Source organism: Muntiacus reevesi, chromosome 4, assembly GCF_963930625.1.
Source record: "Muntiacus reevesi chromosome 4, mMunRee1.1, whole genome shotgun sequence".
Taxonomy (NCBI): domain Eukaryota; kingdom Metazoa; phylum Chordata; class Mammalia; order Artiodactyla; family Cervidae; genus Muntiacus; species Muntiacus reevesi.
The window spans coordinates 90,284,708-90,573,065 of NC_089252.1; the positions used below are offsets into that span (position 1 = coordinate 90,284,708).

A 288,358-nucleotide genomic window follows, 5' to 3' on the forward strand; every position below is an offset into this window, starting at 1 on the left:
TAAATGCAATAAAAGTAACAATAATATCTCTTCAATTGTTCCTGAGAACTCACCTGATAGAAGCAAACTTGCTTTTTTATTCAAACCTTATTCAATCACAGATGTGGTCTCAAAACAAAGATAAACAAATTCTATTTTTTCCTGAAATTTACATCATGTCAGTTAAACATTTTCCTGAAGACAGTAGAGCCTGCTTTCCACAGGTGTAATCATGTTTACTGTGCAAAATAACCACCTTAAAAAAAAAAAAAAAGCTTGCAAACATTATTTAGAAGTTAACCGCAAGGATTCTCAACCTTTCAATGCCTATGTCTTTATTTATTAATTTATGAAAATGCCATGGGGAGGGCAGTATTAGTGACCATGGGAAATTTTAAGAAATTAAAAAGACCTCTGGCTTGGTTCCCAGAAAAAACAGTCAGTCCCTGCACAGAAAACCAGGCGAAAGATAAAAAAGATTCCATTATATCTATAATACAATCTTCTTATGGCTTTAGTACAAGTTTCTTCTCTGCTAACAGAAGTCCCTGCAGAAGGTTTAAACAATCCCAACAATTTCATTATGTGAGCGTAGCTAAATCCAATAAAGTAAAAAGGCCTACAGAGCCTTCCCATATGCTCAATTCCAGACCTTTTCCTTCTCCGGGAGTCAGAGAACTCACTGGCTGGAAACTGATTCTCCCCCGATTGCCCGGAGCACAAATCTTGCTTTGTTGACATCAACGCAGCTCTCCTGAGGACACACAAAGAAAAGAAGAAGCTATTAGAATTTCTCGTGACCCTGCTCCGAGCCAAATCCAGCTTGGCTTAAATGAATGAAAATGCTTGTTACGTGGCCCAAGAAGCTACTTTGTCCATTTGAAAATTAATTAGACCGTAGCTAGATGAACAACCGTAAGATGCTTTCACAATGTTCGTAGATGGATGACCTTGGCAGAGTTCCCGATTTTAACAAGTTTACCCTAAAGCAAAAACATGGCCTTTTGGCTGAGCTAGTGCCTACAATTATAATGCTTTCCTGAGTGGTAGCCAAGCGCTCAGCACAATCCCATCAGAAAAGGAAGTTAAGAAGAAAGCAGTTAAAACTTTCACATGCATGTAACAGAAGATGTTCTTGAAGGAAAGTTTTTGTCTCTATGAGCCAATTTAGTTACCCATTTCACAGCTGAACTGGGAGAAACTGTTAAAATCTTGTACAGACCATGATCCACTCTCGATTAAGGCTCCTCAAGGGTAGAGGTTCTGTTGCGCCTTGTGGTGCTTTAATATAGAGGGACCACAGGGTTGGTAGATGGACTGAAAGCATAGAATACACACCTACAGATTAATCTGATTTTCAAATGTCGAGATGAGTGTGTTCCTGAATGGTTATGGATCACCACTGGGTGTAAGACTCTGAGCCACTTCACTCACAAAGATAGTAACAGTTACTTTATAAAGCAATCTACATTGAGGAAGGTCTTTAAGGTATGACAATAAGGTCTTTAGGTATGACAATATAGAATAGCAAGGAGAGATAAGAAAGTCTTCCTCAGCGATCAATGCAAAAAAATAGAGCAAAACAAAAGAATGGGAAAGACTAGAGATCTCTTCAAGAAAATTAGAGATAACAAGGGAACATTTCATGCAAAGATGGGCACAATAAAGGACAGAAATTGTATGGACCTCACAGAAGCAGAAGATATTAAGAAGGGGTGGCAAGAATACACAGAAGAACTGTACAAAAAAGATCTTCATGACCCAGATAATCACGATGGTGTGATCACTCACCTAGAGCCAGACATCCTGGAATGTGAAGTCAAGTGGGCCTTCAGAAGCATCACTATGAACAAAGCTAGTGGATGTGATGGAATTCCAGCTGAGCTCTTTCAAATCTTGAAAGATAATGCTGTGAAAGTGCTGTACTCAATATATCAGTAAATTTGGAAAACTCAGCAGTGGCCACAGGACTGGAAAAGGTCAGTTTTCATTCCAATCCCTAAAAAAGGCAATGTCAAAGAATGCTCAAACTACCACACAATTGCACTCATCTCATACGCTAGTAAAGTAATGCTTAAAATTCTCCAAGCCAGGCTTCAGCAATACATGAACCATGAGCTTCCAGATGTTCAAGTTGGTTTTAGAAAAGGCAGAAAAATCAGAGATCAAATTGCTAACATCCGCTGGGTCATTGAAAAAGCAAGAGATTCCAGGAAAACATCTATTTCTGCTTTATTGATTATACCAAAGCCTTTGACTGTGTCGATCACAATAAACTGTGGAAAATTCTGAAGGAGATGGGAATACCAGACCACCTGACCTGCCTCTTGAGAAACCTGTATGCAGGTCAGGAAGCAACAGTTAGAACTGGACATGGAACAACAGACTGGTTCCAAATAGGAAAAGGAGTACGTCAAGGCTGTATATTGTCACCCTGCTTATTTAACTTACATGCAGAGTACATCATGAGAAACGCTGGGCTGGAAGAAGTACAAACTGGAATCAAGATTGCTGGGAGAAATATCAATAACCTCAGATATGCAGATGACACCACACTTATGGCAGAAAGTGAAGAAGAACTAAAGAGCCTCTTGATGAAAGTGAAGGAAGAGAGTGAAAAATTTGGCTTAAAACTCAACATTCAGAAAACTAAGATCATGGCATCTGGTCCCATCACTTCATGGCAAATAGATGGAAAATAGATGGAAAATAGATGGAAATAGATGGCAAATAGTGGAAACAGTGGCTGACTTTATTCTTCTGGGCTCCAAAATCACCGCAGATGGTGACTGCAGCCGTGAAATTAAAAGACACTTAACCTTGGAAGGAAAGTTATGACCAACCTAGATAGCATATTAAAATGCAGAGACATTACTTTGCCAACAAAGGTCCGTCTCGTCAAGGCTATGGTTTTTCCAGCTGTCATGTATGGATATGAGAGTTGGACTATAAAGAAAGCTGAGCACTGAAGAATTGATGCTTTTGAACTATGGTGTTGGAGAAGACTATTGAGAGTCCCTTGGATTGCAAGGAGATCCAGCAAGTCCATCCTAAAGGAGATCAGTCCTGAGTGTTTATTGGAAGGACTGATGCTGAAGCTGAAACTCCAATACTTTGGCTACCTGACACAAAGAGCTGACTCATTTGAAAAGACCCTGATGCTGGGAAAGATTGAAGGCAGGAGGAGAAGGGGACGACAGAGGATGAGATGGTTGGATGGCATCACTGACTCAATGGACATGAGTTTGGGTAAACTCCAGGAGTTGGTGATGGACAGGGAGGCCTGGCGTGCTGCAGTTCATGGGGTCTCAAGGAGTCGGACACGACTGAGTGACTGAACTGATGAGAATATAACTGATACTGAACTATCTGCAACGTGGATTTGAGGACAGAGATTATAGGAGGTGGACAAATTGTGTGGAAATAAAATTTCCCACTGTTCACAGGATACTATTTACAACAGTCCTGACATGGAAGCAACCTAAATGTCCATCAACAATATGAGATTAGGAAGATATGATGTACAATGGAATATTACTTTTCCATAAAAAGAGTATAATACTGCCCAAACTCTCACAGAATATCCAACAAGTATCTAGAACTGTGGATGGCTTCGAGACTCTATGATTCTGTCTCTTTCTCTTCCATTTAGAGAGCAAGTGACCTACAGGATGACTTTCAAAAGGTGGACTGACCAAAAAAGAACCCAGAGAAGACAACACAGAGCCCCCCCCCCCCCCCCCCGGATGGCTAAAATGGGTCCTGTAACCAGCATGGAAGAGTAAGCAGAAAATCTGATCTGACAAATATGCAAACAGGCCCATCATAGGCAAATCAAAAGGTTGAATATAAAAGCACAAATCAGTAGTAATACAAACAGCAATTTCTATTTTCCCACGATGCTTCATAGTTCTCAAAGCACTGTGAATACCTTATCACAGTTAAATAGGCAGTTTGCTGTTATCATACCCAGACTCCAGATGAACAAACCCAAGAGGTTAATCAACTTTGCCAGAAGCACAAGGTATAATTATGAAGAAGAGCACACGCTGTGGAGGCGAAGAGACTTGAGCTGGAACCTTGGTTCCCCGTTTATTAGGTGTCCTAGAGAACACTAGGACAAGTTGTTAAATCTCACCATACCTCAACTTATTTATTTGTAAAATTGAACCAGCTTACAACAACTAAGCACTGTTCTAACAGTTACATTACAGATACAATAAATATTCTCCGCAAACTCCTATAAGATAGAAACCCCATTTAACAGTTAAGAAAACTGAGGCGAGTAAAAATTAAGTCACTTGCTTATGATTACACAGCTAGCAAGCTGCAGAAGTGGGAATCACGCCCAGGCACAGCTTCTCATGATGATACACTACTGCTGTATGTCTTCTAAATCTCTCTCATTAGCTGGGTGAAGAGTTAATGTCCTCACGAGACTGCTATGTATGTTGCAGCAAGAGTTCAAAACATGCAACTATTAGTTGCTTTTTTAAAAAGAGCTTCTCTCATATACCGACTATCTGTCACTATAGAATGGAGGCTCTCTAAGGGCAGAAGTGTCCATTTTGTCCACCATGATGGCCCTAGAATATAGAACAGTGCTTGGCACAAGAGGGGCCTAGAAATTACTTGTCGAGTAAATGAAGAATTGAAGGAGTAAGGATCATATTCAGAGGTCTTTGGGTGGCTGAATACAGAAGGAGTCAGAATAGAATATGAGTTATTCTCTCTGAGCATATTTTCAAAAGTGGGCGAATTGTCAACATCTTTAAAGAAATACCATTAATACAAAAGCTAAGACTGATGAAAAGGCATCTTAGGAAGCAGAGTGCAATACACAGTTGAAACTTCAGAGGTCAGATCTTGAGACAGGCAGGCAGGAAGGAGAGGGTTGTTTGGGGTACATGCGCACTTGTCACCTGCTGGTGCTGTAAACCCTACAGCCCTCTGCCTCCCCCCAAGAGCCCTGCTGAACCTTCCAGTTCAGCCCCGACTCCCCAGAGTTTTGAATCTGGCTGCATCCCTGGAACCACTGAACCAACTGGGGAGCTGAAAGGAACCTAAGCCTCCTGACTCCTATCTCAGTTTTCTATCACCCCTCATGACCTTAAACACCCCCAAAGGATTCCATAAATGGACGAGGATCCAAATGAAAGAACTAGACTGAACTTAGGCAGGAAAGTGAGAGTGTCCTTTAAATGCCAATAGGCACTGCCTTTGGCATAACAAAGGAGTTAAAACATAATTAAGATCTGAAGACCGATTGCAGGAATGTGTATGATTATTTTTATTATTTTTCCTCTTTCTATCTTCGTGATAGGATGTGATCAACCTTGGCCATGCTCCGTTGCTTAGTAGCAGACAGTTAGAGTTTTAATTATATACTAAAATAAGCTAAAGAACAGAAAACTGCTTTATGTCTAATACGTATATATCAAGAAAGGCATGTGACAGCATCTAAATTGCTTTAGTGCCTGATAAAGAGGGCCTCCGGTAGGGTTGTCATCAAAAGATCACAGACGGAGTAGAAAAGTATTATTAATAAAGCTGCTACTCTATTTATAAGTCCTCCATTGTTTGTGATTCCTTGTTAGAAGCTAGAAATGAATTTTTATCTACCACTAATTTCATCAGTTTTTTTTTTTCTTAGTCAGAGGAAAAAAAAAAAAACTTTTATCAATTGCACTGCCAACCGTAGTCCTCCAAATAGAATTCTTTTCACTCCTCCGGATCTTCAATTCCCAAAATATTATATCTCACAGTAAAAAACTAAAGAATTAGTCCATTCATTCTTTCAATGTTCAACAAAGTCATGTTCCAGCAGCAAACCCCAGAGGCGTTCTTGGCCCTCATAGAGATTTAAGGGAAGGGAAAGATGATAAATAAGTAAAACAATGAAAAGATAATCACAGATTCTAACTAGGGCTATAAAAGAAATAAAGTATATTACTTAAGATTATGTTTAGCTGCAAGTGACAGAAGATTCCAAATCATTTGGCTTTAACCAAGGCTGTGATTCAGCCCAGTATGTATTTAGGTAGTTACAACAATTTTTTAACGTTGGCATCTATTCAGACTGATCAGTGCCTGATTCTCTTTGGTTGGTTCAGTTTCATATGCTGGACAAGTAGTATATTTATTGACTATTGATTATAGTTGAAAGAGTTTTTTCTCTCTCTCATATTAATAAAGGTTCTTCATAATGGGTACGGCAACTTCATGAATTCAGCAAGGACCCAGATTTTGTTGTTCTCTATTGTCAGCACATGGTTTCCAACTCATGGTCTACGATGACTGCTTGGGTTCCAGCCATTACATCTACATGAAGAACAAAGGTGAAAAGAGAGCCATACCTCCATCACTTGAGGATAACTTAGTGTTTATCCCAATAACCAGAATATAGTTCATGGCTACAAGGGAAGCTGGAATAGGTAGACTTCATTTAGATAGGCAAATGCTCACCTGGAAATTAGGCAGGAATTCTACTGTTAAGAAAACAGGGAGGACTTCCCTGATGGGCTGGCTAGTGGCTAAGAATCCACTTGCCAGTGCTGGGGATGTGGATTTGATCCCCCCTCCTGGAAGATTCTGCAGGCCCTGGGGCAACTAAGCCCATATGCTGAAACTCCCGAGCCTGTGCTCCCTAGACCCCAGGCTCCACCACAAGGGAAGCCACTACAATGAGAGAAGCCTGCATATTTCAACTAGAGCATGGCCCCCACTTGCTGCAACTAGAGAAAGCCAACAGGCAGCAACGAAGACTCAGTGTAGCCAAAAATAAATTGCAAAAAAGAAAACAGGGAGCACAGATAAAGACACTCGCTGCGCAGAGTGATGTGACACAGAGTGACTGACAGACAGGGTGGTGAGCCTAGTGCATGCAAGTGACCCTGACGAGTGCATCAGAGGCAAAGGACTTCAGGCAACGAGAATATCTTATTTCAAAACAGATCAACAGATTTTTACCTCACTTTATAAGTAATATTATGCAACTATTACGTTTTCCTGAGCTGCCTGATAATCTGTTTTCTTCCCTAATTCTTAGTTGTCCAAATCTCAAAGCACGTTACATGACATTTGAGGTTATTGCAACAGACGACTACCGTCACCTGTAATTCTGAACCTGGGAGGAAGATAGCTGAGAAATATTTAGCGGCAAAATACTACTTGATACACTATTTAGGGGTGCTTCTACCAGGGTGGGGGTGCAGTAGCCAAGCCAAACAAAATGTGCATCTAGTATGTCTTAGAAACCACCATGAGTGGTGTAAATATCATGTTAGATTCAGACAAAGCCGCTTACAAATTAGGGTATTAAATCACAACTCACATTACAATAACATGATTTGGTTTGGTGTTCACTGGAATAGAACTGATCGTATGGAACTAATGTGATGTTTTGTGCAACTGTCACATTCGTTATGCATTTGTTACGTGATTTTCGTGGGTGCCAGAATGTAATTCATTGGAATAAACAGAAAAGCCTCATGGCATGAAAGCTTAAAGCTATAAAGGGGAATCTGCCTTCCCACCCTATAATTAAGGTGATATCACACCCAGTGCATTTTCTTAATGAATATCTTACACTGACATCAAAGAGAAAAAAGGAATTGGTGATAACTGTTTATTTCTGTAGATTTCATGTGAACAAAGATCATTATAAAGCCAATGAATTTCATCTAAATTTATCTTCCAATGACACTTCCCAGGTGGCTCAGTGGTAATGAATTCACCTGCCAACGCAGGAGATGTGGGTTCAATCCCTGGGTTGGGAAGATCCCCTGGAGGAGGAAATGGCAACCCACTCCAGTATTCTTGCCTGGGAAAACTCCATGGACAGAGGAGCCTGGAGGGCCACAGTCCATTGGGTGGCCAAAGAGTCAGGCATGACTAAGCGACTGAACAACATCTTCCAATGGCAGGATACCCTACTACAGAAAACAGAGATAGCGTGTATGGAGATGGATGTACATGGATATGCGTATTTTAAGACTTCTTCTTGAGTCTGCTGACCCATCCACGGAAGAGGGGAACTGCCACTACTACATGTTTGGAGGAAGAAGCTCTAAGAAAATACTTTTTTCTAAATTGACCAGGTTCCCTACACATCTTTATGTATCTATGAACGTAACACCTAGTTTATGAGACCAAGAAATCAGTCTGTTCCAAAGCTGTGAGGACGTGAGGCTCATTTTCAAGGGCAAAGACTATGTCCTTTTTTTACCTCTGTAACTTCAACACCTGACACAATGTTTGACATAGAGTGGTTGCTCAGTAAGGTTTAAATGAATGAATGGTAACTCTCCTTCACAACAGTTTTCACATACTCTACAGCTCTTTTAAGCCCTTGCCAACATATCTGACAAAAATCCAATATATAATAAAATTCCAAGACCATGGAAGTTAGAATTGATCATCGAGAAACCAATACCATATGGTATTCTACTGTACACATTCCCCTCCCTCTGGAAATCTATTTCAATTCAAAACAGTAAATGCATACAGTGACCACACAGTACTGCAGTATACACATTTAGGTGTGTGTGTGTGGGGGGGGGGGACTTGTTTTTTTTCCCCCTAAAATTAGACTTCATTGTTAACTGGAGTTTCCCGCTCTTATTAAGGAGGTGGAAAGATAATCTTTGAAATTGGGGGTTCCATTCCTTTTCTCAAAAGATTTTGCCTCAGATATGAGGGACCCTTTAAAAAAGAGGCATTAGGGTAAGCAAAGCTTCAGGTCCCCCATGCCACTGTCTCTGATCCTTGGCAATGGGCCCAGGTAGGTTACTGATGAGTCTTCCCTCACTGCCTTCTCTGTAAGGCCCTTCCCAACCAGTTGTTTTCTTCATTAATGCCAGGTGTTCCGAGCAGGTGATAATGCTGCCTAAAGGCTCTACTCTACCTAAATGCTCCAGGAGTCCTTCTGTCCTCTACAGAATGGCTTCATCTTTAGGAACTTACCTGGGAAGACCTTCCTGCCCTCTCTGCTCTCAGATCCCACAAAACTACCTGAGGTTTTTGCCATCTCCCCAGGCTGTGGTCTAAGTTACACTGCACAAGACCTGTTTCTCTGGTGTCCACCAACACCTCTGCCTCCTGACCTTTTCTTTACCCCTAACTCGGGAATCTTTTGGAGTCCGTTAAAAGAAATTTTTGTCTCCAAGTGTTGTTCCTGTGCTGTGAAGTCTTTCCTATCTCACTATGAAGAGCCTCCTGTTTTCCATCTTCTGAAGTCACATCCCTCTTCAGGGTCTATGAACACAGAATAATCAAGCTTCGTGAACTTGTGGAGACATCAAGGAGGAGGTTATAATACAGAGGGAAAGCTTGGGTTAGTATGACATGAAAACATGATTCTACCCCGTAAGTTCTTTGTGGGGACGTGGAACTGGAGCAAAGAAAGGAAGTGAGAGCCAGGGGATGGGGATGGGCAGTAACAGGCAACGCTGTCAGGGCTGTGGAAGCAGCAAGCGAAGGTTAACAGAGATGCCTCAGGGTCCAAATTCGAGGAGTTTAGGACTAGTTAAATCCTAATCCACGAAGACCCCGCAATCGAGGAAGACCTAGAAACCTGTAGCCAGCAGAACTCCGGTAACAAGAGCTTAACGATGAAACAGAGCCAAATTTATAAGAGGAAAGTTTTTTTAGAAAAAGAAAAAAAGACTTCAAATCTTTGACACTTCTCCCATCCATAGGGGGATCCATGTCCCTCCTTCCTCCGAAATCTGAGAGGGCCAGTGATTGCTCTGATCAGTAGAGAAGCGGAAGTAATGCCTTCGGACCTGTGAAACCAGGTCTTAAAGCCATGCAGGTATCCGTCTGGGTTTTGTGAAACACCGGCTCTTGGCTTCCTCCCTCTCAGACACCAGCCACCAAGCTAAGTGAAACCCAAGCCACATGGAAAGGCCATGTGTGGGCACTGTGGTCAACAGCCTCAGCCGAGCCAAGGCTTTTGAGTCATCCCGGCTCGGGCGCCAAAAAGCCTCTGGAGGAGTCTAGCCCTCAGCTGCTGAGTCACGGCCAGCTGTCGACATCCTCCCACCTGCGGCCCCAGACATCATGGACCAGAGATAACACCAACCATGCCAGCTAGGTCCTGTCCAAGTTCCTGACCCGCAGAAGCCATGAGCAAAATAGGATGTCTTTTGTCTTATGCCATGATTTCAAGTGGGTTTCTTATGCAACAAGAGATAAGTAGAAGAGCTGGGAAACAGAAACGAGAAAAGCAAGGCAGTGGGGTAGAACTGCTCATTGCTAGACTGGAAGGTCGGTCCAAGAAAAAAATTAGCCTCTAGTGCACAGTAAGAGCTGACATCTAAATATTAGCCTGTGATAAGTGTCTCTGACATGTATTCATTAATTTAGCCTCACAACTGTCTGAGGTAAGAAATATTATTTATGGACATTTAGAGTCAAAGAAAGACAGGTAGAGACATGTTAGATTTCTAGTCCAAGGTTATATGATTGTAAGTGGAGGGCTCTGAAATCAAATCCACTGGTGTGACTTGTGTGGAACTTGTGTGGTCATGCAGAAAACTGCAAACCTATTTGAGAAGATTATGTTAGCCTTTTTAACAAAAGAAAAAGAACAACTGGTCTTTTCCCTCAAGGAATTCTACTTGAAAGATAACAAGAGAAATGAAGTTAGATGTTTTTATACTATTTCAGCTCCAATACTTTGGCCACTTAACGCGAAGGGATAACCCATTGGAAAAGGCCCTGATGCTGGGAAAGACTGAAGGCAAAAAGAGGAGACGGTAGCAGAGAATGAGATGGTGAGATAGTATCACCAACTCAATAGACATGAATCCGAGCAAACTCCAGGAGATAGTGAGGAACAGGGAAGCTCGGTGTGCTGCCAGCCCATGGGGTCGCCAAGAGTCAGACACAATTTAGTGACTGAACAACAACAACCATTTCAAACGCTATTTATGGCTAAATGCAGTTTGGGCTTTATAGATACTAAGATATATTGGCTAATAATAAAATTATTTTATATGGAGAAAAGACAACTATTGTTTAAAAGAAAACACTAGTATAGACACAACTGGAGAGAAAATAACAATAACCATCAAGTGTTGTTAAATGTGGGAATAACTGTTTTATTTATATTTTCTCTTATTAATCTTCACTCCAGCCCTCTGAGATGGTCTAAAATTATTTGCCTGAGAAGCTATTACATATCCCATATCCTTAAAAAATGATGAGGAAGATGGCATTTTAGGCTTCTTTCCCCACAGTGCATAGCATTTATAGTTTCACTGTATAATTTTCGATTTTTGGCAATGTGTATATAGATAAGATGTTCGCTTTTCAGGGATTCTTCATCTCAAACTAGATATAATTAAATAAAAAGTTCAGGGATAACAGAAGAAATAAATATCCAAGGCTGTTATCGAGTCTTGTATAATAATCCCGATGAAGAGATTAAATCTGCCACTAGTTTTCACTAACCAAAGTAAGATACGCCTCCCATGTTTTGGTTTACTTTTCTTTTTTCTTCCTAGTGTTACAAAAGAATAACTAAATCTCATAAGCCTTGTTTAGGAAACACACAAAAATCCTTAGATGGCTTTTAAATTCTAATTCAACTATCCTCATCCAAGCTACAAAGAGAAATTTAAATCTGTTTTTGCTGAGGTAGAAAAAAAAAATGCACTGATTTACAATATTTGAGTAGTAGGCCAGTAAACCATAGTGAAAATCCTCAAGTAATGTCGTTAAAGAAAAGGATGAAGAGGAAGAGCAGGGGAAAAAAGGAGAAGGAAGAGGAGAAAACATTGCTTCCTTTCAATAAGCATATAGTATGTTTTCGAGCACAGCCAAGTAATAACACAAGATTTCAGACTACAGACTTTAGAGGAGTCCCTTTCTTTTTCACATACAGTCTGGATATGAGAGGTGCAGGGCTGGAGGACAGTTTTGCTACAGTCAAAGTCGGGCAGCTGTCTCCCGGTTCCAAGCAGCTGTTTCAGCTCTCCCTCTTTCCAGCCCATAGGAAGTAACACATAGAGGGCTGCCCACATCCTATTATCCAGAATTTAAGGACATGGTCTCACCTAGTTGCAAGGGAGGCTGGAAAAAAAGGAAGTGAGCGACGTGGCTATGTGCTGAGCTAAAATTCAGAGCGTTCTATCATTAAAAGGAAGAAAAGAAAATAGGGACAATTATCCGTCTAAGTCAGAGACCAGAGACTGGAAATTCTGGCCCGAATCTGACTTACCACCTGCTTCTGAACAGCCTGTGAGGTGACTGGCCTTTACAAATGAACATTTACAATCAATTTAGTCAGTGTTAGGAAACAATAACTTCAAACTCCAACTAAGCCAAAGTTGTTCCCCTCAAAAGAGAACTCCTTTCTTTTCATGAGTAGATCTGAGCTACAAACACAATACTCAATTGTTACTATTATACCTTGAGGCTCACCAATGAAACATTTGTGGTAATTCATTTTTTCTCTTTTTATACAAGTCGTGACATACTTTCCTTGATTTTGCCTCTTGACTTGCAAAGTCCACAGTATTAAATATCAAACCCTTAAGAAAAAAAACTTTGTTGACCCCGGTCACCGTCTGAGCTGGACTAAATTTGTGGAATTCCTGCAAAGCACAGGAAGAATGGCTTACCAGCGGCAGAGCAAAACAGAACCCCATGACCCCAAGGAGTCTGGCCTGTGTTTCTAATCATAGTAAAACCTCTTTAACCAGGTCACCAATCCAGGAACTTTTCTATAAGCCAAAGTCCAATGGTGGGGGGGAGGAAACTAGGGGAGGAAAAAAGTTTCTGTAGAGCCCAAATGAAAGCAATGAAGTTCATGCACTGCACACGCAGAGAACACCCAGATCTTCGTATTTCATGTGTGTCTTCCTCATGCAAGACACACATCTGCAAACTGATAATGACTCAAGTGGATTAGCAGCTCACCTGAACCCACTGCAGAGTTTTAGCAGTAAATTTGAAGGGTTGGGGAAGAAAGAAGACAGGTAAGAACGCTGCTCTCTCAAGGCTTTTCATTTAAAGCCCGCAAGCTCCATTCCATCTCTGAAGCCCCAAAGGACACCAGTGTATCCCAGCTCAAGGAAGTAATGACCTTAAAGATGGCCTGTGCCATCAAGCACAGGTTAACATAACATTCCTTATATTCTGTTTCAAGAGATAGAGAATAATACACTAGAGAAAGTCTGCCATCAAAAATGATGAAGATGAACTTTCCTAGTGGTCCAGTAGTTAAGAATCTGTCTGCCAATGCAGGAGACAGGGGTTCTATCCCTGGTCCGGGAAGATCCTATGAGATGAAGAGCAACTAAAGCCTGGTGTGCCACAACTACTGAGCCTGCACCCCAGGGATGGAATGAAGCTGTGGAGTCCTCGAGCCGCAGCAACAAAAAGCATGCACGCTGAAAGGCAGAGAAGCCCCAGCCTTGCCAGGACTAGACAAAGCCCGCATAGCCACCAAGACCTAACGCAACAAAATAAAAATAAATAAAACACTGGAGAGAAATGTTGGCCAATTAGAGAGATTGGTTATCTAGAATCAATTCATAGGGGGCTTTTCTTCTTCCAAGAACTCATATAAATAAAACATGGTAATGAACTTGTAAGGGCTTCCCAGGTAGCTCAGTCGATAAGGAATCCACCTGCAATGTGGGTGACCTGGGTTCGATCCCTGGATTGGGAGGACCCCCCTGGAGATGGGAATGACAACCCACTCCAGGATTCTTGCCTGGAGAATTCCATGAACAGAGGAGCCTGGCAGGCTACAGTCCACCGGGTCACAAAGAGTTGGACACGACGAAGCGACTTAGCACAGCACAGTACCATGTGCTTATGAACAGGTATTTCCACAATCCTAGCTAGCAGTTGATTTTAACCTATAACTTTTTCCCAATGTTACATTTCTTGTTTTAAATAAGCCTGTATTTTTACTGACAGTATTAAGTATTATGGCAAGATTTGCCAGTCCTGGCCTACTAGTCACAAATATGATTATTTTATACACAAATGACAGGAAACAAGTCAAATTGATTTAAGGAAGGAAAGGGGAAGGTGACGAGAGGGAGCAGAGAGGAAGGGGGCGAAGGGGAAGAAGGAGAAGAAGAGGAAGAAAAAAATGGAAGGAAATGGGGTGTTAAGAAAACACAATAGGAGCTTGCTTTATGTCAAGTGTTCAATACTCTCTACTCTGAGGAGGTAAATTTTAATCTGAAATGTAAATGATAAGGAGCCAATTGTCGGAAAAGCAAACATCAGATGGTCACAGGCAGAAAGGACATCTGAACAAGGGCCACAGGAGGACCACCTTTCAGCTTGCAGGGCTGCCCGTTTCCACTCGAGAGGGGCCGCCTGGCTCAAGGCGGGAAGTACGTGGCCGGCCCATGCCCCACTCCTGCCAACAGTCACTGGTCCAGGAAGATGCCTACTGGCCAAATCAGGCCAAGGAGACTCTGGAAGGACGGAAATGCCTTTTCTAGGCTGGGTGATAAACAAGCAAGGGTGGTTTGGGGCCACTGGTCATTTGTCAATCTGACAGGGAAAGTCTAGTTAAGAATGAAGGCCAGAGAAAAGAGCAGAAACAAGAAAGACAGAGAGCCGCTGACTTGAGGTTTCATTTGAGCATCTGAAGTCACTACTGCAAGTTTCACTCCTGGAGTTTTTCTGTATGAATCAGTAAAACCTCCCTTTCAGTTTAACCCAGTGGAGTTTGGCTTCTGTCGCTTTATGTCAAATTGTTACGACAATGCAGTGGGCTTTGGAAATGACAGAAGTAAGAGTCCCTGTGTATTTAGAGGACTGTATACTTCATGAGTCCCCTGGACATTTTATTGAAAAGCTTGAGTCTTAGGATATCCATCTGGCAGAGGATTATGTGGTGGTGGTTGTTGGGGGTGGGGGCTGGAAAATAATTTATGAAAACCTAGCCATGAATGATGAAGAGGAGGGAGATACAGATATAGGAATTCAATACCTTCCTTCCCTCCCTTCCCCTCATACTGTGGTTAAGGTAGAAGGAAGAAAAATCCTAAACTGGTACATCTGGGAGTAGCAAGAGTTTAGAAAAGGGAGAGCTTGCCCAATCCCCTCCAAAGGTACAGCAATGAGTATCTGCTGTTCTGCCTGCCTAAAGTCCTCTCTGCCGTATTTTTAGAGCAGCATCAGCATCTGGAATCTGGGTGAATCTCACCTCCCTTTCTCTTGGTTCACATAGTTTAGGTGCTGACCACTGAATCTACTGGAGTGGACCCACATGACCCAGAGCTAGCCATCTGGCATGTTCCATCCTTGAGCTATGGTAGTCACGCTCAAGTAGGCCTCTTCAGACCTAAGACGGGGACTTGGCCTTAGCAACAGGGAAGAGGTGCTGGCTTTCAACTGGACCTTGGAACTCCCAGAGGAGTGCTCATGGAGAAGATTCACCTGCAGAGAGGAGGGCAGAGTCAAGAAAACTATAGAGGGCCTTCTCTAGTGGTTAAGACACTGGGCTTTCACTGCAGAGGCGTGAGTTCGATACCTGGTCAGGGCACGAAGATCCTTCATGCCATACTGCACAGCCAAAAAATAGAGAACAAAACCAACAAGCACAAAAAACTACAGAGAGGCAGAGAGAATGCCTTGTTTAAGCCCTTGAACTCTGGCACACAGGAAATTACAATCACCATTTAGACATTTTGGTGATGTGAGCCAATAAATTCCTTTCTCATTGGACAGGAATTCCTCTGTTCATCATTTATCATCAGGCAAAGAATGGAAACTGAACAATATGAGTGAAATAAATTTCCAATCTCATTTGTAAGGAGTGGAAAAGATGTGTTAATGTGTTTTCCCTTAGGCTTTGTAATACTGGGTATTTACATTCTAGAACAGTCTTAGTAAGTTAACATAATATACTTCAGGTACCTGATGATTAGCGTAGATTTTCTGGGTTAGCCTACAAGCAATTAGTGACTGACATTTTGAGATTTAACCTACAAGATTTGGGGCTTCCCAGGTGGCCCCAGTGGTAAAGAACCTGCCTGCCAATGCAGGAGATGAGATGCAGGTTTGATCCCTGGTTCAGGAAGATCCCCTGGTGGAGGGCATGGCAACCCACTCCAGTATTCTTGTCTGTAGAATCCGTATACGGAGGAGCCTGGTGGGCTATGGTCCACTGCGTCTCAAAGGTCAAACACGACTGAAGTGACTTAGCACACACACACAGGATCTGCCTACATTAAAAAAAGAAATCATTGACAAGACTGTAAATTCTGAATTCTTCCTAACTTCCTTCCACCAAAAAACCAATGAGCAGGACCTAAAGTTATAAACCAATTGCACTGTGACCAAGACCTCCACCTTCCTTCCCAAATTATCAGGTGTCTCTGTTTAAAGGAGTGAGAAACATGCATTATAAAGGCCTTTAAAAAAAAAAACACACACTTATAGAAAGGGTAAACTGAATATGAGCATAACCAGAATTTATATATTCACTAAAAATCAAAACACAAATTACTTTTTGAATCCAGGAATAATGATATCTGAATGGCAATAGATTCCTCAACCAGAATTTTATATTTTCACTGGAAATGAAAACCTAAGATAAAAAGCTTACTCATGAATAACAATGTTTTAATGACAGCATTTTCATCCTACAGAACAATAAACAAATGTAAACACATTTACCTTAGGAAAACAGAAGAAATTTACCTTATCAACTCCATATAATTCCTGCAAAATCTCCAGAATTTTCCAAATGACATTCTTTGGAACTATTAACAAGCATTTTATACACATACACATACACACACACACACAGTCAAAAAGATTAGGAGATGTTACATACTATTTCCAGTCCTGAAAACCCTCATGCACATTTTCATATTTCAGAATGTGAAAAGTCTTGCAGTAGATAACTATTATAATTGGATTAACACGGTATTGCCCAAAGTGAACTTTCAGAAAATTAACTATAGCATTTTGCTTCCTACCCCCACCTCCAAACCCCTATTCCCCAAAGCAACTTTTGGAACAGCTTGTGGAATGAGTTCCATAAAGCAAAGTTTGGGAAACACTAGTTTACTGGCTTCTATCTACACAGATTTTGCTGTCTGAATAATATGTAAGGAACTTTGAGTGACAATTGCACCCATTTGGTTATAACTTTAGCTGACTCCATAATTAGAAATTTAAAATGCAAATTTTTCAAAAGCAAACTGCCTTTACCATTTAGACATGTTGCTGAGATTTATTTGGATTTGGGTACAGTCATATTACTTTCCAGTGTATCTGGTAGAGGTAATAGGCTCCAAAGATCTATAAATATTGAACACAAATAAGATTAGCCATGTCTAAATTTCATATATAAACAAGTCTGACAATTTTAATATGGTAAATGTACTCTGTATTTGGTGGGAAGGGGGAGGTACGTGGCTCTTGGGAAAACTGGGAATGGAATGGAAGCTTTTTCATTTATATTCTGCACAAGCTGTATATGACAGAGATTCATGTTAGCATGGGTGAGGACATGAAACCATGGCTATTGGGCTTCAGAGGTGGCAGCAGAGAATTAAGACATCATTGCCATCTCTCTCTAAATATAATGAAAATCTAACTTTACAACACTCCTCTTAAATGAGCTTTCCTCATGCTACTTGGCTATGCATTAAATCTTGGCATACACAAAAAAATAAAAACACGGTGGTTCTAAAGGTTCATTTATGTTGGCTGGATTAGGAAGATTAACTCCTCAGATGGTGTTCTAAAGGAGTCATCAAATGTAAGTATAATTGAAAATAAAAACCTGAAAAACATTTACATACTGATAGACAAGTGAACAGATAGGATATAGACAAGATACCTCTCCTTAGATACATGACACCTGTGTGTATCATAAAGGATTAAAAAAATAATTCTCTAAGGAATACAATAGAGATTCCAGTTTCAGCAATGTAGAGTTTCTGGAAACAGCATTTCTCACAGCAGAGGCACATTTGCAGAGCAGAAAGGTTTAAGACAAGTTACATTTTAGGTCATTTGTGCTGAAGATGTTGTTACAATGTAGTAAATTGGATTTATTGCTAGTGCTCTAAAATATTTTAATCCTGGATCCTAGAGACAATAATGTCCTCTTCTCTAAAGTAGCCTGTGGGTTCCATCACCTTGCCAATTCACACAAACATCAGCCATATACTAAAATACAGCATTTCTCAAAATGTGCATGCTTCTGTTGACACATATGATGATTTTAGGTGACCCGGGAGTATTCTTCTATTTTAATAATGAAAGTGGTTATGATGATAAAATACAAATAGCTATACATATTGAATATTTACCATGTGCTGCCAAGCAAAAAGTCTAGCTCAATGATTTAATACTCTTCACAAGACCACTTTGTGGTAGCTGCTTTTATTATTTCCAATGAACAGAAAGAAAATGGAGGCACAGAGAAGCTAAGTAAATTGCTCAAAATCACACAGCTGGAAATAGGCAAAGATTCAAAATGAGTAAATTTAGCTGGAGTCTATGCTTTGCCATTTCATGGATCAATCTGTTTGCTTTTTAAGTGGGTTTGCTTAATAAAGGTTTAAGAAAGATAAGTCTTTGGGTATGAAGTACAATCATACAAGCTGTAGACAAATGTCTGATGTTAAGATAACAATTTGGGATGGGGAGGGGCGCGCAGAGCTAGAGACTGAGGATCCTTATAGATTGTGAACTGAGTGTGTACGAACAGGTCAGAAATTTGGGTTAAAGTCTGGGTACAGACTCTCTGAGGTGAAAAGCCCCAACTTTCAACTTACCTGCTTTCATTGTGGTCCAGGAAATTCTCTTGTTCAGATAGGAAATCTTCCTACTTTACGCATTTTTAAAGACATCACACAATCACATGTCTATGGAAAATATAAATGATTCAACTAACTCTGAAAAAGAAAAGGCTCGATTATTGTATATTACAATTTAAGGGGGAAAAAAATCAAGCTTAAGAAAAAGCTGACAATCAAATTAGAAACATTATGTGAAGTTTCTTGCTCATTTTCTCCAGAGGTTAAACCAGATGATTTTTTTAAAAGGGCAGAAGTTTAAGGTCTAGCTAGGGAATAGAGACATGTTTTGTCTGACACTTTCCAATTCAAATTCAACATTTATCAAGTGATTATTAAGTACTTAAAAAAAAAAAAAAGCCAGCCAGGAGCTGACAACCTGGGTGTACTAAGCTTTCATTATCACAAATTTGTATTTTAAAAACCCAATACCTTTTTTGTAAATATGCAAGAGTTTCTCTGACAATTTATCTCTTTGTAAAGCCACCTTTCACTGAAACATTTAAAATAAGCTCCTATATCTAAATGAATTCATGGCATTTGGAACTTTAAAAACTCCCCAAATTCAGAGTGGGGAAAAAACTGGATAATTACAGTTCATCTGAGTGCAAGTCATAAAGTAATCAAAAAGTAGTATCTTAGAGAGTGGTATTTAAAATTAAAAAAAAAAAAGTACTTACCGGCATTTTAAAATTTTTCATGCAATTTGTTATTCATTAAGTAAGAAGAAATTGTGCACTATTTTTTTGATAAGGCAAGCAATATTCAAAATTGGCATTAACCAAACACAACTGGCCACCACTATGTGAAAAACCAAATGCTTTAATGAGGCTATCAAGAACAACAGTTCAATTATTTCACTGGATACATTAATATTGATCCATAATATACAGTGCTACGGACCATACAGAAATTATTGCTGCATCCAACAGCAGGTGACTAGTATTAACATTACAGTACCAAGCGTCCGCAAGAGACAGTCATTTGTCATTTATTTTTTCAAGAAATAGGGTTTTTTTTTTAATATACTGTTATCAACATCAACTTTCCCCAGTGCATTTTTAAAAAATATTAATAAGTGCATTCCTTTGTGCTTTATTTTATATCTTTTAACTTCCTATGTATTTTATTTGTTCTTATTGCTTTAATATTTTAAAACAACCAGAAAGAACTCTGTCATCCTACGTATGACCAGGTTGGTTGTATGGTTTTTTGGCAAAGTCAGAAGGTTTGGTATTTCCATTGCCATACTCAGAGGCAGGTGTACAAGTTTGGCATTTTGGTTACTCCATACGGAGGCCCAACCCCGAGTCACAATTGTGCACTCAGGGATGGGGGGAGTGGTGTGGACCGTTCTCCTTGTCACAAACAGTGAGCCCAAACCACCACCTCTTGGCTTAGCTAGTCCCTAAAACATATGCGCACTCTATTTGGCAAAAAAGAAATAAATAAAACCACCCCCGAGGTTGCAGCATTCCCCTGAGCTTGCTCACCTGTTCCCTCCCAGAAACTGTCTGTTAAGAAGGGGATGGAGAAGCAGGCGATGATGAACTCGGGAGCTGCGAGTGTCAGGGCAGTGGTGCAACATGCCATGCTTTCTTTCAACAAAGCTTTCTATAAGTTGGTTTACCCCTGGCCAAATTCCCTGGGCCATGGGTGAGTCAACCTTGTTCTATTTTTAAGAACTCTCACAATCAGCTAAGGAAAACTAGCATCATACCATTGCAATCTTTGACTTTTGCACCCAGCTCCCCTCCCCCCATATAAATATGAAGAGAAAAAACAGACAATGCTATGATTGTATCAATGAACACTATGGTACAATTAGCTGTTCATGCAGATTTGCATCACTATTCTAGGAAAAGAGCTATACAATTAAGAGGGGTTGAAAGAATGGGAACTAATTTTCCCTACCCCCTTAAGTCATAAAGCTATAAAACTGATAGCATCATCAATGTTTCCAAGGATTCTCATTGCCCAACGTGCATGGGAACTATGAAGTTGATTATTTTCATGTAAGCCATCCATTCACATATCTGACAATCACTCCTTCCCCCTGAACCCTCCAAAACCCATCACCAATTCACATTTGACATTTAAGCTGTTTTTCTTAAAACAAAAACAGAAACAAAAAAACCCTCCTGAAAAAGGTTTCCTGATGAAAGAAGTTGGCACTCTGTCACTAAAATATATTTCATATTAAAAATATCTGAAGGAAAACTGGAAGCTCTTCTATTGTCTACATAGGCACCATGCTATACGTCCCTCTTGATTATAGATACCATCTTGAAACTTTCTCCTACATTACAGTTCAGTCAGTGCTAGAGACTACTGCTATATTTAAGGCACTTCATTCTGAATGGATATGCTTTATGCCACTTGCTATTCAATTGTAGGCTGCTACTGAGAAATTCCATTCAACAGCCTGCCTCTTAACACCATATGTCATCTGTATAAAACATCTAGGCCTGATAGAATATATGTGACACTACTGTTATTGCATAGGACTATACAAGTAGATAATGCACTGAAACTAACTTTACAACATTGCTGTTTGTTAAAACATTGTTATCAAGTAACAGTAATTGGCCAATACAGTATTTCTCTCTTTAAAAAACATTCAGGTTTGCTGAAATAAACCCCAATTTAAATGACCATAACAGGCATATTAACGCTATGGTTATCATTCTCCAAGAATATTGCTAGTTTTATATCACTAAAAATAAATATGTAAGTTGTTTCTCTTTTGAAAGCCTGTTTTAGCCTATTTATACTACACCTTAAATGTGTGGAAAAACAGTTCTGAGTGAGACTGTAATATACAAAATATTCACAAAGCTCTCTTTAAATGCAAGACCTTGCATAAAAGTTTTCTTTCGTGTGTGTACAAAGAATGCGGAAAACCACTAGTGAGTTGTAAAAATATTGAAAACTTGCCATTTTAAGATGCATTTTCTTACAAATTAATACAAACATAATGAAAATAACAATGATAATAAAGAATCTGTACAAATCAAATGAACAGTAAAACATAATTTAAAAATAAAAAGAGTAAAGCCAATTAGAAATGTGCCCAGTTTGGTTTTCTTATCAAAAGTGAAATTGAGAAAACAAAACAACTTTCAGTGCTCCTCAATATTTTGCTTTGGGAGGACATTAATGTCCATTTCAAAATAAAATCTATCTCACGAAAAACTGAATCACATTCACTGATGAGGAAAACTGTAACAGAGCACAGAGTGAAGAGGAAGATGAGACTCCACATTTCAGAGCCTTGGTCTATATCTCTTTTCAATTCAGTTGCACCTAAGGTATTGGTTGTTTTCTAACCAGACAATCCACATGAAAATGGCTGCATTTTTTTTTTTTTCTTTTACAGAATACAGTATTTCTTTAAAGAATTTGCAGTATAAAGACTAAATGATGCTAAAAGGGTACTGTATCTTTAAGGCAGTACCAATGAATCAATACATTTACAAAATGGAAAAAGGTTAGTACCGATTCCTTTTTTATTCTTTTTTTCCCCACCCCTCTCCTCTCTGTCTCTCTCTCTCTCTCTGCCTTTCTCTCTCTCTCTTTTTTGGTTGCTTTACATTCTTTCAATCAAACTTTACATTTTATTTCCAAGGAAGTTGCAGGCATACAGATAGCAAACCAAGTTTCCCCTGAATAAAAACGGACAGAAATTTTTCTGACGCAAAAATCCTCTTGCTCTGAAAGCTAAAGTCTGGGTGTAGTCAGTTCACAGATACTGTACACTACCGTACAATACTTTGGAGGCATTTGTAGTTGTAAAATAGAATATACAAGTCTGTTTCACAAAATTCTAAAAATAAAATATATCCTGGGCTATTGATAAAGCATGAAAAAAAATTTTTTTTCATATTAAAAGAAAATGATCAAGAAAAACCCCTTTCAGGTAAATTATTAAATCTGCTGATCAAGGAAGGAAGCAGTCTGTGAGAAAGCAGAGCGGGGAGAATTTGCTAGCAAGCGTGCTCGGTTTCCTCCATGCTCATGCTGCTCCTTCGGCTGCTGGCTTTGGATGCTCCGGGGGACACCGAGGAAAGAAGTGGATCAGTTATGCCAACAGGAGAAAGGGTATCGTCCATGAGGATGTCTTCCAGTTTGGACCCCATTTTCGTGGGGACGCTGTAGGCTTGGCTGCTCTCGGTCCCAGCCCCGAGGCTGTTGTTGAAGCTGATGGTGCCATCCGTGAGATCCAGGGTGGTTGTGCACGTGAGGTCTGCATGATGCTGGAGGAGGTCTTGGTTGCAGTTCTCAAGAGCGGGTTCCTGCTTGATGATCCGACTCACCAGATCTGGAGAGCAGAGACCCGTGGATGGGATAAGGGAAAGTCCGTGAGCTCGAGCCTGCATTTCAAGTTCCTAAAAGGAAAACAGAAATCAGACATTTAACAAGGTGAGCACGGGGGATTTTAGGACAGTGACTACTGAACATGATATTGCAATGATGGTTAGCTGTCACTATGCATTTGTCCAAACTCAAAGGATGTGCATTGCTAACAGTCAACCCTTAGGTCAAGTAGTGATAACACTGTGTCAGTGTAGATTCATCCATTGTTAGAATGTCTCACTCTGGTGGGGGGTATTAATATCAGGGGAAGCTATATACATGCAGGAGTAGGAGGTATACAGGAACTCTCTACAACTTCAGGTCCATTTTGCTCTGAACCTAAAATTGCCTTAAAAAGCAAAGTATTTTTTTAAAAAATCATATACTTGGAAGACAATAAATTGTTAAACATTTTGTTGCTATTTCAAATTAATAAGTGTCATATTCTTTTCAAGTACAGAGTATCACTGGTAACATAGGAAATTATTTTTAAGGTGGTATGTGGATTTTATTATATATTAGGAAGAGACAGTCTCTCATATACGTTAACGGTCACAATGAAGATAAGTCAAAAAATATAAAAACAAAATGTGAGCTGATTAAAGGAAAACATTCAGTAAATAATATAGTTCCATGGTCCCTAAGCCGTACAGAGATATCTGTGGGTACTATAATAAACTATCAGGATGTTGGGACTATTTTAAAGTTTCAAGGGAAATGCACCTTACGGTGAGAAAGATCAAACTCAATATAGTTTTATAGGCCCAGTATCAGATTGTGCTACATTATTTCCCTCATATCCTATCAACACAGAGCCAGGTCTCAGATGGTTACTATGACTAAAAAGGAAAACAAGCAAACAGAAAAACCAAGTCCTGCATGAAAAGTAATGTGGAATAGGAAAGGGGGTGACAGTGTCCAAAATGACTCCAAGGCCGGAGAAGCCATGACCCAACAGGCACGCACATCTCACTGGTAGTAACATGGTTATTTAAAAATAAACTGAAAATATGACTTTTCTTTCAATTTATACATTTTATCTTCTCAGATGGTTACTAAATTGTTAAGACCTAACAATGGTAGGTCTTTCTTTGGCTTAAGGTGCAATGAAAAGTTTACTATGATATTAAGGGCACTGGGAACAAATAAAGATTGGATAATAATAGCAAAAATAATGACAGTTCCACATGAGTAACTAAAGTCACATCATTTAACCCATCTCATCAAGGCAAAGGGAGTTATTTTGTTTTAATTCCACAAGAAAGCTCTTATGTGTAAGAGGAACAATCTCTTCCTACAACTTTTTCACATCCTTCCTATTATAGACTGAATTGTGTCCCCTCCCCAAAATGACTGGAGAAGAAAATGGCAACCCACTGCAGTATTCCTGCCTGGAAAATTCAATGGACAGAGGAGTCTGGTGAGCTCAGGGGGTCATAGTCCATGAAGTCGAAAAAGAGTCGGACATGACTCAGTGACTAAAAATCAACAACCCTCAAGTCATACGCTGAAATCCAAACCTCCACTAACTCAGATGTGACAGTATGTGGAAATATTGTCTTTAAAGAGGTGATTAAGTTAAAATGAGATCTTTAGGGTGGGTTCTCATCTAATATGCATGAGGGGCTGCAAGGACACAGAGACACAAATAGGAAAAGCCTTTCAAACAAGCTCCTTCCTGTCTCCCTTTCTGAGTATCCTTAAGTGAAAGTTGCTCAGTCTGACTCTTGGCGACCAGAATGCTGGAGTGAGGAGCCTTTCCCTTCTCCAGGGGATCTTCCCAACCCAGGAACTGAATCCAGGTCTCCCACATGGCAGGCTGATTCTTTACCAGCTGAGCCACAAGGGAAGCCCAAGATGCAAGAGTATCCTTAGATCCCCATGAAATGAGCCATATAGACAACAATTGACCCCAAAGAGCATTTTGCTCCTATGTGCCAATGCTATCTTCCTATGTTTCATGATGCAATAAATAGAATATATATCTGAAGCAAGTCACCTTGCATCAGGAGAGAAGGCAAAGGACACAGCAAGTCAAACCTCTTAACCTTTGCCCACAAGCCTAGAAACACATGTCATGTTCAGCCTGTATGAAAGGCTGTCTGATCTGCAAGGGCATCCTCTAGATTCAGTACAAGTGAGAGACAGGAGTCTGAGATGTCACAACAGTATCTGTGTGTTCCTCCACGTGATTTCCAGACACACAAATGTCCCTGGGCATCATTCTAAAACCATGGGCTGTTTAATCATAAAATTCCAGTCCCAGTGATATTAAGGATTCATGGTCTTTCTTCTGTGAACATTTTTGCATGCATCACTTAGGGTGAAAATGAAAGGAATCCCTTAGGCTCAAGCTGAACACATGCACTACTGTAAATCTACACCCACGTGATAAAAGCAGTGCCCCCACACTTGTAGTATGTCTTAAAAAAAAAAAAAGTTGAATGAATAGAGGCACACATCTTATTCTAATCTTTTGTTATTTAATTTAAAATGTTTACCAGCCAATTAAACTTTTACTTAGATTGTTAAATAGTGTGACAAGTCTCATCTAGAAAATTCAGGTTCACTGCATGACAGAGTTTTCCTAACTAATAATGCTTTCCATGATACACAAAAGTCCTAAAGCCTGCTTCACTGGCACTGGAAGAACCCCAAGACAGACACCATGCAATTTCCAATTCATACTTTCCACAGTATTTGTATTTCACATGAATGGATATAATTGAAACCTAAGTGACTAAACAACCACAATAAAGCATCTGGGCACAACATTTCACCAACCAATCAACATGTAACTTTGTTTTATATGTGTTTCTGTTTAAAGACACCTTGTTTACAATAAAATCATTGATTTGTTAAACCTAGCCTCTTTTTCAGAAGTTATTATATGCTAATATTTGTATTGAGATGCAGATGGTGACTGCAGCCATGAAATTAAAAGACAAAAAGTAAGAAAAGTAATGATCTTGGAAGAAGAGTACTGACCAACATAGATAGCATATTGAAAAGCAGAGACATTACTTTGCCAACAACGGTCCGTCTAGTCAAAGCTATGGTTTTTCCAGTAGTCAGGTATGGATATGAGAGTTGGACTATAAAGAAAGATGAGCGCTGAAGAATTGATGCTCTTGAACTGTGGTGTTGGAGAAGACTCTTGAGAGTCCCTTGGACTGCAAGGAGATCGAACTAGTTCATCCTAAAGGAAATCAGTCTTGAATATTCATTGGAAGGACTGATGTTGAAGTTGAAACTCCAGTACTTTGGCCACCTGATGCAAAGAACTGACTCATTGGAAAAGACCCTGATGCTGGGGAAGATTGAAGGCAGAAGGAGAAGGGGATGACAGAGGATGAGATGGTTGGATGGCATCACCAACTCAATGGACATGAGTTTGAGTAAACTCCAGGAATTGGTGATGGACAGGGAGGCCTGGCATGCTGCAGTCCATGGGATCACAAAGAGTCGGACATGACTGAGTAACTGAACTGAAATGAATACTTGTATAAAGAAATAACACATTAGTATGAGTTGCTTTTAAAAATGGGTATATATACAAAGTGTAAGAGACTAAAGACCTGTGGCTAATTACTGAAGAGATGGAACATAAAGCAAGCAGCAAAAGTCAAAAAAGGAAAGAGGGTAAGGGGGATTTCCAAATGACACATAACCTCTGTTTCACTACCAAGATTCTAAAATGCTTTCCCGAGAAGAAAACCATCTTTTGCCTCTCTGATCCGGGACTGAGGATCACTGCAGTGAAACGAGAGATGTGACATCTAGAAATATTGACAGTGTTGTGGGGTATTAACGAGATCAGAGATCATAAGTAATCTGCTGTTAAGTAAATTTAATGTTGGGGTATAAACACCACTAGATAGCCTTTAAAGTGCCATATTCTGCATTGCTATTCCACAATTATTTGCACTGGAAACATGAAAAAAAAAAGAAAGAAAGAAACCATTGATATATGCCAAAACTGGGTACAAGTAGGTCCATCTACTCAAGAAGAAGATAAAATGTCATTCACCCTTATCGGTTGGTTGTGTTCAAAGTAAGCAAGTAAAGTAAAATCACTCTTGCTGACTCCTTTAATCATTAGCAAAAAAGTAAGTTTTTCTTTCTCCCAGACAGTTTGAAAGGAAGTTGCATCTTTCTATTTAGCATGAAAAGCCAAGCAACGAAGAACCACCAGGAGCTGATATCAAAGGTGTCCCTCATCTCATGCTTACACTGGTATGTTTACTCCCTCAATGGAATGATATAAGAAGCCCATGAATTACGGAAATCACTTTTCTCCCTTTAAGAGTAAGTTAAAGATACATATGGAAAACTTCATTATCTGGAACAATTTCTGAAATTTATATCCTGATGATAAGATTTTCAAGGTGTCCCCAGGTTCCCTATAAACATGAGCTTTGACCACAGATTGCACCTCCTTCAATACAAAGACACCTTTGTACTTAACAACTACTGTGAGTTGTCATGATTTGCGGTAGTTATAGCTATGGACTAAAATCTGTGCCTCCCCTGCCAAATTCATACGGTGAAACAATTCCCAATAGGATGGTATTTGGAGATAGGGTTCTGGGAGGTGATTAGGTCACAAGCAGGGGACCTTCACGAATGGGATGAGGCCCTTATAAAAGAGACCCCAGAGAGATCCTGCAACCCTTTTATAGTGTGAAGTTATACCAAGAAGGCAGCTATCTATGAACTAAGAAGCAGGACCTCAATCCCACAATGAAACGGCCAGCATCAGATTTCCCAGCCTCTAGAACTGTGAAAAATATGTTTGATGTGTAAACCTCTCTGTCTATGGTGCTTTTTATCACATGAGCATGATTGGTCAAAGACAGTTATGTGCTCCAGAGTTGCTGTGAACACTGAATTAGTGAATGCTGAACCACTGCTCCTGGTGAAAACAGAGGATTACTTTCCTGCAAGCATCTGAACATGAGCTCCCCCAGTGGTTCAGCGGTAAAGAATCCACTTGCCAAGGTTTGATTCCTGGATCTGGAAGATCTGCTGGTGTCGGAAATGGCAACCTACTCCAGTATTGTTGCCTGGGAAATCCCTTAGACAGAGGAGGCCGACAGGCTACAGTCCATAGGGTCGCAAAAAGAGTCAGATGCGACTTATCGACTAAACAACTATGATAAAGCATCCGGGCACAACATTCCACCAACTAATCAACATGTAACTTTGTTTTATGTGTCTCTGTTTAAAGACAACTTGTTTACAACACATCACTGACTCATTAATATCAAACTCAAGGCCAACCGGACCACAACTCATGCCTGAATGAAATATAACTCCCTAAAGCACATCACAGCCTTGCTGTGCTCAGAAAGATGAGAAAGGACTTCAGGCCCATGCTCACAGGCCACCTTAAAGAGCGAATCACCCCAAAATCCCACAAAATGTGAACACCATGACACTGAAAACACAGTAAAAAGGACGCCTGTTCATCGTATGAGCTTAAGGAAGAAGACAGAGCACTGTTCAACCTTAACTCGGAATAAACACAACAGCTAAGTCACATTTGCCACTCTGCCCATCTGTGAATGAGCACGTAAGTGCCACAAGAGTCGAATCTGGGGTTTCAAATAACTTTTTTGCACGGAAACAAAAACACAAAATAGAATCCACAAACAATGAGTACAGACTGTATGAGGATCACGTTAAGTCAAGTCCGTTACGGCTCATTCTACCCCATCTTCGCCATCTTCAAGTCACCTTCACCCTGCACACGCCTGGTACCTGTATTCTGAGTAACAAGTGCCGGTTGGCGTGTTCCAGCTTCTTCTGTCTGTTTTCAAGCTCTTTGGCACGTTGCTGTTCCCGTTGCAACTTTCGGATATAGTCCACGGATGCTTTTAAAATGGTTCCCTTGTTCCAGCGCATGTCTCTGGAAAGAAAATGGGAGGAAACAGAGAGTTTCAGTGTTGGATGCTCCATGAAAATTCAATATTCAGAGCATTCAGTTTCTCAAGATGAAATAACAATTAGAAGTTGAGAATCACTATCAAGGACTGAGGGCTAGTCATGTGCTGGACACAGTCTACTCCCATCTTCTATCTTATCTTACTTCAACCAGACAGGCGCCTGGCCAAGGAGGACCACTGTGCATGTGCTCAGTCAGAGACGATTCAAATAGCCTTCCGTCCCAGAGCTACGTGAAGGCAGAGCCAGGACTTAAACTTAGGTCTGCTGATAACAAAGTCAATATTCTTAAACACTGTATTCAATAGTTATAGCTTTCTAGGATTATAAAATTAAAACAGAGTAATATACAGTTAAAAAAAATTCTGTGAGATCCCACTACTTAATTGTATGCACCATAAAAGTGGCATCCTTGGGTTTTATCACGAATATTCACAGGCCGGTTATAAATTCCCTCTGTCTCCATGTCCTCATCAATAAAATGGTGATGCTTTGGTGAGCAGCCCCATAGGTATGTTGCTAGAATCAAAGTAGACGCTGTATATGAGTATGCTGAGAAAAGTCTAGAATACAGTTCCAACAATGGAGCAGACGCGGTGTTAGGATTCAACATCGTAATTACCACAGCTACCTTTAAATAACATTTACTGCCTGACAGGTACTTTTTAAAGTGGTTTTCTGCTCATTTAATCATAACAACCTTAATTGGCAGACACTAATATTATCCCCATTTTATAGACTGGAAAACAAAGGCACAAACAGGTGAAGTAATTTGCTCTAAGTATACAGCTAGGAAATGGTCGAGCCAGGAAGCCTGGAGCATCTGGCGCCAGACTCCATGCCCTAAAGCACCTTCCTCTCAAGAGACTGAGTCCTCAAAACAACTAGACTAGATAGAAATAGAACACTTGGGGAGAATTTCCTCCCCAAGTCACACATCTAACAGGTTTTCTAATTCAAACGCAGGCAGCCTGAGCTTGTTGCCTTTTGGTTTTTAAACACTGTAGCTCTAATGCATTCCTATATGAGAACGTTAAACATGCCATTAAGGTGTAGGTAAGGTGGTGGTTTAGTAGCTAAATCATGTCTGACTTTTGCGACCCCTTGGACTGTAGCCTGCCAGGTTCCTCTGTCCCTGGAATTTTCTAGGCAAGAATACTAGAGTAGGTTGCCATTTCCTTCTCCAGGGGATATTCCCGACCCAGGGATAGAACCCATCTCCTGCACTATAGGTGGATTCTTACCAACTGAGCTACCAGGGAAGATGTAGGTAAAAGTGAGTTAGAAAACTTACAGCACCCCAGAAAAATCACTAAGAATAAAATTATAACTACATAGTAATATTTCTATAGTGCTTTAAATTAACCTGAGCTCTTTTATAGAAAATATCCGTGATAATAATGACAATGGTAAAACCAAAAATAATTTTATGTATGGAAAACCTCCTATGCCATAAGCTACAGCTGCTAAAAGCAGAGTGGAAGTATCAGCTGGGACATATGAATGGTGGTGGTTTAGTTGCTAAGTCATGTCCGAATCTTGCAATCCCATGGACTGTAGCCTGCCAGGCTCTTTGTCCATGCGATTCTCCAGGTGAGAATACTGGAGTGGGTTGCCATTTCCTTCTCCAGAGGATCTTCCCGACCCAGCAATCGAACCCAGGTATCCTGCATTGCAGGCAGAATCTTTATTGACTGAACTATGAGGGACACCTCGTAATCTATAGCTGATAAAAGATCAGAAGCATCAGCTGGGATATGTGTGAATGGAGGAACATTAAAACAAGCCACCAAGTAATTGATCCTCACATGGGTTAGATGGAGAACAAAACAGAAGCTCTCCCACGAGATGCTGAGTTACAGCCCCTGGAGAACTCCCTGGGGTTGATCCCTGGGGTCTGGGCACCAAAAATGGCAACCCAGGGAGGTGTCCTGAGATGCTAAGAGTGAGCACAGAGCCAACCTGCTCAGGGCTACAAGGAAAACAACAGACCTGACTCAGCAGCCAGAGAGAAATCAAATCAAGATGAAAGATGCCTTTACTAGGCCAACAAGGTGAGAAATCCGTAATTCAACATGAAAGCAGATACTCTGGGTTTAAGAGATGATGATTCTAATCACTTAGGCTTTCCTGGTGGCTCAGATGGTAAAGAATCCGCCTGCAATGCAGGAGATGTGGGTTCGATTCCTGGGTTGGGAGGATCTCCTGGAGGAGGGCATGGCAACCTAATCCAGTATTCTTGCCTGAAGAATCCCTATGGACAGAGGAGCCTGGCGGGCTACAGCCCATGGGGTCACAAAGAGTCGGAACAACTGAGTGACTAAGCACAGCATTAAAATCACTTACCTTGGGTTTCACTTGCTTGTGAGACCCAATCAATTAATTATGCTTTGGGGTTTTCAATGGTTTTTTTTTCTTTTGCAATGAGAGCAATCTTTTTTTTTTTTTTTTCACACAGAAGTGTAAACAGATCCCCAATATATAAGTCACTAAAGGCAGACCTAGTCTAGGGTAGGACAGGATGTGGGGCTGAGACTGTGATCAGCTTGACTATGTCTCTGTAGCAGCCCCAAGGTCTGTGCCAGAAAGCTGGCATAGGACAGAACAGATGTGGTCCGCTGTATCTTAAAACAATGCCTGCAATTAAAGATTGTTATCAGTTCAGATTATAAACACATAAGTATTCTAATACAATAAAGAAGATATGCAAATAGAGGCTTTCACTGCAGCCCCATAATTTCATAATATGTTGCTAAAGAGATCCATGTGCTGCAGTTTAAAAGAATATGCTAAAAAGTGAAAGCTGATAAAGAACAGGAAAATGGGAATTCAATTTCAACTATCATGCAAGACTGACTATAGGAAATGAAGGTCACAGCCCCTTCGTGGGATGCATTTGTGCTGCAGAACTGAGAATTTGAATGTTTTGAGTTTCAAAACGGCTTTCCTTGAAACCTGGGAAAGCGAAATGTTGATGATGGAGACTTTGCTTGAACATTCATCAAAACCACCTTAGAATGGGCAATGGTTTTATTTTGTCACAAATTCTATGACAATAATGTGAATAGCAAATTTAATAAGCCTTGCATGAATAATGCTTGATTTCATCTTTACATTTTATTAGGTAGCTAAAAGGTCATATTCAGAGGCTAATTTCATAGAATGCCTGTGGGAGCCATTAAAATGTATACATCTTCAAGCCCTTTACTTCAAATGGGCCAATTTCTAATGGATAAAAATTGTGTATTTGTTGTCCTATTTGCTGACATTGCTGGTAGGAAAATTATCTTTACAACCGTTATCTCTGAAAGAGCGCATTAGAGACTGGAAGCCGAAATCCAAATTAGCTGACCGGTGCTTATAAGAAGATTAAAAATTTATTTTTTTCCCCTTGATTGGTAAAACAAACAAAGGGCATATAATTTGGGGGGAAAAAACTGACCTTTTATCTACTGAAGATTGTTAAACTTGAAATCTCCAGTATCAGCTCTCAGTGCCTATACTGTATGAGTTTAAAAGCAAATAAATAGCCAACAAATCTTGCTTTATCACCTACTGAAATCTCTGTCCAGTATGAACTGATAATTTTTTTAGTAGTTCAGTGTTTGTCAAAGATTCTCAGATTTCATGAAGTCACCTTCCCACCTCCAAAGTTGAACAGCTCACCTCCAATAATCTTTTTGAACAACTCAGTTCACTTCTCTTGAGATTTCAGTTTGATGAACCAACCAAAAGAAAGGGGCAAGTGGTATGCATAAACGAAACCAAAGGAAGAAGGGATACTTCTTTAGTTTTATCTGCACACTTTTTGCAACATATGAAAAAACATTAAGGTACGAAAAAATATATGATGCAATTGTACTCACGGATCATTTGACTTGGGAATCAAAGTACCTAGTTCCTTAATGCGGTCATTTATGTTAAATCTTCTTCTTCGTTCAACTTCAAGAAAAGAGCACAGGAAAGGGCTATTAGTAATGGTGCCATATACGCATTTAGCACATCTCATTAAAGGCATGTGTGTATTATCTCTGCTTGGTTGGGACAATGGAAACCTGAATCTGTATTTCCCAGTTACTTTCCTGTTTTTGGTACTGAGGTTAAAGCTTTTTAAAAGATATGCCACCTTGGTACAGAACTGTATTATAATTTCTGAGATTATAATTTCTCATTTGACCCTAGTAACCTCTGAAATTGGAGCTACCATCCGCAGTTACAAGTGACAAAACTACCTAGGTTATATCAGAGAGCGGACGAGGACACGATAAGGGGAGGACAGCCTGACACAGTAAGTGGAGAATAGCCAGTACTCGACCCTGATCCTACAGATCGGGGGCAGCAAGTTTTCCGCAAAGGGCCAGAGAGTGAGCTCTCTGTGGGCCAAACAGCAAAAATAAGCACATAATTAAGTACCTACACAGCAAAAGACAAAACAGATTTCCATAAATTTTGTGTTGACAAAATTCAAAATGTACTAATATTAACTGAATACGATTTTCGACGATGCAAGTTTACTAACAAGAATCACTGGATATTGAAACTTGGATTTTATATAATTTTCACATATGGTAAAATATTATTCTTTGGACATTTTAAACCATTTAAAAATGTAAAAAAACATTCTCAGTCTACAGGCCATACAAAAACCCTTCCTCCAGCCCAGGAATACCCAACAGAAACATAATGCAAGTTTCACATGTAGTTTTTAGTTTTCTAGCAGTCTCATTAAATGAGTAAAAAGAAAGAAGTGAAATCTACTTTAATATTTTTATTAAACTCAATATATCAAAAACATTATAATATCAACATGTAGACTATATAAAACTTTATAAATTAAATATTTAACATCCTTTTATTTGTACTAACTTTTCAAATTCCAGTGTGCATTTTATACTTGCAGCAAATCACAATTTGAATTAGGCACATTTCAAATGCTCAACAGGCAGACATGTCCACTGGCTACAATAATGAATAAAATAATCCTAGAAATCAAGCATCTTCAACTATACTATGCATCTTAACAGCACTCTTCTTTTATAAACCTAGTTGTATGTTCAAATGAATAATCATCTTCTTGGGGGAAGGGAGGTGAAATAGTAGGCATATGACTTAATAAATGTTTTAAATTTACCTAGTCTGAAAATAAATTCCAAATAACTTAAAGTCTAATAAATTGGATTAAAGGTATTAATATTTTACTTTGCATATACAAAATCTAATATATATTTATATTTGACTCACTAACATTCTGCATGCTTAATAAATAGTATTATTCACTACTTTCTCAATACATATTACATTTTTTTTAAGCTGAGTGATTATTTCTATGATTAAATCAGTTGTGCATAACACAGTCTTATCATCAGACTTTTATAAAATAGAAATAGTAAGGGATAATCACTGGCTCTGAAGAAGAAATTTTTGGACCTCTGATCTAGCTAACTTCTTCCAAAACTCTGAAGCATGACATGTTTTCTTTTTCCAAGCATATAATATTCATAAAAAATCAAACTACTGAAATACATAAACTGAAATAAAGTCTCTAATCAACCAGATACCACCACTGTAAAATTTGTTACATATCCTTGGTGATTATTTTTATGTTCTAAGAATAAGCACACCCGTGGCCTAGGGGTGCACCCAGGAAACAGATCTTGAGGCTCTCCTTGATCTACATCCACTTCCTGGTAACCTCATTTAGGATTGTGGTTGTGAATACCACATATACAATGATGACTATCGTATTTGCAGCCCAAACATCTCCCTGGAACTCTAGACTCATAAGTCTACTAGTAGAGACTTATGAAGGTCATATGGAAGTCCTCCACAGAAAGGTCCAGTGGGCAGCCCTGACCTTCCCTCCAAACCTCAGCCCCTGATCTTCCTTTTATCAATAAGCTTCACCCACAGGCTTCCTCACCTCACTGTAACTCCATCTTTCCATGTGCTTAGGGCAGAAACTTAGAATCAATTCTGTAGCTCTATTTCTTTCACATCCTGTATTCAATCCATCATCAAAATCCACTGGCTCTTTCTCTGAAATACTTCCAGAAGCCATCCATTTCAAATCCCTGCTGCTGCCTGATAAAAATCATCAGTATCTCTCGCCTGGATTATTGCAGTCCTCCCAAGTGGTACCTCTGCTCCACCCAGACCCTTCATTCCCTGCCCTATCTACAGTGCATAAGCTGTGAAAACATGAGTCAGAGCTTGTTAATCTCTTGCTGAAAACCCTTCAATTGCTTGCCCTTGATGTGTCCTACAGGATCTGGGAGTTCCCATCCCTCTGATCTCATTTCTCTTCCTCTCCTCCTCTGATCACGTTTTATTGTGACTCATCTGTGTTCCTCCTATCCTCAGCTTCATGAGCTTCTTGGTCTTCCTCAACCAAATCAGACACACTCCCCACTTTTAGGGCCTCACATTGCTGCTCCCCCTGCCTGGAACACTCTTGCCCCAGATAACTGAATGGGTCTGCCCTCACCCTCTTCTAGTAGTGACTCAAATTTACCTATGAGCCCTCCCTGACCGCCTGTTTAGAACGAACCCACCTCCTCCCGTGCCCATCCCAACACTCCACTCCCCTATCTGCACTCTGCCTCCTCAGAAGACTTTCTGACATCTAACATCTACATGTTTCATTCATTCATTCATTTAATCATAGAGCTCTCTACCATCTAACATTTGCATGTTTCTATTTATTTATATATGCTTAGTCATTGATGCCTTCCAAGTACCCATAGGAGTCTAGCACACACTAGGCCTCCAACAACTATGAAGCGAATAAAATATGACATCACTAAAGCAGAATTACACGAAAACCCATTCTGCATCTATCTTTTCGCACTTACCAGTGCATCGTTGACACCTATTATCATCAACATTTGTATGTACTACATTTTATTTTTAATTCAGTGCCTCCCTCCCAACTATGTTTTTACTATAAGTGATATCAGCTTGAAAAAAATGGCAAAATATGTGAAACTGTGTAAAGAAAAAGTTAAGAAATAACTCTTCACACCATCCAACATCTATATGCCTAGGAAACTGCCAATGATAAGGCTGACTCCTAGATTTTTTTCTACACACACACACACACACACACACACACACACAGTGTGTTCCTTTTACATAACGGGATCCTATACACATTACTGTGCTGTTTGCTCCCCTCTCAGTAATTCATTGAAGACAGATGAAACAGACCAACACCATTCTTCTTAAGAGCCACAGAGTATCCTTTAATAAGGATGTACCATAATTTATTTTTTACAAATCCGATACTGGTAAATATGTAGACTATTTCCAATGTCCCCCTTCTTTTCAAAGGTCTAACGACTATTTTTGCTAGTGGTCGCATGTACTTTTTATTCCCCTCACAGTACTTAGCCTATGCTGAAAACACCACCTGCATGAATCTGTTTGCTCATCCATTCTGTTCGCCTCTGACTCACATGTAAGCTTCTCAGGGTAGGAGACAGATCTGTCTGCCTGGTTCACCTCTGTAGAAAAGTGCCTTATACATAATGCGGCTCAAAAAGTAGCTACGCATGAATAAATGAATGTAATCTTTAGCCCATTTTGGCAGGAACTCTTACAAGACAAATTCCTAGAAGAGGAAAAGCCAATGGGCAAGTGAACCTTGAGTATTAATTTCTAATGGTTCAGTGACATCTTAAGACTGCTTTATTGCCCTCAGTGTTGGAGCTGATAATGTTTGCACTTTACAGACAACACTGAACTTGAGAGTTCAGGTGACGAAGTAAAAGCAGATACTGTTTTTGCCAACATCCGGTTTAGTTTTCCACATTTCAGTTTAGGAGACACTTTAGAGACTGCCTCATTATCTCCTTTCTAATGTATTTGAAAATAAGAAATATCTTAGGGTAAAGTTACTTGGAAACCAGAGGAGACTTTAGAAATATTAGTCAAAATCTCTTGGTTAATAGGTGAGGAACGTTTCTTCTAAGTGAAAGGGTACCTGGGAAAAGCAGGATCTATTCAAAGAAAACACACAGACACAACTGCCTTCCCCTAAGAATTAGCAATTCCATTTCCTAGCATTCACCCTGGAAAACTAACTCCACTGTACACAGAGAGGCATGTCTGCAAATGTTCACTGTGGCATTGTTTATAATAGGGAGAAACTGGAAACAGAACTAACACTTAGCAGTAGAAGGATTACTAAATATCACAAGTCACATGTGGAATACCATGCAACAATTTTTTTTAAAGTAGATAGATCTAGATGAGTAATAGCAAAAGGTCTGTAGGACACACTGTTGAGTAAAAAACTAGGCATCAATATGAGGCTGTTTGTGTTAAATCACAGACAAAATCATTCTATTACAATCTCTGCGTGCATAAGGGTGTGTATTCTTAAATACACAGGAAAAGGTTGCAAAGACAAACAACAAGTTGAAAAAAAAAACCAACAATGATTATTTTTAGGGCTCAGAGAAGAACTGTGAGCTTATCCTATCATTTTTACATGGACAAAGTGTTTATACATAACTTCATCCTTAAAAATCAATTTAGGAAAAAGAGGACAGGGAATCTTGAGATGAGAAATTCACAGACACAATTTTCTACTTCCAAGTTCAATCTTTTTTTTTTTTTTTGCAGCCTCTTGAACTTGTTTATGTAACAAAAATCTTGAATTTTCATAGGAAAAAGCATAAAGATACGATCAAGAGTAAAGTAAGCATGTAAGAAAGTAATTTTAAACATTAGAAGACTTCTATTTTTTCTGTTTTAATGCTTAATTATTAAAAAAGCATTTTTAAATTTTTATTTTACAGTACTGTTAGACTTTTAAAAATCACTTCCTCATAGAAAATTATACAACAAACGGCAATTCTTCTACAGATAGAAGACCTTTTTAACATTTTTTAATTTTTTATTATTTTTTTTTCCCATTTATTTTTATTAGTTGGAGGCTAATTAATGTTACAATATTGTAGTGGTTTTTGCCATACATTGACATGAATCAGCCATGGATTTAAGAAGACCTTTTTTTAAATCACAATTAAAGTCAGAAATTTGGGAGGCTACCACACCTCACTCAATGACTCTCCTCCAGATGTTTCATTTTTTTCTTTTAAATCTCACTGGAGAAGGTGATCCCATAATCCCCTTTTGTTAGTTAAGTTCCAGAGTGAGCAACTTATAATTGGGTAGTCGGGGATCAAGATTCCCTCTTACAAAAAAAAAGAAAAAAAATCAGTCCTCAGGATACTGAAAACAAGTATGTGTATGTGTGTGTATATAATTCACTTTAATCTGAGATTAAAATAGGAGGCAAATTATGTACTTGGGTCTCTTCAAAAAACAATTTTCTTCCATAAAATATACCTTTAACAGGCAAAATCAATTTCTCTTCAAAATGCCTGGAAACCTTTTGGTATTATAAGGAGGAACACCAGCTCCAATGCAGTGAACATAAAAGCAACTTACTCAAGTTGTGATTGTCCTTTTTCTGTCTCTCTTTGGCCAACGCTCTCGCTTCAGACTCTGCGGGAAAAATACACGTTGTGCACATGAATCAAGTCATTAGAAATCAAAACCTTTCAAGGCACACAGTGGTGTAAACTAAAAAAACACTTCATTGTCTAAACAAATGGATGTTTATCTGACTTAACTATAAATAAAAACAGAGTTTAAAACTTTTTAACTTTGAATCAAAGACTTCATTTTTTTTTTTCCCAAAAGCAATATATATCCAACAAATGCAAAAACTTAGCTTCTACAAAATGGTAGAAGACCAGTTACAGAGATGTCTGACAGGCTGGAACAACAGGTATGAACAACAAAAAAATAATAACCAGAGATTATGAGAAGTTGCTGTCAATAGAGGATTGTCAGCAGTCAAATTTTCTTTTCAGGCAACAGCACTTTTCGGTCTTTCTTTGATGTGTTAACACTGAGACAGAAACTGAGGCAAGAAGCTCCAAAACTGGATCTCTAACTGGTTCACGGAAATGAACTCATTATTTAAGAACTTTGAGCCAGGTTCCATCAGAACCTGTTAGAACGAAATGATTCAATGACTTCTAGGGCAACTATTTACTAGTCTGAGTTTATAAAAACAAAAATAGGCATTTGGGACAGAGGCATTGGGTGACAACTCCATTTGATCTCTTTGCATAGCAACTCTGGTGCGATCTCTGCGATAAGGGATCATTTGCTGCCTTACAGTAAAACGAAACAAAGGAAAACAAATCAAGCTGCTTGACTAACCCTGGGGATTCGGGACTCCTCTGTTACTTTCCTTTCAGAAGTGATATAAAAACATGACACTATCATAATTCAGAATTGTATTTAAAAATAGATATCTTTTTGGCATAATTTATAGCATATTTATTATATTATTATAATGTATAACAGATTGAGGTCAGATTTGCTGACTCGTAAGCCTATTCTGTTTTGTGTATAGCGTGCTGCTTCCCAAGCTATCAGTGTTCAGAACCTCATTTCTTTTCCCTTTACTCCTTTTCCTGCCATTTTACCCTTGTCCAGACTGTCATTTTCTAAGATACCAGTGACTCTAGAGGTACTGTCTGTTATACCTGCTTTTTAAAAAATTTAATAAATGTACACCCTCTTCACCTATTTCTTATATCCTCTTTCCCCCTGCTGCTGTGGTTTCTTTCTGAAGAAATAATCATATACATAATTCAAAACTCCATTTTACACTCAAAAATTTTATGCATGTCACTCTAACCATATTTTATCATTATTTAATACAAGTTTCATTTAGCTATGTTTTCTAAAACTTCATTGTATTATTACTTCCTGGTACGATATCTATGTGTTTGTTGGCTTTTGATGGTTTTTATGTATTTATTACTCATCTTTTTAAAAACCAAATCAATGTCTCTATTTTTTTTAATGTCTTTCTCCTGCCACAATTTTCTGAACTTTTGTTTTTGTTCTTTCAAAGACACGCTTAAATAGAATAGGAATTTTTTTGCACCAAATCTATATTCCATAGTCTCAGTCCATTCACCAAATCCTGTAGGATGCAAAGATCAAATAATAAAAAGGGCTCAGATGAGCTGAAGGCCATAAAATCCAGCAGGGTAGAATGCCAGTTCTAATGCAGTTTCATCGTGTTTTAATGGCCAAATGCCTTCCCTAAAGCGTTGAACAAAAATGGCGAAACAGGTAATTTCACACTTGCCTCAAGAGCAAACGATACCCACTGCTCCATTTGATAAATTATTTTTTCAATCTGTGAGTGAATCTTTTGCATGTGATAGAGCAAAAGTAACAGGAAGCATCTTAAGGGGTAAGAAATATGGCCTTAGTCTGTCCCAACTGTGGGTCTGAACGTGTGTCAAAGGAAAATTCAGACCAGAGTTCTCAAACTCAAATGCTACTAAGGGCGAGGAAAAATCCAGACTGGGAGCCTGCCGCTCTCACCCCAAAGGGGACAGCGGCCACAGACACAATGGTGGCAGTCATGGAGGAAGGGGGCGGGGGGCAATTCCCAGCATCTCAAGTAATACTGGAAACCAGGATTTCCAAGTATAAATACTCCACACTAAAACCCAGCTCAAAGTCTTAACCAGACCTAAAAACATATGTGTGTGAGTTGGAAATAGTTCTGGAGGTCACGACTTGGATAACTTTGCGCAACAGAACACGAACCGAAAACCTCCAGGAAGAGGCACATTTGCTGAGTATTTACCTGTGAGCTCCCTTTTAATGTTGGGAAGGTTGGCTGGGCAGGAGTTACTGATGGTGAGGCCTGGGGGTGGCAGGCCTTGATTTCCATAAAGGTCAATCAAGTTTCCAGAGACAGGTAACTGGAAAGAGAAAAAAAAAAAACAGTAACGGAAATGAATCATTGAATGATTCCTAAATTCGTCAGCTAAAACCCATATCCTATTCCAGACTGTATTTACATATATACACCATTGATACTAGGTATAAAACAGAAAACTAATGAGAACATCACGCTGACTAGCACAGGGAACTCTACTCAACACACTGCGGTGACCTGAATCGAAAGAAGCCCAAAAGGGAGCGGACAGATGTACATGTGCAGCTGGCTCACTGTGCCCATCACCGGAAACTAACACGGCAGTGCAAAGCAACTACACTCCAAGGAAAACTGATTTTAAAAAAAGAAATGATTTCATGTAAAAAATATTCCTTAATACAGGGAATGAGATGTTTACCATTTCATTTGTTCACAGATATATGGTTTCCTTAGGGGCTCCCTAAGGAACGGAGGCAGAATCTCACACACATCACATCACTATACAACCCATTGGATAGGTTTATCGTGAGCATCGAGACAAAGGATAATGTGGTGAACTCATTATCTATAGCATCAAGTAGCTTATGGTAGATGTTGAGTAAATACTGGCTATTATTATTATAAGTTGTATTCTATGTGGCATAGCTTTGTAGCCAAGTCCAGTTTTGCATCAGAGTCAACTTTCTTCCTTCCTTTTCTTCCTCTCTCTCTCTCTCTACAAAGCAAAGTAGCGAAAAGTGTCTCCTTATTGGAAAAGAAATGGTATCCTTACCATTATACTAAAAAGGTATTTTCCCTGAAACTGAAATCTTTCACAAAGCCACAAGAGGGAGCCCATTGACTTTCATAAAAGAACAAAATGTTAACTCAAAAAAAAAAGAAAGAAATATTGAGCCTTTCCAAACGAGCTTAAGAGTGTTTGTCTCTTGTTCTGAATTTAATATTTTTCAAGCAGTGAATCTGTTTTATCCCAACAATGACTTCTCTTTGTCACGTAAGCATTTCCCTGTGACTAGCTCTCTGCTATGAGTTTGATGTACCCAGTTTTATAAACATATGAGATCCAAGACATTTCCTTTTCCCAATCCCTGAAATAAAGGTCTAAGTATTAATTGTTGGGAAACAGTTAAGTGATTTCACTACTTCCATGGCAGAAACTTCCCATTTCCAGCTTAACTCGAATAATTTCTGAAACTATCATTACCAGATGAGAGTTTATGTCTTTCAGCTCTTCCTTTACTTGATTATACACTCTGAATTTTTTACTGAGAAAAGTAAATGTAGATAGCATTTAAGTATGATTAAAATACTCAGTAATGCAGATGTACCTAGTAGAGGCTATTTCACAACATAGCATGTGTCATTCTTTCAAATAACCACTAACATACAGATTAAAAGATACCATGAAATAAAGATAGAATCAAATGTGCTTCCTCCATTGGCACTCACCAGGTATCATATTCCTGTCATGACTTCTAAATAAATACTCTATGAGCTAAACCCCTAGTTAGAGAGATGGGGGAAGACTGCAGAGAAGAAGATGTTTTCCAACAGGTTAATATGACACTTGCTCTAGTATGATTGGGGTAGGGGGCTGTTCGGACAGATCAGCAGAACACATCTCTCTTCTCCATTCAGTCTTTTGTTCCTTTATGAAGACAGCATCTAAATTATGCATATGAAATGGATTACAGATATCTCACTATACGTACATATGGAAATGTGATAATGTAAAATGCCCTTGAACCGTATTTCAAGGGCCTCAAGTTAAGGAACTGATAAAAAAGTGACCATGATTACTAGCTGTCTTTTCACTTAGTGGTTTTATATGAAACAGGTCATCTTCTCAGGTCAGCCTTGCCCTGTGAGTGTTTAGTTTTATTCTTGTCCAACTTAATATAGCAAAGTGAAAGAGGCTCAGATGTCTCAATACAGCACTGCAGAGTCAGAGAGTCAAAAGTTATAAAGCTGGTATGGCATCTGGTAAGACTTCGAGATTCCAAAGCTTTAACCTCCTCCTTCTTTGTTGCTGCTCAGTCATGTCTGACTCTTTGAGACCCCATGGACTGCAGCACTTCAGGCTTCCCTGTCTTCCACTGTCTCCTGGAGTTTGCTCAAGTTATCTTCCTATCCTTCTGGAATTTCAGATTTGGGAAGAACTGTCGGGTATTAATAAACCAATAATGTGACTTGAGATTCAACGCCACAAGCTAAAAACAATTATTTCCATGGCTTGAGAAATAAAGATCACATGTGCAGACTGTGTGCAAAGCATGCAACTGTGTTGTTATGATAATTTGTTAGAAATAAATAATAGGCAAGTGATAAATACAACTAACTTTAAAAAAAACCTCTAAGTTAGCACTGGATCGATACTGAACAGATATGTTCTGTTATAAACGTCTCCAGGATAAGAATATATTTTCTAACCACAATCTAAAGGAAGATGTTATGCATACATATACTTAATAAATGCAGACTCAAAAAAGAGAAAGAAAGGGTGAAAGAATTGAAAACTGGGATGAGACAAAGAAAGAGGCAAGGGGACAGGTGGAAACAGGAAGACAGAGACACAAACACAAGACTGGGGGAGAGAGAGAAGGATGGACAAGTCGGGTGCAAGTGGGGAGAACTCAGAAAGAAATGGATTGAGCAGGGGTTAAAAACTACAGAGAAGACTGTGTGGACGGACAGCAGGGCTGACCAAAAAGAGAGATGAATTAAAATCTCTGGAACAAGACGCCTTATCGGGCACTCCACTGAGGTCAAACATCATTACTTCCAGTTGAAAAGGCAGCTTATAACCCTCTGGAGAGTTCTTGAAAAGACTTCTCGCTTAGGCAGCTTTTCCAATCTTGCTGGTTAGGAGTGGGCATTATAGAGCCTACTGGGATATTTTGCGGAGGAAAACTTAATTTTGTGGGTGCCTACTCTGAGCCAGGCACAGAAGTTAAAAGGCAATCTGTGTAACTTATCATGCGACTTTACCAAAAGGAACATCAATGTATTACTCCGAGTGCAGGTTTTTGATAGGAGGTTCACATCACATGTTAATTGTATTATTGGGAGCAGGGCAGACTCAACCTGTTGATAACAATCAATTAAAAACTGCAATTTTCAATTAATCTCCAAATGAACCTGAGCAAATAAAAACCCAGTTGCTCACTAACTGTGGGTACTCAAATTTACAAATGAACAGTGCAGTCATTTACATCCTGGGCTAAGGAGCCAGTGACTCAGGTTAGAAGCTGCCTGTCTCTGACCCACCAAATGATATTAAACGCTGGGAGGTGAGATGTCCCTCTCTGAAAAGTAGCAGTCATATCATCCATCTCACAGGGGTTTGTAAAAAGTAAAGAAGATAAAGTGGGTGAAACAGGTGGTGCGGTGATCAAGAATCTGCCTGTCAATGCAGGAGATGCGAGTTCGATCTTTGGGTTGGGAAGATGCCCTGGAGAAGGGAAAGGCAACCCAATCCAGTATTCTTGCCTGGAGAATTCCATGGACAGGGGAGCCTGGCGGGCTAAGTCCACGGGGGTCACAAAGAGCCGGACATGACTGAAGATGGACGCACAGTGAAACAGAGTACCTGCTTTTAAAGTGACTGATAAACTGTTTCGCTGTTCAGTCACTCAGTTGTATCCAACCCTGTCCACGGGGATTCTCCAGGCAAGAATACTGGAGGGGATTGCCATTCCTTTCTCCAGGGGAACTTTCCGACCCAGGGATCAAACCCGGGTCTCCTGCATTGCTGGCAGCCTCTCTACTGTCTGAGCTACCAGGGAAGTCACAGTTTTTGGGCAGTCAAACTAATTTTCACTTTGATTAACAGAACTATCTGCCACATGAATTGCCAAGCATCCCATGGATTGCAATGCAGATCTAAGCACAGAAATGAGGGGATGTGTGCGGCTAAAGTGACCACTCCATATTCCAAATATTTTTCCATTGGGGGTGATTTTGCCCCTTTTTCCCAGGGGACATTTGTCACTGTTTCGAGACATTCTGAGTTGTCACTGTGGGATGGCAAGGTGTGAATGGCCTCCAGCGGGAGGAAGCCAGGGATCCTGCTAAACATCCTATAACAGACAAGACAGTCTCCGTAACAAAGGATTATCCATTCCAAATGTCAACAGTACCAAGGTTGAAAGACTGTTCTAAATGATGGCTTAGGCTCTTTATATTAACAGCCGATACTTATGAAAGCTACTCAAAGGGAGGCTGATAAAAATAATATGGATTTCTAACTAAAAATCAGTCTCCTAGCCATGCAAATTTAGGAAAAGACACAGTGGTTCCCTTTATCATTTTGAAAAATTCCCCCATAAACACAGTTAACTTCATTACTAGGTCAAAATAACACTTTTAAAGCTAAGGAAGAAGAAGCACACCTTCTGTTAACATGAATACATTGTGTCTTTACGGGGTTTTTATCCAGCACATTAACCTGATGGACAAGATTTCACTTCCAGTGCCAGAGCTATACAATGGACAGATAAAAGACACAGTCCAACTAGGACAAATAAAGAGAAGGTAGACACACGTGCGTATGTTCCCTAAACTTTGTCTGAATCAAGTTCTTCAATGTTCTGCTCCACCAAAATGAATATTTTTCCAAGTAAATGATAATTGCAAAATGTTATTATTTTTTTCTCCCTGGATGGTCCCCTTCTCTGAATATCAATTAAGTACTGTAAGCACAAGTAAACTGGGACTTTTATTCTTTGTTTGTGATGGTACAAGAGGGCCCTTGTGCTCTGAGAATAGTTATTTCTAGACTCCAATTCCCTTAGGATAGTTCCCTCTCTAGGATAGTTTCCTCTCTAAGTGTTCCTTCCACTTTATTTTTTAAAGCAGTTAACTTGAAATAGACCATTTCAAAGAATCAAATAGAAAGAAAAAATGCCCAACATAAAGAATATTAAGTTTAAACTCCACGGTGGGGAAAAAATTACAATGTTTGTAAGTTGCAGTGGTTCTATTATTTAATTCTAACAACTAATATCCAACTTAATCAAGAATAAGAGCTAGTAACTAACATTTAGTGATGGCATAGGTTCTGTTGTTTTAGATGCTATTATGATCCCCATTTTCCAGCGAAGGAAAGTGAGGCAAAGACAAACAACTCACTCGAGTATGTACTGAATTCAGATGTCTGGCTGAGAGTTTGTTTTCCTAACTTCTGTGTTACAGTGTCTTCCTGCCAGTTGTAAAATGCCTCAATAGTTCATTGTGGGAAAGCTCTGATATGGAGAACACAGGAGAGAAATGGGGTCTGGGACAAAGTCAGTGACCCCTGAGGGTGCTACAGGTTATTCTTCTCTTGACTGGGAATTAATTAAAGTCTGCCCTGGGGATTCCTTCTTATCTGGGAACGCCCCTGAGACAGTCTCTCTGCTTCTGAATTCTCCTTCTTCATTCACAGTCTGAAGTGGTCTCCTTTTCTAAGCTTGTAGGCCCAGTGAGACCAGGAAGGAGACTTGAGTCACATAGGAGGCATCTAACAAAGGCTACATCAATCTTAAAGTGAGTTCAGGAGCAAATGGACCAGGATATCTATTCCAGGGTAGACTGACCAAGGAGACATGGGTATTCAATCTAAAGGGCATGTCTTCAGAGGGTTGCCACAAGGACAGGTTCTCCACGGTGCAAATTGGGATCCACATCCACAGAGGGACTCACTATGAGAAATATTTCCATTATTGAGCATGACATTATTCTAACATAGATAGAGTTGGCATATTACAGGTGCTGAGTGAATATCACCCAGATAAAATACTATCAAAATTATTTAAACTATAATAAATTATATAGAATAATTTAGACATTGTTGAGTACAAGTTATGTTTCCAATGCTAAAGGCTGTACATACTTTAGGGTTTCCCGGGGGGCTAGTGGTAAAGAGTCTGCCTGCCAATGCAAGAGACAGGGGTTCAATCCCTGGATTGGGAAGATCCCCTGGAGAAGGAAACGGCAACCCAATCCAGTATTCTTGCCTGGGAAATCCCATGGACAGAGGAGCCTGGTGGGCTATAGTCCGTGCGGTCACAAAAGAGTTGGAAAGGACTCAATGACTAAACAACAACAATTCATAATTTAGGAGATGACCATGTCAAGGAGAAACAATGATCAGTTCCACTTTACAAATAGGGAAATGGAGGACTTCAAGAAACTAAGTAATGTGCAAGGTCAGGCTGTAAATGGCAGACTTAGGATTTGAATCCAGGTCTGATGGTAAATTTTCAACTCCCAATCACCGTGTTACACTGCTTCACTTATGAGTGTGGATTTGGAAGCTTTCAAGAAACTGAAAGCCTGATATTTTGGAGGGGAATACAAAGGATATGCAAGAGAAAATTAAGGCAGTGAGTACTAGGTTAGATCAGATGACATCCGAGGTCCTCATCACTGAGGAAAATTTTTTAAAAAAGAATAATTTAAAAGAATCATGTCAATCCTATAGTTCTCCTGAGTATGCGCAGGTATCCATTTGCTGCCACTGGAAAATTACCACCCTTGTCAGCAAAGTTCTTCTGAAATTTGCAATGACTTGGCCATTGCTAATTAGTGCTGCAAGGGGACCGCTGCTGCTGCTAAGTCGCTTCAGTCGTGTCTGACTCTGTGTGACCCCATGGATGGCAGCCCACCAGGCTCCCCCGTCCCTGGGATTCTCCAGGCAAGAACACTGGAGTGGGTTGCCATTTCCTTCTCTGATGCATGAAAGTGAAAAGTGAAAGTGAAGTCGCTCAGTCATGTCCGACTCCTAGAGACCCCATGGGTATATTTAAAAATTATAAATTCCTGAACGCAAGCTCCTCCAAGGTTTTTGCTCATGTTCGTCCTAGGATTCTGACTACTGACAAGCACAGTCTGTCTCATGGGATGCATAAAGCTGAAAGCAAGAAGGATCCACAGAAGCTGACCCAGGGCTCAAAGAGGGTGGGATGAGTTTGGCCTGGAAACATTTGCTAAAAAAAAAATATTTAGTTCTTTCAAAATGGTGGGGGGGAGTTTAAATGGGTAGTAAATTGACAAAACTAAGCAATCTAGTAAAAACTCAGAGGTTTTGAGGAGAGTCCTTACTCCTCAAGACTTCAAGAAGGTGACTTAAAGGACTGGATCAAGATAGAAAAGAAAATGTAACTATAAAAAAGTGGTTTTCTAGGGATTTTGGTAAAAACAAGTAAAAGCTACCACATTCCCTTGCCAAGGAAATTTATCATGGAAATTTAGTCTTTAAAAAAAATTCTGTGGTTAAAAAAATATGATCTAAAATTCACCATTTTTAATTATTTTTAAGTGTACAGTTCAATTGTGTTAAGTATATCCACATTGTTGGGCAGCACATCTCCAGGACTTTTTCATCTTGCAAATCTGAATTTCTATAACCACTAACAACTCCTTTTCACCCTCTTACCACCATGGAAGTCAATCTTTTAAAAACCAATTACTACCCTGTTTAGGAAAACATCTTAGGAACTTGTATGGAAATTAGTGATTTTTAGAAGATGACTGCTCTCATCTACTGATCCAGGACTTCAACTGCAACATTCCCATCCTCCAACTAATCTTGCTTGCTTCAGACTGGCTCCCACAATCCAAACCAGCTCTGGCCAATCTATCCTGTAACTGTCCTGAACTCACTGGTTTGTATATACTGATAGATTTGGTCGGTCTGTGTCAAGTCTGAAGTCAAGGGGAGATTCTGTCAGCAACCAGAGTCCTCTGCCTAGTCCTGAATGGTAGGTTCTTCCTCCAATTCCAGGTCTCGTCTCCTAAGTGTATAGTTACACCACCCCCTAGATTGTCCAGCTGGTGAATATATTATGCAGTGTTAAATATACTGCATCCTTAAAGCTGTTTGTCCATTTTATTTTCATTTCAAAAATCTGAACAGAAGGCTAGCATATTCTTGAACTCTTGGTGAAATTTAAATGTTAATAAAAATAGTATACCCCCCAAAACATACTAATTACTAAAGAATACGACAGTCTCATGGCACTGCTTGTATAGAAAATAGAAAAGGATGGGACTAGGCATTCAAAGATGTACCGTGTCCCAGCTAGCTCTGACACATCTAAGCTATATAACCTAGGGCAACACAAACTAACCTTTCCTAACCCTAAAACGGAGAGCAATGATAGCATCCCAACATGACTCAAGGAATTCCTGCAAGAACCGAGTAAAACACAAATGGAAGGAGTGAAAGAAAATAAACTCTACAGGCAAGGCTCCAACTGCAGACGGGAATACTTAACAGAGAAGAGCAAATATGACTCCTGCTTAATGAACTAAAATTGGAATAAATTTGCCATTGAAAAGGGGCAAACTGAACGTCACTTAATCACCTGTCAATAGTAAGGGATCTTCTTTAAAAAGTGCATTATGTTTTCAGGCCGACCAGAAAACCACTGTAAATAAAACAGCACACGGTATTTCCCTTGGCAGCAGTGTACTAAGATGGGCATCAGATGTCGAGGGGAGTTAGAAAACCTAGCATGTTACTGAAAGTGAACTTGGACTCCAGGGAATGTAGAGCTTTTTTATGGGGTTACTGATAAACTCACGAGAAATTCTGAATTTCTAATGTCTGAGTCATTTATCTGTGATCTTGAGATATTTCTCTGCCTCATGAATTAACTTCTCAATGAATCACTTGCAAAGAGAAACTGAAAATTCAGGAACAGGGAAAAAGCACTGGAAATAATATCTCAAGCTTTTTTTCTTTTAGAAAAATAAAAAGATCACCAATACCGTATTTGCCATTTGCAAGGCGGGATCCATCAAGCCCAGGATTTCTTCATTATAACTTGACTCTAGGCTAATGATGTCATCAATTACATCATCCATCTGAGGGAAAAAGGCAATGGAAGAGAGACAGATATAAGCAAAAACTGTGCAAAGCAATTCAAAGAGAGATCCACAGTCTTTCCTAATCTAAAGAAGTAACACTCTTTAGTTAGAGTCTAAGAGATAACTGTCCTCTTCCTCTCCAAAGGAGTACATTATTGAAGACCATTAATGCTAACAGGCGAAGAGAAGGATGATATATGCAACCAGCACATATTGAGTGATTACTAGGTGCCAGCCACTGTGCTCGGGGCTTTTTATGGACTAACTGATCTACCCTGACAATAACCCTACCAGAGTAGATGCTGTTATTACAGCAACTTTTCAGGTGAGATACATGAGAAGCAGCTTGCCCAAAGTCACACCTCAAAGAAGGGTTAGAGCCACAGTTTGAACTATGCTTTCAACTGCTGTATAAAACTGCCTGCCCTAAACAGGAAAGAGGAACCAAGAAACTTCATCTTGAATGATAGCTGCCTTTTCCTTTTCTCATCTAAATTTATATCCGGTACATTTCCCACACCTTCCTTGGAGTAAAAAAAACCCACGGATGGCTATTCAACCTTTTGTTCCCATAGTGGTGTGCGGGGCACTGTGGCTCCCAGGCCACTGGTTTAGCCCTGCACTAATCTGACAATGACTTGTAAACCAAGTCTCTCCCTGTATGCCTGCCAGTGAGCTTGGCACTCCCGGAGGAGAGTCCAGGACGAGGTTATCATTACAATCGTGGAGCTGACGTTCCCTCTAGATCAATTTTATTTCTGAAGTACCAAAACATCAGTCACGATAATAAACAACAGTGATTACACGCGCATTGCAGCAGTTGCAAAGACAAGTCTGTGAAAACATTTCTTTGTAAACATCATGTATTTGATCTACTTGGTGTGTGTGTATTGTGTGTGTATGTGTGTGTGCACACGTGCACAAGCATGCAAACATCTGCTTGGGTCTTAATAGTGCTTCACAAGTACACAGTGAAATCTCAGAACTCAGAGGGATGCTTCTGTGTGCCTTTTTGCCATAGTTAAAGAAGACAGGCTTCAACATCATGGGGCTTCTCAGAACCCTGGCTCTCCCACTTTCTGGTCTGGATCATTGCCCCTAATCTTTAAGAGTCACAGTGTGCCAACCTGTAAAATGGGGTTAATAATATTCATGCCCTTATTGGATTCTTGTGAGATTTCAGGACAAACCATATGAAGTGCTCACAGTGCCAAGAATACAGCATACATTCAAAAAATGAGTGTCACTGAGCAACTCCAGAGAAGAATAAACGGAGGTCAGTTTTGAGGAACTGCCAGTACTGTTTCCTTTCCAGGGACACCAACTGTATGTCCTGTTTAAGAGACGACTTTCCAAGTGAAGTGGTAAACTGGAAAATGGGCCAGAAGACTTATGAGCAACCTTTCTTTGTAAATATTTAATCTTTTTTTTTTTTTCAGGGAAAGGAAATTAGTGGCTTTAGTGTGAGAGAATTTTTTAAATAATTTGTTCTCTTATGAAAAGAGTCATACATGTTGATAAAAAGCAAAAAAAAATTCTTCCTCTTATATATCCACGCACATATTTAAAATATACAAATATAATTAATATATGGATGCAACGTAATTTATATATCCATTAAATAGGATGTCACAGAAGCACTTTTCATTGCTTGGGAAAATACTCATGAATTATCATTAAATGAATAAATAAATAAATAAATAAATAAAGTTTCCAAACATATTTTCCATGAGATTTCATTTTGTAAAACTATATAGATCTCACACATACACACATCTTGGTTTTACAGATATTCTGGCCAAGTTGCTAACCCATAAATTTGTATAACATACTTTGATGATGGTAACTAAATGAAGGACAGCAGTTTACATTTTATTTATTAAAATTTATATATTTTAAGCACTGTTTAACACCTTACGGCAACTCAGGGGAAAATACATTTTAGTATCATTTCCCTAGTAGTTTTTAAATCATGAGACATAATGAAGAAAACAGCACTGTTCATAGCTTTCTCAACTGAAAAAAAAAAAAGATCAATGGGGGGGGGGTGCAAAAATCCAAAGTCATTAGGAAGGTGTGATTAGCCACAAATATAGATCCTCATTACAAAGTGTTATATCCTTGGGCTGCCGAGTCATTCAGTACCTGCATGCACGATGCTCGTGAATGTGTGTTCATACTTGGGCATTCGCTCTCCGCCCTGTTTTGCTCTTCGAATTTATAAAATCCCTGCAAAAACATAAGCAAAATCAGCCCATGACTTTGATTGGCAAATGACTGTTCAGTGACATATTCACACGAGGTTGATGGCGTAGCAACAAGATGAACTAAGCTCTCCAGTAAAGTGGAATGTGACCAAGAAATGAAATAAGGAAGGAAGAACTTCCATCAAATCAGTCTGACAGATGACAAGCATGGACAGAGCAAAATAAGATGGTTGGTTTGGGCAAAAGGGAGAAGACTTAGTCCCTCTAGAAATTAAAATCAACCAAACTTTAGAAGGGTTACCTCTGAAATCAAGTGAACATTTCAGAGGACAGTCAAACTCCATTAAAATGATGTTCATCATCTCATAATTTGGAAATAAGAGGCATTAAGTCACAACTTGCCTTTTAGGTACGCTTCAAATTTTGGTGCCACAATTAGCTTTGAGGTATGTTTGAGTCTTGTCTCCAACCCAGCCTTTATAAAAAGCAGCTTTCACCAGCAGCAGCAATTTATTAAGGAAACCGAATTCACCCAGCAAGGAAATCTTTGCTTCTCTGGTAGATTCTCATGTACTATATTCTTCCGATCCAGCCATGCACACTCTGTGCTTTTTTTTTGTTTTTCCTTTCCAGCTCAGGGAGAAATAAAAATAATATTCCAGACATTCACAGCAAGCGGAACTTCTAAACTGCCTGTCCGACACCTTTTCTATTTTTACTGTCCTTTTTCCACCTTCCCTTCTCTCCCTGCATTTTCAATGCTTTGTAAATGGAAAGGCATGGAAGAGAACACTCAGCTAACAAGAGGAAACGGGATAGGAGGCAAAAGGTCCTCGCCTCCGGGTTCTGCTCCGAGGGGGCCAAGTCCCCTGCCCGGAGCCAGAACCCAATAAGCCAGTGACGGGGAGGAGAGGCTGGAGGATGACAGCTAGCATGGGGAGTCTGGGACAAAGGCCGCTGAAGGTGGCCACGCGGACAGACTAGAGTCCACAGTCAAGTGCAGGAGGGAGATCCAACAGACAGTCATTCAGTGTAAGAAAAAGGAGAGGGGAGGAGACATGAATTACCTCTTTTTCACAGTTGGAGTTAAGTGTAAGCATAGCCATGGGGCTGTTGGGTGCGCTGCTCCCCGGCACTGGTGGCATGACATGGTCGCCAGGCTGGTTTGGACATGGCAAGCTCAGGACTTGGTTGGCATGTTTATTTGCTAAAGTGGTAGAAAGGTACTGCTTTACCTGCTGCCTTTGGGCTTGCTGTATGTGGTACTTGGTGGGGTTTTCGAGGTGGGTCTGCACCTGAACATAGCCATGGAGGGAAGAGAAGAAAGTGTTGTTATTGGTGAGTTTTGGACAGCTCTTCTTTTCAGGCACAAACATGAGACAGGCCAGTCCGCCAACAGAATAGATTATTAAGCCCCTATTAGGTACCAGGCACTGTGCTGATGGATTTTGCTATTACTGAAGTTTAAAGGCTAACTCTTCGGATTTGGGTTAATACCCTGCCTGGTTTCATTTCCCTGCTAATTAACGGTCCATCTCTTTAAAATCTTGTGCCCTTCTTCTCATGCGTAATAGCTAAAAATCTGCAACTATCTGTAGGGCAATAATTTTCTCAAACACACTTGAAAGAGTTTATTAAGATCAAAACAATAATCCAGAAGAAGGTGTATAACTTATTTCAGTTTTCTTTGGCAAATATAACAGCTTTCTGTTTTGTTTAAAAAAAAAACAAACCTCCTTTAGAAACAACTATAAAATGGTTGTAGAACATAAACAGAAACATTCTGATGATTAAATCAACCAGTTGCAGATTAATTCCTCCCACTTTCATTTGGACATGAGTATTCAACATTTTAATTAAGACCTTAAACTCAACATAAAAAGCAGTTCCACATGAAGTAGTTTCTTTCAAATACAGAAAACACTTCTATAGATGTGTTTGTTTGTCTTTTTTTTTTTTCCTTTGGACGTGTTTTTAAAGGCATGTTTATTAAGCCACCCAAATATTTTCACCTTGTTTCTTATAAGACATTAATAGAGAATATGAAGCTTTTAAACAAAATCAATGATACTCAATATAGTCACTTTTTCCTTGAGAAACACAATTTAATCTTACGAGCTATGAATAGGAGTCATGGGGAGAATACAGCCACGCACAAGGGGGAAAAAAATCCTCCTAATATTTACCCTGTTCACAACTACATTGGATCACTGCTTATGGCATCAAACAATAAACAACATTAAATGGGAAGACACGTACCAACTGAAAACTGTGTGTCTGCAACAGTAACACGAAAAGGCGAAACACTCGATTTATTAAGTACATTTCAGAGGCTGAATATAAGAATAAAGCTCACCTGATAGTGATTATATTCTAGCATTTCCAGCATAACCACGTTTTAGGTGGCCCCAATCCAACGAGAAACAGTAGACTATCCGTTCCCTCTACTCTCTATAATTCCGATTCGTAGACTGGCATAGAGAAAACACTACAAACAAGGTGTCCCAAGACACCACCGGAAACTTCATCACAGCAGCCCTGCTTATAATAACCTAAGCTAATTAGTTATGCATGTAAAAAAAAAGAAAAGTTCACACAAAGGGCTTTTTTTTTTTTGGAAGCCCTACGAGTTTGCTCTTAAATATTGATATCAACCCCCCCATCCCACCCAGCTTGACGTCATGCTTTTTTTTCATAAATATAAAAGAACCTTTTTTAAGGGATGAGCTATCAAAGTCAAACTCGCTGTCAGATCAAGGCCAATTCACTATTCATCTTTAGTTCCAGTAGTATTAATAGACAATGCTATTTCTCTTTCAGCAATAGGTTAAGAGCTAGATGCCCTCTTTTGAACACTGCCTAAAAGCTACACAGAGACTTTTCTAATGGTTGAGTAATTCGGCCCCTTCCAAACACAGAAAGACTGGCATTTATTATGCGGGAGTCCCTGATGAACTTTCGAGTTCAGCAGTCTCACCTTGCATCCAGGTCTCAAGGTGCATCTTATTCTTAGCTGGATAGATAAATAAATTTCCTCCTGATCTTGCATCAGGAAAAGGGGGAGCTATTCTAAATAGAAAAGGAAAAATACATATCTCCACAGAGGCACTTTCGGATATATATTCACGTGGAAAATAAGAAATACACATCTCCCCAATTTAGTCCTCAAATTAGGAAGCATAACAATTTTCACTGAAAATCTTTTAATGTAATTCTTGGTGCTAGAGAAGAATAACATTTATCATATACACAACTGGGGTATTTGTATATTTGCTCATTTATTCATTCCATTATTTAATGTTATTATGTGCTAATCCTGTTCCAGGCAAAGAATGAACATTGTGAGCAAGTAGATATAATTGTCAGCTTTATGACACTGAGAGTCTGGGGTGAAGCAAAGGGCGAAAAACACAAACAGATATATATTTAAAATTGTGATAATGGCTGATAGGCACTTGCTGAAATGGTGAGATACTTTTAAGTACAAGAATTTGAAATTTAATAATTTTGTCCAAATGCCCAGGCTAATAAAGTCCTTTAGTTGACAATCTCAAGTTGTTTCAAATGGCTGATCTAACGTGCACAGAAACATTTTAAGTTTCATAAAGGGTCCAGACATGATAATGATGAGGACAATAGACATTACTAAAATAAACATAAAATGAGGGCAATGGTGTAATGTGCTTATTTCACTATTACACTTAAAAAAGAAACGGCTGCACATTTAAAAATAAATGTTAATTCACTGGCAGATCCTTATTCTTTAAATGAATCAGAATTTCAGGCTTTAGTAAGGAAAAAAGCAACTTGTTGTTTTTCAGCACTGTCGGTAAGGTCTTTACTATAACCAGGTTGGGGTGCTCAGTATTGTTTCCCTCTTACCGTCAGTGTCTTTTTAAGTTAAGAACAGACTGGCTATAAACATTATGGAGAAGACAGAACATCCCCAGACATCACCAATCCAACACCTAAACAGGTAACATAAAGAGGTCATGATCTGTGGGGTTATACACAGACCTCACAGGACTGGTGAGGTCTGTAGCAAACTAGAGCGCACGGGCTTCATGTAAAACACAAACAAACAAAAAACAGCTGACATAATCTGTAACTGACTGTGGCCCTGTGGGAATACCATTCCAGTTGAGTTACATTTTTTTCCATTTTTCAGTTTAGCCTGCAGTCTGAACTTGTTTTTTCAATGAAAACTCCCAGATTATGAAAATGACACCTAATTGTTTGATTTTTCATTCTGTACAAGACAAATCAAACACACTTGTTGGTTGGACTCAACAGAAATGTGGTCTCTGCTCTATGCTGTCCACAAGGAGACTCTTTCTTTCTATATTCTGGGGCCCAAGAATCCAGGAGCACCGAGGTTCTTTAAAGTTAGTTCTTCTTCTGAAAAATTAGTATCAAATACAGGCCATTCCATTCCTAGTGTTTCTCTGAGAGGCACATCATGTGTGGTGGCACAGTCAGCAGAAGAATTAAGTATTAGAAACCTGGGATCACATATTCAGACTTCGTACCTTACTACTTACGTGACCTTCTGCACGATATTAATCTTTCCAGGTCTTCGTCACTTCATATGCTCAATAAGGGTGATAAGAGAACCTGCCTGCCAGAGGTGTTCTTGGCATTAAATGAAACCACACTTCTACTAGGCTTAGCAATCCATCTCAAACAACAGTTTTCAAATTTTCTTTTCTGCCTTAGGACGCTTTTAAACTCTTGAATTTCTTGTGTTTATGTGGGTTATATCTATCTGTATGTATCATCTTAGGAATTAAAACAGAAATTTTTAAAACACAAGATAGCTCACTAGCATATAGTCCGCTGGACATGAGAACATTGATACTGTAATACATTATGTAGCCTCTGTTAAACTCTTCTGTATAGAGTTATCCTTGGAATCCACAAGGATGGGTTTTAAGACCTCTGCAGATAGCAAAATCCAAGGATGCTCAAGTCCCTAATATAAAATGGCATAGTACTCTCTTTGAGATGAGCATTAAAAAAAAGGAAAATAACATTTTGTTATTATTATAAAAGTAGGTTTGACCTGGTGGAATGGCAGGAGTCTTGGACACCCCCAGGGTTCTCGGATGACACTTTGAGAAGCTCTGATCTACCTATAGCATTGTAGCCACCCCATCCTAGCCATGCTACTGCCCACTGTGTTGGTGGTACATAACAAAGCCACTGTGTGTTTTGTTTGCCTCAATTTAAAAACACTAATTACCCTAATTTCTCATAGCATTGCTTTTGTCGTAGTTCAGTCACCAAGTCAGTCCAACTCTTTGCGACCCCAATGACTGCAGCACACCAGGCCTCCCTGTCCCTCACTACCTCTGAATTTTCCCAAGTTCATGTCCACTGAATCAGTGATGATATCCAACCATCTCATCCTCTGCCACCCTCTTCTCCTTTTGCCTTCGTCTTTCCCAGCATCAGGGTCTTTTCCAATGAGTCTGCTGTTCGCACCAGACGGCCAAAGTACTGGAGTTTCAACTTCCATAACATTATTATGAGGCTCTATACTATAGTCTTTAGACTGCTTTATGTGGCCACACTGTACATGTGGGATCTTCGTTCCCTGCCCAGGGATCAAATCCTCTCCCCCTATTAGAAGCGCGGAGTCTTAACCACTGGACCATCAGGGAAGTCTTTCCTTTCTCTATATTAAAAGCCATATAAATGTAATGTTCTGTCTTCAACTGTCCTAAACCATAGATTTTTAGTTAGTGATTTCCCTCTCATTCATTTTTAAACAGCCAAACAGGGAGGCAAATGAAAACACATGTGGCATTAAACATTGGTATGATTTCCTGCTAATTTTTGTAGGTTTTTGTCCTTCAAACCAACTGTATTATAGAATTCAGATGCCAAAACTTGGGTATTGTTGAGAAGTTGAAGTGCAGACCACAAAATAAAGCTGGATTACTTCTCACTCTATCAAAACACCATATTTTATTGACATAACTTATATTTCACATAAGTAAGTATGTGAGCTATCTGGGTCAAGGGCAAAAATCCAATGGCTTTGAAACTTAACTTTTCTGTTATTACTTCTGTCTTTTTCCCTTTTTCCTTCCTTCATTCAGATCCTGAACTGATAGCAAAAGAATGGGAATGAATCACTTTCTAGCTGTCACAGTTTAGTTTTACCACTTCCCAGGTGACACTGACAGGCTATTTCCCATCGGCTTCATTCTAAAGAGACCCTGGAGCACATCAGTGCAAGATGGTGCCTGCAGATACCATCAAATTGGCTGACAAAAGAATTCACCGAAAGAAACAAAAATCCCCATCTAATTGATATCCACTGCCCTTCTATTACCTCTACTATTTGTAGATCAGAATAAAAATAGAATTGAGTGAATATTCCCATAATTCTTTACTTTATAATGGATTTTACTTTTTGAACAAGTCAACAAAGCTTTCAGATTTCTCACTTTGTGTTTAGACAGAGAATGTGTTCTTTTGTTCAGTAAGTAAAAGAAATATTAAAATGGATTCTAATTCAATCAGATGCTATCCACTACCACCCCCAAGGGCTTCCTTGGTCACTCAGCTGGTAAAGAATCTGCTTGCAGTGCAGGAAACCCTGGTTCCATTCCTGGGTTGGGAAGATCCCCTGAAGAAGGGACAGGCTACCCATTCCAGTATACTCGGGCTTCCGTGGTGGCTCAGACAATAAAGAATCCATCTGCAATGAGGGAGGCCTAGGTTATATGCCTGGATCGGGAAGATCCCCTGGGGGAGGGTATGGCAACCCACTCTAGTATTCTTGCCCGGAGAATTCCCATAGACAGAGGAGCCTGGCAGGCTACAGTCTAGGGAGTCGCGAAGAGTTGGATACGAGTGAGTGACTAAGCACACGCAGCACAGTACCCCCCAAACCTCTATTCTCTTCATACTATTTTTAAAGGACAATGTACAGAGATGGTCACTAACATAACCATCATCCCTTAGAACACAATGAAACAGAGAACATTCTGAAACAGCTAGCATTCTGAAATGACTCACCCAAAGTCTTGCCTAGGGTCATGTATGAGAGGTGACAAGATTCTTTTCAGTCCCACAATTATAATACCACCATAAATGAAAACAACGGCCCAGAACGCAAGATCTAATTCAGCAATATTTTCACTGCAACCTGGACAAAGTTCTCCTTAACAAAAAAGAAAGACAACAAGCATACAAATCCTGACCTAAGAGAGAAGAATCAAAACCATATCCGGACAAATGCAAATGCTAGAAGAGGGTATGGAGAAAAGGAACTCTCCTACACTGTTGGTGGAAATGTAAATTGGTATACACACCACAAAGAACAGCATGGAGGTTTCTCCAACAACAACAACAAAAAGAAAAAACCCCTAACAACAGGGTGGCCATAAGATCCAGCAAAATCACTCCTGGGCATATATCCAGGAAAAATGAAAATTCTAATTTAAAAAATACACGTACCCCAATGTTCTTAGTAGCACTGTTTACAATAGTCAAGACATGGAAGCAACCTAAATGTCCATCAACAGATGAAGGGATAGAAAAGATGTTGTATATAGACTCAATGTAATGTTACTCAGGCATTCAGTTCAGTTGTCACTCAGTTGTGTCTGACTCTTTGCAACCCCATGAACTGAAGCACGCCAGGTCCCCCTGTCCATCACCAACTCCCAGAGTTTACCCAAACTCATGTCCATTGAGTCGGTGATGCCATCCAACCATCTTATCCTCTGTCATCTCCTTTTCCTCCTGCCTTCAATCTTTCCCTGCATCAGGGTCTTTTCAAATGAGTCCGTTCTTTGCATCAGGTGGCCAAAGTATTGGAGTTTCAGCTTCAACATCAGTCCTTCCAATGAACACCCTGGACTGGTCTCCTTTAGGATGGACTGGTTGGATCTCCTTGCAGTCCTAGGGACTCTCAAGAGTCTTCTCCAACACCACAGTTCAAAAGCATCAATTCTTCGGCACTCAGTTTTCCTTATAGTCCAACTCTCACATCCATACATGACCAGTGGAAAAATCATAGCCTTGACTAGGCGGACTTTTGTTGACAAAATAATGTCTCTGCTTTTCAATATGCTGTCTAGGTTTGTCATAACTTTCCTACCAAGGAGTAAGCATATTTTAATTTCATGGTTGCAGTAACCATCTGCAGTGATTTTGGAGCCCAAAAAATAAAGTCTGCAACTGTTGCTACTGTTTCCCCATCTATTTGCCATGAAGTGATGGGACCGGATGCCATGATCTTAGTTTTTTGAATGCTGAATTTTAAGCCAATTTTTTCACTCTCTTCCTTCACTTTCATCAAGAGGCTCTTTAGTTCTTCTTCAATTTCTGCCAAAAGGGTGGTGTCATCTCCATATCTGAGGTTATTGATATTTCTCCCAGCAATCTTGATTCTAGCTTGTGTTTCATCCAGTCCAATGTTTCTCATGATGTACTCTACATATAAGCTAAATAAGCAGGGTGACAATATACAGCCTTAAGGTACTCCTTTTCCTATTTCGAACCAGTCTGTTGTTCCTTGTCCAGTTTGAACTTTTGCTTCCTGACCTGCATATACAGATTTCTCAAGAGGCACGTTAGGTGATCTGGTATTCCCATCTCCTTCAGAATTTTCCACAGTTTGTTGTGATCCACACAGTCAAAGGTTTTGGCGTAGTCAATAAAACAGAAATAGATGTTTTTCTGGAACTCTCTTGCTTTTTCGATGATCCAGCAGATGTTGGCAATTTGATCTCTGGTTCCTCTGCCTTTTCTAAATCAGCTTGAAGATCTGGAAGTTCACAGTTCACGTATTGCTGAAGCCTGGCTTGGAGAATTTTGAACATTACTTTACTACTGTGTGAGATGACTACAGTTGTGTGGTAGTTTGAACTTCTTTGGCATTGCCCTTCTTTGGGATTGGAATGAAAACTGACCTTTTCCAGTCCTGTGGCCACTGCTGAGTTTTCCAAATTTGCTGACATACCAAGTGCAGCACTGTCACAGCATCATCTTTCAAGATTTTAAAGAGCTCAGCTGGAATTCCATCACCTCCACTCGCTTTGTTCGTAGTGATGCTTCCTAAGGCCCACTTGGCTTCACATTCCAGGATGTTTAGCTCTAGGTGAGTGATCACACCATTGTGATTATCTGGGTCGTGAAGATCTTTTTTGTACAGTTCTTCTGTGTATTCTTGCCACCTCTTCTTAATATCTTCTGCCTCTGTTAGGTCCATACCATTTCTGTCCTTTATTGTGTCCATCTTTGCATGAAATGTTCCCTTAGATTCTCTAATTTTCTTGAAGAGATCTCTAGTCTTTCCCATTCTATTTTTTCCTCTATTCCTTTGCACTGATCACTGAGCCACTCAGGCATTAAAAAGAATAATATAATTCCACAGGCAGCAATAAGGATGGACCTAGAGTTTATCATACTAAGTAAGTTGAGAAAAACAAACACCATATAGTATCAGTTATATGTGCTAAGTCATGCCTGACTGTGTGTGACCCCATGGACTATAGCCTGCTAGACTCCTCTGTCCACAGGATTCTCCAGGCATGAACACTGGAGTAGGTTGCCACTTCCTCCTCCAGGGGATCTTCCCAAACCAGGGATTGAACCCATGTCTCTTACATTTCTTGCATTGGCAGGTGGGCTCTTTACCACTAGGACCACCTGGGAAGCCCTTATCACTTATATAAAGAATTTTTTAAAAAATGATACAAATGAGCATATTTAAAAGACAGAAAACAGATTCTCAGACATGGGATACAACTTATGATTTTCCAAAAAGAAAAGCAAGGGTTGGGGGGATAAATCAGGAGTCTGGGATTCATAGAAACACACAACTATATATGAAACAGATAAAAAATAAAGTCCTACTGTATAGCACAGGGAACTATATTCAGTACCTTGTAATAACCAATAATGGAACAGAATTTGAAAAAGAATATACACATATATTCTTTTTCAGATTTTTCTTTCTTGTACAGCTGAAACTAATACAGCAATGTAAATCAACTACGCTTCAATTTTTTAAAATCATATGCAAAAAAAAAAAAAAATCAGTACTTAAATACTTAAATACTTAAATACAGCCAGGTCCTCTTCCCTATCACAGAGATCTGCCCACCAGCCCAATTAGGCCTGCTCTCTGCTTTTGCATGACCTAAACACTAAGAATAGATTTTTACAGTTTTAACTGGCTGAAAATCATGAAAAGAAGAATGATATTTCATGATACATGAGAATTTTATGAAATCCAAATTTCAATGTCCATAAATAAAGTTTCCTTGGCACACAGCCCCGTCCATTCGTTGACATGTTGTCCATGGCTGCTCCCACACTATAGCAGCAGACCCACGTGGCTCCTAGTCTAAAATATCTACTATCTGGATTTTCAGAGAAAATGTCAATCCTTGCTCTGTAAGAAAGTTTTACCAATCTAGAATTCAGTTTTTGTACTATGGTGAAGTTTCAGCAAGATTTGAAGAATGAGGTGATTTTTTTCAAAAGAGAAATACAATTTGCATAAATAATTTTATAGTTGTTTTTCCAAATAACTGGACAAAGGAACAGAGGATATGCTTAATTATCCCTATTTTAAAGGCTATAAAACAAACTCTAAAAGGAAAAGTGAAAAGGCTCGCCAGGTTTAGAAAACAAACTAAGGGCCTTGCCTCCTATGCCCAGTAACAAATGATGGAACTCCTTCACTGCTGATCAATTTCCATCAAGGACTTTAAATGAGTAAAGAGACAAAGATAAAACTACATCCAGGAGTGTACTCCCATATCCTATGCATGCTAAAATATGCATGAATTTATATTGCATTGTTTTTGGTCTGCACAGTTTAACACCATTTCCTGTCTTACTACTTTGTAGACTCTCTGAATTCAGACAAGATGCATAGGAAATGGGCACATGAGGAAAGGAGATTAAATCTATTTCTCTAAAACTGTGAGGTTATAATAGAATAAAGTAGACAGTGCTACCAAAAGTTCCTAGCAAGCTTCTTATCCTAAATTAATGACCTATAAAATAGAAGACTTACTATAAACTGCAAAGTGGGCAGACTTGGTATTTAGGACAAACAGTATTCAGCAGTCTTAAAAAAAAAAAGGGAGGGGGGAGTATTACTGTAAGAAAACTCACAGTATATATATTATTTGTTCTCTCTCAAACTAAAATAAACCCAAGGTCTGAGTATTAAAAGAACAAGTGTTTATCTCAGCCAAATAGAAATATGAGAGATTAAAGGGTGGCAGCCATCTGCCTGCAGAGTATGAATAATCCCAGGTTAAAAACACCACTTACAGAATCAAATTCCTATGAGAGAAGCAGCAAGACCCAATAAACTTAATCCATTACTCACTTTAAGAGAAAACCATGCATTTACAGGTCCTTAATTCTGAGGACCATATAGATCATTATGCATGGTTATATCATATTAAATAAACCAGGATTTTTTTAAACACAGAAAACAGAATTAGCATTCATTCAATCAAAACATGTACCTGATGCTGTGCATTTTATATTCACTCCTAACTCAGGTCAATTTAAAATAAAGCTAAGAAATCACCTGGATGACTTATAAAGTATTCTTGAAAGCCTCTTCTCACAATTTTTTAAAATCATATGATGACGACTGATTAAATACAGAAGGAACTCTAGACTCTTCAGATGTTCATAGGTTTAACCTCTTATATTGAATTGCTACTATTCAGAGTATACCCAATTGTCCTCTTGCCAAACACAAAAAGAACTAAATATAGGGTTAGGTGTAAGTCTTCATGTCTAAATAAATCATTTAGGATCTTGTTAAGTGCTGTGTGATTCTGTAGGTCTGGGGTAGGGCCCAGGATCCTGCATTTCTAATAAGCTCCCAGGGGAAGTCTCCCCTGCTGGTCCATAAACCACACCACATCCTGAAGGCGAGGCTTTAATACATTTTCCCCTCAGCTTCTGCTCCTATCAAGAGTTACATCTTCACCATTCACTCACCAAATACTGTCTACCAGCCAGATGCCAGGCAACTGTCTTCATCACACACAGGCTGTCCAGGGGCAAGCCTCACCCAGAAGGTGACATTTAAGTACAGGTCTATAGTTGGGGAAAGAGAATGAGCTAGGAGATGGGTGGAAAGAGCAACCCAGAAAAGTACAAAAGTCCTCAGGAATGAACAAGCCTCTCGTGTTCAGGGAAGAGTAAGGGGGCTCTTCACACACACTTTCCTTGGCTGCTTCTCGACAGGGTTTGACACTTGCCTGGGTTTTCTCCTGCCCTGCCTCTTCCATCATTTCTTCCCAGTGGCCTCTGCTACAGTGGCCTCCTCTTCTGTCCTTCTTACATGTCAGAGCACCCTAAGGTTCAGAGCTTGACTTCCTCTCTCTGCAAGCACAGCCCTGGTGATGAGCCAGGCTCCTGGGTTTAAACACCTGGTTCAGACGTCCTGAACTCCAGTCACCTCCACCGGCCTACTCCACTGGGAAGACTGCAGACACCCACCGCTCCCAATCAGCTCCGGCCATGCTCTTCTCCATCTTAGCAGATGGCAAGCCCATTCTTCCATTATGTTGAAATGTACGAAATTAAAATAAATACAAACCTTCATCTGGGTCAGCCTAGCTTCTCATTTCCAAAACTGTGGTCATCTTTATTATCTTCACTTCATTTCTTTCCTTCACACCCTACATCCAATCCATCAAGAGGCACTGGTTTTCTTTTCAGGATATATCCCGGATGTAACTAATTTTCATCATCTTTACTGTTACCACTTGATCCAGGCCATCATCATTTCACATTTGGGTGACTGAAAAGCCTCTTGACTCTTCCACCTACTATGTGCTCTCCTGCAGCCTATGTTCAATATACTGTGTGATCCTTGTAAAACATGTCAGATCATACCACTCCTGTGCACAAAAAAAACCCTCTCAATGACTCCCTATTTATCTCTGAAGGAAAAAAAAACTCCTTACAATGGCCTACAAGTCCCTAAACCAGAGCTGTCCATGGGCTTGTTAGACATGCTCATTCTTGGGCTCCAGACCAGAACTGATGCATCAGAATCTCTGAGTGAGGATCAGAAATTGATGTTTTAACAAGCTCTCCAGGTAGATTCTTATCCACAACAAAGTCTGAAGACTCCAGTCCACTGTGCCCACCTCCCCCTCCGTCATGGGGTCATCTCTCTCTGATCTTATCTCCTATAACCATCCTAAGAACTTAGAAGCCCCAAACCCCTCCCTGCCAGTGATCTCCACCCACCGCTATCCTGTTCTCTGTGTCTAGAACATGGCCCGGCACATAGTGGGAGCTCAGCAAATATGTAGAGAATCGATGATTGAGTGGAGGCAGTGGGGCTGAAATGCATGAAAGAGGGGAGAGACTAGAAAACCAAGGACAAAGAGCATCAGACTGTTTAGGGCTTTGGAGAGGTTGGAAGTTAGGGTCCTGGCAGATTCTGGAAATGTCCTGAGGGAATGGAAAAGTGGTAGACTGACTCTCTTCTTGACTAATTCAGAAAACCCTGGAGGAAATGTCTCCAAGCCAGGCAGATGATTCACAGTGCACCTCCCTAATCTGAGTTACAAAACTTCCTTTTCTCTGAGGGCAGACTCAAAGACTGCCAACTCTTATAGCTCTTATTCATGACGCTTAGGGCCCTGAGGGTCTAACACACATGGCCAGCAGCCTGGACACTTGTCTCTATCTCTAGCTTCTCTCATAGCTCAGTCAGTAAAGAACCTGCCTGCAATGCAGGAGACCCCAGTTCGATTCCTGGGTCAGGAAGATCCACTGGAGTAGGGATAGGTTACCCATGCCAGTATTCTTGGGCTTCCCTGGTGGCTCAGCTGGTTAAGAATCTGTCTGCAATGCGGGAGACCTGGGTTCAACCCCTGGGTTGGGAAGATCCCTTGCAGAAGGGAAAGGTTACCCACTGCAGTATTCTGGCCTGGAGAATTGCATAGATGGTATAGTCCATGGGGTAGGAAAGAGTCGGACACAGCTGAGCGACTTTCACTACACTGTAGACCTCTTGATAAGCCACAGTTAAAGCAGAAATCCTCAAGCTGGTGGCCCATAGGCACAGTCCATAGGTATGGCTTAATGGCCTATAGAGTATTTAATTAAAAATTGGGAGTTTTCATAGTAAAATTTGGATGTCTGGTTTCTCTGAATACAAAGCAAGACCCAGCAACAATGAGCAACCACACAGTGGGCCAGCAGGGGTCAGAGTTGAGAAGCAGCTGCCTTCCTTTGCTGTGACTCTGGCTCTTCATTTTGCACATTCTTGTTGTTGTTCAGTCACTAAGCTGTGTCCACCTCTTTGTGGCCTCATGGGCTGCAGCACACCAGGCTTCCCTGTCCTTCACTATCTCCCGGAGCTTGTTCAAACGCATGTCCACTGAGTCGACAACGCCACCCCACTATCTCATTCTCTGTCGCCCCCTTCTCCTGCCTTCAATCCTATGCCCAGCATCAAGGTCTTTTTAATGAGTCAGCTCTTCACATCAGGTGGACCAAGTATTGGAGCTTCAGCTTCAGCATCAGTCCTTCCAGTGAACATTCAGGGTTGATTTCCTTTAGGATTGATTGGTTTGATCTCCTTGCTGTCTAAGGGACTCTCAAGTGTCTTCTCCAGCACCACAGTTCGAAGGCATCAATTCTTCAGCACTCAGCCTTTTTTATGGTCCAACTCTCACATCCCATACATGACTACTGGAAAAACCACAGGTTTGCCTATATGTACATTTGTCAGCAAAGTGATGTCTCTACTTTTTAATATGCTATCTAGGTTTGTAATAGCTTTTTTCCAAGGAGCAAACATCTTTTAATTCTGTGGTTGCAGTCACTGTCTGCAGTGAGTTTGGAGTTCAAGAAAATAAAATCTGCCACCTGCTTCCACTTTCTTCTCATCTATTTTCCATGAAGTGATGGGACCAGATGCCAAGATTTTCATTTTTTGAATGTTGAGTTTTAAGCCAGATTTTTCACTCTCCTCTTTCATTTTCATGAAGAGGCTCTTTAGTTCTTCCTTGTTTTCTGCCATTATAACCTCTGTGTATCTGAGGTTGCTGGTATTTCTCCCGGCAATCTTGATTCCAGTTTGTGATTCATCCAACCCAGCATTTTGCATGATGTACTCTGAATATAAGTTAAATAAGTAGGGTGACAATATACAGCCTTTACTTACTCTTTTCCCAATTTGGAACCAGTCTGTTGTTCTATGTCCAGCTCTAACTGTTGCTTCTTGACCTGCATACAGGTTTCTCAGGAGGCAGGTAAGGCGGTCTGGTATTCCCATATCTTTAAGAATTTTCCACATCTGTTGTGATCCATTCAGTCAAAGGCTTTCAGGTATTCAGTGACACACAAGTAGATGTTTTTCTGGAATTCCATTGCTTTTTCTATAGTCCAACATATGTTGGCAATTATATCTCTGGTTATCACTCATTCTGATACTTAAAACGGCCCTGAATACTCATTAATCTGCTTGACTCCTGAAGGCATTTAAATTGGCAAACTGCCTTAGCCTTTCACATTCCATATTCCAGGAGGTAGTTCCAAATCTGATGAAACGATGGGAGCATAAGTGGGACTAGAATACACTAAATCAACAATCTCATAAGACACAGGTGAGAAAACAAATTGATACTAAGTTTTAAAAAGTACACGATCATCTAGCAATTCACACTTCACACTTCTCTAAGGTAATCATCAGATATAAGGGCAAAGATTTAAGAACACAGAGGTCCAGCAGAGCATTACCTAAAAAAGAAGAGGGCAAATTACTACCTTAGGACCCACTGCCTATTTTTGTAAATAAAGTTTTAGTGGGACATAGCCACACTCATTAATTTACATATAGTCTACATCTGTTTTCAAGCTATTACAATACTAGACTGGAGTTGGGTAATAGACCTTATATCCTCCAAAGCACACGGTATTTACTACCTGGCCCTTTATAGAAAGTGTGCCAACCACTCATCTCTAATAACAAAATATTGGAAATTAATATCAATACAAAGCAATGCATTCAAGTAATTATGAGGGAGCTATATGAGTTCAAGGTTCCTCAACCTCAGCACTATTGACCCTATGGCCAAGTATTTCTTTGTTGTGGGATTGTATGTGTGTTACAGGATATTTAGCAACATCCTTGGCCTCTGCCCAGTGTATGCCAATGGAACCATTTTCCTCAACACTGGTTGTAACATACAAAAATGTCTCCAGACATTCTAAATGTCCTTAGGGTGAGGGGAGGAATTGCCCTCAAATAGATGGACACAATATAGACAGTGAAATGTGTATTTTACCAAACTATTTAATGAGAGAAGAAGTTTATCATATAAGTAGGAACACAAAACAAGTTAGAATCACTACATACTCTGTGACCCTAAACTGAATTTAAAATGCTTTTCATACATATGCACACACACACAAACCAGTTACAAATCATTCAGCAAAAATCTTCATCATGACTATCTCAGGATGATTAAAGTATAGATGACGGTTATCTTATTGGTTCTTTTAAATATTTTTTATAATGTCACAAAGAGTAAGACATGACTTTACAACTGAACAACATCAATAATGTATATGATACTAATTTTGTAATTAAGAAAAAAATCTATAAATTCCAAAAAATTAAGGCCTGTGGATCTGGACAAATAAAAATATATTCAGGCAGAATTTCTCTACTAAAATTTTTGAAAACCAGAAATAAACTCACAAAGGCATTATAATGATGAAATCTGCCTCATTTCAATTTTTTTTCTTTAAATACTAGATTAGACTAAAAAGACCCTGCTACTTCTGAACTTTTTGGTCTAACAATCAAGCCCAGACTATTTGAGTTTGTACAATGTCTGACACATTTTTACGGTTTTGTAAAGGGCTGCAATTACGTGATTCCGTGGTGTTCTTATAATAAGAGCTCATTGTAAGGACTGGCCAGCTGCCCCCACCCCAATGAGAGTTGTGAGTGCAGCATTCCACGTGCTATAACTTTTTTTTATGCCCCAGTTTAGCACTGCCTCCAAATCGTAGACGCCTTTTTGTTTCAGCATTTCTCCCCCCAAATGCCCCTATTGTTTGCAGTTTATCGGGTATTAGAGATCATTATGGCACAAGCAGCAAAATTTTTTCAGAAGGACAGACACTCTTTAAGAAACTGGCAGTGGTCAAGTTTGACAGAGATGAAAACATTGCCCTGGGCCTAAGCAAAAGGTCAGTCAGAAATGAGAGCTGAATGCTGCCGGTTTGAAGGTCAAGTCCACACGAGCTGAAAGCTGGCAAAAAGCAGCCGCCTCATAATAACACGGACTTCGGGGCCTGGATCATGAGACCAAGGAGGTCCTCCCGGTTTTTGAGGAAATGCACTGTCTCGGGCAATTCCCAAGACTCCTTGTACACATTACGTGATAAGCGAATTCCAGTCTCGAATGAACAACTTCAACAATTAATAGCAGCAGCTCACAAGTACTTTCTGACTGAGGATTTATATGCAGGTGCATTGTAACTACCCCACCGAACAACCTAGCCACTCGTTCAACCAGCACTTACGGAGGCTCAGAGGATAAAGCAGCCACTAAGGCAGAACTCCTGACCCCACAAAAGCCATATTGAAGCTGGGGAAGCAGAAACAGACACGATGGGAATAAATCAACAAAGAAAGAAGAACTTCATACAGCAACACAAATGCAAAGCAGAAAAGATAAAGTAAGCCCCTGGGAGAAAAGAAGGCTACTCTGCAGTGGGCGCATTCCAGCTGAAACGCAAATGATGGGAAGGGACCAGGTATCTTGAGAATCAGAGGCGCTTAAACCCTGAGCCGGAAGTAGCTTGGCATCTTGGAAGAATGAGAATAACATCAATAAACAAGACCGAAGGGCTGGAGCAGTGGCCAGGTCAGCGCATGAACTGAGAGAGGTGGTCGGGGCCAAATATTATAGAGCTTTGTAGGCCTCAGAAAGGAATTTGATTTTTCTTCTCTGCTACTTATAAGAAGGTTTGGGCAGATTTTAAGCACAGAAGTGACAAGACTTAATGAACATTTGTAAAATATCACCCATGCGGTTACGTGGATGTAAAGGAAAAGTGAACACAGGAGGAATAATTAGGAGGAATAATTAGGGGGCTCCTATACCTACAGAGACTCTTGATGAAAGTGAATGAGGAGAGTGAAAAAGTTGGTTTAAAACTCAACATTCAGAAAACTAAGGTCATGGCATCCAGTACCATTACTTCATGGCAAATAGATGGGGAAACAATGAAAACAGTGGCAGACTTTATTTTTTGGGGCTCCAAAATCACTGCAGATGGTGACTGCAGCCAAGAAATTAAAAGATGCTTGTTCCTTGGAAGAAAAGTTATGACCAACCTAGACAGCATATTAAAAAGCAGAGACATTACTTTGCCAACAAAGTTCTGTCTAGTCAAAGCTATGGTTTTTCTAGTAGTCATGTATGGATGTGAATTGGACTATAAAGGAAGCTGAGTGCCAAAGAATTGATGCTTTTGAACTGTGGTGTTGGAGAAGACTCTTGAGAGTCCCTTGGACACAAAGAGATCCAACCAGACCATCCTAAAGAAAATCAGTTCTGAATATTCATTGGAAGGACTGATGCTGAAGCTGAAACTCCAGTATTTTGGCCACCTGATGTGAAGAACGGACTCCCTTGAAAAGACCCTGATACTGGGAAAGATTGAAGGCAGGAAGAATAGGGGATGACATAGGATGAGATGGTTGGATGACATCACCAATTCAGTAGACATGAGTTTGAGTAAGCTCCAGGAGTTGGTGATAGACAGGGAAGCCTGGTGCACTGCAGTCCACAGGGTCGCAAAGAATCGGACACGATTGAGCAACTGAAGTGAATACCTACAACAACAAATAGCCACATGTCGGGCTTCCCAGGTGCCTCAGTGGTAAAGAATCTGCCTGCCAATGCAGCAGACATAGGTTCAATCCCTGGGTTGGGAAGAGCCCCTGGAGAAGGAAATGGCAACCCACTCTAGTATTCTTGTGTGGGAAATCCAACAGATGGAGGAGTCTGGCAGGCTACCGTCCATGGGGTCGCAAAAGAGTTGGACGCGACTTAATGAATTAACTACAACAGTAGCTACCTATATGAAAGTTGATGATGCCTTGGATTCACTTACTAGGATACAGTTGGATATGAGATATATGAGCTACTAGCTCTTGTCTCTAGCTGCTTTTTGGCTTCCATCAAATCTAAGAATAAAGAACTTTCTTACACAATGCTATGAAAGGTCTCATATCAACACCAAAAGTAATTATACATGGTGTACATGGTTGCAGAATACCCCATGTACATGTTTGGAACACACAAGCTAATGTATGGCCACTTGTCAGAGTGCAATGGAGAAAGGCAGCCTTGTCTTATATCTGGCTACAATCTCAGAGAGATTCAACCTCAAATCCTAAGCAAGTTGCTTAAATGCTGTGAACCTCAGTTTTTCTATCTATAAAATGGGTTCACAAATACTACCTACCTAGTAGTTGATCATTTTGTTGATTAGTTGAAGTGGTAGAATGCATGAAAAGTGCTTAGCACGTAGTAAATGCTCAATAAATTAATAACGCCCTCCATTATTATTAGTTCTGGATTTTTTGTCTTCACATTCAAGTAAATCAGTGTTAGATAATTTAACTCATCTGTCTCAAAAAGAAAGAAAGAAAGAAAGAAAGAAAAACCCACCCTGAAGGAGAAGTGAAGTGTTAGTCACTCAGTTATGTCCAACTTTCTGTGACCCCATGGACTGTAGTCCACCAGGCTCCCCTGTCCGTGGGATTCTCCAGGCAAGAATACTGGAGAGGGCAAAAAGGAGGGGGCAGTTCAGCCTCTTTCAAGTATCCTTTTATCTTTTTCTGACTCAAATATCACTGATGGATGCCAAAGGTAAGATTAAAAGAGAAGAAATAAGAATCTGGGGGCATTGGACATTTGCTGACGGGAGTATCATAGAGAAGGCTCTGTGAAATCTTTTTTCCTCTCCCACTTCCAAATGAGTTAGCTCAAGTACTCATTCTTATTTGGGGCCTCAGGGAAAGTGGAAACCCCTAAACATTGTATGAAAACTTTTAGCTATGATTTTTCTAGAAGAGGTCTAACAATGAAACATATAAAGATGAAATTACATATATAATTTGCAGGTAAGAAGGAGATACATACAGAAAACAAGATGACCCATTAGTTGCAAAACTGTTGAAGCTAAGTGATGAGTAATATGAGGGGCTCATTATATTAGTCTCTGCTTTTATTCAAGTTTGAAACAATCTATCTGCATTCATACCGCACAAAGAAATTGACATACTTGATATATCATTTGTATTCATTCTCTATAAAAAGAAAAGTCCTATGGTAGCCTATTTACTTAGCAAGCACTTGGTCAATCTATTGATCAGTCTGGTATACCACAAGCTTAAATGTCTGCTTTTTTGCTTGCCAGTCTAGATCTCTGCCTGAAGCTTTCTTCAAAGAGAGCTGACTCCACATTCAATGACTAGGTCACGGATTCAGCACTAACCACGTCATTCCTCTGTAGTGTTGTTATCCTGAGCACCTCTGAGAGAAACATTTTGTTAACAGAGCAAGCTGGATCTGTCTGGTTAGTATTCTCACTGATAAAATCAGGAGCATGTATTTCAGCCAAAAATGAAATTTTTAACATTAATTTGCGTGTGTGCTCAGGTGTGTCTGCCTCTTTCTGACCCCATGGACTGCAGTCTGCCGGGTTCCTCTGTCCATGCGATTTTCCAGGTCAGAATACTGGAATGGGTTGCCATTTCCTCCTCCAGGGGATCTTCTCTTAACTTGCGCAGAGGAACAAAGCTCAAACCAGACCCTTTTTAGTCAAACTTAGGACTACCTCTTTCAAACCAAATGGCCAATGGTCTACATTTGTGTCATAGAAAAAATAAATAAAAATAAAAAGTCGACTGAAACTTGAGCTATAAAGATATTTAGGAGGAGCTGTATTTTCCTCATTTAAAAAAAGTTCATTTGCCAAAAGAAAAGATTTATCACACTCTACAATACAAACTTTCAGAGGGATTTAAAATTTGCTGCAAAACCATAAAAATGTATAAAGATAGGACATATCCATACAAAACCAATAATGTAAATAGCCCAATGTAAATTTCTTTGGGTGACAAAATAATGGATAAAATGTATAAGGAGGAAAGGGACAAGATACTTCTTTCAAGAACAGAGATGGGAATTTTGAAAAGAGGAAAGAATATGAGAATATACTGGGGTTTCTCAGAACAAAGAAAAACTATTAAAAAGTGAAAATGAAGTAATTATTGAGCACTCATACATGGTGGTCTGGTCATTAATTTGTATCTGAATCTTGCGGCCCCAAGGACCTTGTCCACGGGATTTCCCAGGCAAGAATACTGGAGTGGGTTGCCATTTCCTTCTCCAGCGGATCTTTCTGACCCAAGGATCGAACCTACGTCTCCTACATTGCAGGTGGAACTGAGCCACCAAGGAAGCCCTATATATCACATATATACCAGGGAGCAGTCATATACCAGGTAATTTTCCTAAAAATTTTCAACAGATTTTCTTATTTAATCTTCACTACAACCCTATGAGATAAGGGCTGTTATTATTCCCGTTTTAGGGGTAACAGCTACCCACTCCAGTATTCTGGTCTGGAGAATTCCATGGACTGTATAGTCCATGGGGTCACAAAGAGTCGGACACAAGTGAGCAACTTGCAGCTCACTTAGGGATGAGAAATCTGAGGCTGACTCCCGACCACTACACTAAACACTACTATGTGATGCGGTATCTGCAGAATCTATATTTCAGCATAGTAGCACTGATTATGAAACTGTAGTATGTGAAACTGTAGCTTTGTAGTATGCTTTTCTCTTGAAAACTTGATTTCACACTTCCATTATAAATAAGCCTCTCTTTAACATATGATGATCGCCTGCGTGGACACTAGACATTAAACCAATGTTCGACCTGATTCCTAAGTGAACAGAATGAAGACTGAATTTCACAACACAGAGTCAAAGGGAAAATTTCTTATGGGAAAGCTGCCTCGGTATTTGGAATAATTTAAGGGTTGATGCTTCTTCCTTTCTTTCTTCCTTTTCTGGTGGGAGGTGGGGGGATGTGTGTGGGAACGGGGGAAGGAGGGGTTGGCATGCGAACAGAATCTTTCAGACTCAAAAGGAATTTTTGTTAATCCAAAGCATCTGTATCATGGGATTTTTAAAGGAAAAGTTAAAACAGTGTACTGTATAGTGACTGATGTCTTTTATAAGAAAGAAAATGAGCCACTGTTAACACTGAAATGCCAGTTGCCATATACCTAATTATAAACCAGTATTAGGGGGAAAAAAAAAGTTAGGCAAGAGAAGTGTGCAGATTACTCTTTGGTTAAATGGCCCAATGCACTATCTGGTTTGGGGGGGAAAAAAAAAGTCAAAGGCAATGGGTTAATCAGTTCCCCAAAGTCTATATCTTACATGTAGTAGAGAGAAAGAGGGATCTATCCCAACATGAAAGCAGCCCCTTCATTCCTCTCCTCAGCTTACAAACAGAGGGTTAGGGTGGGGACAGAGGAAAAGGAAACTCACACACAAATGTACACATTTTTAGATGGTCCAACCCTTTATAACAGTGATTTTCAACCAGAGGCGATTTTTCCTTTCAAGGAATATTTGGGAATGTCTGGAGACATTCTTAGCTGTCACAGCTGGACAAGGGGGTGGCTGCCACTGGCATCTAACAGGTAGAGACCAGGGATGATGCTAACATGCCGCAGCGCACACAACAGCCCTTCACAACAGAGAATGACCCGGCCCCAATCCCGCCATTGGAGAAGCCCTATGCTAACAGATGCTGTGTCGATTCACCACCCGAAACCTCTTTGAGGGTAGATTTCAGGGGAAAAAAAGGCAATAAAACCAGTCAAGCCAGAGGAATAGTGTAGATATGGCATAAACAACTGATGTGCTTCCTTCTTGTATCTGAGTTTCAAGAATGCGTGGGTATTAAGTCGCTTTAGTTGTGTGCAACTCTGCAACCCTATAGACTATACCCCGCCAGGCTCCTCTGTCCATGGGATTCTCCAGGCAAGAATCCTGGAGTGGGTTGCCATGCCCTCCTCCAGGGGATCTTCCCGACCCAGGGATCAAACCCATGTTTCCTACGTCTCCTGCCTTGGCAGACAGGTTCTTTACTGCTAGTGCCAACTGGGAAGTCCATCTGAGTTTCAGAGTCAACAGTTATTTTATGTCTGGTCATAACATGTAAAGGACACTCTTCAGTTAAATGGAAGGAGGAAGAAATGTTATCATCCCTGTGAAGAACTTAATTCAAAATTCGAGACTTGAGCTCTAGACAGTAATGGGGTGGGGTGGGGTGGGGAGGAAGAGGTAAAATGAGAACTATCAGTATCACACAGTAATGATCAACTATGCCCGAAAACTACACAGAATGAAGATAAACATTTGTAATGATTCAAAAAACACACTGGGAACTTGCTTAGGGGTCTCTGAGTGCACTGGCAACTGTGAGTGCCTGGGCAACATCACTTAAAAGTCTTTTCCGTCTGATAAACATGAAAGGAACATTACTGCACTTGCAAACACAGCCAGAGTCCATCAGTTGTTGGTTTTTACAATGGTTCACACAAACTCTCCTTACCCTCCTAAACAACAATAACAAGAAAAAATAGTTTTCGCTTATTCACTTCCTATATACTTAAAAAGGAATTATTTTTCAATGTATTTTTAACAACTTCTGGGGATTCCCTGGCAGTTCAGTAGTTAGGATGCTATGTTTTTACTGCCAAGGGCCCAGGTTTGATGTCTGGTCAGGGCACTAAGATCCCACAAGCTTCATGGCGTGGCCAAAAAACAGTATGTGTATATATAAATAAAATAACTTTAGAATATATTAATTTATAATTTTTATATGACACATAGATTTTTATTTTCTAAATGCTTTTAAAAGGTCAAAATAGAAGTGACGCAAACACTGATCTCTTTCAGAGCTAAATAATATGAGAGAATGAGGCTGAATATGCTATTCCTACTTTGATGTATCTTAGAAATTTTCCTTCAAAAAGAGTCAAAAAAGAGAAAAAAGTTTAAACAGCTTTTAGACATTTAAACACACACAAAAATGCTGCCCTGGGTGTTTATTAGAAAAATTAATTCTAATGATTTTCAATTTCGGTCTTAAAGATTTCAGCTTTTATTTTGCTATCTGCCTCCTCATCCTCTACATTTAAAGAAAAAAAAAATTCTGTAAAATACTGAGAAGGATAAACAAACAAAAAGCTAAACTGGAAGAAACTGCACTCATTAAACCATCATCTCCAAAATCTTTTGTCTCAAATGGTGCTTGCAACACATAAATGTGGCTCTAAATGACCATAAATGGACTCTTAGCAAAATAAGTGATCTCAACTGCCAAACTGAAGATGCCTTATATTGTCTGTTTTATCTAATTAGAACTCTAGAAAATTCTTGCGTTGTGATGCCTGCATTTGAGTGTTGTCTCCTCTCCCTTTAGCACTGAAATATGTAATGATGCAGTTATATTAGTAACTTTACCACTGAATATGTTTGCAAAGGTATCATTTGATATACAATGATGAGAGAGAGAGAGAAGGAAGGAGGGAGGAGAGGACAGAGGGAGGGGAGAGGGACATGTTTTCTTGAAAAAATAGAAATGATTAAGGAAAAGCATGTCACGAAAGGCCAGATAGTGCAATATTTTTTATTGGTTTTCCTTTAGATCTGTGTGTATTTGTAATTGTGTGTGCTTAGTCGCTCAGTTATGTCCAACTCTTTTGTGACACCACAGACTGGAGCCCGCCAGGCTCCTCGGCCTTTAGGATTTCCCAGGCAAAAGTCCTGGAGTGGGTTGCCATTTCCTCCCCTAGGGTATCTTCCTGACCCAGGGATCGAACCAGCGTCTCCTGCAGCTCCTGCAATGACCCGTGGATTCTTCACCACTGAGCTACCTTAGAAGCCTTTACAATACGATTATTTACTTAACAACAAGCCATGCAATGTTTCACATTCAAAATGGGAGAGGGCAGGAGACTGAGTTTTAACACAATTTTTACCCTCTCGGCTTCAAGAAAATTACAGAAGAAAATTTACTTCTGTGAAGCATCTCTTCTATATAAGGAATGGGCTCAGGACTTCATAGACGAGAACCTTATTTGATGCTAACAGCAATGGTAGGTGCTTTCACTGGTCTGGTCTGCAGATGAGGGAGTGGAGAAGAGAGGTTAAATAACTAGTCTGATATCACTCACCTGCTCTCACACAGTCAGAGATCTAAACCCAAGTTTGCTGGGTTCCAAACCAACCAAAATAAGCAGGATATATCAAGGGTTCACTTCTCAGGAGTCATCAATGCCCTGCTACAAGTGATATGGAAAATACACTTGTTTAAAGACCTCCAAAATTGTCACCACAAGAAGGAATGTATCAGAGAAAAACCACTGAGGGGATTGTATTGAATTTATTACTGCCCTCAAGACTAGGGAGGGAACAAATATTTTATCACTTTATTAAAAAATGTAACATATATGTTTTGAGAAAATTTAAAACATAAAGATGAGAAAAGGGAAGTGGGAAAAAAACCCCACAGAAGTAATTCCATACAGAGAGATAAATCCTGACAGCATTATAACATTTATCTTCCTACTGATCAAAGTAGAATTTTAATGTGGTCACAGTCAATGTCAGTAGGACTGGAACAAATGCTATCTTGGTCAAAAAGACCAAGGCTCCATCTTCCCTAAAGATTTCTCCCTGGGCTCTTAACCCCTAAATCCAATATCCAGATGTAAAAGCTTTAGATATGAACATATTCACCTTATTATTTTTCACAATAATGAAAATGTATCAGTGATCTCCAGCATGAGAAGAACACAGAGTATATTCATTTTTATTATTATGCAATTATTTAAAATGATACATAAGGGATGTAAACAGCAACACAAAAACACACAATATTAAAAACAAAATGTATATGTAAAAGCATAAAACCTATAATTGTACTGACACAAAACCTTGATTTTTTTAAAAAATAAGAAAATTACATTTCACAATACTTACTATATATGAATAATGGAACATGATATTTTCATCTTCTCTACCTTTCAAACTTTCTGGTATGATTATTAAAACAGTTAACCAAGTTCTTTTGGCATAAGAGCCAGCCTTCTACTAGAGAAGTGGGGAATCATAATTCTTCTCTGGCCTCTCCTGCAGCTCGGGAGTGAACACGTGACTTAGGATCCCCCCAAGCAGATGTACTTGCAGAGCACTCAGGTGCTAGAGATAGGTAAGTAGTAGGCCTTAGTGGGGATGGTCATGGTGGGGGAAGACGGGGTTCCTGGCGCCCCAGGGGCAACAAGGCAGGCTTCAGTGGTTGTGATGCAGACCAATTCCATGCTGTGATTTCAGGTACTGCTTCAGCTTCACGGCTCCGAGTCTGGTTCTCTTATCTACCTAACAACTCTGCAGGAATCCCAACGTGCTCTCAACACATTTCTTTTAAAATTAACCAATGTTGCTTAATGTCACTAGCTATTAAAAACTCTAATACAAAGCTACAGTTTGACTCCTTTTATAAATACATATGTGTAGATATGTTATAAATACACATAATGAATACAGAAATAGGTACATCTGTATACAGGTATATGTATTTACATATATATATATAAAGGGGAACATTCACTCATTAATGTTTAAGTATTAGGAACTTCTCATAGAAACAAGAACTATATGGTATGACTCATTTTTATTATGCCTGGCTGTGATGTACACTTCTTGGTTCAAAGGAATACAAGCTGTGTTTTTAGAAAAGAATTCTACAGTATGGAAAAACCACAATTGAATGCATTCCCAAATAACTTCTTCCTGATGGAACCAAGTGAAATGAGCTGCTAACATTTCTCCCTGGGCTGCATACTGTAATTAAATATAATCTGTGGAAGCAGGTAGTAAGTATCTCTATCCAACTTCACAGAGAAAGAAAAAAAAAAAGAGCAACTGATGATGTTCAGCAACCACACTTGGATCTATGTGTTGCCTAGCATTTGACCCGTGGAATACAAACATGGTTTGGAATATAAGGAAAGACACTTATTTTACGATGTTTCTGTTCCATTAGAATCTACTAAACTAGACTTTACATCTCCTATGCCCAGTATAACACATTGCTCATAGTAGGTATCCAATAAAACTGCAAATACTGAATGGATAATGAACTATCCTGAACTGCTCATAATTTTTACAGGTTAAGGCCTCTGTTGTTGTTCAGCTGCTCTCATGTCCAACTTTTTATGACACCATAGACTGTGTAGCTCATCCGGCTCCTCTATTCATGGATTTGTCCAGGCAAGAATACTGGAGTGGGTCACCATTTCCTTCTCCAGGGGATCTGCCTAACCCAGGGATTGAAACTGTCTCCCACTTGGCAGGCAGGTTCTTTACCATTGAGTGGCCAGGGAAGCCTTTAGCCCCCTAGAGGAAGACAACTTCAGGGTTCCTCTTGGTCTCTTTTTTTTTTTTTTTTTCCTCTTGGTCTCTTATTGAAACAACCAGTCAACTATTACAGTCCACCCATGCAAAAACATCCAGCCTTAGCAATCACCCTCGCTCATTTATTTACTCATCAGACACTGCACAGTGATGGCAGTAACTCAATGCTCCCATGGGGCCAGTAAATGTCACTACTGCCACCTCACAAGTGGACAAAGCACCCCTAAGTCAGAGGAATTGATCATTTCTACACAGACAACAAATACAGTAAAGAGTGTCAAGGCCATCTACCGGAGGGTGTTCAAATGTGTGGCCCAGTTTATGTATCTTCTTCTGAAAGGCAAAATCTGACTTTGAAAATAAAATGGCTCAATCCTGGCACCAAGTATTGACGAGTATGAACTGTGGTGCGTCTGCTGTCCGTCTGTCTAATAAAGGAGCAGGAGGGAGGGTGACCACAACGGAAACAAACGGAGAAGGTCATGATGACAATTTCTCCCAAGAATAAGTATTTCGTTAACTCACATTTCAAAAGGAGGACGAAGTCTGTCATTTAAAGTGCCCAAATCCATCGTGTCACAGTCAATAAAAAGTGCAATATCAAATCTATATTGCATCCATGAAAGCCGGTTACAGCCTTCTCATTGTCCTGGGTACAGAAAGGCTGAACAGGCAGCAGCACCAAGACAATTCAAGGGCCTGGATTCCATCACGCTATTAGCACGTTTGTTAGGATGATATAAAATCACCGGCTCAGTTTACACGCCAGTGACACTCTCGGAACTGCCGGCTCTATCCTCCTGTCCAATGAGCTGTGCTATTGTTTATATCCAAGAAGAGTTGGCTACATTATTGTAAACGAGACTTCACCACACCTGATGCTCAAGTACCTCAAGGGCTGAAAACTGAGTCACCTTCATGCAGACTCAACCATGTCACTGCTCCAATACCTCGGCTTTTCTGTGGAACCTTAGAAAAACCTCACGCTGCAAATGCAGGGCAAATTAGAGCTCTCGAAGAATTTATCTCCTCAAGAGAAACAATGGCATAAAACCTGAAAGCAACACACTTCTTATATTCGGGCAGAAATGTCACTCAAACACCAACAACACTACTATGTTGCTCATAAAACAATGATAAAACAAGCAAAACAATGATAAAACAAGCTCAGTAAAAATCTGAAAACAATAAAGACAAACAGAACCCACCATTAACATTTACTAAACACTTTATTTGTTTGCATAGGCATTATCTCATATCTCATATTGTATATCTCATATCTCCTTATTATTATTATTGCTTGATGGCATTTATTAACTACAGTGATAAAGCACACTCAGTTTTACCTCTCTAAAGATTCCCATCACATATTTTCCATTTTGCCAATGGGAAAACACGCCTAGGACATGGGAGAGGCAGAATTCCATGCAATCTGATACCAGTGCTTTTCCTGAAACATATTCCCGAAACATCTCCTACACCAAGGCAGAGTTAGGAGTTATGACTTCTAGAAGGAAACTGAGTTTCTGAATTCCAACTCTAGTCAGTGGAAAGGACCACTGTGTCTCAATCAGTGGCAGTTCAACAGCACCATTACATTAACCATTGACCACCCCCCCAAAAAAAGTTAAGAAAGAAGCTCCCAGAGATAAGGCTGCTGCTTGATGTAGTTAACGACTGAGTTGTCTTCAGAGAAGAGGACTCGATCTGCCTCGTCATCCATGAGTGGTTCATGGTCAGAAGCAAATCTCAGGTCACAGAGGGGAGAAACTACAATCAATAGGCTAACAGACCAATCACACTCATGACTTTGAATTCTCGGACCCAGTGTTTTAAACCAGACTTTGCTTGTCCATCAGAAACTATGAGGGAATTTTTTAAAAATAAAGATTGAAGGGGTACTTCCAAAGTCTAGGTCTAAATATAGCTATATTTATTTTTAAAAGCTTACCAAGTTATCTCAATGATTAGCTAGCTTGGAAATCACTACTCTCAACCACAAACTAGATCCACTTCCTAGGGAAAACTGTTCTTACGATACACATTGAATTTTCATCTCTATGGCTTCAAAATAATTGAAACTAAAACCCAGAAAATGTGGTCGACTTAAAAGGAAATCAAATTTCTAAACTCTTTGAAGACTCAGAGATCATAACTTATAATCTCTACAAACAAAATTAGAAATGATGAAACTTCATAGAAAATACCATTATTGCATTATTTTAATTATTCTGTACTTTTGTAAAACAAAAAAGTAATTTTAAAATTCAAAAACAAATCCATTTAGATTGAGGTTTTTTTGTTTTGTTTTTTATCTGAAAACATAAAGTACATATTAAAATGCTACAGACACAATTCCAGCTAAATATGATGAACTGCCAATAAACAACTCCAAAGGCAAGATCTTTAAAGGCAAAGACTTGAATGTGTTGCCATTTTTGTGTTCCAGAGGTTATAAGTGTAACAAAGACTGCACAGTAATTAAAAGTAGTATTTTTGTTAGAAGATCAAACCAGTGTGTACTATATTAAAAAGAAAAAAAAAAAGGCCTCAGGCTGGTTTTCAAAGGGGTCTATTTTATACCAGAATAACCTAAGAGCCATTTGTTTCACCCTTCATTTAGAAGAAAATATAAATCATCCTCACAAGCCCATGGACAGCTAGATCACTAAAACACAAAAATCAAGAAGTAAAGATTGAGTCATGGATTAAACTGCAGTTTCTTTCAGTAAATATTTATTGAGTTCATGGTATGACCCAGTACTATTTTATATGCTGAAGTCCCAGCAATAAGCCAAGATCCATGTCCTCATGCAAAACTGAACTTTAAGAATAAACACATTAAGTATGAAAAGATCATGAACTTATATAAATGGAAAGATGAGGATGCATAAGAAAGAACCCATCACTGGAGAAACAAAAGAAAAAATAAGAAAAGGGAACAGCCACACAACATGAATGCATTTCTCCCTCACAGATATCATGACTCTGCTGTAGAAGACTTCAATTTCACCAGTGGCCACCTATCCACTTTCATTTTCACCAACCATGGGCAGCAAACTACCAGTCAAGGCCCTTCTCCACTGCCAGTTGGACTGGGGACACATCTCAATTTCCAATACAAACAGTTCCAAAGCAACCAGCATTCCTACTGCTCGCCCCTACCTTGCCAGACTGGGCCAGAGCTCCATTTCCTTCTGTTAGGGTCGGCCCTGGTGGCTCCAACGGTAAAGAATCTGCCTGAAATGCGGGAGGACCCAGGTTCAATCCCTGGGTCGGGAATATTCCCCAGAGAAGGGAATGGCAACCCACTCCAGTGTTCTTGCCTGGAGATTTCTGTGGACAGAGGCTACAGTCCATGGGGTCACAAAGACTCCGACACAACTGAGCGATTAACCCTTTCATACTTCATGTAGGCACATGTAGACACATAGGGGCCTAGTCCAAATCCATAATGCTTGCATTTCTAAGGCTGACTCACACGGGGATAAATAGCCAGCTAACTGCCTACAGCAGATGAGTTTTTTTTTTTTTTAATTTAATTTTTATTGGAGTATAGTTGATTTACAATATTCCATTAGTTTCAGAAGATGTACAGCAAAGTGAATCTGTTATACATACACATATATCCATTCTTTTTTTAGATTCTTTTCCCACATAGGCCATTACAGAATACTGAGAAGAGTTTCCTGTGCAATACAGCAGGTCCCTGTTGGTTACCTATTTTACAGGCTAGAAAGCCAACTCAAAATACACTGTGTTTCGAAAACTCAAAGTGCCATCCAGGCTTTTCTGTAACTCTCCAAATGAGACAGGTGGTGACAAGCAAATGCTTGTTTTCACAGTTTAGTTAGTTCATTTCATTACAACTTATAAAGAAGTATGAAGCAACTCACAACAGGACCAAGTGTCCTAACAAACGCGTGATTAGACCATGAGCCACCGGCAGAAAAATAATTAAGTGATAGCTAACCTCCATGGGTTCATGCACTATTCACTCCAAGTGCACTCTGACAAAGTCATTCATAAAGATATCTGAATCATGCAGGTTGGGAGAAGGATGGAGGATGAACAAGAGTCGAGTCAATGGCATAATGGCTAAAAAATTGGGTTTATCAATAGAAAACTGTGCTCAAACCCATGAAATTTATCTCAACTTTGCCAAAATGGAGACTGTAAATATAAAAATCATAATTTAAAAAAAGAGCCAGGATACTTGCATTTTTAATAACACACTATTTTTAATAACACACTTTTAGTATTTAATAACACACTATTTTTCTAAAGAAAAATGCTAAAATTAAAGTTAAATATTACTAATTTTAACACAGAGGCAAAATCTTCCTGAAGATATAATGGATTTTAAAAAAATCACTTTGATTCTCATAGCAGCATTATTTACAACTGCCAAGATATGTAAGCAACTTAAGTGTCCATCAAAAGCTGAATCAATAAAGAGGGTGTGGACACACACACACACACACACACACACACTCGAATAGTACTCAGCCATAAAAAAGAATGAAAGCTTGCAAACTGCAGCAACATGGATGACTTGGAGGGCACTGTGCTTAGTGAAATACGGCCGACAGAGAGAGGCAAATACTGTGTGTTATCACTTACACGTGGAATAAAAAAATACAACAAATTAGTGAATATGACAAAAAAGATGCAAACTCACAGACAAACTAGTAGTTACCAGTCAGAGGAGGGGAGGCAAGAGCAGGGTAGAGCAGTGGGAGGTGTAAGACACTGGGAGTATATAGGCTCAAGCATGTATTGTACAACATGGGGGATGTAGCCAATACTTTGCAATAACTGTAAACAGAGTGTAAACTTTAAAAATTGTATTAAAAAGAACAACAAAAAAAGACTGATCACAAGTTGGTTTTTTTTTAATTACTTTGGTTCCTATTACTGCTAATTTGGTTAAAGAGCTATTTCTTTTATCCAGCTGATCTAAGAATATAATGCTTGAAATTACAATCAAAACCCAAGTCATAGACATAAAGCTACACTGTAACAACTTCACCCAAAGATCTCAATGTACTTCACACATAGCTCATTCCATCCTCACAAGTTTCTTTTTGTTTTTCCTTTTAATTGAGACAACTTTTCTGGGAGATGTACAAAACGGGACTTCTAGTGCCTAACATATTTTAAATTCACTTTTCCTATGTAGGTATTACTTTCCCAGGCAAATTCTTCTAATTTCAGTAGTAACAAATGCAGGACTCCCAGAAAGGGCTATCTCTAAAGTAGACACTGTATAATCCCTTTTTACTCTGTCTATCACATTTTCCCTTAGGGAGCATTGCCCTTCATCCTTTATATGCTTTAATTGTGTTACTTTTGTTCTTAAAGTATCTAGTCAAATATTTCCCAACTATTCAGAAGGTAACTTCCTATTATTATATTCACCTAAGCCGCTTCTTCCTTAATGAAGAAAGAGCTGGCCGAATGCTTCCATCCACCCTTTTTTATCCTCTTCTATCAGTTTTTGTCAACTTTAGCCCAAAAACAAGGTCACTGGTTTACCAAGTGTCAGCCAGTGTCGCCTCATGAGTCAACCAGGATGAGCACAGAGAACAAAGCTGTGGGAGGTGTTTGGATAAACAGCACCAGGAAGGATGAAAAGAAATTCAGATAAAGAAAGCACCACCTGTATTATGCAAAACTAATTAAGGAGGAACTCTTGGGGGAAAAAGAGAGAAAGGGTTTAGAAACAGGAGAAGATAGGACAAGCAAGACAGGAAGCATCACATTTTTTACTTTTGTGGAGAAAGGCTGTCTATTACTGATGCAAAGAATAACACAGGTGCAACAGGGCTGGGCAAAGTGAGCCTTAACTGATATCAGAGGAAGGGGTCACCCACTTACTGTGATCTGAAAGGTGGCAGAGAAAGCCCCCACCACTGCCCGCCAGGAGCTTCTCTGAAAATCCATCATTCCTCCCCTCCCCCCATGCCAGCAAAAGTCAAGTCCTATTAACACACAGACTTCTTGGAGGAAATTATGTTAAGTTACTCTCCACAAGCCTTTCTTGATTCATCAGGTCTAAAAACAGAAGTACATAAAAAATAAATAAATAAAAAATAAAAACAGAAGTACAGAAGTGGGCAAATCTCTGAAAACACACGTCTGCTTTGAGGGCATGTCCCCAGTCAGATCCTAAGGAGGGACACCACCCAGGGGAAACTCCAACCTAAATAAAGCCAGAGGCCCTTAAAATCATTTCTGTCAGAAGTCGCCTGCATTTTTACCTTCTTTTTGCCTGCAATTGGCTGATCCAGAAATCCAGGCCTCCTGAACTGACACAGTCAACAAAGGCATTCTTCTCTTCAGGTGAATTTTCTCCAAGTGATTCCAAGAGAAACTCTGATGCTGTCCTGCCAACGCAGCAGGGGTTGTGGAAGAGCCGGTGTTTGCCTGAAGAGCTTTGGTGCACACTCACAGGATGGACTGACCCCTGACCCCCACCCCAAGACGAGACCCCCTCTAAAGATTATCTGCCCGTGATAGCTCAGAGGGAACAACAGGATCACGTTCTCTCGACCAACAGGAGACAACACTTCCTAAAACTTAAGTCTGCTGACCCTGGCCAACAGCCTTCCATGGCTTCTCACTGCTCCTGGGCTAAAGACACGAATCCTAAAGATGGCTGGTAAGGCCCTGGTGGCTCTGCCTGCCTTTGAGCCTTGGACTGCACAATGCTCAGCCTCACTCTCTGCCCACAACCACCCAGACTTACTTTCGTATTTCCTGGAGCTGCCAAGCCCTCTGGAACCACAGAGTCCGGTCATAAGCTTCCCGAGACATCCTGAAATGTTACCTCCCCACGAGACCTCACAGAGTTGACACCTACGCTTCCTTCAGCTCCAGGATCACTTTTTTGATCCAGAATTCTTCCCTGCACAAACTCTTCCCCGCTGTTTGGCTGTATATTCTCACAGAACCTTCTTTCTTTCCTTCACACTTGAGTTTTAAATTGTCCATTTGTTTTTTGGGAGTGGTGCTAGGAGAACTGTGTGACTAAGTCTATTTCCACAACTTTACAGTAAGGCTTCTTCAAGTTGGCCCAAAGATTCACAATGACTCCTGGCCAACCAAGTTACATGCCTAAATGTTTTAATAGCAAAGAAGGAGTGGGTGTCTTGGGAAAGGGGTCAGCCAACCATGGGAGCAAAGAGAAAAGGGTCTGAACAAGGGAGGGAGGAGAACAAGCACTTTGTCTGGTTTTGATCAACACTGGATCCCTACTACACAGATGCTCAGTAACTATTTGGTCAGTAATTGAATGGATATATACTCATTTCCCTTTCTTCTCTGTTCATCCTACAAATGACAGCTCCATCTTTCCTCCTCCACTCCTCTCAGTCTATTTCTTTCAAAGGTCACAGTTGACCTTCCAGTGGAACAATCCAATAGACATGTTTCAATCCTTCACTTCTTGGACACTTGAAGACTTGCCCAACTGATCAGCTGTTCTTCCATCTCAAAACTTTTTTGTGACATTAGGTTCTCCAAGTTTTGCTCCTAGTTTTTGCATCTCTTCATAGGTTCTCCATACCTTGTCCTTCTCTAGCTGTGTGTTCCAGAGTTCTTTTCAAGGTGCACATCTCTTCTCACAACATTCTCTCCAGTCAGCTCATAACTCTCTCAGGATGAAAGTACTAGACTATAGACTACTACATATATGTGTGTGTGTGTACACACACACACACTACTGAGTCTCAAAGTCTCAAGTTCGAACTTGGCTCTAGAAGTAGAGGGATACCTGTATTCAGATCACAAGAACTTTGCCCATCTCTTCACTCTCACCCCAGCACAGCTATCCTTTTCTATGTTCTTTGTTGGCTCTCTGCTGCCACGGGGCCTTTGCACAAGCAACTCCTTCTGTCAAACTGAACAATCTATTCACTCTTCAGACCACAGACCAGGTGAAGACAGGAAAACTTTCTCTGACTCTTTACACCAAATCTTCCCAGGTCCATAGCACCATGGCCTTCTCTTGTGTGGTACCTGGTCAACACTGCATCATTTCTGTGATGTGATTACCTTTGCTAGTTTTTTCATTCATTTATTCAGTAAGAGTTGTTTAATGAGGTTTTACTACATACTGAATATAATGTAAAATGCTCAGTTTAGTTCAGCTGCTGAGTTGTGTTGGACTATTTGCAATCCCATGGACTGCAGCACGTCAGGCTTCCCTGTCCATCACCAACTCCCAGAGCTTACTCAAACTCATGTCCATCAGGCCTGTGATGCCATGCAATCATCTCATCCTCTGTCCTCCCCGTCTCCTCCTGTCTTCAATCTTTCCCAGCATCAGGGTCTTTTCCAATGCTCAGAGGTGAACAAAAGAGATAAGATCTCAACTCTAGGTTATTTGAATCCTAAGTCTACCACTTAACCATGCACAGAGAATAGCAGTCAGCAAACTTTTTCTCCAAAGACCCAGACAGTAAGTATTTTTAGCTTAGAGGGCCATGAATTCTCTGTTGCACTACTCGACCTTCCATTGTAGAGTGAAAGCAGTCGTGGACCGTATAAAAACAAACGAGCCTGGCTGGCTGCATTCAAGAAAGATTTTATAGAACTGGCAGCAGACAGAACCTGTCCGGTGGACTTCCTGTAAAGCAGTCCCCTGGTTTAGGCCAATTTCTTAATCTCTGCTCAGTTTCCTTGTATGTAAAATGGATTTAACACTAGGTGTTCTTCCTTCTCCTTTTTCTCTAGTAAGTTTCCATCCCCTTTATCCTTTAATTTTTTTTAAACTAATGCTTTCTTCCTATGTCTCCAAAGACTTCTAGAATCAATGCTTTCATGATTGATTCCCCCAATTATTGCAATAGCCTCCCCACTCCAATCATACTCCTCTAAAACTGATCAATCTCCCACCTCCACCAGTGCCCAGAGATATCCACCTGATATCCATCCCTTTCTTTCTCTAAAATGAAAATAAGTGAAGAAACACATGGAAACAAACACCAACGCATGTCATCAGTGCCTACCCAAGACCCGCTACACTGGATCCAACCACCTCAGGCCTTTTATCATGTTGCCCTTGCTCACCCAAACCAGCTTCACTTCCCAAAGCCCTCTCAGTCTCATCTTTCACTATCTTTCATGTCACTGCTTCGCCCCAGAATCCAGAAGGTATACTGTGGGTTCATGCCTCTCCTCACCCCGGGCTCCCTTGTCCTAAGTCCTTCTGGAATGACCCTACTTGTTCTTCAAGGTTGCCCTCAGCACAAACCTCTCCAAGGATTCTCTCCTCACCTTCTGAGGCAGGACTGCAGTCCCTCTGTGTGCCCACGGCACCTCCCCACGGGCAGCCTGAAGGCTTCATCCCTGGAAAAGGGAACACTTCAGGGTTCGAAGGCTTGGAGGGCACCAGCTCATATCTGTGCAGAGTTCTTTCCTACTTGTCCTTCAAGACTCTGTGCAAAGGCAATCACCTCAGGAGCTGTGTTGTGTACTTCACATACATTAATTCATTACATGATCACAACTCTGACGTTGATTCAGGTGTTCCTGCTCTAACTCCATCTGTAAGTCCTGGAAAAATGTCACGTTCTGCAGAATCACACACTATGAATAACATGGCATATAGGAGAAGAGAAAATGAGGGGCAACTCCTCGAAACCTCTGGACCTTTGTAACCAGAGCATGCATAACGACAATCAGTTAACTGTAATTCCACACTAGCTGGTTAAATTTCTACTGGTGGTTGCAGCCAGCTTCACAGACAGTTTTCAACCTTGAGCCTTTGGCTTCCCTCCCTTCAAAAAGGTAGATCTTGGATGGTAAGTGCTTTTAATGTAGATCATTTCTTCAAAAGAGAAAATCTGATCCTGGCTACAGCCTTTGTTGTGAGTGCATTGAGATAATACAGAGAGAGATGTCTCTATGGTCTGCATCTTCTGCAGAGAATGGAGAATCATGGAAAAGCAAGCAGTTTCTGAAGCCTAAACGCTAATAAAACTGCAGGAACGGCAGATGCTTTGTACTGAACAGATACCTGGCTTATTGTAAAGTCTTCATCGACAGCTAAGGCTTTCTTTTTAAATATGATAAAGCTTACCCTGGACTGCTTCAAACATTTACATGCTGTGGAAAAGGAACAAAATGAATTTCGTGTTACAGCAGCGTGAGTTCTTTATCTGCCAAAAAGATGGGAGCTATTCACATTAAAAAAAAACATACTGCAACAAAATAGGATACACTGACACTATGCCCATATTCTAGATGAGGAAACTAAGGTTTAGACTAGAGACTATCTGCCCCAAATTAACAAAGCTTAATGACAAAGGTGGGGATTCAAAGGCAAGCCGTATAATTCCAGATTTGTGCATTTAAGGAAAGAGAGAAGGAAGGAAGGGACAGTGGGAGGGAGGGAGGAAGGGAAGCGGAGACAGGGAGAGAGATTAACATCTACAAAGTTATACTCCAAGGGCGGGGAAAGAAAAGACTGAAAAAAAGCAAAGCTATTGAGAGAAAAACAGTCAATTCTTTCTTTCTCTCAAGAGAATTAAAGTGAGTATTAGTATGTAAACTAAAAGAAAAAATAACCAAACAAATATATGTATACAAAAGTGAATCACGCGCTCCTGCCCTGGTGCTCACTCATCAATCATGGACACCTTCAGCCTCAACTCATTTCTGCTTAAAGTAGAACTCAAAGCTATAGGACATTCTGTAAACACAAATTATGCCAGAAATGGCTTTTTGTGCTACAGATTTTGGAAACCTAAGAATTAAATATTTAACATGGATTTTAAGATGTCTGTATAAAAAACTGGCAGTTTGGTCAACTTCCTCACCATCTATTTCTAATAAGTCTATGCTCAGAGTCTCTGCTTAAAAGGCCTTCAGGAAAAGTCTCAAAGATGCAAGAAGTGATATCCAGGATTATCATCACCATCATATTCAAAACACACAAAGACAAAAATAATAAAACAACAAAGTAACAACAAAAGAGGTTTGCCAAGTGACTTTTTGCCACCCTCAGGGAGAAAAACTACTGTGAAATTCTAAGCAAAAAGACACTGGAGGGTCTTTATTATGACAACTGATCTGTGTATCTATTATTTAAAACAATCCTAATGTTTCTTTCTTTTAAGGACTTTTTAAAGTCATCCTTTGTGATCTTCATCTTAATGTGAATGGAATTTCAGTCATCTATAGGCGGTCATCTCTCGAGGAAAAAGCAGAGACAGTTCACTGGATGTCAGTAAGGCTCAGACCAGCTAGTCAGATGGGGAGACTGGGGCCCAGAAAGCAACTTCTCCAAGGTCATACTATGGATCCACACCTGGGCATGGATACTATTCATGGATGTTTGATTTCAGGCCTGAAGTGTCGACTGTTAAGTAGTCAATGTTGTAAGATAGGTTGAAGGGAATGTCCTTTCTTCTTATCTCAAGATAGTACGTATCATAGAAATAAGATAAATGGTTTAAAAACAAAAATAAAGGTCAGCAAGCAGTTAGTAGCAAGTACAGAATACTCAAGGTGACATACTTCTGAAAGGTAAGAAACAAAAAAGATTAAAATTATATATGTTATAAGCAATAGGTACTGGGACAGCAAGATCTTAGACTAGGGGGGAAAAAAGGCAGATCATGTAAAGAAGCAGCCAGGTAATCCCAGAGCATATGAATCAAAGCACTTACAGACTATATAAAAATACTTATGCAATCTGGTTAGTGATGAAAACTTTCTGAACACAGATAATGATTTGCTTCAGTAGACTGGCTCTATAAAGTGGGCCCTGGGGCTCGGAGATGAGAGGCTGTGATTAAATGTATTTTGAATCTCTAATTGCCTAAAAATAACAATGCTTATAAAAGTGAACAGCTAATAAAATTGTATATGATCACTTATTTTTAACCAGAGTTCCAGATCCAAAACTGATGACTTCTCAACCTATAAGCTGAAGCTTAATTTCAGAATCAGAACAGTCTCACAGCCTTTGACACCTATTAATATTTCTTCAAAATTTAGCCTCACTTTTAACCACTTTTCCCAGAATTTTCTACAGGTAGGGATTTAACTGCTGCCTAACTTGGCTATCAATCATCAAATCAAATTCTAAAAATTTTCAGTAATGGGTAAAATCTGGGGAGAAATTAAAAACTGTGATCAGGCATCACACTGCCCTCCTTTAAAAAAAAAAATCACTGTTAAGGGAACCTGCATAATCAGGTGATTTTTAAGAACAAAAATTCCTTGCTGCTAAAATGTAACTCAATAATCATTGGTCAAAAGAAACTTTATATATCCCATCTACGTCTAGAGAAATTAATTGCAGATCAACTTCCCTCATTTTTTGCTAAAACATTATACTTTTGAGCATTTCTCAAGAACCCATTGGTGGTTCAATCACCAGGGACTTAGTGTGTGACTGGGGTGGAAATGCTGATGGCAGTGGCCAGAATTAATAAGTACTGTACTGGACACAGTGCTAAGTGCTTTGCAAGCATCATGTCACTTACTTCTCACAGTAACCCTATGAGGTAGGGGCTTTTATTATCCTTTTCATGCAGACAAGGGCACTGTGGTTCAGAAAGGATTTGGGCGCTGCCCATCTCACTCCAGGGCTGAAGCCTTTAAACATGTAGACAGCAACCAGAGGGCAGATGTGGCATACAATCAACACCTTGAGGCAAGAGTCCTTTGAATGAATTTTAACTGAAAAATGGAAACCCTAACAGAAAAGTAAAGCAGGTATGGGAAACAAGGTTCATGATCAGTGCAGAAGCTTCCAAGAGGTATCTTTAGGTTACTTCTGATTTCCTCCTCTTAAGAGAAGGCAGGTAAGAAGATAATCCATGTCTTTAGGGGTAAGACAAGGGCACTGCATGACTTTTATGTGAGCCATGCTTCTTCTAAGGCTGGACTTTGGTCCACGTGCTGGGTGTGCAAATTAAGGACTCCCGTATTAGAAAGAGTTGGTCTTTCCGGTGGAGCTTCCAAAAATGAAGGTTTGTTTTATTCAAACCCAGGGGGCAAGCCGGCTTCATGTACTGGATATACTGTCTTCCAGCAGAAAACTAGTACTGAAAAAAGACAAAGAAGAGGAAAACACTTTCTGTTGATGTCAATGGTCCAGTGTAAAAGGCCAAGTGAAGACTATGGCCACGTCAGTAAAGATCTTTGATGTCAGAGGCTGACCATCAAGGGCCTGCTGCTTGTGAGATGATAGACGTTAGGGTCCCTGGGACTCTGAAAAGGGCATTCTGTGTTACCATTAACTACATTCAATTTGAAAAAGAGGAAAGTAGATTCCAAAGTAGAGCTGAAGTGACACTTGAGAGTTTAAGAAAGTTTCCTAAAAAGAAGTAGCTCTTAACATTTTTTTTAAAGTCAAACACTTCCAGGCCCTGTTTGATTAGGAGTTGTGCTTTCAGTTTTTGCTGATCAAGAAAATGTGTCAAAATAAAGCATAAAATGAAATATATAGCCTTGGTATCAATTTCTACTTTGTTCATTGCGGTGGCATCAATGTTTATTTGAAAAAGAGATGTCTAGGTAAGTGAGATAGACACTTTATTTATAAATGTTTGTGGACAAATGGATTCATTCATGCCTCAGAGCTCCTACAAAGTCACAATGGCTTCTATAGCTTAAAGTGGGCACCACTGTATAATTTTAGTTTCTTATTATTGTTTTATCCCCAATTCATCTCCCCAAGATTTTGCATGATTAACCTAGTTTTATCAACTTTGTGAAAATATCTGCAAATAATGGGATGTACCCCATGTACAAAAGACTCTATAGAGAGCTACTAGATGTTTTGCAACTTCCGCTGATCAACTTTACTGGAGAGAAACATTTCCTTTGCTTGTCTTCCTCTTCCCCTCTCTCCTCAAATGAAGTGCCTACCAATTTTACCACTGTTGGAGATTTTCCATAGCTCTTTATATGTTTACTTTAAGTCTAAGAAGCTGACTTTATTTGCATTAGCATTTCTCAATTTTTCTTATGTTTCTTACATATTAACTTCCAGGTTTCTATAGCAGTGCTTCTCAAACATGAGTCTGCATTAGAATTTTCCAGAGGGCTGGCTAAGACAAGTTAATGGGCTCTGTCCTCAGGGTTTCTGGCTCAATGGGTTTGGAGTGAACTCAGGGAATCTGTGTTTCTAAAGAGCTCCCACATAATGCAGGGGATCCAGATTCCAGACTACATTTTGAGACCCACTGAGCTACAGAAAACTTTGCCAGAACACCTTTTAGGGTTAAGTTCTATACACCTTAGATTCATGTCAAGTTGAATGAGAATTTTACATCAAAATTAAATGTCCTCCCAGAATGTCCTAACTCTCCTATCTGTGAGACATTAGGGGTCCTAAGTGTCAGTAAAAATCAGCACGACATCCCATATTCTTAACATTGTATTATGAATTCTATCAGTGTTTTGTAATTAATGAACTGGAAAAATTCTTTGGGTATATGATATTAATATAAATTTGGAAAGCTACTGAGAAAATTGAAATCAACATTACAGTGGCATGCATGTTTGTTAACATATTAAGATAATTATAAAATTAAGATAATAATAATAATAAGTAATAAATAAATAAGTAATAAACATTGAGAAAATATGTAACTCCAAACTCAGGAAATCATAACTTCTGACAACAGAAAGATTTTTCTTTCTGGAGCTCATTGCATGGTTAATATTTTTACTTCTTTGATTTTCTCACTTATGCAACTGAACAAAAATGCAATTTGACATGCTCTTAGTTTTTATATGAAGAACATATTAAATCTTTCCAACAGAGTTTACTAATTCCAGTATAATCAACTCATTATTTGCATTAAGAATGACAAAGTATCTTAAAAAATATAAATTATCATTTCAGATGTGCTTTTTTTTTTTTTCTGGTTTAATAAATGGTCAGAAACTAGTATCAAAACAGAAATCCTGGGTGCCTGGTAAATAAGAAAAGGAGGAAAGACCGTTTCATGGGATTATCAGCTATGCAGAAAATTCCTAAAAATATGCTGCAGGTTAACTGAGAAAAGAGACATCCTTAGCAACACTAACAAAAGTAAAAATCAGGTATAAAACTCCTTAAAAAAAAAAAAAGTAGGTTTCAATATCCTACTTATATATATTTAAAGAGGAACTAGGATTAATTGATATCCTTTTCCTTCAATGTCTCTTTTTGTATCACAAACATTGATGCGATGTTTATATGTTCCGGAGGCTTTAGTCAGCTTGAACACACTGCACAGGTCCTATTTAAGTGTGATGTGTGTAGGTTTGAGGAGAAACTGGATTGAGAGTGTGAGTAAGATGTGTGACCAACAGGTTAAGAGCTGTCACGGCTCAGGCCTGAATGGAAGGTGGTCGGCAGAGATGGATCCAAACGCCGTATTCCCAAGCGTGACTCCGCTGGGCCCTCCTGGGAAAGGGTGTTCTGACAGGAAATATCAACCACAGCTGAGACACATCAGCTAACCTGGGCTCCAAAGGGTTGTGAGAATGAAAATGATGACTAAAAATGGTTTGATCTTTTTTGGTGGGGAGGAAGGCAGTGGGAAAGCAATCGCGTTGCATAGGTATAATGGCAGCAAATAAAGATGGCAGCTTGGAGTTGGGAGTAATAATTACTATACCAATATTACTCATTATTAAACAACAACACAGCAGAATCCCTGACTGAGCATTTTCCATCTACCCAGCCTGGTGCTAAATGCTTTAGATCTGTACTATTACAAAGGCCACAGTCATATGGGCTACTGAGCACTGGAAATGTGGCCAGTGCAACGAGGATTTTAAAGATTCTTTAAAATTTAAAGAATTTCAAAATTTTTTTAATTCTTTAAGAATTTCATTTTAACTTAAAGATTTATATTTACCTTAGTTATTGGAAATCTGTGAGGGGATAGGAATCTAGCTTTTCAACTGTAAATCTCATAAACTCAAAACTGATGGAGTAATTCAATGAAAATTTAGCATCTAAATGGCAATGCTTCTATAGGTGTAAAATACACACTTGACTTTGAAGACTCAGAATGAAGACTTAATATGGAAAAAAAAAGTGTGAATGCAAAAATCTTGGTAATTCTTATATTGATTATATGTTGAAATGATAATATTTTGGATATACTGAATTAAATAATACACAGGATTAAAACTGATGGCATCACTTTCTTTTTACTGTGGGCTACAGCTCACTGGATCGCAGAGTCAGACACGACTTAGTGACTAAACAACAATAACTAGAAAATTTAAATTTACACATGCAGCTCACATTCTATTGGATAATGCTGCTTTAGGTGAATTATCTCATTTAACCCTCACAAAAATTCTCCAGGTCAGACACTATTACTTCTCTTTCACAGATAAGGACACCGAGACACAGAAAGAATAGGAAATGTGTCTAAGGTCACCCAGCTAAGTGTTGCAGACTATTTTATCTGCTTCAGATGCTCCAATTTTGAGTCATCTAATCTAATCCCAGATTTTTCAACAAGGATGCTGATTATAGTCACATCTCAAAGCATAATGAAGTACATCAACTGGCATTAAGGGGAATCTGGCATCCAGAGAATACTTTAGTGCAGTGTTTGAATACCAAGGTTACAAGGCTGAAGTCATAAGGTTCTGTACTTCTCATAAATTCAATCTTTTAAGATTAACCTGGCTGTCATAAGTATCACCAAACACTTAACAATGCAGGAGGACCAAAGGCCATCATGACAGCCTGTCTTACCAGACGAAGGATTCAAATTAAATTCCATCAAATCACACTGAGTCAATATACTCTGACAAGCACCTCACATCCAAAACCCCTAAGAGCCTGGAATTTTTTTTCTAATTTGCACCCCCCTTTTCTTCACCAAGAGACAAAAGAAAGCCCAAGAAAATGCTGAATGGGGTAAAAGAAAATGCAACAAAGTTAATAGGGGACTTCAGAATTTGTAAAAACACAAAAAACAAGAGGGCACGTTTCCATCGCTGCACAATATTGCTTTTGTTAAGAGCCAAGTCTCAGTCTTGAAACGTGTTGGTAATAAATCGGCAGGCATTATTTTAAATCAACTGGTTTTATGAAATAAGCCAAGAGTTGAAAGAGGCAGGACTAATTACCAACATTCCTTGATGAATTACTTAGCGGCGTGTGCTAAGTCAATGTGCGTCTAGTCTTGATCCCCAATTTTATCCCGTACTTATTTCCCAGGAGGTAAAAAGAACATGTGGCTAATTAAAGCACCGATCTCCACAGCCAGAAGTACTCAAGGTAAGATTCCTTTCGGGGGGGAAAAAAAAAAAAAGAAAAGGTTCTTTGCTGGTACTTATTAATCTAATTTTTACTACTTCACTAGAAAAACAGACCTAATCTTGTCACCTTTAGGCAGTCTGAACTACCATGCAGTGTTCTGAAAAAAATGTTACATATTTGTAATTTAGCCAATAAGAATTTCTTAAGCCTTTCCTAACCAGCAGGAATGTCTCTGGTTTGTCGCTTCTAATTAAGTCTCAACAAAATTTCCAGCTCCTAAATTTTAATTATACAAAACTCTGGGCCAACAGGGGAGATTATGACAAAGTTATGCCTGGTGTAAGGTAGTAGAAATCTGAAGTTTGCTTTTCATGTTGGGCCTCTTAACTTTTTAAAATTATTCACAAACTGGTGATTCAAATCTTTTTATTAACTCTTAATTTTTGGGATCCTCACACCTTGCTATTTTTCCTTTAGGGAAGACCATGTAACAGGGAGTTATGCAATGTGCACATGTCTAGTAAATTCACCTAACAGAAGAACTGGGCTGCTCAAAAGACTTCTGGGCCAAGAAAACTTCCCTAAGACTCCTAATAAAATGCATTAAGAGAAGCCCACTTAATTACATTAATTACATTAAGAATGTATGCATATACCCTCCTGGTTAAAAAATAAATAAAGCCTTTGACCACCAGTATCTCCAATTCCAAAAACTCATTCCAGATGTAACAAGAACAATTTGGTATAGAACAATCTAGGTCTTTTTCTAGAATATTGTCTAGTTTTTAAAACAGTGATTACAACTCTTTTTCTAGGACCATTCTCTACTTTAATAACCTCCTATTTTATCTGCTTCATATGCTCCAATTTTAATTCATCTCATTTTTGCAAAACTATAAATTAATAGGAAAAAACTTTATAAACAGGGTCTGAAAGACTAGTGTATTGTTGGGAGTTAAATTTTCCTTAAAGTTTAGGCTGATGCTCAAAGAAGTCAATAACAAGAGACATATTCAGGGCAAGAGCCAAGAAACTAGTACTGATTGCAGCTCTAAACTTGCGCAAAACCACCTACTAATTTACATATTTTTAAACACAGATCCCATTCCCTTATTTTAGTAGGGCAATGTTAAAATTAGATTTTGCTTACACATGTCCACAATCTCTATTATTCAAGAGCATACCTATAGAAGATGGTCTTTCAAATCTAAGTCCCTTTTCTAATTGTTAGGATTACGTAGGTAACATTTGTGAAGAAGATTCATGACCTTAACATACAGTAATATAAAATTTATGACAGCTAACATTATTCACTTAAAAGCAAAGAGAAAAACAACCAGAACTGAAGTTCCAGTTTTAAGTGCTAAAATACAACAGAAGTAATAATACTGCAATTAGGCAGGGGAAGAAATATTGTAAATGCAACCATAATCCCAGGAGAAAATTAATATTAAAACACATGTATTGGCTCTACCAAACTGAATATTTCAAAAATCCTTTACAACAATATAAATATATTATTAATACACACAGAACTATGAAAGATATGAATTAGGCCAATAAGATAAGCCTGGCCAACAGGATTTTTTAGAATGCAAATCATCTTGAGTTATGATTTCTGGATGTTGTTATATAACATCTCAATATTCTGACCAATAAAGATGATTATAATGAAACTATAAATTACCACAGTGGTCAATGTGGCTAGGCAGTATTTTTCTGTAGTCCAGGTCTTCCATCTGGCATATAGTGGCAATTCAGGAGTTCACTTTAATTATCACATATGGATGTTCCCTTACTAATTTCAAATGCTTAAGATCATGTGTCCTTCCCTTAAGCCTGTGAGACTCCTCTGTAGTTCCCTTCGACCTCCCACTTGGCTCTAACATAGTCCATTACTGGTGATTTTTTGAAATGTTTAGATTGTTCTTGAACTCCATAGGAAACAGAGAGGAAGCAAGGCATGTGGTTATACGTAGATAAGGGAGGCTGATAAGTAGATAAGGTGGGCTTCCCTGGTGCACGGTGGTAAAGAATATGCCCTCCAATGCAGGAGACGCAATAGACACGGGTTTAATCCCTGGGTCAGGAAGATCCCCTGGAGGAGGGCATGGCAACCCACTCCGGTGTTCTTGCCTGGAGAATCCCATGCACAGAGGAGCCTGGTGGGCTACAGCTCACCAGGGGTCGCAAAGAGTCAGGCACGACTGAGCACATACGCATGCAACGTAGGCTGAGGGGTCTAACTGTGGGACCTCAGTGACAATCTCTTTTTGCATCAGTTTCCCCATGGGGAAGATTGGGCTTATCCTACTTATCCCACAGGGCTGCTACAGAGACATGTAATATAATGGATATAAGGGATTCAGCTTACCATCTAATACAGCCAATAATTAATGTCCATGCAGTCACTGCTTGTCCTCGAAGTTGCTTTAGGCAGTAGCACAGTTACATCAGTAATTCCTATATTTGCTGAAGGTACCAGGCTACCGTGTCAGTTGAGAAGTTAAACATTGCTACTTCTGCCTCCTAAACTTTTTCAAGTCATCCACTCTAGGAGAGGAACAACCACCAATGATTAAGAAATGAGTGCCATGAAATCCAACTGAGTTTGAATCCTGACTGTACCACTTGCTTCATCCAATTCCGATGAGCTGTTTGACCCCTTCGCCTCAGTCTCCACATCAGTGAAATGGGGACACTAGTAACGACTGCCTGATGCTGGGCATGCCAACCACGACTGTGAGTCTAACAGTTCTCTGGGAGACGCAGACTAGCTGGAAGGCAGGCGGTACAGCCATAAGAGCCTAAGTGTTTTCTAAACAGAAGACAAAGAGGGGAGTTAAGAAAGATGCCGAACAGGAACTCAGCACAGAAACAGGAATGTTTCTCAAATTCTTCTTGTTTTTTCATCACCACCCCCATTAAGCAGCCATTTTAGACCTTCTTGTTCCCCCTAATTACCTCTCCCCAATCCCCAACCAAGGAAACTGTAACAGGTACATATATCTGCTTATGTACTATGCCCTTTTAGAGCAGCGATTCCCAATTTTTTGGCACCAGGGACCAGTTTTGTGAAAGATGATTTTTCCATGAATGGGAAGGTGAAGGGGAAGGTTTCAGGATGATTCACGCACATTACATTTAATGTGCATTTTATTTCCATTATTATTATGCCAACTCCACCTCAGATCATCAGTCATTAGATCCCAGAAGTTGGGGACTCCTGCTTTACAGGATCACAAACCATTATAACATCTTATATTTTTCGCCTTCCAAGAGCCAATTTTTGCTCCCCTGGGAGACAATATCAGCCCAGTTAAGAATGCATGTGCTACATGTCACATCATTTTGAAAAGAAATTCCCATTCAAAGGTAGATATAAAAAAAAAAAAAAAAAAAGGCCTACTCCAATTTTCAGTTCTCACTCCAAGGCCCTAGACCTTAGCACTGTCCTTAAGTGCTACCTGGACCTCCAGTTTTAGGATTATGAGAACTGTGTAAATTAGAAGAGATTGCACCTCTCGGTATGGCTTCTTTTATCAGCAGAAAAAGAGGGGCTGAGCTGCTGCCCTTCAGGTAAACCCAGAAGGTGACCTCAGTGATGGCAAAGTGGCCCACTGAGATAAATCCCTGACCCGAGAGAGAAGGTGACCCTCCTCCCAAACCCGCATGGCTCAGATGTCCACTGCGCACGGTGGACCCGACCCACACCCTGAGGAGATCACACCTCCCAGATTCTATGGTACCCCTCAGCCACGGAAAAATGGCTGTGTGCTCATAGTAGAAGAAGTCACTTCCATCTTGTGTACCAATATTACCAAATGAGGGGCTTTTCAGGTGGTGCTAGTGGTGAAGAATCTACCTGCCAATGCAGAAGACATAAGAGACACGGGTTCAATCCCTAGGTTGGGAAGATTCCCTGGAGGAGGCCATGGCAACCCACTCCAGTATTCTTCCCTGGAGAATCCCATTGATAGAGCAGCTTGGTAGGCTACAGCCCACAGGGTCACAAAGAGTTGGACACAACTGAAGCGACTTAGCACGTACACAAGCATGCACAATACCAAATGAATATGGAATTACAGCTGATATTTCAGTGTTTCCAGAAAAGTGGAATTAATTCATAGGCTTAGCTATATCAAGGCTGACTATTTTGTTTTACATAGTTGCTCCCCACAGGGCTGCTTTTGCAAGTGGGCCAGGCCCAAAAATCTAAGCAAAGATGATTTTCTTTCAGCCAGGATTCACTGCTCCTTCCTAGTTACTAAAAGCAGCGGAGGGAGAAAAGATGTCTGAGATTAATCAATGCACAGTTACTGAGATGGGTGCCCTACTTAGCCTGGGTTAAGTTAGATTTAGATTTCCCCAATGCAAGGCAACTTTATGGAGAACTTTCTCGTGCCAGCCCGTAGATTACTAACTCCTTACCTACGGTGGAATGGTATGCATCACATTTGCATGGGGAGCAAATGGGTCTCCAGTCACTGCCAAGGCAAACGAGCACACATATCACCAGAATGATCTAAGTGTTTCCAGTACACAGGATAAGAAGTCCCTATTCTGCCTAAGGAGCAGAAAGTTGTTGTTTTTTCCCCTTTATTTTTTATTAGTTGGAGGCTAATTACTTTACAATATTGTAGTGGTTTTTGCCATACATTGACATGAGTCAGCCATGGATTTACATGTGTTCCCCATCCTGAACCCCCCGCCCACCTCCCTCCCCATCCCATCCCTCTGGGTCTTCCCAGTGCACCAGCCCTGAGCACTTGTCTCATGCATCCAACCTGGGCTGGCAATCTGTTTCACACTTGATAATATACATGTTTCAATGCTATTCTCTCAGATCATCCCACCCTCGCCTTCCCGCATAGAGTCCAAAAGTCTAGGAACAAGAAGTTTAAATCAATATTCTCAAAAGTACAGACAAGATATTTCTCTTTCAGAAAGAAAAGAAACGATTTGTCTCACTTCACTTGGAAAGGTGAACAAATAAAGACAGGGTTTACATCTACCTGATCAAAACTGCCTAATACATTTCTTCAGACCTCGCTCCCACAGAAGGGAACTGTAGGCGGGAAAGCAACAGAAGTCAGGAAGGCTGAGCCCTGGACTGTCAGCAGCTAGTGTCCCGCTAGGTCCCCCTCTACACTGTTTAGACCAGTTCTCAGTTAACAAGGACTGTCTATAATCTTTGTTTTATTTTATTGGAGTATAGATGATTTACAATGTTGTATTAGTCTCTGGTGTACAGCAAAGTGAATCAGTTATACACATACATATATCCCACTCCAGTGTTCTTGCCTGGAAAATTCCATGGACAAAGGAGCCTGGTAGGCTACAGTCCATAGGGTTGCAAAGAGTCGGACATGAGAGAGCACACACACACATACATATATCCACTCTTTTTTAGATTCTTTTTCCATATAGGTCAGTACAGAATACCGAGTGGAGTTCCAACAAAAATGAGTTTTAAAGGGAAAGAAAATTACCTTATGCTTGACACTGAACACAAAGTGATAACGATCCAGAGATTCAAAGGCTCTATAGGGAAAGGAGGTCTGTAGGAGGATGAAAAGATGTTTGTGAAACCTGGAAACAGAATCCCTTTGTCCCCGAGAGAAGATGTGGCCTTGTAGACACAGTGTTTGATCCAAAAACAAAAGGACACCAAAGTTCATAAACAGTCCTGAAATTGAAACTCACAGAATGTTCGTGTAAGTCACACTGACTGGTAACAAAAATATATGCTGGCCCATGGACTATGGGATTAGAAGAATTCTCAGGTTTCCTTTCTTATGTGGTCAGCACCTCTAGCAAGATTCCCTAACTAAGGGGATAAAAGGCAAGCCGCACTGAGACACACTGCATCTCTTCCCACTTCTTTTGGTCAATATGATGCTAATAAGGTTCTGTGTTTCTGCCCAAATAAATCTGGAAGAAAATCAAATGCATAATGGGGCCTGGGAGCCGTTCCTTCTAATATAACCTACCAACTCACTCATAACTCCACACACGTTCTTCAAGTTTCTGTATTACACCTAAAGAATAAGCCATACCTTGACAATTCAACACCAAGCAGCAGATTTCATAAATTACAGAGAAAGGTCAGCAATTCAGCCAGCCACCCTTTCCTCCATTAGTGAAATCTCCTGGAAGATAGGTTGTCGGACAGGGTAACAAGAAAGCAGAACACCCATCCATCCTGGGTTGCTAGAATCACTATCTTAATGAGATGCCATACCGTAAGTCAATGACCAAAAAAATACCAATGTGAATTCAGTTCACAAGATAGAGGGCCCTGGCAAAAATGTGTTTTAATACCTGATGAATAGCAAGCATCACTTCTCATTCTGCAGTAATCTAATTCCTTGGGTTATCTGAGATGATTTGGAAAAAAAGAAAAAAAATCTAAAAATAAATTTCTTGAAATTATTTAAAAGAAGATATCCTGAAGTTACCAAAAATATCTATTTTTTTCCTTCAAATTCATATAATCTTTCTCCTAAGGAGAACAGAAAAATTCAATATACAATTTATTCCCAAGAGAATACCTTGGCTTTAAATTTTTTTAAGTCCAAGAAGAAAAAAAAAAAAAAGGAAGGGAGGCAGAGAGGGAAATCCTTGAAAATTTCCTATACATTTCTAAATAGATAAATGTTTTCAAACTATAAACTCTTGTTTTCAACTATACACTGTCAGAATCAGGGGGAGCAATTCTGCTGAACCTGCCAGTTCAAGATCAGAGCAATCAGATATTTTCATAATCAATCAGAGTTAGAGAGATGAGACAGGGAAAATGCATGCTTGATGGATGTGCGGATGAAGACGCAGAGGTTGGTATGTGATGCTTCCTCAGCCAGGAGACTGTGTCCACAAGGCCAATCCCAGTTCCTCTGTGTCTAAAAGGATCCAGGTCAGATTTCAGATCTCAGACTTGCTTGTCAATAAAACTACCTGTGGCAGAAACTACTTCCATTAATGGTTCTTAATGATACACTTTGTTAATTCACAGTGAGAAATACAGAGTGCGTATTTTCACTATTGTGAAATATATATTATGCACTTCAGATACTGGTTAATTTATGACAAAGAAACATCCTTAAATTACAATACCCAATTGAATAGGGCTGTTCTTAAGAAACCTAGAGAATATATCCAATATGTGAATACATACAACAATAAAATTAACCACTCCATGTCACCTAAAATAAAAACCAATAATAGGAATAAAAAAAAATCACAAATTAATTAAATCAATGTAGAAACTTGCAAATCCTGCAGGTTAATCCTGCAAAGTTTCATGAATTTACGGACTGAATGACAACCATATGAGAAATAAGCAATGCAAATTTCCAATCCCTATGACTTCCAAACACTAGCCCTAAATTTACTAGAAACGGTCGACAATTTAAAACATGCTTTATAAACCTTCATATTTTAAGTATAATTCTGCAAAAGAAAGGGGATTAACCAGAAAATACTAATTGAGCTTTTCAAAATTATTCAACGCACCAACAGCAAAAATGTTCGTAACATGAGTTTGTGTGTGTGATTTTTCTATCAAGCTCTTGTAAACCAGTGAGAGACGGGAGAGATTTACCCAGGATTCTCTGGCACACGCTAAAGAATGTCTAACTGCACACATCCTCCACTGAGAAGCAGGTATGTTCTGTCCTAGCAACTTAAATCTTTAAAAATTAAATGACGAATTTACTGAGACTATACTATTAGAAAAAAAATATCTATTCAATATGATCTATGTCATTATGCATAAATTAGTACACTCGGTGTTACTCCTTGAAAATGTATATTCATAGAAATGTGGGTCAAGATTAAACAAATTAACTGCTTTTCTATTAATCATTTACTTCATAATATATGCTTATGATTTAAAAACTATAAAAGAGAAAGGAAAAAAATAACCATCTTTCTCTTACTTACCGTTCTGTAATAAATGATTCATATATCCATCCACAAAACTTTCAAAAATATGCAAACTATTTTTATAAAGTACTAAGTATTTAAGTATTTGAAGTAATCATGTATATGATACTCTCCTTTAAAATGTAATTTGAATCTCTTAGAATGCCACCTTATATGGAATCATGTTTCTGCTTGGTCCTCCACATAAGGACACTATACACAAAATCTGTCTAAACAGCTGCCAAACCTACCCACATTGCTATGCCCTACACCTCTTAATATACTTTGCTACTTAATATAACTGAAGTATAAAAATGCACAAGTTAGAGATAAACTAAATCTGTATGAAATATACAAATTTACCATTTGTTGATTTTTATTTAGATTAGTCTCTGGGTTCTAACAATATATTTGTGCTTCAACTTTGAACATATTTCTAGCATAACTAAATAGGGCAATAGAGTTAGGGCCAGTGTTACCAGGACATAGTAACATATAAGGAAAAATGATTATATTATTAAACCAGTTAGTATAGATTTTAATTTTAATCATATCACAATTACATATTTTAAGTAATAAAAACTTTTAAAAATGATGTCCATTTTTAAAATGAAATGGAAATAATGTTTCAACATACTTGGGTAATTTCTCTTTCATCGGATATAATCGCCTTAATAGAAATATAGATTTCAACTAATATACTTTAATATAATAACATTACCTTTGATTTAGACATAAACCACTACTAACACAAATCTGTGTCATCTCTTCTAAAATCTGTTCTTCGGCTTAAAAAAATAGACTACTAAAGTAAATAAAACAGACATTTCTCTATAACTTATTATTACTTAATTCATATAACTTTAAATAATCTAAGATGTAGCTAAAATAATTATGATACCTGTGAACAGCAGACAACTTAAATCTTAAATAAACCTTAGGTCTGTAAAAACCCACTGGTTGCCAATTTTCACCCAAGCAGAACAGAAAGTTTAATGTACAATCTACTTCCAAGAGAAAAACTTGCCTTTACTTGGAAGGTGGGGTACATAAAATATACATTAGGTGTGGCAATATTCAGAACTTCAGTCATAATAAAGTAAAATTTTCTGCTAAACCATTTCAATCATTTTTATCCGAACAGAATTTTAATATCAGTTTCTCTATGACACAGTTTCAGTACTCCATCACTACATTTCAAGAGTCTTTGCAAATAATAAAACAACTGGATTAAAATTTGTTTTTAAAGAATCTCTTTCCTTCTTTCTGGTAGAGATCATAGATTGCTTCCCAATTATCACACAGCATCCCATTTGCTTTCACAGTAAACTTTAAATAGTGAAAGATGTCCTTTCTGAGCATAGGAATCATTGCAAAGACCAACAATGAATCACCGGCGGGTAAAGTTCACTTTGTTTAATGAACAGTAACACTCGGGACTCTTCAGGATGGATCAATTAGGTAATGGGATTTTAAAAATTAAGAAGTAAGGAAGTCCTCTTACTTTTCTTTTAACTTCACTTGCATCAGTCACATTTAAGAGTTGCAATGTTTAAAGAAGGAGTACCTCCCAATGTGATTGCAGGACCCATGTGTGAGATGGAATTCTATTCTTAGACTTGTTACAATTTTCCCTAGTAATTAGGAAGCTATATGTCCTGGATAGAAAGATGCTAACAAGCTCCTGCAGTTTCTACTCTAGCAAGAAATCAAAGGGACCCAAAACAGACAACTCACTTCAGCTAAAGGATTATGCAGTCTGGTTATTAAAGCTAAGCTCTTCTACCATTTTCTATCTGAAGAGACTTTCTAAAAGAGTCAGATTCTACAGCCAAGATTATTTACTCAAGAAAAAAGAAAACTCAAGAATAGTCATGGAATGTATTTAGGGGAAAAAATATATATATATACAAGTTATTAGAAGAGGTTCATTTCAGATAACTTGTACAATTTTAAACTTTCCCAAAGAAAGATGGGAAGATATCATTATAAAAACCATCTATAACCTCCTGGTAATTTCTCACAGGACATCAACACTCTTCCCCCATTTAGAGAGGGTTACTATTAAATTTACAGTTAGTTGGAATCTTTCTTTGGAAATACAAAGCCATGTAGGAATCAATGTAGCTGATACTTACAAATATGTATCAGATGGGTCAATATAACCAGATAAACATGATGAGACAAATACAACACCTAGAAAATGGAAAATGTTGAAGAAGAAGAAGGCTTGGCCCAACCAACAAGAGCGACACTCACGTACCTTAAGGACTTCCATCGGCACCTGGGTGGCAGAGGGGAGGGTGGTGGGCACGCTGACGTTTATGGCTGGAGTCTGACTCACAGGCACTCTCTGTTGCATGAACTGGGCCGCCTGCAGCTTCTGCTGCTGCTCCCTGCGTTCCTGCTCCTGCATCTGCTCACGCATGAGTTGCTGGCGTAGCAAGATGCGTGATGTCATACTGGAGGAGCTTATTGGAGGCTTGGAGGCCCCAGGATGCTCCTCGGAACTGCTGTGGGGAAACAGAAAAACACATATTAAGTTCCTAATGAGAACTTTCATTTGCATTTTGGGGTATCCTAAATTGCACCAAACTATGAAATGAGCCTGTGCAAAATATAATCAGATCGCAGAGTAGTATTCCACCTAATTGAAAATCAAGAGCTGACAGGATTTAAGTTATCAGTAGTTGAATTAAAATAAGTCGGCTTGATTGCATCTAGGCATTTTTATCATACAGCTTATTTTTTTTTTTGACATTTTATATCGCCTACTACTCATCACCACCAAATATAGTGCTGCCATATGAAGTGCCAAGAAGCAAGGCATCTTAATGGTACCCGGAGTTTCACATTTAAAAATAATTTGCTTGATTTCCTTTTATAGTCGAATCTAGCCAAATAACAACTCCTGTATATTATCTAAATTCCTTGAAGATATCTAAACTGTTTACTAACACACAATAGTTCAAACAAAAGGTGAACTCTGTCATGGGGAAATTTTTCTACGATACAAGAAGTGAAAGTCATTAAAGAAGCCTTAAGACCAGAATCTTAACACTGAACTCAACCTCAGTCTTTAAGAAAGAGGGCAGAAGACAAGTTAGTTTGACAACACCATTCTTCTTTGCCTGGTTTTCTTTGTACAGTCTTTTCTTCTGATTCTTCTTGGCAAGTCCTATCTAACACATATTCTATGAGTTCCCTATGAGGCCTGCCTCTAATGGTGCTGGTGCTTGTTCTACCCAAAATCATTTAAGAAGCTTAAATACTTGTCACAAGTCAATAAAGAAAGGACTTCTTGATTTTCCTAAATATAAATTTCTATTGTTTATCTTGCTAGCTCTATGACATCAATAAGTAGATAAACCTCTCTGCTTTAGTTACCATGTCTGAAAAAGAGGAATAACAATATTTTAACTTATTTACTCATTTTTCAAAATGGGAGATGCTTTTTAAATGTCTTTTGCACCATTTATACTTGAAAGCCCTACCTCTTAGGAATTTTGTGAGGATTAAACAAAATAATGAATGAAATAATGCACATAAATCCCTTAATATAATGAATGCTATGCAGTACTGCCTCAATAAATGTTTGTTGTTGCAATTACTATTATCTAGAAATTTTCATTGTTTCTAGTAATATCATTTTCTTTAAAAAAAAATAAATAAACAGTTTTAGGGCAAGGAATATAAAACCTTATTTAGCACCTGGAAACAGAAAGAAGAGTAATATTTAGGAAATATTTATATTCACATCAAAGTTATTCTTCCAGAGAAGTATCTGTACCTTTAAGCTTCTTTCCTTGAATATAAATCCCAATATCATCCTTATCTTCTAACAAAGGCAAAATAAAGTCTTTAAATTACTGACCAACCTCACAAACTCCTTAAAGCTAAAAATCTTCAAATTCTTCATGTTAAAAAAAAAAGTACTAGAGAATAAAGAAATGTTTGCATTTCACCTTCACAGAGTTCCAGAAAACTATATAATAAAAATTATACTAGCATTTAACTCATTATTCAGCACAGAAACCTGGTTCAATAGCCTATGAAAACTTCATATAAAATAATGCTGTTAATATATAGTCATAAAAAATGGTATAGAGATATATTTATGGTTGTGAATTAAAACTATACAATATAGTAAACTTAGGAAATCCTGCTATTAGAAAGGTATGATTAAACTTAAAAAAATGTTTACTACAAGAAAAAGTACAAACATAATGATACCCTGAGCCATTGCTGGAATATAATACCACAATCCTCTAAGAAAACGACAATATTATCAACTGATTCGGAAATTTCACTGATGGATAATTTTCCTAGGAAAATAATTCAAAACATGGAAAAGCTGACATTACAAAGCTGTTGACAAATTGCACAGTATTCTGTCCCCTAACATGGGCATGATTATGTAAATTATGAGGGGAGATGTGGGTTAAATAATACAAACTTTCAGTTACAAGATGAGTAAGTTCTGAGGATCTAAAGCACAGCATGGTATCTATAATTAACAATCCTGCATCGTACACTTGAAATTTCTGAGAGAGCAGATCTTAAGTGTTCTCATCACACACAAAAATATGTAAGTAACCATGTGAGGTGATTAATGTGTTTCACAGCGAATACATGTGAAAAACCCTCCCATTGTACACCTTAAATAATTTTGTTAATTATACCTCAATAAAGTTAAAAAAATAAATAAAACCATTCAAAAGATTTAAGCATAAAACAGGTTAAAAAAAAAAAGTAAATTATGGACTTCCCTGGTGGTCCAGTGGTTAAGATTCTGCATTCCCAATGCAGGGTACACGAGTTTGATCCCTGGCTGGGGAACTAAGATCTCTCATGCCACACAGTGCAGCCAAACAACAAAAAAAGTAAATTATGATACATATAGATTTGATAATATACCTTTTTAAAAAATTGCTCAGCACACAGCAAAGTGCAGAATCCATGTCCTAAGACAAATTAAAAAGTAGAATCAAAAGTGGATGTCCATTCTAATCTAGAATAAGTAGAGTGTATGTATGTACACAAATACACACATGACTAGCAAAAGGATGAGAGTTGCCAAAGTGGCAGTGGGATTATAGGTGAATTTCTTACTCTTTACTTTTCCCCCTACAAGCCGTAACGCCACCATATTTTTTTCAGTGGCAGGATATATGCCACTAATTTGAAAACATGAGGAACATGAATTAACTTATAAGCATGAAGAAGTGACTTGAGTGATCAAAGTCACCATTTGGCTGGAAGAGACTAGATCCACCCTAGACAGCATTTTGACAAATAGGATAGGGAAGTGCTGACTTGTATCCAGCACACTGGTTCCCTTGGAAGTCTTCAGCATCCCAGAAGACTTAGACCCTCTTTCCTTTATAGATTCCTACAGATATACAAAGACTGAACAATGTTAATACCCGGTTTATTACTTTCATATCATGCATTCATCTACATCATAAAAATACCCCATCATTCCTCAAAAACACTCCAATCACCTGCTCAGGTTCTGCTAAAAGAGCACCGAAAGAAACTGCATTTTCCCACTTCTGAGTATGAGTTCAGAGCTCAAATATACTTTCCTAAACCCAGAAAAGAAGGCTATTTAAAAATAAATAAATAAATAGATGGTCTTGCTATTCAAAGCCTGTCAGGTTAAAACATTCCCAGAGAGACTGATCCTTTTGATAAAAACAGGAGCAAACCTTTGTGCCTTGGCAAATGCAGCTGTGGAAAAATCGCACTAATTAGCTGCTCAAGACAAGCCATTGGCTGTGATACCGGGGGAAAAAAATCCTTTCAATTAACAGTAAAGCATTCTTGAGACATCTTAAGTTAAAATTACTAGTCATCAACCTCTAAGGCTCAGACTTTAAAGTCAACAACAGTATCATTTAAAACATTTACTGAAATATCCTATTAGGAAAAAATTTACATATTTATATGGTAGACCCATATAAATAAATTAAACCCACACACAAAAAAATCTAGCAAGGCTCAGCTAATTGACATTTGAATAAGTCTTCTCAAAAAAAAAGGAAAAAGAGTCACTTCACTGCACACGTACCCTACTGGATATTTCCATGTTAAAGATGACTCTCAGATTCTCAGCTTTCCTCGATCTGCTAAACATCACTTCCTCTTAGAAATAATTGAATCTGCAATTATCACCCTATCGACAAAAACAAAGATACCTACACATCAAAATGTTAGCAGGTCACATGAGCAAGTTTTATACTCAAAGTCGAGTTTTATGTGAGAACATTACAGGTGGCCAAGAGCTTATTTTTAAAATGAGGACCTGATGCTTCAACTACTAACAATAAGAAGAGTTGTCTCAATGTATTTAGTTTTAAAAGCTGACCGAACTCATCCAGGACCCATGAACCTCAATGTGCATTAGGTGATCCTAATTTCATCAGTCTGATTCCTTTTAATCAGATTATGTAAAGGTCATTTATTCAACAAATAGCTATTGAGGGTTTCCCCTGTGCCAGGTGCTGGGAATACCTGGTTTCTAAACTCAATGAATTTAAAAGGCAGGGTTGTGTAATTTCTTTTAAGATGCCTTAAAATTAAGTCAATTATCTAGACTATTGGACTCTTATCTAGTTCCATGTGGGAAGGTGTACATCTCACCACAGGAAGTCACCCTTTGAAAGCCAACTGAAAGGGAGGCAAATGCCTTAACTGGGACTTACCCACATCACTAAGACCAGGCAACTTCCTGAAAACTGGGAATTGCTCAGCGGTGACTCAAGGAGTATGGCCATCAATTGGACACAACTTCTAGTTCAGTCACTGCTGACCAATCTGATCTTTAACGAGTCACTCAACCTCTCTGAACCTCTCCAAAACCCATCTCCTAAACATACAACAATGACTGAGTGAGCGAATGCCGGCTAAGTGACAGTGATAACACACCAGCTAGGATATGGGCACTTAGATAAGTAGCCATAAACATGACCTGAGTTCCTAACATGATGGCTGAATTTACATTTTTAACCTTTAAAGCCTGACCCTTCTCTGTGATGGTAGAGATATGTGGACATGTGCTCTGTGAATCATTGGTATATTCCAAAATTCAAAGAGTTAATTCCTCTGCCTTCATCAGCGACTTAAATATATCAGAAATCTCATGAAATCCAGTAGCTCACCATCGAAACAACACTTGCCTGACCAATCCTCACCTTTCATGGTGATGCCAATACCCCTCCACCAGACCTTAGGAATCAGTCTTTGGTCTCCATATACAGTCATCCAAGACATGAATCCGGTTGTCAGCCGCAACGTAGCCTCTAGGCTCAAGGAGCTGATGCACTTTCCCCTGCCTTTCCTCTCATCAATTTCTCAGGCAGAATACAGTCCTGGCCTTTACTAACCTGTGACCATGGCCAAGTCAGTCAATCTCTCTGAGCTCTGGTTTTCTTTATTTATAGATTGTTTAATACATTTGCCTCTTGGCATCATAAGGAGGATTAAAACTTGTAATAGAGGTAGAAAGCTTAGCAGAATAACCAAAATACAACTCAGATAAACTGGAAAACAGTTTACAAAGTAGTAGTCAGAAAACACAAAACCATGAACAAGCTACTTCTTTTTTATGCAAGAAAGTGAATTTTTATAACCTGTATGCAAGTGTGGATCATAGAATATCTGCTTTTTAAGGTTTAGGCAATCCCTTTTTGATTCAGAGAATTTGACAAAGTTTGAAGGGGCAGAGAGAAGATAATCTATCCTGAAGTTCACTCACAAGAAATAAAGTAAAACTCCTAGTATTTTTCTCCAGGAAAAAGGAATCTTCATTATAATCAATCAGTTGATAGAGCTCAAAGCCTATCATCTGCCTGCACTGGATACAACGTAATTACGTCCAAGAAAGCACAGTGGCTGATGTTCACATAGACAGTGAAGACACAGGAGGGCATGATAATTAACCTCAAGCACAGGTAAGAAAGCTATGTCAGAGATAGTTTAACCTACTAGGGTTTCCAAATGCAGAAGGCTGACTGACGCAGGATCAGCTGAGGACCCCGCCTAAAGTCAAAATACCCAGGCTCCATCCCCCAAAATTCTGACTTCAGGTTAGGTAAAGCTCAGGAATCAGTATGTCTACAAAAACTATGCCGCTGGTTCTGATGCCAGGTTTGGAAACTAGGACACCCAAGATCATTCGTTTGGTAGGAGTGCCGGGACATGAACCCATATCTTTGATTCTTAGACCAGAACACTTTCTTCCATGTCTGAGGAAATGCACATTTCATTCCCGGCCTCTGATAACTCCGACAAGAGCTCTGAAGAGTCCTTCTGATGCTGAACCCAACATGCTGAATGGAATGAAATGGGAAAGACCACCCACTCCTGCCAAAGGGGTTATAAAACCAACGAGACAAAAAATCTCTCCAGATACTACCAATGGATCATTATGGTTACAACATAACTATTCTATCATAAGGAAAACTACATAAGAACTTACAGGCTGAATCTGTAAAACTGCTGTTCTGTCAGCAAAAAGAGATTTTTAAGAGTCTTTAGAAAGTAAGTCCAAGTGCATAAATTACCAAAATAAGAGTAAGTAAATGGATATATCTTTTTAAATGGCAGTCTGGATATCTAACATTTTAGTATTTATTTAATTTATTTGACTCTACTGGCTCTTTAGTTGTGGCACGTGGGATTTACTTCCCTGACCAGGGATCAAACCTGGGCCCCTGCACCAGAAGTACAGAGTCCTAGCCACTAGACCAACCAGGAAAGTCCTGGTATTTAACGTTGTCAAAGGATCAGTTATTTCCATTATCTTTACCTTTCCATTCTTTCCAAAGTCATTGCTCTGTAAGTATAAAGATGACTTTTGATGAAAAGTATAAAGATGACTTTTGATGTATGGTAGAAGCAAGTACCAATAAGAATTATATATACATAAATATAAGAAATATATGGTGTATCTGATATATGATATATATGATAAACATATATCTCACTTAAAATAACTGAGAGTATAACTCATGTAAATGTGAAAGTACCAGACTTCACACTTTGGCTTCAAAAGTGGAAATCTTGTGGACTTCAGCCATCACCAACCTTGGTTGCAGCGGTCAAGAAAAAAAAAAAAGAAAACATGCCAAACGTCCAGTTTTTCTTGGTAACGCTATCAGCTCAGACAATAAATGCTACAGGTTTCTGGCACAGAGGAAATAAAAAGGCTTGCGAAGTGCAGCTTGTCTTTCTCCTCTTCTTTCCTTCAACAAATATCTGAAGGTCTTCCAAGGGCCCTGTTCTGCTAGACATGAGACCGGCTTGGTGTCCAGAGTGCACCGCATGCCCATCCTCTGGAGTTCTTTACTCTCTTTTGTACATGAGGAGGAAAGTGTTCTAAAACAGCAAGAATTGCCAAGTTAAAAATATGCAAGTTAAAAATCCAACATCATCACTTTTCAACACCTGGAATCCAATTAGTTTGAAAAAATCGTAGTCTCTCTGTATCTATTCAGGATTAATACTCTCTTAGCTGGACCTTCCACAGGCACCAGGAAGAGTAACTTCAATAACTGATGAGATGAAAATCAAAAAGAAGCATAATAAGACTTATATCAGTATTTTTCAAAGAAACATAATAAGACACCTACTATATCAATATTCTTCAAAAGAGGGTACAAAAAAAGATACCCTGGAGTATAGGAAGAAAAGATTGAAATTTATATAAAATTTACACATCATTTTTATTTTCTATTTTTATACATGTTGTATATTATAATATCAGGTTTCCCTGGTGGCTCAGATGATAAAGAATCTACCCAAGTTTGATCCCTGGTCAGAAGATCCCCTGGAGAAGGGAAAGGCTACTCACTCCAGTATTCTTGCCTGGAGAATCTCATGGACAGAGGAGCCTAGCGGGCTATAGTCCATGGGGTCGCGAAGAGTCAGACTCAACTAAGCAACGAACACACACACATTATAAATAGCATCAGTATAGTGACACATGTATGAAATTTATAAGTAAAATAAAACATGTTGAGAGAGCCGGCTTGAAAAACCTTACTTTAGGAGATATGACCCAAAATGTTTGAGACCTCTCTAATATTAGCCCAGTGTTCTTCCAGGCAATATTTACCATCAGATTTTTAAAAATTTGATTATATGCACCCCGCCCAAATAGATTTTCTTACTTCTATACACTCCAACCAAGGAGTATCTGTTACTGAAAGCTATTTTCAAACAAGGATATGAAGGTGCCATTTCCTTCTTTTAAGGCCATGACTGTCCTCCATTTCCCACAGATGCCACCATGGCTTTCCACACTCTTCACTCTCAATTCCTTTCTAAGAAATTATTTCTGGCAGCCTACTATCAAAAGGTCATAATGCAGATAAAGTAGACGGTCCCACACTCAAGCTTCCTATCTTTCCTATCAAGCTGCATTTCACTAGATCACATTCTAGAATTCCTGTTTACACTGTTCAACCATGGAACCTCATTCACATCTAGATGCCATATTTTAAAAGATTCTGAAAAATCCATTCCTTACAAGGTATAAGCAATTGATATGGCATAACAATATATCCCACTGCTGGTGGGCTGCCGTCTATGGGGTTGCACAGAGTCGGACACGACTGAAGTGACTTAGCAGCAGCAGAGCAATTTAAAAGGAACAAACTTTTATCCAAAACTATAGTTGGTAAAGAATCTGTCTGCAATGCAGGAGACCCACTTTCTATCCCTAGGTCGGGAAGATTCCCTGGGAAAGAAAACACAACCCACGCCAGTACTCTTGCCTGGAAAATTACATGGACACAGAAGAGCCTGGAGGGCTATGGTCCATGGAGTCACAAGAGTCAGACACAACTTAGTGACGAAACCATCACACCACCATGACAATCTAATGAGAAAATTCAGGCATGAGTATAAAGTAATTGGAAGGATATTTTTAAAGACTGAAAAGCCTTCTATCTCTACTCAAACGATCGCCCCAGTCACGGGTGTGCTCTGTCCATGTGTCAAAATAGCATCACAACAGGTGAGAGAAGATTCTGAAGCCTTAGACTGCCATCACCTAGCAATTACTACATGTCTAGGAGAGTTGGACTGTGAAGAAAACTGAGCGCCGAAGAATCGATGCTTTTGAACTGTGGGGTTGGAGAAGACTCTTGAGAGTCCCTTGGACTGCAAGGAGATCCAACCAGTCCATCCTAAAGGAAATCAGTCCTGGGTGTTCATTGGAAGGACTGATGCTGAAGCTGAAACTCCAATACTTTGGCCACCTGATGCAAAGAGTTGACTCACTGAAAAAGACCCTGATGCTGGGAGGGATTGGGGGCAGGAGGAGAAGGGGATGACAGAGGATGAGATGGCTGGATGGCATCACCGACTTGATGGACATGTGTTTGAGTAAACCTCGGGAGTTTGTGATGGACAGGAAGGCCTGGCGTACTGCAATTCATGGGGTCGCAAAGAGTTGGACACGACTGAGCGACTGAACTGAACTGAACTGAACTGACTGAGGACATACCAACCAAGATGCAAAGTTTGCAAAACTGTGTGGAAATCAAGACAAAAGTACCAAGTATGATCTCAGGGGCAGTGAGTATATGCACTTGTCATGGTCTAAAAGCCAGCCTTACAAATAGTGGTAATGATTTATGGTGGTCACATGTTACTTATGCCTGCTCACCATACTGTCTCATTTCTTTGAGAAAGGACCCTAATTCCACCCTGAAAAACCAGCCCCCTCACATTCCATTCATGAGGCAGGTTATGGTGGTGCTACTAACTCCAGACCTAGAAACATAACGTGGGTTTGATCAATCAACATACCCATCGAATGGGCCTGTAATCTAAAATGATCCAATAAGAGGCAGCCCAGTGCCTTTGACTAGAACTACTGGGATAAAAGACCTCTAATTATACTAAGGTTTGAAAAGATGGTAGGATATAAACCTGGAACTTCCTGGACCTATGTGGAAAGAAAGGCAAACTAGAGGAAACAGTGATGTGAACTGAAAGAAACAGAGGCCTAGAAAGAAGGAAGAATGTAGAAGAAGCCAGCAAGTGGATGACACAAAGCATGTGGATCAAACCATCCCTGAAGCCTTATAACCCTGGACTCTGGATATATTGATTTAGAAGGGACTCTCAATCTCCATTTCTGTTTAATCCAGTAGGATGTGCTCCGTTAAATCACAGTACATTTTTGTGTCATTTTAGAAAATATCAGTTATTGTTAAAAAAAAAAAAATCAATGTTTTTGCCTAAGAGCTACAACTTAATCTAGCTATCCATTCTATTTTGCCCTTGTTTTGGCTGGTACACTGCCACTCACATTTCCCACCTTTTCAGGGGGTAGACTGGCTTCATGCCTAAGTTTTGCTAGTGAGACTTCAGCAGAAAGATCACGTGGTTTGTTCAAAAATTCTTCCTAAAGAGACACTCATTTTGCCATCATGTATCTTAGAATTTAGTTGTAATGGCTGCAGCTCTAGCAGCCACTTTGGACCATGAAGATGAGACCCAGACTTAAGGATAGAGCTGGAACGTTCCTAGCCCCTCATGACCAGACAGAGCTAGCTCTATGAGGGCAGAGATTTCTATGCTTTATTCACCAGCACCTAAATTCCCCAGCATCTAAAAGAATATTTAGCACATAGTGGGATGAAATAAATATCTACCTAAAGAGGAAATTTGGTATCTCTATCCTAACAAATAACCCACCTCCTAAAATCAGGTAACACGAGAACCTTAATGCTGGACGACCTTCAGTAAAACCATTGCTCGAGTCATCCAGTGACAGAGAACAGTCTTTTCCCAAAAATCTCAGTTCTAGAGACCAACTATATTAGTTTAATTATAAGACAAAGTTTTCGTCCATATTTTAAGGTTTCTCAAGTCAGACTAGGTCATATTATGTATATACATATATTTAGTAGAGCTTTCTTCTTCCCTAAACAGTCATCTTATAATCAATAGTAAATCGGATACAAGGAAACCCATTTGCTAGACAAATACTGTGACACTGGATTAGTCATAGCCACTCAAAAGCACAAAGGAGTTATAGTTTGGATAATTCAGAAATCTGAGCATTGGAGAAATACAATTAAAAGGCCACAAGAAGAGACATCAATTCAGTCAGTATCTGAAATGAAAATCCATAGAATGAAACAGAAAAACAGAAGCCACATACCCAGAATACCTCTGTTGAAATTCCAGCTCTATCGTTTCTCAGTGATAAGACGTGGCCAGGATCTTTCACCTGCCCAAACCTGAATTTTGTCATCTACAAAATGGAGGTAGGAGAAAAGTACTTTTGTCAAAGAGCAAGTATGAGAACCGAATATGCTAATGCAAGTAAGATTCTTAGAACAGTGGTCAGCACACCCTGCAGAAAGTAAGTAAATGTCAGGCAATGGATTCTTCTGCGCAGTGCTGGTCTTCAATTCCTAAACCGGTACTCTCTGAGCTTTCTAATAATTTGAAACTATTGAAAACTGACAAGTTATTTTCTAGGAACCCGAATTCTTACAACGCTGCCTTCTGCTATAATGTCTCTTTGCTTTCTAGAGGCAAATACAAAGGAAACAATTAATTCACAGAGTGTACCCTCCCCAAAAGAAGAGGCAAGAAGTTAATGAGCAGCTCAGTGAAAAAGTTTTGTCAAAGATATGAACTAAGAATTTCATTCTGAGAGTTTATAAGGGAAGCATGGTCCTATGGCCAGTATTTTAGTCAACCAGAAAAAAACCAAAATCAATTAAGCAAAAGTAGTTGAAATTAAGCATCACTTTGGATATAAATTAAGGATGACATCACTACTATCCTAAAGCTAAATGGCATGTTTTATCCATTTGTAACATTCATTAATTTGCTTAAAAATAGTATTTCAAAAATTACTAAGTTATGGAGGACATTCTTGTGTGATATGAACCACAGAGAACTAACTAGTATCTGATTTACAAAGGATAAAATTGTACATTTCTAACCTGATGACATTTTAAATACAGAATTATGTATATACTCTATTCATAAAATGTTCTATCATTTTAGAGAGATGAGTAATTAAACTGTTTTAATGACATATACAATTTAAAAAATCTATAAAAGCAAACCATACAGCAAAAATAGAACAAGACGCTAGAAAACAATTTAAATAATTATAAAGTCTTTTAAAGATGTATCCACTGAACATTAGGAATTTTACCACAATTACATTTACAGGAATTTTATTTTTTAAGAATCAAATTCTAAAAATAGTTCTGCTACTTTTAGTATTTTTCCATTATTCTTGCCTTCTTTAAACACACCTTCACAAGCTGCTGAACATAATGCTTTTCTGACTTAATCAGAACCTCTCTCATGACCCAGGAACGTTCAGTAAATAATTATTAAGCTCCAGAGGTGGCTTTTGCTTAAGTTGATTTGCTTGAATGCCTATTCACTTAGGGACATGGCTTTTAGTATTGTTTTCAAATCTTATCACCTAACATTGAAAGTAAATATTGAAGGAAATGGCGGGGAGGGGGGGGAAGCTGTGATCCATTTAGCATTTCTCCATCTTAGTATTTCTTTGAAAGTGCCAATTTCAAACTCGTTCTACATTTCTGTGCCAGATAGATGATTCTGATGTTTGGATGTTTTCTTTTCCTCTCAAAGAGAAAAAAAAAATCAATATAAAGAAATGCAAATGAAATGTTTCTTAATGCAAGTATACTACTCCACAGTGTGGGGGAGAGGGGAGAGGAGAAAGCAAAAAATCCAAAGTGTCTGCAAGGGGACAATTCTGACCAATGTCACTGAGCACACTCATTTTCCTGAAGAAAATCCTTTTTTAGTCATTGCAAAGCCTGGCTTCAGACTACCTTAGTAATCATAAATCAAGCTCTGCTATCACTCAGATTTTTCCAGCAGTCATTTTTGGGGCATGATTAATTTAAGACCAACATTCCATTTCAAATGAGAAAGCAAGAGCTAATGGACTAGCATTTCAGTACCCCCACCCCCACAAATTAGTTGTTATCCTTGTCCCAGTCACCTACCAGAGGTTACAGCTGAAGCCGATTAAAGCCACATCACAGAGTAACAGTCCCAGAATTTTTAACTCCCGATAAAACCTTCCCTTTCTCTGTCCTCCCCTTAAAAACAAAAAACAAAAAACCAAAAAAACTCCTGCCAAGTGGTCCCAGGATTATTTCCAGAATAAAACTTCACTTACAGATAAAAGCTTTCAAAGGAACAAGGCATGAACATCTGAACTCTAAGCGCCTCCATCTTTTTTCCTTTAAGGTGTTCTGCAAGCCCTTGGCGAAGAGTGAAAGTCAAAGTTAGTTCTGGCGCTGGCTGTGTCACTAGGGGTGGCTCCTGATAAGGCCCTGGAAACTCCAATCCAAACACAGCTCCTGCTACAACGGTGCCCGGTGTCTGTCTGCAACAGCAGACCTGTTTAATCCAGTACCTACTGTACCTGCAAGACAAAAACTGCTGCCTCACCCTGCAACAGGGGCTTCACGAGGACCAGGGCACCACCAGAAACCCAAGCCAGCAGCCAGGCAACACCTGGGATGCTCACTTAGCCCTCTCGAGCACCGGTATGGGTACCGGTGGGGGCTTGCAGGGACTGTGTGTTATTAGAGAACGTGAAGGCAGAGGTAATGTTACATCCCAGTGAATTTCTAACACCGAAAAGAGCCACAGAATCCAGGAGGGTTGTGGGACAGCTCATGTCCCGTCTCCACTGGGGAGACCTCTGGCATCAGCTCATCACACAGCTCTTCCTGCTTCACATCTGTGCAAAAGCATTTTTGGAACTGGAGGTTGATCAATGAACATGCTTTCCTGCTGACAGGCTCGAGATCTGGGCAGCATTCCTCACCCTCAGACCCCAAGAATATAAGGAGTGCTATCCCTTGCTCAAGTCTTGGTGGAAATCAGACACAAGCTGCTTCTTACCATGGGCAGTATCTTTTAGGACATCTTTAGCCCATACCTCTGCATATTCTTAAACTGTCACCCAATTAAACTCTGAACTCACTGCAATAATAACAGATACTCTCAAAAGACACTTTAAAATTCTGAAATGACAGTGTCAATAATATCAAATATTGGTGTAGCTCCTGCAGACTCAGCACATCAAAGATGTCATGCAGATTCATGAAAATGTCTGTTCCTCCCTACACACAATTCAAAGGTCAGAATAAAGACAGCTGATGTGGACTAGCTGTGTACCCTGGGCCAGTTACTTCACTTCTCTGTGCCTGAGACTGTCCTCAAAGTAAACGGCTGGAAAACAGTGCAATCTCTATAAGCCATACTCAAACTTGAATTTCATGTGATGAAGTGATCTTTCTTTAGTTTCCCTTTAATAATGGGCAATATCCAGCCAGAAGTCTCAGACAAGCTATTCCTGGCCCTTTGTATTCTTTGTTCATTTTTCATTTTTTTCTTTTGTTGAATAAATATTTATGGAACACCTACTACGTCCCAGGCACTTTGCAAAGTCTTAGAGCTTCAAGTCTAATGGGACACATCTTAAATAATCACCCAAGTATTTAATGTAACATGATGAATGTGACAAGGAACTGGGAAAGCTTAATATGTAAGGGTCAGGAAAGGCTTCCCTTAAGCAGGGACCTCTGGGCTTCGATGTGAGTGGGGGGTAGCAGTTATGGGTTATGAGTGTGAAGGGGGGACGGGAGAAGAGTCTTCTAAACAGCGCTAAAACATGTGCAAGAATCCTGAAGTGGGGAGTTAGAAGGAAGCTCCACTGTGGCTGGAGGTCAGACAGCAAGAGGAATCACAGGCATCCATGAGACTGAAGCAGTGGCTACGATCAGACCATCAGGACCTGGGAGACCAGGGAAGAGTCACTGATCTTCCAAGATGAAGAGGAAACCATTGAGAGGTTGTAAGCAGGCTCAGATTTGTGTTTTTAAAAAGGTCCCTCTGGCTGCCGTATTGAGAACCACCCAGAGAAGCAACAAGATTAGTTACTGCCATAGTCCTAGTCAGAGGTGACAATACTTCATGGAGGTGAGGGGAGGCGATATGGGGAAAATGGACAAGAGTGGAGAGAAGTGGATGAAAGCAGGTAGATTACTCGCAATGCTAAAGACCAATACGTAGAAGAAATGTGGGTGGGGTGGGGAAACCAGATCCCTGATGAAAATAATCGTGCTCGTTATTAACAAGTTATTGAGGACTTTCTACATACTGGGTATTGTACTGAGTTCTAGCATTAACAGATGACTAAGATCCTACACTATTCCCCTTACTAACCTAGTCCACACCTCGCTTTTCCTGCCTCTGGCACAGTAGAGCATATAAATCAAAAACACAAGTTTTGGTGTCAACTTATTCAGATTCAAATCCCACCACTTATTAATCTGTGACTTTTGTGCAAATTTACCAAACTTCCCATGCCCCAGTTTCTTCACCCGAGAAAGGGGAAATGATAAACGGCTATCCCATAGGTTACTGTTAAAACTGAAGGAAATAATATGTGAACATATGTAATATGTATGGTACAGTCTAAGGAAGCAAGCTGTATCCTTGCTCTCTGCCCTCCAGCCACAGTGGAACTTCCTTCTTCGACACATTAAGCTCTCAATTAAAAAAGTAGCTCTTATGATTATGATTATGGTTTAAACTCTCTATTCTGGATGCACACTGACTAACCTACAGAACCAATGGAAATTCAACAGAGTGGCGGGGGGTGGGGAATAAAGAAATCTGAAGATCAAAGAAAACAGAGAGGTTAGGAAATTACCATATCAGAACCTTTAAGTGATGATTTTTTTTTTTTTTTTTAAAGACCAAGCTGGACTATCTCCCACCTTGGACACTATTTGAAGCTGAATTAAGTTACACGGTTCCCGGTAAGTTTTAGAAATGAAACCCTGATTTATTACATGCTTACACACAGGGAAAATTTGTACCCTCCGCAGGCTCTCAAATGTTGATCATGAAACCAATGGAATCAATTCCAGCCATTCCAACAGGGACAGCGCGTGGTGCCAAATTCCCCCCTGGAAGGTTCTGCCAATGACATCGCCTGATATTTTGTCCTGGACAATCTACCAACCCAAGGAGGCTATCCATTGACTGTTTACATAGTTTTTAAGTAAAATTACTTTCAAGGGGCATGTGTTCAACTTATTATTGGTGCCTTCAGAAATATCTATGTCACGTGAATGTTCTTGGGGAATCTCCCTGAGCATAGCAATGAAATACCCACCAGCAAATGGAATAAAGTTTGACATACACCTCTGATAAAAGCTATAAAATTCATGAAACATTACATACATTTCCATAATCCTGTCCCTCAAGTAGTCACACAATCATTTAATAAGTGCCTTCTTAGTGGCAAGAACCAGGTCTGTTCGTTTTACTGTTGTATCCCTAGAACCTAGTAGAATATACAGTCCACAATTGATGTTCAATAAATACATTGACAATGAGTTAATCTATAATGTGTAAGCAACTCTCTTGTTCATATTTGTACTATTCAGATATATATCCTAAGTGCATATACACATACAAACGTATATGTATGCATACACACAGACACATAAATGCATATATACACGCAAACCCTAAAATTTAAATACAAAATATGAACTGGTAGAGACAAAGGAAAAATAACACTTTTAACATGAAACACTGAGTGTAGAATAAAAATATTACCTGTACTCCAATATAATTCAAACCTTAACTGCTATTCCTTGCCCTAAATTCCAGCAAATCAACTAGAGTCATCAGAATTCTTACTGACCTTTTCCAAAGACAACTGTAACAAAAATGGAACTTAAAACTATCAAACATCCAAGTGACAGCCATTTTTTTTTTAAAACTAACTTTGGGCCTCAATCTTTTTGGAAGGAAAAACTCAATCACTATGTTGAACGAGTTAGAGAAGAGATAAGAGGTTTTACTTGTTATCCTGTCCAAAACTCAGCTGAAGAAAAGTAGAACCACTCTTTTAACACAGTCAGAATCCTTCTTATTTTATTTGGATATCAAATGTTTTATTTTCCCCAAAGCACATCACTGTCTTACATCTTTCCTTCTGACAACTATAGCTTTTTTCAATAAACTACTTCTCATCATCCTAACAATAATTAACAGCTGAAGACGTGATACATGCCAACCACTATACTGACTCATGAACTACCTGTTACATACAATTTAGGAAGCATCTACCCATAATGTTTCATTATGATACCAGGCAACGGTTCACCAACCTGCATTTCTATCAGAAAGACTTAGGGACCATTCTCCCCCCACCATCCCTTTAAAATCAACTCAGAAGCATTAAAAAATACAAATGTCAAGGATCTTCCCCCAAATTAATGACTGAATGGGACTTTCCAAAGCATTGTTTCAAATTCCAATCTTTTAAAAAGATTCTCATAAAAGACTAATATGAAGTCAGGCCTGGGAACCACTACTATATACCATATTTCAACATACATAATTATATATAATATGTTCTATGAAAATTATCTCTGCAAGAGTGAGAGGAAAATATCCAAGATTCTCAAGTTCCCTTTATCTGTTGAAATAAGAAGTCTTTACTTGTATAGTCTAATATTGTAAAGTGTCCGCTTGGAATTATTATACAATGGATATGCTTTGAATGTTAAGTGAAAGTCTTATAATGAGGTAATTAACAAGTATCGTGAAAGTGGCTGCAAAACTCAAAAACTTCTATCCAGAGTAACAAACACATCTGGCTCTTTCCCCACATGCCATCGTGCTCACATTTTGGAAAGTCAGATGTCACCAAAAGGCCCTTCGACTCAAACATTCACTGATGTGCCCAGCATTTGAGAGATGTTTCTCAGTGCTGTGGGGAAGATAAAGAAGATGTGAGAGCTTCTGCTTCTCTGGGGCTCACCCCAGGAAAACTCCAAACTCACATACACAGGCCCATGGCTAAGAGTGAGGAGCTGGGGACAGACAGAATGGCAGTTTCAGGGGTTCCTCTCCACCTTTCAGATGCGGTCTCACGGGTTTTGTGCTTCTTCCCCAGGGAGGGCTTCCTCCCCCAGCCCATCCTACCTAAAGAAGGAACATCCACTTCTGCTGCTTACTCTCTCAGCAAATGCTTCTTTTTTTGTAGCACTTAATCCAACTCCTAATCATCTGTTTTGTTTGTTTGTCTGTCTTTTATCCTGGAGGGCAAGGTCCTTCGTGTGTATTGCATTCTCAGTGCCTGGCATATAATAAGTGCTCAAAAAACTTTGGTTCAGTGAACGATGGATGAATGGATGAGTGGAAGGAAAGATGAACAGATCGAAGAGTGACAACATAAAAAAAGATCAGGTAAGGACGGAGCTATGAAATATAATTTTGATGACAGCATTTAATTAATTAGGAAGTCAACAGGCAGTAGTGGGGCTCAGAATTGTAAACTTTTCATTTGGAAGCTTTCAGTTGCTGAACACAACTCATTTTCATGGGTAAAGTACGAGGATACAAAGCTAAAGGAACTGGCAACCCAGTAGTTCTAATTTGAAAATACTCACAGCAGGACTGAAGGAAATTTTAAATGACTATGTAGCTGCAGAAATAAGTGTTCAATACCACTCAATCACATTTATCTCTTTCATTCTGTTTTTTTTTTTCCTACTCCCAAGAACATAATCTCCCTCTAACAACGATGGGACAGCATCTTCTGAAGACTGCTCATTGTACCCAGCTCACAAAGAAGCCCTTTAAGGGTGAAAAGGAAAATGCAGACAAGACCAAGATGACCCCAGGTAAATTTAATCTAGGATCCTGTTGACATTACCAAAGAACTCTTTAGATTTAGAGGAAAAAAATAATGCTTTTTAAAACTATTTAGAAAACTCTGTCCTGAGAATACAAATATAATCTACAAAAAGAGGCATTTCAAATGCTGGCTGAAGTAAAATTTTAAGCAATTAATGAAGGGAGAAATATTTGAAATAATAGTTGGTCTTTCATAAATAATCAATACAAGAGATTAGTTCCTTACCTTGAGCTCTCTGATATTATCTGTTAGACTTCACTTCAAAAGAAATACTTGCTCTCCATTAAAGGCGATTCAGAGACTGTTTCTTTGCTATCTATCAATGGCAGTGGGGTATTTGCAATAAGCAGAACATAATCCACAAAAAAAGCCAAGTTCATGAGGCAACATAAACTTGAGGAAGGAAACACGGATGGAGATTATGCCGCTTTGATGGCATTTTCTCAAATAAGAAATTTAGTAAAAATGCAATTACTTTCCTTATCAAGGTAAATAAATAGAAAAAGATAAGCTGTTGCCATGGAGGCAGGCGTGCAAAGTTATTCACACTAAGACTTTATAATAAGTCAAATCTTCCACTTCAGGACTTTAAAATCACAGTGTTTTCCTCTCAATTCAGTGGTGAATTCCTAACTTATTTAAAAAGAAAAATACAGATTTCTCTTTCACTGTAGTAACTTTTTTCTTTAATTAAGTAATTAAACTGAATAGCAAAGAATCACATAGAGTCTCTGCTATCCTAATGGTGTTGGGATGGAAACAGGAGGGTGCAACCCTGTGGTCATCATGAAAGACATCAGTTTCATTCTTCTTCCAAGAGTCCAGATATTAAAATATTTTAAAACAACACAAATTCAGCTATGACAAGTGGCCTCCACACACCCCCTGTGCTGAGGTCCTGGCTACTAAGGCAGGTGAGTCCACCCTTCCCCAGATTCTCACTCGGCATCAACAACTGAAAGAACCACCCGATCCTTTATGGCTCAAGGGGAACTGGAAAAGCGATGAAGACGGAGAAAAAACAGGCACTTTGCCAATTAGCCTTTCTGTTCCATTCACGTAGGTTTCATACTTGTATTATAAAAACTGAACTCAAGGTGGAGATAGATTTTCTCATGGACAATTACAACACTGTGGTGGAAGGCGGTATGAAAGTGCGCCAGGTGTGATAAATCTCCTCTGTACAACATGTGGTAAGAATCCAGGGCAGGTGCTTTAGCCTGTGAGGGGTCCACTATTTCATAAATAAGTGAATAGTTGTTTAAGTCTCTCTTACTTAACGATATAAACTTCAGCTGGAGACAGCATTGTGTGGTGATGTACTATAGACACACACACACCCCAGGCGCTGTGTTCACCTCATAGCTTTACCCTGGGCAACTCACTTCATTTCTGAGTCTCGAAATCTGCATCTGTAAAATGGAGATCTCTATTACATCACTTATTTAGTAGGGTATGTGACTAAATGAAGTGAGGTATGAAAGGTACCTAGCCAGTGCCTGCAAAAAAAATCACACTCAATCAATATTATGCAATGGAAAAGGACATTTTCAGAATACTAGGGCACGAGAAGTGAGTCCGTGGAGCCTCAAAGAACATCAACTTGTAGGACAAATCAAAGTTATTATTAAGAGAAAAAAGTGAAAGGGCGCCCCTGGCGGTTCAGTGGTAGAGAATCTGCCTGCCAATGTAGGAGACACAGGTTCGATCCCTGGACTGGGAAGATCCCACATGCCATGAAGCCAACTAAGCTTGTACCCCAAAAATACTGAGCCTGTGCTCTAGAGGCCAGGAGCTGCGACTCTGCGACTACTGAGCCCATCTGCCCTAGGGCCCGATCTCCACAACAAGATAAGTCACCACAATGAGAAGCCTGCACACTGCAACAAAGAATAGCCCCTCTCTTCACAACTAGAGACAAGACCATGCAGCAACAAAGACCCAGCACAGCCAAATGTAAATAAATTATTTATTAAAAAGAGACAAAAGTGAAAATGTTTTTGAAACATGGTATTTGAAGATGATGTGCAGATTGAAAACAAATCTAAGCTCAGAAAAGGTCCAGAGATATTTGTGGATAGCATATTCATTCATAATGAAAAACTAAAAACTAAGATGCTGATGGGGATCTGAAACTTATTCTGACAGTGTACAGTTATTGATGCCTTTTTAATAGTTGTCTTAGCTACAGACAAAACTGCTAGCCCAGGAAACCTTCAGTTCTGACAATGTGGCAAATACTTTTTTAATTTGTATTTTAACTTTATAAACATATTCGTAAGTCAGGAAGGAAATAACATACCCAAATAAGCAAAATATAACAAATCAAACTTCTGTGTCCAAAAGAAAGATCTCCATAGGTTAAATTTATGTCAACAGTCAAAATTTCCCAAACTTCCAAAGCATCTCAATACTTACCCTTACACTAATGACATCCTGTTTCAGTTATGCTGAACAAATAGGGTTTGAAATGGGAAAAATAATATTTGCACAGGAATCCTTCCTGTATGTTGATTAAATCTAATCAATCACAGTAAACTCGATATGCAACAGCATTCTGCATCTAATTTACACTCTAAGGAGTCTTGCCTATAATCAAAGAGTATATTTATGTTGATAGTAAAATGTTAAAATAACCAATATTTTAAATTAATAGCCTGTGTAATTTCAAGTAAAACTGCTATGTAGTGATACAAAGGAAAAAAGACATCTTTGCCTGACAAAATTAAGTTATATGTCCTTAAAAAAAAATAGTGCCTATCAGAACTATCTAATTCTCGCTTTGACATTTACCATGTACTTATTACCTGCCAGGTATTACAGATGAGACTGGTGAAGGAGATTCAGAGAATCACCACCACTTTCAATCAAGCTTATTAATAAGCTCCTCATATCAAGTAACACTGGTTTATTTTTAAAACATAAGGATATAACGTTGTAAAGCAATTATACTCCAATAATAAAATTTTTTAAATTTCAGAACAAAGGAAAAACATGCATATGGGCAAAATCATGAATAAAAGCTAGAAAACTCAAAAAATTCTTATTAAAATTCATTCATTCAACAAATCTTTACTGAGCACCTACTTGTCCCAAGTACTACTGAGTAGGCTTGAGATACATTAATGATATACCACGGTCTTTAGATTAGGAAATCAGAAATGTTTTGGAGTAATTCTGAATGCTCAAATCTTTTACTAATTTAAACAGGTAATTTGGAAATTGCATGAATTTACCATCTTAAAGTACCATCCACAATGACATTTCCATTAACAAAAACATTTGCTTTCTAATACTGGATCAAGGATCAGTGCATTTTCATTTCCTAGTGTGCCAGGCAGAAAATTTGAAAAATCTGAAAAAATCATGAGATCATATCTCTGCCTCGTTTTTAAAAAGAGAAAGAGGGGAAGACAGAAGGTAGAGAATTCATCATATCATCACACTGGTAACTGTACCTTTTATTTGCATCTCTTACCTCATGTTTATTTAAATGAAGAAACAGAGGGAAATGGAGTGAGGTGAGTAACTTGCTCAGAATCAAGAGGTTGATAAACTGCAGATTCAGGGTCTGAAAACTCCAGAGCCCACATGCTTCTCACTATGGTTCTCTGCTCTAAGTTTCTGTGAGCCACTCAACAATCACAAAAGCAAACTAATTCTAAAATTAGAACCTTGCAACCTGGAGTTGCCTCGTTAGTTGCCTGTTCCCTACACCCTACACTGGTGTCTGAATTCCAAGAAGTTCATTCTGTTTAGTTCCCTCTTCATTCTTTAACCAGGAACAATTCCAGACCCAATGAAGGAACCCAATAACTAGTTGTCAATGGGTTAAATGAATAATGAATTGACCATGGTGCATTTTCCGATCACTTCTGACTATGATCTACCTTTAAAAAAAACACAAGCAGGAAATGAAGCAGGCTTCCCTGAATATTTACACCAAGCATAAGTTAAAATAATAGCAATCACTAGAAACAGAAAAGAAACACACACTGCTTGTCCTCAATTAACTTAAACTAGTTGGGAAAGAGAGTGAAAAAATATGAATATCAGCACAATTTCTTCTTGTTAATAGGAGAAGTATAGAAGTTCAGAAAAGAAAGAATTATTGAAAAAGGGTTTTGAGGGGGAGACAAGTTTTGGACTTTGGGGGAGCACAACAAACTCCTCTGGAAAAGATGGCAAATTGTGAGCAAAGTTTCTCAATGTGTGGGATAGAGGATGATCTCAAATGGAGACACAAAGACTCCACATTAAATGACCATGGAATTACCCAGAGAGAAAGGCCCTTTCAAATTTCTTTTCATCCCACGAAAAGTGTCTGTTTGACGCTAACATGTCTTCAATCTTGCAATACTTGCCCTTTTTAACAAAAACAGTTCAGATCTCAGACTCAGGCCCTTCTTGACAACATATCCAGTAAGGATCTAACTGTTTTCTTCCAATTTCATTATATTTATTTTACACATGCATCCATCTGTCATTGCCATTTATTATGGCATTTCCTTTCAATATGTATTTTTAATTTATTTAAGCCATCATATGGAATGTGGGGGCAAAGGTCATGAAGTTAGGATGAGTACGGCTCACATTTGGGAAGCCTGATTAAGAGAAATGAAGAATGTGCCAGAACCCTTCCGTGGAAACCAGATCAAACACAGCCCACAAATAGTGGCTACTCTATTGCAGTGAGAAGCAAACAGCTACAAAGAATTCCAGTCTGATAAAGAAAATCATGTAGGGCTCTGAAATCACAGTACATGGGCCTGGCCCTCATCGCTTCCTAACTGTGGAAAATGAACATGACTGACAGATAGGATTCCATACAGGAAAACCAGGGGCCAGGCCAAGGAGGACTGAGAATATCACAATGGAAGTGGACAAGCCACAATTGTTGATACTGCCTGTAAACAAGACCTCCATCCAGAAAAAGAAAAGGCAAGGCTCCTAGAACAAAATGTCAGGCATGCTGGATGTTGATGCTTCGATATATTACGACCTCTCCTCTTCACACTGTGAAGGTCACTTTTGCCTGCATTATCTCCTGGGGCACAAATATAGCTTATAGTCCATCTTTGTTTTAGTTTAACTTTTTAATCTAATTTCATCATGAAGTACCAAAGGAGATCCCCAGAATGGAGTTGTTGGTTTTATTTTTTTTTTCCCCTCTAACTGTATAATACTTTCATACACTAGATGGAGCCAACTTTATAATGCTTTGGGATTCACACACAGGTTTGTGCTGGACATGAAAAAATATTAACGCACGGATATGGAATCTAGAAAGATGGTATTGATGAGCATACTTGCGGGGCAGCAATGGAAATGCAGACATAGAGAACGGACTTGTGGACACAGTGGGGGAAGGAGACGGTGGGACGAATTGACTGTAGCTTGGAAGCACATATATTATCATATGTAAAATAGAGAGCGAGTGGGAATTTGCTGTGTGACAGAAGGCGCTCCCCCCAGTGTTCTGTGACAACCTAGAGGGGTGGGATGGGCAGGGAGCAGGCAAGGAGGTTCAGGAGGGAGGGGACATATGTATACCTGTGGCTGAGTCATGTTGATGGATGCCAGAAACCAACAGAATACTGTGAAGTCACTATCCTCCAATTAAATAAAATTTAAAAAAGAAGGTATGGGAGAACCACGTACCACCTAAATATATTTAAAATTTTGAAGATCAAAGTTTTAAAGATCAAAAGGTCCCATCATTTTACCACTCTGCCTATCTCCCGTTAACTCTTTAGCCCAAATTAATAGCAAACTATTAACAAGGCTGTAAAACTATGTCTGAACTATGATCATCTTATAGTTCACTGGCACTTTTAATTTTGGTTTACTAACAAGTATTTATTATAGTTTTTTAAATTGATTACCAAAAAAAAAATTTTTCGTTTTTTTCTTTGCTTTGGGAGAAATGGAAGCAATTTATAAATGCAGTAGGCATGACTCATCAGACCCATAAAGTCAACCTCTAAGATAGGGAGCGGCGAGTACACAGATCTACTTCTAGGCTGTCACAGTCCTTGAGCAGAGAGAAAGCACCCTCCAGCGGGAGGTCAAACGGCCAAGGCACTTGTAAGAGGAAGTGGCTGATCTCCAGGACCAGGGAAGGGCCCCTGCCAACAGACTAGAATATTCCTCTATCTAACCTGGAGCCAGGATGGGGCCACAGGCAAGTAAGAGGAAGGTTACAGTGATGATCCTCACCCGTCAGTCATGGAAATAACTTAATGCCTTTGCACTGAATCCTAAATCTTTAAAATCGTGGCTCTTCAATGAGACCCTTTTGTCCCCAGGGGACATCTGACAATGTCTGGAGACACTTTCGGCAGTCACAAATGGGGACCCAGGGACTTCCTTGGCGGTCCAGTGATTAGGACATCGCCTTCCAAGTGCAGGGGGCAAGGGTTCCATGTCTGGTTGGGAGTTAAGATCCCACACGTCTCCTGGCCAAAAAAACTCAAACATAAACAATACTGTGACAAATTCAATAAAGATTTTCTGAAAACTAGGGTACCGGGTGCTGTTAGCATCTAGCACGTAGAGACCAGGGATGCTATTAAACACCTTACAGGGTCCCGCACAGCCCCCACGATGGAGACAATCCAGCCCTCAATGTTCAACAGTGCCGAGGCCGAGGAACTATTTTAAAGTAAGCAGCTCTGCCAGACGGGAGACAAAGGAGCTCCTACTCGTAAACGTTAAATAAATAAACCAAAATTTCAGGGTGTTTACCAGACAGCTTTTAAAGCCAGTAGGGCAGAGTACACTGACACAGTGGACTTACACTTCAGACACTCCTTGGGCAGCCCGTCTGGGGTCAGAACGCCACCCACCCCCAGTCCCCCGAAAACCACCTACGAGTTCCATTCCCGCATTTTTTCTTTACCAGGATGCCAAATAAATGGGACCATTTAAAACATAGACTTTTGAGTCTGACTTCTTTCCCTTAACAAGTATATTTGAGTTCAGTCCGTGCTGGGGCAGGTACTGGTATCTATTTGCACGTTAACATTCCACTGTATGGATGAACCACGGCTTACGTGTCCTTTAACTGGTGAAAGGACATTTGGGCCATCTCCAGTTTTTGGTGATTGCGAATAAAGTTACCATACTTTTTAAGACTTTTTTTTTAAAGAGTTTTTGCAAATAACTCACCAAAGGTCATACAGTTACCAGAGATGTAAAGAAAAGGTATACATTAAAAAAAAAAACAAACTATGGGAAGATAGGAGTCAAAAATTTTCCCCCTCATGTCAATGCATCCAGCTCACAATACATTTTCTGTAAAGAGATTTCACAAACTACTTTCTCTATATTTAGTGACCATTAACGGGCCAACTAAAGCACTTTTCTAAAGGCTGCTTTTTGCCACCATGACCCTATGGCCACACTACTATAAATAACACGCATGCCGTGATCTGAATACAGGTACTCATCGGTGCTGTGCGTAGACTAGTGACTATGCCCTGCTGGTCTCTGCCTTTCATCTGACCTACTGGACTTACCTGAGACGCACAGAGGGGACAGTAAGTGACAGGTCTGGCACTCGGGGGTTCCAAGAACATGCAAGGAAAAAGGCTACTGCAACAATTATGCAGAAGGGTGGCTACAGCTGCACTTTTTTCTGTTGATTTAAACACAAAGAAGCATATGTCCAAATCCTCGGGGGGCAGAGTGCCCACATCACCAATTTCCATTAGCTGGCACTTCATGAACCTAAGATACTACAGAGCCAGGGTTGAGGCCAGGGGGAGAGGAAATGCCCCAGAGCAACATTTCAGGGAGGTCTCTGAGCTGAACCTGTCACCTTGACTAGAGAAAGCATGCTGGTTTTAAGCTCTGAAAACTCAAAGTGGCATGATAAACATTTTTGTAATATCACCATGATAGTAACTAGAAAAATCAAGAGAAACTCATCCTCTAGCCCATTTCAAAAGTTCTTCAGTAATAATAGTAATAGCAGCTAATTATAGGTAGTATGCAAAGTACTCTTGTGCTAAGCATTTTACACACCACACCTTGAGGTATTCCTCAATAACAGCCCTCTAACAGCAACACGATTATGATGTCCCTTTTACCAATGAGAAGAGTGAGGTTTTGAGGGGACTGTATCACTGGTTAGACTGTTTGCAGAGGAGAAAATCAGTCCAAGGCACAGTCTGGCTCTAGATCCTCTGTTCTTAACCTCCAGGCCATACCCCCCTGGTCCTACTTTTAGATACATTCATTTATCCAGGTACTTGGGGAAAAAAAAGTATCATTATAGCCATCCAAAGAAATAAATACAAATAATATGTGCTCCTCCCCTCTAGGTGCTCATTACTTGGAGGAGGACAGAGAATCCTATAAATAATATCTTAAACTTTTTGGTCAAATATTTTTCTGAGACTCATATGAAAACTATGGGCTGTCTCAAGAAAAAACATTCACATAGGCACAGACACAAAACGGAACGCTGGGGGCCTAGGAATCCCTGGAACACTTAAGTAGCTGACTACTAGCTGCAAAGTGTTTTGATTAAGAGAGGAACAAAATATTATGAGAACTCAGAGAAGAAAGCTCAGGATATGGAAGTCTAGAAGATAAAGAATTCACTAGCAAAGGAAGGATGGAAGGCGGACTTCAGTGAAGAGGTGCATGCATCAGAAGGCTGGTGGCAGAAAAAAGACCTAAAAAGGAAAGAGGAAGAAAGCAAGGAAATAAGTAGCAGATTGCTAAAATATTCCAGGAAAGAGTTTCCCATTTCTAGGAAGGATGTGGTGAGAATGAGCTACCCGACCAGGCTCTGGGGTCAGAAAGAACTGAGAGAGAGAGAGAGAGAGAGAGAGAGAGAGAGAGAGAGAGAGAGAGAGAGAGAGAGAGAGAGAGAGAGAGAGAGAGAGAGAGAGAGAGAGAGAGAGAGAATGCAGTGGAATACTACTCAGCCATAAAAAGGAGATGAAATCTTGCCATTATCAACAACATGGATGGATCTTGAGGATATTACGCTAAATAAAATAAGACAAATGGAAAAAGACCAATACCATAAGATTTCACTCATGTGTGAATTTTTTTCTAACATGAACAAACCAAATCAAACAAAGGTATACATACAGAGGACAGAGTAGTGTTTACGAGAGAAAAATGGGGTACAGGGGGAGGCACAATGGGCCAACAGTATGGTGACAGATGGAAACTAAACACTTGGTGGTGAGCACACTGCAGTGTATACAGAAGCTGAAATACAACACTGTATATATGAAAGTTATGGTATAGACTAATAAAAATATACAAATACAGGTGGACCTCAGCAATACTATGGGTTCAGTTTCAAACAACCGCAATTAGGCAAATATCACAATAAAGCAAGCTACCTGAATTTTCTGGTTTCCCAGTGCATACCAAAGTTATGTTTACACTATGCTAGTCTATTAAGTGTGCAATAGTATTATGTCTAAAAAAATATATACAAACCTCAATTTAAAATTTTTTACTGTTAAACAATGTTAGCCACCACCTGAACCTTCAGTGAGTCATAATCTTTTGGCAATAGTAACATCAAAGATCACCATAATGAATAAAAAATAGTGAAAAGGTTCAAATATTGCAAGAAATATCAAGTGTGACATAGACACAAAGTGAGAAAATGCTACTGGGAAAGCAGTGCTGATAGACTTGTGTGATGAAGGTTTGCTGCAAGCCTTCAGTTTGTTAAAAAAAAAAAAAAATATATATATATATATATATATGTATCTGCAAAGTGCAATAAATAGAAGTACAAGAAAACAAAGTCTGCCTATCAAGTCCCCTGCAATGAGAAAGAAAGAAAGAGGGAGGGAGGGGGAAGGGAGGGAAGGAGAGAGGGAAGGAGGAAGAGGAGAGAGAGGAAGGAAGGAAAGAACTGAGTCAAAATCAAGGTCTGCCCCCTCTCATTAGCTGTACAGCCAGGGGATAATCAAACCCCTCCAAGTCTCAGTTTTTTCGTCTGTAAAATGGAGACAAGAAGCGCCCCAGCCTCACAGGTGTTGTAAGACAATCCATGGAACAATGCGCCTTGTGTTCTTGACACAATGAACATGTGTGAGCATTCAATACAGTGTAGCCATTATTATTAACAGCATCATCACTGCCATTTTCGCCCTGGCCTGATGCAAACATAGACTCCCACAGAGAACTCCTCCAAAAAAGTGTCAGAAATGAACTCCCTGATTCATGTTTGGGACAATCTGCTACATTCTTAAGACATATGAAGCACTGCAGAAGAATTTCTACCCAAATAAAGCCCCAGTGCAAAAAGTCACTAGTAAAACACTGTCCGTATAAACTCCTTATACACTTATACTCAATTACTCATTCTCATTAATCACATGAATACATGAGAAGCACACTATAGAGTAGGGGGAAAACAAATTATGACAACTGTTGGGATAAATGGGGAGACGGGGTTGTTTTGGTTTTTAATATCACCAGTGTTAGCTTTTTTCTTAGGTGAGAACAGAGATTATTACAGCTACACAGACATTACATACTATTGTCAATACTATCATGTCTATAACAAGAGTATAAAGACATAAATTCTTGCAAAGCCTTTCTGCACACAGTTCACCCATATCACCATTCCTGGCACGGCATTATTGTATAGAAAAGGAAAATGGTACAAAAAATTATACCCTACTCTTCCTAATCAATGTGTTTTCAGTAATATTTTATTTTAGATTCTTCACACATAGAGGAGCTAACGTTAAAGCAATACACTGGAACCCATCCATGAATGCTCGAGGAACTGCGTGGAGAGTATTTTGTTTTGATTCCTCAGCCATGGTAATAGACAGAACATTTATTAAACCCTTGCACTTAAAAATGTTCCACGGCCAGCCAATATTTGCCAGAATGATATTGCCATACAGTCAGCACTGGAAAAATAAAGTCATGAGAAAACACAACCACTGTCCTCTTCCCCAGAAAGCTGGCCAGGATATCTGCTTCCCCTTGCCATCGAGGCTGACACCTGCTACAAAAATCACAACGTTCCCCTCACTTGAAAGCACACGTGCACAGGAAATCAAAACAGAGGGGTTTCAGTGGTCCTTCCCAAACTCGACAGATGGTTAGAAACTCACCAAGCTTCCTTCCACCTATAAATTTGCTCTCCTTCAAAAGCACAGTAATAAATCATCTCACACCATTGAAAATGGAAATAAGCAGTAGAAAACCCAACTGTCCTAGAATAATACTAAAGTAGAAGAGTTTGCTCAAGAATTGGGGACAGAAGGGAGGAATCGAGGCTGACAAGAGGACAGTGTTGCTAGCACATCATTAAATATGAATGTGATAGAGAGAGCTGATAGGCTATGAAGCAAGAGGAATGTAACCGTCACACTCAGAAATTGCCCACATCTTAGTGGAACAAAACAAGGATTTGCGTTAGGAAGGGGTTTCTACATGGCTTTCAGAAAACCTGATCAATCTTCCAGAAACTGCACGAACGCAGCCTCTGAGGCATACACAAACTACACAAGTGTGAGTTACAAAGCAGACCCTTCTCTCCATCTGAAGCCTGTCATATATGAAACTTCTAACAGCATTAAAAGTCATCAGTTACTGATGCCAATATAGTGGAACTGAATTCTTCTCTACCTCTGTTTCTGTATCTGCTAGTTACTCTTCCCTATAAGTGACGCAGTCCATGAGGAAGTACACAAGCCCTGGACTCACACTCCTTGTATCTGCCACTAGCTCTAAGCCTCCATTTCCCAACTGCAAATGAAGAACGTAAGTAAGTGAGTTGAAGCAAGTAAGACATCAATGCTCAGTCTGATCCTGACACTGCTGTGGGTCTTTCTTGGGAAGAAAGCAGGCAGAATGCAGTGTGACTCCAACATTGCTTTATCAAAGAAGTGAAAATGTATGCCGGCTTTGATTTTATTCACTCTTTAACAAATGTTCATTAAGGTCCTACTATAAGCCCACAGGGACTCTGCTAGGAGTCAGGACAAACCAATGAATAGTAACAGATACAACAACAAAGACACAGTTCAGGCCCCTTTCCTCCGTCATATATATTCCTCAGTGGTACTCTGTAGATGCAGCTTGCTGAGCATAAAAACTGTGGAGTCACCATTAAAGAGAAACTCTCAGCACATATGCTTCAGAGCTGCTCATGTTCATTGTCATTAATATGTAAGCCTGTGACATACACTTAGCTAACACTATGCTTTTGAGATCCTTCAAATCCTTCTATAATGACTTATGTGTCCATCTGTTAACTGCATATATATTTACTCAACATTTACCAAGAGTCAAAGACCAGACCTGACCTTGGGGAGAGACTAATGAGGAAGCCACGGTCCTTCTTAAATGCAGAAACTTGCATTTTAATGTGATTTTTTCTATTGAAGTGAAGCTGATGTACAATACTGGTATTAGTTTCAGGTGTACGGCATAGCAATTCATTTTGTGTGTGTGTGTGAGGATGAGATTCCATTACTGGGTATATTTCCTGTGCTATACAGTAAATCCTTGTTGCTTACTTATTTTATATACAGTAGTCTGTGTCTGTGAACCTCATATAGAGTATTGCATTTTAGAGATGAGTGCACAGATGTGGTCCAGAGGGTAAATGCAACTGACCCTAATTCATACCATTAGGAAGCGCAGCACTAAAGCAAAAACCATGCCTAACACCAAATGCAGGTATGCCCCTCCTCAGGGATCTTGCTTTCACTGCTATCCCCAGGGTCTACAAGGTCTTTCCCAGACAGTCATATGGCTCACTCCTCAGCGAGTGAATTCATCTCTTGATTCAAAAGGGAGCTCAGAATCCAGCTCTAGCCTATGAGCCCCAAATGAAACAGAAACTCTTCCTGGCTTTCTTCTTCACAGCACTTACCACCACCCCTAACAGGACGTAAACTCCAGTAGGTATGTATCTGCGCCCCTTTCATTCACTGCTCTATGCCTAGCACAGGAACATCACCTGGCACATAGTAGGTGCTCAATAAATGTGTTGGGTGCACAAACACAGCGATCTTTTGAACTACACTTTTAGGCACACCCATACTATTCCTGCTGAGGAAGTCTGCAATTCTGAGGCTGGGGAGAAGACAGGCAGTGGTCAAAAGTCAATTCACGAAACATGAATGCCACAGAAAGAGCTGAGTGGCTTGGGAAGGTGACTACCGCAGCAGGAAAACAGGCCACAGTGTGGTTTATGCTAACAGCTGACGAGTTAGGGCGGTGCATGGACAAGGCCTTAAGCAACAACAGTCACATTCAGAGAAATGGAGGGACACGGGGCACACGGCATTCATCGTCAGAGTCACCCAGACAAGAGGGAGTGGGACGGTGTGGTGAACTAGACATAAATCCATGCAGGCTGAACGTTGGCCCATATGTTTGGGTCTCCAGATTTTTCAAAGGAATATGTAAACACTAAAGAGAGTACAAAAATTAATTTTGATTGGTCCAGAATTGCTTTCAACACTATGCAAGCCACACAAACATCTAACAGCCAGATTGCGAACAGGAGGTCCCCAGACTAGCACAGACGACTGACTTCTCTGACCCTGTCCCCGGAAGTCACAGCAGTGCCACATGCGAGGCGCTGAATGGCACCTTCTCGGGGTCTTTGCACTTGGCAGATAAACTCTAAGAAGGTCCATGGTGGCCTAATCTTCCCTCTCACAACTGCATGAACAAATATTGTGACTTACCTCACTTTTCAGGTCTTTTTTAAAAAAGTTTTATACTGAAGTGAAGAAGATTAACAGTGTTGTGTTAGTTTCAGGTGTATGGCAACGTGATTCAGTTACACATGACCTGTATCTATTCTTCTCCAAAGTTTTTTCCCATTTAGGTGATTATAGAATATTGAGCAGAACCCCAATGTTCATTGCAGCAGTTTATAATAGCCAGGACATGGAAGCAACCTAGATGCCCATCAGCAGGCGAATGGATAAGGAAGCTGTGGTACATATACACTATGGAATACTACTCAGCCGTTAAAAAGAATTCATTTGAATCAGTTCTAATGAGATGGATGAAACTGGAGCCCATTATACAGAGTGAAGTAAGCCAGAAAGATAAAGACCAGTACAGTATACTAACGCATATATATGGAATCGAAAAAGATGGTAACGATAACCCTATATGCAAAACAGAAAAAGAGACACAGATGTACAGAACAGACTTTTGGACTCTGTGGGAGAAGGCGAGGGTGGGATGTTCAGAGAGAATAGCATTGAAACAAGTATACTATCAAGGGTGAAACAGATCACCAGCCCAGGCTGGATGCACGAGACAAGTGCTCAGAGCTGGTGCACTGGGAAGACCCAGAGAGATGGGATGGAGAGGAAGGCAGGAGAGGGGATTGGGATGGGGAACACATGTAAATCCATGGCTGATTCATGTCAATGTATGGCAAAAACCACTACAATATTGTAAATGGATAAAATAAAAATAAATGGAAAAAATAAAAAATTAATAAAAAACAAAAAAAAAGAATATTGACCAGAGTTCTCTGTGCTATCCAATAGGTCCTTGTTGTTTATCTCTTTTAAATATAGCAGTGTGTACATGTCAATCCCAAACTCCCAATCTATCCCCCCAACACTTCTCCCTGGTAACCATAAGTTTGTTCTCTGGGCCTGTGAACCTGTTTCTATTTTGGAATTTTGGGAATCGTAAAAAATGATACAAATGAACTTATTTACAAAACACAAAATTTTCAGTTCTTAATGCATGATGATGGGAAGCCAATGAACCTTAGGTACAAAACAATGCTTTCTCAGAGTCTCTGTGAAGAGTTACCAAAGCAAAACAAAACCCTATCAAGGAACTGCAGAGCTCTGAATGGTACTAGAATCAAGGAAATTCTAAAATAGGTCAGAAAAGAGCTGAAATTGTTTTAAATTCTTACCAAGCAAAAAATAAAAATAAGATGATCAGAGGGGAAAAGTCACTCTTCTACTTTTCTTTATTTATACTTTGTTTTTTTCCCCCTCAAAAACTCAAGGCAGCTTACATAAAAGCACACAACCCCCCAAGATAAAACAACAGAAAACCAATGTGCATGGGTGAAGAAAACAAGATGAAAGAAAATTAAAAAAAAAAAAAAATTTAAATGACCCTAGGAATAACATTAGTTCACAAAAAGCAAATAGGAGCCTGCATATTTTCTAAAGGTAAGTCACAAACTGCTTTCTAAGCCACTAGGCACCGAGTCCAAGGTCTACACAGGCCGGGCAGTTAAAGTAAGAAGGTAAAACAAAGGTAAGAGCGCCTGCTCTGCTGTAAGGGAATTGGCATTACTTTATTGGGTCCCATGGTTGCCATGGAGACACGTGATCCCAGCACTGTTAGATCTGATTTTTCAGTAAATGCTGGAAATCCAAACACACTTGTGAGAAATCTCATTTTCCAGCGTTGGCAAGCTAGTTTTTCTTTTGGTTTGAAAAAAAAAAAAAAGTATGGGTAAAAGAAAACATGCCTGTGGCCATAAAGAGGAAGAAGACATGATCAGTTACATGACTAACTGTATCCATAAAACAAAAACCCTAAGTTGAAGAAGTACAGTCATTTGCGGTATAAAAACCAGAGAGACACTTCTTCCAAGAATCTTCATAAAGAAGACACTGGAATATCCATCCACAAAAGAAGCACCCCATACAATCAGTATTCATGGGTTATATCTCATGATGACCTCCCAGGGGGGTTAAGAGTATAATACTAAGTGTCATGTAATAAAACTAACTGCTGAGGTTGAGAGGGAAATGGGGGCAGGACAGATTCTCAGGTTTAGAGATTCTGCTAGTCTAGATTATTTCAGGTATAGGTATTAGAGTAGATTGCCCTTACCTACTTTTTAACCAATGAATCCTACTGATAAATATACAACTCTCATGCTTTTCTTTAACATTATTTGGTAAATCAAAGTAAAAGCTACCTTGAGAAATGTTTTTTTTAACGACACTGCCCTCCTTCCTCACTGTTTCAGAGGATTCATAGTAACAGATGACCCTCTATCCTTCAGACAATAATCCATAAATACTGGTTTTTCACAGAAGCAATCTGAGGAGCATTGAGTAGCATTATGTACAAGGTTAGATTCCCTGATGAGGACCTGGAATGAAGTGCCTGTTAAGTTCAAGGTCATTTGCTTTACCAGACAGTCTATCTAGTAGTAGGACTGAACTTTGTGAATGTTGAAGAACCTGCCAGTCACGAGCCAAGGAAAGATACAAAGGTAGAACCAAATGTTCCCACAAAAAAATAATTAAAAAAAAAAAAATTGTCCTGTATCTCTTCCAGGTCACGAACAAAAGGACACACAATCTCTAGGCCACACAGTGATGGTCCCTGGAATTGCTGGGGTGCTAAAAGGGCAGTTGGGTTCCAAAGTAGGCTCTTGACATGCCTAGAACTAGTGCAACTTGATTTTATCTATTTCATATAGAGCTAGTTCTGTTCCGATGCTCATTTTGAAAATGCAAATCTGCTCAAACATGACCGATACATTAAAGGGCAATTTGAGCGTAACCCACACGAACTTGGTTTGGTCACCAAGGAACAGTAACTGAACACAGAAAGCCACACCCCACTGAATCAAGTAGTGCAGAAAGACACAAGATGTACATACTGCAAACATCTGCCTGCTCCTTCAGTTTACCATGTGTATTACAGACCACAACCACCCAGTACTTTGCTACAACTTCCCACCCCATTTCAGACAAGCCTACTTACACCACTTCACCAGAGTATACAAGCTGCAACCCTTCCCACAACTCCCTTCACAAAAAAATACTAGGTCTTTTCAAGGCAAAGCTTGAAAAGTTGTGTTGTATTTGCATACTGCTTAACCATTTAGCAAGTGTAAAACTCTTTTTTTTCCTATGGTCCTATCTTTCCTTTATGTTCTTGATGAAGTTTTTGAGTATTGTACACCTATAGACCACAGGGGCCTCTATAGACTCTGTACTATCTATTGTATGATTTCCCATTATCTAGTGGTTTTTGTTTGTTTAAGTCTTTTTCAGAAATGTGTATGTTTTGTTAAAGCAGATGATACTGGGATACTAAATGTTATTCGAGAAAAATAAATGATTTCACTAGAATGTAAGTTTTCCTCGAAGCTGTCATGTTGCCCAACTCCAGGAACACCACTGACATCTGATGTGTATCATTTCCATTATAAATTAACTCAGCATTTAACAAATTATTATGTAAGGCCTAATATGTGCCATGAAAGCACTACATTTCAAAGGATGCATGTGCTCACTTTGAAAAAATACATGAAAGCAAAAAACTGTATAAAAAATAAAAATCATTCATCATCAAAATATGTAAGCATTTTGATGTTCTTCCTTTCAGTCTTTTCTCTTTGCACATATAAACACCACTATCCTTGCCACATGCACTATTTTGCTTGGCCTGTTTATCTTAACTAGGCTTTAAAACTGGCCTGCCACTTCTTAACTAAATATGCTTACATTTCTTTAAAAAAAAAAAAAAAAGTGTTGCCAAATTGACTCAATCATTTAACATTAACCGAGCATGCAATATCTGCTGAGCAACGTGTTACATGCAAATTAGAATATTCAATAGATTGGGCTTAGCCACCCAAAGACTTTCTTAAAGTTTCCAAATCTGGCATAGTTGCAACATTTCTTGCCCTTAAGATTAATTACTATTTTTGTTCTAGTTCTAAGATTGGTTAAAAATATAAATTATATAAATAGCACATTTGGAAAAGAAAATGGACTTGTATTATCAGCTGCTTGCAAATTACAGCTTCAAGAATTACATTCTGCCCTTGTATCTGTCACCTTTTCAAATATTGTACCACCAGAATTAATGATACAAAACAAAGCTGTATTTGAATATTTCTAAGTAGTAAATACACACATTAAAACGTCATGAAGACTGCCTACTAATTTTCCCTCTTTATTTCTTCCAGGAAGGTTATTTTAAGATTTTATTTTGCACATATGTGATGATGGATTTAAGAGTTGAGTAAATTATGAGGAAGATAAAGATAGATACAGATACACCTAAATATGTGTGTGTGTATCAAAGACTGGGCTCAAATATGTGTGTGTGTATGTGTGTGTGTGTATTTTCTTGAGTTTTCTTTCCCACAAACTGTGAAATATATATGTCATTCTATATATTTAAGTTAAATTCGCTAACAAGCAACTAGGTGTAGAAAGCTGTTTGGGATTGCCTCTTATCCTGTCAGTTGATGAGATGCTGAGAAAGACTAAGAAATGAGGGCAACAAGGACAAAAATCAAAAGAGGTGAGATAATCCAGACACATAATGTGCTCTGAAATCACTAACTGATTTTACTCCTCTCTATAAAACATTTTAAAAATAAAACAATTACATATTTTTAAAAATTAACTACTTAGTTAAACCACTATTCAGGTTCCACACCAGGGGAGGGAGGGGACCTTGGCAAAGGTCACAGGGTTACATCTTCAGAGGCCATTCAGGTGCCAGCCTTCACCACACTTAATGCTTCTCGGTCTCTCTCACTGAGAAAAGATCAATGTCTTATTATGATGGCCATTTCCAGGTGGTAGTGAGCTAAGCCTCTAGTTAAGATTCCTATTCCTTTTAAAGTACCTGTGTGTGTGTGTGACATGATGGATTAAATATTCCAGCTCGCCCCCAGGCTTTTCTCAAACGTCATACCAATTCACCTTGAGGACTCATAGAAGCAGTCCTGGAAAGACTGCATTTGCAAAGGGACAAACGTGAATCCATAACTTTTCCACCAAAGCACGTTTCAGCTGAAGAGCCACATCCTTGCAAGCCCTGGAAGGAAGGCCTAGGAGAATGGTCTGAGTTCACCAGCAGCAAGGGAGAGGTCTCCGGGCAGCCTCACATTTTATCTCACATTCTATTCTCTAATATCTCCTTGCTTTTATCAGCAGGAAACAGTTCTAACATTACTGTCTAGTTGAATTACTGAGGCTTTTGTGCCTGTATCCCAAATATTCAAGAACTACAGATGCTGTGAAAAAGATGGACCATATTAACCTCCAACCCCATGCAGACCTGGGCACTAGGTTTCAGACTTCCACTAAGGACATAAATGCTTTGATTTTTTTTAAAGCTCTAACGTGCATGTTTAAAAAAAAGAAATCAACTCCAACCCCCTTACTCCTTTTTACCTATCAGTGTTTCTGGAGGAAGGATTATATTTAGAGCAGATCAATTTCCCCCATCATGGGTACTAAACATTAATGGACAGAAATCTTGAGGCACAATCCCTTCTGAGCCCAAAGAGATGTCATTGCCACTCGGAAAAGCTCTCAGCCCCCAACAAGCCCCAGCGTTCACATCACAGTGACCTCCTCCAGCCTGGAGAGGAAGGGACATGGGCAATATAGCCACAAGCAGACCGGGCAGAGATGCAACTGGGCTCCTCCAGCCCCTCCAGCCCAGGCTCGTCGGTACCCTCTTCCATATAGAGAGCTACTCAGACCCCATCATTCACCAGAGTGTCCTACAAAGATACAAAAAAAGATAAAGTCCTTAACTGTGCTAGATATCGGAAGGAAAAAAAAAAAAGAAAGCAGCCACAAAATGAAAACTGCCTTTTTAAAGTAGCTATGGTTAAACATAAAAAAAAGGAAAAATCACATGCTTTTGCTCCCCATACTATAGCTAATGAAAAGGGGCATTTAACATCCAGTGGGAAAAGCAATGTTTTATAATTTCACCAGCAACTACTACAAAGCTCATTTGTAAGAGCTTGGCGAATCCTTACTTCTTCTAACCTCGAGAACCAAAGCTTCTCTGAGGTCAGAATCCAGGGACTTATTCTAATGTTGAACATTCTCCTGAGTCCCTTTAAAAGAGAAAAAAAAAAAAAAAGGAAAAATTAACTTCACATTGACTGATGCATGACATTGTTTTAATCCAAAAAAAATGTGCAAGTCGAAACCATTATAACATGTCATAAAGCATCAGTAATAGCCACTCAGCAAGAACTAAACCATTTTTAAGGTCATAAACAGGCACATACAGCACGCTACACTAATTTATTAGAAACATCCTCTCGAAAAGAAAGGGTCACTGAGGGCTCTGGTTCAATCACACTGCTCTCCACACGCCAGCCGCAGAACTTACATATGACCTTTGCAATTCCCCTTGCAAATCCTTTCAGCACTCAAGACATTTCACTTTAAAAACTAGGGGGAGGTGAGGTACAGCCATAAAAATCAGTAGCAGGAACACCAGAATATGCTGGAATAAGATAAATGTCTTTCTCACAGAAAGAAACGCAGGCACTGTTAACTAACGCAATCCAGTGCAAAAGGCAACGAGTCAGCTCTCCTTGACCACGTATATTTTAAACTCAGAAAAGCAAAATCAGACTTACCCTGGGAAGCCATCCTATAGGCTGACTCAGTAAAGTAGCCTGTCGACAAGCCAAAAACAGCTACAAACCAGGGCTCCAAAAACTCACTGGGTTTAATCCTCTCATCCACCTACTGACCCCTGCCAGTACGTATGCATCTGGCTTTTGTTGAAGCCACTTCTGCAAACGTACAGAGGATGAGTAATCGTTCAGACTTCGTAAAACATGCCAAACCCATCACTAATAACAGCAGTACTCATCACATTTTTGAGTGCCTTGATTTTATTTTTTTAAGCAAAATTAGTGTTTTTGCTGATGTAAATTCTCTGTCACTAGACCATGCACACATTATCCAAAAGGCTGCATGGTGTGTGCATAACGTTTTCTGGGTCCCTGTCAGCAGGGAGAAATGCTGAACTAATCTGTAAAGGCAGAGTCTGTTTGATAAACTGTCTTTTAACATGAATAATACCACTACTTTCCTAAATAAAACCTCTACCCAATTACACTCTTTCATTGAAAAAGGCAATCACTTTATTATAATAATTAGAAATGCTAAAGAAGAAGATACTCAAGCATAAATTCATCTTTCACTGGCATCCCCATCCAATCCCTTCTCTTAGAGATAATCACTATTAACAATATTCAATGTATCGTTTCAGAAATTTCTATACACACAGTACACATCTGTATAAACACACACACACACACACACACACACACACACATTCTTCAGACTAATGAGTCTTGGATGTCAGAATTTTCTAGATTTTGTAACATATCAAAGTATATATAGAGTGTGATATCCCTAGAGAGATCAGGGCAACAGCTCATAATCAAATGTACTAATATTTCTGCCAGAAAACATGAATATTCAATTAAGTGAAATAATAAAGACTATAAATAGCCTCATGTCATTTCAGGTCAGATAATTCTTCTAAATGAGATTTAAAAAAATCATTCAATACTCAGAAACTTTTGAATTTTGGAACTGTGGATAAAGGATTTCAGCACTATAGGTTTTCTTCCAGTTACTTACCAAGTTTTGAAAACTTCTTTTTATTTTAAAAAAAAAAGGCTCATGATAAGAAATGTTTAAAATGTATCCGAATAAAATTAAAGTCACATGTAAAAATCTCACCACACAGAGAACTGAGCTTTAACTCACTCATATACTGAGTGCCTCCTAGGAGTACAGACTCAATACTCTTAGCAACTGAACAACAACAATAACACACTAAAAAATTAAGGCAAACACAAATCCTGTTTTCTTTTTAAGAAGTTTTTGCTGGAGTATAGTTGGTTTACCATGTTGTGTTACTTTCAGGCATGTAGCAAAGTGAATCAGTTATATATATATTCACTCTTTTTCACATTCTTTTCCCATATAGTTCCCTGTGCCACAGAGTAGGTTGTTAGTTATCTGTTTTTATATATATAGTGTGTATATGTCAGTTCCCATCTCCCAATTTATCCCCCACTCTTCACCTCTTGGTAACCGTAGGTCTGTTCCCTATATTCGTTCTCCTACTTCTGTTTTGTAAGTAAGCTCCATTTGTACCTGGGTTTTCTTTTAAGATTCTACATATAAGTGATATCATGTAATATTTGTCTTTCTCTGTCTGACTTACTTCACTCAGTATGATAATCTCTAGGTCCCTCCATGCTGCTGTAAATGGCACTATTTTGTTCTTTTATTGCTGAGTAATATTCCATTGTATACATGGACCACATCTTCTTTATCCAATCCTTTGTTGATGGACACTTAGGTTGCTTCTATGTCCTGGTTATTGTAAACAGTGCTGCAACAAACATTGGGGTGCATGTATCTTTTTAAATTATGGTTTTCTCTAGGTATATGCCTAGGAATAGGATTGCTGGCTCATGTGGTAGTTCTATTTTTTGCTTTTTAAGGCACCTCCTTACTGTTTTCCAAAGTGGCTATTATCAATTCACAATCCCACCAACAGTGTAGAAGGGTTCCCTTTTATTATTTTTTTTAAATAATAATATATACCTTGAAAACTTTCCTGAAAAAGATATGAACGCTTTCATTTGCTCATTCATTGACTCAAACATTTATCTGAGCTTCTATTAGCACAAACTGTGCTAAATACCAAGTACTTTGGCGGCCAAATGTAGCATATAAAACTACCAGACATCAGATTAAATCTGAGTTTCAAATAAACTAGACATATTTCAGTATAGCGTGTCCCACATTTGAGACATACATTTTTACAGATACAGTTTTTAAGTATTTGAGATATACTCACGCTTTTTAAATGTTCCATATTTGGACAGATTTACATTAAAGTATTACTCATTTTGACCTGAAACTCAAATTTCACTGGATATATTTCACGTGCATGAAAGAGGCAGAGTGCTTGCCACCATGAACCCTCAGTTCAGTCAGGAGAGGAGGAAGGCAGGTGGACAGGCAATAAACAGGCAACCAACTACACACAGAGTGTAAATAGAAAAAAGGGCTATGGAGGTGCCAAGTTGAGCAATTAAGATGGAAATGGCTTCCCTGGTGGCTCAGTGGTAAAGATTCTGCCTGATAAGGCAAGAGATGCAGGTTTGATCTCCAGGTCGGGAAGATTTCCTGGAGAAGGAAATGGCAACCCACGCCAGTATTGCTGCCTAAGAAATCCCATGGACAGAGGATCCTGGCGGGCTACAGTCTATGGGGTCGGAAAAGATTCAAACACGACTTAGCAAATAAAGATCAACAACAAGATGGAAAAATAAAGAAGAACCTGTTTATAATAGCCAGGACATGGAAGCAACCTAGATGCCCATCAGCAGGCGAATGGATAAGGAAGCTGTGGTACATATACACCATGGAATATTACTCAGCCGTTAAAAAGAATTCATTTGAATCAGTTCTAATGAGATGGATGAAACTGGAGCCCATTATACAGAGTGAAGTAAGCCAGAAAGATAAAGAACATTACAGCATACTAACACATATATATGGAATTTAGAAAGATGGTAACGATAACCCTATATGCAAAACAGAAAAAGAGACACAGAAGTACAGAACAGACTTTTGAACTCTGTGGGAGAAGGTGAGGGTGGGATGTTTCGAAAGAACAACATGTATATTATCTATGGTGAAACAGATTACCAGCCCAAGTGGGATGCATGAGTCAAGTGCTCGGGCCTGGTGCGCTGGGAAGACCCAGAGGAATCGGGTGGAGAGGGAGGTGGGAGGGGGGATCGGGATGGGGAATACGTGTAACTCTATGGCTGATTCATATCAATGTATGACAAAATCTACTGAAAAAAAAAAACTAAATAAAATTTTAAAAAAAATATTAAATTGAAAAAAAAAAAAGAAGAGCCTGTATTTAAATATGGAGTTATTAAGGAAAGGCTTGTCTAGGAAGCAAACTCTGAGGACAGATCGTGCTGAAGGAAATAACCTCATTGTAGAGTTTGCATAAGACCATGCCCAGTAGATGCTCAATAAATGCTCCTTTATTCCTTGGCAGTGTCAGAACTTCATCTCTTGACTCACCCTTGTCTGGCCCTATGCCTTGAGATTGAGAAAGTTAGAAAAGGTATATATTGACAGGGCTTCCCTGATGGCTAAGATGCCACCAGAATCTGGCACAATGCGGGAGACCCAGGTCCAATCGCTGGGTCAGGAAGATTCCGTGGAGAAGGAAATGGCAACCCAAGCCAGTATTCTTGCTTAAAGAAACCCCATGGACAGAGGAGCCTGGCGGTCTACAGTCCATGGGTTCACAGAGAATCAGACACCACTGAGCCAATAACACTTTCACTTTCACACATAGGTTGACCACCAACCGTTTCCTTCTTCAGAAAGTCAGCCACCGTCTGTCTGCAACCTTATGAGAGGTCCAGAGCCAGAACATCCCAGGACAGCCCCCTTGAAGGCCTGACCCACAGAAACCATGGCAGATAATGAGATGATAGTTATTATTTTCAACCACTATGTTTTACTATGATTTGTTATGCAGCAATAGGAGCCAAGTGTCGGCAAGAATGGGGGCCACTCAGAATTCTCAGCCCCTGCTGGTAGAAATGTAAGTTGGGGCAACTGCTCTGGGAGGGTGCTGGTGGTACCTAAGAAAGCAGACTTACACACACCCAGAGCACCACGCCCTCTCCCACTCCCACTGTCACTGCTACACTTTTGGTTCTCACCATTTCCCACAATAAAGCCCCTTCCGCCCTTCTCTGCTGGATTTGCAACATCCCCACCACCAATTATATACACAGCCCCCAGACTGATCTTTGTAAAGCTCACCTTTCACCATGCCAATCTGCAGCTACAAAAGTCTTCCATATATAAACTTAATAAACATTTGCTGCTTGATTACTTGTAAGAATCTAATCTAGGGAGTTTTACTAACTTGGCATTGAGGATGAAAAGACAGAATGCAAATAACCCAGGCATTCAGAGTTTACAGGCAGCTCCTTGAAATGCCCTCCAAAAGAAAAAAAGAAAAAGAAACCACTGACAGAAATTCCAACTGTTGTGAAATACATATGTGGAAATACATCTCAAGGACCTATTACTTACTATCCATTCAAATAGAATGTCACCAAAAAAAGATTGAGTACTGTTATCATGGTGACAACGAAGATCAGATTTGCATAGTGAAGAATAAATTTCAAACCTGAAAGCTCTTCCATTACATGGAAAGTGTAGACAAACAGTGTATAGAAAATAAAGAGGAAGAAAAAGAGAAAAAGGAAGACAAGGGAGGACAACCTTTAACCTTCTCCAGAACATTCTGTTAACGCTCTGCTCTTCGATGACTGTCTGGGATTGCATCATTAGTGGTGGTAACAATGGAAGGGAAAAACATAATAACTTTAACAACTGTCATTTACTCTGTGCCTGCCACGTGCAGACATTATGCTGAGCCATAATATACTTATCCTGTTATCAGAATTAATGAAATCAACATTTATGCCAGACACAGCACTTTCCATTTTGCGAGCATCATCTTATTTCATCCTCACAGCAATCTTACTAGGTTAGATATTATTATTCTTCCCATTGTACAGATGAAGAAACTGAGGGAGGGAGACTGCTGGTCTCTCCAGCTTGTCTAAGGTCTTAACCATGAAGACTTGGAGAGTCCAGCATAAAGTAAGATTCAACAAACAGTGAAAATCAGTAAGAAAAAGATGAACCTGCCTCATGGGAATAATTGACATGTGGAAAGAAAAATAAAATACTGAAAACACTGAAAGTCAATTTATGGCAACATAAGAACTGAGATTCATGAAACCACAACCAACAGGATTGAAATACACAGAGCAACATGAGGAATCTCAGCTAAACTGGCAGAATTGAAACTCCATGTTGTACACTTTGAAAGGAAGAATCAGATCCCACATGTATTCATCAAATTATTCAGTGTATATCAAATATACACTGAACATATACTATGTGTTAGATCCGGTTTGAAGCACCGGGGACACAACAGTGAAAGAAAGAAAGAAAGGGAAGTCGCTCAGTTGTGTCCGACTCTTTGGGACCCCATGAACTGCGCGGATGTGAGAGTTGAACTATAAAGAAAGCTGAGCGCCGAAGAAGTGATGCTTTTGAACTGTAGTGCTGGAGAAGACTCTTGAGAGTCCCTTGGACTGCAAAGAGATCCAACCAGTCCATCCTAGAGGAGATCAGTCCGAGGTGTTCATTGGAAGGACTGATGCTGAAGCTGAACCTCCAATACTTTGGCCACCTCATGCGAAGAGCTGACTCATTTGATAAGACCCTGATGCCGCCAAAGATTGAGGGCAGGAGGAGAAGGGGACCACAGAAGATGAGATGGTTGGATGGCATCACTGACTCAATGGACATGAGTTTGGGTAAAATCCAGGAGTTGGTAATTGACAGGGAGGCCTGGCATGCTGCAGTTCATGGGGTCGCAAAGAGTCGGACACGACTGAGCGACTGAACTGAATTGAACTGAACTGCAGCCTAGCAGGCTCCTCCGTCCATGGGATTTTCCAGGCAAGAGTACTAGAGTGGGTTGCTGTTTCCTTCTCCAGGGGATCTTCCCGACCCAAGTATCAAACCCAGGTCTCCTGCATTATAGACAGATGTTTTACGATCTGGGCCACCAGGGAAGTCACCATACAACAGTGAACAAGGAGACAAAAGTTTCTACTTCTTTGCAACATTAGAGTGAGAAACGGCATATGGACAATAAAGTCAGTAAATAACTAAGTCATCTAAGATATTGAAGGCAGAAACATCTGTTAAAGACAGCAACTGCCAGGATAAAAATATAGCACTAAGGACCAAGATAGGGACAGGAGAGGGATGTTATTTTGAACACAGTAGTCAGGGTAAGCCCAGGGTGTAACAATGGGGCGAAAGCTTAAAGGAGGAGAGGAGATGAGCTCTGTGGATGGTTGGAGGTCAAGCATCCCAGGTGGGGCCAGGCTGGCACACTGGAGCCACAGTGAGGAGGCAGGTCTAGTCACTGCAGGAAAAGACCAAGGGAGAAAAAAAGAGACACAACCGAATGAAATAACAGGATCCAAACTGCAAAAGGCTCTTGGCCACTGGATATCCATGCCTCTTCAGCTTTGAGGGTCATGAATTACTTGTATAAGCTGAAGAAAGCTAGAAGACCTCATCCCAAAAAATGCAAATACCCTAAATGCACTGTCCTAATTTCAGAAAGCTGACATCTCTGTCTTAGACTCCCAGGATCTGAACAAAATCCTAAAGGAGATCGTAGTTCCTCCAGCTGAAACAAAGAGACAGCTTGGAACAAACACTATATTTAATGACATCCCAAAGGCGGACAGCATTTCAGGACAATGGACACCAAGGTTCCTCCAGGCTCTGAGGCTTCACTTGTCCCATTATCCTCACCTCCTCCTCACCAATTTGGGGAGGTCATGCTCAAGCTCCAAGAGCCCTGAGGGAAGCCAACTACATGTGTCCCCTGGGGACTTTCTGTCAGTCACAGGGTTCAAACACAAAACTACATCAACAGTGACCTTAATATCCATAGAATAGAGGAATGCATGCAGTCATAGCCCAAGGGGAACTGGGTGCACTTGGACAATCAACCGCCCTGCAGTTCATACGTGTCTGTGTGTACACAAATGTGTACACACATATTGAGATATTCCAATTCTTTTCATAGAAGCTAGAAGAGAACAGAAATTGGTTTTTGTTTTGTTCCATTTTGTTTTGTTACTGATGAATTCCCACTGCTTAGAACAGTGTCTGGTCCACAGTTAAACACTCAATAAATAAAGAATGGCTGAATGAATGATTAAATTCTTTGGACTTATTTGCAAATAATTTGATGCTCCATGATGCATCTCTTGATGCAACAAGAGCATAGTATTCCACGTCCTAAATCATGCCTATGTAAGAAAATATACAATGGAGAAAAGACAATCTCTTTAACAAGCGGTGCTGGGGAAACTGGTCAATCACCTGTAAAAGAATGAAACCAGAACACTTTCTAACACCATACACAAAAATAAACTCAAAATGGATTAAAGATCTAAATGTAAGACCAGAAACTATAAAACTCCTAGAGGAAAACATAGGCAAAACACTCTCTGACATAAATCACAGCAGGATCCTCTATGTCCCACCTCCCAGAGTAATGGAAATAAAAGCAAAAATAAACAAATGGGATCTAAGTAAACTTAGTTTTTGCACACCGAAGGAAACTATAAGCAAGGTGAAAAGACAGCTTTCAGAATGGGAGAAAATAATAGCAAACGAAGCAACTGACAAAGGATTAATCTCAAAAATATACAAGCAGCTCATGCAGCCCAATACCAGAAAAACAAACGACCCAATCAAAAAGTGGGAAAAAGACATAGACAGACATTTCTCCAAAGAAGACATACAGATGACTAACAAACATATGAAAAGATGCTCAACATCACTCATTATCAGAGAAATGCAAATTAAAACCACAATAAGGTACCATCTCAACACTGCTCAGAATGGCTGCTATCAAAAAGTCTACAAACAATAAATGCTGGAGAGGGTGTGGAGAAAAGGGAACCCTCTTACACTGTTGGTGGGAATGCAAACTAGTACAGCCGCTATGGAGAACAGTGTGGAGATTCCTTAAAAAACTGGAAATAGAACCGCCATATGACCCAGCAATCCCACTCCTGGGCATACACACCGAGGAAACCAGAATTGAAAGAGACATGTGTACCCCAAAGTTCATCACAGCACTGTGTACAATAGCCAGGACATGGAAGCAACCTAGATGTACACTGAAAGACGAATGGATAAGAAAGTTGTGCTACATACGCAATGGAATATTACTCAGCTATTAAAAAGAATGCATTTGGAAAAAAAAAAAGAATGCATTTGAATCAATTCTAATGAGGTGGATGAAACTGGAGCCTATTATACAGAGTGAAGTAAGTCAGAAACAAAAACACCAATAGAGTATATTAACGCATATATGGAATTTAGAAAGACAGTAATGACGACCCTGTATGCGAGACAGCAAAAGAGACACAGGTATAAAGAACAGACTTTTGGACTCTGTGGGAGAAGGCAAGGGTGGGATGATATGAGAGAATAGCGTTGAAACATGTATATTAGCATATGTAAAATAGATGACCAGTCCAAGTTCGATGCATGAAACAGGGCACTCAAAGCCGGTGTGCTGGGAAAACCCTGAGGGATGGGATGGGGAGGAAGGTGGAAGGGGGTTTCCGGATGGGGGACACATGTACACCCGTGGCTGATTCATGTCAATGTATGGCAAAAGCCACCACAATATTGTAAAGTAATCAGCCTCCAATTAAAATTAATTAAGTAATTAAATTTAAAAAGATTAGAAATTATACCACCTTTCTGCCTTTGTCATGGAGGTTTCTCACCAATGCTTCTCAAACCATTTGCAATTTGTGGTTTGCATCAATTTGTTTTGTTTTGTTTTTTAAATTTCAAATCCAACGCAGACCAATACTTTTGTAAACTACAATAAAAATGAATTCTAAGACAAATGAAAAACAAAACACACACACAAATATGCAAGCCCAAATCTGTATTAGAATCAAGAGACCTAAAATCACTCTCTCCAATTGCTATAAAGGTTTTTGAACACTCAGTATCTGTTCATATCATATCTCACTGATGACTGACATGAAGTTCATGAACCACTCTAATCCATGGATCATACTTGCAGTAGCAAGACTCAGATCACAAAACACACAGATAGACATACATGTATGTTGGAGATTTCAGTATTCAATTCAGATGCTAATAATGCATTTGCTTTTCAGCTGATAGAGAAAAATAATGTTCTGCTTCTTAATACATTTCTGTCAGACACTTATTTCAACCATCTAGGAATAAAATTAACAAGTCCAACCTCACTTAAAATTATCCCAAGATATAAGCACAAAAATTAGAAACAGATTGTTCATTTTATGAGATCCTACATTATGTAGAATGATTATAATGAGATGTGTTTCGTGTATTTAAATAAGATGGTGATTTTATATTAATCCATTTATAAAATATGGTCTTTATATATTTATCATCTACATTTATATCTGCAGCTTTACAGAAACATATTTATTGTGCAAACTAGTATAAAGAGGCTTTTAAAATGCTACTAAAATAATACACAAAACATTTGGCCAAAAAATCACTGGGCCACAAATGTTTTCCTTTACCTATTCTAAGCTTGTTAGCATTTCCTACTTGAAAATTGTCATATATACATACAATCTAAATAAAATAGGATTAAATATAACTTATAAACAAAACTGATGTATGACACTCCTAAGAAGTAGAGAGGCTGTCCTTTTCTGTTTTCATTAAAATAGCTTAAGATTGATGAGGGATACTAGCCAATCCTCTTAAATTATCCTTTGTCTAAAAATACAACATTTGAAACTATATAAACATAATCCTGAAATGTCTAGCCATTCACAAAGCTTCCTTAAGTCAGGACGAGTTAATGATCTTCACCAAAGTCCAACTAAACACTGGATTAGTGCATTCCAGAGGAAAGCTTACTTGAGACTAAACGCAAAGTCAGTACTCACTGACGTGGCAGCCAGGTAAGTAGACGCTACCTTTGGGCCAATTATAAAGGAGGGCGAGAACAATCCTGATGGTGCTCCTAACAGGAATTTTCTAGAGGTGGGATTCAAGACAGTTGCCTTCAAGTTCCCCAGAGCTTCTATCATACCATCTGGCAGGAGGAGTAAATGGTTATTGAATTACAGAAGGAAACTGTTGATTCCTCATTTCTTACAGGTCACTGAGGCTCAGGCATACAAACTTCTTATTGCAAGAATTTTGCATCTTTGGGCAAAGCAAAAAAAAAAAAAGAAGCAAATGTTATTCTAATGGTGAGCCTCCATGGCAAAAACTGAAATGATAACTCAAGAATGAAATCTGCTGAAAACTTTTCTTCAATCCCTGCCCCTATACCTGGATTATAACAGGCAGGTAATGAGTATAGCGTGGAGAAAGGAAGAGAGAAGATAGAAAAGATGCAAACACATATTTAAAGAAAAAAAGAAGAAGATGCAAACAAACAAGTGCAAGCTCTGAAAAACATGAAAACATGATGCACAAGCAATAGCATGCAGACAGTGAATTATGTTGATGCTTTGTTACATTTAAAAAAAAATTAACTTGAAAAATACTAACAACTTCTATTCTTTGAGAGCTTATTATATACCAAGCACTGTGCAGAGCATCCATCATTTCACACAATTTTTTCCAAAATCCTGCAACACTAGTCATGACGCTCCTTACAAATAAGGAGACAGGCTTAAGCATGTAAATACCTTGACTAGGATCAAAGTTAGTATGTTTGTCTGATTTCAAGCTTTTGCCCTAAACCTCACACTTCTCTATCTTCTAATGTCAAAACATTAAAAAATAATAATGAAGACAAATGTTCATACTTGTAGACGCCCCAAACTAAAAAACTCCCCAAATGCCCATCAACAGAATGGGTAAATCTCAAAAAAAAAAAAAAAAAAAAAAAAATGTATTTGAAGGAATAGCATATAATCATGAAAAAACCCAACTATAACTACCCACAGTAACCCAGATGAATTTCTCAAACATAATCATGATGAATAAATGCCAGACACAGGCAAGTGCCTAAATATGACTAAATCCATTTCCATAAAGCACAAAACTGGCAAAATTAATCTATGCAGTTAGGAATCAGGGTGGTGGCTACTGTAGGGTGGGGTGATGACTAAAGAGTACAGGAAGGAGCATCTGGGGTCCAGATATCATCTGATTCATTGATCTGAGAGCTGAATAACAAGAGTTCAATTTAAAAAGAAAAACTGTCATTCTATACACTTAAAATAAGTATGCTTTTCTCTACATACATTACACTTCAATAAAATATTTTTTATCAAAAGAAGATGCACCTACTTAAGGCAGTTTCTACTTTACTCTTTTAATGTATTTAGACTCAAATATTCTTTAATAAAGCACATACTATATTTTCCCATGCTTTAGATATCTTAAGTACAAATATAAGAAAATAAATCATTTGAAGAACAATATAATATCATCTATAGCAACATGGATGAAGCTAGAGATCATCATATTAAGTGAAGTAAAACAGACAAAGACAAATATCACATATCACTCAGATGCAGAATCTAAAAATAAATGCTACAAATTAATTTATTTACAAAAAAGAAATAGACTCACAGACACAGAAAACAAACTGATGGTTACCAGAGGGAATAGAGGAGGGAGAAGAGAAGATAAATCTGGAATGTGGGATTAACACATACACACTACTATATATATGAAACAGATAAACAACAAGGACCTACTATATAGCACAGGGAACTATATTCAATATTTTACTAACCCACTAGTGGAAAGTAACCTGTATATGTATATATATATATATATAAATAACTGCATCACTTTGCAGTACACTTGAAATGAACACAACATTGTAAATTAACTGTATGTACTTCAATTTAAAGTAATTATAAAAACAGAAAAATCATTAGAGATTTGAAAGTAAATAGATTGGAGTTGGGGGAAAACAACTGACTAGAAGTTAAAAAAAAAAAATCTGTCTTGGTGTATTCTCCTGCTGTCTAAGTGCACACTCTTGAGAGGAAGGTATTTAACCTCACCTGTGGTCAGCTTCCTCATCCAAAAATGGAAGAAATCAGACCCAATAATCCTCAATGGCACCTCATTCTAGTCCTTTTTTTTTCCTGAGAGCTACTCTTGCTTGTATCACACTGATGCAGCACTCACCCAGAAAACGGGAACTGCTTGCAACCCTATCACATGATACAAGGGTAGAAGGAAGCGGACTTGACACTTACATTTAATCAACCTCTGATTATCCATGTAGATATTGCAGCTCTGCAGACAATCCCCAGGAACTGAATTAAACCACTCAACACTGGGCCCCACAGCAGCCTGTTCACATATCCTGAAGCTCCCACACAAAGCAGAATGGTCAATAGGTCCAACAAAGCCGTGTGTGGACTTTTAACTCTAGGGTCATCAGCACCCTACAGTCCACAGGGTCGTAAAGAGTTGGACACGACTGCGCACGCATGCACACACACACATTGGCACCACCAGCCTCCACTTTTACCACAGATAATTGCAGATTTTCAGCTTTTCCTAAGATTTGGTCATTCAATCAGAAGAACACCGAGAAATTAACAATAGTTTATAACATTCAGATTTCATGCTCCTTTGTACAAATTTCTTAGACTCTCCTACCTACCTGCTTCGTGCAGTGCAAGAACGAAACCTAATTCTGATGATGGGCCACTGTATTAGTCAGGATCCAATCAGGAGACAGAAACCAGAGAAATTTGAATGAAGAAAGGAATTATTAACTATCACAGAGAATTAGCTAATAAGAAGCAAACTCTAATATAGGACTGGCAGACATAAGGAGCCGCCACGATCCTTAGGGCTCAAGGTCCTCCTCCCCAGGGCTGAGACCCAGGAGCTCTCTGCATGGGAGGGAATTCACTGTGGTCCTACACTTGCAGAACTTACTGAACTCCACCTCTGGAGTGCCTGGGAAGGCTATTCACAGAGAGGTGGCCCACCAGAGACACTCTGGTGAGCAGACACCTGCTGCAGAAAGGAAAACTCCTTCCCCTTGCAACATCTCTCCAGCGCCCTCTCCTGACAAAGCTTAACATCATGCCAACTGGCAAAAGAAAAACATCTGCAGGGTCCAGATCCATTTTCACACAGCAGGCAATAAAGGGTGAAAGTGGATCTGAGAGACAATAAACTGATAACTAGAACACATCCTATAGCAAGCAATTGCAGTAAGTGCTAATAATCCAACACTCTCCATGCAAGCCACAGATGCTAACTTCATCCTATAAGAACTGCCCTGGCTAAAGGTGACAAAACTGATCTGGAGGAAGGAAAGTTCTTTGTCAAAAGGCAAAAAAATCTGACAACAGCAGGATAACAGAATGACTTCCACATCAGGTGCAGAGTTCTTGTCTCCTGGGATACATCTAAACTGTCTTTTTTTAATTTAATTTTATTTTTTTACTGTATACTGAGCTTGTCTCAAATCATTTTTTAAATAGTCCTTAGCCTGGCACAGTTTTGATAATACCAGTCTTCTGACAAATGATGACAGACTCTGAATATCAAATCACTCACTGAGCCATAAATAATGTTGCTCATATTTTTGACCTTTGCTTAGCCATTCACACGAACGTGGTAACTGTTCTGTAATATGATAATTTCAGGCCTGTGTTTGTATGTCACTCATGGCCTTTTGTCCAAGCTCTAGTCATTTTGCCAACCAAAATGCAAAGCTGGAGTATATCTTTGAAACGAAAAAAAAATCATACTCATATCCTCAGAGCACAGGATTAATGGTCAGATAGTGTCACGAATAACTCCAACAATAGGAAAGATTCAAAATAAAGGATATGAGCAAACACTAGCCAATAACTCACTTTGGTACAGATCACAACATGCAGGCTTTTGAGAGAACATCAGATCTGGAGAAAGACCCTGATACTAACAGAAACAGAATAATCATAATCCATATTTCCAGAAGAGCGGAGAAAAAAGCATGTAAGACTAAGGTTCAAAACAGAACTGTATGGAGCATACAAGCAACTAACCTTAAGTAGGAGGGTACAGAAAAGCTGACTGAAAAAGCAGAATGAAAATAAATACTCCCTGTGAACATCAACCTAATTTAGGACTCAATAAGCCTGAGCTGAATAATCAATTTCAATTGGGGCAAAAAGAGACTTTGGAAAAGAAATAAAACAGACTAGCAAGGAAATCACAGGGACAAGCAAACAATGTTTTATGTTGGTGGGTGGGTGGGTGGGGGGTGAATTCAAAATCTGGGAAATAACTTAGTCACCGTTTTGCAGCACAGTCTGGGGAAGGAAGAACTGAGGCTGAGACGCATAGAAGCTGCTCTGTTGCTCTCTACCTCACTTAGCTGTTTTCCCTTCCTGGGACTCAACTGTCCAGTTTCTTACTTCCATTAGATTGTGGTTAGCTTTGGTCTTTTTTTCTCCATAGGAAGGTAAGCTCTGTGAAGGCAGAAATGTCTCTTTTTTTAAACTTTATTTCCCCATTATCTAGGACAGTGCTAGGAATGGAACAAACTCAAGAAATTTCTGTTCAGTGAACTGACAAAACCCAAAAAAGGAATTTCTATATTGGGTTTTGGTTGATTTCATACACACACACACACACACACACACGCACATATACACATATATATATATATGTAATTTGATTGATTATATATCCAGTATCGAGTGTTACACAGCAAACACATTCTAAACCAAGGGTCACTAGTAATTTTAGGCTTCATGTTGCATGTTTTCTTGCTTTGTTTTACCTTAAGTGGTTAAGAACAAGTATTCATTGTAAAAATCATTCTTAGTTCCATAGCTAATACAAACACACACACGCGATCAAAGCAATCGGGCTTGTACTTCTGCTTTCATGGTAGATTTTTTTTTCTTTCCTATTCTAAATAGAGAATTCAGGAGCTAATATTAGTCTTGCTGCTACCTATTTACAGCTTTTTTCTAATTTTTTTCAATCTAATTTGATCCTGTTGAAGGAAAACAATAAATTCAAGGGCCTGAAACAATAAAATGCAAAGTGAACAAGTTCAGGACAGCAAGAGAGAAGGCACCTTGAGTCCAAGTGTATGGTTCCTGCCATCTCTCCTTGTTTCCCATACGTCCTACCCACTAGATTTTAAGTTTCAGCAACCTCATTAATTTGTCAAGCTTTATGACTCAAGCTTAGGGGGTGGGGGAGAGGGCAGTGACCCATGAAACAAAGACTTCAATGTCTCCAGAAGCTGAGAAAATTCCAGCATTGTCAGGGCAGATACTATTTATAATCCAGTTAAAGTGTACGCTCCTAAATGCATTTTCTACGGCGAATATCCGACCCACACTTCTGAATTCCTGGCTTCCTCAATGGTGAAGAAGGCAAGCAGCTGAAAGTCTGAGGAGTGAGAAGGGGGAAAAGTGAACCCTTGCTCTTACTATTTTATAACATGCAGCATCATGTGACAGAATCAAAAGGTTCCTGTTCTTGACTCACCTTTGACAAGAAAGTGCCTCATTGCTACGAGCTTTGCACTTAAGTCACTGGAAACATCTGGGGTTGGAAAATGTCCTACAACACACACTTTAGGAGAGAAAAAAAGTTATGGAAAAGTCCATTTAACTTTCTTCCAGAAAAACGCACCCACACAGGACTAGATGCCAAGCAACCTTACTGAATGTGTGTATGTGTGGCCCATCATTGTGCACATACGCTACGATAACACTTTTCTCTGCGGCACAAGAGTAGGGCTCTTCGGGAAAGGAGGTATCTTGCCCCGCTGCTCTGCAAGGGGCCGGATGCTAGGCAGCCCGGCGTTGCTGCAGGGGCTCTGCAGTGATTGATGACGGCGGACTCTGCAAGCCCTGCACGTTACCTCCACTCCGACTCATGGATCCCAACCAAATTAATTTTCTCCTGTGCCAATTCCATCACATCCCTTGGGTTTACAAAGAAGTTTCTACCAGGCCATCAGAACCCAAAAGGGAATGAACATTTTCGTCCTGGCAGGAACTTAAAATAGAGCTTAAAAATAAAACAATGGAAATGAATTTTTAGCTCTGCAAAGCTCTTAGTCTCTAGAAATTCCTTGTACAACTGAAAAAAAAAAAAATCCTACTCCTGCTCTTACTGCTCCATTTAAACTGCAAGTTATGAAGAAACTAATGGAGAAAGTCTGAGGTTTTCATTCCAGATCTGAACTGACATATCAAACTAAACAGTCATGTCAAAGTATAAGTGGAACCAAGTTTCATGTACATCCCTGGTTAAGAGTTTAGCCCAAAGAGCACTGCCAAACAGAAATATAAAGTGAGCCACATATGTAAATTAAAATTTTCTAGTCACCATATTTAAAAAAAAAAAATGAAGCAGATGAAATTAATTTTATCTTATTTCACTTAGTGTGGCCCAAAGAGTATTTCAACATCAATCAAAAATATAAATTACTACTGTGATATTTTACATGTTTTTATGTTTTGTTTACAAAAACAGGTGTGAATTTTATACTCACAGAGCATCTCAGCTTGAAGTAGTCACATGTCAAGTGCTCAAGAGTCATGTGCGGCCTGGGCTACCATATCGGACAACAGAGCTCTAAAGGCTTCTCCTATGTTTCATTAAGCTCACTCTTCCAATCCAGAAAGTTCTAATTGCAACAACAAAGCTATCATTGGCAGGAGAAGATATTCTGAGCAGTGTTTCAACTTCTTGGACAAGTTCACACCTGGGCTTCACTCTCCGACACGTCCACACTTGGGGCCATCTGTTACAATGGAATGATGCCCACGAGAAAAGAGGTTACCAGCTTCTAGAAGCAGACATGCAACCACAGCAAGAAGATTCTCCTAGCTTAAGCAAGTTCCAAATCCTGAACTTCTGAACTTCATTTTTCCCAGGTGCTGCATCTGGACATTTAGCAGGGCTTAAATTAGTACCATTTTTGAGATACTGTCTTTGAAAGAGAGGAGGGGAAAAAAAAGGACTGAATTTTTTTTTAGGATGGGCCTTTGAAGAAAAAGGTTAAAGGAAACACAAGCTAACATTGGAAGAGGCACTGTGCCCTTCATATGCCATTTTTTCAAAAAAAAACACATCGAGGCTTAAAAAGTCCCTTCGGTATGAACTGTTCATTCCCATCATACCTTCAACAGAACAACTATAGTCACGTTTCTGAGAACACTGCAGTCTTCTGATGTACATACGTATGTATCTATTTCTTCTTGAAGGTGAATCCTACTGAAATTTTAATCTATTAATATCACAGGATTAGAAACACAAAGCTGATGAATGCTGATTTTCATCTGAAACACTCACTCTTCTTTGATTTTCCCAAACCATGTGCTAGTTGTTAGAAAATTTAAAAATCAATTTTTAAAAGAAAATTAACCTATTTTAATGCCCACAGATTCTAATATTACTTCTCTGACTTTAAAATATACCTTTGACTCCAAATGCTCTTAATATTTTATGAAAATAGTCATAAAATATTCACAAATACTTTATTAAAATGCAGTATTTTCCATTAAAGAACTTAAATATCTAGTGAGAATATGAAAGCCAAAAGCTCAAACTGTACTTCAGTGATGTATTCATTCAACAAATATTTATTTAGTGGCTACGTTATACCAGACACTACACACATACTACAGAGGTGCTGGGAAAGGAAAACAAACATGGTCTCTCCTTCAGTTCGGTTCAGTTCAGTCGCTCAGTCGTGTCCGACTTTTTGCGACTCCCATGAATCGCAGCACACCAGGTCTCCCTGTCCATCACCAACTCTCAGAGGGTTAGTGGAGCTTAAAATCTAAGCTGGAAGATAAATAAGTAAGTAATAACAGTAAGAATGTGAGCATTAATATTGGGGAATTATAGAAAGCAGACAGATAAGGAGAAAGAGAGAGATGAAAGGAGGGAGGGAGGCAAGAAATTAAAGATGATAGACAGATAGAGAGACAGACAGATGTGTGTGCATGCTCAATCGCTAAGTCATGTCTGACTCTTTGCAACCCCATAGACTGTAACTCACCAGGCTCCTCTGTCTATGGGATTCTCCAGGCAAGAATACTGGAATGGGTTGCCACACCCTCTTCCAGGGGATCTTCCCGACCCAGGGATCAAACCTGCATCTCCTGAGTATCCGGAATGCAGGCACATTCTTTACCATTGAGCCATCAGGGAAACCCAAATGGATAGATACATAGGTACATACATACATAAAGGCAGGACTACTGAAGCAAAGACCTGAGGGATGTATAAGGGAGTCAGTCAAAAAAACTGAGAGAAACAGAGAGGGAGTTACAGATGAAGGGGGAAATTAAGTGGAAACACCTAGAATGAAAGCCAGGGAATGAACAGGAAATCTAAGAGGTAACAGAACAAAAACAAAAAAAAAAGAAGAAGAAGAAGAAAACAAGCAAAGTGTGGCTGCATGGGGAAAAAAAAGTAGATGATGTTTAGGAGAAGCAAACACAGTTGGATGGAGAAGGGAATGGCAACCCACTCCAGTATACTTGCCTGGAGAATTCCATGGACAGAGAAGTCTGGCAGGCTACAGTCCACGGGGTTGCAAGGAGTCAGACATGACTGAACCACACAGGCACACATGGAGTTGGGGGGCTTCATACATCCCTTTAATTTGTACAGATTATGTCCTAGCAGTGACACACCAACTTGGAGTCTGAAGATCCGAACAGCTTAGAGGAGAGGAGAATAGATGGAGCGCATGGACTGGCCCAGGACTGAGTCCCTGCACTCCGATACCCAAAATTCACACTGAGGGAGACCTACCTAACAAATTTTATCCTAACAATAACTACCACAAGTAAATATATACAGATGGAGCAATATTTCTGGCCTCAAAGCTTAACCTTATATTCTGCAATTGTCCTGGAGTAAGATGAAATCTAATTTAGTAATCATATTCCTGGAAACATTCCCCAAAGTCTTGATATAACATGAACCAAGACACTAAAGCAGAGTTTTAGTTCCAACTTGAACATTGTTGCATTGTTGTTATTACATAAACAAATATAATAATACTTTTATCTTAAAAAACAATTAAGATAAATATCCAACAGAGAATGTAACACATTCCGGTGTAAGCACCATTCAGATCTTTAGATGTTATTCCAATATCTGACTCAATTCTTGTCAGAAACAAAGTATTATCAGGGATTCAATTCAAGGCTTTTTGTACCCCTGCCTGTTCTCCCTCACATCCATTTCTCTGCTTAGAAAGGAACTGGTTTCTTGAAATTGCTGTTTCTTTTCAGTTTTTTCATGCACACACACACACACACTTGCTTGCTCGCTCTCTCTCACACACACACACAAATCCACATTCATTATAAATACATCATAATGTTCTGCCCATATTTTAAAACTTGGCCTAAGTGAGACCTATCTTACCCATCATACCGCACTGTGTGTGTTTAATTCAATAGTTTTTTAAACAAGCACATCAAGATTATGTGAAGGGGTGAGACAGGTTTTTAAAATTATGAATCATATCAGCTGTACCAAATGAAGACAAATATAATAAACACACCTTATCACACACCCTAAGAAATAAAACATTAAAGATATAATCAGGTTAAAAAAAAGATATAATCAGGTTAATTTTCAAAGGTATCTTGCAGAGTCTTCAGGAGTTTTGCATCCCTAAAGGCTATATGAGTAGTTTCAGAACAAGCATCAACTCATGTGACTACCACACCTAAAATCATTAATGCATTTTTCTGTAACTTCTCTGACAGTTCTGCAAGCAGAGGGATGGAAAACATCCATGTTCTCCTTGATCCTATCACACTTCAAGGACAATTAACTGCCACAAGAAACTCAGTACCTTGACTTTCTAACCTAATAGCATTTTCTTCCCATGTAATACCCTCACTTAATGGCACAAATACAGCCAAATACCACTACCATCACTATCATCATCATCGCAGAATGAGCTTTAACATGTGTCAGGAGCTATACTAGGCATTTTACTTGCACTATCAAAAATAATGCTCATAAAACCCTGTGACTTAGATATGACTATGTCTATTCTGCAGATAAGGCAACCAAGTCAGAGAGATGTTAACAAGTTGCCAAAGATCAAAAGATAGTAAAAGCTGGAGACTAAATTTGACAGCTACATCAACTCCTGATCTTAACTATCACATAAAAATTACATTAGAAAAAAAGTCCATTTTCAATCATGCAGAGGAACATTATCTACATTATCTCTCCCATTGTAATTAACTAGATTACAAAATATATGTTATTAACAAAATATATGAAACAACAGTTTTCAGTCACTAAGCAACAGGCAATTTGGGACTGTGACCCCTGAAGGAAGAGAAACAAATGAGATGAGCAATATAACCACCTAAGAATTCTGCCTAGAAGTACTTTCCAGACTGTGAGACAGTGAGGAGCAGCCGAGGCAGAGCAGAGCCTCAATGAGCTGAGAAGGAAAGGTTGGAATCTGGGGAGAATGAGGTGGGTAGAATATGTAGCACAGAGTAAAAGAAAGAAAGGAGCTATGCAATAATAATAATAATAATAAATCTAGAAAATGTCCTTATAGATTTCCTCGAGTCTTTGGTTAAATAGCAATACAGAAATGCAGAGAGTCAAACTCTTGTCAGGCTGAGCAAAGACTAGCTACCAAAGTATGACTACAAGGAAAAAAACATCTACTGGGAAGCTATAAGCAAAACAGCTTTCAGAGCTCACAAAGGACTGGGAAACAATCAAGATCCAACCTGCCCGAGCGGAAAAATTTCATTCAACACCTCTTTTATTCAGTAGAGACTCTGTTCTGGAGAGTAAACAGGGCCTACAGGAAGACTACGCAAGATCCACTCTCACAAAAAACAAAAACATCAAAAGAATCAAGCTGATCCCTGAGTAAATTAAGGTGACAAAAATCCAGAGATACAAAAGTGTAATACTCCCAATGGCTATCATCAAATAAAATAGGACTATACCTGTGGGCAGGAGAGACTTAACGCAGCAGGCCTGGGTTGCTCAAACCCTGCACATTTCAAAGGCAGGTCTGTCTGCTGGATTGACTTTTGCTGGCTTCTAGGAGATAACCTCTGAGCCCTTGGCATGGTATGCTTAATAAGAGTGTTTTTTGTATGTCATGAGAAATGCTGGGCTGGATGAAGCACAGGCTGGAATCAAGACTGCCGGGAGAAATATCAATAACCTCAGATATGCAGATGACACCACCCTTATGGCAGAAAGTGAAGAGGAACTAAAGAGCCTCTTGATGAAAATGAAAAGAGGAGAATGAAAAAGTTGGCTTAAAGCTCAACATTCAGAAAACTAAGATCATGACATCCAGTCCCATCACTTCATGGCAAATAGATGGGGAAACAATGGAAACAGTGAGAGACTTTATTTGGGGGGGGCTCCAAAATCGCTGCAGATGGTGATTGCAGCCATGAAATTAAAAGATGTTTACTCCTCGGAAGAAAAGTTATGACCAACATAGAAGCATATTAAAAAGCTGAGACATTACTTTGCCAACAAAAGTCTGTCTAGGCTATGGTTTTTCTAGTAGTCATGTATGGATGTGAGAGTTGAACAGTGAAGAAAGCTAAGTGCCAAAGAATTGATGTTTGTGAACTGTGGTGTTAGAGAAGACTCTTGAGAATCCCTTGGACTGCAAGGAGATCCAACCAGTCCATCCTAAAGGAGATCAGTCCTGGGTGTTCATTGGAAGGACTGATGTTGAAGCTGAAACTCCAATACTTTGGCCATCTGATGCGAAGAACTGACTCATTTGAAAAAACCCTGATCCTGGGAAAGATTGAAGGCAGGAGGAGAAGGGGATGACAGAAGATGAGATGGTTGGGTGACATCACTGACTCAGTGAACATGAATTTGAGTAAACTCCCGGAGTTAGTGATGGACACGGAGGCCTAGCATGCTGCAGTCCATGGGGTCACAAAGAGTCAGACACGACTGAGGGACTGGACTGAACTGAACTGAACTGTATGTCTGAGGTCTTGAGCCACACTGTCTTGGGATGATCATCTCTCTCTGTATGCCTGAAGCCATGGGCTATGCTATACAGTTTACCAGAAAAGTTTACCCTAGAAGAGGTTTCCTAACTTTTGTTACCTTTTCAAACTTTTTTTCCTAACTTGTGTGATTTAGGGTGAATACTTGTTTTTGCTGGGGTGGGGGGAGGTGGAGCTTTGGGCAGAGTAGGGTAAAGTCAGAGCAACTAAGACTAGTCACACGGGCACAACATGACCCCCCAAAAAATTCCAGGACACCAAGGCTCAGGTAAATATCTTCAGTTGGCAACACTTTGTATGTATTATTACACACTGTTGCTGGAAAATTAACTGAATCCCAATGTGACCCTGGTGGGAAGGGACACCTGCAAGGATTGCACTTGTTTCCACAAGAACCAGTAAGTTAATAGCTGGCACATTTGGATATAAAGATACCAACATTCTAGACTACAGAGAAAAGGGAAAAGACTTACTGAATAAATCAATAAATCAATACTTAAGTTATACTTTATAAAACATACCACAAGGCTAGATACTGTGAAAGCATCACATTGGGAAGATGATCAGAAGTCTATGGAGAATTGATTCTTTGAAATCAGCAAGCTGCCCTGTTATGCAATGATCTGACAAATGGTAGGCAGCTTTTTTTTCTGGTTTATAGGAGCCAATCATATACTATTTAACCCATGGACAGAAGGTTAAATGAAACAATACTCAATCACAATGTTGATAAGCACCTAATATCTTCCAGCAGCACTTAAATACTTAATAGCCCTCCATCAAGTTACCGTAGTTAATGCCTCCTTAAAAAAGAACAAGTCAGCAATCCTCTTCCAGTGCCCTATTACAGAATTTTATCTATGATCCTTAAGTATTTTCACTTTTTGCCCATAACACTAACCACAAAACAAGGCACCCTCTGAAAATAACTTATTTTCCATTACACTTCATTCTATAAACTCTAATCAACTTGTCAGAAAGTCTTTAAAAAGAAGTTGTGCATACCCCATTCATACTTCACTGGACATAATAAACTTAATACCTCTTAAATAAATTTTAAATACTTGGCAGTGAGATAACTCCATAAAAGCTGCTAATGACTCAAGAAACTTGTGGTTCAGTGTCAGATCCAGGAGCAGCAGTTGGTGATCTTCCTTTTCTGCTAAAGCAAAAGAAAACAATTTGGAATGCAACGAAGAATGGCACAGGGGAAAAAAATCTATGAAAAATCCTGATGCTTTTGTTTCTGACATAAACAGAATTTATAAGTGGCTCCAAGAAAGAAATGATATTCATGCCCAAATATATTAGGAAATGTAACAGTACTTGCAGAAGGGAAAAATTATTCCCCTATGTGTAAATAAGTATATAAAGGACAGGAAAGACTTTGTACACCTTCTACCTACTACCAACTCAATTATCCTTTTATTTTACTTTATCTTTCTTAATTACCCAACTGTGTCAATGAAAAGTTATCCTATAGAGTAATGAGGAAGGATGGGAAAATCCTGTCTGTGCCAGGCTAAGTATGTTCCCTGCAGGGCCAATTTCCCTCAGTCATGAACTCTGGACACCCTTCCGATTCCATTCATAAACTTTCCCACTGTCTGGCAAGCCCATTGAGTGGGAGACAACCAAATGATTTTAGGATGTGCCAACTGAGGATAAGAAGGAAACCAACAAGCTAAATCCTTAGCACGCATGACCCAATCCTTGCTCCTCACTGAACCCAAAGAAAAACAGTAAGTTGATCATCAACTCACAATACACAGAATAGTTACCCATATTTGCTACAGAACTTAATGAAAAAAAAAAACTGTACCTAAAAATGTGTATCAAAAAACCCTATTCGACAATTTAGGCAACAAAAATCTAAAAGTTCTAAGAATGAAATAATAACCAGCAAAAGAAAAATTAAGCTGTGAAAATTAAAAATTGACAGAAGGGAAGAAATAGCTTGCATGTGTGCGTGCTCGGTCACTTCAGTTGCGTCTGACTCTTTGCAATCCTATGCACGGTAGCCTGCCAGGCTCCTCTGTCCATGGGATTCTCCAGTGCATTGCCATGCCCACTGGAGACACATATCTCCATGGAATGGGTTGGCATGCCCTCCTCGAGGGGATCTTCCTTACTCAGGGATTGAACCCCTGTCTCTTATGTCTCTTGCATTGGCAGGTGGGTTCTTTACCACTACCGCCACATGGGAAGCCCAAGAAACAATCTATCGAGAATTAAATCAAATGACAAAAAGCTTGGTCCTTCACACATATTTTATAACTCAGCCTCTCTTCTGTACTATCTCTTGCCTCTGAGAGCAAACATCTCAAAACTTGCTAGCCCCTCACTGACATGCCCCTTTACCTTTTCAAAGCATTTCTGTAAGTGTCATCTAACTTTCATTACACCATGCCTATGAGACTGCACCATTCCCATTTTAGACCAACCCGCTAGTGTCAAGCACCTTGGATAAGGTCACCAAGCTATTTTGGGACAGAGCTCGAACTTATTCGAACTTACTATCCTCATTCTTTCCACAATATTGCACTATTGTGCTTCTCCTCCTTACCCCATTTCTATTTTTATCCTCGCCCCATTTGTTTCTCCAAAGTCTCTACTAACCTAATGTTCTACTAGAAGCATATGGGGTTGCCAGAGACAGAAACCCACCGAGGGGAGTGCAAGGAAGGAGAAAGAATAAGGACGCGGCAGGCCACATCACAGATGCCTGAGGACAGGAATTTTACAGCGAGGTCCCTGGGGACCGGAACTGGGATGAGGTCAAAGGCAAAGTTCTCCTGGCCGTCTCTTTTACGAGTCGTCTCACTGCGTTCTCAGGACATCCGCGCCTCGCCCCACACCCCGACCCCGCTCAATCTCACTTTACACAGTCAGCCTCGGTCCACACACGGCCCAAGGTAATCACCACGCTCCCCTACCCCTTCCTCATCTTTCCAAGATGCAGACTGTAATAACGTTAGTATCTTTACTCAAACTCTCTCAAGAGTGAGTTAGCTGTCTCTTCGTCAGCTGATGGCCCGGCCGACTTTGGTTGGGGGTCCACCACTGGTTTGATTAGCTATGGAAAGGGAAAGAGCAATATGGCAGGCCAGGAAACCATTCTGGTAACAGGTAATTCACAGACTGGGGCATTAACGTAATACATTATAACAAGAGTCGGATGCTAGTATGGATATTTAACCAAATTCCTCATTTTAAAGATGAGAATATGGAGGTCTGCATGGTAAAGTGACTCATCTAAGGCCACAGAGATGCACCGTGGCAGTCATGCCTACAGTCCACATATCTGATTCTTTGAAGCCACAAATTTTACTCTGAAACCTATCATCAAAACTGATCAATCCATAGTTAATGACAGAGCTGTTGCTCACAAGCTAAATATCCTGGTAAGTCAATAGCAAATCTATCATTAACCACAATGTATAAATACTCATGAAATACACCTACCTTTAAAGCAGTACACCTCAGCCATAGCTGCCCTTTAAAATCGTCTGAAGAGCTTCTTAAGAAATGCCAGTCCCCATGTCCCACCCTAAACCAATTATATCAGAATTGCTGAGGGCAACCTCCTGACACTGGTTCTGTAGCTTCTAAAAAGCTCCCCAGGTCATTCTAATATGCAGAGTTCAGAATTACTGCTTTACAGTCTTAAAATTAATGTGCAAGTATATCTATAGAAATTTTTCAACATCTCTAATCCAAATTCAAAATCAGACAAACAGTAATTTAACAACACACTTTAGATCACAACTTTTAGACAAAATTTGGATATCAACAATTAGTTACCATGTAGTACTCATCTATATTCTTAACAAATATAAAGTAGATTATAAGCTCCATCGCCATCCTCTGTCATATCCCATACAGCACTTTACATTCTTGATGCTTAACAAATGTTTGTTGATCATACAAATAAATGAATGATCTTATTTATCTCTCACAGTGGCCCTCGAAGGTGGGCATTCTTATTTCCTTGTCACGAATGAGGATTTTTAAGCTGAGAAAGACCCTAATACAGTCAGTGACACATGTACTCCACTTATCATACAGAAAATGCTGAAATCACATGTCTTTTAAGAGAATTAATCAAAACTGACCTTTTGATCAACGATCAAAACTGTTATTTCATACAGATGGCCAATGGGCACATTAGAAAATGCAAACAAAACTATAATGAGGTATCACTTCAAAATGGTCAGAATGACCATGATTAAAAACCTACAAATAATAAATGTGTTCACCATAAAAAGAATGAAATAATGCCATTTGCAACAACGTGGATGGACCTAGAGATTATCAAACTAAGTGAACGAGAAAGACAAATACCATGTGATATCACTTAAATGTGGAATCTAAAATATGATACAAATGAACCTATGAATAAAGCAGAAACAAACTCACAGATATAGAAACCAAACTTATGGTTACCAAGAGGAAAGAAGGTGGGGAAGTATAATCAGGAGTTGGGGATTAGCAGATACAAATCACTATATATAAAACAGATGAACAACAAGGACATGATGTATAGTACAGAGAACTATATTCAAAATCCTATAATACCATAATGGAAAAGAATATGAAAAATGATATATATATATATATATATGTATAACTGAATCACTTTGCTATACACCAGAAATTAATACAACATTGTAAATCAATTATATTTCAATAATTCTTTTTAAAAAGCTGATATGTTTAAAAAGTCATTATGAATACTAGCTCTATTATTTAATTTCAAAATCTGAGCATACTGCCACCAAATAAATCTTTAGACTGTCCAAATTCACACTGGACAGTAATCTAGGAACTCCACTTACGGCAAACATAGTTTAAACATAAGCCACGTATCTAACTACAGTTTTAAGAATTGAAGAGAAAAAATTAACCATGTTTAATCTAAAATATGACTCAAAGTTTAGTAAAAGAATAAGTTGGCGAGCAGTAGTCAATAATGTAGTAGTCACCTAAGTTATTCCTAAACACTGGTCGTTTTCAATATCAAACCCTGCAAGAAGTTATCAAAATCTGGACTAAGCTTTTGAAAAACAACATCCAATTCTCCTGGCTAGCCAACACCAGGCTCAGGATGAAGGACCAAAGGTAAATGACGCTGCTTAATATACTCAGCTCTAAAAATAAAAGAAAACCAAAAAGGAGGTGACAGTAGAAGAAAAGGAAAATTTCTAACATATTTCCTCATCTCTAATCATTTGATCAAGCAAATGAATGAATGATGCTATTTATCTCTCATAGTGGCCCTTTAAAGCAAAAAAAAAAAAAAAAAAAAACTAATAGAAACTGGATCTCTTGCATAAGATGGAGCAAAATCTCATAATTTGCTGAGATTAAAGAGCTAAAAGCTAAAGAAGAGAAACCCATGCAAGAATCTGTGCTACTTCTTAACTAACTGAAACAATATTTTTGGGAAAATATTCAAGATACCATCTTAAAAACTTCAGAATGTTTCTTATATTAATATTATTGCTGATTTTGGCAGTACGGTAAGATTTTGAATCTGAACTAAGATTTTGCGAGATGGCCCCAGAAACTGGCTTGGTTCTGCTGTTGCTAAAAAAATATGCCCACATATCAGCAATAAAGGCAGAATGAATGAGACATAACCCAGAGTGTACAAAAGAGCAAACTGCTACTAACAACTATTATTTCATCATCAGGCAAATACATAAATAATGCCTTGAGCCTGGTGTCATGCCATGTACAAAAGCAAAAGTCTTCTACCCACAACATTATGTTCTACAGAGAAAGATATACTTAGTTCCCTGGTGTTTATACACATTCACGTGACCCTGTGGTGTTTTATTTTTTAATTCATAAGCTCTGTTACATCACACTTTAAGATGAGTAACAGGCTTGTAAAAGAACCACGTGATAAACCAGTTGGGTCCAGTGTCTAAGAGGCACCCTGATCATAGATGAAGTATCTGGGCATCCTTACCTTAACCCCTTCAATGCACCAGGGTATTATTTAGAAAATTATTGTTCTAGTACCCTAAATGATACCTTAGCCATGCTGCCCTACAGGCTAATTGAAGAGAGATCAAGATAAGAAGTCAATGACACAGCAATACTGGCTGGAATCATTCTATAGCTCAACTCTTGCATAAGAATGTAAGGAACTGTACTCTCCCACACACACTACAGAGTACGCTGATGATGCCAAATAGTTAAGATATTTTCTGAGTCTCTGACTACTCAGGAACTATCTCCAGTCACTTCTCAGAAGTCAGTGAAGCTAGCTCTTTCTGTTCTGTGGTTTCTGCTCAGTGCTGCTGATTTTAATTTATAAAACAGGCTGAGTGGACACAAGAGAACTGTGTATCATCACAGGTGGAAAACAAAACAATTCCAAACAACCTTCAGCCCCCATAAGACTCTGTTTCCAAGTCCTTTTGAGTTTTGCTCCTAAATACCTCTCAGATTCACTTTAAAGTCCCCATTATCTCTCAGCTGGACTAACACAGAAACTATCTCACCACTGTCCCCAGATTTTCCTCTTGCCCCCAGCCCTGCTTTACCCCAGCAATCCTGATCAATCTCTTCTTCACACTGCAGCCCAAAGGATCTTTTCAAAATCCAAACCTGATCATATGATCCTTCTACTGACTTGACCCCCCCCCCCCCATTTTAAATTCTATAACACCTTTCCATTCTGGTTGGGGTAAAGATCTAAATCCTTCCAGGGCAGTCAAGACCCCACGCGGTGTGGCTTCTACCAAGCTTCCTAGCTTCACCCTGCACGTGCTCTACACGGAGGTGCATGATTGTATCACTCCGGTCTTATTGTTCCTAGAACACACCACACTCCCCTCCCACCCTAATGCTTTTTGTACATGCTTTTCCCTTCTGAAATAGTCTACCAGAACGCAGCATAAAATTTACCTCTTTAGGAAGGCCTTCCCTAACCCCATGACCAGGTCAAATTCCCTTACTCCATGGCCCTCTATAATTTTTTCACAACTATAAATTGGTACTTAACATCTGATTATTGGATTAACTTTCATCTTCTTCATTGATTACCAGCCGCATGAGGACAGAGACCATGCCTGTGTCAACTAAGGTAACCCATCAGTCCCAATGTTCGTGGAACAGCCCCAGTTCATACTTGCTGCTGTAGAATAATTACTAAGTGTACCACCTTTGCCTTACAAAAAACCCTATTATACTAAAACTTATATGGTTGTCTCAGTTATGATCATCACTGAATCCCTGGTGACTATTGCTACAACAGCTATATAAAGTAATCAATAAATACTGATTGAACTACTAATGAGTATAAAATCTAATGTAATCTTGAGATATACTCATATCAAGAAAAAAAATATCTACCAAGTAGCTTTCCAACATACCAAACTGCTAAACAGAGACAACTATCGAAGTTATGCATGCATGCTAAGTCGCTTCAGTCGTGGCCGACTCTGTGCGACCCTATGGACAGCAGCCCTCCAAGCTCCTCTGTCCACAGGATTCTCTAGCCAAGTCTTAATAGCCTTTGGCACTGAGAATATTTTTCTAGTTACTAAACACACAATACTTCAGATCAACTCTAGAGAAGCACCATTGTGTCCATTTTATTCCAAAATGGGTCACTGGAAGATCAACTGCTTTGATGAGGTCCGTACCTCAAAGGCTGTATAAATAACACTTTGACCCAAATAAAGGTATCAAAGTGGTTTTTCCACCACAGAACTGCAGTAAAAAAATAAATGTTCTGCCTTAATTATTGCACTTAGTAAACGAAGGTGTTGCCTGTGTATGTGTCACTGTAGGTAATCAAGACTCCTCACATTCAACCATAGTGAGGAAGAAATTAAATTACATCTCCATGTATTAATTGGCTTTAACCAATATTAAAAGGCCTTTGTTGAACAACCATCTTTGACAAGGGAAATGTAGAACTAAGCATGGGGCATGTAAATATCTGCTTTGGGCACTAGCCAGCATTTGATCATTAGATCCATCAAAGCAGTAATAGTTTAGGTGTGAACTATCTCCTGACTATAGCTCTGAATTCCCCACTAATCAGACTAAAAGAAGTAAGAGATCCACAGACTGCCAAAGGCAATAAAATAACATCCAAGCATTCCTCAGGTCTGAGGTGTGTTATGTCATCCCTAACACAGCTCCAGAGAGCTACAGTGCACCACAGGAATTTTATATAAAAGAGAAGTCAGGCAATAAGACCACCAATCAACACACTGGGGGAAATCACATACGTTGAGAGAGAATCTGGCCCAGCTAGAAATAATTTTGGGAGAAGCTTCCTCAAGAACAGGCAGGCTACGTCATTAGTTTTTCTTTACACTGAAAATTCTGAACAATCCATGTGGCCAAGATAAGAATCTTCAACAAAGAACAAGACAGGGATGAATTTGTAAAACCCTCTTCAAAAGGAAGCAGGACATCAGAATTTCCTTGCATTACTCATTTTACTGGCTTGTATTTTTTTCCTGCCTTAATTACGCATGGAACCAATCTAACAATAATTGTGGTTTTAATTACAAGTCCATAGGCTCACAGAATTTTAAAAGAGTTCCGTCTTCAAACTCTCAGAGGTTTGTTATTTATACAAAGCGTCAGAGAGAAAAGCCTGAATTTTCTGCATATGGATTCGAGGACCTACGTATAAAGGTCCATCAAGTCTTATTGTTACATGCACAAATTTATAGCAAACTAAATATATTTTTCTAAGACAGAATCTTTAGCTTTAAATTATAAACTGGCTCTTGACCCTCAATGTTAAGAACATTTTATTATCAAATGAATTCAACATTAAAAAAAAGAAAAAGCCTCTCAGTTAAAAGTATAAAATCTAAATCCCTCAGTTTATGAAAAAATGTTTAGTACCACAAACAGATAATCTACACCCAAAATTTGCTTCTGCAAGGCAGTTATTCCCATAACTAGCTTATATGACATGAACTCATTCATTTGCAGGGACTCACTGTACAGTGAATAAAATTAACATTCTTCTTGCCAGCATAGCATGTACTGTCAAGTGGAAGAGATGACAATACACAAGCTAATAAGTAAATGATGAAAATACACGATCGCAGATATTCTTAATCACTTTGAAAGAAACCATCAGGAAGCTGTGATTTAGTACAGCATCAAGGAGTTAGGGAAAGGCCTCATTCTTTTTCCCTTCACCCCAGAAAAGAGAATAAATTTGTTTAACCAGAGTTCATGGGGACTTTCGAGAGCTTCTTGTTCTTAGTTGATGTGCCTTTAAAATACTAAATCAGATCTTCAAAAATTATAGGTAAAATCATGAATATTTGTTAAAGTATTACTTTAAAATTCTAGTCTTTAAACAAGAACAACAACAAAAAAGATCCCAAACGGGGAAGAAATCCAGAGGATGTTACATGTGTGGCAACAGAATGAACGATTTTTCTAGTTTGAACTGGTGAGCTAAGAAGACAAAAGGAAATTATCAGATCAGAAAAAGGTATAAGATAAAATTATGTCATTTTATAGACTCAGTTTCTTGTTAGCTTAAATGAAACAAGCTTGAAAAGTCGGAGAGTGATTCCGGTAACATCTGTTTCTACAATACACCCAGAAACTGGCAAGCTTTAATTGAAAACTAGATTTAGAACCACCAGGAGCACACATGCACTACAGCTGTGAGGCCTCCGTGTATACTCCACTGTGTTTTCCCTGTTCTAATAAGTAGAACAAAGTTGCTTCACAAGTTTTCAAATTCAAGGATTAAGATTTCCACGGTGAAGTCTTAGGATGACACCATGCCGCCCCTCCACGACACAGCCAACACCCCAGGGTCTTCCTTGGCCTTAGAATTTCCTCCCCAAGGATGGTCTCTGCACCCAGGGCCCCTCTGAGAGCCTTCAGGGGCTCTAGAAAAGCAGAAGAAAAACAATTTGCAAGGAGACACATTATACGGCATTATACCAAATAAAAAACCTTGCCCTCATCAGCTACAAGTGCAAACCACATTTTGAAACGATCAGCTCTTAACTACACATGTGTATATAAACTTTTCAAAATTCCAGGTAAAAAATATACACAATGGAGAGGGAGGTGGGAGGGGGGATTGGGATGGGGAATACGTGTAACTATATGGCTGATTCATGTCAATGTATGACAAAACCCACTGAAATGTTGTGAAGTGATTGGCCTCCAACTAATAAAATAATATTTAAAAAAAAAAATATCAAATGCTAATGTGTATTTTTCTATAAAGAGATTTAAACATTAAAAAAAAACACAACAACAACTTCTTCAATGTTAGACAATGGAAGAACCACAGAAGAAAAATAAAGGTAAGTGGTTAATAATGGGGCAAGGTCTGAGGGGACTCAGAATAAAAAGGGGGTGGGGGTGGGAGACTCAATCCCAAAAGTGTGCAGAGAGTTCAGAGAGATTAACTGTTGACATGAGGGGCAGGGGGATCAAACTAAACTGGCAAAAACTGATCAAGAAGCAAAATAAAATACCAGAGTCATGACAAATGGTAATGTATTTTCAGAACTCCAGAAAGCTCGTAGAGTTGGCCATCTCACAGTGAAGAATTAAGCCGTTCAGCGCGTGTACTTTTAAACTGTTGAAACAGCTTGGCCCACACAGGACTGACCAATGAAACTGCTCCATGGAGCTGACTCAGTCCTTCCTTCTGGATGGGACAGGGTATATCTGCCTCACAGACTCTTTCTTCTATATAAATTAGAACAGAAACAAACCAAAAAAAAAAAAAAAAAAATTAGCCTAGCTCATCCATGATAAATATACACTGCTAAGAAGGGACTTCCCAGTATTCAGAAACTGTCTGCCTCTTCATCGCTATGGGAAAATTTGTGGTTACTTTGAAAAAAAAAAAGAGCTATTTGGTCAATGAAATTCTTAATAATGCAAGCAGAATTCTTGCTTTTTCATGGGATAAAAGTACAAACTGTTAAGACTCAAGGTTTGCTTGTTTGTTTGTTTTATTGAGACTTTCAATGGCTAAGTCAAAGATCTCTCTTGGTAAACGTCACATTGTACTTGAAAATATATGGGTTATTTTCAACTATCTTTTGATAGTGATTTCTAACATAATGCCACAGTACATGAGAGAACAGATTCTGTATGATTTCAATACCTTTAGACCATGACACTTCTGCACCTTGCTTTATCTCCCTGGATATGTTTCAGTGTCTCCTCGTTTATAGTCTACGGGAACTTGAACAGAATTTGTGCCCTGCTGTTGTGAAAAAACTGTATAAATCTTAATTATGTTGAACTGATTCATAGTACTTTTCAGGTCTACTATATCCTTCTACTTTTCTATTCATTATATTGATTTTTGAGAGCCTGATATTGAAACTGCAAAAAATTCTTAATTTACCTACTAAAAACAGTATGTAATATATAGTAGAACTATGTGTAATTTTGCTCTGTATTTTCCAAGTCTCCTGTAAATGTATTACTATACTTTTATAATCTAAAAAAAAAATAAGAAAAACAAGAATCAAGGCTTTTGATGTATCTCTTTGAGGGTGTGAGTGTACACATGTGTACATTCGTTTTCTGTCATTAAAGGAATTTCTATCAGAATACAGGCATTTTTTAAAAGACACATTTGTTTTATTCCAGTCTCTTTTTATAAGTCAGGCAGGTTTTTTTTTTTTTGAAAGAAATTAGGTGTTTTATGATACTTCCCACAAAGCCCAGCAAACTCATACTCAAATAATTATTAAGAGTAAACCACATGGCTCAGTCAATATCCAAGAAAGATTCTTCCTTCCCCAAGCAAAAACCTCAATTCAAAATTTGTCTGAAACACAGACCAATATATCTTCTGTTTCTAAAAAGATCTTTACTGGTAGTAAGAATGATAAAACTGCAATTTCTTTCTGCAGGCTATATAAAGATTTATGGAAAGGTCACCCCGGTGGCTCAGCTGGTGAAGAATCTGCCTCCAATGCAGGAGACCCAGGTTCGATACCTGGGTCAGGAAGATCCCCTGGAGAAGGGAATGGCAACCCATTCCAGTATTCCTGCCTGGGGAATTCCATGGACAGAAGAGCCTGGAGGGCTATAGTCCATGGGGTCACAAAGAGTCAGACATGGCTGAGCAACTAACACACACACAACAGAAGACACACTTCCTTGAGCATAAGTACCAGGACCTAACACAGTTCCTAGCAAGAAGATACCATGGATACATGCATTTATTTGAGCAGTCCATGAACAAATAGATCAATGTAAGGGTTCAAGTGAGACAAATTCAGAAACTGGATTTTCTTATACTGAACCTTTTTTTTTTCCCACTTCTTACACTACATTTCAGAAATGTTCTCTTCCATTTCCAAGCTGTCTGGCTAGAGGAATAGAAGTTGCATGAGAATACAGCCCACGGAATCGGTGCTCAGTAAGTGTGTGGAGAATTAATGTCTGACACATGAATTAAAACATGACTCGTCAATCAATACATGAATGAATGAACTGTGAAAGAATAAACAGATGGTGGTCCCCTCCCACATCACCTCACTTTCTCTGGACTTGGTTTGTCACCTTCTCATGAAGCTGTATTTGAGTCTCAAGCCATTACCCCATCTTAAAGGGATTTGTCAAAACTCACTTTATTTCTTTCACTCCCTGTATCCTCATGAAGAAATGAAAGTTCCAGGGGAAAATAGAAACATATGATTGAGAAAAGTTGGTTCAAATCCTACTCCTCTTCCTAAAAGGTCCGTGAGTCTTGGCCAGGGTCTCTTCATCTTGGCACTATGAACATTTTGGGCTGCAGAGCTCTTTGTCATAGAGGCTGCCCTGTGCGGTGTAGAATGTTCTGCAGCCTCTACTCACCAGATGTCAATATCACGCTGCACCCCAGTTATGACTACCGACGTCGCATCTCTAGATGTTGTCAAAAATCATCCCCAGGTGAGAACCACTGTTGTAGGCAAATTTCGTGATTAGTTAAGCCTCATTTTTCTCATTTGAAAATGTGTGTTGGTTGGACTTCCCTGGTGGAGCAGTGGATAAGAATCTGCCCACCAATGCAGCAGACATGGGTTCAATCCCTGGCCTGGGAAGATTCCACATGCCACGGAGCCACAAAGCCCATGTGCCACAACTACTGAGCCCACACTCTAGAGTCTTCGAGCCTCAACTACTGAGCCTGCGTGCTGCAACTACTGAAGCTTGCATGCCTCAAGCCTGTGCTCCAACAAGAGAAGCCTGCACATGGCAAATAGAGAGTAGCCTCTGCTCACTGCAACTAGAGAAAACCATGCAAAGCAATGAAGATTTTACAGAGCCAAAAATAAATCAATCAATATTTTTTAAAGTGTGTATTATACCACTTTTCTTAAGTAATGGTTGTAATAATTAAATGTCAAATAACTATAATTACAAAAAATCTGACAACAATTAGACTATAAATATTATTAAAGGGCTCATTATGTGTCAGGAACCAAATAGAGGGAGTCATTTAAATTAATCCCCTTCAATCCTCACAACACCCGTATGGACTGTGGACACTCATTTTCACCATAATCACACAAATGAAAGTTGTCACATCCAAGAAACAAACTGAAGCTATTTGACTCCCCAAACCCAAGCTCTCACCTACCATACTCTGCAATCAATCTCCAAACACAGTTTGTCATTCAGTAGGCCATTAACAAGTATTTGTATGCTTCCAATGTTTTCCTAATTTTCTTTCCCCAGAATAATCAGAGTTTGGTGTGTTTCCCCACTGCATGAAATCTGGAAAAGATGTCTTAAAATCCTGTGTCAATTATATCTCCCATATCAATTATATCATAGTTGCCTCTTCCATCCCTAAAATTACTGAGTTCCTCCTGCCTGATATATGCTGCAAACATTTTGTGTATGTAGTATCTACTGGCATCAACGCTCTGTACTCAGCTGTTAAGTTCCGAAAGATCAGAGATTGGTTTCCACACATAAAAGAAGTCTCATTACATGTTTGTGGGTGATGGTGTTGATCTTATACTAGAGAATAACAAAAATATATTTCTACTGATTTGACACTGTCAAGGTTTACAATGAGAAGCCATACAGAGAACATGGGAAAGGGTTAAGACAGCTGAACTTCAACTGAAATTGAGCAATTTTATTTTTTCAAATGCTAAATTACATCTAATGAATGGAAGGAAAAAGAATCTATAATTGTTTAAGCTGCTTAATGCTGGGCCCTTGGCCATGATGCTTCCATTTGAAACAACAGAAAAAAAATCGGTTTGGCTAATATTAGCACAGCTTTTTCCACAGGACTTAAAAGATCTTAGATTAGTCTGTAAATGAAAAATCACCATAGTAACAGCATATGAAGAATAAGAATTCAAATTTTAAAAAAAGTTATACAAAGAAAAGAAACCAAACCAGAAGGCACACACATTTTTATTACCAAATTTCTTCTTTTGACTTTTCTGTATAATGATAGGTTTCTATAATTTATACATGAGAATATTTACTTGAGGCTTACTTTAGTAGAAAAAATCCTAATTTGTAGGCCCTAACTGCTATTTTCCAAGTCAGTTACCTTCTCTAAGCATGTTGTTTCCCAATTATAAAGTAGTATTTCAAATACTATTCAAGATTCCCTCAGTCCTAGCAAAGGTTCATTTCAAAATCTAATCCTAATAAAAATGACAAGAACAATAACCATTTTTTTAAACAAAAGAGACAGTGAAGGGGGTCAGGGGAATGATCAAGTCCCACCAGAAACTACCATTTAAAAAGTCAGGCTTTCACTTAGTTGTGTCCAATTCTTTGCAATCCCATCAACTGTAGCCCACCAAGCTCCTCTGTCCATGGAATTCTTTAGACAAGAATACTGGAGTGGGTAGCCATTCCCTTCTCCAGGGGATCTTCCCAGCTCAGACATCGGACCCAGGTCTCCTGCATAGCAGGCAGACTCTTCACCATCTGAGCCACCAGGGAAGTCCAAAGACCCCTTCACACACCCTAAAATGACTGTAATTTAAAAAAAAAAAAAAAAAACTGCAAATAAGACGCATTGGCAAGAATATGGAAAAACTGGGAACTGGAGACAGTACATTGCTAGTGCGAATGTAAAATGGTACAGTTGCTGTGGAAAACAGTCTAAAAGCTCGTCAAAGGGTTTAACACAGACTGACAATATGACACAGCAATTCCACTCCTAAGTAACTACCTGAGAAAAATGAAAATAAATTCCAACACAAAAAATGTATACACAAATGCTCAGAGCCTCATTACTTATAACAGCTAAAAAGTGGGAGCCACTCAAATGTCCATCAACTGGAGAATAAAAAAACAAAATGTGGAACAGTCCTATGATGGAGTATTACTTGGCCACAGAAAGGAATGAAGTACTGACACATGCTTACAACAAAGATGAACCTTGACAACTTCATGCCTAAGTGAAAGAAACCGGATACAAGAGGCCATACGTTGCCTAATGTCATTGATATGAAACATCCAGCAAGCAAATCCATAGAAAGGAGATTAATGGTTGCAGGGGACAGGGGAAAGGAAAATTGGAATTAACTGCTGAAAGGTACAGGGCTTCTTTGGGAGATAACGGAAATGTTCTGGAATTAGATAATGGTAACTGGTGCACAAGTTGTCAAACTAAAAACCACTGAAGTGTATACTTTAAAATAGTGAATTTGATCTTCTCTGAATTATATGTTAATTTAACCTAACGCTAGAAAAAAAGGTTGGAGACTAAAAAAGAAAAACACTCAAAGATAAGCAGTTAGTTCTTCATCCCCTGCAACCACCCAGTACCTGACAGTGGTCTCAGCAGAGCTTCCTGCCCTGCAAAACCGCTCTGTCATTAGTGACATGAACAGCTGAAATGAGAAGTCAGTGCTGAATCTTTAAACATTAGAAATGGGCATGCGGAGCCGAGGGAGGGGATTTAAATTCACTTCAGAGTAGAGAAATACACACACATACACAAAAAGTGCACTTTTGACAGAAGAAATACTAAGATAGGGAAAGAAACTGACAAAGAGGAGGAAGAGTTTATCGTATGAAGAGAAAACGACAGCAAGTCTACACTGCCATGGTCTCTGTGCTCATTTCTGGTGTATCGGTTTGTCTGTGTAAATAAAGTGACATGGCACCCTAAGTGGGAAAAAAAAAAAAAGAGAGAATTCTACAAATCAGACCCAAAAAACAAGACCAAAGGCATAAACCAGAAAAATAAGAACTATAGCAGAGGAAATACATGCACAATTTTCTATCAAGTCACTTCTCAGTTATTTCCTCTTTCCAATCCTCCACAGCTATTTCCTGCTAAGCTTCTTCCTTCCTCTCTGCATTTCTTCATTTGCACAGTTTTTCCTCCCCGCACAAACACACCGCTCTTCCTCGGTGGCGCGCCAGACCATGAACTAACCTGAATTCCCCAGGGGTGAACCTCACACCCCACGACCGCCTCTACTTCCTCAAATATTGCCCAGTTATTTTCTATTCCCATCTCAGTCATGCATCCAGTCATCCACTCCCTCCCACAACAGATGCGTTATGAAGGGGAACTAAACCAAGAGCCAGTGGTGATCCCAATCTGACAGTATCTCTACTGTCTCAGAACCTAGAGTTGGGGATGATGGTGGGAGATGGGGCTCACTTCATTAAAGTGAGCACAAAAAAAATGTAACATAAGTGACTTCAAGAATTAAGTACAAGGACCTATGAAGGTATTTAATAAGGGGATGAGGAGGGAAGTAAAGAAGTATAAGGGAATGGGAAAAGAGGAGAGGACTATTTCAAGAAGGAAAAAAAAGCATATGCAAGGGCCCTGTGCAAGGAAGTAGTATAACATATGGAAAGAAAGAAATGAAGTCTGTGGAGGTCAAAGCACAGACAGATCTATTGCAAAGCAATGCGGGGAAATTGAGGTGGGAGGGGAAGGGCAAGGCCAGATCATGATGGAGGGTCTTCATCCCAACATCAGGAGAAAGGTTAAAGGGCTATGACAGCAACCCAGGGAGAGATAACAGTAGCTAGGCTATAGAAATGGCAGCAGAAATTCTGCGATGTATACATATTGTCAAATAATCATAAAAATGATAATAACAACAATGATAGTGACAACAGCAGCTATCATTTGGTAAATGGTTATGACATGGCAAGACCTGTGCTATATACTATAAATACATGGTCTTTTTTCTTCACAACTCTGAATGGTAAATATTAGTATTCCTATTTTACAACTGAGGAAGCAGACTCAGAGGGAGTTCACTGACCTGGATGAGATTCCATGCCTCTGATATGTGATACAAGAGGAACTGAATAAATCTGCCTGGCCTCCACTAACACAACACAGTTTACTTACCATAAAAATAATGTAAAAAGATCCATTATTAAGGAGCCAGAAACAGGGCTAGCATGTTAAAAAGCAGTTGGATTTTTAATCTTTTCAATAATTGTGTTATATGGGCAGCAGCATCACCACTTTACACATGGGGATACTGAGGCGGGGCAGGTCAGCTGTGGGCATAAACGAGACCCATTAACAGCTTGCAGCTCAGTAAGCCACAGAAGTGGGATCTGAATGCAAAGAAGACAGCAAAGTTTAAGTGGGTCTTTCAATCAAGATAGAGATTGATTAAAAACTAAAACTGTGAGTCATCACTGTATCTATAATCTGTTTAAAGGCCTCTGGAAAATCTAGAGTGCACGTTGTTTCAGAAATTTACACTTGTATTTTTATTGTAATCTCTGACCCACAGCACTGGGAGTCCCAGATTTGTATCACTACATATGTCACCACACCCCTGACAGCTCATAAAGATAACCTTGGTTATAGATGAAAAAATACTGAATATTTCCACCAAGATAGGCAGAAGAAATGATCTTGACAAGTCAAATGTGGAATTATATTATTTTTCACTATTTGTATACTGAAAGTAAAGAGTCTTCCTGCAATGCAGGAGACCCCGGTTTGATTCCTGGGTCAGGATGATCTGCTGGTGAAGGGATAGGTTACCTACTTCAGTATTCTTGGGCTTCCCTTGTGGCTCAGCTGGTAAAGAATCCACCCGCAATGCAGGGGACCTGGGCTCGATCCCTGGGTTGGGAAGATCCCCTGGCGAAGGGAACGGCTATCCACTCCAGTATTCTGGCCTAGAGAATTCCATGGACTGTATAGTCCATGGAGTCACAAAGAGTCAGACACAACTACGTGACTTTCACTTACACTGGAAGTATCAGCATTTCAAAATCAAACTGAAAATAAATGTCACTTATAGCCAAACAGAACAATGTCAGATCATGAGAATTTAAGAAAACAGAAAAGCGTGCGAGAGGATCCGTGAATTCCCAGTTACTCAACTATCATGAACTATATCCCTTCAAATACAGAAATCTGCAACAGGATTGTTTTTCCCTCCCACTGAGTCCAACAAAATTGAATACCCTTCCTGTTTGGCCAAAAGAATCCTTTTTTTCCTATAAATTATTCACTCCCCCAAATTATTTAATGAATGATTCTTAGTATAATAGTAGATGCTATAACAAATGTTCATTTATATGATTTGTAGATATCACCACCCAGACAACAAGTACCTCTGTGAATATGAAGAATGTGAGAGCATAGGTTAAAAAAAAAAAATCCGTAGGCACAAAGATTGGCATTTTATCTTTCCCTGTGTCACCCTAACCTTCAGCTGCTGTGACAGATCTAATCCAATTTTCATTCGAATGGCACTAAATTGCTTTGACAAAAGCCAAATAAAAGAGGTATGCATAATCCTTTGGGCCAAAATACAGTGCAAATTGCAGGATACTGCAATTAAAATTAATTTCTAAACTTAGAGCAGAAGACTTGTCTTTGCTAATGCATCTAGTGTTTATCAGAGACAGAAAAACCTACAGTAAAAAATCTCCTAAAAAGTGGCTATTTTTCCTGCAACCTTTACGTCTAAATGTGGTCTTGGTGCTTCTGCTTTAATAGTGTAACCCTCAAGCATCACTTGTTGGTGGCATTTGCCGAAGTATTTTTAAATGTTTAGTTTGTTGTCAAGGCAACAGAGGCCGACTAAGTAACAAGTCAGTCTGTCCCAGGACTTGTTTCACAACCATCCCAAAGAGATGTTGCTTGTCAGCTTCACAAACTACAGTGAATCCAAAGGACATTAAAGGTTTTACTACCTGGAAAATCATTTCAAAAGATTCCTCAAGGCACTGAAAGAAAAAAATCCTGTCAGATAATATCTCCTTTTTCCACTGAAAAGAACTGCCATACTCTTCAAAGGAATACCAACTAAATTCAACCTTTGAAAATAACAACAGATAATTAAAAAAAAAAAAGAAAGAAAATAACAACAGATAATTAAAATTATTTCATAAATAAAGGTGATGAAATTTATGTGATTTATGATGTAAGGAATCCCTGTTCTATATAATATGGTATGGTATGCATATGAGCAAAAATAAAGAGAAATCACACCACCCAAGAAGACATACAGATGGCCAAAAGCACAGGAAAAGATGCTCAACACCACTAGTTATTAGAGAAATGCAAATCAAAACCACAATGAGGTATCACCTCACACTGGTCAGAATGGCCATCACCAGAAAGTCTACAATGACTGCTGAAGAGGGTGTAGAGAAAAGGGAATCCTCCTACACTGTTGGTGGGAATACAAATTGATAAGCCACTATGGAGAACAGTATGGAAGTTCCTTAAAAAAACTAAAAATACAACTACTATTTGATCTAGCAATTTCACTCCTGGGCATATACTGGGGGAAAAAAAAAACATAATTCAAAAAGATACATGCACCCTGATGTTTATTGCAGTATTATTTTCAATATCCAAAATATGGAAGCAAGGTAAAATGTCTATCAACACAGGAATGGATAAAGAAGATGTGGTACATATATACAATGGAATATTAGTCATAAAAAGAGTGAAATAATGCCATTTACAGCAACATGGATAGACCTAGAGACTGCCATACAGAGTGAAGTAAATCAGAAAGAGAAAAACAAATGCCATATAACATTACTTATATGTGTAATCTAGAGAAATGTTACAAATGAACTTATTTGCAAAGCAGAAACAGAGTCAAGATGTAAAGAACAAACTTTTGGTTACCAAGTGATGGTGGAGGAGAAGAATTGGGAGACTAGGATTGACATATATACACTACTATGTATAAAATATATAACTCATAAAGAGCTACTATATAGCAGAGAACACTACTCCATGATCTGCGGTGATCTAAGTGGGAAGGAAATCTTAAAAAAAAAAGAGTAGATATATGTATTCCTATAAGTGATTCACTTTGCTGTACAACAGAAATTAACACAACACTATAAAGTAACTACTAACTTCAATAAAAACAAATAAGAAAAATAAAAAGCCCTATAACTTCCCTCTTCAAATATCACACAGGGTAAAGCTTCTTCAAAAAATATATATATATATATTTATGCAGTTAAAATAAGCAATGCTATTTGTTTAGTGGAGGGTAAGGAGGAATCTGTAAACTGAATTAATCAACAGGGGATTTATATGAAGAATGATAAAACCATACTATGAAATATACCAGACTGAAAATAATGATTTTTAGGTAAATGTACTGATTTGGAGAGAGAGCCACAAACTAGCATCCGGTGAATAAAGTTACAGCACACAACATGAGTCCATTTCTGTGAAAATTCAAACCAATGGGACTTCCCTGTTGGTACAGTAGATAAGAATCCCACTGCCAATGGAGGGGACATCAGTTCAGATCCCTGGTCTGGGAAGATCCCATGTGCCCGGAGCTACTAAGTCCCTATGTCACAACTACTGAACCCATCTAGGGTCCTTATCCTGCAGCTACTCAAGCCCAAGCACCTAGAGCCTGCGCTCTGCAACAAGAGTAACCTGCACACCACAAGCAAGAGTAGCCCCTGCCTGCCACAACTAGAGAAAGCTTGCACAAAGTCCCAAAGAACTAGCACAGCCAAAAATAAATAAAGTAATTTCTAAAAACTCAAGCAAACTTTTCTATCTATGGATCTTGTCTGCATGAGCAAGGAAATGATTGATGATACACAACAAATTATTAATATTATTTCTCTGGCAGGGCTGGATTCGAGATGGTGAGGAAGAAAATTAACATGTTTTTCTTTACACTATGATTCCTTTGGAATTTAAAGTATATATATATATACAGAAAACTGAACTGAGGAATGGAGGGAGGGAGAGAAGGATCAAAGAAAGGGAGGAAGAGAAAAGAGGGGAAGGAAAAGAACGAGAGAACAACTCTACAATGTAGCTGACGCCAAAACTTGAATCTGTTGTTCCTGTTTTTAACCAGTGAGTGTTGCTGTTGACCAATTTAATGGATAAAAGCAGCCAAATCAAATTTGGGAAAGGAACTCCAAAAGTCTGTCACTTTGTTTACTTTCGGGTCCCTTCAGCGAGCAAAGCAGTTTGGTTTAACTGGCTTGTTCTGTTTGATTTCTCTGATTTGCTGCTCAAAGGCGTGAAAAATTCTGCACCAGAGAGTGATGGGATCAACTACAGTCATATCTCATTTCAGTAACAGAGACACCCACTTCTCTAGATGACAGCCTCACTTCTGGCAAGTGGAGATAAGGATTCAGAGTCTCAGGGCACAGCAACTTAATTACCTTAATTCTCATTATCAGAAAGTTCTCCGAATACCTCCTCTCTACTGGTACTGGAGACTAAGGCTCCTCCACTGCTGCTATTATTCAACACAAGAAAATGAATTTTTCAAATTCTAGGACACAAACAAAACAGACCTAGCATGAAACATACAGGCATTTCTAATAATGCTCCCTGCATACACACTCACATAGACACACACAAATGTTATGCAGGGGGTAGCTTTGAAAATTTTGGCAACTGCTGCCTCTCCAGTCTCCTTACAATGAACATCACTAGCCCTACCTTAAAAGAGTAATAATTCAATTTAAAAGATACAAGATTTAAAAAAAAAAAAAAAAGATATAAGATTTTTAAAATTGGGTCTGAACTTTCCAATAACCAAAATTTTTACACTTTGCAAAAGTAACTACTTTTAACTTCATATGAAAAGGCAGGCCCTTGGGTCTCTAGATTTCTTTCTATAGATAGACATTTCCTTACTGATGGCACATGAAAAGATCAGAAAAAAATATGATTTGTTTTTGCTTGCAAAAAATGATTTATGACCATACTATTGATAGTAATCCAGCACTAGTAAAATGAACTGAGGAACATGTACTTTTCTAAGTTATGACATTCAACGAACCACCACACTATTAAGAAGAAAAACAACTTGGAGAACTTTTCAGGGGTCAGGGAGCTTCTTTCCACCCTGAGCTGAATCACAGTGGCGAGGGCGGATTTCACAATACCCCCAGGGTCTGTAAACACTGGCGCCAATCATAGCGTTTGCCCTGATTAGCAAACTGGCTTCAGACCCATCAAAAACTTTCACATTTGAAATTTAACACATCTATATTTAGAACATGACTGGTAGGACATTTGCTGCAAGCAAAACAGCTAAAGGAAAAAGAAAAAAAAAAAAGCACTGAGTCTATATTGTTCTTAGAGAAAGACAAGAGATCAGAACTCTCAGACCTAAAACAGAAGAGGCTATTTAGTAATAATGGCAGACCCTAATTAGTGGAGGGTTAGCAGAGCATCCACAGTACAATATCAGTAGTAATAGGGCGTCAGGGATTAAGGAGTTTAATTTAAAACCGACAAACGGACCAGGAAGTTAGTATATGAACAGCTGACCCTTGAACAACATGGGTTTGAACTGCATGTGTCCACTTGAACTTTTTTTCAATAGTAAATACTAGAATACTACACTATATGCGATTGAATGAATCTGCAGGTGCAGAGGGGCAATTTTACGTTATATATGGATTTTCCATAGCGTGCGCTCTCCTAACCTCTGGACTGTTCAAGGATCAACTGTACATGAGCCCTTGGACTTGATATAAAGGGAAAAAAGGGAATGAGAGAAAAAATGTAGTCTGTTTCATGTCCTATCTATAAAGAGGTTCCAGTCATTTGTTGACTAGACAAGGCCCTATGTACAGATTTTCCAGTTTTCCAACAGAAGCTTAGAAGCAGAGATTTTAACATGAAATTTCCTAATTCTTTAAAATGCTGACCACTGATTCACATTTTATCCAAAAAAAAGCAAAAAGATTATGAGTCCATATGAATATACCCGTGATCCATATTCAGCCTGTAGGCGCAGGGTTTATAACTTTAAGATGTTCAAATAACTCAATTAAGTACTTAAGTCAGTACCAGAAGACAAATACAATTTTTTTCAATTCTGATTAAAACACACATCATAAAATTTACCATCTTTTAAGTGTTCAGTTCAATGGTGTTAATTACATACACATTACTACGCAACCAATCTCCAAAGCTTTTTCATTTTGCAAAACTGAAACTTACTACCCACTAAAAAACTCCCTTTTTCCTCCAGCCCCTGGTTACCACCCTTCTACTTTCTGTTTCCAGGAATTAGACTATTTTAGATATCTCATATAAGTGAATATATAACAGAATTCCTTCGTTTTTAAAGTTAAATAATCTTCCATTCTATGTATACACCAAACTTTGTTTATCCATTCATCCATTAATAGACACGTGAGCTGTTTCTACCACTTGGCTATTGTGAATAGTGCTATGCACATGGGTGTGAAAATCTCTCTTTAAGACCTTGCTTTCAATTATTTTGGATATATACCAGAAGTGGAACTGCTGAATCATATGGTAGTTCTATTTTTAATTTTTTGAGGAACCACCACACTGTTTTCCACAGTATTTGCACCATCTCACGACCCCCTCTAACAGTGCACACGGTTTCTAATTTCTTCACATCCTCACCAACACTCACTATTTTCTGAGCTTTTTTTTTTTAAGGGGGGGGGGGTGGCTGGTTGGTTGCTGTTGTTTTTAATAATAGTCATCCTAATAGGTGAGAGGTGATATCTCATCATGGCTTTTACTCGCATTTCTCTTAATGACTAATGATGTTAAACAACTGTCCCCATACTTGTTGGTCATTGGTATGTCATCGTTGGAGAAATCTCTATGCAAGTCCTTCGCATATTTTTTAATGGGGTTGAATATTTTTGTTGTTAAGACATTCCTTATATATTCTGGATTAACCTCCACTAGATATATGATTTGCTGATATTTTCTCTAATTCCACAGTTTCTCTTTTTAATCTGTTCATTATGACTTTGATGCATACAAGGTTTTAGGTTTGATGCAGTCCCACTAGTCTATCATTCCTTTCCTTGTCTGTCCTTTTGGTGTCATATTCAAGAAATCATTGTGTAGTCCAACGTCATAAAGATTTTCCTCCATATTTTGCTTTAGGACTTTTATAGTGCTGTATCTTATATTTAGATCTTAAATTTTGAGTTAATTTTTGCCTATGGCAAAACAAAACTTAATGTTTTGTATATGGATATCTCCCAACACAACTGGTTAAAGACACTGTCCTTTCCCCATTTTGTAATCTTGGCACCCCTGTTAAAGATCATCTGACCATAAATGTTTGTTTCTGAGCTCTTTATTCTATTCCACTGGTCTATCTGTGTGTCTTAATGCCATTATCATGCTGTTTAAATTACTGTAGCTTTGTAGCAAGCTTTGATATCAGGAAGTGTGAGTCCTCCAATTTTGTTCTTTTTCAAAATTGTTTTAGCTATCAAGGAAAATGCACACTTTTTATTAAAGACTAGTTGATCATGTTTTTCCAAGATCCATGCTAGGAAATGCTCTTTTTCAATCCTCCACCACTACTAGAATATAGAAGCACTAACTGCAGAAAGATTTAAACACATAATGCAACTTTGCCAAAATTCCAAATTAACATTGGACGTAATATCCTGGCTTTGAAAATAGTGGAGGGAATAGTGATCAAGAGAACAGGACTCAGAGTCAAAAGATCTATATTTTAGCTCCACGATTTCCTCTCTATGTGACCTTGTACATATTATTTAATCTCAGTTTCCCCAACTATAAAATGCAAGTAATGATAGCATCTCCCAGGGCTATTGAGATGAACAAACAGAACGCTGCAGATAAAGCACTTAGCACGGTGCTTCCCTGTCACACAGTCAGCACTCCGTACACTTCCGGCTACTACCATCAATCTTGGAATTCACGCCTCTCAATAGCAATGATTTTATTTTTAATGGTGGCATAATTTTTATGAAATGAAATGTAATGTCAGGCATCTAGGAGACCAATGTGGAAACAAATATCCTTTATTTAGTAAACCTTGAAGTTCAATGTCAAAAGCAAGGAGCAGTCACGCTGAGATCAATAGGAAGAAGAGAGTAATAAAGCTAGGGTCATTTATACTGCCTTAATGAAACCTCAGATTCACTCACCCAAAACGCATTTGGTATTAAAAACCACTAGCAGACAGAGACTCAATTTAATGCTTTACAAATTAAAAACCAAAACACCACACTGTTCAACAAGCTAAAAAGAAGAGAATCCCTTAATTTGGTCTGTTGTAGCCTGTACTACTAAGAAAGAGACAGCTTGAAACTAAATCCCTTGTAAGTTAAATCTTGACCTAGCTCTTTTATTCATTAACTGGCCAGTTTCACATGTAACTGCTAACACGGGTGAATAAGAGAAAACTGTCCGGTAAACTGTGTCATGAGTCTCAAAGTTTAACCCTGCATCCATTCTCACTTACTGTGGAAACCATCTGATTTTCCATACCTCCTGTGCAAAGTCCCATGCCACCTCAGAATGGAGGAGTGGAGCAGGGCACAATGTCTATACCCATCAGTCTAAACCCATTCCTTCATCAGAGGCATTGGCTAACGCATGGGAACATGATCTAAGTTTGGGTAATAAGAAAGGTTTGATCTTCTTTCTTGCTATTCAGAAACACCCTCCAGAAATTCTCCTAATCGCTCAATCTCTCTCGTCTCTGGATGTGGAGGGAATAAATTGCCTCAGGAATATCTGGCAGACATCTGGACATGAAGTAGAACCAAAAATAGACTAAAGGGAATTAGTAGCCTCAGGAATATCTGGTAGACAGACATCTGGACATGAGATAGAACCAAAAAAAGACTAAAGGTGACATGTCATCATGAAGGCACAGTGAATGCACAGAAATCAAGCCCATGATACTAACACCAGGCCTCTGGGTCAAAACCATCCTCAAGTTCAAACCAACCCTAAAAGGACCTGTACTCTCCACCTTAAGGAACCAGTAAATCTCCTTTCTTGCTTGAGTTGAATTTTGTCATTTACAGATAAACAGATTTTTACCTGGTACACTGATAAAAATGGATTTTTACTAGTACAACCATACAGCTAAAACAAAACTTTTAAAAAAAGCATACACTACCAAGGATGCATGCCCAGACATATGCATTTGGGTCTCTGGCCTCAGATACTTCGACCTCAGAAGGACAAAGTCAGTCACACAAACATAAGGCTCCCACAGTCTTACGGGGAACTCAACATCAACATTGCTTCTGTTGTGACCAATCATCTCTGTACTAGGCTGTAACAGCCTGAATGAAGGTTTGACTCTGGGGAGCAATAAACATTTTGCAGATCTATCTTCTTCCCTCCTCCTGAGTAAGTTAAACTAGCTAATCTGTCCTGCTAGGACACACATTTATTTTTCAAGGTTAACCAAAATGAAGGAAGTCTGGATATTTGATATGACATCATGAAGACCTTGGACTTCAATAGTGTCTTTCTTTAAAGCAGCTCAAAGAGTTTTATGGTCATTTACTGTCAAGATTCCCATAAAGTAGACAGAAGCAGGTATCCATGCCCCCTGGGGGAAGCAAGATGAAGGCCACCAAACACTGGGCAGTCAGAGAATAAAGTCACATTCTCAGGGAGTCTGCTCTGTTTTGAAAATAAATCATGTCTCAAAACTGCACTGGGGAGGAAGCAAAGTCAGAATAAAATGATTCTCTTGGTCATCATTTCCCCAAGTGCACACACGCAGGTATTTTCCCTTCACTCCTCCAGCTCCTCGACAAAGGAAGGTGAATTCTGTAGTGAAGTGACTCCGAGAAAGACTGGACACAGATTAACAAGCGTGTTGACTGCTGGACACTTCAGAACCTTTAATATGCTGATGCATGTTATGATGCTTGAGAAGGTTAAACAGGTAAACAGAAATACACACAAGAACTAAGACTGGAGCCTGGCAATATATTCACGCTCAGCAGGTGTCACCAGAAGAGGCACTAGGAGGAGTCCAGTGCCTGAGGCCAGACTGCTCTGGTTAGGCTCCCACCTCTGCCACACAATAGCAGGATGACCTTTCTCCATCAGTAAAGCTGGGATCAAAATAATACCTTATAGTACTGGTACAAGTGCTTAAAGTGCACACAGGGAGCATTTAGTGAGGCGCTCTTGGTGGTTTGGTTGTTAGAAGGTGGTTTAGTAAATTTACTTGACCACAGAACTGCTTTTTTTTTTTTACATAAAGCGTCCCTTAGCATTATTACCTGCTGACCTCTGCACTCTAATCTTAAATCACATTTAATGTCCCTCCTGCTCCTCTAAGGAGATACAAATCTCCCTGGATGTGTCTACCTGTCTACCTCTTTCTCTCTTACCCAACCTTCCCCTGACAAGATTCCTTTTATCCCTCGAGAATTCAGTAAACGGACATGGTCTCAGGCTGAAGGTCACACTCAGTTTCCGAAGGCTGAACTTTCTCTCTCACTTAAAACCTGAACTCGTGAAAAATAAGGAGAGGGAGTCATCGGTCCCTGGATTACTCAGTAAAAAAATTGCTAAGTAAAAACTGACTAGGATGTGATTTAAGAGGGGGTGGGGAAGCTGGCAACAATGTGCACTTCAGTCAGAAAGAATGTAGTGTGGTTGTTAAATGGACACATGTGGCCACCCAAGAGATCAGAGTTCAAGTTCCACTTCTGCTTCTTACTAGTCTGTCTTTGAGACGATTATCTGTAAAATGGAGATGAAAGATGGAGCTTAGTTCATGGGACTACTGCCAATTTAAATGCTATAATGCATGGAAGGCACTTATAGTGACGGGCAAGGTGGGAGCATCAGAAAATGCTCAACCAGCTACTGCTACTAAATTGTTGCTGCTGCCACAGCTGTTATTTCAGGACACCAGTGCCCCAGCACACCGTGACTCACTGCCATTGAGTCCTCATGAGAAACACTCAAACCCCTCACGGGACAACCCAAATTATAGTCAGGGCCACGTCCATCAGCCCAGTTCTGCCACCAAGGGTTTTCTGCCAGCACAAAGCTTTCACGAAAGAGACACAGTGGGGAGATAAGAGATTTGTACCATTAGGGGGGAAAAAAAAATCCAACCACAGCACTTAGACAAAAAATACCAGGCTGTCACTTGTATTAACCAGTCCAAACAAACAAAAAACAAACAGTCAGGTGCTAGAGCCTACAGTCCAGGCCAGTCTCTCCCAGGCTGGAATACAAGATGCTCGAGATTAACCTGAGGGCCTCCAAGAGGAAACAGACCTTGAATCGGACACTTCAGAAGGAATCACCACACAGTTTCTCTACTTTATAACACTTAGGTGATGATTTTCCTTTTATAATAAAGAGGAATATTATAGAAGAATCCGCTTCTAACATCATGGTCTGGATTAGACAGTGGATAATCCACTGTCTGGATACCTTTAGAAGCATCCATTTGAGTCACCTGGAAAATTTCTACTCTTGGAATCCAACAAGTTATTTACTATGGGTTAAAGTGGAGACAATCTTGCTAGTTCAACTTCCCAACAAAGGGATTTCCCTAGTACTGGAGAGGAAGGGAGGAAATTCACCTGTCAGGAATACTTTTGGTTTAAAACGTCCTATTACTAACAATCCATTAAAACCTCTAGTTTTGACTCTTTTGTATACTTAGAGGCCTAAGTTCTTGACACCATACACTGAGAGAGTCGCGACTGCCTATTCTGAGATCCCAGGAAATCCTCAAAAGGATTTCTCAGAGAATTCTGATTCCTTACACTCACCCCAAAAAGCAGCCTCTAGAAACGGGTTTTCCAGGTGGCTCTAGTGGTAAAGAACTGCTGGCTGATGCAAGAGACTTAAGAGACACGGATTCCATCCCTGGGTCAGGAAGATTCCCTTGAGAGGGAAATGGCAACCCACTCCGGTAATCTTGCCTGGAGAATCCCATGTACAGAGGAGCCTGGCGGGCTACAGTCCATGGGATCGCACAGAGTCAGACACAACCAAAGCGACTTAGCATGCACGCACACATGCACTAAACTCTGGGATTTACAAAAAGGACGCGTCATAAGTTGCTGAAACCATTGATGACAATACCCACTCTCAAAGAAAGCTGTGGTTCATCCTGAGAAAAGAACAAACAGCATGCTGTTCCTTCCTGGAGAGTTACTGTGGAGAATGGTGGGCATTTAAAAAAAACAAACGCTCTTCCCCAACGGCTCCTTTTATACAGACCACAAAAGGAAAGATGGAATAGTGATATTGCTAAAATAAACAAAAGACTCTTATGAACAATTTTTTTAAAGTACACCATTAGAATAGCTCTTGAAATACTTTTAATATATTTGATGGAGGGGACACAAGATGAAAGACAGATAAGAGGAAAATGAACCAGGACAGAGAAAATTTAAATTTAATCTTTATTCTCCTGTTAATACATTTCACATCATGGAACTCAAAGGATGGTGTGGTGAAGAATCACAAAGGAGCTGAACAAAATGCAGTCTCCTGGAAATCCAGAATCAGTGAGGCTGGAGTACCAGAATTAGTGAGGTTGGAGTACTAGGACCAGTGAGGCTGGAGTAGAAGAACCAGTGAGGCTGCAGTACCAGGACCAGTGAGGCTGGAGTACCAGGACCCAGGAATTCATATTTTGACTGCGCCCCCAGAGATTTTGACGCAGGTGATCCTGGGACTAAACTGGGCGAAACACTGCTTTTAGACACATGGGGTGAAACATATTCTGGATTATTCAAGACAGCCTTTATCAGAACCTTGCAGATAAGTATAATAAGTTATCCCACAGACCCTGGCAAATAATTCAACTAGATTTGGGAAATATTCAATTCTTACGGTCTGAAAGCAACATTAGCTGGCATGCCATTTAAACAAAGGCTCTATGTGGATAGGTGTATATGTATATGTGTGTGAATACACACATATACATATGTGTTTCTATGTAAACAGGTGACTAGGTATACTGTAATCAAATAAAGCACCTCATCTTTCTTTCCTACCTGCCTGACTTGAACTTAATAGTTCAAGTCAAGGATAACAAGGATTTAAAAAAAAAAAAAAGATGACTATCATACTGTCTGCAATTTAATACTGTACAGATGGGCAAGAGAGATGAGAAGCATTGAAGCAAAATATAATTTTTGGCACTGGAACTTGCCAAAAACCATCAGGGGCTTCCCAGGTGACTCAGTGGTACAGAATCTGCCTGCCAGTGCAGGAGACATGGGTTCAGTCCCTGGGTTGGAAATATCCCCTGGAGAAGGAAATAGCAACCCACTCCCGTATTTTTGCCTGGGAAATCCCATGGACAGAGGAGCCTGATGGGCTATAGTCCATGAGGTTGCAAAAGAGTTGGACACAGCTTAACAACTAAACAACAATAACAAACCATCAGAGGATACCAAGTCTCTGCTTCCAAACCAGCACTGTTCTCACACTTGGAGGAAAGAACCCATCTATCTACATGCATGGATTTAACTGGACTATCACTCTGACAGAGAAAGAGAATTTTAGTTGCTACCTGAAAAAGAAGGAAGAAAGCAAAAATGTGTTTTTCGAGAGAACTGGTCTCCTCCACTCTCACCCTATAGCACATTATACTGAAAGCAGCATAAATGAGATAAGAATAAATCTCCTTATCAGTACTAGGGAATTCTCTAGTGATGTTTAGGGCTCTATTCTCACCAATGTCAAGGAAATGAATTAACTTTTATGTTCTCTTAAAACACATAGCTAAAATATAATCCCTTTTGCCGTTTACCATTTGTAATTTCAATTCATTCAAATTGAAAATTCCTAGATTTACTGAAGTAAATAGAAATAAAACCTATGGAAGGCCCGGTGGTACTCTGAAAAAGGTTAAGAATCCTGAGACAAATAAACATAGGTGGAGAATATTTCATCAGGATGATCTAGAAAAAAGAAAAGGCCCATGATAAAACAGGCTTTAAATGGTGAACTGTTACACACAAACATTCCTCTAAAAATACAGGGCACACCTCTGCAACGTTGCTTGGATTTGGAAATCAGACAGAACCGGATTGAAATCTCGGCTTGTCACTTAATTAGCTATGTGACTATGGGCATGTCACACAACCAAACCTGATCTCAGCGTCCTCACCTGTTAACTGAAAGAATAACAGTAACTATCTAATAGAGTTGTTGTGAAGATAAAATTAGATAACACATGCAGTTCTTAGCACATAATAAGCATTCAATAAATGTTAGCTTATTATTATTCTATTATAAGGGTCAGGCATGTAGGCGTGAGGGTAATTTGACCTTCGCATCCACTGATTGACAGGGATGATTAAAAAAAAAAAAAAGTTTAAGAGCTTATGATGCTCCCTGTCAAGGACCCAAACAAGTAATTCAAAGTGGCTCATGTATTATTAAAAGCCAGCTTCACAAACACCTCTCTTAATTACTGAAGTTCTTCCAGGGCAAGCCCACCTGGGCTAAGCGGTACACAATGCCTGGAGCTGCCATTCCCAGATCACAATTGGAAAATACCCCTTATATGGGTTGAACTGCGTGCCCCTCAAAGTTTTATGTTCAAGTCCCAACACCTCAAATGTGACCTTATTTGGAAATAGTATCACTGCAGATACCATTAGTTACGATGAAGAGAGACGGGAGTAGAATGGGCCCCTAATCCAATATGACTGGTGTCCTTACACAAGGTGGGTAATGTGAAAAGAGAGAAGCCAGGTGAAGACTGCAATTATGTCACCACAAGCCAAGGAACCACCAGAAGCCAGGAGGGGGCTAGATCCCTCCCTGGAGCTTTCGAAGAGAGCACAGCCCTGCTGACACCTCAACTCCAGATTTCCAGCCTCCAGAACTGAGACAACACATTTCTCTGGTTCAAGCCACTCAGTCCATGGTACTGTGTTTCAGCAGCTCTCACAAAGGCATAAACTCTATGAAGTCGGGCAATGCGGCAGTCTTGTCTAGAGTCCACCAACTGCCTCCCAGAGATCTTGATCCCCAAATCCCCAGCATAACAAATGGGGATAATATCCGTTTCAAAGGAACTTAAATGCCCATCACTTGCACGGGTAATCTATTCTGCATGCTTCAGAAACAGCGTCCAGTAAAAAAGGAGACAACCTGTCAAAACGCTCAGCCACATAGACCATCCCCACGATGCTGGTGTCCCTGGAATTCAGAAAGTCTGCACGGCAGAATGTTCAGCTTAACATCAGCCAAGACCGGTTGCTGTGGCCAAAAGGTACGCTGCCTGCTTGGGAGCAGAGGCTTCCACCTTTTCTGATTTGTCTAAGCAGGGCTTCTAAAACTTTTCTGGGTGTCAAAATCAAATGAGAATTTGATTCGAGTCAATGGTTCTCTTCTGGGAAAACATACTTTAATGCAACATTTGCACCCATGTTCAAGGGGCTACAAAGGGCCAGCCTGGTGCACATGTACGCAGTCCATTGGGCCTGGGCTTAGTTTCATCATCTGCTGTCACCATCTTAAAAATCTTACTTTTTAAACAAGGGGTCTCACATTTTCATTTTGTACTAGGTCCTGCAAATTGTATACTTGCTTCCAAGAATACTCAGAAATACTCAGAAGTGTCATAATAATGGACAGCTATCCCTACTGGGGGACAGTAAAGACTTGGGATTCTTATTCAACAGACTTTATTTGAGGGCCTCCTTCCTGAAAGGATACATGATCAGGAAATCAGCATGAATTAATAAACTGGTCGCATATCTGAAAAGCACACACTCAACCAAACCAGAATCAGTCTGTCTCATCATTTAGCAGTAGTAGTATTTTTAAGGCGCTAGAAAGCAAATAACTACAAATGAGTTATGTTTCCAAAGTATATCATACTGAAAATTAAATTTATCCAGAATCACCGATACCATAAAAGAAAGTTAGTATCAGGAAATTCTCAAAATCTTCAGAGGAATAGGGGCTGGTAAGCAGTAGAATTTGCCCTGATTTGCCAACTTATCTTGATCAACACACTCACCAGTATCTGGGTACCGAGACTTCAGCTATAGGTGGTCTCTAAAAACTGTAGTCAGTGAACAAACAGGCCTGAGTATTCAGGCTCTTGTGTAGTTGCCTCCCACAAAAAACCTGAGCTGGCCTGAGACTTGCATTAACTAAGAAAAAGAGTGATGCTTTGGCAATTCTGGACCTAATTTTGGTGAGACTGTTAGCTTCCTTTCAATTCTGGAACGTTTACTCTGAAGATCTTCTGAGTCACCATGTACGAAATCCAATTACCCTGCTAGAGAGACCACAGGGAAAGACTACCAGAGGCCCTGAAACTATAGGCAGGAAGACAAAACCCCAATTGTATCAGGGCCCAAGACAGATCACCAGATTTCTCCAGCCCTGACCATCATGTGCCTAAAACTATACAGTACTTCTCTGAGGGACCCCAAGCAAGACCAGCAGAAGAATTGCCCAGGTAAGCCCAGTCAACCCTTAGAAGTGTGAGAGATAATAAAACAGCCATAGTTTTAAACTACTACATTTGTATAGTCAAATCTATGGTCTTTCCAGTAGTCATGTACGGATGTGAAAGTTGGACCATAAAGAACATTGAGCACCAAAGAATTGATGCTTTTGAACTGTGGGGTTGGAGAAGACTCTTGAAAGCCCCTTTGACTGCAAGGAGATCAAACTAGTCAATCTTAAAGGAAATCAACCCTGAATAGTCACTGGAAGGACTGATGCTAAAGCTGAAGCTCCAATAGTTTGGCCACCTGATTCGAAGAGCCAACTCACTGGAAAAGACTCTGATGCTAAAAAAGACTGAGAGGAGGAGGAGGCGGCAGAAGATGAGATGGTTGAGCATTGTTGACTCAATGGACATGAGTTTGAGCCAACTCTGGGAGATAGTGGAGGACAGGAAAGCCTGGCATGCTACAGTCCATGGGGTCCCAATGAGTCAGACACAACTGAAAAACTAACACACAGGGTGATTTGTTACACGAGAGTGGATAACTGAAATAAACCCTAGACATTCCTGACATAAGCTCTAAACATCCCACCGAGAAAAGAGAGGCTAGGAACTGGCAATAAAGAAGTCAATCAAGCCCACAGGTGAATGCTAATTGCTTGTTTTTTTTTTAAAGTTGTACTAGGTAACATTTAAAAATTGGGAGATCTCACATAAAAATCTAGATTTCTAGCTTCTGAGAAACCAGAATTATCGATCACAATGGGCCTACATTCCCACACGGTCATAACCAGCAGAAGCAGAGTGGTGGTTACCCGCTCTGCAAAGTGTTCACTGTCCTGTCCCAAGCAACACAGCTTCACCAGCCCACCTCCCCTCAGTCACATTGCCTGGTCTCTTGTCAGCTCATCTTTTAACCCAATGTTTAGTAGAGAGACTGGTACACAATTAGTCCTCAATACCTACTTGCTGAGTAATTACACAAGGCATCAAATGCTCTTATCATCCCCATATGACTGCCAAATCCTATTATTTCCACTTCAGGTATCCCTTCCCATCCAATCCTATCACCATGGTCTTCATGTCCTCTTTTAGATCATTAACCTCCAAAGGATCTCCTAGTCTCCACGTTGTACCTCCAATCTATTCCAGTCCATCCCTACTATGATCACCCATTTAAAACACAGATTTGGGCATATTGTGAACTCTTCTCAAAAGTCTCCAGTGGATTTCTGCCTGTGATGTTGTACTGGATGGTACCACTGGGGAAAACTGGGCAAGTACTCAGGATCTCTGGGCATTATTTCTTAAAACCACACATTTTAGGAATCTACCATGATCTCAAGACATTTAATTTTTAAAATCTATGGACATTTTAAATGCACAGATTCGTTGACCCACAAAATCCACTTCTATCAAAACTAAATTTGTATGAATTTTTCAAGTGTCTGTGGTTGCTCCCCATCACCTAGAAAGCAAAGTCCAAACTCAGCCAGACTTCCAAGGCTCTTCTCAATTTGTCCATCACTGAAAACAGTAAGTCTGTGAAATCTTCAAACACACCCTGCACGCCACATCCATGTGCTCAGCCTGGGGCCATCCTCCACCATCCTGTAATCCCTCTGCATTCTCCTATTAAATACATGGGCTTCCAGTCCTCTCCTCCAAAAGGCCTTCTTAAAGTCTCCCAGCAGTCCCCCGGTTTCCTTATCCTACTCCCCACTAGATATTACTTGCATCTTCAGGGTACCCAGTCATCCTTGTTGGAGGTGTTTTTTCTATAGTTTTGTGGTAGGGACCATAAAACTATCTCCTGCTCTCATCCCAAATTTCATAGCATCTTATCAGTTCAGAGAGGTTAAATTCTATTCTCAAGATCACATGGCACAGTGGTAAGCATGAGAGGCCTTTTTCCAAAATCTCTGCACCTTCTGCCCTACCTCAGGGACAGAAAAGTTCTTTATTCTCAGAACCACTCTGAGCTAAAGCAGTCACTAGGAGAATTCTGCATATATTAGATGGAGAGACTCTTCTGAGTTAAACTGGAAGAGCATAGAGGACAAATATTTGCATCTTACGATACCCTGAATAACCTTACCTTCAAAAAGAATGAACAAACATTTCCTCTCTCTAGTTTTAAACACAGAATAATTACATCCTTCACAGATACAAAAGTCACGGTAAAGGGGATGACATTTTCCATCACACACTCCCTGCTTTTACATATAATGCATATCAGCAAGTGAATGCCAAACGGAATTTTCCTCATTGGCTCTAATCCTACAAGGGTCCGCTGAGAGAGACCTTATATAAGGAAGATATGGAATAAATATGGGAATAAAAGTCTTCCACAGGTTGGGAATTTTAATCAGATAAGGAAAAGGTATGTTTATTGTGTTTTAAAGACAATTCAGAGTTATATGTGTTTGAAAGTAACAAACAAAAATATAGTTAAAGCTGAAACACACTTTATAATATACATGTTAATAGGAAATGGTGGGCTTCCCTGCATGTGTCTGTGTACATATTTGACTAGGTATACTGTAGTTAAATAAAGCATCTCATCTTTCCTACCTGACCAACATAAAACTATTTAGTCAAAAATAAGCAGGATTTTTTAAATGATGACTCTATCATACTGTCTGCAATTTAATACTGTACAGATGGGCAAGAAAGAGAAGAAGCATCCAAACAAAATATAATTTCTGGCACTTGAACTTGCCCATAAACCACCAGGGGCTTCCCATGTGGCTGAGTGGTAAAGAATCCGCCTGCCAATGCAGGAGACCCCCGTTTGATCCCCGGGTTGGGAAGATTCCCTGGAGGAGGAAATGGCAACCCACTCCAGTATTCTTGCCTGGACAATCCCATAGACAGAGGAGCCTGGTGGGGTACAGTCCATAGCATCACAGGAGTAGGACATAACTGAGCACTGTGGCATTCATTCTGAAGGCCCAGAGGAGGAGCAGCCATCTTGCAGTCACAAGATGAAAAGCAACAGAAGAAAAGCCAAGATAAATCACTACAAGGATGGCTCTGACATCACAGAACCACTAAAAGAATGGCAAGGGTCACAGAGCCCTGGGTTTCTTGTATGGGAGACATAATGGATCCCCGTCTGTTTAGGTGACTGTTAGCTGGCTATTGCATTTCATGCATGTAAATGTAAACCTGTCTGAAATACAGACTCTACCCCTAGAATCATGCCTGTCTCAGCGCTCTCTCAAGTGTCAGCTCTTCTATCTCATACCCCGTGTACAAAGAAGAATATCCACTCTCCCCAAACTCCTTCTCTTCTAAGAGCTTCATCGCTATAAATAGCACTAGTGCTCTACCCACCTGCCCATGTGAGAAATCTAAAAGCCATCTTTTCCTCCTCACTCTCTCCACTTTATATCCAACTGATCACCCAGGGCTGTGCTTCTTCATCCCCAGTGTGTCTCAGCTCCAACCATCTCTACAACCACCATGCTAGTCCAGATTGCATCATCTCCAATGTACACAGCTCCTCCTTGGCCTTCTTTGTCACCACCTTCTGCAATCCATTCTCTATGGCCCTGCCACAGAGCCTTTTCAGAAACACAAACAGGATCCTTTGACTCCTATTTAAAACTTTCCCAAGCCTCCTCACTGACCACTGAATAATGACCACCCTCCTAATTTCAGCTTAAAAGATCCTCCATTGACACTGAACTCAAATTACCTTTCTCTCCAGGCTGCATCCTTCAAACCAACCCACACTCTCAGCAGATATTCGCACACATCTGGAGGAAGTTCTCCCACATATTTCTGATTGAATAGCTTTACTCATCCTTCCAGAACCTAGGAATTCTATTAGCACCTCCATACTTTGACTTGAGAGTATCTACAACCTAGGTACAACCATTTGCATTTCTCCCCACAGCTGATTGCTCAGTGCAAGTTCTCACCTTCCACTGAAACACCAGGCACTCCTAGGTCAAACATAAGACAATACTCTGCTTTTCTCAAATCCCATTTATAGTTCTGGATTACAAATGATGTTGTTGCTTCCCTACTTTTTTAGGTTTTCTTTCTTTTTTAAAAAAGGAAGTTGAACTTAACGATATATTGCAAAACAACACAAAGATGTAAATATGGATACTGTAGACACAGTGACCCAGATGACTAAAGTGGAAAATGTTACCAGCACTGGAATCAGTACTTAATGACTTCCAGTGATGTGTGTTATAATGTATGATTATCAGCCCTAAATGAGATTTAACAACAGAAATTCAAACAATGTCAAAACTTTATGAACACAATGCCAGTTAGGATATGAAATAGACACAGACTTGATTTAAACACGGATTAAGAGATGGCTTTTTGTTTTTTTATTATAGAAATTTTAGTTCCTGACGTTTCCTGTGATTCATTTTCCATGAATATAAAACTGTCCACCTAACACTGACCCTGACCAACTTTGACCTTTGGTGACCCAGAAAATTGTAAACACATGATTAGAAGGCTTTTACTGAGTATTTTCGATATGCTGAAATAGCTCCATTTATATAAATAAATCAACAAGAGATCTCAACATCATTTTCCACATATTAATCATGTTGATTTCCATAGAGGGTATGTGGAATTCATTTTAGAATATACATTTTATATATAAGACAGAGACATATTAGCCATAAAACTTTTTAATGGAAATAATCAAGTGACAGTGATGACAATGATAACAAAAATCTTTGTTACTCTTATTTACTGAGTATTTCCCATGGTCCTTTTCACCTTTGCCTTTCACTTTTCTTCTTTTCATAGCTATTTGTAAGGCCTCCTCAGACAATCATTTTGCCTTTTTTTTTTTCCAGAAAAACATCTAATTCTGCTTTACTGACTATGCCAAAGCCTTTGACTATGTTCAGTTCAGTTCAGTTCAGCTCAGGCGTGTCCAACTCTTTGTGACCCCATGAAGCACAGCACATCAGGCCTCCCTGTCCATTACCAACTGCTGGAGTCTACCCAAACCCATGTCCATTGAGCCAGTGATCCCATCCACCCATCTCATCTTCTGTCATCCCCTTCTCCTCCTGCCCTCAATCTTTCCCAGCATTAGAGTCTTCTCAAACAAGTCAGCTCTTCGCATCAGGTGGCCAAAGGACTGGAGTTTCAGCTTCAACATCAGTCCTTCCAATGAACACCCAGGACTGCTCTCCTGTAGGATGAACTGGTTGGATCTCCTTGCAGTCCAAGGGACTCTCAAGAGTGACTATGTAGATCACAACAAACTGTGGAAAATTCTTAAAGAGATGGGAATACCAGACCACTTGACCCGCCTCCTGAGAAATCTGTATGCAGGTCAGAAAGCAACAGTTAGAACTGGACACGGAACAACAGACTGGTTCCAAATCAGGAAAGGAGTACATCAAGGCTGTATACTGTCACTCTGATTATTTAACTTATATGCAGAGTACATCATGAGAAATGCGGGCTGGATGAAGCACAAGCTGGAATCAAGATTGCTAGAAGCATCAATAACCTCAGATATGCAGATGACACCACCCTTATGGCAGAAAGAGAAGAAGAATTAAAGAGACTCTTGATAAAAGTGAAAGAGGAGAGTGAAAAAGTTGACTTAAAACTCAACATTCAGAAAACCAAGATCATGGCATCTGGTCCCATCATTTCATGGCAAATAGATGGGGAAACAATGGAAACAGTGAGAGAATTTATTTTTGAGGGACTCCAAAATCACTGCAGATGGTGACTGCAGTCATGAAATTAAAAGACGCTTACTCCTTGGAAGAAAAGTTATGACCAACTTAGACAGCATATTAAAAAACTGAGACATTACCTTGCCAAAAAGGTCTGTCTAGTCAAAGCTATGGTTTTTCCAGTGGTCATGTATGGATGTGAGAGTTGAACTATAAATACAAAGAAAGCTGAGCGGTGAAGAATTGATGCTTTCGAACTGTGGTGTTGGAAGAGACTCTTGAGAGACCCTTGGACTGTAAGGAGATTCAACCAATCAATCCTAAAAGAGATCAGTCCTGAATATTCATTGGAAGGACTGATGTTGAAGCTGAAACTCCAATACTTTGGCCACCTGATGCGAAGAGCTGACTCATTTGAAAAGACCCTGATGCTGGGAAAGATTGAAGGTGGGAGGAGAAGCGGAGAACAGAGGATGAGATGATTGGATGGCATCACCAACTCAATGGACCTGAGTTTGAGTAAACTCCAGGAGTTGGTGATGGACAGAGAGGCCTGCCATGCTTCAGTTCATGGGGTCAGAAAGAGTCAGACGCGACTGAGCGACTGAACTGAACTGAACTCCCATTGTCCAGACCCTATGCTAAGCACTACACATATACATTATCTTGGTGATCTCTAACAAAACTTGGCACTGCAATTAGAATTATCCCCATATTACAAAAAAAGAGGAAACAGAGGCTCAGAGAAGTTAGTAATTTCTTCATAGTTGCATATCTGGTACATGATGGAACCTTACAAACCCAGACTATCCGTCAGCAGAAGCCAGATTTCTTGATCACAAATGCAAACATCCACATAGCATTTATCGTGTACCAGGAGCTGACAAACAGTTCATCTTCACAACAACCCGAAATAGCAGGTATTATTATATTCTCATTCTTCGTATGAGGAAATTCCAGCATGGAAATGTCAAGTTACTAGGTCAAAATGATCCAGAGGATAAGCTGCAGAGATTCAGGATTCACACCCAGGCCAGGACCTCCAGGGTATAAACCTTTAAACCACCACCATGTCCGCTGAACTATCCCCCAAGTAATGACATCCTCAGGGCATTTACCACGTGGTAGGCATTGTGAAACTTTCCATACATGATCTCATGAAATCCTCAAATAATTCTGAAGTAAGTGGTATTTTTATCCCCACTTTTCAGATGGAGGTTCTGTGGCTCAGAGAAATCAGTTGTCCAGGGTCACGGAGCCAAGTGCCACATTGGAAAAGACAAAAGGCAGTGGCTGGGTTTCCCTCCCCACCTCCCCAGTTCCTTTCCTGAGGCATGAGTGGCTGGGAAATAGTATGCATCAGACTTTCCGCCTCTGTAAAACTATTCAGTTCGTATAGTCTAGGGTGTGACTATTCATAGATACCTTTGAGCTAATCTACCGGGAGCCTGTGCAACCACAGTGCATACTTCAGAACAATGCATGCTTTCTCTATAAATGAAACACACCAACCTAGCTTGGGAAAAGACCATCTTTTCGATATGAACATTAGGAATAATTTGGTTTTAAAAACAGAGACAGTCTCCTGTTGTTGCCTTTCTTTTTTGTACACAGTATGAAACTTAACTTCTTCTACAGAAAGTACCTCTTGGTGTTCCATTCCTATCCACTTAAAAGTTCCATCATTTAAACCCAAACAAATCTCTCCAAAAATACATTATGAATCTTATTAAGAAAAAGCAATTGTTTCATTATTCATTTTTAATAAAAAAGAAAGGAGCAGTATCTAAAAAAAAAATTAAACCTCATTTCTGGAAACAGAATTAAGTAATAAAAAATGCAACTACAGCAAAATAAACTGATAAATCATGGCCTAACATGTCAGGCCCACACCAATTAAAGAAAGCTGATTTGTGTGTGTCACTCGGTTTTTGGTTTTTGCAGAGACAACTTTAATAAAATTCCACAAGGCCACAAAGTCATCTGGAGACAAAAATCACATCCTCAGCATCCTCAATAATATACAAAGTCAATAACAGTTGTTACCCTTAGCCAGGATAGGCACAGACATTTAATATGAATAGACAAGAGAAAATGCAGAGTCTGCCTTTTAATCATGCTTTCATTTACGGACTCATCTAATCAACAAATATTTATACAATGTCTATTCATGGGCTAACCTCTGGGAACACAATGATGAACAAAACAGCCACACTCACTGACTTCATGGAGTGGGAAGACAAGACATTGAAGACATGGATGAATATAGTATCATTATGTAAGTAATTGAGTATGTAAGTAACTAGTATGAAGGAAAAGATCAGGAAGCCATAAAAGAATAACACAACAAGCTAATTCAGATGACGGGGCAAGGAGGTGACTTGCTTTAAAGCAATCTTTCAATTGAGACTGAACAATGGAGCAGACAGTAGGCAAAAGAGGGCTTACAAAGTGTTCAAGATGGCAGAAAGAATGTGTGCAAAGACCTAAGGTAGAAAAGATGAAAAGGAAGCAGTGCCGTGGGAGTCAAGACCTCCTGGCTCTAGTTCCAGCTCAGCCACTAACCTGGCAAAGCCATTTCACCCTTCTGGGCCTCGGTCGCTCCAACAGCGTTCACCAGCACTGTCGATGGCCTCCTAAGCACCACCATAGGGACAGCTTAGGTGCTAAAGAGAGGGCCTCATTCTTCTCAGAGTCCTGGCACTGGTAACTACGGTAACTCCCATTGGCAGAAGCACCTCCAGCAACCCACTCCCGAAGACACACAAGGAGACTCAATGGAAGGACGCCTCTGGCCAAGCAGCAGCCCTGCTACCTCCTGGGAAGCTGTGTCCAGAATCCTCAACCTGGAAACTTACGATATCCCTAGACTGCCCAAGACAAGGCCAGTTAATAGAACATGAGGAATACATTGTGTCAGTGGGTAAAAATGCCTGGGGCTCCAACTGACTCTTGACAAAGAGTTCAAATGGGAGGCCTGAGATAAGCCAAGGCTGGGGCAATACTTCCTCACAAGGGAGACAGAGCAACTGACCAGCCGCGCACCTCACATTGGCACCTGTCTATGTGGGATGCTGAAACATCAAAAGAAGTGGAAGAGATATTCTGGTGGAAAGGAGGAGGTTGAGATGCCCAAAGGACATTCTCCAGTCATAAAGATGGTTCCTACACTGCCTCCTAAAGAGAGTTAATTGTAAGACCTTGAAACTCTAAACAGTATGATGCAAGTTTGGGGCAGAGCCAAGTTGCTTGGCGCTGTAGATGAGAGGCTGCCGGCCTCTGGCACCTCCCACCTTGCATGGCACAAAGTCTAACTGGATGGTGCAAACAAAGAATACTAAGGTGAAAGTTCACCTGATAAGTCTGCTGAGGACTCCCACGGGCCTCAGGCTGACCGTGACTTCCTGCCCTCTTTCATGAACATCGCCTTGCATGGTACTTTCTTAACCAGACCTGTCTCCTCCTCCTCAACTCAGTGAGCACAGAAACTGTCTCTTGTTAGTCACTCAACCTCAATCGATAGGTCACTATGAGTTATTAGTAAATCAGCTCTATACTGTGTAACCAAAAACTAGTATTAAGGCTATATGATAAAGCGTTATAACCTGTGTTAATCCAGGCTAAGAAGTCTGCAAACCATCTTTAACATCAATAAATAAAAGTACTTCATAGTCTGTAAGGTTTTCAGTGTGAGATGTTTATAGAAAAATTACAAACAATTGAATAAAGTGTAGCATGAGACTTCATACATCTGAGGTCCTGCTCTGCATATACACAGAAATGTAATCAGCCACAAATAGGAAATACTCAAACACATTAAGATGATGGGGAGGGGGAGAAAATCAATGAATGCAGAGAAGCTATATCAAACCACCCTGGAAGGTCATTTGCAATTATCTACTCCACCAGCCTTGTTTCCCTAAGGAGGGAAAAAAAAAACTTGAAGCTCAGAATGCTGAATGAAAATGCCCCTTACCTGGTGACAAAACCATGGCTTAAATGATCTCTGAGTTCTTAGATCATTGTTTTCCCTAGCACACTGGGCTGCCACTTGAATTAAATCATATCATGTTACTCCTCTAGCTGGAAATCGGCAAAGGCTTGCCATTTTTCATGAGTAAGTGGCAAAATGTGTACAAACGTCTATAGGGTCTTCCTCCATTTGGATCCCATTTCTTCTCATGCCATTTCTACCACCTACCCTTTTGCTCAGCTGGTCTCAGCCAAGATGAGGGTCATGCTGTCCTTGAATCAGACACCCTCTTGCCCAGGGCCTATGTCCTAATCCTTCCCTCTGTCTGCTGAGCTTTCCCCCTAGATACTGGCATGATCCACTCTCTCATCTCCTTCAGATCTTTCCTCCAATGCCGTTTCTCAGTGAGGCCTTTCCTTGCCCACACAATGTTAAATTACAAGTCACCCCAAACCCTCCCATGCTGTATCTTCTTTACAGCATGCATTTTCATTTAACATTTGTCTTTTATTTACTTATGTATTTGTTTCTACAGCTCTCCCCTCCCTGACATGTAAGCTCCTTGAATACAAGGGTTTTCCACAATTTGGCTCACTGCTCTGTTCTTCAAACCTAGATGAGTGCCTAGGTAAAAACCTCATAAACATATGTTGAATAACTGGTTATATGGATTGATGGATGGAGTTCAAAAGAGGCTCAAATTCAGAGAATTCAAGAGCTGTGAAATGCCTCACAGGGTCTGGCAGCCCCTGGGAAACAGCCTGGGGCCTGGGTGTCATCTACCATCACTATGTGCCCACTCCAGAGCTGGCATCCGCTGATACTGTGGGTGAAGGATGGTAAACGAACAAAGTGACACGAAGACTTGTCAAAGCAAGTCCCTGTGAGGCTGGAGGACTGCTGGTTAGAAAGGCAACTGACAAGCCAGAATTTTTATCAGCAACAAGACGTTCTTACACAGGCAGATGCTGAAATCGCCTCTGAATTGCTTCCCTGTGCCCCTCAGCTTAAGTAGAAGGGGATGGTTTGCTCAGATTGGACATCCCAAAAAAGAGACCAGATTTCAAACATTTTCTGGCATGAACCAACATTTGCCATGAAGCCTTAATGGCTGGCACAGCTGAACCTCCATGCATCATTCTAAATATAAAACATCAAGCTTCAATTATAACTTAATGACAGATATATAAAGGAAGATACTAAGAACAGCCAAAAACAAGGCAATAGGAATCAAGGCGAGATATTAAAACTGCATAGTATTTGGCCCACTCATCAAGAAAGGAGCAACAATGACAACATTCAGACAGACCCAAGTGAACATAAGCAGTTTATGGTCTTTCATGTTTAAGAATCTAATAAAGGTTTGCATCCAGGTTGTATTTTACCCACTAGAACCTGCAACAGCAAAAACATCCACCAAGAACTACCTGTCTGAACTTGAAAGACACAGGCTAATCCTAATTCACAAACATGAAATCCCAGGGGTCACTAAACGCCTTGCTAATTTCTAGAGAGCCCAACAAATAGATAAACTGAAAACTAAAGTTTTCCATCCCCAGCCTCACTGGGCCCTCCTGTGTACTGGACAAGCTACCCAATCCAGTGTTCTTCATGATATGCCTTTTTATGATCTGTTTACCAATGTGAATCCTCAGTACACTCTAATTAATTACCTGGAGAATCAGGGGTGATCTCTCTAATCACCAAATGAGGGACAGCCATTTTTTAATAGCATTAATTTCACACGGAATCATTTCAGAAAAATTGTGAGAAAAGAACTGTTGAAAAATATTCTAGCATTTACTGAAATGGTAACTCTTACTTTCCAGTTCCCGATATTTCCATAGTTAAATCTAAGATGGGGATAGCTCTTCTCTTAAATCCACAAAAGCTGAAGCAGGTGTGTGTTTATTACATGCCATCTGTAGAAACCTCCCCACTTGCTAATGGTGCACTGCTGGAGAACCATTTGGGACCATTCAAAACCATTAGGGCTATTAACTCTGACTATGGCCAAGTCTAGTAAACAAATGTCATCCCAACAGGAAATGAGTTAAGCTGGACTTCAAAGTCACATAAGCAAATATTCCCGCAAGTCAGAGTGCCTCACAAAAAGCTTCTCATTGAATTCTTCAGCTTTGGTTTTGCCCAATTGAAACCAGAGATATCACTGGAAATGTTCATGTCAGGAAAAACCCACATTTAACTGGAGTGACTTGCAGTGTGTTTGAAGTGACTCACAGGAGTCGCTAAGCGCTGCCCGGGTCTCTCAGGCCACCTCACTCATAGCAACAGCAGGTGCACAAAAAAATATTTAGGAAACCCACACGGAATGTGTCCAGCTCCTCCTACATGAAGTCAAGTTCCTGATCTGGAAATTCTAGACCATAAACAGTCTCACAAAAGAGAAGAGGTCACAGCTTAGTGGCGATGCTGTGTATATTTTTGTCAGGTCTAAATAACACATTCTTTTCAAAATGCAGCTGCTTTCATGCTAAGACTCCACCTAGAACACTTCATTTCCCAAATGAAATCATTCTCATCTTCGAAAAGCTCTCTCCAGTATGACCCTCCAAGTAGCCCTTCTTAATACAGTAGGATCCATTCCTACTCCATTTGCTTTTCAGATTTAATCACTGCTTACATTCAACCATCTGAGATCTGGCTTTACTAGCCCAGACCCTGGCTTTATTTATTCTGCCTTGTGTCATAATGGTTACTGCTCCACTTAACACTAAGGATCTGCGGGAACAAACTTTTCAATTCCTCTCTACCCCTATGCAGTTGCTTTACATACAAGAGAGACTATAAATAAATGTTGGTTGAATGGAAAGTATCTTAGTCTTGGATTTAATTTTCTCAACATCTCCAACTAGTCTAATAGCTTAAGAACCAAACCTACTGAAAAACTAACTTCAGTTTTAAGTATAATGAAATCACTCTAAGTTATTAACCTATTATGTTTATTTTTCTCTTTTGGAAAAGCAGGCCAGCCATTGGGTACGCTCATCCCTAGACAGGCAACTCTAAGACTAATGAGGTAATTTCCTTCAATGATGAGGTCTTCAGGATTCTCTGGAATTCACACCTCCCCATTAATGTGTCATGATTAAGACCCAGTCCCCTCTGGGGACAAATGACACTTCAGAATTTTCAAGCAACTCCTCACCACATACTACTCAGGAGTCACCACAATGTCAGTGTGCCGGTCCCATTACTCTTAAAGAATTAGGAGGAGATGATTTACTACAGACAGGAAATGTCCCATCAAATTTGTATAACTAGTTCTAAACTCATGTTCCAAGTGAGTAAACTCACTATGTTTGCATAAGCATTTATATACTTTTCAGTGAATTAAAAAAAAAAAAAGGATGAAAGAATAAAAGGGGTATTACCCCAAAACTAGGGTTACGAGATCACACAGATAAAAATATAGAATGCCCAGTTAAATGTCAATTTAGTGATCAAAGAATAATTTTTTAGTATAAGCATCCCATGAAATATTGGGGGAATGTTTATACTAAAAATTATTCTTTGTGCAAAATTCAAATTTACCTGGACATCCAGTATTTTATCTGGCAATCCTACTCCAAACTCAGAAACTGTATTTTTTTTTTTAATTTGAAAAAAAGAGAGAGAGAAAGAAAGAAAAAATCACAGAGCAGTGAATGTGTTTGGTGATGGCTTAATTTTCAGAAAGAATACAGTAAGTCATCAAATAGCATTACAGAACATTTCAGAACACTCGAGATAATGATGCAGGAAAAATAGCAAGTAAGTTATACTGAGTACTATGTGCTGGGTACTATGCCAAATCCTTATCTCATTTAATTCTTACTCCATCCTCAAGAGGTAGTAACTATTACTATCCTTACTATAAATGAAAGCCAGATACAAGGTAAACAAATTGCCCAGTGTCACAGACTAGTAGGCATAGAGTCAAATACAGACAGGTTTAATGAAAGGTCTTACCTGCTCAACAGCTGCCACATTTTACAGGTGAAGAAACCAAGAATCTCAGCATTTGGCCCAACCTCACATAGCTGCTCATCAGTGCGGCTAGGATTTGAACCTCGGAGAGTCTGTATCCAGGGTCTTAGTCCTAACAAAACACAACCTCTCCAAGTCATGCAAAATGGAGAAAGTCCCTTTGCCACTTAAAACCAGTTGCAATTACCACTGTCATGTCAGAATGCTTCATCTTCAAAGAACAGAGAGTGCTTAAACCTAGAATGGCCTCCTCGGAATTCTTATCAGAGCCATCTCAGCTGAATTTTGACTCCTTATAATCTAAATGTTATCCTGAGTTAGATGGAGAATGTGGAGAAGAGTTCTAATTGGAGAAGAATTTGTTGTTACTGTCATTTCTGTACCAAAACATTTCTTTTAAAGAAGCCACTTATCTGATGTCAACTAGTCTTGCTGCCTAGAGGCAAATTCTTCCTCCTGTACATGAATCCCAAACACAGGCTATAACCTGGAACACAGACATGAAGCAGCCACCAGAGCCAGCTTCAAGATCCAATTATGTGTGGAAAGATCACAAGAGCGAAGACTTTTCTGCTTGGATCTGGAACTAAACAAACAGGATTACTGCATGTAAAACATCAGAGTTCATAAAATATCAGAAAGTATCCAGAACTTTACCTGTAGCAAACATACTATGGGAACTCTCATATTCCTTATTTGAAGTGTTTGTCTACCTCTGGAATGAAGACAGTGTGTGTGTGTGTGTGTGTGTGTGTGTGTGTGTGTGTGTGTGTGACAGAGTGTGTGTGTGTGTGTGTGTGTAAGCATGTGCAATACAAGGTATATATAATACAATGCTTATCTAACTTCACCCTCAAAAGTTCCTAGAGGGAGCAGAAAACATGTTGGTCAGAATATGAGTTGGCTTCAGGAAAAGGAGGGGGTGTCTATGGAAAGAACTGACACATAGAATTTTTCTCATTTAACTTATAAATACATAATAATCTATAACCATCTGAATAGTAGACTGTGTCTTCCATGAGAATATGGACTTTTTAAGGGCAGACACCATGTCTACTTTATCCGCTACTGTGTTTCCCAGATGTATGGTACAAAATAGGCACCCAGTGATGTGATGGATAAATGAACGAATGAGCAATTAAACAGTGTACACACAAATCTTACTTTTGCCCTCATTGCCCTTAACATCTGTGACCAAGGTATGTATCGTCTCACAATCACGACCTCCCTTCAGAGCTAAATGGTGCATGTGCATCACCATTTCTCACAAAGGCTATTAAGCTGGAACCATCCTAACTGGCCTCCGTGACACCAGGCCTTGGCCGTCCTCCAGCCTGTTCTTCATCTGGCAGCCGCAGTAGTCTCCACCTGCTTAAATCCAGTCAAGCTCCCTGGTGCTCCAGCCACACTCAAAAGTTTACAACGTCCTAAAGGCAAAACACTGGGCTGTACTTTCAAGTGTCCTGTCTAGAAGGCTCTCCTCTCATTTGCTCAGCTGTCGTCTTTCGATAACAAACTCAGACTTCCTTTCTTCTATGAGATTTCACTCTTCCCTTCTCCCCTCAGAGGAACTGACCCCTCCATCTTTTGTCCCTAAAGCTATAATTACAGACCTAACATCACATTCACCTTGGTGAGTTACAAGAAGGCAGAGCCCATGTCTTACAGACTGGCCATTTTAACCCTCGCACAGTGCCTGGAAGGCAATCAGTACTGAACAAACCCTTCCTCAATGGATAAATGGGTTGTGGAAAACAAAAGTGGAAAACTCTGTTGAGCTAATCATTTCTTGATCTCTTATTCCACTGGAGGAATATTGTCCAGGCTCATTCATTAAGTTCTATATTTATCTGCTAAATCTACCAGAACAATTATTGAAAGGAGGGACAATGGTGTGTGCTACTGTTGTTTTCATCGTTTAAGTGAACACCTGCTGACCAAGAAACTTCATAGAGTGTTGCCAACTTGTACCTGGGACTGAGGTATCAAAAACAAAAGAACCCCTAATCAAGGAACTGTAGTAAGGGACCTCAGACAGAAGATACTTCTGAGAGAGCAAATAAGTTTTGCCTCTAGGGTCCACGGTAAGACATGGAAGCCCAGAGCAATGAATTCAGAAGGGCCCAAGGCTCCTTCTAGGTTCATGGAACAGAGAGAGGTGACTATAAACAACATCTACTGAGGTGCAGTTGGGGGAAGGAATCAATAGAGCACCACACAGCCACCACTGTCCAGTTCTTCTCCTTCATTAAACATAAGAGGAGACTGTGTGTGTGTGTGTGGTCACTCTGTTGTGTCTGATTCTTTGCAAACCCCATGGACTGCAGCCCGCCAGGCTCCTCTGTCCATGGGATTTCCCAGGCAAGAATACTGGAGTGGGTTGCCATTTCCTATTCCAGAGGATCTTCCTGACTCAGGGATCAAACCCATGTCTCTTGTGTCTCCTGCATCAGCAGGCAGAATATTTGCCACGGCTCCTCATGAATGGCTAGCTGAGGGTCACATGATTAATGAATGGCACAGCTGGGCCTGGAACCAGGCCTCCCAATACGTGCATTCGGTCAATATTTATTGAGTGACTGTTAGGTTCTGCATGGTGCCATCTGCTGAGATAAAATGATGAACAAAAATATTCACAGTCATCAACCGAGTGAAATTCAGTTTCCTCGACACCTAATCTGTGACTCCTCCTGCCACCTCATAATGTTTTCAACTTCCACCTCCCCACTATAAAACTCCCATTTTATTATATGTAGTGACACAAACCTGATAAATATCAAAACTCTTTTAAAAAAAAATACCTAACTCCAAGTACTTTCCTGGCAGTCCAGTGTTTAAGACTCCACACTTTCAATGCAGGAGGTGCAGGTTCGATCCCAGTTGGGGAATTAAGATCCCACAGGCTGTGCAGTGGGATTAAGATCCCACATGCCATGCACCAAAAAAACAAAAACAAAAACCTGATTCCAAATATTTCACCCATATTATAACTATTCTTTCTTTCTCTTTATTTTGTTTATCCAAACTTTTAAAACTCCTATTTAACCAAAAACCCCACAGTGATATTTGAAATATTTTTCAGATAGCTATATCATTCCCAAATCTTATCACCAAAGAACTTATCACAATGTTAGAAGGAAGTGTTAGTTAAGCTTACAGAGACCCTATAATTCACGTTTTCCAGAGGTTAAACAATTATCTTAATAGTCAGGAACTCAGACCAGTGCATAATAGTTCTTACAGTAAGGGAGTTCTATTTTTAAACCTAATCCAAATCTTACCACTAAAAGTTAAACTAAATCCACTGTATCATCAAACACAACAAAAAAACCAGTCACCATTTTACATCAGAGAGTGGAGTGAATGTGTTTTGGGTCTGCAATTTCTCAGTTTAATCTTTATCTCTTTAAAAATGAGAAAAAATAATTAGTGGAAAAGTTAAGCAGGAAAAATAACTGCTCTGAAATCTTAAATAATTCAGCCAAAAAAAAATTTTTTTTTTCTTCAAAGAAAGTAATTGACCCAAAAAGAAGTATTATCTACCTGTAATTTTCACTAAGGAGTTTCCATTTTGACTCTGAAAGAAACACATGATTTTTCAAATTCATGGTTTGCAAAATCCCAAGGCTCCAAGGAACACACATTTCCATAGAATAAAAAGACACATTTGGGTCTTATTATAAAAAGGACATCAGAAAACAAAACTAATACTATGAACAAACAAATCTTAGCTAAAACTCATTGAAATAATCCAAATGGTTTCCATTCCAGGGAAAATCGTAAGTCAGCAGTTTGCATACGGCTGCCTTTTCTAAATACACAAAATAAGCAAAAACACCACCAGAGGAAAGTGCAAATGCTGAACCCTTTCTATTTCTGTTTCCATGGACTGCAATTCGATCAATATTGCCGCCTGCAGAGCTCCAGCACCATCTACGCATACATCCAGGTGGCCTCCAAAGTCCCAGCCCAAAGACTCCTAAACAAGGTTCAGGGAGCCCTCAATCAAGACATTCTGGACTCCAGGCTCCAAATGCTAGAACGGGTACTGCAAAGCCAGAAAAATTCATCTTTGAAGGTACTGAGCAACCAAGAACTCTCACCAAGAACATTCAGATTCTAAATAAGAAAACAAAGGGGACAGAGGCAGGCATTCCTTAAAGGACAAAAGACTCTGGAGGAGGAAAAAAAAAAAAATCAATGAATCACAACCCTTCACCTAGTACCATTAACAGTCTGTAGCTGGCAAAGGACTGTTGAGTAAAAATATTCTATATAAGGAAACTTAAGGGAAGTATTCACAACCCTTTACCCAGGATAGAAGACAACTTGATGTGCAAAATCCTAAGTGGGGAAGTCTATCTGAGATTAAGAAATAGAGTACATTAGGTAGGTAGCATCCTAAAAATGAAACTATTTTTGAAAAATAACATCAACAGAAAAGTGTTGTTTTAACATCAAGGCAGAGAACTTACTTCCAAATCCCCAACCTCCTACAAAACTTGAAAGGACAATAATTAGTCAAGAAAATAGCAAAATGAGGAAGTGGTATTCGCTTACAATTTCTGTTAATCCCCACCAGCTGTAATTTAAGAAATTCAGTGACATCAGCATTTATAATGGATCCAGCAAAAATGACAGAACTACGGATGGAGAATCATATGAGAGGGGGGAAAAGAAACTTGGGGGCAACTGGAAAACACATCTGAAGATGTGGAAAATTAATTCACTTTGTAGTGAATCACTTCAACAGCTTCAAACACCACCACTGCCAAAAATAACAGAAAAAGTGGAAAAGGAAGCATATGCACTCCAAATCTAATCAAACGATCCAGTGGAATATCTGAAAAAAAAAGTCACTGAAACAAGTAAAGTAAACATTTCTAAAAACAAACAGAAAGCCATCTAACTATTCATGAGTGACAAGAATCAAAGATTCAACATTATGCAAAGAGTGTCACTTTTCAAAAAACATTCATGAACGACATGAACTTGTAAAAACTATGTCACTTTGGTTATTATTTACATTACCTTCTTCGAAGAATGACAAGGAGTCAATTCCATGGTCGCCTTTTCCCCAGAGAGAGAAAACAGCTTCTGAGAAAACCATCACAGTATTTTCACGGTGTCCCATCTGAATTCACAGATGGACCCGGAACAGGTCTGAACTCCCCACACAAATGCCAACCAAGAGATTTTACTGAGGCCGGAGTCAGAGGGAGAAGAAAACCACACCAAACTCTACTGACCCAACAACCTACAGAAGAGTTGAAAAGACTCACCAGGGCGGCCTCAGCCCTTTGGCTGAACATTGAGTCTGCTGAACTGTCGCACAAAGGAGATGATTACGGAGATGCGACTGTAGCTGCTTGGCCACACGCTTACAGGCACCCTCTCTCAACACTAAGAAGACTAAATGAGAGATGAAGTGATAATTAATAGGATCGTTGGCAGCAGGAGCCAACTTCTTCAAACCAGTAATTGCTGCCTACTTAAAATGACAGGGAATCCAGCCAGCAAGGAGGGAGGTGCTAAATGGGAATCGTAAAAGGTAAAAAAAAAAAAAAGACTTTACATCAACAGGTTGCTTGGCTCCCATTCAAAACAACCTCCTTATCTACACATTCAGTTAATAATGATAGCAAATAAATTGAGAATCACATATAGGAGGACTAGAGATCAATAATCCTTCCAGCAATATTACCAGAGATGTGCGATTTCCCTTCCACACACTCTCCAACACCCAAAATATCATATATTGATCTTGAAGACAACTATTGACTTGTAAATGATATCACACTGGAGATGAACATTTTTCCCCTAAGTGCTATCTATAGTTGACTCAGACATCCTTTGAGGATAGCCAGTCTGTTGAGAAACTTCTAACAGCAGCCACAGACATAGTTTATGCTCTCTATTTTGAAATTAAAACAAGGTCTTGGATGTAACCTCTCTAGGAAAGAAAAGGCATTTAGCTTTGAAGTTTTTTTTACCAGAATGACTGAACATTTCTGGCAAGGTAAAGGACAGGTAGCACATTAAACCACTCAACCCCAAATGAGAGAGTGCTGATAACCAAACACTCAACTAAACAATGTTCCCTGTTTAGTTCAGAGAAAACCAGCACCCACTCAACACTCTCTAGCAAGAAACAGACAGATATAACTCTAACATCTTCTGATGCCCAGAGACATGAAGAGACAAGGATTCCAGCTTCTGCCATGAAGAGATGTCTACAGAGATAAACCAGGGCAGCAGGCAAATAGTTTCATAATGACTAATGTTGACCAAAACTCTTCATAAAATCAACTCAACAAGGAAAGACCTACCTAGCTCATTTGCTCAGGAAAACCCTGGCTCTCTGATGGTGTTGCAAAGGATGACCTGACACTCTACAGAAAACAGATCATTGCGAGAATAAGGGCTTCCTGACAAGACACAGCCCAGAAGTCCTTATTGATAACATCTCTTGGAAAACTCCAACACTTTTTATGGCAGTTAAAGATACATGTGAGGTACTAAAATCAGGAACAGAAGCACTGAAAACTCAAACGGCTTTCATTTTTCTTAGTATACATGAGAATTAAGTGCTTTGTCTTTTAATTGTTGGCCTTTCTCCTCTCCCATTAATAAAAAGTAAAAATGCCTTTACATTCCTTCTGAGAAATCTCTAACCCATTGCTGCTGGAACCCACTGTGTATATGGTTCATCGTTAAAGCCATCAATTAGAATTTTTATAACTTCTTCCTCTCTATTAGATCATTATATCCTTTTATTGAAAATATTTAACTCAATACTTTGCAATGACTAATGTTCTCAACACCCACATGTCAAGGCAGAAGTTATGTTCATTACACAATATTATGATGTTTCAAGACCTTTGGCATTCAAAGATAAACAGTCCAGAACATAATAGACTGGTTACAACTTCATAAGGACATACAGGAAAAGCAATTAACAAGTCAAGTTAGAGGGGGAAAAGAGAGAGACAAATAGAAAATACCAAGATGTTAGGAACTACATGTGTTCAGTGGGAGACCACAAGGATGGGTATGTAGACAAGACTTTCTGCCGTCACCAACTAAGGTCATTCAAAGAAGATCTTTAGTGGGGAATGATGAAAATTTACAACTCACACACCACACCCTTGTGAATGAATAAGTACACACCATCCCACCTTTTGCTACCTTTCTTGAAGCCTTCACAGCCTACCTCCTTTCAATCATCAGAAACAGCTTTGAAAACAAAAGACAAGGCAGTCAAGCATTCTGCGAGCACCTTTAATAGATAGATCTATTTATCTTGGATTAAGATGTTCAACCACACCCAGAGTCTCTCTTTACTTCATCAGACACCTAGTCCTGTTTCTCTTCCAAAATCAACATGAGTTGTTGCTCCTGATCTCTTCCTATCCAGCCTCCTCTTCCATGCCTCAATATACACAGTAACCACTGCGGCAGGGTGAGCAGAGCTGACCTACTGGAAAAGACACTGATGTTGGGAAAGATTGACGGCAGGAGGAGAAGGGGACAACAGACAGTTGGATGGCATCACCAGTACAATGGACATGAGTCTGACCAAACTCTGGGAGATAGTGAAGGATAGGGAAACCTGACGTGCTGCAGTTTGTAGGGTCGCAAAGAGTCAGGCAGGACTTAGCCACTGAACAACAACTACTGTAGCAGGGCAGATAACAGGGTAAGCTCTGGAGTCAAACAGTCCTCCAGTTTAAGTCTTGGTTCTGCCCTTATTTGAATGATTTCAGACAAGTGACTTACAATGACCAAGCCTACGTTTATCTATAAAATGGGATCCTACCTACCTCATGGGGCTTCCCTGGTAGCTCAGACAGTAAAGCATCTGCCTGCAATGCAGGAGACCTGGGTTTGATCCCTGGGTTGGGAAGATCCCCTGGAGAAGGGAATGGCAACTCACTCCAGTATTCTTGCCTGGAGAACGCCATGGACAGAGGAGCCTGGCGGGCTACAGTCCATGGGGTCGCAAAGAGTGAGACATGACTGAGCACCTAAACACACATACACTTAACCTCACAGAATTAAAATTATATAAAGCATTTGAAACGGAGCTAGTAGATGTCTCAATCAATTTGTAAGTAAACTAGATCTGAGCTATTCATTACTGCTAGTTTGGCTTCTTACTTTTCTAATACATGAAAAAAAAAATTACATAGGTAACTTCCTTATCCCAGGACTGAGACAGACAGACAAAGGGAGACACACACACACACACAAACTATTAATAAGGAAGCCATGCTTTTTATAATACACAAGGATACATTATAAAAATGCAAAAGGTATAGATGGAACGCAGAAAAAGATGGCAAAGTTCAATACTTTAACTCCATTGTTCTACAGCTTTCGTTACTTTAATCCCAGTGGGTTTCAGTCTCCAAAATGCAGATGAGATTAAAGCAATAACACAAGACACAGTCTGTAGTAAGGACTTTGAAAATGCTAGGTGCTACTGTTATTATTGTTTTTGTTTGTGTTTCTTTGTTGTTATTAAACTGTATGATCTATCTGCTGTGCCACTCGAAACTACAGGACCTACTGAAAACAATTCTTTTCTTCCCCCCTTCTTAAAAGAATTCCAAGCATTCTCAACAAGCACTCAATTAATGTTTACAATAATGACTGTGCTTATAATTAAAATATGCTAATTTTCAATACACTGTCAAGTCAAAAGCATCACCTTTATCTTCTAGGCCATGAGTAAACTGAGCTTGGTTACTTCAAAAACTGCCTGCAGAATTTCTAAGCCATCTTATTATTGCCTTCTGCTGGATTCTGTAGCAGTGGTCCCCATGATTGTTCTGTACTTTTTTCCCTGGTTCATATTCTCACTTTCCATCTTCTAAACAACAACAGAAATTATATCAAAATAAACAGCTACATATCTGAACAGTCCCACCCAACTTTAAAGATCTGGAAGTGATAAACCATTTTTATTGTAAATAAACTCATAAAAAGAGAAGATCAGGTGCCTGGAAAAGTTTCATTATTGTGGCTTCAAGTTTAGTCCACAACAATTTCAGAGCAGACAGTGTTTAAAAATATTCTCCCCAGTGAGCATGCTTTTTAGATCAGAGAAAGAACCACTAGAAAACAGTCTCTAATACAATCACTCTTCATCATTCATGGATTCCCTACTTGAAAATTTACCGACTCACTAAAAGTTATCTGTAACCCTAAAATTAATATTTGCAGCATTTTTACAGTTATTTGTGAACAGAGAAGTGAGAAATCTGAGTCACCCACACATGCATTTCCAACTGAGGTCAAGCAAGGCTGCTCTGCCTCCCCGTTTCAGTTTTCACAAGTGTCTTGGGGTGGGGGTGGGGGTTCATTCAGCACTACGCTATTTGCATTCTTATGTTTTCTGTTGGTAACTTTACAGACAACCCCCAAGTCTGGTGGTGGTTTAGTTGTGTCCAACTCTTGTGACACCATGGACTGTAGCCCAGCAGGTTCCTCTGTCCTGGGACTTTTCCAGGCAGGAATACTGGAGGGAGTTGCCATTTCCTACTCCAGGGGATCTTCCCAACCCAGGGATTGAACCCCGGTCTCCCACACTGCAGGCAGATTCTTTACCATCTGAACCACCAAGGAAGCCCCTGCTAGTGCTGAGGTGTCCTCTAGTGGTGCTCAGCGTGAGAAGACTGTGAGGTATCTTATGGAGAAAGCACAGGAGTCAGATAATCTTGTTTCACACATGACTCTGTTAGCCCTTAGCTCAATGCTGTGGTTTAATCACTAAGTCATGTCCGACTCTTGCAACCCCACGGACCGTAGCGTGTCAGACTCCTGTTAATGAATCAATCTTTTTTTTTTTGGCTATGCTCTGGAGTGGATTGTCATTCCCTTCTCCAGGGGATCTTGCTCACCCAGGGATCAAACCTGGATCTCCTATATTGCAGGTGGATTCTTTGCTGTCTGAGTCACCAGGGAAATCCATTTATACTGGTCGTTCTTTATTCAAGAAATTTTTATTGGATATTCACTCTCCTGTAGGTGCCCAGGGAATTTACAAGTTACATGTTTCCTGGGGCCTTTTTCACGTGACGACTGACAGAAAGAAAATAAATATTTCCTATCAACATATTTATAGGTAGGAAGATGCTTGATTTCTTAAAATACACATTCTTTTTTAAATAAGGGCTTCAAACAAGGTGACAGCTAAAGGTTGTCTTCAATGAAATCAGTTTAAAATATGTTTCTCACTTATACTATACATGATCCCTTACATTATCTATGATCTCACTTATATGCGGAACCTTAAAAAAAAGAGGGTGGGGTGGCTTACAGATACAGAAAACAGAATGGTGATTGCCAGACACCAGGGTTGTGGGGGTGGGCAAAAAGAGTGAAGGTAGTCAAAGGGAAAAAATTCCAGTTGTAAGATAAGTGAGTAATGGAATGGAATGTACAGCATGGTGACTATAGTTAATAACACTGTATTATAATAAGCAATAAGGATATACTGCATAGCACAGGGAATTATAGCCATTATCTTATAATAACTTTTAATGGTGTATAACCTGCAAAAATAATAAATCATAACGCTGTATATTCAAAACTAATTTAATATTGGAAATCAACTATACTTCAATTTTTTTAATTTTTAAATAAAAACCAGAAAAAAAAAAACAAAAAATACTGTATTGTATATTTAAAAGTTGCTAAGAGAATAAATCTTTAAAAAGTTCTCATCACAAGAAAAAAATTTTTAGTAACTATGTATGGTGATGGATATTAACTAGATTTCTTGTGGTGGTCATTTTCCAATATACACAATTCTCAAATCATTACATTGTGTACCTGAAACTAATATAATGTTATAAGTCAATTGCACCTCAATCAAAAAATAATATTTATACTGACTACATTTTGACTTGGTAATATTTGGATATATTGGATTAAATAGCATATTGTGTGTGTGTGTTCTCAGTTGCTCAGTCATGTCCAACTCCTTGCAACCCCATGGACTGTAGCCCACCAGACTTCTCTGTCCATGGGATTTTTCCAGGCAAGAATACTGGAGTGGGTTGCCATTTCAGACCCAGGGATCGAACCTGCATCTGTTGCATCTCCTGTAGTGGCAGGCAGATTCTTTACCACTGAGCCACCTGAGAAGCCCCAAATAACATATACTACTTTCCTTTAATAAATATGTCACTTAAGCATATTTCTTTCACAGGGTAACTGAGTCCAAATGCACTCTTTTCTTCCCCCTAGGAAGAGACCCTCTGGCCCAGGATGATCTGCTGTGGCTTCCGTGTTAGCCCTGGGCAGCCACCCATGTGCCAAAAGCAACAGCAGTTTAAGGTTGACCCTCTTTGTTCACCATCATCTCCAGACTCCAAAGTGGATTCCATAAATATTTACTGAATATCATTTTACCTCATGGGAAAGGAAAATTTGCCCAAGGATCTTCCAAATCATTCCCAAACCATGACTCTAAGAAAATAGAGGAAGAGTTAGATCTCTTCACGTCCATCTGTTGAGACGCCCAAGACATAAATGTACTCTGAAAACTCCCCAAACTGCCTTGCCCATTTCCTCTTCCCTTTAGTTATGCATGTCTTCATTTTCCACTCCAGCCTACACAGCCGATTCATCCTGTTCACTCACTAAAATGAGGAGCTCAGAAACCCATCAGGCTGGGAAGTTTCTGGCCATCCTTCTCTGGCTTCATCCTGTCCTACGCTCAGGAATTCCCCAAACACACAGGATCTCACCCTCAAGTGTCCAACTCACCACCTCTTTCACTTCTGTGGGGGTGTGGGTGTGGATGTGGGGGTGGATTTCAACTACATGGAAAGAGAGAAACTGTCCTTTTCCCTGTTTCTTTATAAAATTCAGGAAAGGAACTGTTGAGCAGAGAACCAAATTTCAAATAGTTCAGACAATACCACAAAAAGACTGCAAATACCCTGAAAAATGCTGCCTTGAGAGTTCCATATGTGTTTGTATGAATATATGTCTGGTTTCTGGTAGGAAATGTCTCCCACTGACTGGGAATCAAACTAGCTCCCATTCCTCTGCCCACAACAGCTGATAGCTGGGCTAAGGGGTCCAGAAGACTGCTGGCTGACGACCAAAGGCAAGTCTAGGTTTGGAAACTCACTGCAAGAATCCCAAATACATGAAAACTGACTGTTCGTGCTTAAGGAACAGTGACAAAACCATGGTGGTGTCAGCAGCACCTGGGCAGATGAACCACGTCTTTGTTTCCCATGTAAACTCCTAAATTCTTAATGGCAATGATGCCAGTAGCAGCACTTGGGCGGAGCAGGAGGCAGAGAGCGACAGTATCGCAGGTTACAGCAGCAGGTACAGCCAGCATCCACTGCACCATTACTACAGATAAGTACTCTCACGACCTCACCAAACCAAACCTACCCAGCCAGCCAATGAAGCCAGGACCCTTGTTACCCAGGTAACAAGTCTAAGCTGTAACTGATGAAGGCATCCACTTATGTCGACGAGATAATGGGGATTTTCCTCCTGAGAAAGATGGAGGTTCTTCAAACTAATCTCCCTTTCTGCTTCCCAGAGGTTGGTTTAGCCACAAGTTTTGGGGAGAAACACCGTGAGGCTCAAGCCAAGCATGTCATTGGACCGTTGTGATTGTTCCACAATGTATACACAGACCAAAGTATCATGCTCTACACCTGAAATATATATAATTCTTATTTGTCAATCATACTGCAATAAAGCTGGAAAAAAGAAAAGAAAAGCGAGCTATCATGTTGGTGTGGATATTTCGTCTCTAAAATAGTTACGCGGTGCTACTAGGACAGAAAAAATTCTAGAAGAGTGAAAGATACAAAGATTTTGAAATTTGAGAACATGAGATATTACGGCTTTTACTGGATAAAGGTAACTGTATAACGAGGCTGTCTTGTGCAATGTGAAAAGATAAAGCAGGAACTCACTACAGGCCAGGTTAAAACGTGACAGTTAGGAATGACAGACGCCTGTGGGGACACAGCCTGGAGTTCAGCTGCTGTCCTACACAGTGTTGTGAAACCTAAGTTAGTGCACCTCATTATTTATTCCTCCACCTCGATAGTCTATCATTACCATGAAAGGAAACATGTTGATAAAGGCAAAGATTGTTCTGGCAACAAAAGTAATGCTTTACCTGTAAATAGCACATGCTATCTTTAAATACCTCCCTGTTAGGCATCCCAGAGTTCACCACTGTTCATCCTGCATCTACTCCCAAAGTTCCTCATGCTAAGCCCTGGTGGCTCAGACTGGAAAGAATCTGCCTGCAATGCAGGAGACCAGGGTTTGACCCCTGGGTCGGGAAGATCCCCTGGAGTAGGAAATGGCTACAACTCCAGTATTCTTTCCTAGAGAATTCCATGGACAGAGGAGTCTGGCGGGCTAAAGTCCATGGGGTCGCAAAGAGTTGGACATGACAGAGAGACTAACATTTTTGATTTTTCACTTTTGAGAATCACTGGGTTAGTAGATTTAGAAGCCCAGAGTCAAGCCAACCAAAGGCTCCGATGAGCAAAAAGTGGCAGAAGAACCCTACAGAAGAATCTGGCTAGAGTTGGCCTGGGTTGGAATGATGGTTCTGGATCATCTGACCAAGGGATAATCTGGCCCCACTCCCCTTCTGTTCTGTGAACCCTCTTGTCTTCCTGCTCATTGTCTTTGAGTCATTTTCTCTTAGTGCAGTGTCTCAAACTAAAAATTCAAGTCAAAAATTCATTTCATTTCACCCTGCTGGTGCTGTGGGCAAAGACACAGTGAGAGCCTGGTTACTGAGCACAGGCTTTGGGCTGGGGAATTAAGTCAAGTATTTCTTTGTAATCCACTCAATTATCCTAAAACTTAGATCATGCTATTATCCACTCACCCCACTTAGTCCTCTGTTGACATAGAGGCAAAAGGAATAACTTGCCCAAAGAGAAAAAAATCTAATAGCTGGTCAAACTGAAATTTAAGTTAAAAATCCTTCTCACTCTGAAGATTGAACCCAGAACTCTAGACTTCTTTGACTGTTTACCACTCTTAACCAGTTTACAATAAGAAGAGATTCTTTGCCAAAAAAGCATCAGGGCTTTTTTGTCTGGAGAAGGTCAGCGTGCAGCAAAAGAAAAAACAAAAGAATCAAAATGCTTGGGTTTAAGTGGATTAAAAATAAGAAGAGGCTGAATTTCTTGGTAAGTAAGAAGTCCAGATCTACCCTATAGGCCCTGCTTGTCTGACATAACACTGGCCTTGCCATGTCCTCTCTTCTAGAGGGAAGGATGGCCTGGTGAGATTCAGAAGGAAGGGGACAATCTGTTATGTCGGGACACCCTAACATCCAACCAAACAGAGGCTGGCTGGTCACAGTCACCCCGCCCCTCTGTTTTGGAAGCTCCCACACTCTACAAACTGTCTGGAATTCATTAAGACAGGAAAACAGGCTGACAGTCGTATTTCAAATTTTATTCAGCAGAAGTTCTGTGAAAAACAATTTGGTCATGCGGGCACAGTCAAAACCACCATCACTCTGTTTCCCAACCAAACCATTCAGTCAAGTGACTGCAGTGCCTCAAGCTTCACACTTTGCAAATCTCCAATAAACTACAGCCCTCTGAGACCTGGGTGAGGGCTCCTTATGGTCATATAGCCAGGTTAACTCCAAGTCACTCAGAGCTCACATCTGGACAACCCAGCACCCTACCAGGTTTCACTAAGGTACATCTGATCACTAACATTCTAGAGGGAATTTTCCTTTTTTCTTTTTTTTAAGTCAGTATGTGATTATTATCAATGACCCTCTATAGCCTGACCATAACAAGCAACACCCTATTTCTTTTTCAACAAAATATATTCCAATCCAGGGTATTTTTCCTTATGTGGAGACACAGGACTTATAGTAAAACCATTAGGGAAGTGTTTATGCATCAGCAAATCCTGGGGGACTTACTGAAAGACACAGACTGCTGGGACTCCCCAGCCACAGTTTCTGATTCAGAAGGTCGTGGGTAGGGGCTGCGAATATGCATTTCGAACAAGTTACTAAGGGACACAAACTGCTGGTCTGGAGGCCACATTTTGACAATAATTGCACTAAGGTGATGGTGTTAGTGGTGGATGTACTGTTGCTGTTTGGAAATGGGGTGGTGATTGTAATCAGTGAACTGGAAATAGGAAGCAATGCAAAGAGGTGGGGTTCAGACAATGGATCAGCTCAGGCGGCCCCCATCCGAGTGGCAGAAAAGTCAAATTAACCACGTTTAATCAGAAAAAGAAGATATAAAATAAAATAACAGAAAAGACCAAGGATAAACCTAAGCAAAGACAGACATAACTTGATTCAGAAGCCAAAACCCTACTACTAGGACCATGGTGATGATGGCTAGCTATCCACCAAAAGTGGGTTCTCCTTTCTAAGTTAGAGGTTTTGCTGCTCAGCTGGGGTCTCTCTTTCCCAGTTCCCACCCCGGCATCCAGACCTAGATATGAAAATGGACCTTGCCAGAGAATCTGAGCAAGTGATGCCTGTCACTTTGGGATTTAAGTTATACCTTCTCCTCTTCCTTTCCACCGCCAGGCACAAAGGATGCCAGGGTTCTAGGCAATGAGAGAACCAGAAGATGGAAGGAGCCTGGATTCTTGATTTGTCACGTGGAGGAAAGCTGTCTGCCTACCAGGAACTACGACTTATATGATTATCATCTGCCACTTGGTTATAGCAACCAACGTTAACCCAAAAGAAGGACTTAGTTTCTCTCTGCCTCCAAGTTAGGGCTTCATTCTAAAACACAACAACCTTCCCAAGTTCAAGATCAATGGAAATAAAAGGAGACTCTCAGTGAGCACCCAAGCAAATCCTGGGATTCATTAACATTAGTCTACATGTAACTCCCTGAAACTGATCGCTGTGATACAGAAGACTGGCCGAGCCTGTAACAATTTCTCCACCCCAAAGCCATGAAACTCAAGCATGCAGGCTAAGTGTGTGGGAAGGGGCTGTTAACAAGAATTTGGAAAAGTGACTATGGGCAGGCAAAATAAAAGTGTTCACTAGGGGAAACACATGAGGACAAGGGAGCTGGCTACCAGTGAAATCTGATTAGAAAGATGACAGGTGTATGAAAACAAGAGTGAGAAAGAAGGACACCTCAGCCAGCAGAGTGACATGTATATCACTGACTCCAGAAACAAATACCAATTAATTGTTCTTGCCATTCAGCCCCATGCCATTAAAGCGTGCATTTTAGCGACTGCCATACCGTGATCAAGCGAATGGCATCAAATTCTCTCTCATTCACTTCTGAATCAACAGTGATATAAAGCATCCACACGCTATCAATATCGACAGAGTTGCATTTCATGACCCCGTCATTTAGCATTTACACCTCTAGCCTTCATCTAGATAAGATGTGATTAGTGTTTATCTACCTAAACACCAGTGGATAAATGACCATGCCAAGGTGATGCAAGATGTGGTTCCAAAAAGTCTACCCACTGATTGTCCCCTCCATCACAAGCCAGGGGCCAGGTTCTCTCACAGGTTACTCTCTAAGCACGCTTCTTTGGAGCAAACGGGCAAACTTTTACTTGGAATGTCACCAGGAATCATGCCAACTGTTTATATTTTTAGAGATTCTTTTACATAAGCTATTGTAAACTCTACCTTGAAAAATGAACAGACTTTTCAAGAATGCATAGTTAGTGTCATCGCTTTCCCTTGAAAGGAAATGACCCTAACTGGCCAATACTATTTTAATGTTTATTCACAGTCATTATGCTTATTCACAGTCATTCTCTGCCCCCAAGTATTATAAATTGGTTGCAAAGGGTTCTATTGGCTGAGATGCCAATTTTCTCAAGTTACGCAGTTATTCAGGTTTAGTAATACCACAGAGCAAACTGACCCTGAAATAATACCTTTTCATTTTTTGCTAAAAGATTTCAAATGCAAAAAAAAAATTAAACAGAAGTATACTCAGTCGCCTTGACAGAGAAGGGATTGTTACAATATTGGAGTGCCTGTGAATACCACCTCCAACTGTTTGGGACAGGTTCAAGCAAGAGGAACAGGGTGGCCACATCTCACTGAGGTGCTCAGGTAGACTTTACAGGGACTGTGCTAGGTTCCAAGTTAAACAGGAAAATCACCCTTATGTTTTCTGTATGCTTTTCCCTTCATCAAGTTTCCAATCTCCAGTTATAAAAATAAAATGTATGTTTTGAAAAACATGCTTTTTTTAGAACCAGTTAATATTTAGGAACATATCACAGTAAAGGTACCAAAGTAAGTACAGCATTCCTGTCCTGATCTGACATACAACCTCAACCACTGGTCTCAATAACTTTTCTCTGCCTCAAATCTTCCTCCCGTGGAAGCAAGTTAAGCTTCCCAGAAAGAAAACCCATCCTACAAAAGCTACACATTGTCCCATCAGTGAGGACGACCACCCTTCCCATCGGCTCTTGACCTTGCGGGAAAGTAGGGGAATGTGTGTGAATGTGTCAGCAAGTTCTCCCACTCAAGGGTGGGGGTGGCAAGGGCGCAGGCCACAGAAGCCTTCCTGAAATTGCTCAATAGCCCAAAATTGTCTTATAGAAAGACACGATTCTACCAGAGCCTTCCCTAAAACTTCATCTCACCACGTTTGGATTTAAAACATTTGCTCCCACACAACCCAAGACCCTTTTCCCGTGGACACTTAAATCAAAGAACACAGCTACTGAAATCTGAATGCTTTGAAGATTTCTTTCGTAAAAGGGTGAATTAAAACATGCCATGGCCTATGGATGTCAACTCTCATGGAAGCTGGAAGTGGCGCGTGGGAGGAGAGGCTTCTTCTTTTACTTTCTGCACGAACACTGACATTTTCACATCAGTGTAGACAGGAAGCGTGTGACCCAGGGGCTGAACACAGCCCTGGGAGTCAGGAGTTCCACGCGGGTCATTTGTACACTGACATTTTCACATCAGTGTAGACAGGAAGCGTGTGACCTAGGGGCTGAACACAGCCCTGGGAGTCAGGAGTTCCACGCAGGTCATTTGTTTCTGGTGTGAGTGTGTCTTTGATGAAACTGATCTCAGGCTTTACTTTTTAATCCCAGGTGACCTGGCCCTCTCCTTTGCATCAAAGATGCAGCCAAAAACTGTTCCTAAACTAAACATAAAGGAAGTATGACCAGACCAGAATGATCTCAAGGCAACAAAAGTGAAATGAGCAAGAGGACAATTCAAGTAAGATGATCCTGGAAGAAAGGAAGGATAATAAAAAATAACAAGACCCATCTCCACATTTAGTCCACGGGTAGATTTGCAAAGACAAGCATAAATCTCTGACTCCCTGGACATTAGGAAAACATTTAAGACTAAGTTATAGACACTTACTTATGGTGAAGATTAATGCCTGCATGTCTTTCTCCACTGTTCATATACTACCTTAAAATTACCTTGAACCGGTCCTATATGTCTTCCTAAGCACCTGTAAGGACAAGCCTATGGTTAGCTCTTTTCACGTATTACCTTTCATCTTCACAGCGGCCTTGCAAGGTGGTTATCACTCCATCTTACAGAGGACGGAACTCAGACTCAGGTTGGCGAGCTTGTCCAAAGTCACACAGCTAGCGAATGGCAGCACCAAGATCTGCACTTTCAACTCAGACATTTGGTGCCTCAAAAATCACTTCCTCTATGAGGTCATTTCTAAAGACCCATCCAATAAAGCACCTTCTTTCCCAGGCACTCTCCATCAATAACATTCTATTTCGTTTTCCTAGCATGAAAACTTGTCTTCTTCATCTATTTGCTTCATTATCAGTTATACCCCCCACCTCCAAGATGAGAGCACCATGCTAGCAGGGACCTAGTCTGTCTGATCCTACTTTTGATTCCCTACACCAGCTAAGAGCTGTCACACGATAAACAATAAATAAGTGTTGTAAGGAAGGAGAGAAATGAGGTAGGTACAGAAAAGAAAAAACAAACAAATCCATGTCCCTCTGACCCCAAAGTTATACTGCCTGTGCTGAAAGCGACTGAGTGACATTTTAGAAATGACCTGGGGAGGACAACAGGGGCTCATGACTTTGGGGTATCATTTATTTCCTGGTGGGTCTTTCTCTCACCATTGCCTCCACTTCCTGAAGCACTGCATTCCTCTGGAGCCTACCCTGGTTCAACCTCTATGCAAACACTCCAAAGGTGTATGTCTTTAACCTTCACAGCATGCATCAAAGGCCACAGGAAGGAAGACGCAGCAAAGAAAGAAGGTAGCCATGTTTAAGACCAGACCTAGAGACACAAGGAGCCTGGTCCTCCTCCCCAGTCCTTAGGAATAGAAATAGGATGTGGGTGTTTCAACAGAGATCCCAGATCTGCCCGCTGGTCCTCTTGCCCTCAGCTGGCTCAGGAAAGATGCAGCCTTCATGGCTTGCTGTAATTCCTTGCCCTCAAGTACACAGTGTTCACCAGACTCACAAAAACCTCCTTATAAACTCCACATTTGTCTTTACAATAGGAAAAGCTTGGGGCAACCTCACTGACTATCTCTGACCCACCTCCCTGACTGTTTTCTCCAAATAATGCATATTTGGAGATGAGTCAAACATATTTTTATAATTTACTCTGATGAGACAGACCTAACAGCAAAGTACATTTTATACTTAAAACACATACACAAAACAAATGAAACTCTTGCTTACCGTCCTTGAAAAATGACAAAAAAAAAAAAAAATTTAGCCAAATTTTTCTATTATTTATCCTAATACTGCCAGTTCTGAAACAAAGCAGTTGGAAGGGGAAATTTAGTAACTTTGATTTGTCCCAAGATACATTTTTTTACACTGAGGTCCTATTCCTGACAGTAAGCACATGTGACCTGTTCTAAAAAAAGGATATTTTCCACTTCTTGCACAACTGGAGCAGATATAAACATCAGCCTGTGCAAACGGCACTGCAGAACTCAAAGGGAATTAAACACACACACACATACACACACTTAAATAATTCTATAAATAGCAGTACTCGCGAAAAGGAAATCTCCAATAACACACAAAACCAACACTTAGAATCCCACTTTAATCAAGTTTTCCATCTAATCATACCACACAAGCAATTTGCATAATAAGATCTGAACATCTGCCAGGTTAATGCATTTCAATCTTGTCTATTTTGCTTCAGATACATAATTCTGTGCTTGCGTTAGTGTTGTGATGAGGAGGGGGGAGACTGCAATCATGGTAAAATAGGAGAGAAGGAATTGATATCACTAGCATGTGCTAGGCACGCTACAAAGCACATTTACACATGTTATCTCAGTTTTAAAACTTCCACCAATCCTAAAAGGACACTTCTATAGACTCCACTTCACAGGTAAAGAAGCTGAGAGTCCAGGAGGCTAAGAGTCGAGCTGTGAACACAGACACACCAATTAAGTGGCAAAGTCACGGGCACTGTGCTTAATTAAGCATGGCTACTTCTGAACCTGTCTATGTGCATCCAGTCTCGGCCACCCCAGGTGCCCACAGAGCACGAGAAAAAGCTGGGGCTCTGGTTAGAAGTATAAAGGCAGGAATGTATCTGGGGGTGCAGTGGTCAAGACTCCATGCTTCCAACGCAGAGGGTGCAAGTTTAATCCCTGATCGGGGAGCTAAGATGGAAGCAATATTATAACAAATTCAATCAAGACTTTAAAAATGGTTCATATAAAAAAAATTATGCCTTCCAAGGCATGTAACATTTTATTTCATGTTATAAAGAACTATGCTTTGACTACTGCTTGACATTCAATGCCAAAATCAAATACCCTTATTTACTGACAAAACTCCACCCCAGTTTCCCTTCCTCTATTACGTTCCCATGGCTCATGCCCCTGGTTATCACACTCCGTCCTGTATGCTTGGCTGGATCTATGTGTTCCCTTCCCTCCCGCTACACAGGCGAGTTTTGGAGAAGGCACAGCACGGTCAGGCCCCGTGCCTTTCACAGGGCAGCCCAGACTAGTGCACTGGAGCCCAGGACCAGAGCCAGAAACAGGCCCATCTAACCGTCATGCCTTAGCTTCCTTCTTTGTAAAATGACAACAGTAAAAATACAAGCACCCAAGGTTGAAGTGAGACTTAACTGAGTTAACAGAAGTAAAATACCCAGAATCATTCCTGGCATGTAGTAAGCACTGCATGTTACTTGTTTTTAAAATTATAACCCACAACATTATTGTCCTTATGTATTATTATCATCTCAAGCAGGTTGTGCAAGTTAACACATGTAAAACCACTCAGGACGGGGCTGGCACACAGTGTGGTCTCAGTAAATGTTAATGGTGTTCATTGGAATGAATTTGCAGGTACTCAAAAGATATGTGTAGAATATGAATTTGTATGTATGCGATGATGCCAAAGATGTTTTGTTTTATTTTTTTAAACCAGCGTAAAGAAACTGTTAAGGACTGCATCAAAATTATAAAACACAAAAGATTTATCTGCAGCACCTCATTAGGGGGGAAAGCAAAAAGATTTTACTAAACTTGGGATAACTTTATTGCATAACAACGCTGGCCTTAGAGAAGAAAGCCAGAGTCAACCAAATGCAAACACATTCTGGAAGGTCAGGACTCACTGCTAAGTAATAGAGAAATAACAAGAACATCTGCTAACATTTACTGAGCACTAAATATGGGCCCAGCATCATGCTAATACTTTTCCATAGTCAATGTCACAATTAATGTCCTTAAGACCCTTAGGAGGCAGGCCCCTCAGTTGCCAGATGAAGAAACTGAGGTCACTCAGCTTGTTAGGGACAGACAGAAATGACAGAACAATCCTCTTAAATCTCCATGTAAAGTAATTCTCTGCAGATTAGATAGAAAGAAAAATCAAGAAAACTTTCTGAAAACAATAAAAGATGGACAGTTCAGTCTTGCCAAGAATGAACAATCATTCATCTCATTTTATAAATGAAAGGGTATTTTTAATAGGAAGATATGGGTGCATGCAAGGTCACTTCAGTTGTGTCCGACTCTCTGTAACCCTATGAACTGTAGCCCCCCAGGCTCCTCTGTCCATGGGCTTCTCCAGGGAAGAATACCAGAGTGGGTTGCCATGCCCTCCTCCAGGGGATCTTCCTGACCCTGGGATTGAATCTCTTATGTCTCCTGCCTTGGCAGGCAAGTTCTTTACTAATAGTGCCACTTGGGAAACCAAGGAAAAATCTCAGAATAAATCCAAGAAGTGATGGTGGCTTTACATGGAAATCCATGCATGTAAGCGTGAGTTTGACACAACCATCTTTTCTTTCTCATCTAAATACAAATCTGCAACAATTTCACACACCTCTCTCTGAATCGGCATCTGGGAACCATTGCTCTATCTCATCCTGCCAATATAAACCTAATGCTCACTTTCATTCCCATTTCTAATTTGTGGGAAGTTAAAGCACCATTATCTAAACCATTATTAAAACTTTGAGAAAAGAAGAAACTGGAATTAGATTAAATCAATTCTGAAGTCTGTCCAGGAAAAGGGCATTAGCAGCTACAAAGCCAGAGAATTTAGCACCGAGTAAACATTGGCCACCTCATGCGAAGAGTTGACTCACTGGAAAAGACCCTGATGCTGGGAGGGATTGGGGCAGGAGGAGAAGGGGACGACAGAGGATGAGATGGCTGGATGGCATCACCGACTCGATGGACACGAGTTTGAGTAAACTCTGGGAGTTGGTGATGGACAGGGAGGCCTGGTGTGCTGCAATTCATGGGGTCGCAAAGAGTCGGACACGACTGAGCGACTGAACTGAATTGAACTGAAACGAAACAAAAGAACCATGAACCTGAAATATGCTAACATATTTTTTAAAAAATTTTTTCAGGACCTAAAGCCCTACAGACAGTCCCTTCCCTGAGAGGGACCCATCCAGTGGTTCCACATCTGACCCTGACCTGACTGTGCTCATGTGTGATATCTGGGTTCACCCTCTCATATCTGGCACCTTTCCTCTGCCACCCACCATTCATGGCTCATTTCCAGGAGAATACACCAAGGTTTCAAAAACCTTTGGGGAGGAATCAAACTACAAACATTTCTTCAGGAGACCCCTTTCTCTTGTGTGTGTGTCTCTCTATGACACAGCTTCTCCAGTCATTGTGACCAAAGCGAGGTTCCATCACCCAAATCCACTGGCTTCACATTCCTAAAGTCTAGGAGGTCTGGGTTAGGAATCAAACTGTCTTTCCTCATCAAACACTTGCACATCTAAGCCCAGTCCAAATGAAGAATATATAAACTCTTCTTTGTAGACAGCGTGGTGGATACCTATTTTAAAAGGAAGGCAGCCTTGAATGCAAAAACCAGAATCAAATGGCCCATCCGGAATCGAATACAAAGAGAGAAAACAACAGATAGTCAAACAACAAAACACTATTGTGCCAGGCATTGTTCTAGGCCTGTTAATCTGCAACAGGGGTGAGTCTATGTCCCATGGACATTTGGTGGCATCTGGACATATTTCTGGATGTCACAACTTGAGGAGGGATGCTATGGCCTTGAGCAGGTGGAAGCCTGGGATGCTATTAAACATCCTGCAATGCCCAGGACTGCCCCCAAAGCAAAGATCTATCCAGTCCAAAGAGTCAACAGCACTGACGATGAAGAAACTCTGTTCTAGGTTCTGGGGGCACCACAGTAAACCAGGAAGACCCAGAAATCCCTGTCCCTTTGGACCCTGCAATCTAGTACAGACAAACACAGCATACCTGGAACCCATTAGAAAATGATAGACTGGGTCATAATGTAAGTACTGCAGAAAAAGTGAGCAGGGGAACGGACATTGAGAGTTTAGAGGGAGAGCCACAGCACAGAGCGTGTTCAAGGCAGGGATGACATTTAAGGGAAGACACCAAGTTGGCTGGGGAGGGAATGAACGCTACTGCTCTCCGGACAAAGACAGAAAGTGCACTTGCTGGCCCCAGCAAGTGCAGCGTACAAAGGGCCAGAGGTGGAGAGGTCTGGAGTGTTCCGGGAATGGTGCGGAGGCTGGCTGCAGCAGAGAAAGCCAGGAGAGCAGCAAGAGACACACACACACAGCGCTGACAGGGAGCCCGCCCATAAAGCGGTCTGCCTTGGACCACGTTAAGGGTCTCGAGTTTCACTGATACCAGGGAGGGTTCTGAAGCGAGAACATGATGTGACCCATTTACCATGAGGCTTCTCAACCTCAGCAGTAACAATCTGGGGACAGATGATTCTTCATTGTGAGACTGTCCTGAGCACTGGAGAATGTGCAGCAGCATTTCCACTCTCTACTTACTAGAGGCCAGTAGTAACTCTCATCCATTGTAGCAACCAAAAATGTCTCCAGACATTGCTGAATGACCCCTGAGTGGGGCAAGCCACCATTCAGGTTGAAAACCAGTTTTAACATAGACATTGTGGCTCCTGTGTTGAAAAATCCACTGAGAGGCAGCAAGGACAAAGGCAGGAGACCGGGTAAGAGATAATTAGACAGCGAGGCCAAGTGGCAGTCTGAACCAAAGTGGGAGCGGAGGAGTTGGTGACAAGTAGGCAGATGCTAGGGGCATCCCTGGTGGCTCAGAGGGTAAAGAATCTGGCTATAATGTAGGAGACCCACGTTCAATCCCTGGGTTGGGAAGAGTGAAAATTTTTCACTCAATTACTAAATACACAATAGCTTTACAGTCTAGAAAATAAAGAAATTAATAGCCTAGTAAATTGGGCTTCCCAGGTGGTGCTAGTGGTAAAGAACCTAGCTGCCAATGCAGGACATGTAAGAGACCAGGGTTCAATCCCTGGGTTGGAAAGATCCCCTGGAGAAGGGAATGGCAATCCACTCCAGTATTCTTGTCTGGAGAATCCCAGGGATAGAGGAGCCTGGCAGGCTACAGTCTATGGGGTCACAAAGAGTTGGACACAACTCAGCAATTAACAGTTTTCTTTCTCAGGAGGATTCTAGACATATCTTCAACTCCAAAAGACAATCCAGAAAATACAACTGATAGACAAGGCAGTTGCAGCCATATTCCCCTTCTGATTTCAACTTATTCCAACCAAGATTATAAGAAGGGAGGTGCCCAGGCAAAGACTTAAGACAAAAAGCCATGAGGAGGAGGCCCTGAACATGCAGCCCTTGTAAAGTCACACAACAGATGTCGATGACAATACATCAGACAACTGTGGAGAACTGTACTATAGGGAAATTTTGCCAACCCCATGTATTTATTCACAGATTTTATTTCACTGGTTTATTTCAAAGAGCATGTGTCTGCTCCACAGACAAGTTTTACAACTTTTTTAATTTAGCCTTCCTCTGTGCACCGGTTCCATCCTGCACCTGTTTCCAGCTTCAACGTGTGAAACCAGCGCTTCCCACATCCCAGAAATTTTCCTTACACGTGCAAGCTAGCTCCTGAGGATGCTCAACCCTTGCAAGTCTTTTTTTTTTTTTTTTTTTTGCCAACTCTGAAAAAGAACAGGCCCCAAATCCTCCAACGTGAGTTTCATGGCATTCATCTGGGTTTTTCCAGATGGTATTTTCCTCACTCTCTCAAATTTATTTAATGTTATGTATCAGCTACCATCAAAAATGTTCCAAACAGTCCGGTTAATTCATTTCTTTCAGGACTACACACACACACACACACACACACACACACACACTCTCCCTCATTCTGGCCATGTAAGCATTTGCTTATAGAAGCAAAAGCAGAGACTGCTCGGTAAAACACTGGTCCCTTCAGCCGAATACAGATAAAGCCCCAATGAGCATAACCAACAATACCCTTTACACACTATTACTCCACACCCCCAACCCCCAACACACACAATCTAGGCTCACACACAAAACAGCCATTATGAAGAGAAACCACCAACTAAAGGCTGGTTTTAGGCAACTAACTGCACAGGAGGTTTCCTTCCAATCTCCGTGAAGCAGCTGCCAAGAGGCTGCTTCAGCCACCCAGTCAGTGCTCCTGGCAGATTTTCTTCCCTAAAGTGGATTCAGAGCCTGACACAGCCCTGAAGGAAACGAACCTAACTGCACAACTACCAGTTCCCAGTGCCCCAGCAGCTACGATCACACCCCTTCACTCCGGATTCAGTCCTTCCTTCACCACGATTTCAGGACCCTCTCCCCTTCTGCCAGCCAGGCCCCTTCGCCCAGACACTCCGGACGGTGAGGGGCGCGCAGGGAGGTTTGAGAAGGATGCAGAAGCACCGCTGAAGCGTCCGGTTACAGCCTCATGCTACCTCACAACTGAGGGGTGGAACTCGCACCGCCTCAACGGACCACCTCTCTCTTAGTAAACACTGGAAATGTCCTGAGCGGCCGCAGGACAGAGAGGAGTGAAGACACCCAACCTGCTCCAAGGGCCAAGCGGGAGTGGACGCAGCCTAAGAAGCGGGCACTAGGGCTGGTGCGACGCCAGACCAGCAGGTGTCTTCACTCTCCTCCCGAACAGTTTTAGAAGCGCCCAGAGAATTAAAGACGTGTCGCGGCCCAACAGCGGTCACTCGCCAAATCTCCGTCTCAAAGTTTTTTGCCCCTCCAGGGAAGGCCTGCATTTGAATGGGACCCCAAAGCCCGGGAGTTCCACCTGGCCGAGGAGACACGCCCCCCCCCCCAACCTCGCACCCCGCCCCTCCCGCACCGGGGTGCCGGGCCGGGAAGGTCAGGGGCGGGGCTCGGGAAACCTCACCTGGAGGCGGCCCGAGGTCGGTTTTCCCAGAGGGGCCCGACTCCTAAGCGGCCGACAACACAGGAGCGAATTGCTTCCCCCTAACACCGCGCTCGACCCACCGCAAGCTCTCCCTCTCCCAAGTTCTCAGCCCGCTGGGATTTTCAGAAAAGGGGTTCACTCGAAACTCACCCAGACCGCGTCCCGGCCCGGCGCTCCTTCTCCCCCACCTCCGCGTCGGGGCACTCCCCAGCCCCCACCCGCTCTCCGAGGGGTCCCCTCGGCTGTCCGGCGCTGCCCGCCGCGCCCCCAAAATGCGCTCGGGCGGAGACCCTCATTGGTGCACCCGGCCGGCCGGAGCGGCCCCCAACTGTGGGGGTCAGTTCGCCCTCTGCCCCGGGGCAAGGGCACGGGGTCCTTGTCCCAGAGTCCGGGCCAGCCGCTTCCCTCGCCTCAGAGTGGGAGGCAACGGGTCCTCCAGGTGCGGGCCGCGCCTCCCTCCAGCTGTCACCACTCACCTGCTCTTCAAGGGTTGACTTTTGAGTTCGTAATAGGTTTTGGGCTCTTCGTGAAACTCCTCCCCGACTTCAAAATCCGGCACGATCCCCGATTCCGACTGCATGGCTCCAGCTTCCCGTCCTCGCACTGCTCCAAAGTGAGAACTGAGCCCGGGGGCGGAGGGGAGGTGGCGAGGCCTGAGTCCCCCGAGCGGTGCGCCCCCAAGCCTTGCAGAGCTCAGCCCGCTGGCCCGCGCGCGGCCGCCCGCCCCGGCGCCCGGAGTTTACACTCGAACCGGGACGGGAGGGGCGGCTGCCCGGCGCCGTCTGGGATCTGTAGTCACAGTCGGGCCGAGTATACCCAACTTGCCATGAGAGCCGCTCGACACAAAACTACAATTCCCAGAAGGCTAAGCGAGGGCAGAGGCAACGTGGTAGACACCGCTAGTCCAACTCCTGTTTGGATTCATTGTCAATGTCAGCAGCTCCTCTCCCTTCTCTCTCTCCACTAGATTCAAGGGTACAGACTTGACCATTTAATATTAATAAGAATGGACTCAGCTTTGTTCTCCTACCATCACTCCTCCTCCAAGCTCACACATTCGCGAGGGCACGCCAAGTCCTTATTAAAAAAAAAAAATAGTAAAGGGTTTTGGCACTAGAAAGTTTCAGCCTTCAAGTCTCTCTTAAATAGACTTTATATCAGGCTACATGTATTACAGCGCTGCTGCGACAAATCAACCTGTCCTCGATTTGGAACTGCGTGGAGGAACTTTCCTTCACTCTGTAAGTAAAATAGTACTGTGGAAACTGTCCTTGTGCGTCCCTTTCCTGTAACTAACTCAGTGCTTTTACAATACTCTTCAACCAGCTGAATGACTCTCCCCTTTATCCAATTAGCCACTTCTAATCCAAAGCGGCACTTGAAAGGTGCAGTTAATTTTAAAAGGCACAAAGTTACAAAACAGCGTCGTCACTGCCTGCTTTTAATTTCTCAGTTGGCTGGGACTTCAAATGAAATCGTCCTAACTTTACAGGAGTGAAGTTGTGGGGCACATAAAATGTTCAAGTGTCAACTCCCCCCACCCCCACCACAGCTTCCCGGCACTCACTTAGGTAACAGATTAACAGACACTGTTACGGCTCATTTGAACTTCCAGTCTTTCCCTCTGATTAGTTCCAGTAGGGTATTTTTCTTTCTTTTAAAAGTGTTTGGAGGTACCAGGGAGGAAGTAGAGAGTTAGAGGGTGGCTTTTAAAGTTCTAAGACCTACAGTTGAAATCCTGAGTCCTTCTCTAAAGTGCTGTGTAATCGTGAGCTTGTCACTTGATTCCTAGAAGCCTTAATTTCTTCATCTATAAAAAAGGAGATTGCAAAATCTGTTTTTTCAAGATGTTTCGAGGTCAAATGCAAGAGAATGATCTGTAATCTATAAAAATGCTGCTCAATGGTCATTGTTTTATTTGTCAGATCTTGAAGATAATCCTTAGACTAACACTTCATCTGTGAGTTTGTCCTTTCAAAAGTAATAAATGATCATCCTGCAAGAAAATTCTAAGGAGGCTAGACTAATGACCGGTACCTCCCAGGAGTTGGCTGTTTGCTAGTTTGCCTTGGATGAAACAACACATTAGGTCCATATCAGTAAAATATTACAGAACCTGAACACTCCTGTGGAAAATGGGCTTTTTGTGCTCGTGAAATAGGATCCCAGATTCCATGACAAATACTACTGGAAATTAGACATTAAAAGTTAAAAAAAAAAAAAGTTATTCTCTGCCAGAAAGAAGAGGAAATGTAAAAACATGCAAGAAACAATGAGACTAGACTTGTAGTCTTATCTTGTTTCTCAACTATAGGTGACTGGCTCAAATGGTAAAGAATCTGCCTGCAATGCAGGAGACCCAAGTTTGATCCCCAGGGTTGAGAAGATCCTCTGGAGAAGGGAATAGCAATCCACTCCAGTACTCTTTCCTGGAAAATCCCATGGACAGAGGAGCCTGGCAAGCTACAGTCCGTGGGGTCTCAAAGAGTTGAACATGACTGAGCAACTAACATTACTACTACTCAGAGGGGGTGAATATCATGATGACATGGGGGTGTTACAGGAATTTAAGGGGTATGGGCTAGAGACTATGTCTTGCACAATGACAAACTTTCTTATCTAAATATCATCCATACCTGTATTGAGAAACACTGGAATCTTCTTAATCTTTTGGTTCACTGGAAACCTTTTAATATGAGGAAAGTCACTGACCTGCTCCACAGAAAATGTGGATGAAAACAAGATTCTTGTGCCTAATTTTAGTCCATTGACCTTCAAAGGCTATCAAGGACTTCGGGTTCAGTTCAGCTCAATTCAATCACTCAGTCATTTCCGACTCTTTGCAACCCTGTGGACTGCAGCACGCCAGGCTTCCCTGTCCATCACCAGCTCCCGGAGCTTGCTCAAGCTCATGTTCATTGAGTTAGTGATGCCATCCAACCATCTCATCCTCTGTCACCCCCTTCTGCTCCCACCTTCAATCTTTCCCAGCATCAGGGTCTTTCTAGCGAGTCAGTTCTTCACATCAGGTGGCCAAAGTACTGGAGTTTCAGCTTCAGCATCAGTTCTTCTAATGAATATTCAGGACTGATTTCCTTTAAGATAGACTGGTTGGATCTCCTTGCAGTCCAAGGGATTCTCAAGAGTCTTCTCCAGCACCATAGCTCAAAAGCATCAATTCTTCAGTGCTCAGCTTTCTTTATAGCTCAACTCTCACATTCCATACATGACTACTGGAAAAACATAGTTTTGACTAGACGGACGTTTGTTGGCAAAGTAATGTCTCTACTTTTTAGTTTTCTATCTAGGTTGATCATAGCTTTCCTTCCGAGGAGCAAGGGTCTTTTTGAATTATAACAAAATAGTCCATTTTGTCATTATATCCCACAGTGACCTGCTAGACCTAAGGGATCAAACCCAAAAGGGAATAAACTGTCAGGAAAGCTAAGACACCTGAACTTAGCTCCAACTAAGTAAGCTTGCCCTGAGGTACACACAGATAGCTGCTATTTTTTTCTCCTTCACCTTTTCTTCTGATCTCATCCTACTCGGTCCAGGAAAACGACTCATTTCATCACCTATGGTCAGGTTATTGATGACAGTGCCATCTGCTACCCTGTGGGAATAGCTATGAGACTGGTCCTGACCCATCAGGGGGGGCCGTTTTCCTAGCCATGGTGATTCCTTGAGGGATGGACACAGTGTCCTACCGTGACTAGAAGTCCTCCTTGAGACTCTGCTTCTGGGGCATCTTGGGAAGACTGTCTGATTCTTGGAAGCACAGTGCTGGAGGGGAGAAAATCTAGAGCTTATTACTTATGGCCACAGAGAAATGGCCATTTTTGATCAGCAGTGAAGCTGATAAAAAATGAGAGAAAATGAGACAAGATCAACAAAACGAAGCAGAAACAAGCCAACTTGAGAAAAGAAAAGAACAGTAACATCGTTTCAGCTCCCCATTCCAACCATATCTGAAGTCAGATATCCTTGGACTTTTCATATATATGAACCAAATTTTTTATTTTTGCTGTAACTGTTAAAAACGTTCAAAGTAAAAATGCACTGGTTATGAACATGGTATTCTGTTAGGTACCCAGACTACAAGAACGTATCTGACGTCCTTCCTGCCCTCAAGAGGCTCAAAGTTCAGGAGCTGAGTCAGGGCTTATAGCACAATGAGAAGCCACACCCAAGGTGGCAAATGTTAGGCAGCAGATAACTGGTGTGTGATTTATGTTTTATATTCATTTATCTCAACAGCTATTTGTGAAGCACCTACTCTGTGCCAGCCACATTATGTGCTAGCTATGGGGGAAACAGCAGTGATGAGCCACCTATATCCCCTGTACTCAGAATAGGGTGCCTGCCTTTTTAGGAATAGGAGTGAAAATGATTTCATGGATAAAGTGACAGGTAAATCCTACAAGTGTCTGAAAAAGAAGCAACCACTGAAAGCAAAAAAAGAGATGATTCTTGGAGGAGAAGTAACTAAGCTCCAAAAGAAAGAAAGAAGGAGGGGAAGGAAAGTAGGAGAAAAGAAAAGGAGGAGAGAGAGAAGGAAGGAAGAGAAAGAAAAAAAGGAAGGAAGAGAGTACGAGAAAGAAACCTATGTATAAACTATGAAAACTGCCACCAATTCCCAGGGGGGAAAAAGAGAGAAACATGTTAATAATACCACAAGGATTCAGAAGTTGAGAAATCTACAAGATATTGAGAAATCTTCAAAAAAAACAAACAGCATGAAATAAAGGGGAAGGAGGAACTGCTATAGCTTTTTAAATATTTAAAAGACATATTAGGTACATGAATTAAATCTCATTTTAAGAATGATTTTGGAAAAAAAGAGACATATCACTCAAACACATTTTGGAGGCTTTATCTGAGTTCTGATTTGAACAAAGCAAAGAAGATGATTAATAAATAATCCAATGCAAAATTTGTGAAGCTTAGATCTGAATATAAATTGCAACATAAATGGATTAGGAAAAGGCTGGCGGAGGTATGAAGGGCAATTTAAATGAATTTAGGAAAGGAAATCTGAGTCTCAAGAATAGCTGAGTGCCATGCAGCAGTTGAAGAGACACCAGGGTTAAGAGCTGAGCAATGAGTTTGAAGAGAGGCCTCCCTGGTGGTTCAGGTGGTAAAGAATCCCCCTGCAATATGGCAGACCTGGCTTCAGTCCCTGGGTTTGGAAAATCCCATGGAAAAGGGAACAACTACTCACTGCAGTATTCTAGTATTCTGGCCTGGAGAATTCCATGGACTGTGTAATCCATCGGGTCACAGAGAGTCAGACATGACCGAGCCACTCTCACTTTGACCTTGTTAAGAACTTGTAAAGAAAAATTATTCAGGCACTTATTAAAGAACAATAAGCCCAGTGTGATTCAGGGGGACTATTGCCATAGGTGTAGGGACAACAGCAGTGCGTGGGGTTTTGCAGTAGAGGAAACACACTGGGATCAACTTCAAACACAACAAGAAAGAGTTGGAGATTTATATCCAAGAAACAGAATGTGTATTGGGGTATGGAAGGTGGTCAGTGGGTAGTAAATTACCAAAAAGGTAGTGTAATTCTTTGCTTAAACTGACCTAACAGGATTCTTGCTGAAGGCAGGCTAGGTAATCAGATATTTCCTGGGGGATGGTGGGGATGAAGAAGGTGATCAGATATCAGGGAAGGGGCTGCTGGTTAAACTGACTTGACTGGATTCTTGCTAAAACTGGTCAATGCTAGTGGAAGTCCAAAAGTCAAGGTCTAACTGGGAAGACAATTCAGAAGCAACTAACTAAAGTTTAGTCCAGGAGAGAGATTCAAAGCAAAGCAGTGTCTTTTATAGGGAATATAGCCAATATTTTGTAACAACTTTAAATAGAGTATAATCTCTAAAAATTTTTTAATCATTATGCTGTACTCCTGAAACTAATAAAATACTCTATAAATCAACTGTACTTCAATGTTTTAAAGTAGAAAAAAATTGTTTAATTATTTTAAAAAAAAAGAGATGTCTTTTGTAGCTCATGAGCCCCAAAGCCCCTACAGTTCAAGGAGTCACAAGAGTTGGACACAACTTAGTGATTAAACAACCACCACCATGTTATTATTACATATTTAATTTGAAAAAATATTCAGAAGAATATCACTGAATACACCATTTCATCACATACTTTTCCCTTTCATGTAATATGAGTGACTTTCCTCACCCACATCATTTAAATTTTTTTAAAATACACTTTCCATTCAGTAAATTTGAAAGAACTTATTTTTCTAATTTCTGTATTGCTGGACTTTTAGATTGTTCGCAATTTTTCACTATTATAGGTAATTTCACTCCTATCCAAGTAACTAAATCTTTGCTCCCATCCACAATAATTGCCTAGAAATTAAACTGCTAGGACAAAAAGCAGGTGTGCTTTTGAAATTTTTCCAAGAGGAATCTTTTTTTTTTTTCCCAAGAGGAATCTTTTTAAAACACAAATCTCATCTTGTCTTTTCCTTATTTTAAAACTTTAGGATTCCCCACTGAATAACTAACAGGCTCTTTGACATTGGATAACTGGCTGTGTATGTCCTGGTTCCTCCTATCTCTTCTGGACCTCCTCTGAGATCACTCCCTGACTTCCATATTAAGTAAATCCAGTGACCCCAAACTGCTGAAGTTCCTGGAATATGCCAGGCTATTTCTGTCTGGAGCACCTTTCTCTCCTCTTTTGCCCAACACACTCCTTCAAGACTCAGCTCAAATGTTACCTTCTCCAGGAAGCCTTGCTCTATCCCACTAACCTTCACCAAGTTCCCAGATGGGTTTAAGGGTCCTGTCCCTAAATTTTCGAGATATGCTATCTGCAGTACCGAGTCCTGTAGTCATCTGCTTAACTTCTGTACACGGCTCCTACCACCCTAAAACCCCTCCTTCCTCCACCACCACCCCCCACCACACACACACCCTCAATGCACTCCTTTCCCTGCCCAGACGATGAGCTCCCAGAACGCTGGGTCCATGCCCACAATGAATGTTTAAAAACTGTCTATTGAATCAATGAATGGATTAGCCATTGTGTGAAAGGAAATATGTTTTCTAGCAAACACACATTGTTCCTTTTTGTAATGATAGCAAGGACATTGCAAATGAAAATAGAATTTTTAGTAGGTTTTCCACAGTGTCCATTTGTACTTAGACAAATATTGATGAAACAAAATAACTAATTTCTTCTCCAACACTGATGCTCTATCTTAGTCTCAAATGATTTATCAAAGCAGAATTTAGCCTGTATCCCAGTGGCATGGTTGATAAGGAAGCTGAGATTTCTTCATTAGAGCAATAAGCAAACACGTTTAGACTTGCTCATGGGAAATTTGGGAAAATATGCTGGAAAATAACCGAATGAATCATATTTAGCACTTATTAAAGGAACTAAAATCAGAAATTGAAATAAGCCAAGATACATGCACATTTCCTGTTGTGAAGATTGCAGGGGTAAACCTCAAGGGATCTGATGTTCCCAACCAAGTTAACACAAAACATTGTCAAAAAGATTTAAAAGACAAGGACTCATTTGTCAGGTTGCAAGTGAAAATATATTCATCTTTATTTCCTCCTAGAACTCAGTAAGGAGTAAGAACTCAGTGGGCTGTTGCTGAACTGATTTGTCAAAAGTAGTGTGCTAAAATATCAAGCCCCAGGGATCAAAGGTCAAGTAGCCGGAAAAAAAAAAAAAAAAAAACAGAAAACTTCCAGCCTAGAGGCAAATGAAGAAGAGGAGGTCCCCAGGGACTCATTTTTTAGAGATGAGGAAAGGAATTAATATTAATTCCATAGGGATTTATACTTGTAAAACACAAAGACCAGTGGTTAGCATATGACATACTCTATACAAGACTTTTATAAAGTAAGTAAAATAACTAAATCTTTATTTCTTCATTCATTTTAAAAATATCTTTGTAGTACTTCCTCTGTGCCACTCCTCTACTGAGAAAGACTGGTTGACTGATTCACAAAAGGTTTCCGAAGTTTGTTCAACTTTGTCCATTTATAACTTCTACCCTCAGAGAGGTGATCACTTTTATAGTAATCATTCCTTCTTTTCTTCTACAGTTTTAACACCTAAATATGCCACCCTAAGCCATATAGTTTATTCTTGCCTATTTGGGGGCTTTAGATAAATGAAATTAGGCTAGTCAGCTTCCAAGATGACCCTCCAGTGATTCTGGTCTCCTGGTGATCTCTCCCTACATTGAATCAGGGCTGGTTGTGTGATTCATCTCTGGGGCTATCAAAAAAGTTAATTGCAACTTGTGTCTAGGTCTTTCAGACTGTTGCATCTGTGAGGACCATGAGGAAAGTACAAGAGGCCCATGTACACAGGAACTGAAGTCTCCCACCAAGAGCCAACACCAACTAGGCAGACTTGTGACTGAGCCACATTGGAAGTGGATCCCTAGCCCAAGCCAATCCTGCAGAAGACTGTAGACCAAAAGAGCATTGGCTGCAGCTTCATGGGCAACCCTGAGCCAGAAACTCTCCAAGTCACTCCTACATCTCTGACCCACAAAACTATGAGTGATAATAATATCTGTTGTATTAAAGCAAGAGGTTTTGGAGTAATTTGTTATAGATAGATAAATAATAGATAAATAAATAACCAGAAATTATACAGCATGAATTCTTTCATATCTTAATTCTTCTACTCAACATTTTTAAGAGATTCATTTATATGGTACTGTGTGTAACTTTATTTCTATGATGGTATAGTGGCTTATTGTATGGATACATTTTAGTTTGGTTTTTATAAACATTTTTTGTTGTGGTGGGGAAGATTCTGCAGGGCTTGAGAAGGGGTAATTTTTGATTTGGAGATAGTTCATGGGCATCCTTGGTGGCTCAGTGGTAAACAATTTGCCTGAAATGCAGGCGATGCAGCAAGAGCTGCAAGTTCGATCCCTGAGCCAGGGAAGATCCCCTGGAGAAGGAAATGGCAACCCACACCAGAATTCTTGCTTGGAGAATTCCGCTGTTAGAGGAGCCTGGCAGGCTATAGTTAATGGGGTCGCGAAAGAGTCGAATACTACTTGGTAAACAAACAAACAAAAAACTCTGCAGGTAAGGGAAGGGAGGATAAACTAGCATTTGCCACCTCTGAGGCCAAATTTACCATTACTAGTCCAAATATCTTGAATAACTCAAAACAAGAAGTCTTTGGAATGATCCTTATCTCTATTCACTATAAACATAGTCATTCTGAGTGACAACCTTTCTTGTCCTTCATATCATCTGAAATAAACTCTAGACTCCACTGCCTGTCAAATTGAGACTAGAGGAAAGGATAGTGTGCACACACGCACCCGCCTGTAATATACTTTCCTCTGACTGACAATTAAAGTAAAGCAAACACGCTTTCAACCTGCTACAGATTCAGAAAGTCATGTTTTCTTAATAGCTAGGCTGTTGATCAAGCAGGAGTCCTGAGTACCTCCAACCCACAGCCACCGGGTATGACTCAGCCCCTCGCACTGTCCCACTGTTTCAGTAGGACATACAGACAATGCAATGGAGGCTGCAAACCTCTTACCTGGGGGGAAATTAAGAACAAAAATTCCATGGCTCGGAATCTGTATTACAGAAATACTCTCACAAAGGTGTGAAGATGTGTACACATGAAATTTTCACTGAGATGTTTTTCATTATTTTGAAAAACTGGGTCTATAGCAAAGGGGCTGTAGATAAATTATGATGATTCTTACAGCTGAATTCTATGCAAGTGTTAAAAATAATTGAGACTGAGCACTATGAAGAGACATAGAGGTACAACATAAATTTTACATGAAAAAAAATCACATTGCAAACAATATACATCAATTCTATTTCCATTTAAGAAACAAACTGTGTGTGTAATGACGTACATAAATTAAACCACTAACAGCTATTATTGGGGCCGAAGAAGGAATTATAGAAAAATTCACTTTCAAAATCACACATTTTGGATTATCTTTAGTGCTTGACATAGGACCTTCTTTTACCCATGCCTCCCAATTATTTCTACCATTAATCAAAGAACCATGAAAATCAGACAGCATGAAAAAGATGAGCCATAAGTGATTAAAGTATATATTCCCCTTATCATATTCCCTTTTTAAAAATTTCACGAGTAATGTATTTTCATTTTTGAAGACTAGAAGGAGGCTACAATAATCATTTTAAAAAATTATCTGTAGTTGATCTACCAGAGGGAAATACACTTAGCATTTGCCTGGACAGCGGTCCAAACTTTTGTCCAAATGTTACTATACAGACACACACATGCTGGCCTCTTCTTTTGTAACCTTTGTAATTTTTCTTCAGGATATTTTGAATAGCATTTTATATTAAAAATAAACTCATAATAATGATTAAACCTGAACAGTATTCCATTACCTCAAGAATATATCAAGTAGTTGTTCATAACAATTCTTGGATTTAGAGGTAAATTTTTACTGGGTTTACAAAATACCCAAAGCATTTATGAGAAATTATATGCACAATGTACACACATTTTTCTAGAAAGGGAGCCTGCAATTCTCAGATTCTCCAAGGATTAAATAATTTAAAGAGGGAAAAAACAGAGTTGAGTGACCCTATGTTATATCTGTACAATAGATGTCGTGACTATATAAACAATTCCTTCTTGATCATTTTGTTTGTATCCAGTTTGCACTGTTATCAACAGTGCTATAAGTAAATCTAGGAGTTTTCAATTCTGATGTTCAGGAAAACATGAAAGGTATGGAGTACTGCAATATTATTGAGACTCCTTGTGTTGAAAAACAGTTGAATGTGCTCCAGTTCAAACATGAATACAGAAGACATTTTCTTAGAGTCATCAAAGTAGAGATTAGAAACCCCTAGACGCTGAAACCCGACAAGCTCAATTATACAAAGCCTGTCACTGACTGCCAAACCTAAGACAGGGATCAGCAGAAGAAAAGCAGAAAACTCAAAACAGAAAAGAAGAGAGAAAAAGATAGGAACAGTTCAGCCATTAAGAAAAGAAGGAAATAATGCCGTGTGTAGCAACATGGATGGACCCAGAGATGATCATACTTACTAAGTGAAGTAAAGAAAAAGAAAGGCAAATATCATATGATATTGCTTACATGTGGAATCTTAAAAAGTAACACAAATGAACTCATTTTCAAAACAGAAACAGACTCACAGACAGATAAAACAAACTTATGGTTACCGAAGTGGAAAGGGACGGGGGATAAACTAGGAGTCTGAGATTAGCATATATACAAATTGATGCTTTTGAACTGTGGTGGTGGAGAAGACTCTTGAGAGTCCCTTGGACTGCAAGGAGATCCAACCAATCCATCCTGAAGGAGATAAGTCCTGGGTGTTCATTGGAAGGACTGATGCTGAAGCTGAAACTCCAATACTTTGGCCACCTCCTGTGAAGAGTTGACTCATTGGAAAAGACCCTGATGCTGGGAGGGATTGGGGGCAGGAGGAGAAGGGAATGACAGAGGATGAGATGGCTGGATGGCATTACCAACTCGATGCACATGAGTTTGAGTAAACTCTGGGAGTTGGTGATGGACAGGGAGGCCTGGCGTGCTGCAATTCATGGGGTCGCAAAGAGTCGGACACGACTGAGCGACTGAACTGAACTAACTGATATATAAAATAGATCATCAACAGGACCCACTGTATAGCATAGGAACTATACTCAATGTCTTATCATAACCTATAAAGGAAAAGAATGTGAATCACTTTACGTACACCTGAATCTAATACAACATTGTAAACCAACTGTACTTTTAAAAAAAATAAATGGAAAAAAAGATAGGCACAGGATGGGGGAAAAGAGAGTATTGCAGTTTTTTGAAATTACCCCAGTTTTTTTATTGATTCAGGCTTCCTTCCTTTTTTCTTCTTCTAGGAGCACCTCCCTTTCCCTTTGGGAACTGCCCCACCTCCATCACAGGTGGTATTGGTACATCTGTCAGTCAACAGTGCCCAGCTCCCTCTAGTCAAAGGAGTGAGCTGCTGTAAGCTAGACCAAAAAGCTTCTCTCCTCCAGAAAGCTGAATCTCCTACAGAAATCCCAGGAGGGAGGGCAATTGGAGCTGAGTCATCCAGTAACAGTACCCTACAAAATCAACCCATGGGTTCCTGCTACAGAGATTCTCCCAAGAACCCCATGTTCCTGCCCTTCCCCAGATACGATTATTCAACTCTTCCTTCCGGTCTCCAAGTCTCAACAATATTCTTCCAGTTAATTCCTTCTTTTTGCTTTAGTTAGTGAGAGTCAGTGTCTATTGTTTGCAACAATGAAAACACAAGTCCTAATACAGTTAGAATTAGACCTATGGTCCTTTGATTTTTTTTTTTTTTTTTTTTCTGTTTAAAGCACAAACACACACAGGCCCAATAATGCCAAGATACCTGCTAAGGTCTCACAGCTATTGGTGACAGAGGCAGGACCAGGCACAGATCTGCCCTCAATAGAACATAAAAATCTTAAGAACAGAAACAGGATCTTGTTTCATGGTGAGAACCCCATCCCTAAAACAGTGGGGTGAACAACTTAGCTATTCAATAAAATGAATGCTGTTACTGTTGTAGAGTTACTGTCTTTGTTTCTTGACTTAAACACAAGAAGTGTCCAAGATATATTGTTAAATAAAAAAACACACTTTGCAAAATGCTATGTACTGTGTGATCCTATCTTTGTCACCTGAAAATGTACTCTTAATATTTATAATTGCATTGTGTAAAAAAATTACCTGGAATTAGGTTCCCCCATTCTAACTGGGGGAATGGAGATGAGTGGTCATCTCCAGCAGAAGAAAAGAAAAAAATCATATTTTTAAAAGTGTTTCAGTGTTATTTGAATCTTTGCAGCTTAAATATATGACTTTGTGATTAGAAAATAATTGCTTAAATTCAGGAAAGGGAATAAGGAAAAAGATAGAAAAAAGGATAAAAAAGACACAAGGATAAGAAAGATGAGAAGGAAGAAAGTAAAAAGGAGGAAAAAGAAGAGGATTAGAAGGCAGAAGGACAGTGACACTCCCTCAGGGCCCTCTGCCATGGACTCCTTGGTGGCCCTCAGGATTATTCACCTATATTCCATTTTCTTCCTTCCAGGCATGTGGTAAGACTGAAATTCCCACACCCTTGAAGTTAGACTGAGCCATGTGTCTTGCTTTGGCCAAACAAATGTGAATGAAAGCAAGTCATGTCACAGCACCCAACTCCCTCTGGTCAAAGGCGTGAACTGCTGACCCAAGCTAGACCAAAAAGCTTCTCTCATCCAGAAAGCTGAATCTCCTACAGAAACCCCAGGAGGGAGAACAACTGGAGCTGAGTCATCCAATAACAGTACCCTACAAAATCAACCCATGGGTTCCTGGTACAGAGATTCCCCCAAGGGCAGAAACCTTTAATGATGAGTGATTTATCACATGCTCTTCCCTTATCTACAGCAATCACTGATGGGAGACACCCCTTATGGCCTGGGTCCCCAAGTGAGGCTGACAGGAACACAGCGTCCACTCAACTCCAACCCATGATGGATATGGAGCATAAGAGGTCTCTGTTACAGTCAGAATGTTTGTGTCCATCCCCCACCTCAAATTCCTATGTTGATGCCCTGCCTTTGGGAGGTAACTAGATTAGGCTGTGAGGGTGGGGACCTCATGATGGGATTAGTGCCCTTCTGAGAAGACAGCCCTCTCTTCACCTCTGTGAACTATGTGAGGACACAGCAAGAAGGTGGCTTTCTGTAAGCCAGGAAGGGAATCCTCATCAGAACCCAACCATGCTGACACCCTGATCTGAGACTTGCCAATCTCCATAACTATGAGAAATAAATTTCTTTTGTTTAAACCACCCAGTCCATGGTATTTTGTTGTTGCAGTTCAAGATTACTATTACAGTCTCCTACAGAAAGTCAATGCTATGTCAGTGCTAACCAAAGAGTCCAGGGCTATTTCTCTAGCATTGCTTATGCCATTCTCTCTCACCTCATGCACTGCCACCACACCCACCCCATTCTGCTGAGCTTATACAATTCTTTTAGAAGTTGTCTGAGTGTTTCATGATGCTACAGCTATATTTTCCACTCTCTTTTGTAGGCAACCAGCTCCTTTTCTCCCCCCTTTAAGCAGCCTTCTTGGACTATTCCATCTACCCACATATAAGTCTAACCTGGATCTCCTTCCTAAAATGTCTGCTATCACCCAGGGCTTGTCACTTTGCACATTTTTTGTTTGGTTGGTTGATTTTGGAGAACTTTTTTAGGTAACTTTTTTTTTCTTAAATTTTTGCATAGTACCTAGAGTTTCCGTATTGCATCCACTCAACTTCCTCTTAAGTTAACATACCCATGGTACATTTGTCAAGATTAAGAAATTAACATTCTTATAATACTATTAATTAAATCACAGACTTCATTCAGATTTTCCCAGTTTTCCTACTAATGTTATTTTTCTGTTCCAGGATCTAATTCAGGATATTACATTGCGTTTACTCATCAAACCTCCTTAATCTCCTAAAGTCTATACAGTTTTTCAGTCTTTTTCTTTTTTTATAAGACCTTATAATTTTTGAAAAGTACTAGTCAGGTATCTTGTAGAATGTCCCTCAATTTGAGTTTGTCTGCTGTCTTCTCAGAACTAGTCTGGGATTATGGATTTGGGGGAAGAATATGACAAGGTAAGATAAGCTTCTCATCACACCACATCAGGAGTATATGATGTCAGTAAGATTGATCATTAGTAATGTCAACCTTGATTGCTTGGCTAAGCTGATGTCTACCATATTTCTTCACAGTATTGTTACTATTTTTCCCTTTCCATATTTTTTCTTCAAAAGAGGCACCAAATCCAGCACACACTCTAGAGAAGCAGAGTTAAGGTCCAACGTCATTTTGGATGGGGCTTCCCTGGTGTCTCAGTGGTAAAGAAGCTGCCTGCAATGCACGGAACCCGGGTTCGATCCATGAGTCAGGAAGATCTCATGGAGAGGGAAATGGCAACCCACCCCAGTACTTTTGCCTGAGAAACTCCATGGACAGAGGAGCCTGGCAGGCTACAGTCCATGGGGTGGCAGAGAGTCAGACATGACTTAGCAACTGACAACAACAACAATCATCTTGGATGCTCTCTCTCTCTCTCTCTCTCTCTCTCTCTCTCAGTTCTGGGGGATGAGCTACTCCATCAAGTAAGCACCCCAATGGAGAGGGTCATATGACAAGGAACAGAATCCTCCTGCCAATACAGGTGAATTTGGAAGTGCATTCTTCAGTCCCTGCTGACAACCTGACTGCACACTCATGAGAGATCCTGAGTCACAAATACAGTCTCAAATTCCTGAACCCTGAAACTATATGAGCTAATACATGCTGGCCATTTGGACGGAGGAGCCTGGTGGGCTGCAGTCCATGGGGTCGCTAAGAGTCAGACACGACTGAGCGACTTCCCTTTCCCTTTTCGCTTCCATGCATTGGAGAAGGAAATGGCAACCCACTCCAGTGTTCTTGCCTGGAGAATCCCAGAAACGGGGGAGCCTGGTGGGCTGCCGTCTATGAAGTCGCTCAGAGCCAGACACGACTGAAGCGACTTAGCCGCAGCAGCATTGTATAGTAAGAGATAGCAGGTTCACCAGAAAATAATTTCACCTCTCTTGACTTTTCTAGCCTTGTCTTCTTTGTCCTTTCCTCTTTTATCATGTCATTCCTCAACTTCTTGCCCTTGGCTGAAATGGCTACTGAACATCTTCCTCAAACCACCTGACCACCCTGAAGAACGGTCTCTCAGTTTTAAATTCTAGGGACAGAGAAACCCATTGGCCCTGAATGGGTCATGTGACTGACCACTCTGGTCCAGTTAATGTGGATAAAAAGAGTTGTAGAAACACGGCTGCCTGGGGTCCAAGCTGCTGTGTGTATGAAGACGGACACCTCTCAGAGGAAGAGGGTTAACATGGACCTGGTGGACACACCTCCAGTATCCAACTCTACATGCCTCACACTCCCAAAGGAGTGAGAGATAAAACAAAAGTTTTCTTCTGGACCCCAAAATTCAGGAACTGATGATAAGAGACAAAAGTGTGCAGCTGGTGAACCTCCTCAGGTTCTTCCAAAATAGGCTCTACCTACATCCATATGGCTAGACTGATTCCACCTAGAAATGGCAGGAAGGATCTTTCCAAAAGAGGGATGCCTTCAGAGACAAATGTGTGAAGTGTAGCATGTTATGTTATAAACAATGGAGTTCACAGCTATGTAGCCTCAGTCTCCATGGACATCCAGGGATCTTTTCAGTAAGTCTTTGATTTGTCAGTAAGGTGAGGACTCTGACAGGGATTGGTTTAAAAATAAGTATGCCATGGGTGAACTGCTTGAGGCAGAGAGTGAACAAAGAAACAAGTGTCAGGATGAGTTAGTACTAGGCTTGGAAGGAGTTCCCTTAGGGTTTCCAGATGTTGAAGACATCTAGCTCACTTTACCAGCTGGTGACCAGCAGCTGCAGGATATTAATGACCAGTACTGTTGAAACCTAGCTCTCTGCCAGGAGGCAATGGAAAAGGCAAAAGCTGTGTCATTAAGTAACAGTCTACAAGAAAATACAATTTCTGACACTGCACAGAAATACTAAAATTAGCTTTTACAATGTGAGAACTGCCTGGGATTTTCAATTGCTTTGATATTTTAATCTAGATGTGATTAATACACACACACACACACACACACCGGAGCAACTGGAAAATATATAACATATTCAAATTTCAGAATCCATCACCAACACAGGTTGTGTGAAGCATTTATTTCAATACTGTTTATAATATCCTTGAGATAAAGGATGTAAAACGAGGGTCTTCCCTGGTGGCTCAGTAGTATAGAATCTGCCTGCCAAAGCAGGCGACATGGGTTTGATCCCTGGTCTGAGAGGATCCCACATGCCATGGAGGAACTAAGCTATCCACCACAATTACTGAGCCAGTGCTCTAGAGCTGGGGAGCCACAACTACTAAGCCCATGTGCCACAACTGCTGATACCCGAGTGCCCAGAGCCAGCGCTCGGCAACAAGAGAAGTCACCGCAATGAGAAGTCCACCAGCACCACCCTCTAAACTCAACTAGAGAAAAAATGCCCATGCAGCAATGAACTCCCAGCACAGACAAAAATAAATAAAATTTAAGTAGGACGTTAGAATTACATTTTTCAAAAAAGGATGCAAAATGAATCCCTCCCAAGTGCAAAGTTATCATGTTCAGCTCACAGCTAGACTCTTGCTAATCATTCCCTCCAGACTCAAAAGAGGGCTGATCACATCAATAATAAAGACTGCTAAAAGAAAAACCTCCCCAAATCTTCTGAGTCATCAGGTTGTAGCTGGAAAACATCAGACATGAGCTGCAGAATTCTATGGGTTTAAAAATAATCCTTTTTACTTTTAAGCCTCTCCTCTTGAATTTGACTGAAGAATTTCAGTACTCCTCTTCTCATAGCTCTTATCTTTAGAGAGAGCATCACACCACATCAGAAGCAATAATTCATGCATTCCCTGGTGGCTTAGACAGTAAAGAACCCACTTGCAATGCAGGAGACTCAGGTTCGATCCCTGGATCAGGAAGATTCCCTGGAGAAGGGAATGGCAACCCACTCCAGTATTCTTGCCTGGAGAATCCCATGGACAGAAGAGCCTGGTGGGCTACAGTCTACGGGGCCACAGAGTCGAACAGGACTAAGCAACTAACACACACCACGAGGATAGTGCTTAACCAGAGAGGAAACACTCAGGAGACACCAGAGGTGACGCCGAGTAGCATGTATGGCTGGGCTCTCTTTGGTCCTGTGCCTTTTGCTCTCAGCTCCATTCCTTAGGCAACAACATTCCTCAGGCTCTCTTGGCATCTGGCTTTCAAGCAGTTTGGCCAATGGGAGGCAGGGGTGCAAGCCTGAAGGACTAGAGGAAGGCAAAAGCTGCTATTCTTTCCCTGGACTCTGACATGGTTGTGTCTCTCTCTCCCTGACCCCAGTTCCTGCCTGGCAGCCTGTTATGATTCCAGCTTCCAGCATATGGCCCCAGATATTGGGCTTTGCTAACTTATACCAAGTAACTTATGTGGAAACTTTCTCTCTCCAGTCCTAAGGCTAGGACTAGCTTCCTAACTATTTCTAAACTCGTGTCCCCTCTGTCATTTTTCAGTTATTTCGTCACCTGTGTAACCAATCCCCTACACTAATTCCTCTGTTTGATATACCTAGTTACTGTTGTTCAGTCACTCAGTTGTGTCTGACTCATTGCAACCCCATGGACTGCAGCACATCAGGCTTCCCTGTCCTTCACCATCTCCCAGAGCTTGCTCAAACTCATGTCCATTGAGTCAGTGATGCCATCCAACCATCTCCTCCTCTGTCACCCCTTCTCCTCCTGCCTTCAATTTTTCCCACTGTGGCTGCAGTCACCATCTGCAGTGATTATGGAGCCCAAGATAATAAACTCTGTAACTGTTCCCATTGCTTCCCATCTATTTGCATTAAGTGATGGGACCAGATGCCATGATCTTAGTTTTTTTAGTGTTGAGTTTTAAGCCCACTTTTTCACTCTCCTCTTTCACTTTCATCAAGAGTGAAAGTTTCTCTTCATTTTCTGCCATAAGGGGGGTGTCATCTGCATATCTGAGGTTATTGATATTTCTCCTGGCAATCTTGATTCCAGCTTCTGCTTCATCCACCCCAACGTTTTGCATGATGTACTCTGCATATAAGTTAAATAAGCAGGGTAGCAGCATACAGTGTTGACCTACTCCTTTCCCGACTTGGAACCAGTCCGTTGTTCCATTTCCGGTTCTAACTGTTCCTTCTTGACCTGCATACAGGTTTCTCAGGAGGCAGGTAAGGTGGTCTGATATTCCCATCTCTTTCAGAATTTTCCACAGTTTGTTGTGATCCCACACAGTCAAAGGCTTCAGAGTAGCCAATGAAGCAGAAGTAGATGTTTTTCTGGAACTCGCTTCCTTTTTCTATGATCCAGTGGATGCTGGCAATTTGATCTCTGGTTCCTCTGCCTTCTCTAAATCCAGCTTGAATATCTGGAAGGTCTCGGTTCATGTACTGTTGAAACCTAGCTTGGAGAATTTTGAGCATTACTTTGCTAGTGTGTGAAATGAGTGCAATTATGTGTGAGTCTGAACATTCTTTGGCATTGCCCTTCTTTGGGGTTGGAAAGAAAACTGACCTTTTCCAGTCCTGTGGCCACTGCTGAGTATTCCAAATTTGTTGGCATATTGAGTGCAGCACTTTCACAGCATCATATTTTAGGATTGAAAACAGCTTAGCTGAAATTCCATCACTTCCACTAGCTTTGTTTGTAGTGATGCTTCCGAAGGCCCACTTGACTTTGCATTCCAGAATGTCTGGTTCTATGTGAGCATATCATCATGGTTATCTGGGTCATTAACATCTTTTTTGTAGAGTTCTTCTGTGTATTCTGGCAATCCCTTCTTAATATCTTCTGCTTCTGTTAGGTCCATACCATTTCTGTCCTTTATTGTGCCCATCTTTGTATGAAATGTTCCCTTGGTATCCTTAATTTTTTCGAAGAGATCTCTAGTCTTTCCCACTCTATTGTTTTCCTCTATTTCTTTGCACTGATCACTTAGGAAGGCTTTATTATCTCTCCTTGCTATTCTCTGGAACTCTGCATTCAGATGGGTATTTCTTTTCTTTTCTCCTCTGCCTTTAGCTTCTCTTCTTTTCTCAGCTACTTGTAAGGTATCCTCAGACAACCATTTTGCCTTTTTGCCTTGTTTTTCTTGGGGATGGTTTTGATGACTGCCTCCTGTACAATGTTACTAATCTCCATCCATAGTTCTTCAGGCACTCTGTCTATCAGATCTAACCCCTTGAATTTATTTGTCACTTCCACTGTACAATCATAAGGGATTTGAAAAGCACTGAATAGTCTAGTGTTTTTCCCTACTTTCTTCAATTCAAGTGTGAATTGGGCAGTAAGGAGTTCATGACCTGAGCCACAGTCAGCTGCCAGTCTTGTTTTTGCTGAATGTATAGAGCTTCTCCCTCTTTGGCTGCAAATAATATAATCAGTCTGATTTCAGTGTTGACCATCTGGTGATGTCCATGTGTAGAGTCTTCTCTTGTGTTGTTGGGAGAGGGTGTTTGCTACGACCAGTGCTTTCTCTTGGCAAACTCTGTTAACTTTTGCCCTGCTTCATTTTGTACTTCAAGGCCAAACTTGCCTGTTTCTCCAGGTATCTCTTAACTTCCTACTTTTGCATTCCAATCTCCTATGATGAAAAGGACATCTTTTTTTGGTGTTAGTTTTAGAAGGTATTGCAGGTCTTCATAGGACAGTCCAACTTCAGCTTCTTTAGCATTAGTGGTTGGGAAATAGACTTGGCTTACTGTGATATTCAATGGTTTGCCTTGGAAATGAACAGAGATCCTTCTGTCATTTTTGAGACTGCTACCAAGTACTGCATTTCAGACCCTTTTGTTGGTTATGAGGGCTACTAACCCCTCTTTTTCTTCTAAGGGATTCTTGCCCACAGTAGCAGATATAATCATCATCTGAATTAAATTTCACCCCTTTTGTTCCATTTTAGTTCACTGATTCCCAAAATGTTGATGTTCACTCTTGCCATCTCCTGTTTGACCACTTCCAATTTGCCTTGACTCATGGACCTAACATTCCAGGTTCCTATGCAATATTGCTCTTTACAGGATCAGATTTTACTTCCACCATGACACATCCACAACTGGGAGCTCTTTTAGCTTTGGCTCTGTCTCTTCATTCCTTCTGGAGCTATGTCTTCACTCTTCTCCAACAGCATATTTGGCACTTACTGACCTAGGGAGTTCACCATTCAGCATCATATCTTTTTGCCTTTTCATACTACTCATGGGGTTCTCAAGGCAGGAACACTGAAGTGTTTTGCCATTCCCTTTTCCAGTGGACCACGTTTTGTTAGAACTCTCCACCATGATCCTTATGTCTTGGGTGGCCCTACACAGCATGGGTCATAGTTTCATTGAGTTAGACAAGGCTGTGGTCCATGTGATCAGTTTGGTTAGTTTTCTGTGATTGTGGTTTTCATTCTGTCTGCCCTCTGATGGATGAGGATAAGAGGCTTATGGAAGCTTCCTGATGGGAGGCACGGGCTGTGGGAGAAAGTGGGTCTTGCTCTGGTGGGCGGGGCCATGCTCAGAAAATCTTTAATCCAATTTTCTGCTGATGGGTGGGGCTGTGTTCCCTCCCTGTAGTTTGGCCTAAGGAAATTCGTGGTAATGGATATACCCAGAGTAACTTCAATTTTCTTGTCTAGACCCTAAATGATGCAGGGACACAAAACCAACATGCATGCGTTCAAAAGTCAAAAATAACAAAACTATATGAATAAAGGAGTAATTTGGATAGTCCAAAAAGTGTTCATAGAAAGCAGAATCCAGAAAAGTCTAGACATTAAGTTTGCCTGTGGTACATCACAGTTCCCACTGTGACCCTTCTTCTACATCTTGACCTTATAGCTTCAGTGCCTACAAAGAATGGTCTTTTCCTCTTAGTATTAGCCAGGCAAATTTCTGAGGACTTATTAAGTTATGACATGGTTGGCATAGGATGCTGCTTTCCCTTACTCATGGTCTGGTCAGCTCTGGCCCCAAAAGAACTGAGCAAAACAATAACGGTAACTGACATGCATTGAACAGTAACTCTGGGTAAGGAACTTTTAATCAGTTATCTCATTTATTCTACCTCACAACCTCATAAGGTAGGTATTATTATTTCCATTTTTTTAAAAGGGGGATTTTCAGACTTAGAAATGAAACATGCTGTCTCTGAATACGGTTGCCTACTGCTGCATCTTCTGTGAGGATTGCACCTTCACTGGTCCTGCTCCTCTTAGAAGTCCCAGGGAGGGAAGGTTCCAGAAGATACTGAGAATAGTGGAAGATCCAAAGGAGGTATAGAGTTAGACACAACTGTGCGAGTTTCACTTTCACTTTCAGAGGAGGGATCCTGGCTGTGGAAAATTTTGCAAATGAGGGCCAGGAGGTACATTTAAACATTAATTGGATTCTCTGCTAAGGGGATGATGTTAATATAAAACATACTCTTTGTTGTTATTTAGTCCCTAAGTCATGTCCAACTCTTTGCAAACCCATGGACTGTAGCTCGTCAGGCTCCACTGTCCATGGGATTTTTCAGGTAAGAGTACTGGAGTGGGTTGCCATTCCCTTCTCCAGGGGATCTTCCCAACCCAGGGATCGAACCTGCCTCTCCTGCATTGGCAGGCAGATTCTTTACCACTGAGCCACCAGGGAAGCCTTTGTAAGTAGTAGCAACTGATTCAGCTTGAATTCCTTTTATAAGAAAGGCCTGGCCCACTTCTAGAGGGATCTGAAAACATTCTCTTATTTAAAATAAACAGTATTAATATTGTGTCCAGAGTCTCCACATGAGCACAATTATTTGAAGCCCATTGATAATTCCCATCATTAAAAAAAAAAAAAACAGCAAAGTTACCAAATTGAGAAACTGAATAATCACACTCTCCTTAAGTAAACTCATTACCATCTACCTCCTCTTCCATAAAAAATGTATAGAAAAACAATTTGGGTTACTTTTATTGCACGCCTAATCACAGCCCAGTGCATTGCAGTCATCTTTCTTGCATGTCATGTTGAAAAGAGTACATACACAGTTTTCACAGAGTGATAGGTAAGATCATCTTCCTATACAGATACCTGCTAAGGCTTTTTAAAAATTTTATTGCACCTGTTCAGAATTAGGACCTCTGAGCTTTTGAATAGGTCAGCAAAAAGCAAAACTTGAGCCCAGGATTCAAATCCCCTACACACAGATGCACATGCACACGTGCACACACACACACACACATTCATACAGTTGTATGCCTCCATTTAACTCCCTTGATGGAAGGCAGAAAGTGTAAATCTATACCTCTACTTAGGGATGAGGATCTGGTCTGGAGAATGAAGGATTAAAATGAAGAATTTAAAAATACTGTACAATGAGAATAGCAACCTCTTAACAAACCCTAACTGTGCAGAACTACACGTGGTCCAATGAAGTCATGCAGCCACCACTGACATGAACCCTTTACAGAGTCCTGCCGGCTCCATGGAAAAGAGCATTCCTGCAGGAGGATGGAGCTCAGGGTTGGAAAACAGAGTGCTGTACTATGTTCAGCCACTTCAGTCATGTTTGACTCTATGTGACGCCATGGACTGAAGCCTACCAGGCTCCTCTGTCCATGGGGTTTCCCAGGCAAAAATACTGGAGTGGGGAGCCATTCCCTTCTCCAGGGGGTCTTCCTGACCCAGGGATTGAACCTGTGTCTCTTGCACTGCAGGTGGATTCTTTACCGTTGAGCCACAGGGGAAGCCCTAGAAAATAGGGAAACCCACTTTAATATTTGGTATATATGAAAAAAGACAAGAAAAAGTATCCTTTCTCCCCCATGTAAATAAAAAGTCTAATTAAAATGTGAGGGGTCAATTTGAGCATCTTTGGCTTAGAATCTGAATGCAATAATGTGCCATTTCATACTATGAAGAGGAATTCTGAGAAAGGTAGAAGATGATCTGAATCTGGTTTAGTTTCAAAAGTCAAATTGATTTCATTAATTTCCAAATTTGATGGTGCTGTAAACAGAATGCTATGGGAAAATCCAAAGGCTTATCTCTAACTCTGCAGCCTTGGGCCCATTATTTGATCCCAACTTATAAAATGGGCATATTAACCCTTGCCTTACAGGCAGGGGATTTTTTAAGAGTTAAACTGAAAAGTTTTATTTTTCCATCATGATACTTTCTAAGGTAAAATGTTATTTACTCTAGTTCCTCATGAAAATTACATTCTTCAGATTTTCTGAATACTTTAAATTTTCAGTATAGTGAAGTGAAAGTCGCTCAGCCATGTCGACTTTTTGTTACCCCAAGGAATAGTCCATGGAATTCTCCAGGCCAGAATACTGGAGAGGATAACTGTTCTCTTCTCTAGGAGATCTTCCCAACCCAGAGATCGAACCCAGGTCTCCCGCATTACAGGTGATGCTTTACCAGCTGAGCCAGCAGAGAAGCCCAATTTTCAGTATAATTTTTTCTTAATTCTTAAAGATGAACCTAAGAACAACTGCTTGGGGGAAGCGGGAATTGAAGCATGATTTTCTTTCTGCTTTTTATAGCTGGAGTAAAATTAATATAGCTAAGGCTAGTGGGGAAAATTTCAGGAGTTACACATTTTACAAAAATAATGGTTAAGAAGCACATATTAAACTTGCTTATGTTTAATAGTTAGAATGATACAATATCTTCAGGGACTGGGTTTGTGTCAAACGTTTCTTCTTATTTTTAATATTTAAACAACAAAAAAGAAACCCAAAGTGCTACAACTTAGACAAACCCTGAATAATCTTCCCAAATGTAGCATGTTATAAATTTCATTGCTTTTTATTATTGATACAATAGTTAGGAATATACTCCAAAGGAAACATGATGAAACAATTCCCAGGGGAAGCAAAGACTTCAGTTTCCCTTTTGGTTTAAGTCTTTCGCTCAGTCCGCTCAGTCCGTACCATGGGAATGCAGCCAGACAGGTCCCTCAGATGTTCATTAGCGCTAATGGGAGGACTGTAGCCAAGGCATGCAGGGTAAGTGTGCAGCTTTGGAAGTTCTGGGTTATTTGGACCGGACAAGAAGCATCTGAGTAATCAGCACCTTTACCATTTGTCATCTGGGTACCTCTTCTTTTTCAAAGAATGTATTCCTGTTATTTTTTTTACTTGGTCTTCATATTTTTTTGAAAGCAGAATACTTTTCCAGAAATGAATAAAATGGTAGATTATTTTACTATAATTACCAGACTGGCGAAAAAAACTGAATCCTTTCCGTGTTCCTTTTAGATTTAGAAGGTAGGTTTGGAAGAAAAAAAAAAAAGGTGTCATTAAAGAAGCAACAGCAGAGTCACTTGGACTTTGTTTCAGAAAGTCGATGACAAAGACAATTCTTCTGCCAATGACTTTGACTGATCCCTAGAGTCTCGATTTGGTGGAGACCGCTGCTGGCAACATGAGGTTGGACCAGATGACACATAAGATGGGACATAAAAGTACAGATGAAAAAAAGGAAAAAATAAAAGTACAGATGAAGCCAAGTGTTCATGTTCTGATATGGCCTCATGACTCATGATGTGACCTTGAATAACTCCTCCAACACAGCTGCCCTGTCTGTCCAATGGGTAACAAATTCATACTTCACAGAGTATCAAAGCTCTATTAATTTATAAGGTGAACTTAGAATTGTTCCAGTGATGTTTGTTAATCAGATATTCAGATTTGGAAGCAGGCAAAGACATTCTATCCCACCACATTCTGAATTACAGGACAAAGAACCTTAAGCATTTTGCAAGTATCTCAAATTATGAAGGCTGTTTATAGTCTTACATGTTTTGACAGTTGCCTCAATGACCATAGCCTTTAATAAGAATCAACTACAACTACAATATACCTTAATTTGTATTAAGGTATATCAACTACAGATATACCTTAATGACCAATGCTGGCCCTTGATGGAACAAATGATGCTTTTCGATAACCTAACTGATTAGGCCTGTGTAGTTCTATAGATATGATGACATATATGAGTTCAAAATAGGAAGCTTCTTGTGTCATGAAATTTGAGGAAAACAATAACTAGAGTCTGAAAATGTATTATCTAACATTGGAAGTAAGTTAGTTTCTTTGATGGCATAGCAGATTAAATAACACATTTTTAGGGGCTATGCTGTGCAAAACCTTTTCTTTGAAGTAGAGGGAACTGATCATTTTTTGTTTGTTGGGGTGTGTGTGTGTGTGTGTCTATGTTTGCTGTGTACACTGGTTGAATTCGCTTATGTTACAACTTTACTGTAAACACCTGGAGGACAAGAACTGTGTTTCTAATACCCACTACATAGGAATAAGTACTTAGAGGGTACTTATTAATGGTTTTTGTTGTTAGTGCAGTAACTAATTGCAGCTTTTAACATAATTACTGTGTAGAGCAGCTTTGAGCCATTGAACAGAAATATGCTGGGTCAGTGCTCTGGAGTCCTTGACAAACACAAGGAAGGATTCCTACCAGTCTTCATAGTTCTTGGTTCTGAGTCCTCTCAGCTCTCTGCCCTACTTCAAGCTGACAAATTTCCTATCCCACTCTCCTCGTCCAGTGGCCATAAGGAGTCTTTTGGGAGGCAGACACCAGTAAGCCACTCCCTCCAGTCTGGCTTGGCCCACACTCCAGTTCATCACTCTTCCCTTGTGACTCCGTGGCCACACCTGTGATTTCATGTCTCTAGTTCCACGAGCCAGTCTGAAACCTGCTCAGCTCTCTTCATCTGCCAAGGTGGGGTGTGCTGCCCTTGGGAGTGTGACCCACAGATCTCCAAGTGGAGGGAGGGTTGTAGACAAAGCTTCAGCCACTGTATCTGATAGGCATCACTGTGCCTGAGCTGACGCTATGCTTCCTGTGGCCAGGGACTGAGCGTGGAGGGATACTGAGGCACATCTGTTCGTGGAGGGCACAGAGCTTCTCTGATGGGCAACTTCGGCTCGAAGGCTCCTGATGGGCTTGCCAAAGTTTCCTTGGAATTGCATTTAGAACCTCCTGCCCTTTTCACTGGGAACAGATTTGCAACAAGGTCACCTATCCTCTCCATTTTCTCTCACAGACATTTCTCCTAATGAACTTTGTCCATTTAATCCTGCGTTAGTATTTGTTTCTGAAAGGACCCAAGCTGACATAGTGAAGGTGGGCTTTTACATGAAGATGGCAAACTGCATGTGGGGGATGTCGATCTTATGAGGAGTTCTGGAATGAGAACAGCCCTTCAGAGTTGTCCCCCTGCCCCAGTGATGTGGCTCTTAGAGCCCTGAGTTGAGAAGGATTCTGAAGACATGGGCTTTAGGCTAAAGTGCTACCACTCCTTTCTGTACCCATGACAGTCCCCGCTAATTGATCATACGTACTTATGAACCAGAGCAGTGCTGAGTGAGCAATCAGCCATCAGCAAAAGTGCTTATGGATGTCAGGCTCTTGTCATTACGCTTCAGACCAGACAGCAGGACCTAAATGTGAAAGTGGTGTGTGTGACTGATTTTTGGAGGTTCACGCCTTCACCAGGGTTCTTTGTCAAGGTTTTCCAACAACTCTCGGAATGCTTGCATGTTCCACGAGTCTGGGCTGCTTAATGCACGCCATCTCCATTAGTCATCCAGTTCTGCATGTCTGTTCTCACCACTTGCCACTACCACAATGGAGAAGGCCGTTTTCTACCACTTCTAACTTCTTTTTTTTTTTCTTTTTTTTATTAGTTGGAGGCTAATTACTTCACAACATTTCAGTGGGTTTTGTCATTCATTGATATGAATCAGCCATAGAGTTATACGTATTCCCCATCCCAATCCCCCCCCAACCTCCCTCTCCACCCGATTCCTCTGGGTCTTCCCAGCCCACCAGGCCCGAGCACTTGTCTCATGCATCCCACCTGGGCTGGTGATCTGTTTCACCATAGATAATATACATGCTGTTCTTTCGAAACATCCCACCCTCACCTTCTCCCACAGAGTTCAAAAGTCTGTTCTGTACTTCTGTGTCTCTTTTTCTGTTTTGCATATAGGGTTATCGTTACCATCTTTCTAAATTCCATATATATGTGTTAGTATGCTGTAAAGTTCTTTATCTTTCTGGCTTACTTCACTCGGTATAATGGGCTCCAGTTTCATCCATCTCATTAGAACTGATTCAAATGAATTCTTTTTAACTTAAGACTGAGTAATATTCCATGATGTATATGTACCACAGCTTCCTTATCCATTCATCTGCTGATGGGCATCTAGGTTGCTTCCATGTCCTGGCTATTATAAACAGTGCTGTGATGAACATTGGGGTGCACGTGTCTCTTTCAGATCTGGTTTCCTCGGTGTGTATGCCCAGAAGTGGTATTGCTGGGTCATATGGCAGTTCTATTTCCAGTTTTTTAAGAAATCTCCACACTGTTTTCCATAGTGGCTGTACTAGTTTGCATTCCCACCAACAGTGTAAGAGAGTTCCCTTTTCTCCACACCCTCTCCAGCATTTATTGCTTGTAGACTTTTGGATCACTTCTAACTTCTTTATTACATGACTTCGAAAATTGTGTATTAAGGGAACGCATGTACATAACTTGAAAAGTCTAACAAAGACAATCCTTAAATTTTTAAAAATTTTAAGTTATTCCTTGCACTGTCCTTCATTTCTGTCCCCCAGAAGCAATGCGTCCTTAACCCTACTAGCTGCCTCCCCTAGTACTTACTTCCTTATTTCTAGAATTTTGCATGTACTAAGGTATCCACTGACGTTTATACACTTATACATACATACATACAATTATACACACATACACACACTTATACACACATACACTTATACCCACTCCACTCCAAAACCAAGCAACAACATATAGACATCATAGGAAGCATAATCTGCAGAGATGAAGATTTTCATTGAATAAAATAGTCTTATATGTTCTTATAGTCTTATATGTTCTCCTGCAGAACAGTTAAAATCCTCAAGACCCTCCAGGAAGGGTCTTCCATCACATTTGTATATCAGTGTTTTCCCCCTAACTAAGGGACATTTAGTCACAAAATAACAGCAATTGTCCATCTCCTGCAAACAGAAAATGGCTCCATTGGGAACATTTGTAATCCTAGGATTTATTTTTCCATGTACTAGAGCCTAATATTTATAGCCAATGACTCTGAAATCAGTCACTAATGGCTTCGAATTCCAGTCATGTATCTTTCGAACAGTGAGTCCTTGAGACAATTATTTCATTTCCTATGCTTCAGCTTTCTCATCTGAAAATGGGAAGAGTTAGAGAACTCACCGTAGAGAGGTGTTGCTAAAGTTAGCTGAGGAAATTCATGTGAAAGATCCTCACAGAGTGCTTCATTCAATAAATATTAACCACCATTATTATTAATTAAAAGTGTGACTGTCTTTTCTGCTTCACAGTTACAATACATTGAGTAATTCATTGCTTATTTAGATAGGACATGAGTGATGTAAACTGAAAAAAATCTAGGCTGCTATATGGAGACTACCAATTAAAAATCATGGATGTCAGAGGTCAGAGTAGATGTTTAGCCCCAGCTAGTAAGATGATCCCCTTATGTGGTTTGAATCCCATTTCAATGAGTTAAGAAAGAGGCCTCCAAATCTGCAGGGGTTTTTTGGGTGTTTTTTTTTTTTTTTCTTCTTCTCCTGACATGAGGGAGAGGCTTCAGGAATCCTTGGCCAATTTAAAGCTTGACCAATTTAAACCTGACAATTGCCTGCCAGTCTGCACTGTTCAAAAGATGAGTGATAATGAGGAGTTTCCTAATTACCAGAGTTTCAGGCTTGTCAGATTATAAATCTCTTCATAAGATGTAGCTAATTGGTACTGTCAAGGAGAGAAATTTAGAAAGACTTAGATAATAAGCAGATATTGAATTCAGTTTGGATGACTATTTTCTACTGTTTTTGGTCATAGCCCTGTTATATAATACATCTCCCATCTCTCTATTCACATGTTGGAGGGTTTTGTCCTTCCTCCTTCTTCCTCAGTGGTACACTGATAAGAAGTGAAGTTTGTGGGATATTATTCCTTCTCGTCTCTGGAGGGTTGAAAAAAATCTAAACCTGAAGTCATGTAGATAGCATTTCACTAGATTAGTTTTTAAAGCTCAAGAACCATGTTTTGTGAGAGGAACCTGGATTTTAAAAATGGAAGACAAAGTTCCAGCTCTCATCTTGCTACTTTATACCACATGGGAACAGGTGTAGCTATTTCCCCCCCTCAGTCTCAGATGCCTTTCTGTAAAGCAAAGCAAGGAACATCCACTTCACAAAAGTTTCTAAAAGGTAAATTAGATAAACACATAAGCGTAGTGGCTGTCCATAGGAGGTAGTTGGTAACTTTTTAAATTAAGAAAGTAGAACTCTCATTAGGTAGGTTTTTTGATGTTTTTTCAAAATACAATTTCCAGGCACATCTTTTTGCTCTGAAAAATAGTGTTTTTATGGCTTAAAAACTCATTTTTCTTTTTAGTGGTGAATAATGTTCCATTGTTTGAATGTACACAGGTTATTATTTTTCCATTTACCTACTGAAGGACATATTGGTCGCTTCCCAGTTTGGGCAATCATGATTAAAGCTGCTATAAATAGCTGTGTGCAGGTATTCATCTCTTCGGGTAAATACCAAGAAGCATGAGTGCTGGATCATATGGTAAGGGTATGTGTAGCTTTACAAGAAGCTACCAAACTGCCTTCCAAAGTGGCAACTTCATAGTATTTTCACATTATCATGAAATCAAAGTCAACATTTAATTTCTTTTCTACCATTTAAAATAAAAAAACCATTCCTTAGTTTTATAACATACAAAAACCAGTGGCGAACTGGTTGCCTATCCTAATTTGTTGACTGCTCCTTTGTCATCTAATATAAATGACATTTTTCCCCCTTCTTTGGCATTAGACAAACATTGATCTTAGCATCAGAGTTCTCATCTTTAAAATGGAGTGTTCAGTGGACCCAATATAACGGAACTGCTTGAGAATTATGTTGAAAGATTTATATGGTACTCTGGCATCTCCATACACTAATACGTGCACATTTTCTTGGTGTTTTATGAGTCAGGATTCTTTCAAGTGAGTGAGTGAGTGAAAGTCGCTCAGTTGTGTCTGACTTTTTGTGACCCCATGGACTATAAGTCCATCAGGCTCTCCTCTGTCTGTGGGATTCTCCAGGCAAGAATACTAGCGTGGGTTGCCATTCCCGTCTCCAGGGGATCTTCTCAAACCAGGGATCAAACCTAGCTTTCCTGTTTTATCTTCTCTTAGTTTTGCTTCGTTTTGGTCTTTACCCTACTGGGGTCTTTGGGAACTCTGCATATGTGGAACAGCATCTACCATACTGCTTCATTTTATCTTAGGCTGGATTTGAGAAGCCAAAACGGGAAAACACTTAAGGAGACCTGAGACTCTCACAGAGAAATAAATTAGAGTTGCTGTTTCTTTTAGCTTTGCTTTCCTGTTCATTTTTTTAAAAATGTAATCTCTCCTTTTATCAACCTTCATCATTTCATACTGTAAGAAAGAGAAGTCACTAGAGGCAAATAACCTTATGAATCTGCTGAGTGTGAAGAGAAAAGGCCATGGTATAGATGAAAGGATTAGAAGGAAGACACCTAACTCTAGGGGTGTGTGACTCAGGATTCTTTCAAGTGCAAGTAATAAAAATCCAACTCACACTGACTTCAACAATAAAGAATATGTGTTAGCTTATATGGGCTTTCCATGGTGGCTCAGATGGTAAAGAGTCTGCCTGCAATGCAGGAGACCTGGGTTTGATCCCTGGGTCGGGAAGATCCCCTGAAGAAGGAAATGGCAAACCATTCCAGTATTCTTGCCTGGAGAATTCCATGGACAGAGGAGCCTGGCAAGCTACAGTCCATGGGGTCCCAAAGAGGTTGGACATGACTGAGCGACTAACACGGCTCTCTACATTGTTAGTTTATACAAACAAAAAGCTCAAACACAGCTGCATCCAGAGGTTTAGGGAATGTCACTGAGGACAGATCCCTCTTCATCCATCCATGCAGTTTGCTTCCTTGTTGACCGTACTGTCAGACATCGTCTCTTCCAAGGATGGCATCTGGCAGCTCCAGGCTTACATCATCCCAAGTTTACATTCAGTGTAAAAGGAGCATGTCTCTTCTTCAGGTGCTCAAGCAAAATGTCAGAATTAGCTATGATTGAACCAGACTGGCCTGGCTTAGGGTAAATATTCATCTTTGACTATTATCACCATGGTCACATGGATGTGATATTTTGCGGTTGGGATCTCTGTCACACATCTACTCCTGGAGCAAAGGGTAAAGGCAAGGTGAAAGCAGCTCCCTTCAATGATATGAACTAACAGTAGGAGGAAGATGCTCCTCCAAAACAAAATCACCATGCTATTTTCTGATTAAAAAAGAAGAAGAAGAAGAATGGACTTGGGCAGCAAAACTCACAAATATAAACCTCAGAGTTCTTAATCACAGATTCTGATATCATTGAGAGTCTGGCCTAATTTCTTGCCAATGCCACAGCAATGAAATGAGAGATATTTGCATAACTGATGATTCTGTTTTTGTAGCTGTTGATTTTATTGGGTGTTTTGCAATGTTTCAAAGAACTATGTCTTTTCGGTCTTTATGGTGCTTGTCTCTTCCAAGAGAAATGACTTCAGAGAATTAGATCGCTGAGATTTAATCTCTCCCAAGAGGCCCAACATGAATAGCACGCTCCCCTCTTGCACCATTTCTTTATTCTCAACAAATTCCTTCCTTCCAATGAGTCTACTAGACACTGAAAACTCAACCAAAGAAAGTTTAAGCTTTCTGATCAACCAGCAGGCATTCAGTGGGTATAATAAAGAGAAGAACAGACCTCAGAATGTTGTTTCATCCACTGCTTTCAGTAAGGATACAGTTAGATCACTCAAGACAAATTCCCTAGTGATAGTCCAGAAACACAGTTTGAGATTTAATAAACACATAATAGCATACCCCATAAACTATAACCATTCATTGTAGCAGGATTGACTGGGGTATTTCTTTAAAATCTCTGCCCTTTTTTGGCTGCTAAAATGTGCCCTCTAACAACCATGCTCCAATTGAAAATAAATACTTTCTTTCAAAAAATGGACCCTACCTTGGTTCTTTTCCTATCTGCTTCTTCTCCTGTCATGCTCTCATTCTTGCTTTGTATCTCTCTATGTATCATGTTCTTTCTTCTCCTCCCTATTTGTCTTCTCCAGCCTCAGAGCTTTTCTCTCTATATACCTGCTTCTTTACTTATTTCATTTGTTCTCACAATTCAATGATCACTTCACTAGAGCTGGGGTCTCTGGACTGATCACTTCCCACCAGGACCTGTATTGTCCATTTGCTCCAGTGAGCAATATATTCACCATTTTTCTTATGTGCCATAATACGTAAATTTTTGGAAACACAGTTGTAACTGCCTTCTATCCAGCTTTCTTACCATCACCAGGCTAATCCTTTTTTTTCATGCAGCTAATGGTTTCTCACTTAGAAAACTACCTCATATTTTATTTCTCTCTCAACATCTTAAGTTTCCCACTGCACACAGTCCAAAAATTCCTACCACCTGATTTAAACTTGCTTTTCAGTTTTCTGCCCAGACCTCTGCAAAAAATACACTTCTGCCAAGTGGATTGACTTAGCATCTTCTAAGAATGCCTTATTATTTTTGCCTCCCTGTCTCAGGATAAGTCCACTCTCCTAGAAAACTTCCAAACCCCAACTATCCTTCAAATCATTTCAAGTTCCTCATCCTCCATGAAGGCCACCAGATTATTCTGGTCCATAGTAATATGTCTGTTTTGCCTCTGACCTCCAAGAATGTACTCTCTGTAATACTATGCTGTTCAAGAGAATAGCTATTAGCCTCGTGTGACTATTTAAATTTAAAGAAAACTAAAATTCAGTTTCTAAATCACACTCGCTGCATTTCTAGTGCTCAGTAACCACAATGACTAGTAGCCACCATATTGGACACCAGAAATATAGAGCGTTTCCATGACTGCAGAAAGCTTTATTGAAAAGCTAAGTTTATATTGGCTTCCCTGGTGGCTTGAAGGGTAAAAAATCCTCTTGCAATGTGGGAGATGTGAGTTCAACGCCAAAAAAACTGAAGTTAAACAGTTCTATGAAGACCTACAAGACCTAGAACTAACACCAAAAAAAAGATGTCCTTTTCATCATAGGGATTGGAATGCAAAAGTAGGAAGTCAAGAGATATCTGGAGTAATAGGCTGACTGTGCCTCAGATTATAAACTCCTTATTGCCAAATTCAATTGACTTAAATTGAAGAAAGTAGGGAAAAACCACTAGACCATTCAGGTATGACCTAAATTAAATCCCTGACAATTATACAGTGGAAGTGACAAATGGATTCAAGGGATCAGATCTGATAAACAGAGTGCCTGAAAAACTATGGATGAAGGTTAGTAACCTTGTATGGGAGGCAGTGATTAAAACAATTCCCAAGAAAAAGAAATGCAAAAAGGCAAAATGATTGTCTGAGGAGGCCTTATAAATAGCTGAGAAAAGAAAAGAAAGGAAAAGGAGAAAAGGAAAGATATCTGAATACAGAGTTCCAAAGCAAGGAGAGACAAGAAAACCTTCCTAAGTGATCAACGCAAAGAAATAGAGGAAAACAATAGAATGGGAAAGACTAGAGATCTCTTCAAGAAAATGAGAGATATCAAGGGAACATTTCATGCAAAGATGGCACAATAAAGGACAGAAATAGTATGGACCTAACAGAAGCAGTGGAGAAGGCAATGGCAACCTACACCAGTCCTCTTGCCTGGAAAATCCCAGGGGCAGAGGAGCCTGGTAGGCTGCAGTCCATGGGGTCGCAAAGAGTCGAACACGACTGAGCGACTTCACTTTCACTTTTCACTCTCATGCACTGGAGAAGGAAATGGCAACCCACTCCAGTGTTCTTGCCTGGAGAATCCCAGGGACGGCAGAGCCTAGTGGGCTGCCATCTATGGGGTCACACAGAGTCGGACACGACTGAAGCGACTTAGCAGCAGCAGCAACAGAAGCAGAGCTGGTGATGGACAGGGAGGCCTGGCGTGCTGTGATTCATGGGGTCGCAAAGAGTTGGACACAACTGAGTGACTGAACTGAACAGAAGCAGAACAGAATAAAAAGAGCTGCCTCTTTTTATGCCCAAGAATACACAGAAGAACTCTATAAAAAAAGATCTTAATGGCCAGATAACCACGATGGTGTGATCACTCACCTAGAGCCTGACATCCTGGAGTGAGAAATCAAGTGGGCCTTAGGAAGAATCACTACAAACAAAACTAGTGGAGATTATGGAATTCCAGCTAAACTATTTCCAATCCTAAAATGTGATGCTGTGAAAGTGCTGCACTCAATATGCCAGCAAATTTGGAAAACTCAGCAGTGGCCACAGGACTGGAAAAGGTCAGTTTTCGTTCCAATCCCAAAGAAAGTGAAAGTGAAAGTCACTCAGTCGTGTCTGACTCTTTAGGACCCCATGGACTATCCATGGAATTCTCTAGGCCAGAATACTGGAGTGGGTAGCCTTTCCCTTCTCCAGGGGATCTTCCGAACCCAGGAATCGAACCCAGGTCTCCCATATTGCAGGTGGATTCTTTACCAGCTGAGCCACAAGAGAAGCCCAAGAAAGTTGGAGTGGGTAGCCTATCCCTTCTCCAGCGGATCTTCCTGACCCAGGAATCAAACCAGGGTCTCCTACATTGTAGGTGGATTCTTTACCAACTGAGCTATCACAGAAGCCCAGAAAGGGTAGCCAAAGAACATTCAAACTACTACACAATTGCACTCATTTCACACACTAGCAAAGTAATGCTCAAAATTCTCCAAGCTAGGTTTCAACAGTATATGAACCTGGAACTTCCAGATCTTCAAGCTGGATTTAGAAAAGGCAGAGGAACCAGAGATCAAATTGCCAACATCCATTGGATCATAGAAAAAGAAAGAGACTTCCAGAAAAAGATCAATTTCTACTTCATTGACTACACTGAAGCCTTTGACTGTGTGGATCACAACAAACTGTGGAAAATTCTTCAAGAGATGGGAATATTAGACCACCTTATCTGCATCCCGAGAAATCTGTATATACAGGCCAGGAAGGAACAGTTAGAACAAGGCATGGAACAACAGACTGGTTCCAAATTGGCAAAGGAGTATGTCAAGGCTATATATTGTCACCTTGCTTATTTAACTTATATGCAGAATACATCATGCAAAATGCCAGACTGGATGAAGCAGAAACTGAAATCAAGATTGCCAGGAGAAATATCAATAACCTCAGATATGCAGATGACACCACCCTTATGGCAGAAAATGAAGGGGAACTAAAGAGGCTCTTGATGAAAGTCAAAGAGGAGAGTGAAAAAGCTGGCTTAAAACTCAACATTCAGAAAACTAAGATCATAGCATCCAGTCCCATCACTTCATAGCAAACAGATGGGGAAACAGTGGAAACAGTGAGAGACTTTATTTTCTTGGGCTCCAAAATCACTGCAGATGGTGACTGCAGCCATGAAATTAAAAGACGCTTGCTCCTTGGGAGAAAAGTTATGACCAACCTAGGCAGCATATTAAAAAGCAGAGACATTACTTTGCTGACAAAGGTCCATCAAGTTAAAACTATGGTTTTTCAGTAGTCATTTATGGATGTGAGAGTTGGACCATAAGAAAAGCTAATTGCTGAAGAATTGATGTTTTTGAACTACGGTGTTGGAGAAGACTCTTGAGAGTCCCTTGAACTGCAAGGAGATCAAACCAGTCCATTCTAAAGGAAATCAGTCCTGAATATTCTTTGGAAGGACTGATGCTGAAGCTGAAACTCCAATACTTTGGCCACCTAATGCAAAGAACTGACTCTTTGGAAAAGACTCTGATGCTGGGCAAGATTGAGGGCAGGAGAAGGGGACGACAGAGGATGAGATGGTTGGATGACATCACCAACTTGATGGACGTGAGTTTGAGTAAGCTCCGGGAGTTGGTGATGGACAGGGAAGCCTGGCGTGCTGCAGTCGGTGGCATCACAAAGAATCGGACATGACTGAGCGACTGAACCGAATTGAAGTTTATTCTAGTATTTAGCATTTAGTCATTGTTTCTGACTCTGGGTTGTCTTTTCAGGGCCAGTTTCCAACTGCCTCACTGCTCTGTTGCCTCCTATCATACAGTCTGAAAAACTTCTGTTTTCAGACTTCCTTCAAGTAGGCTTGTCCAGATCTGGCCAAAGCTTGTTGGGAGGGCAACAAGTTCTTTACATGATCAAAGAGAGAAGTCTTTAAGGAGATCTCTCTCATTAGATACCCCGTTCATTGCCTTTGGACATGTCCATGTGAGGATTTATCTAAATGCGTAGCAGATATCTCACGATGCTGAAGGAAAAGAAAAACCAAAACTATCTCAGAAACTTCTACCCCTGAAATGGTTAAACCACTCAATCAGTCCTAAGACTACTAATGCCCAAACATCTTGGTGTGTGGTCAATTACATCATTATACCATTTAAACCTCTAATAGTTATAATATCAGTTGCAGTGTTAATTCTTAGAAAATAACTGCACCCTTAGTAAACATGCCTATGTTTAGGCCTTGTCTCTTTAACGACACTGCAAAACACACTAAGACAAGAATATCCTCATAATATCTCTCTGACTCATCCATAGCACATAGTAGGTGCTCAGTAAACTCAAGGGTGCTTAATGATATCTCACTGCTCCTAGGCTGGACCATGGGCTTGCAAATTTCTCTTCCGAAACTCTCTAATCTTAGCCTTTGTGAAAAAGTGTGTCATTTTAACAACAGCAACACTTCAATCTATATTTGTACCTGAAAGTTACACTGGAAAGGTGAGAAAGGAAGAAATATAGTTCTTGATTTTTACCTCTAAGATACACCCAAGACATATCAATTACAAAAATTAATCTGGTAGCATGATATTAGCAACAATTTAAAAGGAAGCTTTTGAGCCTCACTGAAAGCTTCGCCAGGTAATTTAATCACACTTAGCTTTGAGAATCATTTGCAGTGTATGGTGTGTGTGGTGTGATGTGTGTGTGTGTCTGTGGGTGTGTCTGTGTGAGACCGTTGTGTATGTTCTCCTCAATGGCTTATTATCAAAGACATATGAACTAAAATAGGATATTATTGAGTCCACTTTATCTGCTTAAGCCCTATGTTTTCTAACCCATGTTAAAGTTCTACATCTTGATCCAACAGGAATTCTCATTTCATTCATTTATTAAACAGCCATCATTTGAGTACCCAACAGACACCAAAGATCCAAAAATGAAAAAGACACAAGCTCTGCTTTATTAACATTTTACGGTGCTACCAGTTATAAATTTATCCCCTTTGATTCACTCTCCAAACCCGGCAGGAGGGGTCCTTCATGCCCCCAGGTATGGTGCTAGCTCTAAGGCCAGTTCTAATGCTGTAAGTGACGGGACCACAAGGCCAGAGCTAGTCCCAGAGCTAAGACTGAGATGGATTTTCTAGAACCAATCTCTGAGCTTGATTTTCTTAATCCTGATTTTTCCTCCCTTCCAAGCCAGCAGTCATCATGGGAAAAAGTTTTTGGGACACTGGCTCTGGAATCAAGAGTCAGATTCCTGCATCTGCATTGTGCTAGGTGGGATAATGATGAAATACACGAGCATACTAGGCCTTGTTTCTTTCTCTACAAGGTGGAGATCATAATAATACTTATAACAGCACCTATCCTACAGAGTTAGTGGAATTATCCAGGACATAATCTTTTCAATGACTGAAGCAACTTAGCAGCAGCAGCAGCAGTTTTTTCAATTAGCAGTATTAAGTGCTCAATACATGCTAGAGTGTATAGTAAACCATTTCAAAGCATCAGTTAGTATGAACCAAATGTATGGTGCAAAGAGGGAAAATATCTGGAGGAGATCATATATATTCACTCCAGATTAAGTGGACAGTGGGTTAGCTGGGATCAGATCAGAGATGCCCCTTTCTTCTGCAACAAGGGGCTGCACTCAAACGCGCTTCCCATGGAACCAAGTGTAACATCCCACAGGCTCCAAGGTCTCCAGGTGCTGGGCACTTGTATTGCCAGAACACTCCTTCTGAAAAGCTGATCCTCAAATTGAGACCACCTACTGCCAGGAAACCTATGATGTCAAACCTGTTCCCTGCCCCGTAGAAGAGAATACAGTGGAACACCCTGATCTGGTGTGGACTTCTGTGGGATAATGAGAGAGTGGGGACTCAGGCCTTCTCTTCTCTTGCTGATCTTGTGTAAGTTGCTCCTTTCTCCAACAAAGACTATTTATTTCTTAAACCATAGAGTTTGTCTTGAACTCTAGCACATGACAGATGGAAGCTCAGAGGGGACACAGCTTATCTAATAAGTAGGTGTAAGATAGATGCTAACTGAATGAATGATAATTGGTCATAAAGCCTAGGGAATCTGCAGGAAAAGAACCAAACAAGCTTTGAAAGAAAGATCACCCAGAGAAGCTGAGCATACCATAAATGAAACATAATTTGAGTCCTAAATTCCCCTTTCCTCATTCCATGTATGTATTCCCTTTCATACACAATATTTATATTTATGATTTTTATATTCTTTTTTCTTAAAGGAGTACCCCAACTGTACAAGTTTCAAGCCCCACAGACCTTGGCTGTGCCTGATCAGCAGTAGTGTCAAATGTAGCATCCTGTTACCTCCAACCTCTTCACTTAACATATGAAGAAACTGAAGATTGGAGAGCCGTGACTTGATTTTTCTTGGCCCCACAATCAGGGTTGATAATAAGAACTTTAATCTTCGGTTCCCATATTTGTATCAGCAACAGTAATGAAGCAACAGATCCAGCCCTTCTTCCCTCCACCCCAAGAAACAGGTAAGATTTCTGAAGCAGTTTTGGGAAATGGTTAAGTGGCGGGGAGGCAGGCAGGGGGGCGGAGTAAGACAGAGTTCAGAGTTCAAGCCTTAGTGATAACTGTACCTGTCTCATTTAGGCACTATAAGGACTCAGTGAATTAACTCATGAAAGCATTGAGAAGGTTGGCCGGCACATAGAAAGCACTCAATAAATGTTGGGAGAAGGATTGGAACAGCATGCTTCTCGACTATCTTTTTCCTTCTGGTTCTAGATCAACCTGCACTTGGGATGAAATGAGTGTTTTAAGCTCTGTTCCTACTACCAGATAAAAGAGATGTAAGAGATGAGCCCAGGACTTGCTTCAGGAATCAGGTTCAGAAGTTCTTTCTCTGTCCCAGGAAAAGGGCAAAGCAGTAATTCCATGAATGCGAATTCTTGCTTAATGAGATGCATCCAGGTCTAGACTTGAGCAGAATACTTATGAAGTCTCGAAGTGGCTACAGATCAGGCTACTTTCTTCAGTTCACTTTTACCAACAAAAATAACTATTTAGATTTACTTCTTTCTCATAGAAGTCCATCTTCTCCTTACTTATCAATTGAGGGGAGCAAAAGTAGGAAGAGAGTGCTGCTCTTTGGTTTCCTTCAAACAGAAGTCAAATCAACTCTGTCGTTTAGGACAACCAATGCCAAATGGAGTGCTCTTTTTTTTTTTTTTTTTTAGATTTTTTATTTATTTTTTTATTTTTTTTTTTTTAATATTATTTTATTAGTTGGAGGCCAATCACTTTACAACATTTCAGTGGGTTTTGTCATACATTGACATGAATCAGCCATATAGTTACATGTATTCCCCATCCCGATCCCCCCTCCCACCTCCCTCCCCACCCGACTCCTCAGGGTCCTCCCAGTGCACCAGGCCCGAGCACCTGACTCATGTATCCCACCTGGGCTGGTGGTCCGTTTCACCATAGATAATATACATGCTGTTCTTTCAAAACATCCCACCCTCACGTTCTCCCCCAGAGTTCAAAAGTCTGTTCTGTATTTCTGTGTCTCTTTTTCTGTTTTGCATATAGGGTTATCGCCACCATCTATCTAAATTCCGTATATATGTGTTAGTATACTGTAATGTTCTTTATCTTTCTGACTTACTTCACTCTGTATAATGGGCTCCAGTTTCATCCATCTCATTAGAACTGATTCAAATGAATTCTTTTTAACGGCTGAGTAATATTCCATGGTGTATATGTACCACAGCTTCCTTATCCATTCATCTGCTGATGGGCATCTAGGTTGCTTCCATGTCCTGGCTATTATAAACAGTGCTGCGATGAACATTGGGGTGCACGTGTCTCTTTCAGATCTGGATTCCTCAGTGTGTATGCCCAGAAGTGGTATTGCTGGGTCATATGGCAGTTCTATTTCCAGTTTTTTAAGAAATCTCCACACTGTTTTCCATAGTGGCTGTACTAGTTTGCATTCCCACCAACAGTGTAAGAGGGTTCCCTTTTCTCCACACCCTCTCCAGCATTTCTTGCTTGTAGACTTTTGGATAGCAGCCATCCTGACTGGCGTGGAGTGCTCTTTTAATGGTTGAAGTCAGAGGCTTTCTGCTTCCCTGCTATGTTGCAAGGCAGAGGAATCTGCTGTGGCCAGAGCTCCAGGGCGAAGTGTCAGGTACACCTGGCGCCTCACAGGCCCCAGAGAGCCATTCTTTGCTGAGGTCTTGCCAGCTCCACACTCCCCACCCAGGGCATGGCCTGTCAGTGAGCATGGATTCTGGAGTTACTGGTGGGACACACAGATCCTTAGCTGTTGAAAATGCTGTTCCTTCTCTCTTTCGTTTTTTTAAACACTCCTAGCACCTAGTATCATCAATTAGTCATAACCTAACTATTCTCTCTGCTGTGTCTGGCTGCTTTTACCTCCCATGGGATTTTATCAAACACTTTTTGCTTCTATCCCAATCCAACCTTCTTCTTCTTTCTCAGAGCATGAACTCGGCGGTTGAACAGAGTTCAAATCTGAGATCTGTTTCTTCCTGGCAGTGTGACTTAGGCAAGTCAATTAACCTCTCTGTGCCTAAGTATCTGGATCTATAAAGATAACAATAGTACCCACATAATAGAGTCCATAGGGTTGCAGAGAGTCTGACACAACTGAAGCAACATGCACATAGTAGGGCTGTTGCAAGGATAGTGTGTTGACATATACGCGAAGCTTTGGAATATCCTGCTAGGTAGCCAGGTGCTGATTATCATCTCTTAGTCTGCACCGAAACCCCAAGAGGTAAGCATTATAATATCATTTTACAGACTGGGGTGAGGATATACTGCTACCCTGGGAATTGTGTAGACATTGATTTCATTTATATTAGGTACCAAATTCCCATAGAGGTTTTTTAAAAGGGTCTTAGGCAATATCCAAGTTTATTTTTAAAGCTGGAGCAAATTATTCTCTAAGTATAATTAAGCACTTTTGAGAGTCCAGTAGGGATGATTATTCACTAATAAATGGTAATCTTAGTAATTCAAGATAATTAAAAAAAAATGTTCCCTCTGACTGATCCTCAGGGAGAGACAGCTTTTTCAAACAGCTGGAGGATAGTCTGTAAAGCTCAGGTAATGCGATTCCTGTAATTTATTATTTATTTACACTTGGGCAGGGGCTGACTCAACTGGCAGGACTTAGGCCATTACTTCATTAATGTCTCATTATTAATCTCATTACTTCCAATATCTCTATTTTGGTGACAGGTTCCCAGATCTTCTGAGACAACTCTAATTTTAAAGATCCTATTGTGTTCTGCCTCAAATCATCAAAATCTCTCTCAATAAAAGTGCCAGTATCAGAGCATCTGAAGACATCTCCGAGACTGATAGAGGGACACACAAGTAGAATCGTCTTTTTACAGCGTGTACATGGATTTCAATTTGGAAAACATGCACCCCAGGCCCCATAAATCATTGAGGCAGTGAATTTGAGAGCAATCATGAAGGATATCCCAGTGTTAGGAGAGTCTGGATTATGGAAGCTGAGACTCTCTCTTGGCCGGTTAGTTGAGGGGCCATAAGCAAATTGCTTAATTCAAGTTTTTAACTTGGAAAACAAAGGTCTGTAGGCCTCTGCCCTTTGCCCTTTTTCTACTTTAAAGCAAAATGTCCAGGTGACTCTATAAACTAGTAACAGAAAAACAAATACAGAAGCAAATACTGTGTTTCCATCTTGGGCTGAGTCAGGAGTTCTTGGTTAAGACAGAGCTGATATTTATCTGGTATGTACTGGTAAATAACAGCTGTCTTCCTTTCTGGTTAGGCCAGCATCTCTGCTGTCTGCTTATTCTCACCCTGCTCTGAATTTTATATATTTTGGTGACACCCCTCTTTTCCTCCTCCCCTCCTTAACTAAGAGAGTTAAGGTGTATGTGAACTCTGGGGTCAGAATGACCTGGGGCTGAGTCCTGACTCTGCATCCCACCAGCGCTGTGATCTCGGTTACTTAAGCTCTAGTGCCTCCACTTCTGTAGAGGAGGGACAACAGCAGGCACTCTTGGACGTTAAATAAGCATCAAGCTCAGTGTCCTGCAAAATGTACACATGTTTGCCTTTATCATTAAAGTAAAAAGAAAAACCCTCAGAATCTTCAGGTATAACATGATAAGCAAAGACCTGTCCAATAGGAGGATTAAAGGAAAATCTAACAGTTGTGGAGAAAACCTACCATTATAAAAGGGAAAATTACACAAAGAGAAGAAGAAATGTAACCAAAATTTAAAATTTGCCTCATCAGTAGATAATATTCAGTTCAGCATATCAAGACAACTACAGAATATCAATTTAACTAAATACATTGTAACAGATTTATATTGGGAGGGTGAGTGAAGGAAAATTTTAACAGAGCAAATGTTCATATGTGCCATAAGAGGCAATTATTAAATACCAAAACTGATTCACCAATAAAAAAACATCAGGGCTTCCCTGGGGATTCAGTGGTTAAGAATCTGCCTACCAATGCTGGAGGCACAGGTTCAATCCCTGATCCCGGGAGACTGCTCTGTGGCCCGTCCTCTGCAACAAGAGAGGCCACCAGTGAGAAACCCATGAACCACAACTAGAGAGTGGCCTCCACTCTGCAACTAGAGAAAAACCCAATCAGCAACAAAGACCAAACACAATCAACAATAAATAAATAAATACCGTTATTTTCTTTTAAAAGAAAAAGCAGCAAAAGCAAATCATTTAGAAAGGTGGACGGAAGCACAGGAAGAAATAGCAGAAAGTGTTGCACATGGCTGGTGAGCTAGACCCGGGTCAGGCAGCTCCTATTTTTTTCATCATTAGCCTTATAGCACAATATTAGTTAGGATTGTACAAGGCTGCAAGTAACACCAACAGCAACAAAATGCATGCCAGTAACAAGGCTTAAATGTAAGAAAGTCTATTTTTCACACCAACAGAAACAGAATGTATGCAGGTAACAATCACTTAAATATGAGAAAGTCTATTTGTTGCTCAGGTGAAATTTCATAGGAGTATACCTCAGTTCGGGTGTGGGAGATCCATTCCATGAATAAAACTCAGGAGAGCAAAACTCCTCCCAGCTCACCACCCCTAGGAAGCAGCCTTCCTTTTTGCAATCCAAAAACCAACTTTCTCCCAATAAGGTGGAAAGAAAGAAAGAAAGTGAAGTTGCTCAGTCGTGTCCGACTCTTTGCGACCCCATGGACTATAGCCTACCAGGCTCCTCCATCCATGAGATTTTCCAGGCAAGAGCACTGGAGTGGGCTGCCATTGCCTTCTGCTGGGCAATAAGGTGGGGAAGGGATGAAAAAGAGACATGCCAGGTTAGGGCCAGCAGTCTTCTCAGGAAGGCTCCTTGAAGCAGCCACACTTGTACTTGCATCCTATTGGTCAGAACCTATTCCATGCCCGCATTGAGCCGTGAAGGAAGCTTAAGCACAGTCATTAGTGTTTATCTGGGACAGCCACACGCCTGACTACAGATTTCCTGTTGTGGGAGAACAGGGGATTGGATATGGAATACAACTAGTTGTTCCCGCAAGCACTTACAGACTACTTTAAGTTTCTGAAACTTTAAATAAAATCTAAAGCAAACCAAATACAACACCATGTGTTACGTGGTAGTTAAGGCTTCAAGCTCTAGGATCAGAGGGCTGGGACTGAATCCTATATTGTCCACTTGGCATTCCACTTTTTTATCTGAGTCGACAATTAAAGGAGTTGATCCTAAAAAGTGCTTACAATAGTTGCTAGCATATGGTAAACATTCCTTTAGTGTTTGCTTGCTGTGTGGTCATAAACATTCCACAATCATGAAAATAAACAGGTACCTCAGCCTGTGATATCTGAGAAAAACCAATAAATGGAAGAGCCAAGATAAACAGAACAACTGAATCTCCAAGAAACATTTAGAGACACATTCGGGGAATAGATTAGATTAGCAAATTCCAGTAAATAACCTTAATAATATTCAAGAAGATACAGTATGAATAAAAAATAAATACATAGAAAGGGGCAACATAACAGTATGAGATCCAACTGAGGTGCACACTCAGATTCTCCAAGCGTCCTCATTTCCACAGACTCACAGTGGCATCCTGGACCTCAGCCCACCTAACGTTAAAGCAACTGTCAGGCAGTCACACCACGCGAGGTCAACCAATCACACCCCATAGTTTCTGGCTTCTCCCACCATTTCTGGAAATTCTGTGTATTCTGGTTTCCCCAGAAGGGAGGGATGATATAACCAGTGTTGGAGGTGAATTAATTCCAGTGGAGCAAACTTTGACCAGTGAGGGATAAGAGATAGGAGAAAGTCGGACCACAAATATGAGAATAATAAACATGCAGTAAATGAGTTCATGAATTTTCTTTTCTGCTGAGTATGAAAATGTTAATAAACATGTTCAGAATTTTATATATTAACAATGGAAACTTATGTATACTATTAGTCAAAGTTCCTACATTAATCATAGAAGAAAATCAAAAAAGTCAAGTTAACAAAAATAGGGAGTATCTTGGGTAATAACAAGCTAGTAAGGAGAAAATAGCTATGCTGTGAAAAACTAACAGTATAAACATAATATGGAAGTTATGACGGTAAATGCGAGGGGAAAAAAAATCCCAAATATAGCTTTGGCAATTCTTTCTAGGTAGTAAGACCAGGAGGAACATAAGTTTTCACAGTATTAGGTCATAGTAAATTTCATAGTATTACTCTACACTCTTTAGTAAAAACTTGTAATACTCAGATATTATGTTTCTATAGCTTCAGATATATATAGACACCTTTTCAATTATGGAAAACTACATAAAGTTTCTTATGTTGGTTAACATGGCAGGAGGAGGTTTTGTCCAAGTTCTGTTCCATGTTATATTCATTTAGTTGTTTGAATATTGATGTGGATCAGGGATGACATTTATGAATAAAGTTATTAGGAAGGAAATTAATACAGCAATATAGACAATGCCCATCACGAAGTGAGCAAATAGCTGAGGACTAAATGACACAATGTATGTAAAGCATTTAGTACAGAGCTTGATGCCACTAAGTAAGTGGGTAAGTGGCTATTACTGTCATCTTGATATTGCTGATCTCTGGGGTTCTAGTTTTCAATTAACTGAATAGCATCCCACATGAAACTTTCAGAAACAAATCTAAAAAAATTTCTTCCTTCTATCAACTCAGGGGCCAAATATTTTACAAAAACTCTACGACAAATCCTGGTTCCTACCTTCACTTGTGATGAGGTTCTGAGCTTCAGTCCCCTTCTGAGAAATGGGGACAAGATGAAACTCAAAGGCCGTAAATGCAACAAGCTACTAGTACACAGCTAAGTCTTAATATGTGAAAGTGACTGT

The 288,358-nt window shown here is 40.0% G+C and overlaps 1 protein-coding gene across 4 annotated transcripts; it reads right to left on the reverse strand.

The window, feature by feature from the left end:
- Window positions 1–19,578: 19,578 nt before the first annotated feature.
- Window positions 19,579–242,655, reverse strand: MITF (melanocyte inducing transcription factor). Of its 4 annotated transcripts, none has more exons than XM_065933304.1 (10): window positions 242,407–242,655; window positions 106,899–107,145; window positions 52,973–53,200; window positions 51,844–51,927; window positions 49,600–49,695; window positions 40,771–40,888; window positions 38,535–38,591; window positions 32,945–33,020; window positions 28,896–29,043; window positions 19,579–23,164 (listed from the first exon to the last, which is right to left on the reverse strand). In XM_065933304.1, the coding sequence occupies exons 1-10, from the start codon at window positions 242,508–242,510 to the stop codon at window positions 22,763–22,765; spliced, it is 1,560 nt and encodes a 519-aa protein (XP_065789376.1). In that variant the 5' UTR covers window positions 242,511–242,655; the 3' UTR covers window positions 19,579–22,762. The 4 variants fall into 4 exon arrangements, with proteins under 4 accessions (XP_065789376.1, XP_065789375.1, XP_065789374.1 ...); XM_065933303.1 differs by having other exon boundaries at window positions 106,899–107,148; XM_065933302.1 differs by lacking the exon at window positions 242,407–242,655 and adding an exon at window positions 242,081–242,101 and having other exon boundaries at window positions 106,899–107,148.
- Between the last annotated feature and the right edge of the window lie 45,703 nt (window positions 242,656–288,358).

Excerpts from the sequence above, each read along its gene's own strand:
- MITF (XM_065933303.1), bottom strand. The coding sequence starts at position 242,510 with ATGCAGTCGGAATCGGGGATCGTGCCGGATTTTGAAGTCGGGGAGGAG. Across the intron at positions 107,149-242,406 it reads AGTCAACCCTTGAAGAGCAG|CAGTTCCGAGGAGCATCCTG; the intron begins GTGAGTGGTGAC and ends GTTTCCCCACAG. Across the intron at positions 29,044-32,944 it reads ATTCCCAAGTCAAATGATCC|AGACATGCGCTGGAACAAGG; the intron begins GTGAGTACAATT and ends TTTTCTTTCCAG.